At 44.6% G+C, this 288,358-nt stretch overlaps 1 protein-coding gene across 2 annotated transcripts; it reads right to left on the reverse strand.

The window, feature by feature from the left end:
• Positions 1 to 62,826: 62,826 nt before the first annotated feature.
• On the reverse strand, positions 62,827 to 235,103 carry TBC1D9B (TBC1 domain family member 9B). 2 transcript variants are annotated; one of them, XM_069199509.1, is made up of 22 exons: positions 234,521 to 235,103; positions 223,773 to 223,883; positions 206,305 to 206,423; positions 187,566 to 187,794; positions 185,634 to 185,892; positions 172,831 to 173,038; positions 172,036 to 172,266; positions 170,303 to 170,464; positions 169,064 to 169,214; positions 162,336 to 162,550; positions 149,638 to 149,755; positions 148,631 to 148,916; positions 124,615 to 124,744; positions 120,671 to 120,769; positions 118,841 to 118,909; positions 116,922 to 117,165; positions 115,401 to 115,466; positions 115,027 to 115,098; positions 113,013 to 113,063; positions 75,805 to 75,870; positions 75,213 to 75,319; positions 62,827 to 66,659 (listed from the first exon to the last, which is right to left on the reverse strand). In XM_069199509.1, exons 1-22 carry the CDS (start codon positions 234,636 to 234,638, stop codon positions 65,967 to 65,969), a joined length of 3,804 nt encoding a protein of 1,267 aa, XP_069055610.1. In that variant the 5' UTR covers positions 234,639 to 235,103; the 3' UTR covers positions 62,827 to 65,966. The 2 variants fall into 2 exon arrangements, with proteins under 2 accessions (XP_069055610.1, XP_069055611.1); XM_069199510.1 differs by lacking the exon at positions 113,013 to 113,063.
• Between the last annotated feature and the right edge of the window lie 53,255 nt (positions 235,104 to 288,358).

Here is a 288,358-nt window from a genome sequence, read left to right on the forward strand (position 1 = left end):
TGAATTAAAATGAGAACAATAAAGATGTGGAGAAAAGTGGTTCTGGATCGCAAAAGAACTGAATTAAATAGAAAAGTACTGAATTAAATAAATGGAAATGTATGTGTACATAGAGCACTTATTTAGCACAAACCTAGCTGTGAAGCAACAAAACACTGAACAGATGGGCAAGATATCTGAACTCTTTTTTATAACATTACAGATTCAGGGAGAGGGTGGGAGTGTTTTAGCATATTGATGCTATGCGCACTAGGACCTGTGTGGGTCTGGGCGAACTCTGAATAGGAACCACCCTGATATGCAGGGTGGAGTCAGGGTGTGGTTCTAAGAGATATGATGTAATGGTGTGTGAATGGATGTTGGAGAATAAAGACATGTTTAACTACAGCTCCTGTGTGTGATGTAATCTATTTGCATGCTCCAGGACTGGGGAAGACACTACAAGTGTGTACCTAGCTGGACAAGAGATAGTGTTCTGAGAAGAGATGTGACGGCTTCTTTCTGAATGTAAGGCAGAAGTAGCGGTTAAGAGGTTGGAGAAAACTGAAAAGGTTTGCCTTTGGTTGTTTTTTTCTTCCCTTCATCTTTTCCATTTGGGCAATGTCTTTACCCTCTGTGACATTGCGCATCCAAGATGCCTGTTTCTCGTCCGGGTATTCTGACATTTTGTTTATGAAAGTTTTGTAGGTGACACAACTTGTCTTTAAGATGGTATGGGGCTGAAGGGGGAGCCAATTCAATTACATCAGTGCCAGGGTGATGTAAAAAAAATTCAGGTCTATTATGTGATGAGACTCAGAATGTAGACCGCCTTTCTGGTTGCCAAAGTAGGGAGGCTTTTGAGCAGAGATTTGCATCTACATAGGAGGGAAGCAATCTTTGCACAATCAATCTAAAGCCAGTTTTGGGTAGGAAGGGTCTCACTGGTTTTAGGAAGGGAGAGCTGATCCGTACTTTATTGGTTTACTTGGTGATGTTTTCCTTAGAGTAGCTCAGTGTCGAGGGTGAACCCAAGAGATTTTGCATTTATGGTGAGATGGGGCAGTAAAGCTGTCAAGTTTCATGGCTGGTAGCCAGTCTGCAATGAGGGCTTGCTGAGCACCTTTGGAGAACGGGAGGAACTGTATTATGTGGGGATGAGTTTTAGGAAGGTGCTGGACAACCAGTGCTGAAAAAGCTTCAGGTGGAGTTGTGTGTCATCTGCTTATTGGTGGAATCTGATGTTAAGGATGGGATAACTAGTTTGTTACTTTATCAACAATAAAAAAAAATCTCAAAAGTGTACATTTAAAGGCAGCAGTATGCCAAGAATTGTGAATAGGACACATAAGCTGAAGCACAGAGTGGTTTAAACTCGGGTGAAGTCTGTTACCAGAGCATAGCAAGCTTCCTCTAAAAAGGTTTTGTAAGTGTTCAGTATTAAGACTGGCACTCCGGTTAGGGAGCATTAGATTTTAAGAAGTTGTTGGATGTGTACAGATCTGAGTGGCTCTAGTCCTCTTCAAAAGAGATGTAGACAAAAAAACAACAAGGTAGTAAATGGCAGAAAATCGCACATCCGAATAGTGTCCGCAGTGGTAAAATATAGTGTGAATAGGTGCATGCGGCCAAGTGCCCTACTACCTGAAGGCACAGTATAGTATATAAAAAATACACAGCATATAATGAACAAGAAATGACCACAGCACTCAACAACGTACAACTTTGAAAAGTATGAGTAAAAGCTTGTGTGTAGCAATTTTGTTAGCAAATCATTTAGTATTCCTCTTGGTGTTCCAGTAGGTCTTTTAGTCGGATTAATATTCGTAAATCCCAGAATACAGTCAAACAGGCGCGGCCAATATACGTAAATCCCAGAATACAGTCAAACAGGCACAGCCAACACGTGTTTCGTCACAACTGTGACTTCATCAAGGCTAAATTGGCAGCATATGGAAGGAGTACCTTAATAGGGCATGTAAGGGAGGCACCTGTGTTCAAACAGGTGTTGAAATGGGAGTCCGATTCCGTGTGTCGATCCGTAAATAGTGATACATTGTAATCGAAACGGTGTCATCCAAGAGTGCCAGGTAAGTAAATTCTAGGCACGCCGAAGGTTAAGAGGACCTTGGTAAGTCCGTTAGCAACTGTGATAGCCCCTTGTAGTGTGAAGAGAGTTGTTGGTGCTCTCCATAACTGGCAAAAGGCAAGTCTCCACAACTCTATCTGTAGCACACCAACCCACTGGAATTATGTGGCAGGTCAGCAAGCTTCTTAGGATCCTAGCAACATTGTCCTTCAGCATGCACGGAAGTCTTCCTTCCTCCAGTTTCATGCTGGTTCTCAAGGGCACACGTATTCAGTACAACATTTTATAATGCCACTAAAGAGTGACCTCAGCTCAGTTCATTACAAATTCCTGTAATCTATCATCCCAACTCCTTTCACTCGAATGTAATTTACATTACTTTAATAACTTTGAAAGAGCTTATCTCTCTCAAATTAAATCACTATTCCACGTATACCCTACACCAAATACATACCTGTCCCTTCTGGGATTCCTCACCAGAGAGTATCCCACATGGAAAGTGAGTCATAACACCAGAAAACCATACACATTCATAACTAGTAGAATAATGCACAGTTGTCATCTTTTTCTTTTTCCTGTTGCCACCCAGAGGGTAATAATCACATGGACTGTAAGGCCTCGCCTCTCGCAAAGGAAGTCCAATAAAAGGTTCATTAAAAGGTGAGAAACGTTTTGGGACTTTCTCTAGCAGAAGATATCAAAAGCACTTTAGGCACTCCAGCTGGGCTAAGCAAGCAGTATTCTAAGTTTGAAATTATGGGAAAATACTATTGATAGGTGTAATCTGACTGCAGATGTGGTACTTTGTGTTCCACTAACTACACTATTCCAGTTTCATCTCAACAGTCAAATTAGTAAGTTACATGCATTATATATTTTTTACCTATTGGGCCCAGCACATAGATGCTGAATGGCGGCAGCTGGAAGAAATCTATAGTTTCCTCTGCCTCAAAGTGGTAAAATTATAACAAACAGGCTTATCCATAAATTTACTATTTTCTTTCAAACTCCAGAATCAACATTTATAGCTCTAACAGTGTAAATATAGTCTCAAGATTCTTCTTCGTAATAGACCAATTACCAATGGCTACAGGGAGAGTCAAAGCACGTTTTAAAAGTAAATTGGTCAGACGTCTGTCAGTAGGCCTAATAAAGAACTGAGGTAAAAGAATTCCAGCTGCCCAAAACAGACAAAAACACTAAGGCATTATATAAAGCAGATGAATTCCCTGCACCTACCTCTACTGAAATAGTTTGGACTAAGAAGGAAGTGCAAGACTTGATAACAAGGAAGTGCAAGACTTGATGACCACATAACTCATGAGCCATTTGATCCAGACAGTAGAAAGGGTAAGCGTAGCAGAAAGAATAGAGACAACTGTGGGAAACTAGAAATACATTATAATTAAAGAGCACCAAAACAGGCAATACCAGGCATTCAGGGCTTCAGGTAGGATATCTGCTGGCAATGCTACATTTTGCCTCATTTTGAATTGTTTATTTGTGGAGCACTGTCTTTCTTTTCTGTTGGGGAGGCCTGCAGCCTTTTACTTTTTAAAATTAGGAGACTTAGGTCCACATTTATACTTTTTTAGCGCCGCATTTACGTAAAAAAGCAGCACAAATGCGGCGCAAAAAAAGTATAAATATGGGCCTTAGGGCCTGATTTAGATTTTGGCGGGCAGATTACTCCATCACAAATGTGACATATATCCTGTCTACATGAGCCCCCTCGCCAACATCGTACGCAAGCACGACATCATCATCACCTCCTACGCCGACGACACCCAACTTATACTCTCCCTCACTAAGGACCCCGCCAGCGCCAAGACCAACCTACAAGAGGGTATGAAGGACGTCGCAGATTGGATGAGGCTCAGCTGCCTAAAGCTGAACTCTGAAAAAACGGAAGTCCTCATCCTCGGCAACACCCCGTCCGCCTGGGACGACTTCTGGTGGCCCGCGGCCCTCGGCACCGCACCACCCCCCGCAGACCACGCCCGCAACCTCGGCTTCATCTTGGACCCTATTCTCACCATGACCAAGCAAGTCAACGCCGTGTCCTCCGCCTGCTTCCTCACCCTCTGCATGCTCCGCAAGATCTTCCGCTGGATCCCCGCCGACACTAGAAAAATCGTGACCCACGCCCTCGTCACGAGCCGCCTGGACTACGGCAACACCCTCTACGCTGGAACCACAGCCAAACTCCAAAATCGCCTGCAACGCAATCAAAACGCCTCGGCCCGCCTCATCCTCGACGTACCCCGCAACAGCCACATCTCCGCACACCTGCATTGGCTCCCAGTCAGCAAAAGGATCACCTTTCGACTTCTCACCCACGCACACAAAGCCCTCCACGACAAGGGACCGGAATACCTCAACCGACGCCTCAGCTTCTACGTCCCCAACCGCCTCCTCCGTTCCTCTGGCCTTGCACTCGCTTCCGTCCCTCGCATCCGTCGCTCCACGGCGGGTGGGAGATCTTTCTCCTTCCTGGCGGCCAGGACCTGGAACTCCCTCCCCACCAGCCTCAGGACCACCCAGGACCAATCCGCTTTCCGGAGACTCCTAAAGACCTGGCTTTTCGAGCAGCAGTAACCCCCTCTTTCCCCTAGCGCCTTGAGACCCGCACGGGTGAGTAGCGCGCTTTATAAATGTTAATGATTTGATTTGATTTGATTTAGGATCGTAATACGGCAGACGGGATATCCGTCACGTTTGTAACAGAGTAACCTCATCTGCCAAACTATAAATCAGGCCCTAAGTCAGTTTGACGAGCGTGATGCACGTGTTCAAGTGCCCCACTCATCTTACCTTTAAGCAAGGAGCCATTTTTGAGACTGTTACCGCTCGGTTAGCAGTCTAGTTTTCCATCATACACCTCTACTTAGAGCGGCCCTGGCGCGGACAAGCAGCTTCAGGTAGGGTGTGTGCTGGCACTACTACATTTTGTCTCATTTTGGATTGCTTATTTGTGGAGCACTGTGTTTATTTTCTGTTGGGGGAACTGGGGCCTTTTACCTTTTAAAATGAAGAGACTAAAGGCCTGATTTAGATTTCGGCAGACAAGCTACCCCCATCACAACAGTGAGGAATATCCCATCAGCCGAAGTATAAATTACTTAAAAAATACTGTGATTTATATTTCGGCAAACAGGATATCCGTCACCGTTGTAATGGAGTAAACCATCCCCAAAATCTAAATCAGGCCCTAGTCAGTTTCGCAAATGTGGTGCACATGTTCAAGTGCCTGGCACATAGTACCTTTAAGCAAGCGGCCATTTTTGATACACTGTTACTGCTCGGTTAGCAGTCTAGTCTTCTGCCACACATCCCTAGTTAGAGCAGCCCTGGCACAGATGTGCTTCTGGCATGCCTAAGGCAAGCTGGTCTGACCCCATCCATGCCCGAACGGGACCAGGATCCAGGAACCCTGCTTTTTTTGGGCCATATACAAATATATTTTCCACTGACCAACTAAAGGCACTTCACCCCATCTGTTTAGAGGCCTTTTGTGTATCCCTGGACCACTAACGAGGTCACAAAACTCCACTATCTGCAATTTTCTCACTTAGCCCACATGGTAAGTCTCTGCATTTGGCCACTGGAAATGTTACTTCCGCCAGAATTATCGAGCAGCAAGGCTACCACCGTACGCAGCACGTTAGGAAGCAAGTTCTGCTTCTTTACCATCAACTGTTGATCCCTCCCAAACCACACAAAGCATCTATATTGCTGGATCATGACCCTGATGTCGTGTTTCTAATGGAAACATGGCTCCATGATGCATCCTTACCTGATGCGATTGCGACATTACCTCAAAACTATTCCACTGTTAGAAGAGAAAGGCAGGATAAATCAGGAGGCAGGATAGCTGTAGGAGACTGGCCCTCTATGTAGTGTACAAATGAGGCACACTGTGTAGGGGGGTCCAGACAACCACACATTGGTTTCCAGAGAAACAAAACTAGATCACCTAATGCTCTGATTTTGAGGTTGCTTGGTTGAGCAGTTAGGCTAATCTTGGAGAGGTGCAAAGCATTTTTTGTACTCACAATCTCAATCATGCATCTCACACATTCGAAGGAAAAACACAAGATCAATTTATAAAAATACTTCAGATTTTTTTATACATTTTTTAGACCAAGATTATCAAAATTGGTTAACTATACTTTGAGTTTTGAAGTTTTAATAAATGCAGTCTTTGTATGCGTAATTACGCACCATAGGAATCAATAGGCAGTTACTTTAAAAATGCATATAAAATCGCACAGTTATGTTACCAGGTTCCGCTTTTGCAGGTTCGTCGAGGTCATCAGTGGGCACACTGTGCCAGCTGGAGAAGCTCGGGTGGCTCCTGGTTGCGGAGGAAGCAGCTTTGGAAAGTCTCTTGGAGCAAGTCCAGGACCACTCAGGGGGACTAATTGACAAAGGGGGGTTCTTGCAGATTTAAAGGTGGTGCCTTGGGGTCCCCTTGTGGTGTCAAGGTCGCAAGGGGTGTGGGACCCTGGGGGCACAGCTGGTTCCTCATTGCAGGGCGGTCAGGTGCAGGGCGAGTTGTTGATCCTTGGAGCTGGAGGTAGGGCTCTTTGAGGGTTTATTACAGGACAACGGGGCACTCTTGTGGGAGGTCTGGGGTGTTCCTGAAGCCCTTCGACTGGGGATTTCTCTTGATCTTTTTTCAGCTTTGGGGGAGCATGTTTTCTGGGTGTCTGATGTCCACTGACCAGTACCCACGGTACTGGTACAGTACAGCCACCAGGGAGCGCAAACTTGGCACATTTGCAGGGCTTGTCCTGGCGATCATCGGTGTGTCGCCAGGTCCGGCTGAGACTTCCGGTTCCAAAGATATTGGCCGGCCAGAGAAGTGACCCTCACTGGGATGCTGGTCCTTTATTGGTTGCAGAGTGGTACCTCCTCTCAGAAAGGAGATCTTGGGCGATTTGTGAAGCCTGGAGGTCCTCTGGTTCTCTTGAGGTTAGTCCAGTGTCCAGCTCCTCCGCAGTGGCAATTGTCAGTTTGGCACCTTTTCTTGATGCAGCAGGTCCACAGTTCTCTTGCTTTGGATCTTCTTTGGTGCTGGTCTTCTTTGTCCTTTCAAATCTGATTATCGGATCTTGGGTTGCCCACTAAATACTGAATTTAGTGGGCGTTTTAGAGGGAACCTGGTAGTGTCCAATGGGAGACTTACTTTTGGATGGCTACACCCACTACAGTGACCACTTCCTGTAGGAAGAATGTGAGACGCTGGCCTCGTTTGTGATCCACCTTAGTGAAATGTAGGCAGTGTCTAGCAGCTTAGGCTGTCTAGGGGTAGCTATAGAAGAGCAGCCAAGGCTGAACTAGGAGACATGCAAAGCTCTTGCAATCCCACTATAGTCACACAGTATTTATACACAATAAAAGACAATACTCAGTGTTACCAAAAATAAAGGGTACTTTATTTTAGTGACACAGGGCCAAAAATATCTTAGAGGCAATACTCCTTCCGGAGGTAAGTATTATACACAATATATACACTAGTAACCAAAATCAGGTAAGTAAACAGTCATAGAATAGTGCAAACAGTGAAAAACACAATAGATTGCAATGGGCCTAGGGGCAACACAAAACATAAACTAAAATAGTTGAATGCGAAAGTCGGATTCCCCCCCTAGGCAAGTGTAGTGTGTAGAGGGGCGCTAGGAGTGAAAGAAACCACCAAAGGTAAGTAAAGTACCCCACCCCAGAGCCCAGGAAAACAGGAGTGAAGTACAGCAAGTTTCCTCACAACACACTAGAAGTTGTGGTAAAGGATTATGCAAGAACCAAGCAAGACTGCAAGAAACCAACAATTGATTCCTGGACCTGAAGACCTGTGGACAGAGGAGACCAAGTCCAGAAGTCGATGAAGAGTCCATGAAGAACAGGGCCCCTTGACAATCTGGATGAAGGTGCTAAAGTGGATTCTCTGGTTGGAAGGAAAGTACAGAAATGCACCAAAGAAGTTAGTTGTGGGTTCTTGCTTGGTGCAAGAGATGTCCCACGTCGAGTCGTTGGAATGCAGGCTGTTTGCATCGCTGGATTCCGTCAACAAGCCTTGGTTCATGCAAGAATGTGTTTTGCATCAAAGAGGAGCTGCCTGGACCCAGGAGGGACCTGGGGGTCTCAACTCAGACTGAGGAGACAGAGAGGGCTCTCAACTTCAGAGAGCCCTCAGAAGACCAGGCAGCACCCACAAGAGTCCCAGGACACAGGGACAAAGGAGTTGCAAAGTGTGGTCATCGCAGCACTACAGAAAGGGATCCCATGCCTCTGGAGAACAACTCAGGGAGCTGAGCGTCGCAGGATAGAGTGCTGGGGATCTGGGCTACGCTGAGCACGAAGAACATTTGGAAGTAGTGCACAGAAGCCGAAGGAGCTGCAGTGGACTTGGGCACAGGGAGGCAAGCCCTTACCTCCACCAAATTTGGACAGCTACACCTTTGGACAGTCGGGATCACTTTGGTCCACCACCTGTGTTACAGGGATCACGCTCGTCAACAGGAGAGGAGTCCCAGTGTACCGGTCGTCGTTGCAGAGAGGTGCCTGCTGAAGCAGGGAAGTGACTGTCACCCCACGGGAGATTCCTTTGGTTCTTCTGGTGCAGGGTGAAGACAGGCAGTCCTCAGAGTGTGCACAACCTGGAAACTGTTACAGTTACTGGCTGGAGCTGAAGTTGCAGGTCACAATAGCCTTCCTGGATACTTTGTTACAGTTACAGCAGTTCCTGGAGCAGTCTGTGGTTGATCCGATGGTCAGAAGCTGAAGCAGAGGATGCAGAGGAGTCCTGGTGGAGTCTTGCAAACCGAATCTGAAGAAACACCCATAGGACAGACCCTAAATAGCCCTGAGAGGGTGATTGGCTACCTACCCAGGTATGCACCTATCAGGAGGGGTCTCGGACGTCAACTGCTGGCACTGGCCACCCAGATGCTCCCAGAGGGTCCCCACACCTTGGAATCCAAGATGGCTAACGCCAGGGACACTCTGGAGGAGCTCTGGGCACCACCTGTGGGGTGGTGATGGACAGGTGAGTGGTCACTCCCCTTTCCTTTGTCCAGTTTCACACCAGAGCAGGGACTGGGGGTCCCTGAACAGGTGTAGACTGGATTATGCAAGAAGGGCACCGTTGTGCCCTTCAAAGCATTTCCAGAGGCTCTGGGAGGATACCCTCCCGTGCCTGTAACACCTATTTCCTATGGGAAAGGGTGGTGTAATACCCCTCTCCTAAAGGAAATGCATTGTTCTGCCTTCCTGGAAAGCCTGTCTGGGAGGTGGCAGCATCTGGGGCTGCAGTGGAAACCTCAGAGAGCTGGTTTGGCAGTACTGGGGGCCTATGGTGGAGCCCCCAGGGTGCATGGAATTGGCCCCCCAATACCAGATTTGGATTGGGGGTTCAATTTCACTATCTTAGACACCTCACATGGCCAAATTCGGAGTTACCATTGTGAAGCTACATATATGTATAGACATATATGTAGTGCACGCGTATAACGGTGTCCCCGCACTCACGAAGTCTGGGAAATTTGTCCTGGACAATGTGGGGGCACCTTTGCTAGTGCAAGGGTGCCCTTACACATTAACTTTGCACCTAGCCTTCAATAATTAAAGGTTAGACATATAGGTGACTTATAAGTTACCTGGTGCAGTGAAAATGGCAGTGAAATAGTGTGTGCACTATTTCACTCAGGCATCAGTGGCAGTCCTGAAGGAGTGTTTGTATGAGCTTCTTATGGATGGCAAAAGAAATGCTGCAGCCCATAAGGATCTCCTGGAACCCCAATGCCCTGGGTACCTAGGTACCATATACTAGGGACTTATAAAGAGGTTCCAGTATGCCAATCTGAATTGGAATTTGGAGTCACTAAACTATAGTGATAAATTTGGTAAACAAAGAGAGCATAAGCACTGGAGTTCTGGTTAGCAGAACTCCAGTGACACAGTCAAGCATACTGCCAACACATATAGGCCACAAACTATGAGCACTGCGGTCCTGACTAGCAGGATCCCAGTGAGACAGTAAAAACACACTGACAAACAGGTCAAAAATGGAGGTTACCATGCTAGAAGAAAGCCACCTTCATACAAAGGGTCACTGCCCTAGACCTAATTGGATATTGTCCTCCCATCCAAGATGGAGGGAAATGAGATAGAGGGTCCACCTTGCAGGCAACACCTTAGGGGTGGTGCAAGCCAGGTGAGGCCACTCCCCCTACCCTTTGTGTGGTTTTCCGCCTTTGTTCCTACCAAAAGTGGGGGTTTGCAAAGGGGGAGGCCATCTGCTGCTAGCAGCAGGCCTGGGGGTCGAGTTCCATGGGAGGTAGCCCTTTGAAGATTACTGCCAGGACAGTGCACATTCCTGAGGCAGGGGGTGTTCCTGAGGAAGGGCATTGTTTTATAAACCAGAGAGAGGGCTCCTCCCCAGGGTTTGTATATTAGCTGTCTGGAGGTGGCAGTCTGGCTGGAACCAGTCAGCAACCATGCCAGGTTAGTTAGCTTTTGCAGGGGTCACCTCCAAGGTGACCCCTGGGTACATTTTATAATAAATCCAGTACTGGTACCAGGCTGGATTTATCATTCTAAGTTGTTTGATACCAAACAACCCAGGGTTCAGAGTAGCCATCAAGAAGCTGGGAAACTTGTGTTTACCAGTGTCCAACACATATATAAAAATGGCTGCTCTGTTGACTCTCTATGTCCCAGGTTTGGCAAGGACACAGTGGGGGCATATTGCTCATGCAGCTGTGGCCTCACATATAATATGGAACACTATGCCTCAGGGCTTTAAGGCCTGCTAAAGGATTGTCTTACCCATAATAAATGCAGTGAATGGTGTACAGGGCACACAAGTAGTGTCCCATGTTGAGTTTGTGTTTTAGTTTTGCACCAGGACACCCAGCCTGCAATGGCAGTGCTCAGTGCATCTGGATGCATGGCCCTAGAAGGTGGCACTATCAGTGCTGCTGCCCTCAGAGACCTATCCTTAGTACCCCATGCCCTGGGTACCGAAGTACCTTTTATTAGGGACTTATTGTGGTAGCTAAAGGTGTATCCACGTACCTTTACAATGTTTTTAGGGAAAGAACACTGGAACTGGGAACCTGGTTAGCAGGATCCCAGTGCACTCAAGTCCAAGTTGCATTCAGAAACCAGGAAAAAGGGGGGGGTACTGCAACAAGGTGCCAGTTTCTCACAATTCCCATTGTTTTAAGGACAATTACAAATGCAAGATTCAGGAGCTATTGTTCTCAGCCTGCAAAGCCCTGTTCTTTTCACTTGGGCTCACGCACAATTTTACAGTATCCAGTGCCCTATTCTGTCACCCTAGGTAAATGGTGTGCGGTGGTTCCCAACTTACTCGCCCCAAACATCATTAGATGCATTAACTTCATACTGCTAGGGGATCTGAGTATTCTCTAGAGTAGGCCTTGTGCAGTACTGGCCAGGTCCTGATAGAGGATCTCAAGTCCCTGAATCTGGACTTAATTAACTCCTTACCCACACATAAGGAGGGTCATCTATCTCTTAAATCCCATTTTCTCTTACATGAAAAATCTAGACACTGACCCCCCACCACCAATGCTTCTCCGGTCGGACCATTTCACAGTACCGTTGTCTAACCAGACTCATCTCACGTCCTCCACTGCAAGGTGTGGACCTCAGGTCTTGACTAGAAACTGGTCCAGGCTGGATGTCCCATCTCTCACTACCCAACTGAGAAATACAAAACCTAGCCTAGTGCAGGTGGCTGACTTAGATCAGCCTATGGTAGACGACTGGATTCGGGACTCTTTGGACATTATCCTGCCAGCTAAACTCAGTTCTTCAGCCAGACTTCTTCCCTGTCCCGTGGTTCACTGAGGCTTTACGTATGGAAAAAAAAGCGGTGAAAGGGCCTGGAGAGGTCTTGGAGGCTATCCTACGATAAGGAAAAAAAAATAAAAAATCACTTATAAAATGGCATTAAAAAATTATCATGAGCTTTTCAGAGCTGCTCGGACCACCTTCTATTCAGACTCAAAACTGCTCTACAACCCTTTTTAGTGTAGTTAAGGAACTCTCTGATCCAAGCAACGTATCTTCATCGCTTGTGTTGTGCCAGTTACAATGTGAGAAGCTGCCACACGTTTTTGTTGATTCCAACATTCTGTGATGGCTATTCAGATGGAAAAATCCCAGTTGATCAATAGCACTCCCAATTCCAGCTTATGGATGCCTCCTCCTACCGAGTAATTAAACATCTCGGATTATGTGCAAGTTTATTAAAAAATTAACTCATGGGCCACGTTTTTCTGTCTCTTCCTCAATTTATAACGTCTGTTTCCCCACAAGAGCCTCTTCCTCCAGCGAAGCTTAGCTCGTTGGACCCAGACCTTATACTTCTTTTGGTAGGACTTCTTAACACCTCCCTACAAGAGGGTCACATTCTACTGGCATGGAAGCACGCCATGGTCCTGCTGCTCTTAAAGAAGCCAAACCTGGACTTCTCCATTTGGTCATATTATAGACCAATTCTGATGCTTCCCATCTGTAAGAGGCTGGCCTGGTTTGTAGTGGGTACCAAAGGTACTTATACCTTATACCAGGTCCAGTTATCCCTTATTAGTGAAATGTAGTCAGTGACTAGAGCCAGGCTGTCTAGAGGTAGCTGTAGGCAGAGTAGCCAAGGCTGAACTAGGAGTCATACAAAGCTCTTGCAATACCACTGTAGTCACACAGTACTCACACACATGAAAGACAATACTCAGTGTTACAAAAATAAAGGTACTTTATTTTAGTGACATAATGCCAAAAATACTTTGGAGACTATACTTCCTTAGGAGGTAAGTAAATTACACAATATATACACTAGTAACCAGAAACAGGTAAGTACACAGTCAGAAAACAGTGCAAATAGTGAAAATCACAATATGTTGCAATGGGCCTAGGGGGAACACAAACCATATACTAAAATAATGGAATGCGAAAGTCGGTCTCCCACCTAGGCAAATGTAGCATGTAGAGGGGGCACTGGGAGTGTAAGAAAACACCAAATGTAAGTAATAGACCCCACCCCAGAGCCCAGGAAAACAGGAGCAATTCACAGTAAGTTTCCTGAAACACACAAGAAGTCGTGATGGAAGATAATGACAGAACCAGAAGAGACTGCAAGACACCAATGGTGGATTCCTGGACCTGAAGACCTGTGGAAGAAGACGACCAAGTCCAAGAAGCACTGAAGAGTCCAGGGAGAACAGGAGCCCCTGCTAACCTGGATGAAGAGAAGACAAAGTCGGTGTTGCACCAAAGAAGAAAGATGCCGGTTCCTGGTTGGTGCAGAAGATATCCCACGCCAGATGGATGAATGAAGTCTGGTTTGCGTCGCTGGATTCCGCCAACAAGCCTTGGCACACGCAAAGCTTGCGGTTGGCGGAAAATGGCGCTGCCCGGGACCAGGAGGGACCTGTTGGCCTCTACCCAAGAGGTGGATGTAGAGGGGGCTCTCAGCGACTCAGTGAGCCCTCAGAAGACCAGGCAGTGCACACAGGAGTCCCACAGCACAGGGGACAAAGAAGGTACAAATACAGGCCCACGCAGCACGACACAAAGGATTCCCACGCTGGCAGAGAACCACTCAGGAAGCTGTGCGTCACAGGATGGAGTGCTGGGGGCCTAAGCTGTGCTGTGCACAAAGAACTTCTTGGAAGGTCGCACACAAGCCTTGGCAACTGCAAGCTACGCGGTGCACCGGTGTACTCTCTTGCTTGGGGAGGCAAGCTCTTACCTCCACCACAGTTGGACAGCTGGACGTTGGGACTGTCGGAGTCACTTAAATCCACCACCTGTGTTGCTAGATCCACGCCTGTCATCTGGAGAGGGGACCCAAGCCACCAGTCGTCACTGCAGAGAGGTGCCTGCTGAAGCAGGGAAGTGACTTTGTCACTCCACTAGAGATTCCTTCGGTTCTTCTGGTGCAGGCTGAAGACAGGCAGTCCTCGGAGGATGCACGACCTGGAAACTGTTGCAGTTGCTGGCAGGAGCTGAAGATACAAAGTTGCAGAAGTTGTCTTTGCTTCTTTGTTGCAGTTTTGTAGAGCTCCTGAAGCAGTCAGCGGTTGTTCCGTCGGTAGAAGATGAAGTAAAGGATGCAGAGGATTCCTGCTGGAGTCTTGCAATCCGAATCTGAAGAAACACCCAGAGGAGAGACCTTAAATAGCCCTGAGAGAGGGATTGGTCACCTAACCAGGTAAGCACCTTTCAGGAGGGGTCTCTGACGTCACCTGCTGGCACTGGCCACTCAGATGCTCCCAGAGTGCCCCACCACCTTGGAATCCAAGATGGCAAAACAACCCAGGGACACTCTAGAGGCGCTCTGGGCACCACCCCTGCGGTGGTGATGGACAGGGGAGTGGTAACTCCCCTTTCCTTTGTCCAGTTTCGCTCCAGAGCCAGAACTGGGGGTCCCTGAACCGGAGTGGACTGGATTATGCAAGGAGGGCACCATCTGTGCCCTTCAAAGCATTTCCACATGCTTTGGGAGGATACCCCTCCCATGCCTGTAACACCTATTTCCAAAGGGAGATGGTGTAACACCCTTCCCCCAAAGGAAATGCTTTTGTCTGCCTTCCTGAGATTGAGCTGCTCAAGCCCCAGGAGGGCAGAAGCCTGTCTGTGAGGTGGCAGCAGCTTGGGCTGCCTGGAAAACCTCAGAAGGCTGATATGGCAGTACGGGGGTCCACTGTGGAGTCCCTAGAGTACATGGGAATATGCAACCAATACTGGAATCAGTATTGGGGTACAACTCCCAGTTGTTAGACACCTTACATGGCCATATTTGGGGTTACCATTGTGATGCTGGACATAGGTATTGACCTATGTCTAGTGCACGCGTAAAATGGCGTCCCCGCACTCACGAAGTCCGGGAAAATGGGCCTGGCTGATGTGGGGGCACCTCTGCTAGTGAAGGGGTGCCCTCACACACAGGTACTTTGCACCCAGCCTTCAGGATTGGAAGACCTGAAATATAGGTGACTTATAAGTGACCTGGCGCAGTGAAAGTGGTTGTGAAATAGTGCATGCACTATTTCACACAGACTGCAATGGCAGTCCTGTAGAAGCCTTTGCATGGGATCCCTACGGGTGGCAAAAGAAATGCTGCAGCCCATAGGGATCACCTGGAACTCCAATGTCCTGGGTACCTAGGTACCATATACTAGGGACTTATAAGGGGGGACCAGTATGCCAATTTGGAGTGAAATACTGAGTTATCAGTGTGTAGTGACAAATTTAGAAACCGAGAGAGCATGAGCACTGGGGTCCTGGTTAGCAGGACTCCAGTGACAATTTAGAAAAAAGTGAAACACATTGACAAGCAGGCCATAAGCCATAATCACTAGGGACCTGACCAGCAGGATCCCAGTGACACAGTCAAAAACTCACTGACATAAGGCAGAAATTGGGGGTAGCATGCAAAAAAAAGGGTACTTTCCCACACCATCCTATCCAAAAGTTTGGAGAAACACACACCTTTCCACCTTTATGGATTCCTAACATTTCTTACATCTTTCTCAGTCAGGTTTCAGGGCAGGACACAGTACCAAATCCACCCTTTTGGGAGTCATGGAACATCTGGATAATGGTGGGACGGCAGTGCTGATTTTACTCAATCTTAGTGCGGCCTTCTATACTGTGTCATACACCACTTTATTAAAGAGAGACTGGAGAACTTGGGTCTTCAAGGGACAGCTTTATCCTGGATGACCTCTTTTCTAAAAGACTGCACTTTCCAGGTCTTCCAAGCCAGTGCTTCATCCAACCTCCATGTCCTTACCTCTGGAGTTCCCCGAGGACGAGCCCTAAGTCTGATGTTATTCAATATCTACGTCTGTCCACTTACGGACTTAGTAGAAAGTTGTGACCTCACTCTGTTCTCTTATGCAGATAACACTCAAATCATCTTTCCTTGTCATCTGCTTAGAACCACAATTCTGAAGACTTGAACTCCTGTCTGGGTTTGATTCCAACTTGGATGAATAGCTATTTGCTCAAACTCAAAGGCGACAAGACTGAGGTACTGGTGCTGGGTAACAATGCCCTACTTTGGTGCCCACCACACTGGCCTGAAACCTTGGGTGCTTTTTTTAACCAGCCCTCAAAGTAAAGAACCTCCGCTTCTGGCTGGATGAGAAGCTGTCAACGAAGCATCAGGTGGCCAAGGTTGCCGCAACTTGTTTTGCTGTCCTGAAATGGCTGAGAAAAAAACATTTGGATGCTTCCGTTCACAGCCCAAAGGACGGTCATTCGGGGATTCATTTTACCAAGACTGGACTATGGAAAACTCCTCTATTTAGGAGCCAATAAGGCCTCCATTAGACATAGACAAGTAGTCTAGAACTTGGCTGCCAGTACTATACCTTATCCCAAAACACTCCTCAGTGTTGGGCCTTTTCTGCGAGCTTCAATGGCTTGCGGTAAAAAAACAGATACAGTTTAAAGCATTATGGTTAGTACACAAGGCTAGATCACGTGCTGGTCCACTGCAGCTTCAATAACTGGTGATACCCTACCAGCCCTCCTGCTCATTACGCTCAAGTAACCTGTCCCTCTGCACAGTCCCTAAAGTTAAACTGGCATGTATGGGAGGCCGCTCCTTCTCATACTTGGGCCTCAAGTTGTGGAATGCTTACCCAAGTCCTTCAGAAGTTGCACCTCATTGACTATCTTTCGTAAAAATCTGAAGACCTGGATGTTCTGATTCGGCTGTACTTTGCCAGATCCGATCTGTTGCCAAAGTGCCAGGAAACCCTGTGTGGGGAGCTGAGTACTATACAAGACTTTTCTAACAATATTACAAGAAACTCACTTATGGAACAATCATAAATGTACTTTGACTCATAGAACCCACAAGCACACTTAATCGCGAGAAGGAATAACAGGGCAGTAGGTGTATTAGCATTTTGAGAGCGCTGAAAAATTATTTTGAATGCTAAGCATTCCAAATGTAGGATCTGGAGAACAGTTTGGAGTCACTAAAAGCCTAACTGCACCATGCTTGCTGAATCCGCCATAAAAGATTACTAAGGTGTAAACATTAGTCAGGACAACTGGGTCAGGAGATTAGGCAGGAGAATGAAAATAGTTATAGGAGGCAAGAAGAAGAATCAGTACTGAGCAATCTTCGTAGCAATCTAAGGAGGGATAGTGGCTAAGAGTACTTAAACCTGGTAATTAGTATTGGCCGTTTCTTTACTCCTATTGTACGGAGCACCACCATCACAAAATGGTTTGACCTTGAACGTAGTGCTGTCAACAGGCTGCTGCCTAACAGCCTGAAAAGCCCTCCCAGAGATCCAGAGGTAGTATCTACTGCCGAATAAATTATATAAATGTAATACATCTAGGAGAAAGGAATTACAGGAGAGGGAATATGGGAACAACACACTGCGGCCTCCTTGCCCAATGATACTCCTGCCTTTTGGAGGATTGGCAGCAGTTCTCTACCATTGAGAAGGCACCTGACGTGATCAACCAAGCTTCTACTTGTGCGGCCCATTTTTCCCTCTTAATTAGGTTCTGTGCATCCCAGGAGGTTTGCAGTCCTTCTCCCATGAATATTCGATATTCTTTAAGGGAGAAGTTGTTGAGCGATTACATCCATCCCGTGTAACTAAGCCCCAAGACCCGACAACGTCCCAGTGGGCCTTTTTAAGTATAATTTCAATATTTGTGGTTCTTTGGTAACTGTAGTTTAAACCTTTTAATCTGATATTCTATTCCAAATACTTGGTAACAATCAATTATAATTCTTGGATTTCAACAAGGCAACAGAATTTATCCTAAGGATTGTCACCTTGGCAGCTGTAAGGTTGTTGTGGAGGTTATTTTTTAAACAGTGTCAATAGCCGAATTCATGTATGTCTGGGTTTTAGGACCCGCTTCAGGTCTGTGGGGGAAGGTAAACTGCTCTCACAGAGTGGGAGCATGTTCTCAGGTTCAGGGAGCAGAGCAGGGATGTTACATTATGATAATGGATTATTTATATGTGTTGAATACATTGGTTTGATTTTAGTTAGTATATAGTTAATGTAATTATTCATTAATTGTTTTACAATTGATTAGGTTGTATGCATATTTTAATGATTGGGGCTAATGGCTGTACTTTTCCTGATAATATATTGTATTGATGAAATACTCTGAGAAAGGTGCGGGTGTGCATGATCAAAAATTGAGGTAAGCACTACAGTTTTATTGTAATTATTAAAGTTTTGCAACAGATCACAACAAATCCACAATCTAGAAAAACACACATAGCCAACAGTGGGCTAAACGGTGAGAGAGGCCAGTTAAAATCAGAGAACATGTCATATTATAAGAGAGGTACAGTGGGCACAAATAACCACAACTACATCTCCAGCCGAAAGGAGACACCCCTTGAACAGAAGAGGCGGGGATCCCACACTAGAGAGTGTATAGACAGCCATAGCAATCGAGCCAGGCCAACCCCACTTCACATGCACCAGTCATGCACCTCGTCAATCCCCTTTGCCCCTGGCAACAGGTGTGAGGAAGTAGAGGAGAGGGACCAAGGAAAGATAAGCCCCACTACCTGTAGCCAGTTGAAGTTGACGCACCATCACCCGAGCCTAACACGGAGCCACCAGAAGTAGCTTCAGTCAGAATTACCTGCCCCCCTTGTTCCACATGCGGACAAATGGAATGGCATCCCAGGCTGACAGTATCTGCTCCCTTCTAACCCCCCTAGCCTCCTCTTGGCAGATCGCTTTCCTTTTGCACACTGCCCACTTCTTCCCTTTTCGGACACCAACTATAAACATCAGGACCCCATGAAGACATCCAGCTCATAGTCAATTACGTGTGGGCAAGAATCAAGGCCAAATGCAGAAACCTATCACTAACCTTCCTAGCTGCTGAACGCTCATGAAGGCCCAGAAAAGCACAGTGCAGGACTGAGAGGAAAGTCCCTGTCCATGGCCCCTGGCACCACTTGTAGAACTGTTGTCCAATAAGGAATTAAAAGCGGGCATGACCAAACCATGTGGAAAAAGTCCACATCTTCAACAGTGCAGCAGGGACACGTCGTGGTCGGGAACATGGCATGGATACGATGGGGGTCAAGAAGGCACAATGGAGATAGAAGAATTGGATATGTTTGAAGCCGGCATTCCTAGACACCGAGAAACTAGTTTCCAGTATCCTCCTCCAAGAGGAATCAGAGAAAGGCATTCCAAAGTCAATTTCCCAGAGGGACGAAAGTCTCCACCACTCTCCCAAAAACAGAGCCCTATAAAGCAATGTGACTGCCTTTGTCCGGCCTCATATAAGGAAGAGATGGCACAGACAGTCATGCCCTGGAGGTTCAGCAATGTCATTACTCCACCACTCATGTATCTTGCAAATGAGGGCAGCGTGGAGTAGGAAATGGTCCGCCGGGATATCGTAAGTCTCTCAGAGGTCCGAGAATGGGCAGAATTCTCCCCTCGACAAAAGATCACCTAGGACATCAAGTCCAACGGACAGTCACTCACGGAGGCCGGACAAACCCTTTTTGGCGACTCCAACGCCTAATCACTAAAAGAGGAAGCTCACGGGAGAACGGGGTCGGGGTATGAGTCCACTGTAAAGCACGGACCCAATCACAGTGCGCAGCCCTAATCAGGATATTCAAAGTCCGCCCCTTGGAGGCAGACGTTGGCTGCAACAGAAAACCCTTCAGGCAATCCCTGGAGGGGGAGCCACACTTTGCTGTCCCCACACCCTTCCAGAGAAAGGCTCGCGTGCATGCCACCCACTGTAACTGTGCTGCCAGGTAATATAGCTTGAAGTCAGGGGCCGCTAGGCCCCCCTTGGAACACAGGTAAATGCATTTTCCAGAGAGCAATCCAGCGACGGGAAGTGCCACAGTAAAGCAAAAGCAACAGACCATCAAGCTCCCCAAATAATTTTGGGGGTAATGCTAAGTGCTGCAAAGAGATAAAATAAATGCTGCAACATAATCATTTTGGATAACGACACACAGTTGTTAGTCAGGAGAGGTAACGCGGTCCAGAAGTTAACAGAGCAATGCAGTCCGGTCAGCGCATGCCCAAAGTTTCCCTCGTATAGCAAGTCTGGGGAGTGGTACACCACCACTCCAAGGTACCACATTATGGCCCTCATTCTGACCCTGGCGGTCGGTGATAATGCGGCGGCCAATCCGCCAACAGGCCGGCGGTCCAAAATATGCAATTCTGACCCTGGCGGGAACCGCCAACACAGCCCGCCGCATTAACACTCCGCCCGCCACGGCGGAACAAACAAACAGCGCGGCGGTCCCCGCCAACAGCCAGGCGGCAGACAATGTACCGCCCACCCTATCACGACCCACCAATCCGCCACCTTTTCCGGGGCGGGAGCACCGCCGATAAAAACACGGCGGAAACAGACTACGGACGGGAAAACGCTCACCTCCACATACAGCATGCGAGATTCCGGCAGTATGGAACCCGAGTTGCAGGTCATCCCCGCACTCCTATACCTGCTCCTGTACCAGGAGCACGCCCGGCGGCGCGGAAGACATCGGTGAGTACTGCACCTACGACACAGGGGAGGGAAAAGAGTACCGGCACACACCCACCCACCCACACCCACTACAACACACACATCAATGCATTCCCACAGATCACTGTCACAACCCACAAACCCCCCCTCCGAAATAATGCAAAGACCAAAAGAAGAGATCATAAACGGGCAGATATATTGAAATATGGACACCAGTAATCCCAATAAATAAATAAACTATGTACAAAATATATACAGCTACTAAATGTAGTCCAACCACTGTCCGTGGACCACAGGGGTCCTGTGCAAAGGGGCAAGGCCCAGTCCCACGACAAGAACTCCACGGAGAGAACACTGCAGGGGCATCAGAAAGAAAATAGGACAGGCACCTCAGGGGGAAGGGAAGGGGGGGCACCTCAGCCACTTGAGTACACGACGCCAGATCCACGAGGGGACTCCATGACCACTGGCCCATCCTGGGGAGAGCAAAGCCACAGTCCATACAGTCCATACAGTGGGTGGCCTGCCCACTGGGCCATCCTGGGGAGAGCAAAGCCACAGTCCATACAGTGGGTGGCCTGCCCACTGGGCCATCCTGGGGAGAGCAAAGCCACAGTCCATACAGTGGGTGGCCTGCCCACTGGGCCATCCTGGGGAGAGCAAAGCCACAGTCCATACATTCCATACAGTGGGTGGCCTGCCCACTGGGCCATCCTGGGGAGAGCAAAGCCACAGTCCATACAGTCCATACAGTGGGTGGCCTGCCCACTGGGCCATCCTGGGGAGAGCAAAGCCACAGTCCATACATTCCATACAGTGGGTGGCCTGCCCACTGGGCCATCCTGGGGAGAGCAAAGCCACAGTCCATACAGTCCATACAGTGGGTGGCCTGCCCACTGGGCCATCCTGGGGAGAGCAAAGCCACAGTCCATACAGTCCATACAGTGGGTGGCCTGCCCACTGGGCCATCCTGGGGAGAGCAAAGCCACAGTCCATACAGTGGGTGGCCTGCCCACTGGGCCATCCTGGGGAGAGCAAAGCCACAGTCCAAACAGTCCATAACAGACTCCACTGCCACTGGAGGAGGCATGTTGGCCAGAGGACATCCTGCAGCCCTGCCCGAGACAGATCCTGCCCTGCCACGTCTGCCAAAGGGCCAGCGGTTCTTGCCTTGAAGGGCCCAGTTCAGCGGTTCTTGAGACGGCGGTCCCCAGCGGAGCTGTGCTGGAGACGGCGGGGCCCAGTTCAGCGGTTCTTGAGACGGCGGTCCCCAGCGGAGCGGTGCTGGAGACGGCGGGGCCCAGTTCAGCGGTTCTTGAGACGGCGGTCCCCAGCGGAGCTGTGCTGGAGACGGCGGGGCCCAGTTCAGCGGTTCTTGAGACGGCGGTCCCCAGCGGAGCGGTGCTGGAGACGGCGGGGCCCAGTTCAGCGGTTCTTGAGACGGTGGTCCCCAGCGGAGCTGTGCTGGAGACGGCGGGGCCCAGTTCAGCGGTTCTTGAGACGGCGGTCCCCAGCGGAGCGGTGCTGGAGACGGCGGGGCCCAGTTCAGCGGTTCTTGAGACGGCGGTCCCCAGCGGAGCTGTGCTTGAGACGGCGGGCCCAGTTCAGCGGTTCTTGAGACGGCGGGGCCCAGTTCAGCGGTGCTTGAGACGGCGGGCCCAGTTCAGCGGTTCTTGAGACGGCGGTCCCCAGCGGAGCTGTGCTTGAGACGGCGGGCCCAGTTCAGCGGTTCTTGAGACGGCGGGGCCCAGTTCAGCGGTGCTTGAGACGGCGGGGCCCAGTTCAGCGGTGCTTGAGACGGCGGGCCCAGTTCAGCGGTTCTTGAGACGGCGGTCCCCAGGGGAGCTGTGCTTGAGACGGCGGGCCCAGTTCAGCGGTGCTTGAGACGGCGGGCCCAGTTCAGCGGTGCTTGAGACGGCGGGGCCCAGTTCAGCGGTGCTTGAGACGGCGGGGCCCAGTTCAGCGGTGCTTGAGACGGCGGGCCCAGTTCAGCGGTTCTTGAGACGGCGGTCCCCAGCGGAGCTGTGCTTGAGACGGCGGGCCCAGTTCAGCGGTTCTTGAGACGGCGGGGCCCAGTTCAGCGGTTCTTGAGACGGCGGGGCCCAGTTCAGCGGTTCTTGAGACGGCGGGGCCCAGTTCAGCGGTTCTTGAGACGGCGGGGCCCAGTTCAGCGGTTCTTGAGACGGCGGCCGGTCTATGGCCAACTGCTCATTGCCTGGTGGTGCCCTCCTGGGCAGCGGGGATGGTGCTCCTTCAATGCCCACCTGGGCTGTGGGTGGTGGGGCCCTCCTGGCCAGCTGGGCTGGGTCCTCCCTGGCCAGCGGCTATGGGGGTGGTGTGCTCCTCCTGGGCAGCAGGCCTGCAGCCTGACCTCTCCGACTTGCTGCCCTTGCCCTCCTTAGTCGGGAGTCTGTGGCCCTTTCCTCCCTTTGGAGCTGTGGCTGGTGACTGTGTCTGGGTGGTGTCCGGGGGGGATGTAGAAGCCGGGCTCCTGCGGCGCCCCTTCCGCCTTCTGCTCCTCTTCCCAGGGGGTGGGCTGGCTGTCCCCTTGCTGCTGGGCGAAGATCCAGACATGCGGGCTGGTGGGCTCCAATACCCCTGCACCCTTGTCAAGGGGGCTGCAGGGCTGGTGGTGGCTGAGGTGCTCTTCTTACCCCGACGAGAAGGAGGGGGGGGCTCAGGGTCAGGAAAGAAGTTAGCAGTGGCGAGGAAGAGTTTCTTGGGACAATGGAGAGTGGTAGGTACAGTGGGAATGGGAGTGGAGGGAGAGGATGTGGTTGTAGGTGAGTCACGTTTGCTGTCTTTGGGTGCAGGTGCAGGAGGGATAGGCTGTCGTGAGGTGGATGGCTGTTGGGTGGGTGGGTGGCTGCGTTTGTGTGGTGTGGAAGAGGGGGTGACAGACAGTGGGAGAGGACACAGGGGACGTGTAAATGGCAGTGGGGGTGGTGACTGCACGTGTGCGGACTGGACTGGAGGGTGTGCTGGTGATGGAAACACTGGCTGATGGTGAGGTGAATGGAGGTGTGAGTGTAGACGTCACAGGGAGGGAGGAGGGATACGAGGAGGTGGGGGTCACAGAGGTGGTAGTGACTGTTGGCATGTCTGCATCGGAATGTTGCGTGTGTGAATGTCTGCGTGATCTGTGGTGCTTATGTTTGGATGAGCTTCTCTTGGGTGTTGAGGTGTGTGCAGGCTGGTCTGATGGTGTGGGTGGGACAGGCAGAGGAACAGGAGACTGGGAGGAGGGAGTTAGTAGAGGGAGGCAGGAGACAGGGACAATGGCTGCCGTCAGTGCGGAGGCCAGAGCCTGGAACGATCGCTGATGGGCAGCCTGACCCGAATGAATGCCCTCCAGGTACGCATTGCTGCGATGAACCTCCCTCTCCACCCCCTGGATGGCATTCAAAAGGGTAGTCTGCCCAACAATGAGCGTCCTCACGAGGTCAATGAGCTCCGCACTGAGGGCAGCGGGGGTAACAGGGGCAGGGCCTGAGGTGCCTGGGGCGAAGGAGATGCCCGGCTTCCTGGCAGAGCGGGCACGGGCGAACGCTGAGGGGCTGCTGGGAGGGCGGAGATGGTGCGCTGGGTGGCGGCTGTACCTGTAATGGCGGGGGGCACGGATGGTGCCACCCCCGCAAGGGAGCTCCCTTCCGAGGACGTGTCCGTGTCGCTGCAGGGTCCAGTCGTCCCCGTTGTGGAGCTCCCCTCGCCCTCCGTCTCACTGGTCCAGTCAGACTCTGTGGCATGGCCCTCCTGGGCCATGTGAGATGCAGCTCCCTCCTGCCCCGATGCCACTTCTCCTCCGCCTGATGATGCTGATGCACACAAGCACAGAAAGAGAAACAAAAAGGGGGGGGGGGAGAGAGAAATAAAGGGATATTGAGTACATGGATCTCCGGTACAGTTAGCGGACATGACAGACACAGATGCCCCCTGCACTAAGTTGCGCACTTGGGGTCCGCTACGCATTCCGTGGAACATGCCCTACACGCCTAGAGTTGACAACTGCACCCATGGATGACACGGCCCAGGGATGGCTGTACTGACACACTACTGAGGGTGGTGGCTGGGGACACAGGGGCTTACGGGGGTGCCCAGCCTACAGATATCGCCCTGGCCTAGGGGGACCCACAGCCCTCCTCCCCCACCCAGACACCTCCACTGCGCGACAACAGAGTAGATAATGCTTGGACTCACCCCCTTGTGTCTGCTGTGCTGCCCTCACGCGCCCATCCAAATCAGGGTAGGCCACCGCCAGGATCCGGAACATCAGGGGGGTCAGTTGACGGCAGGCCATCCCCAGCAGAGACTCAGCGGTCTTCTTGGTCCCGCGGCGGATGTCCTCCCACCTCTTGCGGCAGTGGGTGCCCCGTCGATGGTGGACCCCCAGGGTCCGGACTTCCTTGGCGATGGCACGCCAAATCCCGATCTTCTCATGGGCGCGGACCTATGTGACACGTACAGGGAGGGAGAAATACCACGTTCAAGTTTGTCTGCATTTTCGTTGCCAGTGGCCCAACGCCCCCCATCCCCGCCAGGCCCCCCGGCATGCCCCCCGCCATGCCCCCCGCCAGCCCCAACATGCCCCCCATCCCTGCCAGGCCCCCCGCCATGCCCCCCGCCAGGCCCAACATGCCCCCCCATCCCCGCCAGGCCCCCCGCCATGCCCCCCGCCAGGCCCAACATGCCCCCCCATCCCCGCCAGGCCCCCCGCCAGCCCCAACATGCCCCCCATCCCCGCCAGGCCCCCCGCCATGCCCCCCGCCAGCCCCAACATGCCCCCCCATCCCCGCCAGGCCCCCCGCCAGGCCCCCCCGCCAGGCCCAACATGCCCCCCATCCCCGCCAGGCCCCCCGCCATGCCCCCGCCAGCCCCAACATGCCCCCCATCCCCGCCAGGCCCCCCGCCATGCCCCCCGCCAGGCCCAACATGCCCCCCCATCCCCGCCAGGCCCCCCGCCATGCCCCCCGCCAGCCCCAACATGCCCCCCATCCCCGCCAGGCCCCCCGCCATGCCCCCCGCCAGGCCCAACATGCCCCCCCATCCCCGCCAGGCCCCCCGCCATGCCCCCCGCCAGCCCCAACATGCCCCCCATCCCCGCCAGGCCCCCCGCCATGCCCCCCGCCAGGCCCAACATGCCCCCCCATCCCCGCCAGGCCCCCAAGCCAGCCAGTGGCCCCAAATCCATATTGAATTAAACTCACTTGTTGGTCTGGAGGACCGTAGAGTAGCGCATACTGGGCGAGGACCCCATCCACATGTTTCTCCAACTCCTCTCCAGTGAAGGCAGGGGCCCTTTCCCCAGTCGCAGCAGCCATTGTCCCTTCCAGACCGAGGTCACAGCAACACTTGCAGTATAGGTCCTCTCCTGTGAAAGTTCAAGTCGCAAGTGGATAAGTAGATAGAAAATGGCGGTCACGTCCGCGGCGGTGCGTACCGCGGCGGTGCTTACCGCCACCCGCCGGCGCACTTCGCCATTGGCTCATGAAACCCATAGGCTTCAATGTTAACCAATGCGGCTTCGCGCCGCGGTCTTCGACCGCTGACCGCCGCGGTGTGCCACGCCAGCGCATTGACCTCACATCCCATTGTCACACTTCACAGGTCAGGCAGCCGCCATTTCGAGGGTCCACATGGCTCAATTTCAACTGCGTCACACAGGCCTAGGCCTTGCATAGCCACTCAGTCACGCCATTCACTGCATAGAGAATCGTTTACTGTGCTAGCTGTGAGTACGTACCTGTGGGTTGCTTGACTGTGTGCTCCATGTTGTCCTTCCTAGGCACCGTCCGCTGGGTTTGGCGAGGAGACGGATGAATCCTCCCGTGTACCGACCGCTGGTGGACCTGTCGACAATGGAAGAACGCCACATTATCCTGACCTACCGTCTTGACCGTGCCACTATCCATGAACTGTGTGCCCAGCTGGAGCCCGACCTGATGTCCCCCATCCGCCAACCCACAGGGATTCCCCCTCTGGTGCAGGTCCTGTCAGTACTCCATTTCTTGGCAAGTGGGTCATTTCAGACAACAGTGGGAATTGCTTCTGGGATGTCTCAGCCCATGTTTTCGAAGGTGTTATCCAGAGTGTTGTCTGCCCTGATGAAATACGTGAGGAGCTACATCATTTTCCCTGAGGTGGGCGAATTGGCTACAGTGAAGGGTGATTTCTACACCCTTGGACATATTCCCAACGTCATTGGTGCCATTGATGGGACCCATGTGGCTTTGGCTCCCCCAAGAGACAGGGAGCAGGTGTACAGGAACAGAAAAAATTACCATTCCATGAACATCCAGGTGGTGTGTTTGGCTGACCAGTACATCTCGCATGTAAATGCCAAATTCCCAGGGTCAGTGCATGACGCCTACATCCTGAGGAATAGCAGCATCCCTTACGTGATGGAACAGCTAGAGAGACACCGTGTATGGCTATTGGGGGACTCTGGGTACCCCAACCTGTCGTGGCTACTGACCCCAGTAAGGAATCCCCGGACCAGGGCAGAGGAACGGTACAATGAGGCCCATGGGCGTACTAGGAGGGTGATCGAACGCACCTTTGGCCTCCTAAAGGCCAGGTTTAGGTGCCTGCATATGACCGGTGGATCCCTAATGTACTCACCTAAGAAGGTGTGTCACATCATCGTGGCCTGCTGCATGCTTCACAACCTGGCTTTGCGCCGCCAGGTGCCTTTCCTGCAGGAGGATGGTCGAGACGGTGGTGTTGTGGCAGCGGTGGAACCTGTGGAGAGTGACGAGGAGGAAGACGACGGGGCTGAAACAGACAACAGGGACAGAATCATTGAACAGTACTTCCAATAGGACACAGGTAACAATTCAAACATAATTTAGTAAATGTGAACTACTCTCCTGCATCTCTGCTGCCTGTCTATTTGCCCCAGTGTATGATGACTGAGTTGTGGCTTTTCCCTCCCTATTTCAGATCTGGGGTCCCCACTACGAGTCCTGTGCTTCGTTTCCCCATGGACTACAGCTTTGTGGCAGCTGTTTGTTGACTTCACTATGTACAAGGACATATTTGCACTGTCATGTCAATTACAAAATTTTGAAATCACAGCCAGACTCCAGATAGTTTTGTGCAAAATAGGTGTTTATTTCAGTGCTCAAAATGGGATGGGTGGTTTCAAGTGGGTGGGGGCTATGGTGAAGGAATGTCCATGGCAGAGTCCAGAGTAACAGTCACACAGGTGCATTGTCCAGAGGCCTGTGGAGAGATGGAGCATGGGCAGTTCAAGGATGGACAGGGTGACAATGTGGGCCAGTGGGATGACATCAGGTGGTATCCTTTGCTGGCGGGGGTCTTGACATCCTACTCTGTCTTCTTGCGAGATCTCAGGGCCCTCTTGCGGGGTGGTTCTTCTCCTGCAGGAGGTGGGGGTCTGGTGGGCTGCTGTTGTGCGGGGGCCTCCTGTCCACTAGCGCCGGCGGAGGTGGTTGGCTGTTCTTGGTCCAGGCTAGTGGCAGGGGCCCTTTGTTGTTGAGTGTCCGTCCTGGTGTTGATGAGGTCCTGCAGCAGCCCTACCATGGTAACCAGGGTGGAGGTGAGGGCTCTGATGTCCTCCCTGTACCCCCGATAGTGTTCCTCCTGCAGTACCTGGATCTCCTGGAACCGGGCCAGTACCGTCGCCATCGTCTCCTGGGAGCGGTTGTATGCTCCCATGATGGTGGTGAGGGCCTCGTGGAGAGTGGGTTCCCTGGGCCCGTCCCCCCCCTGTCGCACAGCTGCCCTCCGAGTTGCCCTGTTTCCCTGGGCCTCTGCCCCCTGGCCGGTGTGCCCACTACCACTGCCCCCAGGTCCCTGTTGTTGTTGGGGTGGTGGGTTATCCTGGGTGCCCTGTAGTGGTAGACACACCGCAGATTGACGCGCCCTGGAGACAGAGGCATGGGCCCGCTGGGTGGGAGCTGTGCTGGTGTTCCCAGAGGGGTTTGGGTCTGTAGTGGCCTGTGCCTGTGTGAGGGGAACCGACTGTCCAGAGGTCCCCGATGGTCCGGGCTGGTCATCGGTGTCCAGGTCGACAGAGCTGCTGTCATCGCTGACGGCCTCTTGGGTGGGGGGTGTGGAGAATTCTGGGCCCTCCGTGGCGGTGTGTTGACGGTCGGGTCCTGCAGGGGTATAGAGGTATGGTTATAGTTTCAATGTGTGGCATATGGGTGTATCTGTGGGTTCCCGTGTCCCCAAGTGCTGGCATTCGTGTGTGGGGGCTTTGGTGAGGGTGGCTTGTGGGGGGGATGTGTATATGCATTGGGCATGCTTTGGTGATGGGTGTCCATGCTTAGTGGACGCATGCAGGCCTAGGTTTTGGGATGTGTGGGTTGTGATGGTGAGACATTGGCAGGGAATAGGTGTGCTGGGGGTGGGGGTGAGGATGGTGGGGGGGGGAGGATGATGGTGGGGGTGAGGATGGTGGTGGGGGTGAGGGTGGTGGTGAGGATGGGGTTCGAGGATGGGGGTGAGGGTTGGGGTATGATGGTGGTGTCTCGCTCTGGCCTTCTTTCTGAATTTTTGGTCGTAGGGGTTTGTGGGTGAGTGTTTTATATTGTATTGTGTGTGTGGGAGTGGTGTGTGTATGTGTATCAGGTGTGTGGAATTCAAATCGGCCAATGTGGCTGAGTTTTGTTCGTTTGTGTGTATTCTGACCGCGGCGGTGTGTCCCACCAATGGAAAACCGCGTTTGAAAGACCGCCGCGTGGATTCGTGGGTCGTAATGGCATGGGCGTATTTCTGTTGGCGTGACGGTGGAGGTTTTGTCACCTCCACTTTTCCGCCGACCGCTGGTCTGGCGGTCTGTTGTGGCTGTCGGATTTTCGGAGGTTTGGCTGCTGCGGGTCAGAATGACCGTGGCGGGTTTCCGCGACCGCGGCGGGATTATGGAGGATTTCTGACCGGCGGTAGGCGCCTTTTACCGCCGAGGTCAGAATGACCACCTATATCTTGTTCCCACCGCAACGTCGGTGCCGAGGGGATAGGGCCATGCTTAGGGTGTTCTCCTCAAGGGGACAGTTACACGATTTGTCCAACTGACCTCAAGTCCAGAGTAAGCTCCAAAGTCTGGCAATGCTGTTATTGCTCCCAAGAGGTCAGTATCCCTCCCCCTAAAGCAACATGTCATCTGCATATTGAGATAGGTATGTGCAGTAAGAGGTAATGGTCAGACCATGATAGTGGAGTCCCCAGCGAACCATGCAGGCAAAGGGCTCCATGGCCAACGCAAAAATAATAAAGGGTAAATGGGGCAACCCTGCTGAGTTTCCCGCTTGACAGCGAAGGTGTCTGATGTCAGCACAGCAGTGCAAATCCTGTCAAAGGGCCAGTGTAAAGCAGCTCCGTTACCTGATGAAGGGCAGGCCCAGGCCTATATGAAGCATAGTAACATACAGGAAATCCCAGCAGAGTGAGTCAAACACCTTCCTAATGTCCACTGAGATAACCAAAGCTTCAGGGAGATGCTTCAGATGATCTGGCGAGGAGTAAGTGAGGGAGGGAGGCTGGGCATAGTGCTACGCATTGGAATGAAGACTTTTTGATCCAGATGAATTAAGGTACACATGTGGGGAAGTAACCGAGTCGCCAGTATTTTACCCCAAAAGTTGGCATTTACCATAGGGAGGGGGTGATAAGAATCTAGCAGAAGAGGGTCTTTGTCTGTCTTTCTTATGGAGTGACAGAACCGCTGCGTGGCCAACTCCCGCCAGTGAGGGCGGGAGTTGGCCACGCTGACAGGAGTAATTGAAGAGTGCCGTTAGTCTAGGCACGAGATCCGATGCGAACGGCACATACATTTTATTGGCAACCTATCTAATCCAGGGATCTTATCCCTTGCCATCTCTTTGATTGCTTCCCAAACCTCCTGCTCGGTGATCTCCTGCCCAACTGTTCCACAGCCGTCGACTTAATGGCCACCTGAGAAGCATCCATAACATAATTCAGCATGTCCACCTCAGCACACGCTGATCCTGAAGAATACAACTCAAAATAGTGCTGTAGGAACACTACATTAATCTACTCCTGCGTGGATACAACATGCACTGAAGGATCACATACCTCAAGGGTAGAATGACCTCCTCCACCATCCCGCTCAAGCTAAGCCAACATTCTGCTCGACCTATCTAGATCTGCATGTGCCCTAGCTGAACGTGCCCTGTAATTAAAGAGACTAAGGAATCCCAGAGGCTCAAACTGTTTCTTCTGCACCTCTAGCGGATGACACCTACCGTCTGGAGTCTCCTCCAGTTCACTCAGGACCCCATGTAAAACTGCCCTATGTCATTTAATACCAAAAATTAGCTGAGTGCGAAATCCCACTCTACTAGAAATATAGTACCCCCTAAACACTACTTTCATCAGCTCTCACTCTATTCCAAAACAGGAGGCCGAATCAGCGTTATCTTTCCAGTATTGAGAGATGTGTCCCCATTAACACTTGAAAGGCCTGATTGTCTAAGCGTGCTGGGTCAAAATGCTAGGTAGGGACCTTTGGCGTAGTCAGGGACCATTGAAGTATGGTCAGAATATGTTTGTGTTAAGTATTCCAGCCCCACCGCCCAATTATACAGGGACCTACATGTATAAAGCCAATCAAGGCAAACCTCTGGATCGTGTAGTCAAAAGTGATAGAAATACACAGAGTCTCCAGATGGCGGACTCACCAACCATCTATTAAGTCCCACAGATCTGACAACAAATGGGCCACTGCTGCCAGTCTGCTCACGGGTGCACCACATAGAGGTGGAAGTGACTGGTCCAGACTGAAATCCTCCACACAATTAAAAGTGCCCCACCACCCTCCAGTAGGAGATCATCAGCAAGATCAGAGGCACCAAACTAGTGAGAAATGCTGATTGCTCCATGTTCGGTGTATAGACATTTAAGAGGGCAACATCCCTACCATCTAAATTCTCCAGCACTAAGACATAGTGACCCTCTGGGTCTGTAACCACCCTGTGCAAGCAAAAAGGAACCCCTGGATGAATCCAAATAAAGACGCCATGTGAAAAGGCAGAATAAGAAGTAGCGTAGAGCTGGCCTCGCCAGCAACCCCAAAGGGTGCTGCCTTCAGTCTCAGTAAGGTGGCCCTCCTAAAGGAACGCAACATGGACACCCCGTAGTATGACAACACATTAAAATGCTTGGATGGGGAAGAGAGGCCTCACACATTCCATGTAAGCAATTTAATGTGTGTAGCCATAAGGCACAGACCAGAGGAAAGGGAACCCACTAGGGGACCCACTGGCATAGCAGCCATTGTACCAAGCACACAACGCCACATCCCCATGCACATAGCAGCCGGCAGACTAATAGACACACAACAAACCACAAAACTCCAGCCAGTGTTACCCGCACCATTGCCCAAGGACTGAGACACACACCCATCCTGTTAAAACAACACTCCACACAGGCCCCAACGAGGAACCAATTAAAGAGTCAGAGGGCCAACCAGATCCATAATGGAAGAGTGTGGGTGAGGAACCATCAGCAGTAGGTGGAAAACCAACACTCCAAAAGGACAATATGATAGTAAAGCACATCCTGTAAGTCCACCGCTCATCTGGGCTCCCCAGCCCCCTAAAATAGAAGCAAAGAAATTAAGTATTGAAAAATAGCCAGTTAATCAATCTGACTAGACAGACATCTATAAAAACATAACAAATGACTCATAATAAACTTCTCAGAAACATTTCAAATCAAGTCATCCACAGACCCAGGAGTAACCCTACTCAGGGTGTTTTCAAGTCCAGAAGTAACAGATTCGTTGTAGTCCGACACTGTGTAGCGGCTTGCTGAAGATGGGGGTCGGACAGAATCTCCACTAGATCCCAAAGTCACAGCAGCCTCAACTGCCTGAGAATGTTCTAGCACCATCTTAGATCTGAAAGGGCGCGTCGGTCCCCGCCGCCCGGAGCGCCGGTGCCAAGGTAATGAATTGTGGCTAAACCCAGAATCTTCAGGACGCACCGTGCCCTTGTCGTAGAGTTCAATCCAGTCCCATGCCGCAGACGGATCTGTGAAGAATTGCACACTGTCCTCAGATTCGACCCACAAGCGGGCCAGGAAGAGCAATGACTACATCACACCCAGTTCGCGCAGCTTCTTCTTTACTGCCTGGAAGGACGCCCTCTACGTTTCAACTTGGGTCTTAAAGTTACAGTACAAGACACCTTGGCATTGTCCACCACAAACGGGCCATGCACATGGGCCTGCTGCGGAAGATGGTCTTGGTCCCGCAAATGCAGAAGACGGGCCCCCACTGGTGCTCCTGGGTGGAGCTCCTGAGCCAGGACCCTATGTGCACGTTCCAGCGCATAGAAGATGGAGTGACCATCAGGTGCTACAACCTCCTGGAGCCAGGACTCGAGGCAGGCCAGTAGAGAATTCCCCCTCCACCCGCTCAGGCAGCCCCACAATGTGGACAATACTGCACCTGGTTTGGCCCTCCTGGTTATCTAAGCCAATGGCCAAGCCGTATGTCTGCACATCCAGAGCAGTAATGTGATGATCTTCTGATTGAACTGCTGGCTTTGATGTTTGTACTGTGGTCTCTAAGGTGGAAACTTATTCTGAAACCTTCTATGAGTCTTCCCTAATAAGACTCAGCTCCAGTGAAACTGCGTATATTTTGCCCGCAATTTGCTCCCTCGATGCATCAATGGTGGCCAGAGGTTTATTAGACTTGTCATTCATGTAAGCAGTGTCTCCATCGCCAGTGCCCTGCTCGATCCCCTGCAGGGGGGAGCCAGCTATTGCATCATGGAGTGTTGAGTGTGCCCTGAGGTGGGGCTGAAAATCCGTGCTCTGGCTGCTACCCTCTTCCACAATACCGTGAAGGGGGCTCCTGGGTCCACGGGCCCCTGCAATAGACCTTGACGAGGGGGGTGTCTCCCCACAGGAATGCACCGCCGCAGCCATAGGAACATGTAGGACAGCCTGCAAAATCAGTGTGGACTGCCAGCAGTGCACTGCCGCTAGCACGGAAGTCAGGGAGGGAAAGGAGGCTGGCTGGGCAGCTCCTGGGCACCCCCCCAGCAGCATCACCAGAGAAGGGCTCCAGCGCCCCCAAGACCAACCAACATGGCCGCAGACCAGGCCAGGACAGTTCCATGAAACATGGCACACCTGGATGTCTGCGCTCCAAGTCGCTTCCGAGTCTGTGGGCCCCCAAAAGCTGCTCCCTGCGTGGCGGGGAGACACCCTCTTGATGATTCACCGCAGAGGCCATGGGTGAAGAACAGGGCGGCTCCCACAATTAGAGCAGGGCCACCATCTTGGCTGTAGTTTCTGGGCAGAAGAGCGCAGAGGCTCCGGGGCTTGGAACTGCCCTACCAGCACTTTCCGATAACACCACAGGGGTCCTAGTGTGTTCGGCAAGCCTCACTCGTGTGAGCAAGGAGGCAATGGCAGCTGGATAAGGCCAAGAAAGCCGCGGGCGGTAAGGAGCCCCGTCTCATGTGCCCTTAAAGCATGGCAGCTCAGGTAAGCAAAGCAGTTGAAAGAAAAAAGAATGTAAAATCCAAACCAAGTTCATAAAATCATTTTTTTTTCCTCTAGTTAACACAAACATGAAGAACAACAAAAGGAAATGGGCTTCTCCGATCCAGTGAAAGTCAGTTATGAAGGTCTCCTTTGCGAAACTATACAAGTAGTATATAAGTTAAAAAAAAAGTTACATAAAAATATGACCAGAGCTAAAAAGTAAATGGCTTTGTGATGGCTGGCGGTCAGAAACCTTTAACGGATTACGAGGTTTGATCAATGTTATCCTCAGATTTAGTCAGTCCTGAGCACAAATGTGCCGAGAGAGATGGTTCCCAAGGGACTATCTGTTGAGAGCTCCATAAGACCAAAAGTGCTGGCTTGGTCCTCTCAGTCAAGTTGAAGAAAAAAGGTTTTAAATGTTTCAAAGGTTGAAAATTACCCATCAATGGCTGATGCCAATTGCAAGGATGTTGGATGCAGTGTGTTGTGTTCTCAATTGATTTTTCTTTTGGCGGAGTAGTGGAGCTTTTCTTTCTTCGGTGGTCTTAGTGAGTCTGAGAATTTTCATAGTTGTCAGCAGAGTGGGACAGGGATCTTCAGGCTAAAATCTCTCAGTCACCCATAAATAGGCAGGCACAGAGCTGAGGTCATATATGCGGTCAGCCTCCAAGAATGTAATCTACAGACTATTTTTCTGTTTCCTTTGTGCTTTCAAAGTTAGTAGGCCAGAAAGGCCTCCAAATCTTGGAAATGCAATAGATAGGCAAGACAGCTACTCAGCATACAGTCACTACTTAAACATCACTGGGAAATCAGCATACACTCACTACGTAAATACTGCAGGGAAGTATATCTATTACTTGATAATCATAGATGGGACTTCTTGTTTCTTAGTGAAACCCACCTCCATCTGGCTGCCGGTCCTAACAGTCATTACTTTTCTTGATGGTTACAGAATCAGAATTCTAGCATGCAGCAGGTGGTGGGAAAAGAGGAGGAGGAGTGGCAATGATGTACAAGGAATGTTTCACTTGCTCTAGAATTGCTTCTGGAAGGAAGAGTGTGCTGACACTTGTGGTATTTCAGTGTAGAACGTTTGGTATAGAAGGCTTACAAAAAGTTCTATGCTCTGTTGTATGATGTAAAGGAGGTTCTGAGGAGCTGTTAGTAGGTGACAGTTGGTGCCTGGCACCGAAGAGTTCAATGGTGGTTTCTTGACGTAGGAAATTTGAAAACAAATTCGGAGTCACACGTCAAGACTTGGAATCTGCGTTTTGTCAGGCAGCCGTGTGAAGTGACATTCTCCGGAATCTTTGGATTTTGTGAGTGGCAGCATTTTGCTTTCCAGTGCTGGAGCTCAGCTGGTGTGCTGCAAGACGGTTCCTATGTAGGTGTTCGGCTTTTGTGCTGCAGAACATTTGTTCTGCTTGTAGAGACACCAGCTTCAAGGAGTTTCTTCCTAGTCTCATTGATATGGAGAGTGGGCAGAGACTCATCACTTTACAAGCTCCACAATCTCTTGAAAGAAATAGATGACGTTGATGGTCATCTTGTAAGGTTGGGCAAGGTTTGGTGTGCTTAAATTTCTAGGAATTCAACGGCAGCCATTTTGCATGTATTCTGTTGTTTCGAACAAGCCAACCAACTTCAGAAAGCATGTTCAACCAGACAATGTGGTGCCCATTTTATAGGTTGGGCTCAGATTTGACCACAATATAATGCTTGTGATCTTCATATCCGGTATGCCATCCAGATTGCTGCATTTCGGTAGTTGAACTGCTGAGGATATAGAGATTTTGAGTGCGGCCTACAACTGTTTCTGACAGAACCAAATTCGGTGATAGGCACACCTAGGTATTTTTTATGTAATAATTTTTACAGCATTGACACACACCTTGTTTATCTAGTTCACGTATATCTGCTTGTTAGGCAAATAGAACAGCAACAGTGTTACACACCTTTATTTGTTAAGCATACGGATTTGGTGAAATTTGTATTTTTTAATGTTCTCAGACTTGTGGCTTTTTTAAATCTTATTTTTACTAAATTTACTTTTTAGTTTTGACCCAGGTATGAAGTGCATTCAGTGAATCGTCCACCTCCATGCTTAGAACTGCCTTGATTACCACCAGTTGACTGGAAGCAATGGTTTGATACATTTCAAATCTATTTAGAAGCTATTAGTGCCATGCGATTCAGAGCTGCAAGGAAAAAATATTGCTTCATTCATTAGGTTTTATAGATAGAGACATATATAAACATTTACCCACTCTAGTTGTTAATAAAGGTGAGGAACTTGATGAATTCTGGGAGGTAAGAAGAAATTGAAGAGGCATCCAAGCTTATTAGTGTTAAGACACAATTGTTTTGAAATAGCACAAGCCCAAGAAGAAAGTGTCAACACTTTTATTTGCTGTCTCAGAGACTTGATTTCACAATGTCAGTTGAAAAAACATTGCAGACCAGTTGACCAAGTGACAAGAGACCAGTTTATTGGGAACTGCTATGGCAAACATACACAACAGAAATTTCTCACCATGGGTAATCCATCTCTCGAGGAAGTCATAAGGACAGCTATGAGTATTGAAATGTCTAATGTTTCTGTTAAAGAGCTAAGTGACTCAGGGAAGCAATTGTGAGTGTACAGTCTGAGCAAGTATAGTGATAAGCAGTTTTATAAAACATGTTTGTTTTAGGTGTGAGGATGTTCCCCTATATTAAAAGTGGAATATCACAACCAGCCTAAAATGTTCCTTGTGGAAAATTTTTAAAAAAATAGACAAAGTGTGTGAGTATCAAAATGTTCCTATGCAGGTTGCCAAAGTTAAAGATAGCTCTGATGATATCTTTTCTGAGGAGCAACTTGTTCAAGAGTTTCAAGAGATTGTTATGGTAGTCTCAGATGATAGTATTGTAAGAGGAGAAACTGTAGAGTGTATCAACACACATGTGGATATAGTAGGTGTTGTTAAGACATTACATCTGTCGGTAGATTTAGCTGCCAGAATTACTATAACTATCTCTGATCTCTACCATGAAAAATTCAGTGACAGGGAACTGTTTACTCCATACAGATCTCCAGTGTCTTATGAAGGTAGAAAAATAGAGTTGGAACGTTTCATTGAGGATGTCCTAGAGCTCAAGGGATGTAAAATTAATTGTAAACTTTACATGGTAATTAAAGGTCTCAATAGTCTAGGAAGGTATTTCCAAGGGTTGATTTGTATGGTATTAAGACCTGGTGCTAAATAACAGGGCATGGTTGTTAAGGAGGAAACTGCATTGGATATATAGGCACACAAAAATGAGTGGGCACAATTCAAGTATTCAAACATTCCATTAAGGTCAAAGATAGAGCAATACCAATCAAACACAAAGTATGAGCAGTTCGATTCAGTCTCAGGCAGTAACGACCTACAGAAGATATTGAAACTGTTGTTGAAAATTGTATTACTCAACAGGTGGAGTTGTCATTTCAGCTTTCCCCACTGGTCAAAGTTCATACATGTAATGGTAATTTAAGAGAATGTGTTGATCTACGTAGTCTTAATAAAGATATATAGGTAAATTCCCATCATTTGTGAATTGTTAGATAAACTGGGTGGGGAGTGGTTTTCAAAAATTGACTTGGCCTCAGCAAACTATCAGGTGGAACTGCAGGAGTCATCAATGCACTATACTACATTTAACTCACCTATAGGATAATTCCAGTACTGTTGCATGCTGGTGGGCCTTGTGTTAGTGTCATCAGTTTTTCAGAGGATCATGTCCCATCTTCTATGAGAAATCAAAGGGGTGGTTATCTTTAATTACGATGCACTCATATATGCTAAACATTTGGATGACTATGACATAGTGCTGCATAACGGGTTGCAAATCTTTGCAGGAAGAGGTATTATTGTTAAAAAGAAAAAGTGCACATTTTGGAAAAACAATTTGAGTTCTTAGGGCATGAGATATTGCAAGAGGGAATTGTGCCGAGACCTGGTTTAGTCCAAGCTGTTGTTGATTATCCTGTCCAAAAACACAAGGTCAATTAAGATCTTTCTTGGGCTTATGTAAGTTCTCTTCTAAATTAATTCCTGACTACACTTTTAAGATGAAAAGTCTTTCTCAAATATTGAAGAAGTCTGTCCTTTTTGAATGAGATGTCATGATACATTTGAGCGTGGAACATTGGAAAGGACTAATGCAAAACCTCTTGTGCTTTTTGATCCAGTCATGCCTTGATCCAGTCATGCCTTGTGTTATTACTTTGGATGCAAGTAAATATGTTCTGGCGTTTTTCAGATTTTGTCACCTTCACATCAATATGTAATTGTACTGATGGATTATTATACTAAGTGACCCTATAATAAGTACGCTTTATTGCAGAACCCAGCGCACTGAGAGCTGTTAAAGTTTTAGGAGATGTGCTCCCAAGGGAGTGTTTTCTAAATTTTATGTTTTTTGATGATGTTTAGTTTGTAAGAGCTGACATAGAAAATTATTTTTCTGAATCAAGGATCAAACATTTTAAGAGCTCACTTTACCACCCTCAAACCGACGGCCTTGTGGAACACATTAACAAGGTGCTTAATGATTGTATTTGCTTGGCAAAAATGAATAATTATGGTATTGTTGAATCAGTCAGATCAATGTTGTGGTTCTATCGCCCTTGTGGTTCTGTCTCACCACTCCACATTTCGTTATGAGTGTATCTCGGTTTGAACTGCTACAGGGGCATAAACCCACTTAGATGATGATTCCAGTGTGGATGACCAAGTGGTTTAAAAAATAATTGTGTGGGGCATGTCCAAGATGGTACCCGTGTGAGAGCCTTCTCTTGGAGGTCCGCTGCATGAGTGATGTAGCAGGGCAGAGGCCGTGCTCCCCTGGGCCCCTCAATGTCTGATATCACTACCGGAGCAGAACTGAGACAGAAGGGGTAGAGATCACTACAGCTGGAACCATAGCAACCTCTCTAGAAGATATGATACAGGAGCTGTTCGGTCAGCCACGTGGCCAAAATGGTGACTACCACAGGCATTCAGCCCTGCACTATGTGACTGGCTGCACCGAGCCACCTAAGACCATCATCCACCCTCCTGGCCCATGACAGTGCCTCCCTCGGCGGGCCCCTGCAACCTACCATCACAGGAGCTGATCGGGAAGCCGTTCGGTCGAGATGACAATTATCGCAGGCCTTCAGCCCTGAAATCTGCGGCCAATTGCTACCAGCCTTCCAAGACTTTAATTCCTACCCTACCCCAGCAGATAACAGCTCCTCCCTCGACTGGAATGGTGTGCCACCTGCAGTTTCCACAGAGGCGACAGAGGACCAGCACCATGGGCAACACTGGACAGCCCTTCCTTGCCATATTCCTGGTGCGGGTGAATGGCGGCTCCCTGCTGGTCCTCTGCTGCTTTCGTGTGGGCTGGCCCAGGCCATTGGCTACTCTCCTACTGCCTCCCCCAGCGCACTGGGACACGAACAAAGATTGGGCCAGTGGTGATGGTGAGGACCTACATCAAAAGAAGTCATTGCAGTGGGCCTTTAGGCTGAGAGGTATGTGGCGCTGCCTTGAGTGGGCCCCTGACAGTTTGCGTGGTTACCAGAACATTTTACCCAATACAGAAGCTACTCTTTTATGGACTGCATCTCCCCTGGCATCTAAACGCCTCCTCTGCCTGGAACCTTGAGAATACCAGGAATATCTTTGAGGGTGGAGCTCCCTCTGTTCAACCTTAGACGAGACCAGAGAGATAACAGCCCTGGTTGAAGACTGTGCCCTCTCGCCTGCTGCACCATACACTTTGCAAGGGCCCTCATCTTCCAGCGCGACTGCAACTGATGCTGCTTGTGCCGCGAAGCCAGGAAATGGCTCAGTGCTTGGACCTACACTTAGCCCATATGTGGACAATTTCAGCACTAGTGATCTGCTCTGCTTTCTCCTGTGGGCGTCCAGGCGTCTTCTGCAATGAGCTTTCACACCTTCAACCAGACTCCTTGCACTACTGCATCAAGGCTCTACATGCCTCTGAAGTGAATGGCCCTGAATGTCTGATAACCTGGTCCCTGTGCGGCACTAACAGGCAACCCACGATCTTTATCTTACTGCTTCACTGCACTGTGGTGCCTACCCACAGCACGGCCATGTCTTCACAATTGAAATGCTAAAAAGGACACTACACTGAAAGACACATTTATCAAACTGCAGTTGAAGAAACTGGATCAGGACGGAGGCGTGCCCTCTACTGTATCCTGCACAATAGAAACTACTGTGGAGGGTTCCCAAGGAGACAGCGCACCGGTTATGAGGGCAGTCCTGGAAACCTCTTTAGGTCTTTCCAGGAGGACATTGTGATAGTCAAACAGGACCTAGCAGCAGACATAAAGGTCATACGGAGGGACATTGGCGATCCGGGTCAGAGAGTGGACACTTTGAAGCAAACCAATGACTCCTGTGAGGAGTTGGACGGGCATCGCCAGGAGCTTCTTGAGGTGAGAGATACCAACTTGGAACTCCAATACCAGCCTGAAGATTTCGAAAATAGATCCAGACACTCCAATATTCACATAAAAGGAGTCCCATTGCAGGCAGTGTCTGGGAAATGGGAGGACTGTGTCATTCGCCTATTTCGTCATATGCTCCCGGAACATGCAGACCAAAATATCGTTCTCGTCTGCACCCAGATGGCAGGCCATCCGGTCCTCTCCCTAGGGCAACCAGAGGATATCCTCACATGTCTTCATTAAGAAGGAAGTCATCATGTCCACTGCATGCAACAAAACCTCCACTGACCCCACTGGTCCCCACTTCACTGTAGCTGTGTTTTCTGGCGGTGGAGCTCCCTGACTACATCATGCTGGAGGAATGCTTTGAACTGTTATCGACGACTTAAATCCCCAGGTTTTGGTTTCATATATTTCCAGGTGGGGAACCTTCCTGTTGACTTGTTTCTTGTTCTTGTTCTTTTCCCTTCCCCTTCCTCGACAACTTGTGCCTTCTCTACACACACTTCAGGCATTAAATTGCAGCCCAATATGGGTGGGGTACATAGACAACACCTGACCCTCCTTGCTTTCTTTGGCTCCCTCATACCTGCTTACCTGATAGCTTACAAACCCCTGAAAGTGCGTCCAATCCTGAAGAAAGGCATCTGTCACCAGAGTCAGAGGGTCCAGACGCCAGCTGAAAAATGTTGTTATCTGAGAGTTGAGACGTGAAGCAAAAAGACCCATGTCGCAAGGACCCCACTCTCTGATTATCTGGAGAAAAATCATTGGACCTAGTTTCCAATCGCTGTAATCCTTCAGAAATCTGGAGTTCCAGTTCGCTACAGTATTCTGGGAACCAGGAAGATAATCCGCTAGGACTATCAGACGATGGCTGAGGGACTAATGCCAGAATTGTTTGGCAATTTCTGCCAAAATCCTGGACTTCGCCCCCAAATTTGTTGACATAGCGGACTGCTGATATATTGTCCATCTTCAATAATATGCAACAGTCCGTCTTCTGAGAGGAGAGGCTCTTTATGCCAAATGAGCCCCCCAGAAGCTCCAAGCAGTTGATGTGGAGACTTTGTTCCGATCTCGACCATCGGCCCTATGTCACCAAAGATCCGCAATGAGCCCCCCCAGCCCAAACAACTGCCATCCGATTTGATCATCACTTCTGGGTAAGAACCGAAAATGGCTCTGCCGTTCCAAGCCTTCATATGCTCTAGCAACCAATGAATTTCCGACCTCACTTCGTCGGATAACAGAATCTGCTCTGAATAATTCAGACCCTTCCGCAGATGTTTGTTTTTGAGTCTCTGCAGAGCACAATAGTGAAGGGGAGCCGGATATATGGCCTGAATAAACGAGGCCAGAAGACCCATTAACCTGGCAATCGTCTTCAACGACAGTCGGGCTGACTAAAGCAGACCTCAATTCTCTCTTGATGTTGCGACTTTTCTGAGAGGGAAGAATAAGCTGTGATCAGACTAAATCTATCCTGAATCCCAGGAAATCTATCACCTGAGAAGGACTCAGTAGTGACTTCTGCACATTGATAAGGAAGTCCAGCTCCTGCAAGAGATGAATAGTCCATTCTAAATAAGTCAGGAAAGTCTGTGCGTCTTGAGCCATCAATAATATATTCTCCAAATATATGATCAGTTACACCCCTTTGGCTCAAAGTGATTCAACCACTGGTCTCATCAGTTTGAAGAAGCACCAGCCGTCTGACGCCAGACCGAAGGGGAGAGCATTGAACTCCAGGCAATGACCCCTCCACAGAAACTGTAAATATCTCCTGTGTGGAGGGGAAATGGGAATCAAGAGATAGGCGTCCTTGAGATCCAGGCGGACCATCCAGTCGCCTTCTAATAGAATATCTCTCAACATGTGTACATTTTGAAGTGCCTGTACAAGTTCCAAAAACTGAAATCTTTTAGGTTTAACACAGGCGATGGCCCCCACCTTTTTTGTCTACTAAGAAAATGGAGCTGATAAAACCGTAAGGATGGAGGGGGGAGGAAAAACGTACTGCCCCTTTGTCGATCAGGGCTTGAACCTTTAACTCTATAAAGGACTGATCTGCATGGGAAAAGTACATCTGAGGAGGGGGCTGCAATTGTTTCGGAGTACTGAGAAACTCCAACCTGAAGCCTAATACTGTCTGAAGAACCCAAGGAACCCCAGAAATCTGTTTCCAATTGTCCAGGAATAATCCCCCCAGTAGTACCTGAGTGTGTGGAATAATGCTTATCGGAATATCCAGCGTCTTGAATTGCTCCCTGTTGTCCTCGGCGGGACCCTCTACGGAATCTGGAACGTCCTCCTCTGATGCGGGTGGGGTAGAAGGTGGCATCTGAAGACTGCTCTCCATACCAACCTCCTCTTCCTCTTAGGTAGTAGTTCTGAGGACTTGAGAAAGATCCTCGTCCGGACATTCGCCCTCCGTAATGACCGGCCCTGAGAAAAAGGCCTCATTTGAAAACCTTCATGAGGGACATCTGTGCCTTGTCGAGGGAGGAATAAGACGACCAGAACTTAGCCAGTTTTTGGATGAATGAGGCTCCAAAGAGCAATTTGTTGGGTGAAGGGCCCAGTTCTGAGGTGGCCAAATCATTTTGTTTAGGGTCGATACGCATAAGGATGACTTTCTGCATTTGGATGAGATCGCGCAGTTAGTATTGCCAAGTTGACAAATGGCTCCCTGTGCCCAACCTATTAAAACGTCGGTGTCCACTGGTGTCCCTGATTCTTTGGCGTGAAAGGCCAATTCTAGAATTTTCATCAAAGGACCAGACATGTCTAACAATTTGTCCTGGCAGTTGCGCCACGACCTGTCCAGGCCCTTTTTAGGGTCCCTGGCAAATTTTTTCATAAAGGTCACCATAGTGGGGTCGAATTCCGGAGTTTCTGCAACCTTGCCATTTAGATCTGGTCTAGGGCATTCAGCTCGAAGGCGTGACTGTACCTCCTTATCAAAAGTCTTGCAAATGTGGGACTGTACATACTTAGCCACTTCCGGAGGCAGAATCCAATTGGACGCCCTGGGGCGGATAATCTCAGTTGGATCAAAATCTAGTACCTTAGGAGGGGAAACTTGTTTTTTAGGCTTCTTACTTGGCCCCTGGACATCAGATTCATCAGAATCCTCAGATGAACCCCTTATTTTTACGCTAGTTATGTTCACTGGCTCATTTGTAGCGAAGTTTTTCAAAAGCGTCAGCATGGGCGTCCACAGGCGCAGAATCCATTCCCTTTCCTATGTTCATAGATTTTGATGTAGATTTTGACCCTTTGCTCTGAGTCGGGGGTTCTTGCATCCAACCCTGGGTGCAAGCGTAGTCAAGTAATTGACCAGAAAAAGGTCCCAGATGAATTTTTGAACCCTGCAATCAAGGGCTTCAACCAGGTTCATCTTCAATTACCAGTATCTTTAGGGAAATACCCTGATTCATGCTCATCCCATTGAGCCGTTATCCTGATATATATATTTTTTTAGATATAAAAATGATGGCAAGGAGATAACAATATAGGGGGAGTGTAAAAACCCCTTACAGGCTTAATAGGCCAATAAAATATGGAGGGAACAGCCTGTGAAAATAAACACTCTAGGCAAAGCCTTTTAATTTATTACAGCCCATGAGCTCCAAGCAGTAGGGCATTTTGAGAGCACACTGATTAAAAGAGAGGGCCTCCACGTATTCGCGGTACAGAGAAACGAGACGATATCTCAGAGGAAACACTCTGATAAAGATTGGCTCGTAAAACGCAACGCAACAAGAGGAAACGAGTAAATATAGAAATAGGACTACGTGAGAGCCGCGTAGTCCGCTCCCGTTCCACTAATGGCCCAACTCGGCAAGAAAGCCGACCGTGAAAGCACAAAGCGCGAATAGCGCTGTAGATAAAACTATGAAAGCAAGCTTCACCAAAGGTAAAGGAAAACACAATAATGCATAGAAATACAACAATACAAGTGTGCATAAGCAGAATAGAAGCAATTGAGTACATATCTGCTGCGTAACAGCACAGAAAGAGGAAGTGACTTAAGGGGTCATGGTTTATATGGATAGGGGTCTTGAGATGTGATTGGTACATGTGATCTACTGTAAAGCATAATGGGTATGGATCTTTTTTGTTTTTCTGTTATTTGATTGGCTGCTGTGTTGAGACAGTAAAAGAAAGAGAAAGCATAATTGGAGTCTCCGGTCCGGACATAAAATTAGTGTTTGGTAAGTCTTCTGTCTATTGTGAATCCACGAAGGGACAGTCTTCATTTCGTAATGGTAATTATACAGATCGCCCTGAACTATATGTTTACCAAAAAAGTTTAGATATTTGATCCTTATATTTATTGTAATCAATTTGTAAGGTTAACCTTTCCTTTTGTAGAATGTTTCCAAGTTTATTAGGTTAATGTTTCATACCATGCAAGGTTATTTAAGGAAATTCATATGCATTATTTTCCTGTTTAGTAGTTAAAATGTAACTTATATTTGTATTATTATTTTATTTCTTTTGGACATGATTATTATGCTTTTTTGTGTTGCAATTTATGTAAATTATTTTATAACAAGGAAGATAATGTGGGATTTCAATGTGGAACTTTAGGTATACAATGCGTACAACAGGTTCTGTGTTCTGTTGTATGATGCAGGGGGGTTCTGAAGAGCTGTTAGTGGGTGGCACTGGATAGCTGGCACTGAAGAGGTCAGTGGTGGCCCCTTATCATAGCAGAATAAATTATACATTTTTATTTTTGCCTGTTTTCTGCGGCCTGATTATTACAATACTCAGCTCTGTTCTTGTCCATTGTCTCCCGGCACTACTACTAATCCTACTGGTATGTCGCTCCATAAAGATTGACAAAATGCAAAGTAAATCATACAGGTTATATAACTCTTCAAAATCCAAAACTGATTATTGTGAGGGGGTTTCAATTGCATAGTGAACATGTTTATAGCTAATGTTTTAGCAATATGGTCTCTTGCTCGGTCTCTGGAAGTTAATGTAATTACACATTCAACAAGGCATTTGCTGGATTTACTTATTACATCTGAAGTGCTGATTAAATTAGGAAATATTTCTTCTTTGGCATGGACTGATCACTATTTAGTCCCTGTATAGATCAACTGTATTTCTTTAAGGAATCCACTTTTAAAATTCCCAAAATTACAAGCTAAATGGTGGTTCAAAATCAACATTGATTCAACTCTAGCAGAATTACAGTCCATTTTCAGGCATATTCAAATTGAATCAAAGTTGGATGGTGCTCTCATTGACGTGAAGAATTGTATTAAGCAGGCCCTTAATGTGGGTGCCTCCACCAGACTAACTGGGTATAAAACAGGCCAATCCAATAAAGGTTGGTTTACAGAAAAGATCACAACAAACAACAAGGTACTGGAAGGAATGCTTGAATTACCCTAAGTCCCTAGCAATCGCTCTGGTTGCAATCTGGACCATCTTTTTTCGCCAACTATGTCACTCTCTGCAGGGATCTGTCATGTGGAAATGACTCTTGGTACCTCAGCCCGAACTGCCAGTACACTGCTAGGCAGGAACATAAGCGACTGCAAACGGGTTACAACCTACTTCAGTGAGCTGCAGTTTGATTCCTTTGATACAGTGAGCACAGGCCCAAAGTCTCATCCTACACATTACACATATAGAGTCTACTGCAACAAACAAGGTGATGGAAGGGAAGCTTGATTTAACCTAAGCCACTGGTGTATTCCAGACAACCATTTTTCCCACCATGCCACTCTAGACCAGGTCCTGTCATATGCAAATCAATCTTGGTCTATTAGGAACAGTTTAGCGTGAGCTGTGAAGCCGGGTCTCCTCCAGATAAGAACACAAGCAACTCTAAACTGGTTTGGAGTTGCTTAGGTCTCGTCACTGAGGTAAAGCTTGAGTTCTGATGCACAGTGATCTTGGGATGTATGTCTGGACATACCTGTTGCACTTAAGACTTCTACTGCAGCAAACAGAAAGGGATGGAAGGAATGCTTAAGTTAATTTCAGCCCATTTTGCCAACATTTCAGACCATTGCTTTTCACCCAGTACGACACACTAGACAACAACCTGTAAAATGCAAAATTAGTCTTCGTTCTGCTCCAATAGGAACAGTTCAGCCTAAATTTGTACAAGAAATACCAGGCAGGAGAATCTGAGCACACAACAAGCCGAACATAAAGGGAAGGTGACCTTTAATGAAGTAGGTCAGCCATTTAAGTCACAATTTAAAATCCATAAAAAGGCCATTATGACAACATAATCTTACTTTCTGACCACCCGAATTATTGAAGTCAGGAATGCCTCTCGACAATTATGTACCATTATTTGAAACATTCACTCTTTTTTTAAACTTTTTTTTTTTCCATACTAAAGAAAGTAGTGCAAAATTTACCATTGTCTACAGTGCAGATGAAGGGTCCAGCTCTCTGTAAAAATCATAATGCTGCAAGATAAGGTGTTGAGGAGCAGTGGTTATTTGCACATCTCTGAATTCCGGGGTGACCATACTAGCATGTGAATTACAGGGCATTTCTCAAATAGATGTATTTTTTACACACTCTCTTATATTTGGAAGGAAAAAATGTAGAGAAAGACAAGGGGCAATAACACTTGTTTTGCTAATCTATGTTCCCCCAAGTCTCCCGATAAAAATGATACCTCACTTGTGTGGGTAGGCCTAGCACCCGCGACAGGAAATGGCCCAAAACACAACGTGGACACATCACATTTTTTCATAGAAAACAGTGCCTACCTGTGGATTTTGGCCTCTAGCTCAGCCGGCACCTGGGGAAACCTAGCAAACCAGCGCATTTTTGAAAACTAGAAACCCAGGGGAATCCAAGATGGGGTGACTTGTGGGGCTCTGACCAGGTTCTGTTACCCAGAATCCTTTGCAAACCTCAAAATTTGGCAAAGAAAAACACATTTTCCTCACATTTCGGTGACAGAAAGTTCTGGAATCTGAGAGGAGCCACAAATTTCCTTCCACCCAGCATTCCCCCAAGTCTCCCGATAAAAATGATACCTCACTTGTGTGGGTAGGCCTAGCGCCCGCGACAGGAAATGGCCCAAAACACAACGTGGACACATCACATTTTTTCATAGAAAACAGTGCCTACCTGTGGATTTTGGCCTCTAGCTCAGCCGGCCCCAAGGGGGGCAGAAATGGCCTAAAGTACAATTTGCCCCCCAGGGGAGTGACCCTTGCCTAATGGGTCGCTCCCCATCTCTAAAAAAAAAAAAAAAACAAAAAAAAAAAACACAAAAAAACAATTTGCCCTGGCGCCTAGAGGTTTCTGCTCCCCCTGGGGGCAGATCGGCCTAATACCAATAGGCCAATCTTCCCCCAGGGGGGCAGAAATGGCCTAAAATAAATTTGCCCCCCCCATCCCCCCCAGGGAGCGACCCTTGCCTATAAGGTCGCTTCCCTTGCGCGACGGCGCAAAAAAAAGATCCCTGGTGCCTAGTGGTTTCTGCCCCCTTTGGGGGCAGATTGACCTACAATCGGCCAATCTGCCCCCAAAGCGGGCAGAAATGGCCTAAATACAATTTGCGCCTCCAGGGGAGCGACCCTTGCCTAAGGGGACGCTCCCCATCTGTAAAACACAACAACAACAAAAATCCCTGGTGCCTAGAGGTTTCTGCCCCCCCGGGGGCAGATCGGCCTAATAATAAGCGATCTATTATTAGCAGAAAAGGCCCTAAAAAAAAATGCCCCCCCCAGGAGCGACCCTTGCCCAAGGGGTCGCTCCCTTTATGCCAGTTTCATTTTGTAAAAGACATCCCTGGTGTCTAGTGGGCGTTTTGACAGTCGGATTGCTTTACAATCCGGCTGCCACAACGCAGAGAGAGACTTCAAAGGGAAAGAAATACATTTCCTTCCCTTTGAAGCCTCTCTGCCTCTTCCCCGTGATCGGAAGAGAAATGCAAGGCATTTCCTTCCGATCATCGCGCTCCAGCGCGACGGGAGGAGGCTCTGTGACAATCAGAGAGCTGATGTCACGGGGGGGGGGGTGGGGGTGGAAGGGGAAGGGCTTCCCTAACCATTACGTCCTCGGCACAGAAGAGGTTAAAACTCAACTTTTGATTTTCGTATGTTTTGTTTGTGAAATAAGTAAAATATTTAATAATTTGTGTATTTGATGAATCATTGTTTCTGTATTTTTGGGTATTGTTTTGAAGTTCGTAGAAGTTGCTTAGACCTGGATCCCCAGGTCCCAGCAGTGATTCAGGGGGGGGGCGGCACAGACGTCAAAAGGTTAAACACCACTGACACAGAAAGTTCACAAGATAATCTGTGTGTTAATGAGTAATTGGGCCAGCAGGACAGCTGCCAAGCAGAGTTCAGCTGCTTCAGAATTCTGGAGACCTCCAGATCCTCTGGCAAGTCTGCGTCTACCTCCCGGTAACGCATTGTTCCGAACCATCCATGCTATGTTACGATTCCCATGGGCCCCAGATCTTGTTAAACGTCTTGGAACATTTCTGCCTTGTAAACACATTTTTCAGTAGCTGTGCACCAGTCTACATCCTTTTCCATACTTCCACTTCAGGGAGGTCTGCAGCTTCCCAGCTTTGGGCTATGTTGCACCTTGCAACTGTACACCCCTTTAACATGGCTGGGAAGGCGTTTGTCAGCCTAAACACTCAATATCACCAATTTTGTATCTTTTCCCATGGGGGTTTCTGTTGGCTTGTCAACTAGGACCTGACGGCTTTCAAGAAAATCTGAATGTAGGGGCATGGCAGCAAAGTACGAGGCAGAGCTCAGATTCGGCCATGCCCTTGTGTAATAAACTCTACAGAATCTTCAACTGGATCAGCCTAAAACCTGTTTTGTTGACTTTCCTGGGCCTTAATGTGTCTCCTCCCAATACGAATTTTCCAGTTCTCTCAAATATATGCCATATTGCATATTTGTAAAGGGGCTCTGACAAAATGCTATTTTTCTATAAAGGAGCTATCATCAAATTAGGCACCCCTTGAGACCAGAACAGCCGGGCTATGCCTCACCTGTAAATATCAGAACATGGCAATGTCCATTAATTTATATTCTTGTTAACAGTGTTTGAAAGATACCATCTTGGGTTAGTCCCAGTTGTCCCTCAGAGTATTGATTCCTATAAGCTCTCACTTGTGAGCCAATTTCTATTGCCCAGTCCCCTAAGTAGGCCACTATCCCACAGGGTGGGGGCCTTTGTCATGGTTTTCTTAATTTGAAACATTCTTAAACCCGTGTGTCTCTTTTGCTCCATGCATGTTAATCAGGTGTTCTGTAATCAAAGGGCAACTCACTTTTCATAAGCATTCAAACAATGCAAACTGAAATAAAAAGTAATTTGGTTCCACAGCTCATGATCTATGTCCAACCTTGCAGGAAGTCCTTGGGCTTGAAACTTTTAGAATACTGGTCATTGATAAGGTAAATCCTCCTATTGTATGCCTTGTCTGGATCACTGGATAATCCCTGCCTGCCTCGAGAGCTAAGCGCATTAGCCCTTTTATTAGCATGAAAAATTGCAGAACTCTCCCATTTCTTTTTTTGTTTATGGACAGTCCTTTGGAAGGAAGGTATGATCTGCCTACTATTTAGTTACTATTAAAAAAATCCACTTAGACCCCGTTCATGTTACAAACTGCTGCCCATAACCCTCCTTCCAGTGCTTGGCAGAATCTTAGAAATGACCCCACCAACTGATTAGGGCTACAGAAGATGGTAAGCTGTTGAAAACCACAGAACAGGAGTGATCCTGTGACTCTCTCCACTACTTTTGATGTGGTTGATCCACAGGTGGTGTTGAATAGGCGAGGATAGGTGGGATTCAACGAGACAGCGTGGAACTAGGTCAGGTGATTTTTGTATGGTCATTAGCGTTGGCCACTTTTAGATAACTAAGCACTTTAACCACCTGTGGCGGACCACAGGACTCTCCACTGTTTCCTTTATGTCAGACATCTGATGAGCATCATCCATTTGTTTTGGTGTTTCACTTACTGTTATGCAGATGACTCTCAGATCGTGGCTTGGCTAAAGCATCAAGCACTGCATCCAACGTCACAAATGCCGAGAGGCAGTGCAGCAATGTATTGGGTATAATCTTCTTAAGCTGAATGTCGACAAGACAGAGCCTTTAATAGTAAGGAGTGAAAAATCCAGGTTGAATAATTGCTTATGACCTGTTTCATTGGGGAATCCTTCCGCACCAGCCGCTGCAGTTAAAGTTAAATCAGTGGGAGTGGCCTTTGATGAGGAGGGGGTCTCTGACATCTACATTTCAAGGTGACAATTTCCTGTTTCAGCATATTAAAGGCATTAAGGAATATTCATCCCTTCTGTCTCAATGAATCAACTGCAGCTGCAGCTACGAACGTTATCATGTCTCAGGTGGAATATTGTAATTCTCTGTGTTTAGGGATGCCACTAGTACAAACTGCATGACTCTAGTGTATTCAGATCTACACAGTGAGACTGCTCTGCAAGCTAAAGAGGATCAGAGGCCAGAAAGAATCCTTGATGGCTGTTGGTTGATCTAAATTTCAAGGTTAAGATTTTATGCCTGACCCACAAACATTTTTACAATGGCTTTCCAATAGAGGCAACTGAACAGCTGAAGGTCTACTGTCTGCAGGGAAAGTCAAGATCTTCTGGGCAGTCACCTTTTTGATAGCCAGAACTAAGAACACATAATGTGGAGGCAGGCCCTTCCGATATATGGGCCCCAAGATGTGGAATGAAAACAAACTTGATTTAAGACTAGGTTACACTCTGTGCCCTTGCAAGTTCTGCTGTCAGAGTATTTTAGGTTCAGTGCCAAGAAGACACTGGATAGTATTTGTACTCTCTGTAAATTAGCCGGTCAGTGTGTACTACTGGTCCAAGGTGTGTATTGTGAACGATGAATTTATTACTAATAATGTTTATGTTTTATGAGTTATGAATTTGCATTGAATTTAATATAGAAAATAATGTGACACTTGGAAAATGTGCCCACTTGAGTGGCTGCCATGAAATACCTAAAGCTTATGGATATTAATGTTCTTTTTGAGTATATGTATATAAATATGTATAGTAGAGTGTCATATTAGTGATTTGATGTAATGTATTTGCTTATTAATTGTAGGCCTTAAGTTAGCAAGGTCTGGGCCTAGTTTTGCACAGCCTCATATTAAACTGCAATGTCTGAATAAAATCGTGAGGATGCATGTTCGTGAAATAAAGATGCATTGTTTACACTGTGTTGACCAAACGTTAGCAGATTTCTTTAACCTTCTCATGAGAACTGCTTGCTAGAATGTTCTGTATTAGTGTTTGTTACAATATTAACTTGATTTGTGAGACAGCGATGTTCCCAGGAAGCAACAATGGCTGCACGGACTAGAGTACAAATGTATACAAGAAAGTTACCTGATGAACTGGATGATGTGGACGGGTGAAGAAGAGCCAATCATTGACATGTGAAAGACAATTTAGTTATATCATAGATTTGGGGTTTAATTCTTATTGGATCGACTGTAAAATTACGCTTTTCTGACCAATGGAGATGTGGTTCTTTAGGTGATTCTAACTTAGCCCAACTGCACAAAGAAGAGGGGCCGCTTTTCCTACTTGATTTTCTTCCGTAGAGGTTCCAACTGAGGAGCTGAGCAGTTGCTGATGACTTTACACGTAACTTTAACATTGAAGTTTGATGGCTAAATAAGTTGACGCAACCCTTTTGAAATTGCTTCTTAAATGGTTCAGATTGCTTAGAGACCCCTGTGTCGGAGCCATTCCCTTTCATTGTCCTTTTATTAAAGAAGACCAGACGAATGTCCAACTGACGAAAATCGCAGCTTGCTGATCCATATTGAGAAGAGGTATAACAATGCTATTGTCTTGATTGTAGAATTTGTTAGTTGTTTCTATGTACCAACCGCTATTTTTGTTAGAGCCATAGTTAGATGTATTCCAAATTAATTTTGACTAAAACTGCTTTTGCATGAAGTCCAAACATGCTATTCTAATCTGAAAGTTAGATGAGGGGAGACACTTGGGGATACTAAAAAAAAGGTTTTATCTTGTGCATTTGCTGAATCTAAATGTATGCTATTTCTAATGAACAGTTGTACTTGTTGATTTGCACCATGATTCTATCACGCTTGACAATCAATGCATTAGCTAACTTGAGATTCTTTAGATTTGGTCAACCAGTGTTGTTCGTCTATGTTTACCAATTGTTTTTTAGATTCACTTATGTGATATTAGCATGGTTAATCTAGGGAAATAAACATCCTAACACTTACTAAACGGTGTGGTTATTCATGACCCAATGGGTCGTGGTGTGTGACAATTAATGAGTCTAAAGAGTTTTGTCGATGTTTATTGATTATGATGATTTATTTGTATTGAGTAAGGACTTGTGGTGGAGTCACTCTAAGCATAGTCAAAAGGTCCATCGACCTTATAATACATCCCCTTATAAATTAACATTAAAAGACCAAATAAGGACTGACACACTAACAGTATCAAAGAGCTGGCTTGTAAACACGTTCTATCCAAGAGGGACTATGGAGCAACACAGAACAATTCTTGGACAGGAACCAAGAAAGTTTTCAAAATTCATAAGTTCTACTCAGTGATTTGGACTTAGATAGGTTATATAATGGGGAAAGTAGTATTCAGATTTTTCCAGTTTCTAGCCGTACAGTTTCTAGAGTGTGGCCCTAGCCCACTCCAGGAGGGACTGGCTTCAGGCATGTAAAACAATCAAACTTCTTAAAGCCTCAGAATTCAAAGATAGCACATTAATTTGCTTGGAAGCTAGTGCTCGGTCGCTCTTCTCTCTTGACTGTACTTCAAACTGAAAGCTGAGTCAGAGTAGAAGGCACTTCCCAAATGTTGCACTGCAACTGAGTGGAGTAAGGATTCACCACCAGGCTAATGCAAATGGATTGGTCTAGGAATGGACAAGCAAGAATTTTGACAGAACCCTTAGAAAAGGCCATACATACATTCATTGAAGTCCAGAAATGGTGATGAATATTAGAGTGGCTGTACTAAGGTCATGTGTTATCCTCTAACATTTAGAAAAAAAGTCTTGCAATTCTAATTTCTGAATTAAAACATCTTACACATTTACACTTATTGTAAAACAATATTTATCCACTGATTTATCAGAGGAAAAGTCTTATTGTTGCAAGAATTACAGATTGACAAACCTCAGTTTACAGACTAAGCACTAGATTGAGAAATGACATTTTACCCATATTCTTATGGAATCAGCTAAAGGCATCAGCTTTAGTCAGAAAAGACTATTCAATATAAATTTAAAATGAAATTAAAATGAAATCTGCATCCACAATCTATAGACCAATATGACGGAGTGCTGCACTAGAAATATTGGGGACATTCTGAAATCTGACTAGGAATGCATTCTGCTCATTCTTACCATTGGTTTTTTGTTTTCTCAATTACCTTTGCTTGCTTTCTATTCGCTGGCTTTATTGGTTTTAGCCTGTCCAGCATGCCTTTGTCTTTTCACAGAGCCCATCCTGTTTACTACCTCTCTGACTGGCTCGTTCTATTTTTCCACAAGTGCTCTCTTCAAGAACTCTTTTTTTCTTTTCCGTCAGGCACTTCTTTGGAGTGCTTGTGTTTTCCAACTCTGCCTCACTATTACTCTCAGGCTCTTCACTTTTCCAGAGTAAACTCCAGATAGAAATCATGGTTTTGTGTCAAATAGTTTGGATTCCTTGTGTGGCAGTGCACTCTTGTGGCAGAGGCTCACCCACACAGAGGACTGCATGCTAATCTTACTTTTTCTTGGCTACATTATAGGGTGTTTTGTTGCACAATGTTGCTAAAAAGGCTAAATTGCCTTCTTAGCACATGGGTTTTTCAACTCCGAATTGTCTTGCATGGCATTTGCAGAGCCTGCTAGCTAGGCAACAGACCCAGGGCTACAGAGAGCTGGGCCTGTCAGGTTCAAACAGCTGTGCGAATTGATGCTTGTGTCTTAGAAGTCATGAGTCAAGAACATAGCAGCCATATTTTAGCAAAAACACGCATGAGCACTCACTTCTCGACTGCACTTTGCAGTTGGCCCTCCTGTTTTATCCGTGACTCTTGTGTGCCTCCTCTAAAAATAATTTCTAGAGACAACTAAAAGTATGCAACAGCCCTATTAACCAATAATTAGCCACAGACACAAGAAATTGCAAGGAAACATACAAACTATACGAAATAGAACCCAAATTAAGAAACCAATCTTTGAATGGTTGAAAGACTTCATTAGCCCTTCAATGATTTAAATTTAGCTTACCTGTCTTGCACTGGCACAAAACCCAATGAGCCATAATAGTATTATTCAAAACTATTGCCGATTTCTCCGACTAGTTCTTACTGATCAAAGACATATGGTTAACCAGTTCCAACAGGCGAGTACGGCATCACTACGTCACAGTCATTGTATTAGTCAGAAGTGACACAATATTACATATATAAGCCTCTAATTTCTGTCTACATAATACACAAATTGAAGTCATAACTGACTATACGGTGTGTTGCTTGATCCTCTTCTTGCTAATTGCATCGTACCACAACATGAGATGTTAACTCACTGCAACAATATCAGCTTGAAAAAGACTATTAGTTTAGCACATTGGTACTTTCAAAATACGAAGGACAGAGCTAATTTCCCAACTCTTCTTGAAACACCTGCATACCATCCGTGTTTGATGTTGTATCACAGATTAACACAAGTTAAGGTACAGTATCTGCGTACAGCTAGTATGGAGTACTTAAAGATTTTAGCTGTCTGCTGTCCAAGACTATTGTGTGCTATAGCAATTCAAAAAGTGGTCTTTGTGCCACTAAACTGGCCATCAATAGTTGTCTTTCTTGGCAATCTCATTTGCTTGTTTCATAACTGATCTATTTCCTTCCTCTGTTTGTCACTCCCCTGAAGCATAGCTTCTTTTACCATTCTCTTGATGGGATAAGTTTTATCCCTCCAGTGCTTATATTCAGGAAAGAATGTTTTTCTTTTGAGTTCAGCATTCAGAGAGCATGCATTTCATTACGCTATTATATGCTGCTTTCCCCTCAAATTCCTGCCTCCCCTGCTATGTTATTCCTGCTCCACTCTAAAATTGTCATATTGCGCATCACTCCCTATTCGGCTCTTTCAAAGTATTAATTTTCACCCAATTTAATTCCAGCTTGTCCACTGCTTCCCTCACCCATGTTTGTGGTTGCTGTTCAAAATCAGCAATCAACACTGATAAAACCAAAAGGTCAGATAATGGTACTGAAAGCTAGATCTATTGGCTTTGCCAAGGCCTGTTTTACCAGTGAGTACTGTTCAGGGGAAAGGGCCTTGTACATTCACAGAAGCACACTGAGAGAAAATTAAAGGCCTTCAGTTGCAGAGCTTGAGGGTTAACATTAGGGTATACGGGATTTGTATAAGTGCCTTTGAACTGAGCTTTATGACCTAACAAGAGGTCGGAATGGTGAATTAGCACTGCCACGTCGAGAGCGCTTATTTTGAGTATGTGTATGACAGATTCCCTTCAATAAGTACACTTTGAGAGAAATTCGTCCCAACACAAAAGAGTTCAAATGAATGCCGTTTGAGGAAAAAGAAACATAAGCGCACTGAAAGCAGGGGGTCCTCTAATAATGTACCTTCTGTTTAAAAATAGCGAACTACAAACTGCCATGGAAAGGAAACGAGTCAGGCATTTTGCATCGTTTAAACTACCCCCTTTTAGTTTAACATTCCTAAAGAGAACCAAAGAAAAACTGGGAAACATGGAATATGGATTAGCCTACTTTCCATGTGCATATATATTATGTATTTAGTAAAACTATTTAAAATAGTGGGCCTGGTCACAAAGGACAGATAGGGGATTTAAAAATATGAATGAGAAAATGGTTTGACAGGGTCTTGAGAAAAATAACAGTAGTGATTCAAATGACATAAAAAAACTGACTAGAAAAGTTCAGAGGTAGGCGCCACATGAGACTTGTGAGGTAGTGGAATGCGTGGATGCTTTCAACTGACATCAGAAGGACATTGCGGTGGGAGAGTACTTAACGCCAGGCTCTAAGGACTTTGTAATCCCAGAAGCAATCCAAGAGTAGATATAGCTCGGGTCATGTTTGTTTCAATCTTAGGGCTATGCTACAAGAAATGGACTTTCTCTGAGAATGATTTGGCAGTTACAGGTTGATTTTTTACGAAGAGTGAGTAAATGAAGCCTTATTAGTGACACCGAATACCTAGTTCCTGTATATTATCCATGATGCGTAGATGTATATATAACTATCTCATCAAAAACATTTAAAGAAACACAAATCACATCTCAACATTTCAATCCTTTTTACACAAAGTCCTAAAACGTTCCAAAAACGTATACTTGCATAATATAGAACAATAGCTCTAGCTTCATTTAAAAGGTTACTTGCTTGTATTTTAGGCAAATGCTACCAGTTAAAACCAATCCACTACTAAAAAAGCAGGACAAATTAATAAAACGTGTAAAACAGATTTGAATTCATAACCTCGCACAGATATACGTTGTTCAAGCATTTCGTCAGGTATAGATGATTCCCAAAATTGATACCAGAGAAAGCCTCGCTTGCATGACAACAGTGTGGATGTCAAGTGCGACAGAAAAAAGGGAGTTCACATCTGCGAGGGTTGAAAGTTGCCTCAGAAACTACCACTGGGAAATCCTTAATCGCACAACAGCTGTTCACAGTGCCAGCACTGGACTGCAGTCAAACATCTGGAGGCTGAGCTACCTAGACTGCAGAAAGCTGGCTAAGAGGATTTAAAGATTGTACTGTGAACATGATCATATGTAACACCAGCCCAGAGAGGAAGACTGTCTATGATCAAAGGGGCCTCCAATTTGCTCTCCAGACAAAAAAGGATCGAGCAACGGAGAAAGGAGAGGATTTATTTCTGAGTGTAGAAATGCATAACTAAAGAAACATTTATTAAAATGGAAATTATATTTGATTGAAGGATCCCAGTTACAAAATAATGCACCGATGCAACCACATGCACACTGTATGAAAAGCTGTAGCTATTTTGCATATCACAGTTTCTACCTGATAGCCTACTAAATGTGAGCCGATACCTCTACCTAGCTGGAGGTGGCACAGGTGTATTTGTAGCAAGTCAGATGGTAAATGTCAGAAGAACTCTAGTTGTGTGATTGTCTAGTTAACATGCCATTGTTATATTTGCCAACTTTTCATTCCTGGAGTGAGGTGATGCTCAAAGGATGTTCCTGCAGGTTGATGCTGAGGCCTAAACCTCTAAAGATCGTTTCGTTTACACTGATCTACACTATGGTGAATGGTTAACAACTTGTAAGAGGACCTTTGGGCAGTGATTCCAGTGCGGTGCATGACACAGCGTTCATCTGTAACATCTTTGTTGTGTGATAAACTCGGAATTCAGGTGAGAAATACAAACTTTGCAAATAAATTTTGCCCACTTTTGAGGCAATATCTCTATCCGGTTTGGTCTACAGAAACTCCCTCATTTGGACAGACTTGCTCCACTCAACAACAGAGCACACAGCAGCTACTTGTATTATAGGAGGCAAACATCAATATGGGCTACATAAGATTAGTCAACTTTCTGCACTCGTGTCTGGTTGAGGACCCCTTTGTTTCCTAGATGTCCTGTATAACATTGTCCTGCATCACAACGCTCAAAGCTATTTAGGTAAAAAGGTTCAGTATGTCAAACAGTCGCACTCTTACAAGTACATGTAATGGATCTAATTAACTATGCATGAAATAAACTTACTTACTGCAGCCACACACTTTCCTACACAAAAACGTTTTATTCCTAAAAATTGCTAGGTTCATAAAGTGAACATTTCTGATTTTATCATATTTAGGGCAAGCTCCCAGTATGTATCCAAGATAATGAAAACTATTTTTATGATTTAGAGAAAAATATGCCTCAGTTTATGCTCATCAATGCATAAAGAAATGTCAACTTCAGGAATCATATCAAGTGGCTTAAAATGTTTTTTCCATGATCTATGAATTTACAAATGTATCTTAGTAAGTTGCTGCCATTCAGCCTAAATACTTTTTATAGTAAGGTAAATTGTTGCAAAATAAAAGGTTTAATACTTGTGCAGGATCTAGCATCAGAAAACAAGCAAGTTAAAAAAGCAAGTTCTTTTGGGTATCTGCACCGTACTCCGAGAAGAGCTGCGTAGCAAAGTGGACACAATATTTCTAAAATGAAATGATTTGTTAGATTTAGTATATAATTCAGAACTAGATCAAAAAGAGTGACGGGGTTCAGCAAATCTCTTGACGATGTTTCACAATGGCAGATTAGTGAGCTAATGAGATTTTGTTTAATGCAGCACCAGTTCCTTTAAAGAACATGGGCTGGATAAACATGCATTGACAAAGCCAATTGGCAGTAATTTTTTTTTATAGCTATGTTGCACAGCAGAGCACCCGCTGTGCAACATGGCTGAAAGTAAACAATGAATAGAGCTGTGCATTTAAAAACAAACAAAAAAAACTGTCAGGCATGTTATACCGCAGAAGTTATGCTGTGCAACACGGCTAAAAAAACATTATGCCCAACTTGAAGGGAGGAGTGGGTGGGGGGAAAAAGGAGGCGGTGTTACGGCCAGATATTCTGACATTGGAACTGGGGAATCAGGTTTGAGTCTTGTCATCACCTCAACATAATTCTGGACAAATTGCTTAACTTCACATGCCCCCAAAAAAATGAACGGGAACTTGTGTAATGCAACTGGTGGTGCTCATGTAAAGTGCCCCAGTACCTTTCTGCCGGGTCGAGTTTGCGCTATTTCAAAATGCAAAACAAAAAAGAAGAAATAGTACTTTAATCAAGCAGGAGCAGCGGACGGAGACTAATTTAGTTAAACCAATCTGTACGTGCTCCATGCAAAGACAAGGAAGTGATGCCTAACACATTCAGCAGAATTAGAAGGCAGCCAAGAAAAGTGATAATATGCCAAGAAAAGGATTTTTCTATACAACATGGATTTTTCTTAATATAACGGATCACCGACAAAGGACAGTGCATGCGTGCCGTCTGCATTCAAGACCTAAAAAATAAGGTTCCTGTTTTAGGAACGGAAACAAAGGGATGGTGGTCTGCTGTTCTTTGCAGGCCAATAGCCTTGTGCAGCCAGTCAAGGGGGGTTGATAGTCAATTTGTCTTGTTCCCCCGTGACTTGGGAGTTTGTGAGGTGACTGTACACAGAACACACTGCAGAATTAAAAACGGATTGCAAAATGTCAGTGTGAGATTTTCATACAACGGTAACTTAGATGTAATGAACTGACAGACTACAGTATTTTGCCGCTAAGTACCAGTGAAAAATGGAGGAAAAGCACTGGACACCCTCAGAAAGTAGAGGGTTTATTTAATGACCTCAAAAGATACGAAAATATGCGAAGACTGTGAAATGCAGTGCCAAAATATATGAATAGCGGTTTTATACAGGAAGAGATTCGATAAAAGTCACTACAGTTTTGGTTCACTTCTTGAGGCCATGTATTCATACATCTAGCTGAGAGCAGGATAACATGGCTATCGAGAGTACGTTTCACTATGACTTGAGCTTTACAGGATGTGGCTAGCTGTAGAAATCTATCACAAAACTGTGAAATGGCCAGACCAAAACAAAACCGTGCAATATCTTGCATCCTTTTATACCATTGCTCTTCCAAGTGGCATGAATATGTAAAAAAAAAAAAGAGCTCAGGTTCATGTATTTTGAGTGTTGGAACTGTGTAGAAATTGTTTTACCCTAGAGAAAAATAATGCACACATTTGAAGGTGTGCCCACCAGAGTGGCCACCAATGTTCACCAACTGTACTTATTAATGGCTCATTAATATGAATTGTTAAGCTTATGTTTAATGTAGTAATATGTCATATTAAGGGTTATGCATTAGATAGTAGCTTTATTAATTAGAGGCCTTAACTTAGCGAGGTCTTGGCCTAGTTGCACGGCCTCATGTCAAGCTGTATTTCTTAGGCAACTAATAAAATGGATGCTTAGAGAATTAGATTGTGATTTTCCACTGTACTGTCCAAGTGTTTGTAGCTGAAGTTAGTTCTCATGGGAAACTGCCTGCTAGAAGATGCTGTACTTGCTAGTGTAACAATGTTTAATGTAATGTGTGTAAGACTGACCTTCCCAGGAGGAGACAATGGACCCACTGACTGGAGTATAAGCTGCAACAATATTGATACCTGACGAGCCGAATGAGGAGAACGGGAGAAGAGGAGCCAACCGTCGACATGTGAACCATGTACTAGCAGAATTATAGATTTGAAGTTTTAGTTTCATTGGACAAAGTGTGAACATGCGATCCCCTGACCAATTAGGATGTGGGAAGTAGTTTTAGGAAATCTAACTTAGCCAGACTGCACCGGGAGGAGAAAAGCTTTCCAACACTGTTACTTTTCTTGACTAGCCATGCTTAACTTTACAGCTTAGAAAGACTTTGCTTTTTCTGAACTTTGATGCTGAATCTTGATGTATTGCTGACCGAACTGAAGTCCTGATGCTGAAGACGGTCACAGCTTGCTGAACTTTATTGAGGATAGGTATTCACTGACATTACTTACTGCTATGGCTATTTGCTTTTGTTTCTAGGCACCAACCGCTATTTTGATAGAGCCATAGATGTTTTCCAATTTTTTGTTTACTAAATTGTTATGCATGAAGCCCAAACAAGCTATTCTAATCTGATGTTAGCTAGGATTCTCACTGATGATGTTCGCTACATGAAATAACAGCTGATGTCTTTTCTTTGTTGAACCTAAATGTATGTAATATCGTTTGCACAGTTATTCTTGCTATTAATTTGTACTGTAACATCAGAATGTGTGGTAGCCCAAGCTTTGATTAGATTGCGATTCATTCGCCGTTTTGGACAGCCAGTATTGTTTCTGTATGTTTATCATTTAATTTTGAGGTTGAGCTATGTGATATTGGCATTGTTAATATAGGGAAATAAACATTTGAACTTTTATACAAAGGTGTGGTTATTCATGGCCGAGAGGTCATAGTGAATGACATTTACTGACTCCTATTGATTACAAATGTTATTGATTATTGATCTGCATGTACGGGATATATGGTGGGAAAACCTTGAAGCGAGTCATAAGGCTCATTGGCCTATTCGCGTCTCCCTTTTAAGTTTTCTTAATAAGGTCTGACGCGCTAATAAAATCTTGCATCGTTTTATGCCATCACTCTTTCAAGTGGCATGAATATGTAAAAAAGATCTTAGGTCATTAAGGACATTACTGACCTGTGGTTCAGCAGTCCTACTCTCTTCTCATGGTTGTAATTATTATCAGATCCTTCATTTTTTAGATGATGTTTCATCAAATGCCATTTAAGGCCATATACCAGTTCCCACTCACCCCCCAGACACTGAATGGGGATAGAAGAGAAGCCAAATTCAACTTACCTCCAACTTACCTCCTTCTCTTCCCACAGTAGTGCAAAGAATGAAGTCGTTAAAACGGGAAGTTACTTGTCACATATAAAAGGCAATGGAGTGCAACGAGTGGCTCTTGAAAAGAGTAATGAGGTACCCACATCCCTCCTGGCAGCGTAGAGTTGGATGAACATTCAAGTTAGGTGGAAAACCTGCCTAAAATATCTAGAACTATTCCTATCAACGTTACCATGAGTAAAAAGCCTCTCTTATAAAGACCTCGCTATTGCTCAGTCTCTGAAAACGTACTTTAAAAATTAAACTAATGTGTGTGTTTATATGCTCTAATTGCTGGCAAATGGCTGCAGAAAGGAGACGTGTTACTGCATAGGAACATTTTAATGGCACATCAAATTCCTTTGATCGGTGCAGGTGTTTGTTTAGGACTTGTGCCTCCTTCCCTATTTCTTATAATATTCTCGTCATCCTTCACTGAAGATTTCCCAAATGTTTCTATAAACGAGCTGAAGTAAACCATACTGACGAATAATTGTAGCGTGTCTGCAGCACAGCGAAGTCTACAAAAAACCATACAGCACTTTAGCAGCCTATTAAAGCTATTTTAGTGAGGAAAAGCATTTGTGGCTTAAGTGTGTTTATACCTGTACCATATTGACAGCCCTGAAAATAGAAGAGCAGAGGGAACCTCAAACCAGCACAAAATATTGACTAGAAACAACTCATTTAGATTGCAAGTTCATTTATTGATTATGAAGGGGTTTGGAAACAGACATTTAAAAATCATACGGGTTACAATCCTTCACTTAAAAAAAACACAATTGCAATAAATTACGGTAGGATTCGCGGAAAAGAGGGTGGGGCTGCCTCACAAACACTTTGCAAAGGATTGGCAGGGTGGCAAACGTGAGTGTTCACAAGGTAACTAAAACCGCTCTGAAAAATACACAAAAGATGACAGAGCCCTCTCCACCACAGTCACCCAAAAAGAAGGTTTCTGTCCGCAGGCCCCCGTGAATGATGAGGCTCACATGTATTGTGAAGTAGCTACATCACAATTCCCTGCTAAAATCCTTCAGAAAGCAGCGCCCTATTGTTATTAAAATACTTATAAAAGTAAAACAAATTAGAGTTTTTCTTTTTCTGGGTATGTACTTAGACTGGTCTTTACTCTCACCATTTCACCCAACTGTTCGATCTTTCACTGTTTGTGGGTGCTCCTCGGTGTGGTCATCTGTCCAACCACGTGTGGACAAACTGGGAATGCCCAGCTGGATAAAAGTTGTGGTATCCACTGCTAGTAGGTACTCTGAGACCCTGAAAAATGGAGACTAGCTAAGTAGTTCTATGGTCTTCCAAAACTTACACAACGCACTGCTTTGTCTATCCCAAAATGAACATCTTTACAACCCTTACTTCGAATTTCTTAACGTCACAGCAATTGAATTTCTTTATTAAACATTATGTGATCTGCCTGGGGCACGACTAGACATTTCATTACATGGTGGCAGCATCTCTTCTGGCAGAATAAAATAAAAGTTTGAGGAATGTTCAAATTTTTATCCAATGCATGCAGATACTAGGAAATGACGAGACATAGAATAATTGAAATAGGTATTTTCTGTCATGTAAGGATTACGGTTGAATTGGTGAGTCCCTATACAACAGTTATCTTACTAGAATCAGAAAATATATGAGTTAAAAAAGAAATCAGTGTGTTACTGGAGGTAGCACACACACATCCTTAGAATGAGTGCAAGAAATACGGCAGCCATGGAATAAAATCTAGCAGAATACTTCAAATGTTTAAAGCACAGTATTGTCCTATTTCACGGAGGTCTGTGGTAGGGCGCTCACCAACATTAGAACTGCACACAACTCTTTAAAAAAAAGTATTGCACACAGTTTATACTGGGCTAATTAGGTGAATCAACCAAAGAACTTTTCCAAAACCACACAGAAAAGTATCTAGTCACCATACAGTTCAGTTTAATGTCCTTTTACGAGAGGTCTGCAGTCTCGCTCACATTCACTGAGTGACTGAAGCGAAACCTCCATTGGTGGAGCGCATAGCACCTCATACAAAGGAGCATGGCTCCTACTCCCAGAGATTCTGCTACATCCCTGCCATCTTTCCCTCCTGAGGACAGAGGGCCTGCAGTAAACAGCAAGGCCCGGTTGTCAAGGGCTGGCCACTGGAGCCAGAGGCTTTCTGCTGTGGTCTGCATCCTCTGATAACACTTTGGATACCCACAGGGAATGCTTGGAAGAAGCCTTAGGGTGTGAACAACTTCCACAAACGTGCTCACAGCCTCCCCTAGTCACACACAGCTAATACATAGCGGTGCAGGCACTGGTATATAGCACTCATCCCAGTAAATACAAAGATGCTCATCACGAACCCTTCCATTCACAACTGCTGATGCATACATCCTTATGTGCATAGACGGGCTGAGCTACACAGGTTCTTAATACGTGAAACCTATGCTGCTCACCTGACTTTCACAGGCAGTGGTAGACCCAAGCAAGCAAACATGCTCTTATGCAATGCCCCTAACCCAAGACGTATGCAGAGTCCTCACAGCCACTAAAGTGCAACAGTATCTTACACTCACAATTCACAGACTAATTATCAGAAACCCATACATACGATAAACATCCTCAGACAATCATTCATCTGCATTTCGCACTGTCATGCAAACGGTGCCTTATACCTTAGGACAGCTTATAGCGATGCGTACACATGCACTCACCAAATCAACCACAACAAGAGCAAGCTGAGGTCAAAGACACACATACAGTTAAATATAGTTTAGAAAACTAAAATCAGTCACACATTATGGTTAAGGATAAAAAATGACTGCGCTTATAGATGGAGGTAAATGAAGCTTGCCAGAAAGGTACGAGAATCAGCTGCACTAGCATCATTAGAAATGTTCCTAGCAACAGTTGATCATACATAACTCTTATCAACTTCTCTAGCTTAGAAAGAGCTAGGACAACACATAAAAGGCTACCTAGGAAAAAATGAGTTGGAATAGAGATGCACACAGCATCGTGGTCCAAACAGCTATTCTGAAATGAATGAATTACTAAGAAACAATGTTTGCTCCACAAACAATATGCCATTGCTCTCCACAAGCATATTATTATGACCAGGTACGATTTGGCCAGGGAACCTACAAACCTGCACTTTTCAGACCACCTTACAAAGCATAATTTGAGGAAAAAGTATAACGTGGAGGCACACAACTGCACCAGATTTAGAGAAACCAGCAACATCCCTTTAAGTGCAAGGATAGGACTGTCTGAAACAATAACATAATGCAAGGGACATTAGCTTGCTGAGCTACTTCGTGACAAATGGGGGACACTAGTACCAAAACTTCATTCTTTCAGAGCAAGTGGATAATCCCAACCATGGTGGTGCAGAGCTTAAAAATAGTCAAGGGAGGTAGGCACTGGAGGCATGTCGAGACCAGGTTTGGAGTGCACATATTCACCTCTAGTAGCAGGGTCCATACCATACTATAAAGCATCTCACTGAAAAGATACGGCAAAGGGCTACATGCAGGATGCATGGGGAAGACAAAGCCTCGGGGCTTGGCTATTTATGCTCTTCACAAGTACAAAGGATGTTCTCCTTGAGCGAAGTTTCTTCCTACAAGATATTGGCATTAGCCAGCCAGTGAAAAAAAGACCCATGTATCACTCAGTTGAATATATCTGATGCGTAGAGATACAGTACATTTTCCTGCAGAATTTTTCAGTACTTGATATCCCACTATGAGACTACAGGGGGATCATCATCAGTCCCTCTTTCCCCCACTCAATGGTCCATTGAGTAAACACTGAATTTGTTAAGTCAGCCGGACACTGAGGAAAGCTCATAGTCACTAGAAGAACTGATCTGCCTCTCCATCTTCTTCTGTTGCTTTATCTTCTGACGGATGTCAAACTTCTTCTCAAAGTAGTCCACCAGTGGAGCTTCAGTAAGGATGGATGCCAAGATCTGCTCAAAGGAAATGGACCAGTCTGCATCAATTGTGCTACCGTACCTCGGTGTAGGGCAGGTGGACTCACAGCCAACCAGGACTGTGTCATCAGCAATATCTTCACAGGGCAGGGAGCCAGCACTGACCATGGAATAGGAGGACATGGATAGGTCATCTTTGTTTTCATCATCTGAAAGTAGCTGTGCTGGAGACCCCGTTCCTTCCTCACTCCCTGCTCCCTCATCAGACTTTTGGGTGTCCTCCTGTGTCTTTTCAGGGAGGTCACCATGAAGAACCTCTGTCTTAGCCTGCCCCCTTTGCTCAGCATCTGCATCTTGGGTGTTCTCCGAAGTGGGTGTTCGCTCTTCCTCATCGCTTGGTGATTCTTCAGCAGTAGGTGTTTTATCACCTGCCTTCGAGGGTGGGTTTGAGAACTTTTTGCCGACCTCGCCAATGCGCAAGAGAAGGCTTGCTACTGTGGCAATGGCATGATACAACTCCTGCTCCTGAGGGTCCTCGCTGAACATGTTATAGAGGGTCTTGCACAATTCAATAAATTGTTCCTTGAAGAGAAGAAAAAACATTTAATGACTGTCACAGAAACACTTTTACAAGATAAACACCTACAGAAATATCAAAGACATTAATAGATTTCCCCCAAAGCTTCCAAGTAATTCAGTAAATTGCACCACAGCTCTTTGTTTTTTACCAGTGGCATCTTGACAAGCTCACCTACAGTTGTTACCTCCCACTAAAGAAAACCATCACAACCAGCCCTAGCTTCCTTGTCTCACCTCTGACTTATGGCTGTTTCCTGAACCCCTTCTGTCTGAACCACTTTTCTCTAATACATCTTCTACCGGCCAGTGGTGCCCAACCTGTGGCCCGGGGGCCCCTAGGGGTCCACAAATGCATAGAAAATTAAATATTAATAGATTAGGTTCCCAGCTTTCACTAATGACTCAGTAAGGGTCCCCGGTTTCCAATTATGATTTAATGGGGGTTCCCGAGTTCAAGTAATGATAAAGTGGGAGTCCACAGAAGTCAAAATGTTGGGAACCACTGTTCTACGCCATACTTCTACATCTTGCCGTCTACTGTCCTTTGCACCAAAGGGATTTGTTTTTACCGAGCACAGGCCTTGCCTCTAAGAAAACAAGGAAGCCGTGGTGCACTCATTGCCCTGCCTGTACCGAAGTCCGAAACATCAAAATGCTTGTCAGCTTTCCAAGCTCCAGTCTGATCTCTGCCCTCAGGTAAATCAAACCTCTTTGCACAGCACCAAGAAGATGTTTAGACACATCCATAATTATGGTACTTGGTGACACTTTTTCAACAGGAAGGGAATCTCTCCCAACCTGTACTCAGCATCTTTATCTGTTATGGCACAGATTAAAGTTGCCGTCAGCCCCTTTTCAGAGACTGAGCCAGAGAAGTACTTCTCCGAGAACGTTTGACAGTTATCCTATGCTATCTTGTCACATGAGTGCTTGCTTTGCAAAAGTTGAGAACCATCTTCTGACATATGCCAGCTTCTTCAGGAGTTCTTGTTTTTTGCTATAAAAAAGGTAGATCTTTTTATATGCAGGTCTCCCAGAGATCTGTTCTTTTCCGCCAGAACTTCGGGAATACAAAAAGGCTCAAAGTCAAAAGTGATTCCTTCCAGAGAGTGCTCAATAAGGAAAGACCTAGAAACTCACACTAACATCACACCAGGTTCTAACCTGTGGTGCTAAAGAGAACTCACACCAAGCTTGGTCCTAATGTACTGACATGGCAATAAAGGAGGGGCTTGCCTAAGGAATGGACATGGTCCACCTGTTGAGTTTGCCCAAAAGAGTCTTAACATTCAAACACTGGCTCTTACCTTTAAGTGCTCCATGGACCTGAGCTATCACACCTCTTGAGACATGAACTCAATCATCAGTAAACAGAGATATGCAAGATAAGGTCTAAAGAGTGACCAAACCCAGACAGAATATCCTGTAGCATATAAAAAAGAATAAACTGGACTGTTACGGGGGCTTATGGGTGCCACAGTGCCAGAAAAACGCAAACATGGGTAGTCAGGCTTCATCCATGTCGTCTCAACTTATTTGTTGTCTGCAAAAGGACCACTCTAAAACATATGATACCACATTGAAGAGGATGTTAAATTCCTTGGTGCCACAAGTACGGCAGCATGCAGGTGTCATATAAGGCACCACCCCCTCACTTACATGCAGAGAGGCATTTCCCAAAATTCTTGCCAGCAACAAACCTTCCATCCACAGACAGAAAAGCCAATGGAGGAAACAGAACCACCAATGACTTTAAACTACTTGAGTTACTCCGCACAACATGCAGACAACTCATCACATTAGCCAAAGCTAAGTTCTACAATAATATCATAAATGAAGCTGCCAACAAATGCACAACAAAGCACTGGATTAACTGTTGGCCTAACTCGCCTATCCCACACTGCATATAAAGAGATATGGCACTAATCTCTTTTTCAATTAAAAAAACTACAGGGATCTGACAGTGCATCAATAACAACAAACCTGCTTTTCCACCTAGACCTCCCACTTTTCGTAGCATCCTGCAATGGACATCCTTCAAATGAGTACAATGTTTTACTCTTGCCCTTCATTAAAGCTCTCGCAATACAAGTTCTCTCACCCCTACTCACCATAATCATTGCCTCCCTCACTCACTTCACAGAACGCCTACAGACAACCCAGATCCACTTTCTTTTGAAGAAATAGACCCTGATAAACTCACCAACTACCAGACCATCGTTAGCAAGATAATCTAAAAAACAGCCTATGGTCAATGCCATGATCACTTCAATGCAACCATCTTCTGCATGTCTACCAATGTAGCTTCACATCACGCTGTAGCACAGGGAGAGTGACATTACAAATCGTATCCAGTGCCCTTCTAAGCACAGGTAAAGATGGCTTTTGCTTCCTGATATGGCTGGACCTCTCAGATGCATTCAACACCATCAAATATTCCACAGTCATCACCACTCTGAAGTCTTGAATGGTATTCACTGGCAACATCCTTCACTGTTTCACTTCTACAAAACCCAGTTTGTTCAAATGGGTACCTTCAGATCCCAGAAGAGCTCCCAGGGTTCCATTTTGTCATGTGTCATCTTCAATCTTTACACGAGGTCCCCATTTGAGCCATCTGGATGTGAACTGAGCTTTAAGAGGCTCAAGTCCCCAATGTCAGTATGAAAATTCAACAACATGCCCATGATACACAACTCTATTTGAAAATCTCCAGACATCCTACACCTCAAACAATGCCTGCACCTCACCCTGTCCTATCCAGCATCTACATCAAGCTCAGTCCCACCATGGCAGGATTCATTTTATTTCCAAGAACAATAGGCATATTTGAGTCCAAACCTAGCTCAATACCATGAACCTGAACCATTCAAACACAAAAACTGACCCAATCGCTAAATCACTTTGATTCCCCTTAGACACTAATCATATCCTCAAGGAACAAATTACCAAGAAAACAAAGGAGGCCCAGGACCAGCTCTCTCCATTAAATATAGTGAAACTGTTAGAAATCGGGTATTTGGTTGGCAGTCAGGTTAGCCCCTGTCCAAGCAAGGACTCTTACTCTAGTCAAGTTAAGTCCCACACAATCCAAACTATCCTGTGCCCACCCTCTAGTAGCTTGGCACTGAGCAGTCAGGCTTAACTTAGAAGGTAATGTGTAAAGTATTTGTACAATAAATCATGCAATAACACAGTAGAATACCACAAAAATACACCACACAGTGTTTAGAAAAATATAGAATATTTATCTGGTAAGATGCAGGCCAAAACGATTAAGATGTAATAAGTATATTTTGAAATATCACTGTACAAATTATATTTGTTGCTTTTAAGAGACTAAAGACACTTTATGTCTCTTGCAAGCACAAAGTACCTGGTTTGCGTTCAAAATCTCTGCAAGGAATCGCAGGGGAGGAGATGCGTGGAAAACAGGGAGGTGTGCGTTGATTTCTCGGAACTCACACGGCGATGCGTCATTTATTTTTCACGCAGGGAAGGCTTAGCGTTGATTTCCGGCGCTCGGTCTTTGATCCTCTTAGGTTGCGGGGCTTTCGGACGGCCTGGGGAAGATGCATTGAAATCCGGCGCAGACCGGATGAAGTCACAGGTGCTGCGTCAATCCGATGGGCATTGCGTGGAAATTTCTACCGCACGGCAGGTGCTGCGTCGATTCCTCTCAGGAAGTCGGGCTGCGTCGTTTCGGCTCGGCTTTGCGTCAATACAGTGGGCAGTGCGTCGAATTTCCGTGCTGTACGCTGGCGTTGCATCAATCTTCTCCTTACGAAGTGGGCCTGCGTTGTTCTGGTTTGGTGTGCAGTGATTTTTACACTGCGATGCACGCTGTGCATTGTTTTCTGCCGGCTGTGCATCGATCGCCGCCGCACAGGGAGTTCTTCTTGCAGGAATGACACATTTTTGGTCCTGAGACTTCAGGGAACAGGAGGCAAGCTCCATCTAAACCCTTGGAGATCACTTCTCAGCACAGCCGGAGAGCAGCAGGGCAACAGCTAGGCAGCAGTCCTTCTCAGAGGGTCCTTTGGGAAGCTAGGCAGTTCTTCTTGGCAGGTTACAGGTTCTAGTTCAGGGTTTCTTCTCCAGGAAGTGTCTGTGGCAAGAAGTGTTTAAGTTGGTAGGGTCAGAGACCCTGCTTGAATACACAAATGTGCCTTTAAAGTGGGGGAGACTTCAATGAGTGGCTTAGAAGTGCACAAGGTCCCCTTTCAGTTCCATCCTGTCTGCCAGGGTCCCAGTAGGGGGTGTGGCAGTCCTTTGTGAAAGGGCAGGCTACTGTTCTTTGACATGTGTCAGGCCCTCCACCCTCACAGCCCAGGAAGACCCATTCAATATGCAGATGTATGCAAGTGTGACTGAGCATCCTGTGTTTGGGGTTTGTCTGAGTGACTGCACAAGAAAGCTGTCAACTAAACCTAGCCAGACATGGATTGGAATGCACAGAAGGATTTAAGTGTAGAGAAATGCTCACTTTCTAAAAGTAGCATTTCTAAAATAGTAATATAAAATCTAACTTCACCATTAAGCAGGATTTTGTATCACCATTCTGGCCATACTAAATATGGCCTGGCTACTCCTTTCAGGTCAGGATCTACCACTCAAACAGCACCCCACTTCTACAGCACAGGAATGATGGATAAGGAACCTGAAAGCATAACTACATAAAAGATGTATTTATTAAAGGGTTTTTCATTCCAGCTCAGAAGTCAATGGGATTTTATCTTCTAAACGTTTATACACGTAGGAGCTTCTGGACGTGCTTAAGGAAGACCTTGTTGCACTGTGCAGAAGAGCTACGCTTGTAGGCTGAAAGGTAGAGTAATGTTGATTAGGCTGTCCTCATCCTTAACAAATCTGAGTAGCTGAGCATGGTTTCAAATATTTCCTCCACATGTACCCCCCAGTATTCAAAACACAATAGTTTGGGAGCCATAATTTTGTTTTCTCTACTCTAGTTCATTTGAGCTGTGCCCTCTAATGATTTGAAAATGATGTAATTGAATACTGCTATGTTTATCACAGTTGTATCTACTGCTATCATGAGGGAGTGTTGAGTACAGTCTCTTCTAAAGAGCCTTATGCATCCTAATAGAGACAAGAGTATTCTTCTGGAGCCATCTGCACTTTACACTCAATGTGCCTCCCTGGTTTCAAATGAACAGTGTACTTTGTTCTCCTTCCTTTTTTCAAAACCCTTTTTCTGAAGTTGAGATATTTTATGCTTTTTAGGCATATTGTGACCTTACTAGTTTAATCTCTGTAGTACAAAGGTTAAAAGATCCTCAGAAAGGCTTTCCATGCTTTCCTTGAATGGAACTCAAATGTATCCCCGTGTGTACCAACATTTGCAACATTAAGTCTTGTGCAAACTGTTTATGTGGCCATTTGTAATTTTTGCTTTGTGCTAACTCCACTGTAATGTCTTTTTTCCCTACCTGATATGCTTATTTTTTTCTCCTCTTATATTTTCTCATCTCACTTAACTGCTGTTATCCCAAAGCACCAGCTTGTATTATTTTTGGTGTTCTTTAGATACATGTTGCACTTTATTATATATTTGGAATCTATGTTGCTAGTTGAAAATCAGTTCACTGGTGTTTTGCATTGCACAATGCTGAAAAAGGAAAATGTTACTTAACCTGTACGTATCTGTTAATAGCATGTAGTGCTGGGGATCTACATGCTCTGCATACTCCTGCCATATAGTGTTGAGCTTGGACGCTTGCAAGTTGGCTGGCTTCAAAGAAAGTCTTTTGAATCACGGGATGCACTGTGACTCTACCCTCAGTCAGCAATGTGCATGGGCACCGACTCCATGTTAGATTGATTTTCGTACAGAGGTTGCGAGTATTATGGAGTAGCTAGTGAAAGCAGTATGGCGCATTTGTGCATTGTGAAAAGGGAACTACTTCGTAAAGACACGATCTGCAAACAGTCACATGCGTCCAGGAAAGAGGGAGGGCGCATGTGAATGTACTGCACTACATGTTACCAACAGATGCTTACAGCTTTAAGTAACATTTTCCATTCGTAGCATGTGCTGATATAGATACACATGGTCTGCATAGACTATAAAGCAGTCCGGTAAGCGCACAGCCCCCCCCCCGCACACGTTCCCACCCAAAAACAAGATGTGGCTAGTATATGGATGCCTGGAAGTCTTTAAGACAGTCTGGCCATTGCCTGCTGTCTGGCTTATATATCCACACAACAGTGCTTAGTAAAAGTGTGTAGGGTTAACCAAGAAGCTGCTATACATATATCAGCGAGGGCATATTGTCAGGAAAGGCCACAACTGTTTCTGTTTTTTCGCACAGAATGTACCCTGGGGGTAACAGGGAATACTCTTTTGTTTTTGTGATACCAAGTGTGGTTGTATTTGACTATCCACCTTGCAATGCCAGCCGTAGAAACAGATTGGCCCTTAGGTGATGGAGCAACGGCTAGGAACAGCTGCTCTGCTTTGCAAAAAGGTTTAGTTTTGTCAGTACATGAGAGCCCATTTGACATCTAATGTATGGAGGGCTCTTTTTGCTACTGAGTCTGGTTGAGAAAGAAGACTAGGAGCTCTATGGTTTGATTGAAGTCAAAAAGGGGAATCCAATTTAGGGAGGAACTTCGGGTTGGTTCTGAGCTCGACTCTGTCCCTGTAACTCACAGATATGTTTGAGGGATGTCATGGCTACAAAGAAACCTATTTTTCAAGAAAGGAATTGAAGAGGGCAAGAGTATGAGGGCTCAAAGGGTGAACCTATGAGCCTGGTAAGCACCTTGTTGATATTCCAAACCGAGGTAGACTAGGAAATCATCTTCCTTGTGGAGGACATGCATATCCACCTTAAAGGTGGTCGCTCATTGGATCACCTGGTGGTAAGCTGTGATATTGTTCTAGGAGATGCCTTCATGGAGAAAAGCTTTAAATATGAGTTTCTTAGTGGTCGGGGGACGTCATTGATGTCCTAGTCATATCATCGGTCGCCACTTGTGGGCTCTGGGTAAAATAGAGCCTCATAAGGATCAGCAGGGCTGACGGGGCTACAAGGCTCAGGCCAGGTTTGTGAAGATCCCTTTGGCAAGTGTGAAATGTGAAGGTGGGGGAGGGGTGGTGATCAAGATGGTGGCGGTGTGGTAGTGCAGGGGGGAGGTAGAGGTGGTGGAGGAGGAGGAGTGTAGCGGAGAGGGCTGGCGCCAATGTCCCTATGTCTTTTGAGCTTTAGAGTTGGAGGGGCTCCAAAGCAAGCTCTTCCTTGAATGTTAGCATCCTCTTCTGCAGACTAAGGCTTTTGGCGGAGGTAATTTCATTGACATTTTCCTCATTTGTGGATGGGTGAATTGTTTTTCTGCCTTGCATCCAGTTCCTCTTGAACCCCTTGTAAGATGGGTTGCTCCAATCTTCAGAGCTAGTCGTTGACAGTCTCTTTGGCACTGATGGTGGATTCAGAGTCGACTGGGGCTTCAAAGTTAACGGTGGCTTAGATGCCACCTCTGAAGGGGCCCTCAGCATCAAAGGGACTGTACCCTTGTGGTTCTGCAGGCTCAGCGACCATGGAGGGGTGATGTTTGCGGACTTAGGAATTGTTGGCGGTGAGGCTTTTGGTTGGGAACTTCCAGAGCCCGTAGACAGCAGTGGCCCTGAATGCTGCAAAGTTTTGGATGCAGGGGTTCACGTAGCCCCATGGGGTGGTACTCCGCATCTACACAAGGCCTCCCCGGGGACTTAGTGCGAGTCTCAGTGTGAACCATACCCAGTCCTGGTGGAGGATGTCTATTGTGGACCTGCGTGCGAAGGCAAACGGACCTTCTCCTCTTCCTCTTGGTCAAATTCAGAGGAGAAAATGCCTCTGGGGTAGGCGATTGTTGGTGGGGTGAAATCCCAGAAGGGCCGACATAAAATAAGACTGTCATTTAAGAAGGCTCTTCTGCACATAACTTGGGTGGTCTCCTGCAAACTGACAATTAATAATTCAAGAGTCTTTTCTCTGAAAAAAAAAGCATAAATATATAGGCAGTTCAGTCCAAGTTGGTCTCGGGGGCTCTTCGGTGCACAGCATTCACTGGTACTACATCACACATTTTCTGTAAGCTTTATTCATTGGAACTTAAGGGTTTGTTAGGACTTATAACAGAGAAAGTAATTACTGTTAATCTTCACACCTGTATTAAAGGACTGGGATGTAGGAGAAGCACAAATGACTGACTGCAGTGAACACTATAGTCATCATCCGCGGTCCACTCTCCTCAAGACAACAGTCCTGCCATCCCCACCCTCCGTCATTTAGGCCTTTGGGATTGGCAGAAAATAAGGAATGGATTTTAGGAAGCCGGTTTGTGTTTTCGGGTGGATCTTCACACACTTCCTGGCATCAGTAGTTGTTAAAGTTACAAGACATTTGCTTGAAATGTGTTGTAAAGAGCAGATAACTCATTTGTAAGGAGGACAAGAGATCAGGGACTCAGAACATGTAACTGGTTTGCTTTGTATTTAGCTAGGTAATCTGATGGGTGCTCTTGCTTTAACCAAGGAACGTTCGGGTGTCTAACCTGGTTCATCTTAGGTAGGTCTTTTATTGTCTCCTTCTTTGGCTCCCGCTGCTTAGCCCACATGCGCAGATAGTACTTGTAGTCAGGGGGCTTGGGCTCCTTCTCCTCTGAAACAGAAAGAAATGACCAAGTGAGGTTATGTGACAATGTGCACACAGTATTCAAATGCACACTCCGGGCTACCTTGTTGGGAAGGAAAATCTGGATCTATCCTGACAAACTTTTGTCTATGCAACACAGGAGGTTGAGCCTCTGCCCGCCAGCCACAAAGTTGGTGACTAGCCTAACATATGACTCAGTCTGCCTAAACTTTATCAGAATTTGAAAGGCTCCACACTTACCTGCCAACGTTGTATGCACACCACAAAGTGTAAAACCACTCAATGTCTAGCAGAGCTGCTGTCTAGTACAGCCGTGACAATTTGTCCCACTAGTTAAACTGTAAGCAGTGGAAGAAAAAGCCTTGTATCCAATTATAAAGTTTAAATGTCGGCTAAACATTATCTCTCTTTGCACTATTCCTCCTGCTGTCAAAACTAAGAGTCTACAAATGACTAAATTGGTGTATGGAAAAATAAAAATTTAAATGTACCTTTCTTCTCAGCAAAGTCCTCATTCCCAACAGCAATTCCAGCTGTGTTCTCTTGAGCAGCAGTTTCTAAACAAAATGGAGGGAGAAAATTAGAAGGGCATTTTCATGTTTTAATGTAAGGGTGAAACTGTGTGTGGGTGGGGCTGGGGTGTCTATAAGGGACCTTGGCTACAAATAATAATGCAATTTTAACAAGTATACCTAATGAACATAACCTTCTCTTTCTATTATCACTCATTATCTTTTCATCATCTTCATAAGGTTGGAAGACCAATTCGGCCCTGCTGGGATTAAAACCTGTAAACTGCAAGTGACTGCCTTTCAAACAAACACAAACTCATTGAGCTACCCAACCTATTGTCGAACATACACCCTATATTCTCTGTGGAAGCTTAACTGAGCCTGGAAGACATGAGAAAGTTGCTGAAAATGAAACTGAGACAGACACACCAAGCTATCTTAACAACTGCCAAGTTCGCTACATCCTCACCTGGAGAGTCACTGTGATCAGAAATGTAGGATATCTGTTGACCGCAGTGCATTATGTTACTGTTCTGTCCCCTACAAGTAGGGGTGGTATTTTGCTCAGGTGCACCTCCAGTACCCTAGTCCCATGTCAGCTTGGCAGCTATCTGACTCTGGAAGAATGGGACAATCCTCCAGGTATCTTTAAAATATAAAAGGCACTGCAGCAATTTCAAGCGTACATCTGAGTGTAAAGGCCAAGATTAGACACGTACCGATCGTAAAGTAAAGGGAGGACATCCCTCACAATCTACTTCTTCACCCCCACCTTTCAATTCACTGATGAAGCAAACAGAAGTTTCTCCAAAGTGAGCATACTCCTAACATGTAGATGCTCACATGAACCCCACAATGCTTTTGATTCAGCACCATCCTAAGAATTGCTTATCAAGCCATCACTTGAGATCAGCTCAGCGTTCTTCCATCTCAAAAGGAGCCTGAGGGCAAGGGAGTAGGCAATGGTTAAAAGGCTGACAATAATGACAACAGTTGCTAACACATACTGTCGCATTTCAGCATCTAGTATGAACCCCAAATTCAAGCAGTAGTGCTTTCAAACCTGTGAAGTGGCTGCCCTGTGAAGGTTGTAGGTATACTAACTCAAAAATGCCACTACTGCTACTTTCACAGGTGACTGGTGCCACTGGTTGGCAGTCAGATGGCTGCTTAGTAACTGACAGCAAATACAAACCTGGGTACAAATCATTCAACTATACTTACATCAGTAGTTCCCAGAGAATAGCCTTGTGTTTCAAATGCCACTGCTCTGACGATGTAATATTTTAACACTCTTGTGGCAACTCTTTTTGGATTTGGTCGGAAGAAAGGTGAAGAATACTGGGATTCGACTTTTTAGCTAAAGTCCAAATTGCTTTATACATGAATGACAGACATGGCCTCATTATTGGCCAAAGCTCAAAATAGTGAGCAGAAAACAAGAAATAAATCATAGTATAGCTGCTACTAAAAATAGCTACCATTATCTTCTTTTTTACTTTACGAGGTAGCATTCTCTCACATACCAAACTCACAATTCTTCTTTTTGGCCTTCCCATGTTCTGTCTCATTCTGTGATTTCCTAATTTGCAAGAAGTTCAATCTTGGGAGTGCAGATGATCCTAAAATAGTCTGATTCAGCAATAGTAATAAGGTTGTGTGAAAAGTCATAAGGAACTGAGATAATTGTCACAATGAACAGCAATTTTCATGAGGTGCCCTATATGCCTTTATTTCAGTGAAGAGAAGTTTATTTTCAGTCCTTCTTGGAAACTGTGAATCACCAGAGAATTTAATAGTTATACGATTCCCAATCTCCTCCTACATGTTTCAGGGTGAATAAATGTAGGTCTACACCTCATTTTAATACCTAACTGTATGAAGTATGATATGTAGGAAGTTGGCTCTGTATATACTATCTCAAAGTGAGAGATAGTGTGCACAGAGTCCAAGTGTTCCCCTTAGAGGTTGATAGTGGCAAAAGTAGATAATACTAATTCTCTATTTTGTGGTAGTGTGGCCGAGCAGTAGGCTTATCAGAGGGTAGTGTTAAGCATTTGTTGTACACACACAGGCAATAAATGAGGAACACACAATCAAACACTTAACTCCAGGCCAATAGTTTTATATAGAAAAATATATTTTCTTATTTATTTCAGAACCACAAGATTCAAGATAAGTACATAAAATGTGAGGTACTTCACACAGGTAAGTATAGAACTTTGATTCAAAGCAGTAGTACACACAGTTTTAGTTAAAATGGCAACAAGCTATTTTAAAAGTGGGTACAGTGCAAAAATTCAACAGTTCCTGGGGGAGGTAAGTTTGGTTAGGTTTTGCAGGTAAGTAAAGCACTTACACAGTCAGTCTCCTCGGCATAGGCAGGCCCCCATTGGGGGTTCAAGGCAACCCCAAAGTCACTGCACCAGCAACACAGGGCCGGTCAGGTGCAGAGGTCAAAGGAGGGCCCAAAACATATAGGCGCCTATGGAGAACACAGGTGCTCCGGTTCTGGTCTGCTGGCAGGTAAGTACCTGCGTCCTTGGGGAGCAGACCAGGGGGATTTGTAGAGCACTGGGGGAGGGGGGCACAAACAGGCACACAAAACACACCCTCAGCGGCACCTGGGTGCAGTGTGCAAAGTAGGCGTCGGGTTTGCTATAGGAAGCAATGGAGGGACCCGGGGGTCACTTAGGCGATGCAGGCAGGGCACAGGGGGGCTTCTCGGGCCAGTCACCATTGGCTAGGATGATGGCCGCCTGCTGATTAGTCCTGCACTGGTGGGTGGTTCTTCTCGGTCCTGGGGGCTGCGGGTGCAGTGCTTGGTCCAGGCGTCGGGTTCCTTGATACCAGGCAGTCACGGTCAGGGGGAGCCTCTGGATCTTCTCTGCAGGAGTCGCTGTGGAGGTGCAGGGGGGTCGACTCAGGTTAGTCACGTCGTCGCAGTCGCCTGGGAGTCCTCTCTGCACTGGTAGTTCTCTGGAGCTCGAGCCAAGGGCTGTGGGTGCAGAGCGAGAAGTCTCACGCTTCCAGCAGGAAGGGAGAGTTCTTTCAAAGTTGCAAAAAAGTTGCAAAGTTGTTGCTGTTTTTGAATTGTGCTGCTGTTCTTGGGAGTTTCTTGGTCCTTCGGGTTCAGGGCAGTCCTCAGAGGTCGCTGGTCCCTGTCGAATGTGTCACTGTGCAGGTTCTTTGAGTATGGAGACAGGCCGGTAAGGCTGGGGCCAAGTCAGTTGTCGTCTCCGTCGTCTCTGCGGGGCTTTCAGGTCAGCAGTCCTTCTTGTTGTTGTAGGTTGCAGGAATCTGATTTCCTGGGTTCAGGGTCGCCCCTAAATACTAAATTTAGTGGTGTGTTCAGGTATGGGGGGCAGTAGCCAATGGCGACTGTCCTGGAGGGTCGCTACACCCTCTTTGTGCCTCCTCCCTGAGGGGAGGGGAGCACATCCCTATTCCTATTAGGGGAATCCTCCAATCTCAAGATGGAGGATTTCTAAAGGCAGGAGTCACCTCAGCTCAGGGCACCTTAGTGGCTGTCCTGACTGGTGGGTGGCTCCTCCTTGTTTTCCTCATTATCTCCTCCAGCCATCCCACCAAAAGTGGGGGCAATGGCCGGAGGGGCGGGCATCTCCACTAGCTGGGATGCTGTAACAAAAGGCATGAGCCTTTGAGGCTCACCGCCAGGTGTTACAGTTCCTGCAGGGGGAGGTGAGAAGCACCTCCACCCAGTACAGGCTTTGTTTGTGGCCACAGAGTGACAAAGGCACTCACCCCATGTGGCCAGATACTCGTCTGGTTGTGGCAGGCTGGCAGAAACTGGTCAGCCTAGCACTAGGAGTCGTACTGGTATTCAGGGGCATCTCTAAGATGCCCTCTGGGTGTATTTTACAATAAATACCACACTGGCATCGGTGAGCATTTATTGTGCTGAGAATTTGGATACCAAACTTCCCAGATTTAGTGTAGCCACTATGGAACTGTGGAGTTTGTGTTTGACAAACTCCCAGACCATATACTCTTTATGGCTACCCTGCACTTACAATGTCTAAGGTTTTGCTTAGACACTGTAGGGCAGTGGTCTTCAAACTTTTTAATGCCACGCCCCCCCAGTTGAAAAAAAAAAAAGCATTGGGCCCCCCTCAGAATTTTTCACAATTATTTTAGAAAGATGGCAATGTTTAAATAGGTCTATACCTATTTAAACATTGCAGTTAAGTACTGTTACCTTTTAAAAACTGCAATAACATGCTTCTGCTTAAAACAAAGGCATGTTATCTGTTTAATATTTCTTTTGGCCAGAGTTTGGCGCCCCCCCTGGGATCACTTGAGGCTCCCCAAGGGGGGCCCGCCCCCCAGTTTGAAGACCTCTGCTGTAGGGGCATAGTGCTCATGCACATATGCCCTCACCTGTGGTATAGTGCACCCTGCCTAAGGGCTGTAAGGCCTGCTAGAGGGGTGACTTACCTATGCCACAGGCAGTGAGAGGTGCGCATGGCACTCTGAGGGGACTTAGTCATTTTCTCCCCACCAGCACACACACGCTGTGAGGCAGTGTGCATGTGCTGAGTGAGGGGTCCCCAGGGTGGAAGAAGACATGCTGCAGCCCTTAGATACCTTCCCTGGCAACAGGGCCCTTGGTACCAGGGGTACCATTTACAAGGGACTTATCTGTGTGCCAGGGCTGTGCCAATTGTGGGAACAAAGGTACAGTTTAGAGAAATAACCCTGTTGCTGGGGCCCGGTTAGCTGGGTCCCAGCACACTTTCAATCATAACTGGCATCAACAAAAGGCAAAAAGTCAGGGGGTAACCATGCCAAGGAAGGCATTTTTTCATACATGATACAGATGCAATGTTATTCTGTGCACGAGGTAACCATGCTACCTGCATCACCACACATTTCTTCCATTCAAGAGAGCCTTCTTACTTCACCAAAGAGCTTTGTATATGCAGGTGGACAAATTAAGTATAAAAAATCCACAACTCCAACAGCTATGCTTCCAAACCCAAGATCTTTGGGCTGGGGTGCCTTACTCTCAGATTCACTCTGCTCAGTAGTGGTTCTGGTGGTGGTAGAGGAATGTCACGATCATGATTGTGATCCTGTTGGAACCCAGGTATAAAATGGCATCCTGGGCCAAGAAGTGGCAGCTTCATTTAGATCCCGGTTTAATGCTATAACTGGTAGCAAAGGTTCGGGTGCACTCTTCAGAGATCTTCAGAAGCATCAATATGTAAGACTGACCAATTAGGTTTAAATATAGCTGTGCAAACATCTGAATGGCAGACAGCAAAGTCTGAACACAATTCTCCGATTGTCTTGGAACCAGTGAAGGACTTCTTTTGCCTTAAAATGGCCAATTTTCAAGAGCAAAGAATGTCTGGACTACCATGTTCTGGGCAGGTTGTAACCATGTCAGATGAACTGACGGACTTGTGTCAAAAGAGGTACCAAAGTCTAGACCAGAGGTGATAGCAGCTCCCAGGAATACGGCACTCTTTTATATCAGATAGAAAGAGGCAAATTTGATGACGTTTTTTTGTTGTTTAGTTTTCCAGAGTTATATTAAATTCCATAAATACACCAAGGCTTTAATCATTTAGCAGACACGTTTAGCTGAACATGCAATGAATCCTGTTAGATATTTTTCAGACAACGTATGCTTTTAAGGATGAGAAATGTGGCCTTATTATTCTCACTCAGATACAGGCTTTAGAAGGTCATACAATCTTCAACTAAAAGTAAACAGCAATGGAGTTCAATGTGGGTGTTGAAGTCCTAATTATTTCATATGTAGCACCATTTACCGTAGGCCTGGAAGCCTAAGGAGAACCAATCTGCAAGCTGAGACACTGGCAAGGAAATACATTATAAAATAATAGGGACAGAGGCAATCCCTATGACACCCCCCACGAGAGAGAAAATGTTTGTGAAAGAAAAAGGGACGAGCTGAAGAGAACTACTTGTTAAGAAGAACAAAACTAAGTGCGATAAGAAAGTTAGCAGTGTGCAACAGGATCCAGTGATTCACAGAATCAATGGTAGCATATACTCCCTCAGTCACAAATGTGCTAAGACCACCATCAACTGATTTAATGGCCTTACCCCAAAACAGTGTGGTATGTTTCTAGAAAATAGGACTGGAACGAGAAACTGCAGTGTAATTTGCCTAGAAAGAACTATAAATGAGCTACAAAAACATTTTCCTCACTTTGGACAGAACAGGAAGAAAGTGATGGTCTACAAATAGCTCGAGACTGACCGATCCATGCTGGATTTACTAATTAAAAGGTTATATACCTGCCTCTAAGACAGGCAGGCATGATTCCCTCCTTGAATGTTTGAAAACACCAAAAGATCAGCATGGTCTTTAAGTGCCCCAGAATGCACACTATCCACTGAGGTGTCACTTGACTTCAAGCACCTTCACAGCACTTTCACAGATTCCACATTCCATAGGTGAAAGGAAGAGATGACTACATAAGGAGTTGTAGAGAAATGGTTAAGATGTCTGCATTTTTGGGTAGGTAAGATGTACAATGAAAAATCACAGAGCACCACGTTTGTCAAAGACTCTTTATTGAATGTACAACACTGTAGCTCTTGTAGTGACAACTCAGACCAGACGTTTTGCTGCACATGCACTCCATAAATGACTTGGAAGCTAGTGTAAATGTCCTTAGTTAACCATGACACAATGGAACTATTTTTATGCTAGAATCCTTTATATGGGCACCAATTTCTGGCATATGCACGCTGAGGAGCACGGACCATCATGCTAAGTCACTGAGCAAAGCTGGTTGGTCTCCATCAGGCATTTTGACCACCTCCTCTCAGCTGCTGCCCATGGTGAAGTCAGGCCAGTGCGGTCTGACTGCTCTCTCCAAGGCAAGGACATTAGAATCTACTTTAGGGGTGAGATAAATACCATGAGAGCAAGGAAGTGCATGAAATAAGACCCGCTCTGCAGAAAACCAAGGAGGATCCTACCACCTTGGGTGGATGCGAGGCACTCCGACCTGCCTCTTTAACATTACCAGCAACACCTAGTGAGTAAGACCAGGATGCGAGGAACAGTGAAGCATCGGTATACTCACTTTTGCCCATTATAATATTTGACAATAAGAAGATCAATGGCGTATGAATATCAGAAGTACAAGATAGGAGAAATGAGGAAACAGTCCGGGTATTGATGCAAGGTACCTTGTAACTTTGATGCCATCAAAGGAGTTAAGTGCTAAAAAGCTGATGTAAATGTCAACATCAAAGTCTTTGCGAAACAAGACAAAACTGACGAGAGATGATGCCTTAAATAAATCTATAACAGACCAAGAGCACTCCCTCGCCTTGGACGTATTTGATCTTCAACATGGCCCTCTGTTAGACAAATTAAGTCAAAATCTTAAGGAATTGCCATCCTCTCCTTCTAATTCACCTTCCTCTTTTGCAAATCAAGATGGGCTTTACCAGCAAACTGAATACCACAAAAAATGGCGACCCCAAGTGGAGAGAACACTGATAACAATATGACAGGCATCAATAATGCATGCTGATAAAATTGTTGCCCAAATTCCAGTGCTGCAAGCGTTGACTACTTACACAAGAGCAACAGACTTGATACTAGAAAGATTTTAAAAAATCTATCATCACAGCCCAATCGACTACTGAGGCATCTGAATCATCAAGCTATTGTATGGACTAAATGGACAAACTAGCCCCTCTTCCAGAAATTATGTCAAGTTTAACCCAAGATTTAAAGAGCAATTCTGCACTGAAAAACAAGAGGAACGTCCTGTAAGCATGAGCCTAGAATCAAAGACTTCAGTGGGGAGAAATGATCCACACCAAAATCAAAACATCAAGGAAAAAGTTGCAATACAGGCAGTCCTAAGTCAATCAAATACCAATCTTCAGCAGAAAGAAGATAAGCCAACATAGAATCCTAGAGCCCTCCCGGTGCTTTACAGAAAAAATAAAAAAAGATTGATCACCGTCCCCCCGTCTCCCTGTCCCTCCCCCAATATAGTATGTGAGTGGTTTCTTTCCCCTGTTTAAACAGTCTGACCCTCTGAGGTCGCCATCTGATACTTTGGAACAGGAAGAGGATGTCAACACTGATAATATAGGGACAACAACAACAACGGATGGAACACCACCTAAGCGCCCCATGGATACATCAAGTAAGCCTTGTGCGGAGAATACTCTGACACTGCCTGAGCGCCCCACTGAATTGTTTAAGTTTCATACAGAGAAAAATCTGATACAGACAGAGCCCTCAATACAAAGCATGAAGTAACTAGAAGATATACAACACAGTAATTCATTACTAACTCGGACTGAAAATCTGACTTCAATTAACAAAGGAAACATATGTAATAATAATGAACAGAACGTTGCTCAGCCATTTGTAAATACGTTCCATCCATTAGCGGCGCCTACAACATGCGTAACTATGATGAGTAGAGCACGACTATTCACTGGGAGGGCGATTAATAAGGAGGCAATGGCTTGGTACAACAGAGAAGAAACTGAGGGAAACAGTAAGTACTGTAAAAAAAACTGGTACCTAATAAGACTACTTCAAAGCACGGTGTCAATCCAAGGAGGGTTGGTCGCACCACAGTCACATGAACACTACCAAACAGACTGTCAACCTCTGAAAGAGGAACCCAATCTATTAGTCATGTAGCCAGAATATCAAACACAAGGAAAACATGACATATTAAATAGGAGGAATTTGCTAAAACTATTCTCTACACTATCAGGCCTGGAGAAAATCTCCTCTTCTGATTTCCTCTCTGTTGCCTTTAGCAGGGGGGAAACTGGAGACAAACGAATGCACAAATCTAGCACTGTCTAGAAGTGAGATTAAAGCTAAAATATTAGCCTACAAAGCAGTCTTTGAAGCATGGGGTATATAGATAAGGGCCCCTCTAGTTATCCACTAGACAGAAGTCTTCTCCCCACTGGCCCTAAAAGGGTTGTCATTTATGCAAATGGGTCATAGGAATGGGCTAGATCAGTGGGCTCAAACCTTTTGTCTTCTGTGGACTCCTACTTAATGATTACAGAATTTTGGGGACCCCAACTGAATCGTTACTGGAATCCTGGGTCCCCCCACTGAGTTATTATTGGAACCCAGAGACTCTGGCCTAAACATTGATGATTTGAAATGCAAAATCCACAAAAAATACAGAAACAAGCATTCCTCAAACACATACACAAATGATAACACATTTTATCTAATTTGAAAACAAATGTAAATAAAAACAAATAAGTTGGAGTGTTTTTAAATTCAATGCAAGCCACACATCGTCCATACTATATTCTGTTTGATGCACCTGCACTGCTCCCATGAATCCATCTGAGGACATTAATTTAAGTTTCATCCTACAATTTCAAATACCTTGACATTTACAGTAAGTTTTTTAAATTTCAGTTGTACATTACGCCACTTTATTTATATACACTTTGTTAATCTGTTAATATGATTTCATTTTCTAAGCAGACACAAACCCACTGAGGAGCCTTTGCACCCCCTTGCACCCCCCCCAACGGTCCCTGGTCCACAGGTTTGAAACCACTGGGCTAGATCACATTACTGAGACTAAATCCTTCCTTCAGAATGCCAGACGCCCTAGTGCTGCAGATTCACATGCTATGCATATCTCTTCCGACATCTAGTGTTGGGCTCATAGTGTTACAAGTTGTTTTTTCGGAGTCACGGGATCGAGTGACTCCTCTCGGTTCCATTGTGCATGGGCATCGACTCCATTGTTGGATTGTTTTCCCGCAGAGGGTGAAGGAAGGAGTGATAGAGTATAGAAATACAAAGAGATGTCCATGTAAATGTATATACAGAAGCACAAATGTTAAAAACTTAAATGATTACAGGCTTCCGGGGAGGAGGGAGGGTGCATGTGAATCTGCAGCACTACATGCCATGAACAGATGTAAGCTGGGTAAGTGACATTTTCCGTTCGATGGCATGTGTAGCTGCAGATACACATGCTATCCATAGACTACAAAGCAGTTTCAACACAGTAGTGTTTTGTAAATGTATGGGGAGTTGACCATGTAGCTGCTTTACATATATCAACCATTGATATGTTTCCTAAAAATGCCACTGACGCACCTTTCTTTCTTGTAGAATGTGCTTTAGGAGTGATCAAAATCTGTCTTTTTGCTTTGATATAGCATGTCTGTGTACATCTAACAATCCATCTTGCTAAACCTTGTTTTGATATAAGATTTCCTGTACGTGGTTGTTGGAAAGCTACGAAAAGTTGCTTTGTTTTTCTAAAATCTTTAATTCTGTCTATATAGTACACAAGAGCTCTCTTAAGATCTAGGGCAATGGTCTCCAAACCTTTTAATGCTGCGCCCCCAACCCCATTTGAAAAATAAAAATCATTGGGCCCCCTTCAGAAATTTTCACAACTATTTTATAAAGATGGCAATGTTTAAATATGTCTAGATATATTTCAACATTACAGTTAAGTACTGTTGCTGTTTTAAAAACGCAATAACATGTTTCTGCCTAAAACAAAACACTTATCTGTGAAATGCTTCTTTTGGCCAGAGCCTGGCACTCCCCCCTTGGGATCACTTGAGGCCCCCCTAGGGGGGCTCGTTCCCCAGTTTGAAGACCCCTGGATCTAGGGTATGAAGAGCTCTTTCTGCCACACAGTCTGGATGTGGAAAGAAGACTGGCAATTCCACTGTTCTGTTGATGTGAAACAGAGATACAACTTTTGGTAGAAATTTTGGATTTGTTGTAAGTACAACTTTATGTTTGTGTACTTGGAAAAAAGGTTCTTCAAGACTGAATGCTTGTATTTCACTAACTCTTCTTAAAGATGTAATAGCTACAAGGAAGGCGACCTTCCATGTTACGTATTGAATTTGACAAGAGTGCATGGGTTCAAAAGGTGGTCCCATGAGTCTGGTAAGTACAATATTTAAATTCCACGATGAAGCAGGTGGTGTTCTAGGTGGAATAATGCATTTTAATCCTTCCATGAAGGATTTAATAACAGGAACTCTGAATAGAGAAGTATGTTGAATAGTCTGTAAGTATGCAGATACTGCAGTAAGGTGTATCTTGATGGATGAGAAAGCCAAATTTGATTTCTGCAAATGAAGTAAATAGCATACAATATCTAGTATAGATGCTGTAAGTGGATCAGTGTTTTTAGCTTGATAGTAGTAGACAAATCTTTTCCACTTGTTTGCGTAGCATTGTCTAGTACTAGGTTTACATGCTTGTTTAATTACTTCCATACATTCTGGTGGAAGTTTTAGGTAACCAAATGTTATGACTTCAGGAGCCAAATCGCTAGATTGAGAACATTGGGGTTTGGATGCCTGATTTGACCTTTGTTTTGTGTTAACAAATCTGGTCTGTTTGGGAGTTTGGAATGAGGTACTACAGAAGATCTGGGAGTGTTGTGTACAAATGCTGGCGTGCCCATGATGGTGCTATGAGTATCATGGTGAGTGACGCTTGACGTAGTTTGTTGACTAGAAAGGGAAGGAGTGGGAGAGGGGGAAAAGCATAAGCAAATATCCTTGACCAATTGATCCATAGAGCATTGCCCTTGAATAGGGGATGTGGGTGTCTGGATGCGAAGTTTTGGCATTTTGCGTTTTCGCTTGTGGCGAATAGATCTACGTCGGGTGTTCCCCACTTTTGAAGGTACTTTTGAAGTACCTGGGAGTAAATGTCCCATTTGTGTGTTTGTTGGTGATTTTTGCTGAGGAGATCTGCCAGCTGATTGTCTATCCCTGGAATATATTGTGCTAGTAAATGATTTTGATTGGGACTTGCCCATTTCCAAATTGTTTGGGCTAGAAGGGATAGCTGAGATGAATGTGTCCTGCCCTGTTTGTTAAGGTAATACATAGTTGTTATGTTGTCTGTTTTTATGAGAACATTCTTCTGTTTGAGAAGAGGTTGAAATGCTTTTAGGGCAAGAAACACGGCTAATAATTCTAAGTGGTTTATGTGTAGCTGTTTCTGTTTGACATCCCATTGCCCTTGAATGGTCTGATTGTTTAGGTGAGCTCCCCAGACGATCATTGATGCATCTGTTGTAATTATGGTCTGAGGCACAGGGTCTTGAAATGACCGCCCCTTCAATAGATTGCTGCGATTCCACCATTGAAGGGACATATGTGTTTGGCGGTCCATCAGCACTAGATTTTGAAGTTTACTGTGTGCTTGTGACCACTGTTGTGAAAGGCACTGCTGTAAGGGCCTCATGTTTAGTCTTGCATGAGGGACTATCGCTATGCAAGATGCCATCATTCTTAGAATTTTCATGATAAATCTTACAGTGTATTGTTGATTTGGCAGTATGAGTGGTATTAGATTTTGGAAAGCTTGTATCCTTTGTATATTTAGATAAGCTAGGGGTAGTTGAGTATTTAGGATAGAACCTAGGTATGGTTGTACCTTTGCTGGTTGAAGGTGTGACTTTTGGTCCTTCAGAGTGAACCCTAGGGTGTGCAAGGTTTCTATCACATAACAAGTGTGTTTTTGGCATTGTGTAAAATTGCTTGATTTTATTAGCCAATCGTCTAGATATGGAAAGACATGGATGTGTTGTCTTCTTAGGTAGGCTACTACTACTGCTAGACACTTTGTGAACACCCTTGGAGCTGTTGTTATGCCAAATGGCAACACCTTGAACTGGTAGTGTTTTCCTGCTATGACAAACCTGAGGTATTTTCTGTGAGCTGGATGGATGGGTATGTGGAAAAACGCATCTTTGAGATCTAGAGCAGTCATGTAATCTTGTTTTTGTAGTAGTGGAATAACATCTTGCAGAGTTACCATGTGAAAATGCTCTGACAGGATGTATTGATTGAGGTGCCTGAGGTCCAAGATGGGCCTGAGGGTGCCGTCTTTTTTGGGAATTAGGATGTATAGTGAGTATACTCCTGTTCTTTGTTGAGAATGTGGAAATAATTCCATTGCTTGTTTTAATAGTAGAGATTGTACCTCTTGTTGTAACAGAACGCTATGTACCGAGGGCAATTTGTGATATCATGGTGGGATGTTTGGAGGGGTGGAGATTAATTCTAGGCAATAGCCATTGCGGATAATTGATAATACCCAATTGTCTGCGGTGATATTTTCCCAATGAGAGTGGAATTGCAGTAGTTTTCCCCCCACAGGAGATGTGTGGAGTGGAAGGGGGTAAAGGAAGTCACTGTTTAGGTTGTTTTGTAGTCTGTTTAGAGGTTTGGAATTTACCTCTATTTCTGAAATATTGACCTCTATAGGATCCTCTAAACCCACCTCGTTGATATTGGGTTTGTTGTCCTTGCTTTGTATGGGAGGTAGAAGCCTCTGAGGATTGTGGCTTAAAGCCTCCTCTAAACTGTGGTCTGCGAAAGGAGCCTCTATATGGGGTGGTGTATAAAACGTCCATTGCTTTTGCAGTATCTGAGTCCTTCCTCAGTTTCTCAATAGTGGTGTCTACTTCTGGGCCAAAGAGGTGCTTTTTGTCGAAAGGCATACTAAGTACTGCTTGTTGAATTTCTGGTTTAAAACCAAAGGAGCGCAGCTATGCATGTCTTCTAATTGTGATGGCAGTGTTTACACTTGCAGCTGTATCCGCAGCATCGAGGGCAGACCTTATCTGATTATTGCTGATAGCTTGTCCCTCTTCCACCACTTGGTGTGCTCTTTTTTGGTGCTCCTTTGGGAGATGCTGTATAATATCTTGCATTTCGTCCCAATGGGCCCTATCATACCTGGCTAGAAGTGCCTGAGAATTTGCAATTCTCCACTGATTTACTGCTTGTGTAGCAACTCTTTTCCCGCTGCGTCAAATTTTCTACTCTCCTTGTCAGGAGGTGGTGTGTCTCATGATGACTGGCTGTTTGCCCTCTTTCTTGTTGCACTGACCACTCATCAGGTCCCTCCAGACTCAGTAGTAATGTAATCTGGGTCAGAAGGTGCCGGCTTATACTTCTTATCAATTCTAGGGGTGATAATCCTAGCTTTTAGAGGTTTGTTAAAAAATTGTTCTGCGTGTTTAACCATTCCTGGTAACATTGGGAAACACTTGTACCTGGAATGTGTAGAAGACAGTGTATTAAATAAAAAATCTTCTATTGGCTCAGAATGCATGGGTACTCCATGATAAGCTGCTGCCCTAGGTATTACTTGGGTGTATGCAGTGGTGTCTTCTGGAGGAGAAGGTTTTGATGGATAAATGCCTGGATCATTGTCCGAGATGGGATCAGGGTCATGGAGATCCCATGGGTCTGCCGTACCTCCATGTCAGTATAAAGAATGTGTTGGAGAAGGCAGTGGTGGTGGGCTATTCTGAGGTGCGAAAGAGTTGTGGAGATTGAGGAGGAGAAGTATGGAGAGGTAGTGGCTTCTTTTGTTTTTGCACCTTCGCTGGTGGTTGCACAGAGTCTAGTTCCTCTTGGAAAGTCAGCTTTCTTTTGTTTTTTAAAGAATGTGCAGTGATGAGTCTTCCTGTCTCCTTATGAATATGCATTCTGGACTGTCTCTCATCCATAACCTGTAATATTGGTTCAATCTCAGGCTCTCCCTCAGAAGTCTTATGAGATTCCATGATTGTTCTTGTAATCTGTCTTAATTTTTGGGAAAGTCCTTGTTCCTCTGTATATGAGGATTTTTTCGGCTCCGAAGTGTGTAGTTTTTTCGGTCCCGAAAAAGTAGTCGAAGGTCTCGGCTCCGAAGCCGATTGCCGAATTTTCGACTCCGAGGAATGTGGTCTTTTACTGGAGTCAGAAATGGTGCCTTTAACAGATTTGCTCGACTCCGAAGTGGACGGAGGAGTGGTCTTTTTGGCGCAGACCCCGACGGACAGTCTTTTTTCAGGTCGAACCATGGCCTTCCGGCAGTGGTGTACCCAAGGCCTTTAAATGTTTTCTGTGCAGGGGTGTAGGGGCAGACGTACTCACATGCTGGCCAGCTGTGATGGGTCTGTCGTCTTCCGAATCCTGTTCGGAGTTTGTGTTTCGGATGGAGAATGCTGTCTGCGCCTGCTCTTCTTCCATGACGTCGAGATGTTTGCTGCTTTTCGACACCATTTGGAGACTTCAGGCTCTGCGATCTCGGAGGGTCTCCTTAGATGGAAAAGATAAGACAGGCCTCACAATCTTCCTCCTGATGTTCTGGAGAAAGGTACAAATTACAAACCAAGTGTTGGTCTGTATAGGGGTACTTCGCATGGCACCGAGGGCAGAAGCGGAATGGAGTCTGATCCATCAGGCTTTTCATGCTGTAGGCATGAACAGGCCAGAGTTGGGCGCACGTGCCCCGAAGGGCAAAAAATGAAGGTTCCGACGGTACTACCGGTTTGATTCTAGATGGGGAAACGCGATCGAAATAATACCGACGAATAAGAATGTTTTCTGTATCGAATTCTCGGCGCGAGAGGAAACACGTCCGAACCCGACCGCAGAAAGAAAACAATATAACAATGAAGTCAATGCCCATGTGCAATGGAACCAAGAGGAGGAGTCACTCGATCCTGTGACTCCAAAAAGACTTCCTCGAAGAAAAACAACTTGTAACACTCCCAGCCCAACATTAGATGTCAGAAGAGATATGCAAAGCATGTGTATCTGCAGCTACACATGCCATTGAACACACACACATATATTTATATATAAAAACTGAAAAAAGGATGGCCATGCAGTGTGTATACATAAGCACAATATTTGTATAATAATTCTACTACAATGACAACAGGCTTCCGGGGAGGAGGGAGGGCGCATGCCAGAAACAGATGTCTACTGGGTAATTAACATTTTACGTTCAATGGCATGTGCAGCTGTAGATGCACATGCTTTGCAATGATAGAATCCCATCAACCTTACAGATTTTCAACTGATCAGCCCACTTCAAATACTTGCATCTGAAGAACCAAAGAATAAATATTGGACTACATTTGGATTAGAGCAGCTCACGTCCAGAGAATAACACATTTCCACGTAAATTATATCAGGGACTGCGATCATGCAATGCTTTGATACCAGTTACTGGTGAACCTGTGTCCATTCCTCTGCTGGGCAATACATAGGATATCATGACCATTAAGAAAAACAGATGGCGATTAGAGCACCCGAAAGAAGACAATTCCTTAGCCAGCCTGAGCAAGGAGAACAGAGCCTCGACGGCAACCTGACCGATTATTATAAACTGTATACGAGAAAGGTTAGAAAGCTCAGGTACACCAATTGATAAAATTATCCTAGGGGCTGAACTCTCCCGCAACGGCATCAGGGAGATCACTCAATTAAAAAGAAGAGTGAATTGTTGTGCCAGATGTTTGCCGAGAAATAGACAGAAAGAGTCCGTACAGACTGCATTAAATTATGCACAAAGGTAATATAGAATGAAGAGATGGGAATCTCAGCAATCATGAGAAAAAAAACCAGTGGATAACGCTACGTAAAGCTGCAAAATCTATCAAACCTTGCACTTTCTGGGTGCTAGTCCAGGGGATATTGAACGCCAAGACCCAAAAAAGCACAGTAACATCACGGCATCATTCTGGTCGGCCTACGTAGACAAATTGCATGGGACCAACCAACAAGTGGAACAACTAAGTCTGTTTGATATAGGGGAAGTATGGAATGGGCAGGGATGATGCACTCATTATTAGTTCAATTTCAGATGTATAACACCATTCCAGAGAGCTGGAGAGGCTCGTTCCTGGTCCCTATATATCAAATGAAATTTTGTGATAACCCTGCCAACTACAGATGAATTGCTTTACTGGACGTAGACGGTAATGCATATGCCATGATCATACTGCAAGAGTTAGAACAATGGGCAACGGAAAAAAGAATAATATCGCCAACCCAGACAGGCTTCCTTAGTGGATGTGGAACAGAAGATTTCTTAATGGTACTAGTCTGACCATCTGACATGGCCATGAAGAATTAGTCTTCTCTCACTCGACTACCCCTGCCCACCCCCTGCCATCTGCCATATTTTTTTACTTCACTTCAGCTTTTGATTACGTGAACAGAGGAAGGCTGTGGCTCAAACTTCATAAGTGGGGGTACGAGCACCCCTACTAAACACCATCATCAGTCTCTATTCCAACACGTGAGTAAGTGTCAGGATTACAAAATTGTGACCTATGGGGGTGTGTGAGTGAAACAATGGTGCATCCTGGCCCGCTTCTTTTTAAATTGTACTTCTCCGACATGAACTAGGTACCATGAGATCCTTCCCACCAAAACTAGCACAGGCTAAGATACATCTTCTTCAATATGCTGAAGATATCATTATTATTTTTTTATCAAACCCAAATAGGTTTACAGTGTCCTTTGAATGAGTATTGGCAAACAAATAATAATGAAATCATCAGTGAAAAAAACTAAAATTTCGGTGAGTCGTAGAAACACCATTAGAAAAGGATTATGGCACCTGGGCACCAACAAACTGGAGACAATTCCAACAATTAAATACTTGGGAGTATATTTCAACGGTCAAGGCAGCCATAAAGACCACCAAGACTCTCTGAAGCAAACTGGCTTAGCAATAATGGTCTTTTTCTGAAAATGAATATGCAAGCTGAACCAGCCACAGGTAACTGTGCTGTGTTCAGTGATAAACTACTTTTGGCAATAATTTAATGTATGGACCTTTTACCCTTAAAGATCACTTAGAGGTTTGGCTAGATCGTGTCTAGAACCATAGCAGACTGAGCGTAATGTTAAAATCTCTCTTCATTGCGTACTGTGCAAAAGCAAGGAGTGCAGAGATTGGCACACTGAGACATCTGATTGGGCAGTCGACTCCAAGTAAGGATTTGAAGTGGCATCATTATCTTGTATCAGCAGTAAATGCCTTAGCAGCATGAGAAACCTGGGGCAGTATCATTTCACCAAAACTCATGCACAGAGTCTTGTCTAAGCAAGTCAGATTAGTTTCTAGATCAATGGCCACCGAAGCTGTCTCTGCTATGGAGCAACCAGGAATCCTACTCTCCCAATACAATTAATCTGGAATCTCAAGGTTTTGGTTTGCCCTGGGAAATGTCCACGAAGAAGAGTATATTACACCGAATGTGAGGGGTGATTCAGTTGAAAAAAATATTGCTTAGGGGAAATTAAAGGAACATGGGAACGGTCATGTTGACTTTGTGGAGTGCAGGCATGTCTCTAAGGCACGTATTTTGTATCTGTGCCCCTTTAATGCCACTTAGAAGGTACTGGCTGCAATCAGTTTTCATGCAATTAAATTAGAGAACTGTTAAAGATGCAGTTGCAGCCTGCCAATCTGGGAAATTCCTGCAATTGTCTGCAATTGTTATGCGACTCGCAGTCAAGCACCTGAACGACAAAACCCTATAAGCAGAAGTGCACAGGTCAAGACTCCAGAGGTGTGTGGATCTTGAAAGTTCAAACAAAACTATTAATCAATGATGAAATTTACTAATTTAACGATTGTACACCATTGAATGGCAAGTATTTTTTAGAATTAAATTATATTGATCTTAAGGCATTTAGTATGTGGATCTCGAAAGTACAAATGAAACGATCAATCAAAGGTGAAATTACTAAGTAGCTAACAACTGTACACCATTCATTTGATTGATTAGTATTTTTAGAATTTAATTGTATTTATTGGATTGTGGTACAAATATTAGATATTTTAGTTACAAACAAATGTTTACATTGGATTGCTATGACTTCAGAGGCATGGCGTTTTACTATTAGGCAGAGCACACGGAAATCCTTTTTTAAGCTATTGGAACTGCATGTTGCGTTCATGTACTTAGTCATGCTGGAGATACTCGTGCTCTAAACATCTAACCAAGCCTTATGCTATCAGCTGTGCCTCAGTTAAGTGATCTGCTTCTAAAAGTTCTGCGTACTAGATCCGACATGTGAAAAGTGAGATAACTTGTTTTCCTTGTCCTCTGTTTTTATTATCCTTTTTATTATTTCGTTTTTATCTTTTCTAAAGGTTTTAATTAACTGAAACAAATAAAGACCCAATCATTCATTGTCATTCTGGTATATGCATACTAATACTAAGAATGAGGCATCTGTTCCTATGATCATCTTTACAGACAGAACTTAAATGTACTTCCCTTTGACAGGCTCGATCACTCCCAATATTATTTCAAACACTGTGCTAACTTGTATTGTGTCACAAACAATAGATTTCCCTTTCTCCCTCCAACTAGATCCATTTGTTGCTTAGGCATTCCTGTAATAAACAGCTCATTTTCAACTGCTAATGAAAGTTAAGCTTTCTTTCTATCAATTGTGACCCAGCTGAACCCGATATTCTAGATCAGTCTTGAGTGCAAACTGGCTACAGTGGCAAATAAAAACCTAGTTTGTGCAACAGGTGCATTAAGTTGTGCATTGTACTTGCTTGGCAAGTGTATTCTTATCTGTGAGCTGTCTATGCATGGGTAGGCAGGAAGACCCTGCCTGCAGTCTCAGATTTACTGTCATTCGGGAACTGTCTTTTATGCATATTAGGTGTGGAAGTTATTCAGACAGTTAATGAGTGGTACTTTTGATAAACAGTAAAGAAAAGCTATTTATCTGACTGGAATACGAAAATGTTCACTATTCCTGTATATTGCCAGTGCGTCATCCACTTTTTCCTTTAAGATGAATAACGTCTTTTAATGTCAGCATTCAGAACTTCTGACTTTAATAACCATGTTTAGTAAAGAGAAATAACGAATACACTTGTGCATACAATCTTTCTTCATAAAAAACAAGTGTAAATAATTAAATCCCTCCCTTATGAAAAATGGATTGTGTGTGGTGGGTGACTGCCCAACGTAAGGAACAATCACAACTCCTGTCAGGGTAAACCCTTAAAGACACTTAATTACCCTAGCTCTACCCCCTTCTACCTGGGCCACAGTACAGACAGGCTTAACTTGAGACAATGTGTAATGTCCCTGTGCAGTACCAAATCAGTAATACATTCAAAATGCAAAACAAGATAAATCCCAAATCGAATTAGAAAAATAGAGCAAAACAGAATAAATCAAATGACACCAAAATGACAAAAATAAGGGGAAACAGTGATATGAATTTTAAAAATTGTAAGTACAAATAGCTTTAAAAAAAGCACAACGTACCAATGATAATCATTGGCTGCGGAAGACTGGGACCAAGCTGAGATCTGAGGCAGACTGCATGGGAGCAGGGGTCGCATACCAACCATGTTTGTCCTAGTCAAAGATTTAACCTTCTGACGTACTCTTTTAAGTTCCAATCAATCACAGGAGTACACCTCTTAGGCTTCTAGGACCTCATGGGAGGCACTTAGACACACAGAGGGTGTCACAGAGACGTCAACAGCAAAGTACTATTCACGTTGTTGGCAGTGGTCCACTGGGTATTCCAGGGAAAGGCATCTTGCAGCTTGTTGTCTCCCTGTGGCCACACAGGAGGACAGCCAACTGACCCTTGGAATCTCCTTTGTTGTCCTGGGTACAAGAGGTGGCAGGTTCACTCTTTTAGTGCTCCTTCCAGATCACAGACCACGATCGCAGTCCTCTTCTGATTTTCCGGAGGTCCAGTAAGTGTTCTGAAGTGGGTGCGTTCATCTGGCTTGCTTAGACATTTATGCCTGGCACAAGCTAGTTGATGGAGTGACTCCTGACATCTCCTTAGCCAACAGTAAAAGTTTATGGAGCCAATCCTACCCACTTTTTCAGACGTTCACGTTTGCCTTAAAGCAAATAGGCCCAACATGCAATTTGTCAGGACACTTTCAAGATAGTGAAAGTCTTTGACCACACTAAACTTGGGCTAAGAGGGATGGCATTGTGTGTGGGGTGTGTACTATGGTAATCATAGTGTCTTCCCACACCTAACACTAAAATGCAGCTTGAGGCAGGCATTGTACTCACAAGAAACCTAGAGTCAGAAGTCTGGTAGGACAAAAGTAGGGTCCTCCAGCAACCTGACAGTGAATACACAAGATTTTTTTGGCATCATGTTCTCTCCCTTTCAAGTCTACCCCAAGTGTTTCATGTAGCTCAGCACACTTGTCAAGCAGGATTTGACACTTTCCTATCAAAAGGAAGCCCTCACCCTGCATATTGTGTGGAGTTCAGAGGAGTCATCGCTGCCCATTTAGGTCGGTTGATTTTTGCTCCTGGGAGGCTACTTCTGATCAGGGTGTCATGATCAAAAATATCCTGAAACAGGTCTTACCATGGAAGATGCTATACCTCCAGCACAACTTTATCCAACGCCTAACTCTTACTTGACTCGCACTGATGGCTCTTCCTTGCGTCTGCCTTTGTGAGTGGCGCAACAGAAAGGTTTGGCCAGAACCTTTATAATATCCACTTCTGGGTATCCCAGAATCTTTTTACAAAGAACATTCTCTACAGCAGGGCCTCTTTTCTGATTCTTTCTAGGACCTCATCTACTTGAGATCTACACAGTTTGTTGGCAACTTCGATAGCGATAAATAAAAATGGTAATAACAGGCCTTGTTTGAGATGGAAGAATGACACCCTCATCCACTATTTGTTGGACACACACCACAAAATTAATAGCCTCTAACCACCATTGAATCTAAGAAAACTACGTCATTCCAACTAACTGCACCATGCATTATCAAATTTCACCACACATGAATGTGAACAAAGAAGTTAAACAGATATCCTTTTACAATGAATTTTATACTTATGTAACATTTTTCTATACTGCAGCTGTACCATAAAGGCATTGGTATGCTGTACAAAGAATGATTGAAAGTGAGTAATAATAAAAGAGCATCAAGCAGTCTTTAGCATATGAAAAATGACATTAAAGACAGTTCAGTGGAGCTGGAAAATTTGAGTTTTCAAGAATTTCCTGAAAGGAAAATAGAATGGGAAAGAAGTGCAAGTTATCTGGAAATAAGCTACATGACGTTGCTACACTGGTAAATGAACAGCTTTGAACCTGTGCTTTTATGAATCTAGCTTTTACAAGAAGGTCTTGCTTTTGAGGCAAAGTTGCCTCCACCACAAAAAAAGGTTAAATTATGAAGGACTTTTAGGTGACTGCTTTGAAGGTACTGCTGCTTATTTTGAATTTGATAGTGATGTTAATGAAGAGTAAAGGTGACTGGCTAATATTTGGGAAGCATATTCAAATTTTTCTGTGGAAGAGGGGATTCTTTCCACTGAATGGAAACGGTCTTAGTGTGGCGAGCTATAACTGAGGAATGCCCACTAGTATTTCCAAAGTTCAGACCTTAGAAATTTAAAGCATGGACTAATGATTTCAGCCGGGCAGAAATGAACACAATTTACTTTCTTTATAGGATCAAGGTGGAAATAGGTGGATTTGGCAATTCTGTTTATGTTAGGGATAAGGAGGAAGGTAGTGTCAAAAATGAAGCCGAGGGATTAAGTGGCGAGGTTCAAGAAAGGAAATCTGTGGTATCCCTTATAGGGAAGCTTAGTTCAGGATGTATTAAAGAAAATTTTAAAACAACACCTACATAGGCATGCTGAAAGGTGAGATTTGGTCCTGCAGTAAAGGATGACTCTTCAGTTAAGGCATCTGAAAACCAAACAAACCAGTTTTAAAGTAATGTGTTTGAAACTGGCAGTGACTTAGGGCTGTATAAGCCTTAAACAATTATATCAGATTTTCTCTGCTTCAGGTCCAGCCTTGCTATAATATTTTGCACTAATAGAAACTACTCAATCTCATGATTGGATAATCATCTCAGTTTGGCATTATGCATAGCTTGATGCCAACATCACTCATCACACCAACCCACATATTCCATTCAGATCAGCCTATGTTTGATCCTGGGAGGCATTTCGCACCGTTTTCATCTGTTCAAGGCTGAGCACAGACTGAGAGTTGGCATAGTTATGCTACCTGGGACAGGTAAAAGTAAAACTTTCAAAATGTTACTTTTACTTAATGTTTATTTAACATTTGACTTCACCACTGGATTGGATTTTTAATTACTTTTAAAAATAGTTGTTTAATTATTTAGCAAGTCCCATTCCGAGAATCAGTATTAGAATCTTAATCAGTGCTCTGGTTTTCAACATAGGACAGCTAGGCCTGCCACAGTGAAAATAGCATTTTGGCCTTGTCACTGTAGGCACATTGTATCATAATGTTTCTACATGTCCCACCTTTAAATTCCATGCACCCTGCCTTGTGGGCTACAAGGCTTATATAAGTGTGACTTTACTAACATTTAAAAGGGAGATTAACAGCTGCTAAAAGGATATTTTAACAGGTTGCACTGCTGCAGTGTGCTGTACACGGTAGGCCTGAAGTCACGTTTTCTTTTATCATATTAGCGGATGGCACAATAAGTGCTGCAATCCACAGGTGATAGATAACTTTTCATACTAAGGATGCAATTCTGTATTCTGGTACTAGGCAATTTAACCATGTTTAAAGTAAAAGCACAGGGACTTTACCACTTGTTAGCAGGGATAAAGTTCACGGAATTCTAACGCCAGCAAAAAATATAGGGTTCAACACAAGGCAGAAATTGGAGATGACTGCACAGTGTTGATGTGTTCTTAAGGGGTTATCCTATACTTGCCTATGGAATACGGGGAATTCACAAGCTTGAATCATTCCCCGTCATCGAGATGGGAGTCACCGGTGTAATTTAAAAACTAAGCTCAATTGCATATAAAGCTCCAAAAGTAGTAGGCCTCTAACTTAGAAACATATCACAGTCGTTTTGTAAAAAAGGACCAAACTTAAAAGAAAACCAATCAGCTCACACCACCCTCTAGAACCTTCCTATGAGGAGCTGTCTTCCCTCAGATTTTCCAAGCACAAGTGCTGCAATACAGATAGTCCTGAGGAAATGAAGATGGGCTCCTCAGGGGAGGTGGGTGGGTCGCATGTGAATCTATGAAAGTGCCCAATACTGGAGAACTACAGTTACAGGTAAGTAACTTATTCCTTACTCCAGTATTGGAACTTTCATAGATTCACATGCTTGAATCAGAATAGTAAGCAGTGAATAACACATTTTCGACATACATACATATAGTTACACAGCACTCTGAAATGCGAACCGGCATGACAATATGCACATAAACTTTCTTTACGATCTACAGCCTGGGGAGTAGGAATTACTTTTAAAGAAAATGTGAGATAATACAGAATAAACGGATGGAGGGAAGGAAATATTTAGCTTCATCATTGGAACAGGTTTCTAAGGACTGCTTGCCTGACAGCTGCATCCCAAAGTGACTCTGGGTCCAAGGAGCAGTGCTACATGAAGGTGTGAGTTGTCCTCCATGTCGCAGCCTGACAGATGTCCTGAATCAACACACCTGCGAACAGCGCACAGGACGCAGATATAGCTCTGGTAGAATGCGCTCTCACACTTGTTTGCAACAGTCTACTTGCCTTCTGATGGCAGAAAATGATTGCGTCCTTAATCCATCCATCTGTTTAGTCAGAGTGTCCTTGCCTAGCGGCACTGAAAGCTACAAATAACTGATTGGACTTCCGAAATGACTTTGTTCTGTCCAGATAGAATTTTAGGCACCTTTTAAGATCGAGTGAATGCAGGGTCCTTTCTGCAGTAGTTTGAGGGTTCGGGAAGAAACATTTTAACACCTCTGGTTCGTTGATGTGGAATTCTGAAGGCACCTCAGGAATGAATTTGGGATTGGTGCGTAGAATTGCAAAAAAGGTTCTTGTATAGTGAAAGCTTGAATTTCACTAACCCTTCATGTCGAAGTAAGGGCGAGAAGGAGAGCTACCTTCCAAGTGAGGGACTTAGGGCCATATGTACGAACACTTTTTCCCATGGACACAGAACGGGTAAAAACCTTTGCTACATCTGGCCGTTGATGTCTGCCCTGTGGAGGGGCTCAAAGGGCTCCTTCATGAGCTGGCCAAGAACGATGTTAAGTTGCCATGCTGGAGGTGGAGGTTTCACTGGAGGAAAGAATCTGAAGAGACCTTTCAAGAATTGCTTGACTAATCCCAGGGAACAGAAGGATGGTTTACCTGGTATCCTTCTGTATCGGGAAATAGCTGCCAAACGGACTATAACTGATGAATGGCCAAGTCCAGAACACGCCAGCTGCAAGAAGTACTTCAACACTGCCTCTGGAGAGAGGGTGTACTTTCTAGGTTTCACACCACAAACAAAATCGCTTCCACTTTAGGCGGTATGATTTAATGGTGCTAGCTGCCCGTGTCTTAGTTAGCACTTCCCTGCCCTCAGCTGGTAGGTCTAAATGTCCGAGTTCGTTGAATTCAGGAGCCATGCGCACAAACTCAGAGACTTGGGATCCAGATGCCTTACTTGTCCCCGGTTGATGATAAGCAGCTCTGGAATTGGTCTGATCCTGATGGGTGGACAAGCAGACTGGAGAAGTAACTCTGTGTACCACGCTTGGGCTATCGGGATCATCTGGCAGGGTTCCGACTTCATCTTCCTGATCACTCTTGCGAGGAGAGGGATCGGAGGAAAGGCGTATGCATAGATCCCAGACCATGCGATCGAAAATGCATCCCCCCATGATCCCGGTTGGTGATGCCAACTTGTGTAATGTTGGCATTTGGCGTTCTGGGAGGATGCGAACAGATCCCAATTTGGTTTTCCCCACTGGGCAAATATTCCATCTAATGTCTGCTGGTCTAATTACCACTCGTGAAGTGATGTTGCCAACCTGCTCAACAAATCCGCAATGGTATTCTGTAGGCCTGGGACATGCTCCGCTGTTATGTGGACTGAGCGGTGAATGCACCATTTCCAGATGGTCTGCGCCTCTCGAGAGAGCAGGTGGGAATGTGTTCCTCCTTGCTTGTTGAGGTAGTGCATTGTGGTGGTATTGTCTGTTCTGACAAGCACTGTTGACCCTTGAATCCTCAGAAGGAAGGCTTGCAAGGCATAATAGACCGCTCTCAGCTCGAGAAGGTTTATGTGGAAAAGATGGTGAGAAAGGGGCCATTTGCCGCTCACCCGAAGGTCTTGCAGGCATGCACCCCATCCGGTGAGTGATGCATTCATCGTTACAATCATTTGAGGAATCTGCAGTAAGAAGTTGAGACCTTTTGAAATGTTTTCGGGAGTTGTCCACTAATCGAGAGAGTGGACCATGTGCAGTGTTATGAGGACCGTGTCCTTGTAGGATCCTTGCGCCTGCGTCCATTGTTTGTCCAGCTCCTCTTGAACTGGACACATGCGCAGCCGACAGTAGGGAATGAGGCTTATGCATGACGACATCATGCCTAGTAAGGACTTGTACTGACAAACTGAAAGACACCTTTTTCTTTGGAATCGTTTCGCTAGGGAGATTAACTTGGTCTGCCTGTCCAGCGTTGGATAGGCTTTGGCCTGTTGCGTGTCTAATATAGCCCCTAGGAAGGCTAACCGAGTCGAAGGTTGAAGGAATGATTTTTTCTTGTTTAGAGTAAGGCCTAAGTCCTTGCAAAGGAGCACAGCCGCCCCCGACTGACTTTCATGCGGATTGGACATCTGGAGCTTTCACTAGCCAGTCTAGATAAGGAAAAACCTGGTGCTTCTTTCTCCTTAGGTAGGCTGCCACTGGGGCCAAACATTTGGTGAAGATTCGTGGTGCTGAACATGGCCCAAAGGGGAGGACTTTGAACTGGAAGTGTTTGCCGCTGGAATGGAAATATGGAAGTACGCGTCTTGAAGGTCTAGAGATGCCATGAAGTCTGCTCTGTTTAGAAGCTGGAGGACGTCTTGCAGGGTGACCATCTGAAATGTTGGTTTCTTGAGGTACTTGTTCAGCTCCCGCAAGTCAAGGATTCGCCTCCATAAGCGAGATTTTTTCTGAATGAGAAAGAAGCGGGAGTAGAAACCCTTCCCACTCTGGGAATATGGAACAGCCTCTATGGCCCCTTTCTTTAGCATGGTCGCTACTTCTAAGCGGAGCAGACGAAGATGTGCTTGTCGGGTCTGGGATGGAGACATTAATGGAGGAATCTAATTAAATTCCAACAGGTGCCCAAATCGAATTACATCCAGCACCCACTTGTCCTTCGGTATTTGCCACCAGCATTGGATATGATTCTTTAAGATCCCATGGAAGATTGTAGGAGAGGAAAGAGGAGGAACTGGTAGTAGGCAGTCATTGTATACGTGCAGACTCTTTAGATTGTTGCCCCGTCTTGTTCTTGTGGTAGGGCCTGGTGTAAGCCGCGGGAGGCGGTTGCCTCGGTTGATAATGTGGCCTAGAAGGTTGGAATGTGGTAGAGTAGGATGGATACTTATAGTGCTGGTATCCTCCGCGACAGGAAGGCTGACCTCTGCCCCTGGCTCCTCCAAAGGGCACTTTCCTGTACTGTAGAGTGCCCAATGATCTTTCCGTCTCCGTATCGGTCTTTATAGTCTGACGAGCGTTGTCGACGTGCATCCCAAAAAGCGCCTCTCCGTCATAGGGAAGATCCAAAATCTTTGTCTGCAACTCGGGGCGAAAGTTAGTGGCTTTGAGCCAACCCCGACGCCTCAAGACAGCTGACCCAGCCCAGCGAGCAGTCTAAAGCCCATGGTTGCGATATCAAGCGGGCAATCAACGATCTCCGCTGAAGATCGTTGGCCCTCCATGAGCATCTTTTTTGCTTCTGTTTTGGCACTCTCCGAAAGCTCTTCTAAGGATTGGGACATGTCTGACCAGAGCTGCCCATCATATCTACCAAGCAGAGCAAGGGAATTGGCCGCCCCTACCACAATAGCAGACATTGAGGAAAAACGCTTGCCAATGTTATCTCAGCGTCTCCCCTCTTCATCTGGCGGTGTTGTCAACGGTGTGGAAGGGTTTCTGGAGCGACGTTGGGCAGCTTGCTAAATCACAGAGTCGGTTTCGGGTGGCCTGAGAGGCAAGCGGGAGCATCATCAGTAGGCTGATATTTTTTGCCCAGCCTCGGCAGCACTGCAGGGATCGTTGCAGGATTTTGCATTATCTTAAAGCCCTGGCTCCAAACATGATCAATTATTGGTATAGCCCTGACCGCCTTTCTGTGAGGCTTCTTAAAATCGTAGAGAAAGCAATCCTGCTGAGTTGCAGTCATCAGAAGATCAAACAGTGTGGCTACTCGCTCAAGCATGTTATGAAAACCACTGATGTCTTCAGGTGGAGACTCTACAACAGGTGTCGCAGGAGATGCAGGCGCTGGTATGATATAACCATCCCACTCGTCATTCCCAGTCTGTATTTCTCCTTCCTCCGCATCCTCATCAGAAGAGACTTGCTGCATTGGTGTAGAAAGTGTAGAATGTTGTAGCCTTGGTGGAGTTGTATAATGTGGTTGATGGATCTGGGGAGCTGGAGGCTTAGCCCGAAGTATTGGTTGTTGCACCGATGAAGGCTCTGACGGAAAACGTTCCTTACAGTCCGCCAACATTGCTTGCAAGTCTGAAACCAACCCGGGGGAAGACCTACCAGCCCCAGCTGTTGCTGCTCATAATAGCATTGGTCATAGTATGAACCATCGTCATCCGAATACTTCTGGCATTCAACCCGTAACTGGGAAAGGATGCTGGCCACTCCAAAAATACCATCTCCTCTGAGTCATCCTCATCTAACAGGTGTGAAGGCAAAAGGCTCGAAACCTTACTAGGAGATGTTACTGAGGGCGTCAAATGGTATTTCTTTACCCTTCTTTGCGCAGCTTGGTCCGTCGACGAGAACAGAGGTAAGGAACATGGTCTCTGTACTGTTTTTGTAACCTTCACTGTTGACGAGAGATGAGATGCCGCCGACGGTGGTGGTGTCGACAAAATGATTGTTGGCGGTGGCATTGTCGACGATAACGCCGACGGATCGACCGTCAGACGATGGATGCGTCGACGGTTGTAGTCGACGATGCCGTTGACGGTTGTTGCTCCGTCGACGAAGCCATTGTCGGTAGAAGCATCGTCGACAAGGCCATAGTCAGCAGGGTCATCGCCGACAGGTGTTCCGTCGGTGGAAGCGTCAGAGGTATTGGCACCAGGGAGGTAAGTCTCATTGAAGAAGAGTGCTGCGATGGCGAAGAGATAGGGCGTGGCATCGACAAGTGTGACCAGACTGTCGATGAGGAGTCGGTCGTTGCCACTGACAGACGGTGTGACGACTGGATGTCGTCGTTAAGGCATGAGCCGTCGATGGTGCTACCTTCGATGATAATCCCGTCGACAGTGCAGAGACTGGCTTTTTGGAGGTATATTTTAGCTTGAATGGTGGTGTTGAAGGCTCAGAGACAGGCTTCTTTTTTATTTTAAATCTGAAGCTTTAGATGTCATCTTCTTTGATGGGGTACATATTTTTGAGGGCACTTCAGCTGATTTTGTTTTAAAGCCTTTCTGGGTGGCTTAAGCTTGTCTCTTCACAGGTGTTTTTACCATAGACACAGAAGAAGAGCCACTGTCCTCATCAGAAACTGGATTGTCTCTGGATTTCAGTTTTTATAGCTAAAGTAGAAGGCAGCCTTCTCTGTCCTTTAGTGTTTTAGCAGAAAAGGTCCTACATACCTTACAGTCTCTAGTTTTATGGCTAGGATAGAGACAATATGTGCAGTCCTTACACTGGTCTTCCACATGCAGTCTTTTCTTCATGCAGGTAGCACAGGCTCTAAAAAGCCCTTTCTTAGGTGTCTCTGACATGGTAGTTAGGTTGATGCACCTTGAATAACTCCTAAAGAGAAAAATAACCCAAATATCCTCAGAAAGGATTTCTGAGAGAAAAACTGAGCAGAGCTCAAGTGAGGCTCCTTAGGACGACGTGCGGTGGAAAATCTGAGGGAAGACAGTTTCTCACAGGAGGGTTCTAGAGGGTGGTGTGAGATGATTGGTTGTCTTTTTTGTTTGGTCCTTTTTACAAAATGACTGTTACATGTTTCTAAGTTATAGGCCTACTACTTTTGGAGCTTAATATGCCATTTGACAAAGTTTTTGATTTACACCGGGGACTTCCATCTTGATGACGGGGAATGATTCAAGCATGTGAATCTATGAAAGTTCCAATACTGGAGTAAGTCTGCATTTTATACTCAGACATTTTGTCCCAGTTGCAGCCGTTAGACCATATTATTGTCAGAAATAGGCACTTTCAGTGAAAGGTAAGGTGCTCCATCATGGAGTTTCCTACACCAACATTTTTACTCTATTGCTCTCTTTCTTTTGTGTCACTACTAGTGCACAGCCTGCTGATGTTTGCAAACCTCTTATGGCATGTCATCATAATCGCTGCATCTTTTGCTATTCTACAATTTTCAAGCCACAAATCTGTAAACTGTTTCAGGCTTGGAAGCTGGGATTTAGTTGTATCTGGCAAGGGATATATGCTGTTAAAGGGCTCTGTGAAGAAGTACAATATGGGCAAAAGTGGTGCTGCTCCAACATGTTGTGGCCTTGGCATCTGAAACAGGAAGCTTCAGTGGGGATGTCACTCTAGCATAAATAACTGTGACTCTTTGTTAAAAAAAAAAAAAAAAAGGAAAACGCTTGTAGTATATGCCACTGTTTCATCCAGTAGACATTTTTGTGGTAACTTCCCATCCTCTTCCCATGACAGTTTCACCACTAGATTAAAAAAAACACTTAAATCGAAATGTAGGCATTTTAACACGATTCATATCCTTTCAGATGCATTTTGGTTTACAAGCACAAACAATAGATTATACATGGTGATGCACTCCCATTGAAAAACCTGCATCAACCAGCGAGGGGACACATTCCCCATGGGTGTCTTTTCAGCACCAATACCTCCTTTAATGCCGAAGGCTATTTTGGCATCAAAAGGCATTTTAATATCGAGGACTCCTTCAACCCAGATGGTGAGGTAATCAATTAAGGTGATGGTTAATACAGTTCTCTACAACTGATGTTCTGTTCCCAATACCTGTCAGTTTTCATCTTTTAGTTGCATTGCTCTTCATATTGTGTTCATTCCAGCCTTTATTTTATCTATGAGGAACCTTCTGTCTTACCAAAATGCAGTAATCACCAAAGATGGAATAGTTGGTGTAGCATCAAGATTCATACATCAGGGAATATAAATCCAATCATAGTCTATTTAAATCACCAATACTGCCAAGTAAAAATGGTATAATGGTACAGTCCTTCAAGTAATTAAAGAAAGTCCCGGTTTCTTGACCATAACTCATTGACAAGTCATCATTTGAGACTCTTGGTACGAGCACCAGGCTGATCAAAAACATATTGTTCTCCTTAAATTAGATGCTGAAAAGGCTTTTGATCAAGCCAAGCAGTGTTTTTCAAGAACCTGTAGAGCAAAACAGTGCAAGGACAAAATATGAAACAATATTTTAGCTAATTGTGTTAGCCCACTACAAAAAGAAAGCATATGGTGAATTCACCAGAAATATAATACTGACTGGAGGCACAAGACAGGGGTGTTCTCTTTCTCCCATGCTCTGCACAATCTCGTCAGAATCCTTAGTCCACAAGATCATGTCCATCCGAAAACCAATGAGCTCGAAACACAAAGTGGAATCCATAAACGTACATCATTTTCCAATGACATCCCCTGCTTTCAGACAAATCCTGAATATTCTCCGCAAACGCTTTTGGGATAGATGCAATCTTTCTTGGCAGCTTATAGTTTTAAAATGAATTGATCCAAATTAATTTGCAAACTAGTCCTATAAAATATTTTGCAGTTTTCTACCCCAACTGAGTATCTTGACTAGGGGCGAGGCTTGGAGCCCAAGGCGTGAGGAGCGAAAGCGCAGAGCTCTGGCCGGGAACCCCTGTCTGAGCCCATCCTGCAACGATGGCCTAGGAGCCGCGGCAGCCTTGACTCCTCAAACCAGGATCCCTAACCGAGAACAGGTGGGGGGGACACACATCAGAAGCTATTTTGAGGAAAATGCGGCCACTGCCCCATCTCCCCAGATAATGTGGGACGCATTTAAAGTAGTAGTCAGAGGGAGATGCATAGCCTCATCGATGGGAATTCGGAAGGCACTACTAGGGGAGACCAAGACAGCTGAGTTACGCATGCTAGATAAACAAAGACCAGAGCGCCCTGAGCTGCAAAGGGAGGTGGGCGAGGCCAGAGAGAAGGTAGCGGAGTACACTGAGAGGGTCCGCTGCTTCGACTACAAAAATTATATGATAAGAGCCCATGCCGAGAGGGACAAAACGGACACGCTGCTAGCGTGGCTGGCCAACCCTTCAAAGAGAGGGACTTCCATCGTAGAGATCAGTACCCCCTGAGGACACAGATTATACCATCAGAAAAGGGAGTACTTCACCACCCTTTACACAAGCGTCACGGAGGGGGAAAGGGAAGACACACAAGCATTCCTAGAACCACTCCCACGCCGACGCCTCACTGAGGAAGAGAAATAAGCTACAGGAGGCAATACAGAGAAGACAGAAATCAGGGAAGCCATTTAGGGCCTAGCACAAGGGTAAATCCCAGGCACAGACGGACCACCCATAGAATTTTACGTCACGTACATTAATGAACTGGCCCCTAAACTAGCGCAGTTATATGGTGCGGTAAGAGAGCATAACTGCCTCCCAGATTCCACTAGAGAGGCGCTGATAATTCCATTGCTGAAAACGGTCAACCGGCTAATGACAGCTGAGCCCACAGGCCCCTATCCATGCTCAGCTCGGACTACAAGATTCTTAGTCCCATACTAGCAACAAGGTTACTGCCATTTATGACATGCTTGGTCCACACAGACCAGTCCGGGTTCATTCCCTACCGGAACACAGCTCAGAATAACCACCGTGCTTTCCGCATACTAGATGCGGACATACCAAACAAAAGAACTGCGACGATCCTTGCAGTGGACATAGAGAAGGCATGCAATAGCCTGGAATGGGAATACTTGTATGCAGTCCTAGAGCAAATGGAGCTTGGTGAGGGATTAATTAGCTGGACGCAGTTGCTATACACAGACCCTAACCGGGACTACCATATCTGAGCAATACAGAGTAGAAAGGGGCACAAGGCAGGGGTGCCCCCTCCCACCTTTGCTATTTGCATTGGCAATTAAGCCATTGGCTACCCAGGCGATGACTGCTACTTGGTACCTGGGACTACGGTACAAGGACTATCATCACAGAATAGCGCTCTATGGGGATGATCTACTTATGTTTCTATGGGACATGGGACCGGAACTAGAGGGAGCCCAGGCACTCTTAGCACAATTCGGCAGACTAGCAGGGCTACGAGTAAACTGGCAGAAATCCCATCCCTACCCACTTTCTACAAATAGTGACCCCACCCGAGATGCTGGGATATGTCTCTTGGGAACCTCGTTGCATGACCTACCCAGGAGTCAAGGTTTACCGCGCCAGGGCTGATATTCTAGAGGGCAACATTGGTAGCGCCATAAGGGCACTGAAAACGTCCATTGTCAGTAGATGAGAGGATAGCACTCATTAAGATGGTGGCGCTACCAAGACTCATACTATTTTGCGGTCTTGCCACTCTGGTTTCCTGCCACGCTCTTCAGTTAGCTGGGCTCCTTGAAAACAGCGTTCATATGGGGGGCTGGGAAATGCAGGGTGGCTCTCACCACACTGAAAAGACCGCGAGCGGAGGGGGGCCTGGCGGTCCTGGACTATGAATCAAACTATCTGGCAGCCCAATTGCAATGGCGGACCCAATGGACAGCAACGTGCCGACTACGAACAGACGGGGAGGCCTCAGTGATTCCTCCCCTCCCCAGGTTAGCTGACTTGCTCTTCTGGGCTACCCCGGAGGTTTGTGTCCTTCATAAATGTTGGAAGAGATGTCTCCAGAAGACTGACACTAGCACGCCTTACACACCTGATATCCTAATGACATGGCTAAGATGAATGTCCCATGAACGCAATTGGGGAGGACTGGCAACTTGGAAGGAGGCTGGGGCCACACGGATTGGAGATTTATACAGGGATGGAAGCCTGATGCCCTTTGAACACTTCAGACAGGAATATGATCTTTCACAAGCGGTCACCCACGCCATCCACACACATTGGCATATGGGAGGCCTAGAACCCCAGCCGCACATGGTCAGCAGTTATATAGTAACCACAGAAGGGACATACAAGGCCATAACCGGTATATATGGGGCAATTCGTAGAGGAGCAATGCGCCCACTATAATGCCTACGAGGGAAGTGGGAGGCGGACCTGGGGATCCCGGTACCGGAGAAATCCTGGGAGCAGATACTAGAGAGGGCACCAAAGGTGTCTCGAAATGCTAGGTTTCAACTCATATACTTCTATGTTATACACAGAGCATATCTTACTCGGAGACGGTTTCGCGACCATCTCGGAGTGGCAGACGCAAGATGTCCACGCTGTGGGGGAAGCAGCGGTAGACTTTATACACATGATGTGGGCTTGTGCGAACTTAACCGAGTACTGGAGAGAAGTGACAACATATCTTCCACGCTGGACCACTGTCTCCTCCATTGGTTCCACCATACCCCCATAAACAAAGCCACTATTAAGTTGCAAGACCTTGCATACACCCTGGCCAAAAGAGAGAGAGAACAAAGAAATGGAAAAGACCGCTGGGCCCCAGCCTCCTTTTGCTGGAAGAGGGAATCAGAGTTCTGGACAGAATACGAAAGCTTAGTACTGCAACGAGAACTCAAGCAGGGCAGGAGCTCCCCATAGCTAACGCTTGCTTGGGAACAGCTGGTTGCAGCCCTGCAAGATGAGACTAGGATATCCCTTACTGAATCTAAAGAACCTGCACCATCAACCACAACCTAAGAATGCACAGCTCATAAAACAGGGAGAGAATTAGCACAAAGGGCAAATGGCCCACAAGCTTATTACCACTGGAACGCCAAGCAGCACAGCGGAACAATGCAGGAGCTTGCACGCATGGCACATAACAGGCTATGGGTCGGGCGGGGGAGCGGCATGGCTGGGTGGAGGGAGGGGGTGCATCAGAACATTGATACTCTACACAATATGGTTATTGAATAAGACGCCAAAGCTATAACCTAGCTTTAGCAACATATGAGCAAACATTAGAATCTAGGCCACACCGAGGGCAGGGAAATTGAAACACTGACAGAAGCCTCACCTAGACTACACAGCCAAGTATGACGGGGCCTACGGAATACAACTAATCATTTTGAGACAATGTTTGTAATCAATAAAGTCGCCACATTTAATAATGATTGATGGAAATTCATAAATGCTGTGGACATAAATGTATAAGGGTTGAGAGATTATACAGTTATGAAGAGGAATGTAGTTGTACTAAAATTTCAATACAATCTGTTAAAAAAAAAAAAAAACTAAGTACCTTGACTATATGAACCACTCCCCACAAGTGAGGCACACTATATACAGATGTGGCCAGCTGGAATTTCTTTCGCGCGGCATGGTAGCCACCATCAAAATTACCGTCATTCCACGTTTGCCTTCCAGTGTTCAAACACTGCCTACTTTTAGTCACTAGTCCACCATCCAAACAATACAACACAAATTCATAGACTTCTCTTGGAATAACACATTTCACAGAATGCCAGATGGATGTTATTCAAACAGGTCATAGCTGCATGAACAACAAAAACTATGAGAAAGCAGCTCAAATATGTTCAGTATTAGAGTGTCAAATCTATCTCATACTAAGCCTTGGGTCAGAGTTGAACAAAACAGAACATCAATATCCTTTCAATATAAACGTAGGTATCTCCCACTAGTTGTACTACCATTAGATGTGATGCTACTGATATGTTGGTTAGGTGAGACCAAGTCACCACATGTCCCTTCTCAATGACACGGACTGCCTGACCAGAATTTCACAGCAAGAACATGTGACACTGCTTTACAAAAGCTAAGACATAAGTATACCCCCTAAGGTGATCATAATTAGAAAACAAAACTAAACATGACCAAACGTGTTGAAGAATTTGATCTGTCTTCTAGAACTAATTTCCTTCTAATTCAACTTTTGCAGTTTACCAAGACCAAAAGCTGTAAATTAAGTGGGAGTAGTGATAAGACGCTCATCAAATCCTTTCTTTCTCAACATCAAGTAGAAAAAGGTCCTTTCAGTCTCTTTTTTTAACCTCTGGAAGGTAACCAAGCAAACCATTACCAAAAATAGTGGGAGAGCGAGTTTATCGTAGATGTTGGTGAAGCCACCTGTTGATTATACGGTTGAAGTATGTGAAGTAGTCAATATGCAAACAGGATATGGGAAACTCTTATAAAATCTTCATGAGATGGTACTCAGTACAGCGAGGTTTGGCTTTTCAAGACATTGTTGGAACTAGTTGTAAAGTGTCATGTGCCATTGCACATATGTAGTGGCACCATAAAGGACATCATATATAGGCACACTATCGCTAATTTCATTAGTTTTATTGTTGGGCTTTACAGCGAATACTCACTTTCGACACTCAAGTGGCAATTGTTCACACCCATGTAGTTAGCTGGAGGGCATGCTGTTGCTCAATTCTGAAGGCTCCCAACCCTCCGGCTTTAGGTACGAGGTGGGCAAAATTGTAGAAGATTTTTGCTTTGGAAAAATTGATGGTGACTACCGATTACAGGATGAAGATATTAAATCAGGGTTGGGCACTTTGAATGTCATAAGTAAAAGCAGTGTTTGTTTAAAAAAAAAAAAAAGTGCCTTGTTTCTCTTCAAGAAGCCCCATTGCCCATGTCAGTGATGCCAATGACAGTACCAACACAAATACTAACTATCACACTCTTATATGTGAGACAGTGCAGATTATTCCCAGCCCTCAAAGATATACGAGTGGCTTGGGCAAGTATTTATACATTTGTAATGTATATTCAAGTAATAAACAACTTTTGTTGTGCTTATCTCTAAATTAGACAGAGTCACCATATGATAGATTGTCATTAAGTGCCAGTGTTAACTATTAAGTGCTGGTGCCGAGCTCAGCAAACCACCGGCTCAAATTAAGCACTGAGTAAAATGGAGGAGATTAGACTATCTGTATGGCTAGAATGTGCTTGCATGTATCTAATACCTGCTATCGTAAGCAAGGGTACAGCAACTGCTCATGTCTCTAATATCCTGCAGTTTAAGTCTTACTCTGTAAAATAAAGTATAATACATGGCAGTAGTTCACAATAACGAGAGGTGGAGATTATTTCTAGAAAAGTTGTTTACAGGTCACTCAGTATCAAGGAGTGGCTTAAAACATCTTGCCTACACCGGGTGGTGGTGACAAAGAAAGAAGCGTTCACTATGGAGCAGGTGAGAATTCAAGACACTAACCTTGGGACTCACAGTTCAGGAACAGCTCCAGCTCGGAGTCAAAAGGAGATGCTGCAGCCGACAAGAGAGTAACATATATACAGAGAGAAGACGAGAAGGGAGAGGGAAAGAGGGACGAGGAAGCAAAAAGACAAGAAAACAGTCAGAAAGAAGAAAACCTGAAAGGTACGGCAGGCATAGTGAGAACAACTAGGAGAGCCATGGTGGATGTAGAAGGTACAGGCATGGAAATTAAAGGAAGGGTGAGTTTGAGCAGGGTGAATGGAGGCAATGCAAAAGTGTAAAGGAAAGGCAGACAGTGTGAATACAAGCCAGGCAGGTAAGGAGAGAGTAAACAGGGTCCATGGTGTGACTGCAGGTGAGAGGAAAAGGGTGACTGCAGCACAAGGAGACTGAGTGAAAGCATACAAGCATGGTGAGAGATGGCACAGTAGTCAGGTGAAGATAAACCAATGAAATACAAACAGGGCAGACAGGCCGAATGACAGCGGATGAGAATAGCAGGCGTTTTCACAGAGCAACTACTCTCAAAAAAAGGAAATGTGGGCCCTTTACAGAATGCCTGACAGGAAATAATGTGATGGAGAATAACTTTAAAGTAGCACTTATCAGTGAACTGCATACCTCGAAAAGCATCCAAGCATCATAGGTCACAAAGCATTACGATTAACCAATAGACATATCTTTCATTCTAAAACCAGAAAAGGATTAAACTGTGCTGATCTTGTCGAAAGGGAAATAAATACCATATGTTGCAGTTTTTTTTACCACTTATTTAGAAGCATTGACATAAAAATACTATCTATGGCAGTAAAAACTGGCTAGGTGGCATACCCTAAATTGCTATTTTGTTTAGAGAATAAAGTGCCTCTAGTGCAATTCACTAGTGGTCTGTGGCTAAAGAGCAGAAACGAAACCTTGCAGATATAATCTTTTTAGCTGCTTACCACTAAACGCAGGAGAACTTTGTATGTCTTAATAAAAATCTTGCCTAGTAATCGAGGCCCAGATCTCCTCCTCTCAAAGCCTGCAGAGGTCAGAGAAACCAACTTCCCGCTTCATCACTCCTTAAACAACTTCCTGGGACAGACAGGCAGAAAGACAAACACACACAAAATCCTTCCCCCCCCCTTTCCCTTCCCCTTCCCCTTCACTCCACCCACTCCCGCAAAACCAAGCCACATTAAACACACTGCAAAGTCTACAAATAGAATCCAGCATTTCAGCTGCAAAGTGTTTGGAACATTCACCCAGTATTCAACAACCCTACAAATGCACTCGACCAACTCACTGGTAATTCACTAACATTAATAATTGTAACAAACAAAGGGCAGATCCCTCAACCTCTTCCCGATAGCACTGGCAAACTCTCCTTCCGGCATAAAGAAGTTGAAAAATACCATGCCAAACTGAGCGTGATGTGTAGTGCTACTAAAGCATAATGGGTGTAACTGTTACTGCAGTCTGATGAAAAGTTAACCCACTCTGTTTCACTATCTACTGGGAGCAGAGTGAAAAGGTCAGCAGCTATGAATTTCCATTAATACCCAACAAGTTGCCATGTCCCTCAATTGCTTATTACTCTGTGCACTGAACAAGTGCTTGGAAGTGGCTGTAAGGTGACTATACAGTAGAAAACGAAATCAGTATATAAATGCACACCATTCTACAAGCAAGAAATTAGGTTATTGTGCTCTGCCAGCTACGTGATGCGGTCCTGCAGGAGAACGCTGTGTGGTTGTCTTGTGCGAGTGGTGTGATGTCCACCTGAGAGAATGGGGTGAAAGCAAAAGAGCAAGCTGGCTTGGCATAGCTTCTTGTATGTACTGACACTGCCTTGTTACAGGGGCTGATACAGACTACCTTTTCAATTCACATGGTGTAAACAGACGTACAACATTACAGTCTGAACAGGTGCAGCATTGCACCTGCTCCCTGAAGGAGTGAGAGTGACAATGACAATGTCTTTCCTTATAACCCACATACCCCGGCGCGCCAGAGCCGGCATGATTACCTATGATGCTGATATCCTCGGTAAAGTAGCTGGCGGCTTCCAGGGCAGACTCTGCTTCCTCAGGGTTGAGAGCTGCAACAAAAAATTGCGGTGGGAGAGGGTAAGGAACGATGAGCATGGAGGCCCAACACCAAATGGCATGAATGAAGGAAGGAAGGCAAAAGGCAGTATAGAAAAAACAAGGATTGTGAAAATAGCAGAGAGCAGAAAAAGGAAGGTAAGAATTACCACATATGAGCAAAAGGAAAATTGTTAACTCTTGCACAAGCTGAAGTGCCTACAGCGAGAAGTAAAGGTGTATAGGACAGTGCTTTCCACAGAAACTAAAGGTGTAACTGTGTCAGTAAAACATCAATAAGTAGTGCACTATTCACCAGGTGGCAGATGTAGCTTGTACAGGAACTTGAGCTTCTCTGTGAGATCCCCGTGGTACATTCCACCTGCAGAGGAAAGAGGAGAAAGGACCAGATACTTCATGTTAAATGCTAATATTCTAAACAGAAGAAAGCTTTGTTGCAGTGATCTCTGGTACTCTTTCCTTGAAAGCTAAATAAATTCAGAAGCAATATGCCCTCAATTACCAAGCATACCTGAGCTACAAACCATTGACTCACATACACATCTAAACAATGACAAAGTAATACTTTAGTTCAGTTTTATTTTATGAATCAAGGCTCTCTTAACAAATGTGTAATGCCTAGGTGTTGCATTTTTCCAAATACTCCTTTGAGCTGCAGTTTTGATTATTAAATTGTCTGTCCGATTCAACTCTCTGTTTGTGCAGAGTTCAGGGATAAATGGACTGAGGTTTCAAAGATTTCGCTTTTCAAACCGTGGATTCTTTCATGTTCAAATAGCCTATGCCTTGCATGGTGCAAAGAGACCTTCTTGGGGTGTTCGAACTCTCTACAAAATGTGGAGCCTGTTACCAATAAATTGCGGAAAGACCCTATAAAGATGAAATACAATTTACTGCTCTCAGTTTCTCACAAAAAAATCTTTCAATTAATGCATTCAAGATGCCAAGCTTCTTAAAACACCTCACCCTTAGATGGCAGACTCATGCTGTACCTTCGTGACACTTAGGGGGTTATTATAACTTTGGAGGAGGTGTTAATCCGTCCCAAAAGTGACGGTAAAGTGACGGAAATACCACCAGCCGTATTACGAGTCCATTATATCCTATGGAACTCGTAATACGGCTGGTGGTATACCTGTCACTTTACCGTCACTTTTGGGACGGATTAACACCTCCTCCAAAGTTGTAATAACCCCCTTAGTGTTATTAACTGGGGATAGATATTCATGAATGATTAGCCTCTAGAAAATCATTCAAGCCCGTACATAAAATGATTTGGGCATGACTCTTAGTACCATTACCCTGGTCTGATCTAGAGTAAAAAATGGATAACGCTATGGAATACTGTGTTCCATTTCAAGAAGCTTAAGATAATCATTGCGTGACAACAGCTATAATGTCCAGGCCCTTGATCTGCATTTCTCACCAATTATTCTCAACATGCATATGTGTGAAAACAGGAAATTCAAGCAAGTTAATACAGCAAAGGCTCCAGACTGAAGAATGTATGTACAGTTACAGGATATGGAAGTGGGCTCTGTGACCTACTCCAGAAACACAGAAAAATAAGTTCAAAAGCAGGCAAAACTAGGTTACAGGATACACTGCGTGTGTGTGTCTCTGACATATTCTGCACACATCCCACCCCAGAGTTCAAACTACGAAACAAGAGGGCAGGTGATATTTACACTCTATTCTTGCAGGACGCATACCAACGTACAACAGGGCAACAAACGCATAACCACAATAGCAGGCACAAAACATGGCTAAGAACCAGAAGATTCAGGAAGTGTACCAAAGCCACTGTCCCACCTACCTAGCCCCGTCACAAACTCCTTGAAATTGATGAGTGAATCCTTGTTCTGGTCCAGTAGGCGAAAGATCCGGCCTGCCAGAATTGAGGTGTGCTGGCCACATGACCAGGGGGTGAGGTGTCCCAGCAGATCTTGGAACTGTTCCTGGTCAATGCGGTACTGCTCCAGGTAGGGAAGGCTTGGGTCATGCCTAATGGCTGCTGCTGTTCCATTACCTCCCCAGTAACAGTTCATAAGGTGCTGTGTCTAAGACAAGGAAAACAATGGGACTATTTTTGGTTCTGTGAAACAGCAAACACTTTGACAGACAGAGCTGTATCAGTTTGGTGCTTATTTTCTTATACAAACATTAACTCCGACCTACATCACTTTTTTCCCTCATTATTCTGCACGTATTTCTATTTCAAGAGTGACACTAATGCACTCATGTGCTTAATGCTTTTCTGCACTTATGGTTTGAGAATTGTCAGCATTAGTGAAAGTCTCTGTTAAACAGAGGACCTAATTTTTTACACAGATTAAGTGCTGCAACTGTAGGAACCTCAATCGCATGCAGATGAGACACTGCATAAGCAGCAGCAACAGGAGTGCAAGTCTTAGGGGCCTGACGTGCCCCGACAGGGGTTACTATTTGTTTTTAGAGAAGCCTCACCTCTCCAGGAACAATCTGCAATATAGGAGCCATTTGATTTATGACGCAATGACTGACGTATTCTGATCCCAGAGTCTTAGCAAGATATAAAAAAAGGGAATTATGCTATACCAAACTAATACGTTTGTTTCAATTCGGCTTTGGGTTGGCAGATTTGATAGAGGTGTATATTCCTCCTTGGGCACCGCTAGGCCTGTGTTTAAAGGAACACTTTTGTGCAAACACTGCTTGCCATTTTTAGCGCTGTAAAAACAACCTATCATGTTATAATGGAACCACAAGACTCACTCCCTCGAGGAAACCAAAGAGTCACCAAAAGTAATGAGCAAGTAAGTATCCTGTCTCAAAACATAACTTAATTCTCACGGTGAGATTTTCATAAATTATAATTTTTGAAAATAAAGATACTAAGGCACCAGGCGATTTGGAACTGTTAGAAAGTCAGAATCAGAATTCAGAGCTCCCGATTTCACAGCCAGCATTTTAGCGCTAGATCACACCTGCTCCACTTTCCAAGTAAAGAATGTAGTCTACGGCAATACAGGATCGCAAACTGTCACCTGCGCTGTCATACACTAGGCCAAGTTCAATGTTTTGAAATGGCATCTCTTGCAACCAGGTGGTAGATCAGATTAGATGTTGATGCACTTGAGAGTACAATGATGGTGAGGTGGAAACTGGTGATTACTGGTGGGATTAGGAGAGAATGCGGAGTGAAAGGTACAGTGATGATTGGTAAATTGCATCAATTATAGTATTGGGAACTGGCGGCAGTGGGCGGGGTTGGACGTGTCTTAGTGTAATTCAACAGTTAGGTGGGTGTTGACATTGGGCATGCCGAAGAGGGCAGTCGGAGCAAGGAGAGAGGTCAAGGAAAGATGACAACTCAGACATGAGGGGAGGGAGTAGATGAAAACTAACAGTGGGACAGATGCTATGTACTGGGAAAAGTCTTAGTTAATGACCAAAGGCAAGAGCTGGGGAGGAATTATGACAATAGCATTGGTACCAGATCACACTAGACACAACAGTGGGAGGGGGCTTTCAGGTAAAGGCATGGATATATATACAATTCTTGGAGTGCAGAGATATTAGTGGGCAAAGGTTAGAGTCAGGCAAGGGTAGATGACCGTGATAAGAAGGGACAGTGGTCAGAGTAGCAGGCTTACCAAAAGAGAATGGAATAATAGGAAGTGAGGGTGATGGTGAGGGCATAAGATATGTTTGATTCAAGGTGACCTGAGATTCCTGTGTTCGATCGCAGCTTACCTTAAAAACCACATACAGTTCTTCTAACTCTTCCATGGAGAAGCCCAAGTCGGTTGCTACTGCCCGGACCTTCAAAGGAGGTAGAGGGGGAGAAACAGAATTATGATTCATGGTGCACTAAAGGGAAAGGCTTATATATAAAGGGCTACTAAAGTGCTTCCTTGCAGAGGGTTAATGTGTAATCCACTGTAATAACAAACTTAGACTGGGGGAAACTGAATAACTGAGGGGGTCATAGGATCAGTTTGTGGCCACAAATAATCAATGTCAAAACTGGGTTCAAAAGCCACACCCAGGTCCTACCACCTGTTTCCAACCCCAGAGTACACAGTTCTACTCTTTCAGGTGTCAGGTTGCACTCACCTCTTCAACTGCGCTGAAGCAGGAGCACCAGCTTTAAAGATTATTGTTGAATGGTTTCTCTAGTACAGGTACCATCAAGCACACCCTTCCCAGACCATCCCGAACAACAGTTCAACATGCTCTCTGAGAAGACTGGCTCCAAGGAGACACATTTGGATAAATTCTAATCTAAATCCCACTCTGCCACCAACACAGTCAAATTGATCCGAACAATATCTAACCCATAGTGTACAATGCCAATGAAAATACAATTTAAAATACAGAGTCTGTGGTGTGTTGTTTTTTACTGAAAGTATCAGCACAGGAAGAACCTACAAAGAGGGGCATATTGAAGAGAGGAGTCATTAGCAGTATCACAACCGCATTCCCTTCAAAGTAATAAGTGTACCAGTTTCTCCTTCCCCCAGATGACGGCTGCAATGTCAATGGAAGGAATTTCAAAAATCCTTCTTGGGGCAGGCCCATCCATTTAAAAAATATATGGATTCTTCCAGATTACATCACATCACCCTAAAAATAGGACATGTCACATCCCTTTGATGAGAGGAGCCTCATTATTGCTTCCACACCCCAGAAAGAACAGATTATTGACAAGCAAAAGATAACAGATATTAGCCATCAGAAGATAACAGATATTAGCCATCAGAGATATTAATAAAATGTCCAACTAAGGGTCAAATTTCCCCTTCCAAGATAAAATACAATGCTTTCCATCTTGGGAGAGGTTCATTATTCAAGAAAGGACTAACCTACCCATCCAATAAAGGACCAATCATCATGCAGTGAATTACCTAACTGGAAACGGAGAGAAGTACGTCTTAAGTGACAAGTTACACACAACCCTTGCATCACAGATAGCAAAGAAAGACAAAAGCCAAATGAATCACACTCCATTAACAGTCTTCTTAAGAAGTCCCTACGCATAACCTTCAAAATTCCAGGACACAAGCAGAACACAGGAGAATCACAATAACATGTCACAAAGCAATACAAAGGCACACAAAAATGCAGAACACCACAAATCGCCATCATCATGCAGAATAATCAACATCAAAGGGGACCCCAATTTTCCCTACCCAAAGAAGGAAACACATTTCTCTTTCTGGTGAGGGCAATACTTTCCTTCCAAGAGAGGACAAACATTCTCTATACAAAGGAGTAACAATATTTCCAACCAGAGCACCAATCTGTAAGATCCAAGAGAGAAGCAACCTTTCCCATACAAGAAAGGAACAATGTTTCCCTTCAAAAGCTTGATCTCCATGCAAGATGGGTCTTATCTTCTTGATGCAAAACAAAAAAAAAGAAAAACTGTTTATACATCCGGAAAAGAACAGCTTGTGTCAGAACTGATACACCTTATTCAGGGCCAGTTACACAGCACTTTTAGCACAGAGGCTCATTGTCCGTGTTCCAGAATTAAGGTGTCTCCCAGCACACAAGATTTTGAAAATTAGAACTTCTTACCACACTCCTCTTGGCGGTGTCCTCCAAAGACTGGATGACCTTCAGCCTCTGCTTAAAACGCATCTGTTCCATGTCATCGGCCCGCAAACTGCTGAACTTCTAAAACCAGAAGCAGAAACAGAGAAAAAGGTCACAAAAGAATTATAAGAGAAACAATAATTCAAAGCCCAACTAAACATGGAACTTATTTGCACCAAAAAACCTTTCATGAGACATCTCAAACATCACTATACCTATAAAAAAAACTGCACCTTTCTGTAGGAAACTTTTGCTGATATGTGTATGACAAAGGTCAAATTTAATTCAAGAGTAAGTATACTTGGATCTATGCCAAGACCCTATGCAAAACTGTGGAGTTAAGAGGTTCTGTACTTCATGATTCACAATGGAGTGGCTGGTAATAACATCCTGGTGATTTCACACTACTCAATTGATGCGTAGTTGGCTTCCATGACTACAATATATAGTCAAGCCAATATGATCAAATAATTTGGGATGTGGCACACATAAGAGAGTGATCTCAAATCAAATCAAGCTTTATTCGGTCAATTAACCATCAAAGCATCACATACATTAAAGGAAAAATTTCAACTCATTTTATAATCTGTACAATAATTAAATAATTTTATTAAAAAAAAAAACATAAATAAATACATACATATGATATCAAGGTATTCATCTAAAATCCTGCCTGGGCACGCTTCATGGGTCCTTGATTAAAATGGTGATCACGTATATGCCATGCTGCCACTAAAAACTTGCTGACTGCTAAAATTAATTAATTTGATCTATGGCTTTTTTTTAAAACCCTTATTGCTATACTGCAATTTTTCAGCCCCATTTCCCTACAGGTTTTTCGAATCCATTTTGACTGTGGAAAAAAATATGTTGGGCAAAAAAACATAAAATGTTCAACTGTTTCCGGGGCACCGCCACAAGCCGGACATATATCTGAAGTAGAGATTGGCCCCCAGTTGCAAGTTAAAGACAACATTGGTAAGGACCCAAAACGGAATCTAGCACATAAACCTTTGCCCTGTAAATCTAGTATAATATCTAAATAGGATTCATACTGCGGAAACCACTTAAAATCAATAAAAAGATTAGTTAATCGACCATGGGATTTACAACAAATATAATTGTTCCATACATTGGACCAGTAAGCTGATTTCAAAGCAGTTTTATGGGATTTCACTAATTTTTGGGGATTCTCCCAATAATCTCCGAACCCCAAGATACAAAACCAATTGGACACATATTTAATCCAAGGAATAATAGCTGCATTTGGTCTCTTTAGCAGGTCAAGCAATGATGCTTTGTATAAATCCAATTCAGGGTGGTCCAAATCCTTATCCAATATAATAGAGGTCATAGGGAAATTAAATCAGCTACTTGGTTTAGCCCCAAATCAAGAAACATTGGGATCAGTGGTATACTTCGGGGGCACACTATCAAAGCCCTCGCAAAATTGTTTTCTCCCACAGTTATATTTGTACATACATAGCTTTATTGGTTACTTTCAACCCTAAAAGCAAAACAACCACCGGTAGAAAGATAAAAGATAAGTAAAAATTAAGTTAAAAAGGAAATAAGAGGAATAAAAAAAGAACATCCTTTACGGCCTTAAAACACATAAAAACCAAACACCTAATCTCCTACTGACTGTCATTTAAATCAATCATGGGGTATTGTTCCAGTCTAGGTGTGTGGTTAAAATTTGATGACTAAAACATTCCATTGTCAGTTTTTCATGTTGTCCTTATTTGGAAGTAAGTTCCGCATCAGCAACTTTCCCCAAGTGATTAATACGTACATGCCAGGCAGCTGTAATGTACTTACTAACCGCACAGGGCAAGGGGGGGGAACTTTCCCTCATCAGAATTCTTAAGGCAACAATACAATGTCTTACCCCCATATTTCTACACACTGGCCGTAACCACTTTCGACGCGCAATCAAATAGGCAGGACATAAAAACATAAAATGTACAATGGATTCTGGATTATGGGTACAGCTCGGACATAAATCAGATCTTGTAGTTGCACTCCACTTACTGCCATATGATTTGAGAGGCAGACAACCATATCTGAACTGGATATATAAACTCTTACTTAATGGGTCAAGAATTATATCCATAAAAGATTCAAAAGATGGATACCATTTAAAATCAAAAAATTGTGAGGTCAATCTGCCGTGAGTAGGGCACAGCAGATAGTTTTCCCTGACGTAAGTCCAGTATACAGTTTTCAGATGATTCTTCTGCTCCTTCCTTATACTTTCTGGATGACTCCATAGCTCACTAAGACCCAATTTGTGAAACCATTTAGAGATGTGATTAAACCAGGGAATGGTGAATACATTTGGTCTATCCAAGATGTCTTGGATAGACTCCTTGTATGTAGATAACTCAGGGGTGGACCAAACACGGACCCAAAAAACCAGAGGTCGTAGGGCAACTACATCTGTGATGCGTGAAAGGCCAAGGTCCCAGAACAATGGCAGCAGTGGGGTACTGCGAGGGCAGGCCAAAGTAGACCTCACGAAATTGTTTACCCCCACTGCAAGCCTGCCAGTGTTTGAGGACCCCCAAATTTCTGCCCCATAGACCGCAGCACTTTGTGCCTTTGCTCTATAAATTTTAATAATTGGAGTAATCACTCTCTCAGAAGTAGACTTATGAAAACGAAGAATGGCTCCAGATGACTGTACCAGGCGAGCCAAACTTTTGTCGATTTGGGCCCCCCAATGCAGATTGTTGCTAATTCTCACCCCCAAGTAATCTATAGAGTTTACCAAACCTAGGGGCGTTCCATTGTGAAATATTGAATATCTCTTAGTGGGGCCACAACCCAAAGTCATGAGTTTAGTTTTGCTATGGTTAAGTTCCAGACCGTAGTCACCGCAAAACGAACTGAACTTGTCCATGAGTACCTGGAGGCCCATAGGGGTTCTGGAGATCAAGAGAGAATCATCGGCAAATAACAAAATTGGAATTTTATGGTGATTCAAAGATGGGGCATCATTTTGACAATTGGACACGACTTGCACCACCTCATTGATGAACAGTGTAAATAGCGTTGGGGCAAGAACGCAACCCTGGCGCACTCCTCTCTTGATGTCTATTTTGTCTGTGAGTTCCCCCTGATTGCCCCATCTTACTTGTGCAAATGTTTTTTCATGTAATCTTTGGATTAAATGCACTAAGTTCCCTGGGATACCAATTTTGTACAATACTTCCCACAGTTTCTCTCTTGGGACAAGATCAAATGCAGATCTTAAGTCTACGAAAGCCACATAGAGTTTTTGCTTAGATAAGGTGACATACTTCCAGAACAGTAATGACAGCCTGAAAACTTGGTCCATAGTATTAGTTTTGGGCCGAAACCCAGCCTGTAAAGGAGATAAAATTTGCTGGTCTTGAATCCAGTCAGTAAGCCTCACTAAGACTTGTTTGGCAAACGTCTTCTGAAGGATATCAATAAGGCTAATTGGTCGATAATTTACAGGCAACCCTGTATCACCCTTTTTATAGATCGGTATTATTTCAGCACCATGCCAAGACTCTTTTTAGGCGGTGTTCAATGTAGAATCTCAATAAACTGCCTCTATCTGCAATGGAGACCATTTAATGGAGCATGCAAAACATTTTAAATATAGATTGAAAAAAATGTAAAATATAAAAGACTACTAACGAAAAGCCAATCCCACAGAATAAGGCAGATGTTGGCCTGGTTTTTCTATCAGTAACAAACTAGTAGACAACGACAGACAGCAGTGAAAGGACACTCTCCCGGGGAGCAGATGCACTTTAGATTTGGAAAAATAAATACATAACTATCACAGTGCTCTTCATGAACCTTCTATAAACTAAGGCATAGAAAAACTCTAACTTCTGTCACTAGCTCACACGGTGTCCCTTTAGCTCCTCTCACCCTCTTGGTCTTACCTCATAGGAGGCCTTTATGAGTTCAAAGATGTCAATCTCTGGTGGTGGTTCATCACCGCTGGTGAGCAAAGCATGCAGGTGTGGAATAGGAGGGGAAACACTTTGCCGGTTAACAACATTATCAAGGTACCTGTTTGAGAGAAAGGAAAAACAAGGTTAGCATTGTAATGTAAGTCAACTGTGATAATTAATTATAATCTGAGCAGCTACATAATTTATTTTTTACAGATCACTAGATACATCAAAAGTTGCCTGTAACAAGGACATTAGAGACAAGCTTTCATACCAGGAGAGCAGGTTCCCATTTATTGTTATTTACATATAACCAGGTAGAAGCATTTGTACAGGCAGCTCCTGTATTGACCCACATTTCCAATGCTGCCCGGGGCTTCTCTCAGGCTTATCCTGAGGGGTCCAAGGTTCCGAAGGCTACAAATGAGTGAATCAACATTCCTGACTCTGTGAAATGGTACAGGATGAGAAGTGGACCTTGATGTAAACAACACCTTCCACCGTTGTGCGCCTGAAGTATTAGTGATAAATTGGGTGAGACTGAAAGATAAAGACAGAAGGGAAGGATGAGCAGGAAGCAAACACACACATACACACAAACACACATATATATTTTACTGTGTGGCAGTCGCCACTGAGTGGTTATAGTTAGGACTAGTTTCCATAGGAAAAGCATTTTTTAGTTTGCTCACAACTTTGGTGCCGTTTGATTAATCTTCACAAAACGTTCCCAAAAGAAAAAAGAAAAAAGTCATGTCCACCTACACAGCTTTCTTGAAAGGTTTCAGGGTGATCGGTCAAGTGGGAGCCAAGAAAACAGGATGGGTCCCATAACACATTCTCCATAAGCAATTTTCCACAGGGAAAATTAGACACAATTACAGTCAAACAGCTTTACGGAATTACAACAAATTTTGCAGAAAGCTAAATCTTATCCAGAAACATGCTTTTTGTGATTTGGAGTAAACCCATTTAGTAGTTTGAGAATTTCGGTTGCAATACTAATTGTATATTTTACGCGATGGACGATCCATTATTTAGTAGACCAATAAGTAAGATCTGGTTGGCTGCCACCACATTAACAAAGATGTGGCTGCAACCATTTTAGGACAGGGACACAGTCACCTGTTCTGAATAAAAAAAAGATCAAAAAGATGTATAGGTGGCAGGGTAGGGATAATCTAACCATCTCGGCCTCGTCTTATCCTGCTAAATACTACAGAGATGACGCCTCTTACATGTTCTATGGCATCATTGATAACGTCAGTGCAACATCTTACATAACATAATTGAAAACAACATTGTGCATGGTGGGGCACAGGTTATAGTTATTTGAGATAACTATAACTGGGGAAATTCAGTGGTTGTGCTCATTTAAAACACACACACACACACACACTATAGTAGGGAAATAATATATTTTTTTTTAAACCATAGAAAGTCACTTAAATAAAACAAAGATTACAGGAACATTATAGATAGGCTCACATTTTAAACATACAAAACCAAAGAAATTCACCTGTTACAGTTAACTCAAGTAACTGACTCGCACCCCCACAATGCCGTTTTTTGTGTGGAAAGTTTTAACTGCAAATATTACATTGATATTATCAATGATGTTATCAAAGATGTCAAAAGTGCTGTAATTTGTGAGGTAATTAGCAGTGCATGGCGAGGGTGCGAGTTATAGTTACCTTAGGGCGCGAGTTATAGTTACTTGAGATAACTAACAGGTGAATTTGTATGGTTTTGTATGTTTAAAATATGAGCCTAACTTTACCGTCCCTGTAACTGTTGGTTTTTAAGTGATTTTTTATGGCTTTTTAATTCTATTTCCTAACAATAACGTCCCTGTAACCTTTGTTTTTTCAGTGAATTTCTAGGTTTTGGTTTTTTAACGTGAAGTCATTTTAATTACTATACGTTAATTTAACCACCGCCAGGCATGCCCTTTGGCCGTGCACAGCAGGAGTTAGTTGCAGGGCCTGCGGCCAACACCCTATAACCACCCAATCCTGTGCCATGCATGGCCTTCAGTGGCAGGGGTTGGCTGAAGGGCCAGGCCCTGCAGCCAACCTCATATAAACACCCAACCATGTGCCACGCACGGCCTCCGGCTCTCTCTTCCATTGGGGGATGGAAGATTGAGAGGGAAAGTGAGAGAGAGGGAAAGTGTAAGAGAGAGAGAAAGAAAGTGAAAGAGAGAGCGAGAGAGAGACATTTAGAGGAAGATTTTGACAGAGTGACAGAGAGTTTTTCTAAACTTAGATGGATGATATTCTTAGAATGAGATATTTTAGGACATATTGAAAAGAAAAATGTATTCTGTCAAGTAAAAAGAGTGTGGTCACATTTTAGTATATACCTTAAATATTTGAATTTGTTAAGTAATTAAAGCAGGAATGTGACTACTGACACACCTGGACTGGAACCCTCAAACTTCACAGTGAGGGCCTGAGTCTTTAAAATCTAGGGCACAGGTGACTCTTTACTATGCAGTTTCCCGACATAGATATGACATCCAACCCAAAGATTTTGATGGCCAAAAGACGTAAATAATCCATCACTAAGAATATTTAACAGTCAAAACAGACACACTGCCATGAGATACCAGGATTTTAACCTGGAACCGACTGACAGTCCAAGAGCAGTAGGCCAGACATTACTCTGTTATGCTGTGCTTCAAAATGTAAGTATAACATTCGAGCCAAACATATTGCTTGTGTGTCGCTTTGAAGTCATTCTACGTTATTTCAATGGTCTCTTCACAGAATGACTTCAAAGTGTCATACAAGCAAGATGCTTGGTGACAGCACCAAGAGGGAAGCCTCAAGGCTCTTACGGTCCTAGCTGGCTCCCCCTGTCCTGCCGGAGCCAGAGCCGGCATTGCTCCCGCAAGGTGCTTTAGATAGCAGCTCCCTGCTTGCGGGAACAATGTTTTCCTCCGTTTCCCTGCACACGTTTGTGTGCAGGGAAACAGATAAAATTCCGCTGTCTAAACGCATGAGCTGTTTAACAGCTTCCGCTTGCAGAAAGTGAAGTTATGTTTGCTTTGTGGGAGCTGTCAGCACCAAGCAAAAGCAAACAGCTACCTCCTGAAGGGTGGGCCCCTCAGGTAGTAGGGCCATGTTTGGCTCCTCAAGGGGGCTGCGTGGCCCCCCTCCAGCTCTTATTTGAGCCCCAGGTGATATATTTTTTTTTTTCTTCTTTCCTGGGAGGAAATACATTTAGTTTGGACAGCTGACACATTTATACATGACAGTGCTTTTCCAAAGAGTACTGCCAGACTTATTCCATACTACTCAGAGAATGACACCCCATTTTCTGCTATGTTACGTACAGAGTTTAATGTTTGTAAGCTGGAAAGGCTTGTTATTCACCGGCATTACATAAGCAGGACTGTAATACAGATAGGCAGCTAGGATTCCAAAAAGTAAAAGGGAGTTGATTTAACACAGCTGAGATCACAGTTTTATTTGTGCAATAGAATGAAAATGTCACTTACCCAGTGTACATCTGTTCGTGGCATCAGTCGCTGAGATTCACATGGTATGCATGAGCTCGCCATCTGGTGTTGGGTCGGAGTGTTACAAGTTGTTTTTCTTCGAAGAAGTGTTTTCGAGTCACGGGACCGAGTGACTCCTCCTTCTGTGCTCATTGCGCATGGTCGTCGACTCCATCTTCGATTGTTTTCCCCGCAGAGGGTGAGGTAGGAGTTGTACTATAGTAATAGTGCCCGCGCAATGAAAAATGTAAGTAGGTACCTATTAAAGGATTAAATAATATATATACAAATGTACAAAATTGAAGGTAACTTCTGAACTGCTACAGGCTTCCGGGGAGGTGGGTGGGTCCATGTGAATCTCAGCGACTGATGCCACGAACAGATGTACACTGGGTAAGTGACATTTTCAGTTCGATGGCATCTGTCGCTGTAGATACACATGGTATGCATAGACTAGTAAGCAGTTAGTTCCCCATAAGCGGTGGTTTAGCCTGTAGGAGTAGAAGTTGTCTGAAATAGAGTTCTTAATACAGCTTGACCTACTGTAGCTTGTTGTGCGGATAGCACATCTATACAGTAGTGTTTGGTGAATGTGTGAGGCGTAGACCAAGTGGCTGCCTTACATATTTCCTGCATTGGGATGTTTCCTAAAAAGGCCATTGAAGCACCTTTTTTCCTTGTTGAATGTGCCCTGGGAGTAATGGGCAGTTGTCTTTTTGCTTTAAGGTAGCAGATTTGGATGCATTTAACTATCCATCTGGCTATACCTTGTTTTGATATTGGGTTACCTGCATGAGGTTTTTGGAATGCAATAAATAGCTGTTTAGTTTTTCTGATGTTTTTTGTTCTGTCAATGTAGTACATTAATGCTCTCTTGACATCTAATGTATGTAGTGCTCTTTCAGCCACAGAATCTGGCTGTGGGAAAAAAACTGGTAGTTCTACCGTTTGATTTAGATGGAATGGTGAAATAACTTTTGGTAAAAATTTTGGATTAGGTCGTAGGACGACCTTATTTTTATGTATTTGTATAAAAGGCTCTTGTGTTGTGAACGCTTGAATTTCAATTACTCTTCTTAGAGATGTAATGGCGATGAGAAAGGCAACTTTCCAGGTTAGGAATTGTATTCCGCAAGAGTGCATGGGTTCGAAAGGTGGGCCCATGAGTCTTGTTAGAACCACGTTTAGGTTCCATGAAGGAACAGGTGGTGTTCTTGGTGGTATAATTCTTTTAAGCCCTTCTATGAATGCTTTGATAACTGGTATCCTATACAAGGAAGTTGAATAGGTAGTTTGCAGGTATGCAGATATTGCTGCAAGGTGTATTTTAATAGAAGAGAAGGCTAGCTTTGCTTTTTGTAAATGGAGCAAGTAATTTACTATATGTTTTGGAGTTGCGTCTAGTGGTTGTATCTGATTATGATGGCAGTACCAAACAAATCTTTTCCACTTACTTGCGTAGCAGTGTCTAGTGGATGGCCTTCTGGCCTGCTTTATGACTTCCATACACTCTTGGCTAAGTTGTAAGTGTCCGAATTCTAGGATTTCAGGAGCCAGATTGCTAGATTCAGCGATGCTGGGTCCGGGTGTCTGATCTGTTGGTTGTGTTGCGTTAACAGATCTGGTTTGTTGGGCAGTTTGATGTGTGGTACTACAGACAGATCTAGCAGTGTTGTGTACCAGGGTTGTCTTGCCCAAGTTGGTGCTATTAAAATGAGTTTGAGTTTGTTTTGACTCAATTTGTTTACTAGGTAAGGAAGGAGAGGGAGAGGAGGAAAAGCGTAAGCAAATATTCCTGACCAGTTCATCCATAGGGCATTGCCTTGGGATTGCTTGTGTGGGTATCTGGACGCGAAGTTTTGGCATTTTGCGTTCTCTTTTGTTGCAAATAAGTCTATTTGTGGTGTTCCCCAGAGTGTGAAGTAGGTGTTCAGAATCTGTGGGTGGATTTCCCATTCGTGGACTTGCTGGTGATCTCGAGAGAGATTGTCTGCCAGCTGATTCTGGATCCCCGGAATAAACTGTGCTATTAGACCAATTTGATGGTGGATTGCCCACTTCCATATTTTTTGAGCTAACAAGCTTAACTGCGTTGAATGTGTTCCTCCTTGTTTGTTTAGATAATACATCGTTGTCATGTTGTCTGTTTTGACAAGGATGTATTTGTGGGTTATGATTGGTTGGAAAGCTTTTAGTGCTTGAAAAACTGCTAATAATTCTAGATGATTTATATGCAGTTTTGTTTGATGTATGTTCCATTGTCCTCTTATGTTGTGTTGATTGAGATGTGCTCCCCACCCTGTCATGGAAGCATCTGTTGTTATTACGTACTGTGGCACTGGGTCTTGGAAAGGCCGCCCTATGTTTAAATTTATACTGTTCCACCATAGAAGCGAGAGGTAAGTTTGGCGGTCTAGCAACACCAGATCTAGAAGGTGACCCTGTGCTTGAGACCACTGTGAGGCTAGGCACTGTTGTAAGGGCCTCATGTGCAGTCTTGCGTTTGGGACAATGGCTATGCATGAGGACATCATGCCTAGGAGCTGTAGTATTGTTCTTGCTTGTATTGTTTGGTTTGGAGACATGTGTTGAATGACCCTGTTGAAATTGTGGATCCTTTGTGGAGTTGGCGTTGCTACTCCTTTTGTCGTGTCTATTATGGCTCCTAGATATTGCTGTACTTTGCTTGGCAGAATGTTTGATTTTGCAAAGTTGACGGTGAACCCTAGTTTGTAGAGTGTTTGTATGACTTGATTTGTGTGGTTTGAGCATTGTGTGAGCGAACTGGTTTTGATTAGCCAGTCGTCTAGATACGGGAACACATGTATTTGCTGCCTTCTGATGTGTGCAGCGACTACTGCTAGGCATTTTGTGAATACTCTTGGAGCGGTTGTTAAACCAAAAGGCAATACTTTGAATTGGTAATGTATTCCTTTGAATACAAACCTTAGATATTTCCTGTGTGATTGATGTATTGGTATATGGAAATATGCGTCCTTGAGGTCTAGGGTTGTCATGTAGTTGTGTTTTTTGAGCAATGGTAACACTTCTTGTAGTGTGACCATGTGAAAGTGGTCTGATTTGATGAATGTGTTTACTACTCTGAGGTCTAGAATTGGTCTCAGTGTTTCGTCCTTTTTTGGTATCAAGAAGTACAGTGAATAAACTCCTGTGTTTATTTGTGTGCTTGGTACTAATTCTATTGCATTTTTTTGCAGTAGTGCTTGAACTTCTATCTCTAGAAGCTGTGAATGGTATTTTGATAAATTTTGTGATTTTGGTGGTATGTCTGGAGGGAATTGCAGGAATTCTATGCAATAACCATGTTGGATAATTGCTAGGACCCATGTGTCTGTAGTTATTTTGTCCCATGCTTCGTAATATTGACGTATCCTCCCCCCCACTGGTGTTGTGTGGGAGGGGTGAGTGACGTGTGAGTCACTGCTTGTTGGAAGTGGTTTTGGGGCTTTGAAATCTTCCCCTATTCCTAGGGAATTGCCCCCCTCTATACTGGCCCCGAAAACCTCCCCTGTACTGTCCCTGGTAGGTGGGCGGTGCGGACTGTGAGGTGCTAGCTTGTGTGGCCTGACCCCGAAACCCTCCTCTAAAAGGTGTTTTGCGGAAGGTGTTATAAGATCCTCTGCTCTGCGGGGAGTAGAGTGCGCCCATGGCCTTGGCAGTGTCAGTGTCCTTCTTGAGCTTTTCTATGGCTGTGTCGACCTCCGGACCGAACAGAAGTTTTTCATTTACTGGCATGTTAAGCACTGCCTGCTGAATTTCTGGCTTGAATCCAGACGTTCTGAGCCATGCGTGCCTACGGATGGTAACCGACGTATTAATGGTCCTTGCGGCCGTGTCTGCTGCATCCATGGAGGAGCGTATTTGATTGTTGGAAATGTTTTGACCCTCCTCAACAACCTGTTTTGCTCTTTTTTGCAGATCTTTTGGGAGATGTTCAATGAGATGCTGCATCTCATCCCAGTGGGCTCTGTCGTATCGCGCTAGCAGCGCTTGTGAATTTGCGATGCGCCACTGGTTTGCTGCTTGGACCGCAACCCTCTTCCCGGCTGCATCGAACTTCCTGCTTTCTTTATCTGGGGGAGGTGCATCCCCAGAAGTGTGTGAATTTGCCCGTTTTCTGGCAGCCCCTACCACCACAGAATCTGGTGGCAGCTGAGCGGTGATGAATACAGGGTCCGTAGGAGGCGCCTTATACTTTTTGTCCACCCTAGGCGTCACTGCCCTACTATTAACTGGCTCCTTGAAAATGTCCTTTGCATGGCGTAGCATGCCTGGGAGCATCGGCAGGCTTTGGTAGGAGCTGTGGGTTGAGGAGAGGGTGTTAAATAAAAAATCATCCTCTACTTGTTCAGAGTGTAGTTCCACATTATGGAATAGTGCTGCTCTAGCCACCACTTGTGAGTAGGCTGTGCTGTCTTCCGGTGGTGATGGCCTAGTTGGGTATGTGTCTGGGCTGTTATCAGACACTGGTGCGTCGTACAAGTCCCACACATCCTGATCTTGGTCATCGTGGCTCATGGCGGTGTGAGCTGGCGAATGTGACGGGGTGTAAGTTGGTGAAGCCGGAGTTACAGGTGGAGGCGAGGGAGGAGGTGTTACCTTTTGTGCTGTTTGTTGCTGAGGAGTAAACTGAAGCGTTCTCTTTCGTTTGACAGGTGGAAGGGTACTGATCTTCCCAGTCCCCTGCTGAATAAAGATACGCTTTTGCATGTGATCCACGTCAGTGGATTGCAGTTCTTGTTCAAATCTATGTTTCTTCATTTGTGAAGACATAGAATGCTCTTCAGTATAGGAGCCTGAAACAGGGTCTGATGTCGCTTTTTTCGGCTCCGAAAACCCTGTTGATTGTTTTTTTCGGCTCCGAGGTAACCTTCCTCTTTTTCTGTGCCGAAAATTCTTGGCCTCTATGGTCTTCGGCGCCACTGTCTCGGCGTCGATCCGTGTCGACACCGAACTCTCGGTGTCGATGCTTCTGTTTAGCACTCTCTCGCTCCCGAGGAGGCTGCGTGCCGGTGTCTCGACCGAAGTCGGACGATCTCGACACTGAATGGGCCTTTTTCGGTGCCGATTGTTGGTCACCGAGAATTTGGGTGGAGCCATGGCCGGTTGGCAGTGGCGTCCCCTGGGCCTTCTTTCCTTTTTTAAGTTCTGATCTCGACGTCTTACTCACAGTTTTTGTAGAGTCTAGCTCGTCGGAGTCTGAATCCTGGATGGAAAAGGATTCCTCCTGTTCCTCTTCTGTCTCGAACTGTCGACGCTCCTTTGGCGTGGACGCCATCTGCAGTCTTCTCGCTCGACGGTCGCGCAGAGTTTTTCGGGACCGGAACGCCCGACAGGCCTCACAGGATTCTTCGCTGTGCTCGGGTGACAGGCACAGGTTACAGACCGAGTGTAGGTCTGTATAAGGATATTTGTTGTGGCATTCGGGGCAGAATCGAAACGGGGTCCGTTCCATCGGCGTTGTTCTCCACGCGGTCGGGCCGACTAGGCCCCGACGGGGTGCCGAAATCTACCCCGAAGGGCACCGAAGCGCTTCGATGTTCAACGCGTCGTCGTATGTGTCTATCTCGAACCGGATCGCAACGATACCGTCGAAAATCTTCCGTTTTCAGCTATCTTTCCGTTCCGAAACCCGGAGCGACAGGAACACGTCCGAACCCGATGGCGGAAAGAAAACAATCGAAGATGGAGTCGACGCCCATGCGCAATGAGCACAGAAGGAGGAGTCACTCGGTCCCGTGACTCGAAAACACTTCTTCGAAGAAAAACAACTTGTAACACTCCGACCCAACACCAGATGGCGAGCTCATGCATACCATGTGTATCTACAGCGACAGATGCCATTGAACCAAACAATTTGATTGTATCATGGAAACTAATGTGTGATAAACTGGTTGTGAGAAAGACATAGAAGAGTTGCACAAAAAATAATTTGACTGCCAATACCAGTTTTTGGTTAAAGGATTACATTATGGTAAATGTGATATAAAATCCAGTCAGGCAGAGTACTGACTTGTTAAATTCTTGTCAGATAAAATGGGTAGAAATAGAGCTCCAAAGTTTCTTGTTTGAGTCTAACAAGTCACTTGACTGAAATATCAGCTGTGTCACACTTTTATAAACCCCAAATGTCTGCACTTAGTTTTTTTTTATTTATTTATTTATACAAATTTGCATAAACCAACAACAACAGCCCCAAGACCTCCAGATATAACACAAGGAGTCCATAAGTGTGCGCACAATAAGAGCCGGGATAACGAAAAGCAGAGTCTGAGGAAACAAGGAACCCAGCGAGGTCGAAGCCCTAAGTTCAAGTACCATCCCATATACATGCCAATAGGAACAACATGAAGCACACCCCCAGGGGAAATCTAAATACAGAAGTACTTGGGGGATAAACTAACAGCAATGACAACAGCAGAAGGATGAAGGTGGCCGAGCAGACACACACAGCAGGATCGTCCACCAAACAGTATTCCCCATACGTGTGGGAGCAGTACCCAATCTAAACAGTCATGCACGTGACCTCGCACACACCGTAAAGACTCTCTCAATTTTACCAGTGGATTCCAAGAAGGAGCGGAAAGGCACCCAAATCTCTCTAGGGCGAGAACACGCTGGGGCCATCTCCCAAAAGATGGACAGCTGCTCCTGACAGAATGCGGCATCACGCAGCCAATCTACCTTCCGCGGAGCCCTGCCCCGCCCCCAGCAGACCACCACTCTACTCTTCGCCAGCAAAAACAACATACCCACGAGACATCTCCACTCCACGGCACCCCGTCCAGCAAGCCCAGCAACGCCACCACAGGAGAGAAAGGCCGATTCAAGCCAGTCATGCCGGCTTTCGCACGCATCACTTCTCCCCAAAAGACGCGCACCTCACCACAAGTCCACGGCAAGTGCAGAAAATCAGCATCTGGAGCAAGGCAGCGCGCATCGTCGCGCAACCCCATAGCCCATAGACTGTGGGAGGTATAATATAAGCGATGTAAGAATGTAAAGTGTCTGAGCCGCAGTCTATAGCTTGGCAACAGCGCTCTCATGTGCGGACAGCAGCTTCTCCACATAGCATCAGTAATCTCCTCCCCCGCATTCCTCTCCCATTTAACCATCGCAGCCTCCACCACCGCCCGCCGCTGCTCCTGCATTCACCTATACAATTTAGTAATAAGCTGACGCGGGGACTGGGCGCGCCACAGTAGCTCAAGCGTCTGACAAGTTTGAGGCATAGTCGGAAGACCAGTAAATCGCGCCCGCAGCATCGCGTATACCCGCAACAAATACAACCTATGCAACACATTATCAGCTCCATCACTTAGCGCCTCCTCTGGCGACCACAAACGCTCATTCACAAACCAATCCCCCAGCAGAGACAACCCGGAAGCAGTAAAAAAATCCCGCAGTCGCTGGACATTCTTTCATCTGCAACATCCAACACCGGCATCATGGGCGCAAAGGGCTCACATCCATCCGACTGACGCAGCAGAGCGGCCCAAGCCCCAGAAGTGCACGCAACGGTGGCCACTCCCCTGGGGCGAATCCGGGTCATACATCCAAGCACCCTCGGCACCCAGTCTGGCCACACCGCATCACTCTCAGCCGCAAGATGAGGTAGATATCGCACCGGGCGAATCCAAAAGTATGCAAAATGGGCTTGAGCGCAGTAATAATACAGCTCCAGATCAGGGGCGGCAAGCCCCCCCAGCTCAAACGGCAGCGTCAGCTTCTCCCACGTGATCCTAGGCTGCCCGCCTGCCCACACCAGCCGCACCAAAGCCGATCGAAGCCTCCGCAGGAAACTCATGGGCAGCAACAGCGGAAGGTTAACAAAGAGATACAGAAATTTGGGTAAGACAACCATCTTGGCAGTGCCAATGCGCCCAATCAGCGAAAGCGGCAGGGAGCGCCACACCTCCAGCCTGTCCTCCAACCAGGCCACCAACCTACCATAATTAGCAAGCCAAAAGGTCTCAACTGAGCCATACACCCAGATAGCGAACTGGGCCCTCTCAACAGGATAACGCGACGGGAAGCGCGCCGTACTACTAGCACGAGGCAGCACCACTGACTTGGACCAGTTCATCACTATGCCAGAAAAGGTACCGAAACTGACAACCTCAGAGAGCAAAATATCCAGATTCCCACTCGGCTCCCACATATACAGTGCAATATCATCCGCAAACATTGAGCCCAAAATCAGGCGCTGCCTAAACTGCAGCCCCCTGTGGTTATGATGTTGCCGCAAAAAGGCGGCCAGCGGCTCCATCGCGATAGCGAAAAGGAGCGGGGCTAGAGGGCACCCCTGACAAGTTCCCCGGGCCACAGGGAAGGGGTCCGATATGCATCCGTTCAACCGGAGCCTCGCAACCGGATCCGTATATAGCAAGTGGATCAACCCTATAAAGCGTGCACTCATACCAACCCTGCCCAGCAGCGTTAACAAATAGGGCCAGGACAGGGAATCAAACGCCTTTGTCGCATCCAAAAACACTGCAGCAGCCTCATCTTCCGCCGTGAGGCCACCCAGCACCGCGAAGAACGTGCGTAAATTGTGCGCCGTCGATCGCCCCGGCACAAAGCCAGACTGATCCGGGAGCACCAACCGCGACATCAACGGCTGCAACCGGAGCGCAATGAACTTGGCCAAGATTTTATTGTCAACATTAATCGTGGCGAGCGGGCGGTACGAATCGCAGCTACAAGGATCCTTGCCTGGCTTAAGTATTGTAACGATCAGCGCCTCCCGCAAGGAAGCGGGAAGAGAGCCCGCTTCCAACACCTCAGCATAGACCTCCAACAGGTAGGGAGATGTCTGCACTTACAGTTAGGGTGCATGTGGCATTCAGATAATGGGGATATATTCTAGGAGTTGACAGATACTCTACCAAAATGGTCTCCCATTCTGCATGTGTGCCATATAGTTAGAAATGTATTTTCTTTGGAAACTCTGGCTTATCATGAAGAATAATGTGCATTGAACAGAGGGCTGAAGATTAACTATGTGGCAATAAAAGATGTTACTGTGTAAAAGAACTAGAAAACGAGTGAAGTTAGCCACAGTAGTAAAAATCTAGAGTACAGTTGGTGGTAATGTTTTTACCAGTATGTACATTAAAAAGGGATCCTTTTTTCTACAGGTAAGAGTGTGCTGATCAGGGTACAGGAAAAAATCAGAAAGGACACTGGGTGACTAGGAGAAGAATGATTACTAACCTGTATGTTCTGAATTTTCTCTCAGTACCTGGAAAACATTGTTAGCTGAAAGACCAGGTGCTTGATAAATGGTACCCTGTATGAGAAATGTGTGCCAGATTATGGACCGCAGTTGTTCTACTACTTAAATGATGCAGGTACTATGGGCTAGAAATGTGTATCTCTAATAGGCCCCAAGCTTTAGACTATTACCAGACTCATGAAACAGTATTGAACCTCCTGTAGATGCCAAAGCACTAAAAGCAGAAAAACATCTCCACCAGACTAATTTCCACTCTTTGTATTGGTGGGACAGAATGGAGGTCCTTAGGCAAGCAAGAGGGGTGGAGGATTTCATTAACTCCTTACACCCTTGGGCAAGGTAGAAGAAACATGTATCTAGCCCCAGTGATCCTGGCCAGGCAAAGTTTCTTTTTTAAATCTCTCCAGTGCCTGTCAAAAAGGCAGGGAAGAGATATTCATAGGTAAGCCGGCTTAGCCGTCCACTGCTGCTTTTTGTTTTTCTGCCATTTTTCCTTTTGTTTTGCATTGTTTTCCTCCCTATGTTTGCAAATACTGGGAGGAAAACACTTGTGTATGTGCAGTGCACATATACAAAGTCTAGTACGCACACGTTAGACTCCAATAGGTTCAATAAGCACATTTGAGTGTTTGTGGTCTTTTTCCAATTTAGCAATAGCTTGACATACACACTGGACACTCAGATTTATCATCTTTATCCAAAATAGCAGAACAGGTTTTCACCAAATGAAGAAAAGGCACAAAATGACTGAAGGGCCATATACTTTTGATGACTATCCATTCAGCGGTCTAAGAGTTAGGGGCAGATTTCATATTTGAAATCCCATTCTAAAGAAAAACGGAAACCCTCCTTTCTAATTTTTTAACCATTTGACCAATCTGTTTCAAATTTGGCACACACTCAGATTAACACCGCCCACCCCCCAAATCGCCTGTACATTTTGGTTCTCTAGGTTTGCTTTGGCTAGGTCAGGGGGGAGGAGAAAGTTATTAAGGATAGAAGATACAAAATCAGCTTTCCTGTGGAGTGAGATGTAAATCTTCACTACAAAGACATGACTTCATCTCTGTAAGATGTATGTGTTTACGAACATTCACCATACAAATGTGTACACAAATATGAAAGTGTGCATTCTTCTGGCTTTTTGTTTCATTGTTCCTTAAAACAGCTAGGGGGTAATGAAGAAGAAGGAAAATTAAAAAAAGTAAATAAAATGAAAACGGAAAACCCATGAATTTGAAAGGGACAATGATGTGGTGTAGGAAGTTGGCTCTGTATGTGCTATTTCAAAGTAAGGAATAGCATGCACAGAGTCCAAGGGTTCCCCTTAGAGGTAAAATAGTGGTAAAAATAGATAATACTAATGCTCTATTTTGTGGTAGTGTGGTCGAGCAGTAGGCTTATCCAAGGAGTAGTGTTAAGCATTTGTTGTACATACACATAGACAATAAATGAGGTACACACACTCAGAGACAAATCCAGCCAATAGGTTTTTATATAGAAAAATATCTTTTCTTAGTTTATTTTAAGGACCACAGGTTCAAATTCTACATGTAATATCTCATTCGAAAGGTATTGCAGGTAAGTACTTTAGGAACTTCAAATCATCAAAATTGCATGTATACTTTTCAAGTTATTCACAAATAGCTGTTTTAAAAGTGGACACAGTGCAATTTTCACAGTTCCTAGGGGAGGTAAGTATTTGTTAGGTTAACCAGGTAAGTAAGACACTTACAGGGCTTAGTTCTTGGTCCAACGTAGCCCACCGTTGGGGGTTCAGAGCAACCCCAAAGTCACCACACCAGCAGCTCAGGGCCGGTCAGGTGCAGAGTTCAAAGTGGTGCCCAAAACACATAGGCTAGAATGGAGAGAAGGGGGTGCCCCGGTTCCGGTCTGCTTGCAGGTAAGTACCCGCGTCTTCGGAGGGCAGACCAGGGGGGTTTTGTAGGGCACCGGGGGGGACACAAGCCCACACAGAAATTTCACCCTCAGCAGCGCGGGGGCGGCCGGGTGTAGTGTAGAAACAAGCGTCGGGTTTGTAATGGAAGTCAATGGGAGATCTAGGGATCTCTTCAGCGCTGCAGGCAGGCAAGGGGGGGGTTCCTCGGGGAAACCTCCACTTGGTCGAGGGAGAGGGACTCCTGGGGGTCACTCCTCCAGTGAAAGTTCGGTCCTGCTGGTCCTGGGGGCTGCGGGTGCAGGGTCTCTCCCAGGTGTCGGGACTTAGGATTCAAAGAGTCGCGGTCAGGGGGAAGCCTCGGGATTCCCTCTGCAGGCGGCGCTGTGGGGGCTCAGGGGGGGCAGGTTTTTGTACTCACAGTCTTAGAGTAGTCCTGGGGTCCCTCCTGAGGTGTTGGATCGCCACCAGCCGAGTCGGGGTCGCCGGGTGCAGTGTTGCAAGTCTCACGCTTCTTGCGGGGAGCTTGCAGGGTTCTTTAAAGCTGCTGGAAACAAAGTTGCAGCTTTTCTTGGAGCAGGTCCGCTGTCCTCGGGAGTTTCTTGTCTTTTCGAAGCAGGGGCAGTCCTCCGAGGATGTCGAGGTCGCTGGTCCCTTTGGAAGGCGTCGCTGGAGCAGGATCTTTGGAAGGCAGGAGACAGGCCGGTGAGTTTCTGGAGCCAAGGCAGTTGTCGTATTCTGGTCTTCCTCTGCAGGGGTTTTCAGCTAGGCAGTCCTTCTTCTTGTAGTTGCAGGAATCTAATTTTCTAGGGTTCAGGGTAGCCCTTAAATACTAAATTTAAGGGCGTGTTTAGGTCTGGGGGGTTAGTAGCCAATGGCTACTAGCCCTGAGGGTGGGTACACCCTTTTTGTGCCTCCTCCCAAGGGGAGGGGGTCACAATCCTAACCCTATTGGGGGAATCCTCCATCTGCAAGATGGAGGATTTCTAAAAGTTAGAGTCACCTCAGCTCAGGACACCTTAGGGGCTGTCCTGACTGGCCAGTGACTCCTCCTTGTTTTTCTCATTATTTTCTCCGGCCTTGCCGCCAAAAGTGGGGCCTGGCCGGAGGGGGCGGGCAACTCCACTAGCTGGAGTGTCCTGCTGGGTTGGCACAAAGGAGGTGAGCCTTTGAGGCTCACCGCCAGGTGTGACAATTCCTGCCTGGGGGAGGTGTTAGCATCTCCACCCAGTGCAGGCTTTGTTACTGGCCTCAGAGTGACAAAGGCACTCTCCCCATGGGGCCAGCAACATGTCTCGGTTTGTGGCAGGCTGCTAAAACTAGTCAGCCTACACAGATAGTCGGTTAAGTTTCAGGGGGCACCTCTAAGGTGCCCTCTGGGGTGTATTTTACAATAAAATGTACACTGGCATCAGTGTGCATTTATTGTGCTGAGAAGTTTGATACCAAACTTCCCAGTTTTCAGTGTAGCCATTATGGTGCTGTGGAGTTCGTGTTTGACAAACTCCCAGACCATATACTCTTATGGCTACCCTGCACTTACAATGTCTAAGGTTTTGTTTAGACACTGTAGGGGCACAGTGCTCATGCACTGGTACCCTCACCTATGGTATAGTGCACCCTGCCTTAGGGCTGTAAGGCCTGCTAGAGGGGTGTCTTACCTATACTGCATAGGCAGTGAGAGGCTGGCATGGCACCCTGAGGGGAGTGCCATGTCGACTTACTCATTTTGTTCTCACTAGCACACACAGGCTTGTAAGCAGTGTGTCTGTGCTGAGTGAGGGGTCTCTAGGGTGGCATAAGACATGCTGCAGCCCTTAGAGACCTTCCTTGGCATCAGGGCCCTTGGTACTAGAAGTACCAGTTACAAGGGACTTATCTGAATGCCAGGGTGTGCCAATTGTGGATACAATGGTACATTTTAGGTGAAGGAACACTGGTGCTGGGGCCTGGTTAGCAGGGTCCCAGCACACTTCTCAGTCAAGTCAGCATCAGTATCAGGCAAAAAGTGGGGGGTAACTGCAACAGGGAGCCATTTCTTTACACAAGCCCCCCCCAGCCCACAGGCCAGGAGACTCAGCCCAAGCTGGGAGAGTCTTCCTAGTCTGTCAGGCGAGGAAGAGTAGGAGAAATAGGCTGGTTAGTTGCAGGGCCTACTCTGCCTTACATCCTTCTGTTCAGGTCATTCCCTTTGGGGAACTGACCCACTTCCACAGTGATAGGACCTAGTCTGAATTGCCTCTTGTCTGCTTCTTCAATGTCTCCACCCATTCTTTTTATTTTGGGTTTAGAGGTATCCACCTCTGCTAATCTTATCTTAGCCAGGGTCATCCCTAGCTTACCCAAAGAGGTTACCCAGAGCTGGAGTAACCCCACCATGACCAACAGGGTCAGGGGGCCTAACTTGCTATTTGGCATGGGGTCTGACCACCATGCCAAGGATAGTGCAGCCACAAAGGCTAACACCCAGCAGAGGCCACTGACAGCTGTCAGTGCCCAGAACCACACCTTTAGCTCTTCACCTAAAAGGGAAGGGGCTAAGTTACAGGCTTCTTTGGGTTCAGGTTGCCTGTCTGCTGTATTGGAGTGGGGGGTTACCACATCTTGTAGTAAACACCCTTCTTCCACTCTTTCTTCTGTTAGCTGAGGAGCCACCCACTCAGGTTTAACAGTTGCCTGACTAGCCAGGACTTCTTGTGGGTCAGGTTGGACTTTATCAGGGCCATTTTTGGAGTTCTCCCCTACTGGAGCAGAATCTCCTTGGCTTGCTGTAACCTTGGCTAAAGGTTGTCCACCCTTCCTACTCTGTTTTCTTTTCTTCTTCTTCTGGGGCCTGCTTGCATTTACTGCAGAGGCAGGACTTCCAGAATCCTTGGGAGAGGACTGGCACTGGACCAGTTCCTCTCTTGAGCTCTGACTAACCTCTGGGTAGTCATTTCCAAGGAGACAATCAAGGGGGAGGTCTGTACTGACTACTACCCTTCTCCAGCTAAGAGTGCCACCCACTTCTATGGGCACTAAAGCCACAGGCCTCTTAGTGACCCTGTCTAGGCTAACTCTTACCCTGGCAGTCTCACCTGGGATGTACTGGTTTGAGAGCACCAGCCTGTCATGCACAATAGTGTGACTGGCACAAGTGTCTCTCAGGGCAGTGGTTGGGATTCCATTCACCAGTAGGTGGTGGAAGTGTCTGCTTCCCTCTGGAATCTCCAACTCACCTGTTGGGCCCTGTTTCCAGTTGAAGGCTAGGAAGACCTCCTCATCTGAGGAGTCATCTCCCATGGCTACACTGGTTACCCCAGGAATTTTGTTCTGGGGTTTGTTTTTGGGACAAGAAGTGTCCTTGGTGTGGTGCCCAGACTGTTTACAGTTGTGGCACCATGCCTTAGTGGCATCCCAGTTCTTACCCTGGTACCCACCTTTGTTTTGGGTTGTGTCCTGGGGCCCACCCACCTGTTCTGGTTTTTGGGGGCCTACAGAGGACTCTTTTTCTTGGTTTCTAGTGTTACCCACTTTCTCCTGGGGAGTTTTTGTAACCCCTTTCTTTTGGTCACCCCCAGTGGAAGTTTTGGTTACCCTAGTCTTGACCCAGTGGTCTGCCTTCTTTCACAATTCTTGGGGAGAAATTGGACCTAGGTCTACCAGATACTGATGCAACTTTTCATTGAAGCAGTTACTTAAAATGTGTTCTTTCATAAACAAATTATAAAGCCCAACATAGTCACACACTTCATTTCCAGTTAACCAACCATCTAGTGTTTTTACTGAGTAGTCTACAAAATCAACCCAGGTCTGGCTCGAGGATTTTTGAGCCCCCCTGAACCTAATTCTATACTCCTCAGTGGAGAATCCAAAGCCCTCAATCAGGGTACCCTTCATGAGGTCATAAGATTCTGCATCTTTTCCAGAGAGTGTGAGGAGTCTATCCCTACACTTTCCAGTGAACATTTCCCAAAGGAGAGCACCCCAGTGAGATCTGTTCACTTTTCTGGTTACACAAGCCCTCTCAAAAGCTGTGAACCATTTGATGATGTCATCACCATCTTCATATTTTGTTACAATCCCTTTGGGGATTTTTAGGATGTCAGGAGAATCTCTGACCCTATTTAAGTTGCTGCCACCATTGATGGGACCTAGGCCCATCTCTTTTCTTTCCCTTTCTATGGCTAGGAGCTGCTTTTCCAAAGCCAATCTTTTGACCATCCTGGCTAACAGGGGGTCATCCTCACTGAGAGCATCCTCAGTGATTTCAGAAATGCTGGACCCTCCTGTGAGGGAAGCAACATTTCTGACTATCATTTTTGGAGACAGGGCTTGAGAGGCCCTGGTCTCCCTATTTAGGACTGGAAGGGGGGAATTGCCCTCCAAGTCACTAATTTCTTCCTCTGTGAAGTCATCCTCAGAGGGGTTGGCTTTTTCAAACTCTGCCAACAGCTCCTGGAGCTGAATTTTGGTAGGTCTGGAGCCAATGGTTATTTTCTTTATATTACAGAGAGACCTTAGCTCCCTCATCTTAAGATGGAGGTAAGGTGTGGTGTCGAGTTCCACCACATTCATCTCTGTATCAGACATTATTTTGCTAAAAGTTGGAAGACTTTTTAAAGAATCTAAAACTGTTTCTAGAATCTAATTTCAAACCTTTAACAAACTTTTAAACTCTAAAAGACAATGCTAAACAGGGACTTAACACACAAGGCCCTAGCAGGACTTTTAAGAATTTAGAAAAATTTCAAATTGCAAAAATGAATTTCTAATGACAATTTTGGAATTTGTCGTGTGATCAGGTATTGGCTGAGTAGTCCAGCAAATGCAAAGTCTTGTACCCCACCGCTGATCCACCAATGTAGGAAGTTGGCTCTGTATGTGCTATTTCAAAGTAAGGAATAGCATGCACAGAGTCCAAGGGTTCCCCTTAGAGGTAAAATAGTGGTAAAAATAGATAATACTAATGCTCTATTTTGTGGTAGTGTGGTCGAGCAGTAGGCTTATCCAAGGAGTAGTGTTAAGCATTTGTTGTACATACACATAGACAATAAATGAGGTACACACACTCAGAGACAAATCCAGCCAATAGGTTTTTATATAGAAAAATATCTTTTCTTAGTTTATTTTAAGGACCACAGGTTCAAATTCTACATGTAATATCTCATTCGAAAGGTATTGCAGGTAAGTACTTTAGGAACTTCAAATCATCAAAATTGCATGTATACTTTTCAAGTTATTCACAAATAGCTGTTTTAAAAGTGGACACTTAGTGCAATTTTCACAGTTCCTAGGGGAGGTAAGTATTTGTTAGGTTAACCAGGTAAGTAAGACACTTACAGGGCTTAGTTCTTGGTCCAAGGTAGCCCACCGTTGGGGGTTCAGAGCAACCCCAAAGTCACCACACCAGCAGCTCAGGGCCGGTCAGGTGCAGAGTTCAAAGTGGTGCCCAAAACACATAGGCTAGAATGGAGAGAAGGGGGTGCCCCGGTTCCGGTCTGCTTGCAGGTAAGTACCCGCGTCTTCGGAGGGCAGACCAGGGGGGTTTTGTAGGGCACCGGGGGGGACACAAGCCCACACAGAAATTTCACCCTCAGCGGCGCGGGGGCGGCCGGGTGTAGTGTAGAAACAAGCGTCGGGTTTGTAATGGAAGTCAATGGGAGATCTAGGGATCTCTTCAGCGCTGCAGGCAGGCAAGGGGGGGGTTCCTCGGGGAAACCTCCACTTGGTCGAGGGAGAGGGACTCCTGGGGGTCACTCCTCCAGTGAAAGTTCGGTCCTGCTGGTCCTGGGGGCTGCGGGTGCAGGGTCTCTCCCAGGTGTCGGGACTTAGGATTCAAAGAGTCGCGGTCAGGGGGAAGCCTCGGGATTCCCTCTGCAGGCGGCGCTGTGGGGGCTCAGGGGGGACAGGTTTTTGTACTCACAGTCTTAGAGTAGTCCTGGGGTCCCTCCTGAGGTGTTGGATCGCCACCAGCCGAGTCGGGGTCGCCGGGTGCAGTGTTGCAAGTCTCACGCTTCTTGCGGGGAGCTTGCAGGGTTCTTTAAAGCTGCTGGAAACAAAGTTGCAGCTTTTCTTGGAGCAGGTCCGCTGTCCTCGGGAGTTTCTTGTCTTTTCGAAGCAGGGGCAGTCCTCCGAGGATGTCGAGGTCGCTGGTCCCTTTGGAAGGCGTCGCTGGAGCAGGATCTTTGGAAGGCAGGAGACAGGCCGGTGAGTTTCTGGAGCCAAGGCAGTTGTCGTCTTCTGGTCTTCCTCTGCAGGGGTTTTCAGCTAGGCAGTCCTTCTTCTTGTAGTTGCAGGAATCTAATTTTCTAGGGTTCAGGGTAGCCCTTAAATACTAAATTTAAGGGCGTGTTTAGGTCTGGGGGGTTAGTAGCCAATGGCTACTAGCCCTGAGGGTGGGTACACCCTTTTTGTGCCTCCTCCCAAGGGGAGGGGGTCACAATCCTAACCCTATTGGGGGAATCCTCCATCTGCAAGATGGAGGATTTCTAAAAGTTAGAGTCACCTCAGCTCAGGACACCTTAGGGGCTGTCCTGACTGGCCAGTGACTCCTCCTTGTTTTTCTCATTATTTTCTCCGGCCTTGCCGCCAAAAGTGGGGCCTGGCCGGAGGGGGCGGGCAACTCCACTAGCTGGAGTGTCCTGCTGGGTTGGCACAAAGGAGGTGAGCCTTTGAGGCTCACCGCCAGGTGTGACAATTCCTGCCTGGGGGAGGTGTTAGCATCTCCACCCAGTGCAGGCTTTGTTACTGGCCTCAGAGTGACAAAGGCACTCTCCCCATGGGGCCAGCAACATGTCTCGGTTTGTGGCAGGCTGCTAAAACTAGTCAGCCTACACAGATAGTCGGTTAAGTTTCAGGGGGCACCTCTAAGGTGCCCTCTGGGGTGTATTTTACAATAAAATGTACACTGGCATCAGTGTGCATTTATTGTGCTGAGAAGTTTGATACCAAACTTCCCAGTTTTCAGTGTAGCCATTATGGTGCTGTGGAGTTCGTGTTTGACAAACTCCCAGACCATATACTCTTATGGCTACCCTGCACTTACAATGTCTAAGGTTTTGTTTAGACACTGTAGGGGCACAGTGCTCATGCACTGGTACCCTCACCTATGGTATAGTGCACCCTGCCTTAGGGCTGTAAGGCCTGCTAGAGGGGTGTCTTACCTATACTGCATAGGCAGTGAGAGGCTGGCATGGCACCCTGAGGGGAGTGCCATGTCGACTTACTCATTTTGTTCTCACTAGCACACACAGGCTTGTAAGCAGTGTGTCTGTGCTGAGTGAGGGGTCTCTAGGGTGGCATAAGACATGCTGCAGCCCTTAGAGACCTTCCTTGGCATCAGGGCCCTTGGTACTAGAAGTACCAGTTACAAGGGACTTATCTGAATGCCAGGGTGTGCCAATTGTGGATACAATGGTACATTTTAGGTGAAGGAACACTGGTGCTGGGGCCTGGTTAGCAGGGTCCCAGCACACTTCTCAGTCAAGTCAGCATCAGTATCAGGCAAAAAGTGGGGGGTAACTGCAACAGGGAGCCATTTCTTTACATGTGGTCATTGCCCAGTTCATTGTTACCATATATAAATTAGGACTAACTTGTAGTTATGCTGTATTTTTGCTCAAACACAGTTGTCCAATGGGTAGGGCTAGTAGTAGAGTCCTCTGGTGACATTTTTAAAAGGCTACTACGCATATTGACTGTGACAGCAGAATTAATTTTGAGGCATCCAAGAAACTCAAGAATTCCACCATTTACAGAAATAAAGTAACAGCTACAATGATTAACAGAACGAGTAACAGAACCTGTAACAAAAGCAGTTTGGCGACTGACTTCACTAACTTAATGCCAGACTTTAACAAAAGCGAATACATGGTTTTGTGAGCAAGGAAAAACAAAAAAGTAATAGTCTGACAAGAGATCAGAACGCTTGTATGCCAACAACAATAACAATACAGTTGGTTGCCAGATGGATAGTTCTAGAAATAAAACCAAGGATAGTTTCAAAGAGTGTTAAAGGGTAACTGCCTGTCAGGCACTGAACATACGTCAAAAAGGTACGGGGTGATATCACATCACAATTTGCTAGGCATTCACTCTATATATATATATATATATATATATATATATATATATATATATATATATATATATATATATAACATTCCTGAAGCAAAGGATGGTGGTGTGCTCATGGACTCAGTCACCTAGTGAACCGGCTGCAAATATGAGGCACAGTAACATATAGAGAAACTACATGGTTAGCAGGCTTGGCACAAATGTTAAACTTTGAAACAATATAAATGAGGGTCAGAAGGCATTCAAACATGGTGAGGCATTTTCTTTTTTCAAAGTTGGATACGAAATTCCTAGGCCCCTTCAAAAGTAAGACATGTTGGGTGGGTATAGGTCTCTCTTACAGGTTTTAGAAGAGTAGAAATCCTAGTAAATATGACAGGCGGACTTCCACTTGATTCTAAGTTATACCTTAGTAAGACTACTGTGCTATATATGTATGTTCATCAGTAACAATGAAGGTAATTCGGCTGGGAATGACCTGATGAGCGGAATGAGCATGAAAAGAGATGTTTATTTCCACAGCACTTAAATGTGATGCTTCAATGAATATATGTGATGTTCTGAGTAAGTTGAGGGCTAAACCCATTTCTCCTGCACCCCTGAGTGGGAGGCCATTTTACAGGCCACCCCAGTGTAAAAGACAAACAGTACAAAACATCTGCTACAACGTCAAAGCAATGTGCCCTGAACCTAAATCCAACAGTTTCCATTTGGTGTTTTATGCTGGGTGTAGCCTAACAATCCAGGGAACAAAGGGGGTGTGCAAGATCATAAAAATTCTCATATTGGGTGCAAGTCAAAGCCACTTTCTGTGGATCAAATATATTTTGTCTCAATCTTTCACTTTTAGGAGAGAACAGATTTGCTGCATGAGTAGCTGGAGTGATTAGTACTATTTTTAATATTTTGACAACTGTTATGACATTCTATCTAACATTATCATTTCAAGTAGAAAGCTTTGAAAACTACCCCGAGCCAATGGCAACTACTGTAAATCTATGTGAACACCAGGTCTTTTACTCTGATCATGTACAAGTAAGTGTTATTACCTTAAAATACACCAGTAGAACTGTAATACTTCAATGATTTTTCAATTTTGCATGTAAACAACCCATTCCGGACACAACTCTTTCAGACAATCATGCTCTCCCCTTAACACAGAAATGTACCTTTAAAAGGTAAAAGTGTAAATTACCTGCCCAGACCAATATTGGATTGTTCATTGATCTTCAGAGCATGGAACTAAATTATTATGGAATCTCACTAAGCAACGAATGGAGCCTACCTTCCCAGAGCAGTCATGGCTTCCCCTTCATCATTGCAGGTAAGAAGTGTCTTCATATTTGCATCAAGAATGGCCAGTGACACCTGCAGAATGAGTTTGATGCCTTCATAAAAGAAGCAATCCACCACCACTACTGCACTCTCAAAAGGCATGACACTGAGGAAAAGGGTAAGGAACCAAGAGAGCGAGATAGTGGAGATGACACCCAATTCCTGCATCTTCTCCGCCAGCTCAGGCAGGCACTCACGTGTCAGTTCCTCAAAGACGCCCTGATCTACCAACGCTCCTGCAGGAAGAGGTGGAAAGAGAACTGTCAGACTGCATGAAAAAGAAGTCTTAGAAGGAACAAAAGTTACCCCAATGCAACAATACCAACTTACGAGCCAGAGCCCAGGGGAGGAATAGGGAGATGTCAGAACCACTTAACATGCAGTGACCAGTGAACATTTGTCACAGTCAACCTTCCAAGTTGGGAAGCACAGATATGATGGCTCCTTGACACATGAGATCACTGTACAGACTGCGTCATGGAAGTTCTGACACTGCACCACTAGTTATAGCATGAAATTCTACCTCTGTTACTGACTCAATGCCTTCATCAGGAGGGAGCAATGGTGTAAGTAGACCGGATTAAGCACAACTGTCAGTCTTACGATTATCAGCATCGTCAACTTATAAGAGACCTCTATAACACTGAGCAGAACATTCTGATTTGTGGACTCAAACAAAATATATACTCAAGAAGAGCACCTCAAGCTTTATAATTCTGCTCTGTCTATGGGGTTATGAGAGCATCTCCAAAGAAAGGGTCCAATGTGAGAAAAACTGTCTTTTGCCCTCCTGCTTTTAAGACTGTGACAGAAGATAGAATTCCATTGTTTGTATTAAATAGACTAAATTGTAATCAAGGGTATGCACTGTCTAAACACCTGTGCATAAAGGACATTCAATTATCAGTTCCCTAAGTATGCTTAAAGGGCTAAAAAATGAGTAGCAGTAGAACTCACCAACCACACGGGTGTTGTAGTAATCAGGCAGCATACGCTCACATAGTGCAACTAGCAACCAAAAGGCTTCCTCTTCGCTGCAGTACAGCAACAGAACTGATGTCACGATGTTCATGGCCTGGTTAAAGGGACAAACACAGGGAAAGAGCTATTTCACACCACTGCATGGTGTATTGCTCAACTACATGTACTGAAAGGGAGAAGCAGGCAGAGAAAGGCTACATATGCTACACTGAAGCCAGCCATGGAGCTGGCAATGCAGAAGGAAAATTTTACTTACCAGTAGACATCTATTCGTGGCATGTACTGCTGTAGATTCACATGCTGTGCATGAGCTCGCCATCTAGTGTTGGGTTCGGAGTGATAGAACTTGCTTTTCTTCAAAGAATGATTTTGAGTAACGGGATCGAGTGACTCCTCCTTTCGGTGATAGTGCGCATGGGCATTGAGTCCTTTGTTAGATTGTTTTCTCCTCAGTCTGGAGAGTGAAAGAGTAAAAGAGAAAGATGTCCATGCAATGTATCTATGTATATACAATATTTACATATTAACATAAATTGGAACAGCCACAGGCATCCGGGGAGGAGGGCAGGCACATGTGAATATGCAGCACTACATGCCACAAACAGATGTCTACTGGTAAGTAACATTTTCCGTTTGATGGGATGTGTGGTTGTAGATACACATGCTGTGCATAGACAGAAAAACAGTCCATCCATAAAGCGGTGGCTAGCGTGTGGGAGTTGCTATTGTTTGGAAAAGTGCCCTAAGTACTGCTTGGCCAATATTAGCTTGCTGCCTTGCTAGTACATCTCCAAATAGTGTTTTGTAAAGGTGTGTGGTGTAGACCATGTCGCTGCTTTACAGATATCTGCTATAAGTAGGTTTCCTGTGAAAGCCATTGAAGCACTTTTCTTCCCAGTAGAGTGTGTAGAGTGTGCTCTAGGTGTGAGTGGTAAATGTTTTTTTGCTTTAGCATAACAAGTTTGGATACACATGACTATCCACCTAGCTATACCAGCTTTGTGATATAGGGTTTCCTTTGTGAGGCTCTGAAAATTCCACAAAAGGTTTTTTAGTTTTCCTGAACTGTTTAGTTCTGTCTATCTAATACCTCAGAACCCTTTTTACATTAAAAGTGTGTAGAGCCCTTTCCGCCTCAGAGTCTGGTTGGGGAAAGAAAACGGGCACTTCTATTGATTGACTGATATGAAACTGGGAAACTACCTTTGGTAGGAATTTAGGATTAGTTCAAAGAACTACTTTTTCTTTGTGAATCTGAAAGAATATCTCTTCCAGGGTTAAAGCCTAGAGTTCACTGACATGTCTATTCCATTATAGGAATTGTAAAGGGCAGGAATGTAGTGGCTCAAAGGAGGACCCATGTGCCTCGTAAGAACAATATTTAGATTCCAGGATAGTGCCGGAAGCACCCTTGGTGGAATGACTTTCAAATCCTTCCATAAACACCTCAATGACTGTATCTCTAAATAACTAAGAATGCAGTCTATTTTGCTTATATGAAGCTATAGCTGCTAAATGAAGTAGAATAGAAGTGTAAGCTAAATTCTCTTTTTGTAAACGATGTAAGTAACAAACTATCTGTTGCACCATTGCTTTCAGAGGGTCAATGTTTTTTGGTTTGCAGTAGAAGACAAAGCGTATCCACTCTGCTGCATAACTTTGTCCAGTTGTGGGTCTAAGCACTTCTTTAAGAATGTCCATACATTCTTGTGGTAGTTATACATATCCAAATTCTATGACCTCAGGAGCCATAGTGCTAGGTTGAGTGCCTTGGGGTCTGGATGTCTTATATGTCCTTGATTCTGTGTTAGAAGAGCTGGCCTGTTGGGAGCTTCTGGTGTGGAACTAGTGAGAGATCCAGAAGTGTTGTGAACCATGGCTGACATGCCCTTATGTGAGCTACAAGTATCATGGTGAGGGAAGAGTGTTTGGATTTCTGAACTAGAAAAGGAATGAGGGGGAAAGGCAGAAGAATGTAAGCAAATATCCCTGATCAAATCATCCATAAAGCAATGCCCTTGGATTGAGGGTGAGGGTACCTGTATACAAAGTTTTGCCATTTTGAGTTTTGCGCAGTGGCGAATAGGTCTATTTAAGGTGGTCCCCACTTTAGAAATTACTGTTGTAGGACTTGTGGGTGGAGCTGCTGCATCCTGCTGAGTGGGTCTGCCAACTGAGTGTCCATTACTGGGAGATACTGTGCCACTATGTGAATGTGATGATAAAGTGCCCATTTCTATATTGTCTGTGCAAGATGGGATAGCGGAGATCAATGTGTCCCCTCCCGTTTTTGAAGATAGTGCATGGCAGCCATGCTCTCTGTACGTGCTAGTACAACTGAGAGTTGCCAATGTGGAAGGAATGCCTTCACTGCTAGGAAGACTGTGTGCAATTTCAGGTGATGAATGTGTAAGGACTGTTGAGTGATATTCCATAGGCTTTGCACTGTGAGGTTGCGGAGATGAGCTCTCCAACAGGTCTGTGATGCATCTGTAGTAACAAAGACCTGAGGCACAGGGTCGCAAAAGGGCCGCCCTTTGATCAGGTTTGGGGTATTCCACCATTGCAGAGAGCAATGAGCTTGGTGGTCTAACAACACTAGTTCTTCTAGTTGACTCTGTGCCTGACACCATTGACGAGTGAGAGAGTTGAAGGGGGTGCATTTCAAGTCTGGCATGAGGTACGGTGGCAATACAGGATGCTATCATCCCCAGTAGGCGCAAGAAAGTCCTCACTGTGTATGACTGGTTTACTGTTAAGTGAGAAATCAATGACTGAAAAGTTTAAACACAGGCTGGGCTGTGGAGCACTGGTCCTAATTGTGTATTGAGAACCGGCCTAAATAAGGTTGCATCTGAAGCGGTAGGAGATGGGATTTGAGATAATTGAGTGTGAATCCCAGAGTGTGTAGAAGATCGATTGTGATTTAGGTATGATGTTGAAATTGTTGTAAGGTGCTAGCTTTGATAAGCCAGTCGTCCAAGTAAGGGAAGACATGAATGTGTGGTCTTCTGAGGTGTATAGCAACTACCGCAAGGAACTTGGTGAATACTCTGGGAGTGGTTGTGACCCCAAAGTGTAAGACCTTGAACTGGTACTATTTTCCTGCCACCCCAAATCTGAGGTGTGCTGGACGGATGGGAATGTGAAAGTAAGCATCTTTTAGATCCAACGCTGTCATAAAATCGCCTTGTTGGAGAAGGGGAATGACATCTTGAAGAGTGACCATATGGAACTGCTATGACAATGTACTGGTTTAATGGTCTGAGATCTAGAATTGGCCTGAGTGAACAGTCTTTTATGGGTATAAAAGTATAGGGAGTATACTCCAGAACCTTGATGTTTTAAACGGACAGGCTCTATGGCTTTTTTGAGGAGAAGAGATTGTACATACTCTTTGAGAAGAGTGAGATGTTCTTGTGAAAGTCTGAGTGCGAGTGGATATGTTTGGTGGAGTGGAAATGAGCTCCAAACAGTAACCATTTAGGATAATGGAAAGAACCCACTGATCGATGGTGGTATCTGCCCATTGTGGGTAAAAATGTTGAAGTCTTCCCCCTACAGGAGTAGTGTGTTGCGGTGGATGGTGGAGGCAGTCATTGTTTGGCAGTGGAGGTGGAGTCTCTAGAAGTGGATGTAAGGAAATGCCTCCTTGGCATGGATACCTCCTGACTTTTTGCTGATGCTAAGTTTTGATTGAAAGTGTGCTGGGACTTATAAGTTCACCACACCATACCATCCACAAACCAATGCTCTTGTTGAGAGATTTAACAAGACATTGAAGGGTATTATCATGGGGCTCCCTGAAAAACTCAAAAGGAGATGGGGTGTCCTCCTGCCATGCCTGCTTTTCGCCTATGGAGAGGTGCCTCAGAAGGGAGTAGGGTTTTCCCCCTCTGAACTTCTGTTTGGCCATCCTGTTAGGGGACCACTAGTTCTTGTAAAAGAAGGCTGGGAAGGACCTCTTCATGAGCCTAAACAAGATGTGGTGGACTATATACTAGGCCTACGTTCAAGGATGACAGAGTACATGGAAAAGGCAAGCAAAAACCTTGAGGCCAGCCAACAACTCCAGAAGATGTGGTATGACCAAAAGGCTGCTATGGTTGAGTTTCAGCCAGGGCAGAATGTCTGGGTTCTGGAGCCTGTGGCTCCCAGAGCACTTCAGGAGAAATGGAGTGGCCCTTACCCAGTACTAGAAAAGAAGAGTCAGGTCACCTACCTGGTGGACTTAGGCACCAGCAGCACCCCCAAGAGGGTGATCCATGTTAACCGCCTCAAACTCTTTCATGATAGGGCAGATGTAAACATGTTAATGGTTACAGATGAGGCCCAGGAAGCAGAGAGTGAACCTCTCCCTGATCTCCTCTCCACTGGCCCCAAGGGTGGCACAGTAGATGGAGTGATCTATTCAGACACCCTCTCTGACCAACAGCAGGCTGACTGCAGGCAAGTCCTCCAGCAGTTTGCTGAGCTCTTTTCTTTAACCCCTGGTCTGAGACACCTGTGTACCCATGATGTGGACACAGGAGACAGCATGCCTGTCAAAAACAAAATATTTAGACAGTCTGATCAAGTTAAAGAAAGCATCAAAGTGGAAGTCCACAAGATGCTAGAGTTGGGAGTGATTGAGCACTCTGACAGTACCTGGGCTAGCCCAGTGGTCTTGGTCCCCAAACCTCACACAGAAGATGGCAAGAGAGAGATGAGGTTGTGTGGACTACAGAGGGCTTAATTCTGTCACCAAGACAAATGCTCACCCCATTCCAAGGGCAGATCAGCTAATAGACAAATTGGGTGCTGTCAAATACTTATGTACCTTTGACTTAACAGCTGGGTACTGGCAAATAAGAATGGCACCAGGAGCAAAAAGAGAAAACAGCATTCACTACACCTGATGGGCACTACCAGTTTATTGTGATGCCCTTTGGCTTAAAGAATGCCCCTGCCACCATCCAAAGGTTGGTGAATCAAGTCCTTGCTGGGTTGGAGTCCTTTAGTGCAGCGTATCTTGATGATATTGCTGTCTTTAGCTCCAACTGGCAGGATCACCTGGTCCACCTGAGGAAGGTTTTGCAGGCCCTGCAAGCAGCAGGCCTCTCTATCAAGGCATCTAAATGTCAGATAGGGAAGGATACTGTGGTTTACATGGGTCACCTTGTAGGTGGAGGCCAAGTTCAGCCACTCCAACCCACGATCCAGACTATTCTGGACTGGGTAGCTCCAAAAACCCAGACTCAAATCAGGGGATTCCTTGGCTTGACTGGGTACTATAGGAGGTTTGTGAAGGGATATGGATCAATAGTGACAACCCTCACAGAACTTACCTCCAAGAAAATGCCCAAGAAAGTGAACTGGACCGTGGACTGTCAAAAGGCCTTTGACACCCTGAAGCAAGCAATGTGTACAGCACCAGTTTTGAAAGCTCCAGATTACTCTAAGCAGTTCATTGTGCAGACAGATGCCTCTGAACATGGGATAGGAGCAGTCCTGTCCCAAACAAATGATGATGGCCTTGACCAGCCTGTTGCTTTTATTAGCAGGAGGTTACTCCCCAGGGAGCAGCGTTGGAGTACCACTGAGAGGGAGGCCTTTGCTGTGGTCTGGTCCCTGAAGAAGTTGAGACCATACCTTTTTGGTACTCACTTCATAGTTCAAACTGACCACAGACCTCTCAGATGGCTAATGCAAATGAAAGGACAAAACCCTAAACTGTTGAGGTGGTCCATATCCCTACAAGGAATGGACTTTGTAGTGGAACACAGACCTGGGACTGCCCATGCCAATTGCTGATGGCCTTTCCAGGTTCTTCCACTTAGAAAATGAAGTCTCCTGGGAAAGCTTAGTCTCACCATCGTTGTTGGGGGGGGGGGGGGGGGGGGGAAAGGAAATGCTTCCTTGGCATGGTTGCCCCGTGACATTTTGCCTTTGCTGATGCTAAGTTTTGACTGAAAGTGTGTGGGGACCCTGCTAACCAGGCCCCAGCATTCTTTCCCTACACTGTACCTTTGTTTCCACAATTGGCACAGCCCTGGCACTCAGATAAGTCCCTTGTAACTGGTACCCCTGGTACCAAGGGCCCTGATGCCAGGGAAGGTCTCTAAGGGCTGCAGCATGTTTTATGCCACCCTAGGGACCCCTCACTCAGCACATGCACACTGCCTCATAGCGTGTGTGTGCTGGTGGGGAGAAAATGACTAAGTCCCCTCAGAGTGCCATGCCAACCTCACACTGCCTGTGACATAGGTAAGTCACCCCTCTAGCAGGCCTTACAGCCCTAAGGCAGGGTGCACTATACCACAGGTGAGGGAATATGTGCATGAGCACTATGCCCCTTCAGTGTCTAAGCAAAACCTTAGACATTGTAAGTGCAGGGTAACCATAGGAGTATATGGTCTGGGAATTTATCAAACACGAACTCCACAGATCCTTAATGGCTACACTGAAATCTGGGAAGTTTGGTATCAAACTTCTCAGCACAATAAATGCACAGTGATGCTGTGTGCAATTTATTGTAACATGAATACCAACCCAACTTCTAGTGTGGGGCTGACCAGTTTCTGCCAGCCTGCCACAACCAGACGAGTTGCTGGCCACACGGGGAGAGTGCCTTTGTCACTCAGTGGCCAGGAACAAAGCCTGCACTGGGTGGAGGTGCTTTACACCTCCCCCTGCAGGCACTGTAACACCTGGCAGTGAGCCTCAAAGGCTCACCCCCTTTGTTACAGCACCCCAGGGCATCCCAGCTAGTGGAGATGCCCGCCCCTCTGGCCACTGCACCCACGGTTGGTGGCAAGGCTGGTGGAGATAATTAGGAAAGCAAGGAGGAGTCACCCACCAGTCAGGACAGCCACTAAGGTGCCCTGAGCTGAGGTGACCCCTGCCTTTAGAAATCCTCCATCTTAGTTTTGTAGGATTCCCCCAATAGGATCAGGGATGTACCCCCTCCCCACAGAGAGGAGGCACAAAGAGGGTGTAGCCACCCTCCAGGACAGTAACCATTGGCTACTGCCCTTCCAGACCTAAACACACCCCTAAAGTTAGTATTTAGGGGCACCCCAGAACCCAGGATATCAGATTCCTGCAACCCTAACTACAAAGAAGGACTGTTGACCTACAAGCCAGCAGAGATGACGGACGACGACTGCTTTGGCCCCAGCCCTACTGGCCTGTCTCCAGAGTCGAAAACCGGCAACCAGCGACGCATCCAACAGGGACCCGCAACCTCTGAAGCCTCAGAGGACTGCCCTGACCCCCCGGACCAAGAAACTCCAGTGAGCAGCGGCTCTGCTCAACAACAGCTACATCTTTGCAACAAAGAAGCAACTTTTAAAGAACTCACTCTTCCTGCCGGAAGCGTGAGACTTCACACTCTGCACCCGACGCCCGCGGCTCAAGACCTTGAGAACCAACATCACAGTGAGTAGCCCGAGACAACCCCCCTGGACCCCCACAGTAACGCCTGCAGAGAGAATCCAGGGGCTTCCCCTGACCGCGACTGCCTGTAACAAGGGACCCGACGCCTGGACCATGCACTGTACCCGCAGCCCCCAGGACCAGAAGGAACCGAACTTCAGTGCAGGAGTGACCCCCAGGCAACCCTCTGCATAGCCCAGTTGGTGGCTGGCATGAGAAGCCCCCCCCTGTGCCCTGCCCGCACCGCTAGAGTGACCCCCCGGGTCCCTCCATTGAATCCAATACAAAACCCGACGCCTGCTTTGCACACTGCACCCGGCTGCCCCTGTGCCGCTGAGGGTGTGTTTTGTGTGCCTACTTGTGTCCCCCCCAAGTGCTCTACAAAAAAACCCTAGTCTGCCCTCCGAAGACGCAGGTACTTACCTGTAGGCAGACTGGAACCGGAGCACCCCTGTTCTCCATAGGCGCCTATGTGTTTTGGGCACCTCTTTGACCTCTGCACCTGACCGGCCCTGAGCTGCTGATGTGGTAACTTTGGGGTTGCCTTGAACCCCCAAAGGTGGGCTGGCTGCCTATGCCTAGGAACTAAGACTTGTAAGTGTCTTACTTACCTCACAATCTAACCAATATTTACCTCCCCCAGGAACTGTTGATTTGTGCAGTGTCTACTTTTAAAATAGCTTATTGCCATTTTAACAAAAACTGTATATGTTATTGCTCTAATTCAAAGTTCCTAACTTACCTGTGTGGAGTACCTTGCATTTTATGTATTTACATCAAATCTTGAACTTGTGGTCCTAAAAATAAATTAAGAAAAGGTATTTTTCTATATGAAAACTATTGGCCTGGAGTCAAGTCTGAGTGTGTGTTCCTCATTTATTGCCTGTGTGTGTACAACAAATGCTTAACACTACCCTCCGATAAGTCTACTGCTCGACCACACTACCACAAAATAGAGCATTAGAATGATCAAATGTTGCCACTATCTTACCTCTAAGGGGAACCCTTGGACTTTGTGCACACTATCGCTAACTTTGAGATAGTATGTACAGAGCCAACTTCCTACACTGTGTGTTCGCAATGCATCAGTGATTGGCTGCTTGAGCTGTGACTCTTTTGCCTGCCGCATCTAACTTTTTGCTTTCTTTATCAGGGGAGAGCCCCCTGTAGACTGGCTATTGGCTCTTTTGCGTGCAGTTGACATAACAACGGAATCTGGAGGTATTTGCGTTTTTATAAACAAAGGAGCAGTGGGTGCAGCCTTATATATTTTTTTTATCAACGCCGGGAGTGATAATGCATGCTCCTACTGGTAGGAATTGACTTCCTTTATGTGTTGTGGCAAGGGTGTCAAAAAGAAAGTCGTCCTCAATATGATCTGTGTGCATTGTTACATTATGAAATGGAGCATTTCCCTCGCTATGACTTGCTGCCATGAGGTAGGATCTTCTGGTGGTGATGGTCTGGCTCAGTGGAGATTTGGATCATTAAGTGTAATAGGCTCCGGATCATAAGTGTCCCATGGATCCTGGTCATCTAGTGTGTCTCCTAAATCCTGTGTCCCATGTGGGGGGGTGAATTTGGTGGTGTAAATCCGGTGTCTGGTGGTGGAAAAGGAGGTGGAGTAGACTGATGAGAAGGCTGTGGAAAAGGTGGTGTTTTATGTCCGCTAGCATTCTTTAGTGGCAGAGAGGTGTCAAGCACCTCCTGAAACATAAGTCTCCTTTCTATAGGGACATGCTAGAATACGACCTGATTCCTCTTGAATATGGAGCCGGCGTTGAAGAGTGTCCGTGACTTCTAAAATTGGTTTCACCGGTGAAGGGGTGGTGGAAGACTGTCCAGAATCCACAGGAGTAGAAATAGTCTTTTTGAAAAAAAAATTGGCCCCGAAGTTATTGGTCAGGGTGATTGTGTCTGTACTGAAACAGTGGAGGGCAATTTTTGGGGCAGTCCCGAAGCTGGGTGCTCAGCTGGTCGACTCGGAGCCCAGGTGGTGCTTGTAGACCCCGAGGTCAATGCCGAAGATTTAACTTTGGGTTTTTTTCTGTGCCATGCAGAAAGGTGAGTCATCCGAAACAGTTTCTCGGCTCCAACCATGGCCGGAAGGCAGTGGCGGACTGGTGACCTCCTTAGATGTAGGTTTCACAGCCTTGATTGTGGGTGCAGGGACCTCTGTACTCATGGACTGCATTGACTACAACGCCTGGCTCTCGATGTTGGACTGGACGTCGGAGTCTGAGTCTTGGATTGAAAAGGCCTTCTCTTCCTGTGGTTCCTCCTGTGCATGCTCCTCCCTGAAAATATCTGGTTGACTTCTGGAGTCCGAGACGCCATCTCGAGTCCATGAGCTCTTCTGTCCTGTAGCGTTTTTTTCACCAAAAAGATCAACGGGCCTCACAGGTTTGCTTATTGTGGTTGCAGGAGAGACAGAAATTATACACATGGTGTTGATCTGTGTGTGGGAACTTGGAATGACATTGAGGGCAAAAACAAAATTGAGTCTGATTTATCAGATCTGTGGCATATCCAGAAGCGCTGTGTAAGAGGTAGACCGAAGGGCTGTTTTTGAGAGTACAAAAAAAAAAAATTCGAACAGAGGTTAGTATGAGAAAGAAATGCATTCGCAAACAATACCATTGTAGAAAGGAACACGTCGAACCAGACAGTGGAGAAAAACAATCTAACAAAAAGACTCGATGCCCATGTGCACTATCACCGAAAGGAGGAGTCACTCGATCCTGTGACTTAAAAACATTCTTTGAAGAAAAGCAAGTTGTACCACTCCAAGCCCAACAGTAGATGGCGAGCTTATGCATAGCATGTGTATCTACAGCCACACATGCCATCGGACATATACTTTTGAAAAAACACAACTAGCTTTTGCATTTTTAACTTCTTCACAAATAATTTGAAAAATGAAAAAAGTTACAATTGTTTAATAAATGTTAAAGTTATTTAGGCATAGCATACAGATGAACTGTTGAAGCAGCACTCTACATTTATTTATTTCTTGAAAACCAAATCGCATTCCTTAACAATTTCAGTGATATGTGCCTTTGTTAACATCCTCCCCTGACTCAACAATATTATTTTCTGCACTGGCACTAGACATAATTCCCAGGCTGCTAGGATTGTTGTAACAAGCTAATCCACATCCTAATCACTAAATGGGGATAGCAATGTATTCAATTAAGTTCCCCTCCCAACCAGGCGTCTTCAACGGTCTGCCATGGGTGTCCAAAGACTCTTGTATTTCCAAGTTTACGTCGTCTGTTCCTGCCTGCCACTCATCCGCATACAAATCTGCTATTTAAACCTGCTTCATTGATCTTCCTGTGTGTATTAATCATCAGATAAGTATCCTCATGAATATTTTCTAGACTACTTGTATCTACGTAAAATCAACACAACTGTCCACTTTGTACTTTAGCCTTATATCTTGCAGCCAAGAGCTAGTCGTTAAAGATTTGAACCTGAGCCCAAGCTACAGGTGAAGGCCTATAATACGAGAGAGGGTCTTTAAAAACTGTCAAAGCCCAAGGAAGAGGGCTGTTAAGCTATTAGAGCATTCCATCCACTGAGGGTAGAAGGTTTTAAATTAAAAAGGGAGAAACAGAAAGTCAAACTTTGGAATGTAGGAGCAGAAGTCAGCTTGTTTTTAGCTCTGAGCCACTCCACTGCTTCAATCAAGCTCCCAACGTTCCAGAGTGCTAATTAGTTTTAGTCATGCAAACATGTCTTTGGGAAGCAAAAAATGCAGCAGAAAGAATGTATTTTTTTTTCCATTGCCCACTACTTTGCATTAGAATTAATAATATGTACACAAAGGAGAAGCATAATCTGGAAGAAATATCAACGTTTTATAAAATAGCCACCATACCGAATATGGAGGGTTGCCATGTATGATTATTAAAAAAATATATATATATCCCTTAATTCTACAGGGTAGTCAGTCTCAGAATAATTTCCATAGACTGCCTATTCTGAAAGACCCGTAGCCATGCGCAAAGCATTTGATGTCCCTCATTTGGCTGATCACCTTATTTTTAGACGCACCTGAATAATAATAATTAAAAAAAAAAAAAATCCTAATTGGGGCTCTTAAATATTTGGTTCCCATATGAAACAACTAATATCTGGGGCCCTGAATTCGTACCCATTACATCCGCAGGACCACGCTAAACTCTGTCATATCTGAGGAAAGCCATCCAAGGTCCTTCAGACCTCAGTGGCCTTTTCATTGATTCTTTGAACATTCCGAGGGTATTAAGCAGTACCCTCTACGTGTATTATTTACCACTGGAGTTCTTGGGCCACAAAACGGTACACTCCAGACTGGCTAACCAAGTTATCTCTTTTAGACACTAGGCTCTCGCTGGACAGCAAGGGCGACAGTCAAATTAAATTCTAGTTGGGGGGGGGGGGGGTTGGAAACTCAGATTCAGTGCCAATTACACATACACTATTCAGTATCATAAATATCGAGTTAGAACTTCAATTTGTAACAGGAAAATGACTTTCAGTATCAGATATGTAAAGGGAACAGATAATATTAAGATAACAATTGGAAGGTGCTCTCACCTTCTGCAGTTGAGAGGTAACCCTAAAAATGTCTACATTCATGCCCGAGTCTATATGTCTACTGGCCACCATCAACATTTTCTAGTTTAAGCTCTCCTATAATGAGCTTTGATCTAAACTCCCCAATGTCTAAGTGACCCAGAGTAAAACAGGAGGTTACCAAAACACACAGATCACTGGCAATGTTAAGGTTTGTACATTGCATGTTTTAATTAAAGAAAAATAATTAGCAACGTTTTTCTTAAAACGTTATGAAATGTTACGATCACTTCCTGATGATAATATAAGCATCACCTTTCCACAGGAAACTACCCACCTACTACAAGCAAATTTGGTGAAAATTACCAAAATGAACATCTCGTTTTTAGGTAATTTTGCCTTTGCTCAAAAGTAGTGCTTTCTAAGGCTAACAGGTCACCAACCAGTGGTGTTACGTTAGAATTAGCATACTTGAATTAGATGTTTAGGTAACAGGACTAGAGGGGTCTGGGATTTAATGCTTTGCAGAGTCAGACTGATGTAGAATGTACTTGGCTGCTTGATATATGCTCCTCAATTTCTGACGCAATAGGCTTTGGGCATCAACCCACAACGGAATGGCTACATAGTGAACAGCCTGCAGAGGGGCATATTTCTAGGTCTTGAGGGTACTATTCTGGTGCCATCGATCTCACCTGACAGTAGCCAATGTTGGGATTTCGAAAGGCGTAGGCAGTGAGCACTCTGCGGAGGGCTGCGATCCCCAGCTCGTTCTGGAAAGCGGGGTGCTCCGGCATGGAGCGGTGCAAGTCTCTTTCAATCTCGTCTGTGGCCAAGTTGCACTTCCCCATGGACTCTTCCACTAGGCCTGCATAATAGCCAGGGTGAGTCACCATCTCATTCCAGGCTCCTGAGAGGTAGAAACACACAGTGGGGAATAACTAAGTAGATCATATATTGTTAAAGAGCCAAAATAGCCCATCAGACAGTTTATATTTCCCATCCAAGGTATGCGATTCCTATGCCTCACATTGCTGCCTATTGCCTTTGACAGGTTTCATTGGCTACTGGAGGCGACGTAGAAACATGTCTCACACGACCACATGTTCTGAGCAATATATTTTACGCATGAGAAGAGGCCAATCATTCACACTCAGTCTGTAAACAAATATGTACATGTGCTTTGAATGAGAACAGATACAGCAGACATCAGACCTGGGAACCAGAACAGCGCACAATTATAACTAACCTCACAATATGTGCAGTACGCAGACCACATTATGATCTGTCCTGAGTACCGCTACAGGGCACATTTATGAATAACAAAAGAATGAATGTAAATGGAAATGTTCGAACACATTTTCACCAGATCGGACTTCAGTACAGAGCACATATAAGAAAAGAAATGAGTGCAGAGTGCGTTCTGCTATACACAGATACAGCGCATTCTCGTTCCCAGGGAACATGTAGAGAGAGCAAAGGCCACCTTACCTGCAGTAGAAGGGCTTATACACTTTCACTAAACCAGAATGGTCAACATGAGCAGACCCTTGAAGTACTCTAGAGGCCGCCCCCCACCTCTGTAGGCTTTATGATCGTTTCTGGTTAGGGAAAACCCACGAAAGGGGCGCCTTGGTCAGAATGAATTGTAGGAGTGCAAAAGTCAAGACATGGTACCTATTCCCGAGAACACTTTGCGGTATAACCCACATGCGAGAAGTGGTACATGCTCTCTCGACAACAGATGCACTGGGGATTACCCTCACTCAGCAGCAGGTCTCAAGAGCAAAGTATATGAGAGAATAGAACAAGTGCGAACTATGCAAAAATCACGAACATAATCGGCTCAATAATCCAGAGCAGTCTTCCCTCTCCTTAGAGACAGATGACAGTCTTCACAGCGGAATAGTATTCCCCACCCAAAACATCCGCCCCATCCAAAGGCAGCACAGATCAATCGCACATCACTTAAGAACATGTTCAGAACCACACCTGATAGCGGGCCAACATTACCTTCACTGCAATAAATAGTTCATGCTGCTCTGTTCCATTGCTAGTTAGCGTCAGGATGGCCTTACTGTGCACTTTAAAAATTCGTAACATTATATATTTCAAAAGCAATACAAAGTGCAGTCATCACAATGAGACAGGCATTTTGCACCCCTCAGAGAACATAATACGCAGCTGTCTACTTACATATTAAAAAGGTCACTAATGTCAGAAGTTTGCACATTAAATGTTCTACATTTTGGCCAGTGTTGGACTTGAGAGACAGTCTTTTAGAAGGATTATAAAATATATCTCAGTTGTCAACCCAGGATGAACCCTCAATTAGCATTACGGCAGACAACTAACTAAATGCACATGAAGGGAGGAGCGGGAAGGTGAGGGGGCTGCTAGCAAGGAGGGGGGTGAAACGAGAAAGAAACAGCGGTGTGGAAGATGAGGGTCTGTGGGCCTACGAAGAAAGTAGTTCGAGGATAAAAATCACACGAGAGGCGGCTACCATCTCGGTGGAGAACTTAGCTGAAGTAAGATAGTGAATGCCTTTAGAAGAGAGAGGTTTAAACTCTTTTTTTGAACGTCACCAATGTCGATACAGTGCATAGATTTAGTAGAAGAGAACACGAGACGTTTGCCCCATTCTTAGAAAAGGATTGTGCCACTGTACATTCGTTTCTGAAGCCTGGAGTTTTTAAAAGACATGCTTCTACACTCCAAATAGATTTAAAACCACCTTTCAGTTTTGAAGCTATGTATCGAAAAGTGGTGGTCTGAATGACTTCGTGGGTAATAAATGTGGTCTTGAAGAGTGCTCTAGTTTCTATGAGGTGTCACTGTAATGTCAATAATCCTAGACATGTGGTGGAGTTTTCTGAATCTGGAGACAAAGCATGCTGCTGCATGAAATACATGCTTCAAGTGGGTCAGATGTACTTTTAGAAATCCAGTCAAGATTGAGTTACCATAGTCAATCACTGACAGTAAGAGGGATTGGGGCAGTCTCTTAAGGTCTTGTTTTGGGATAAACTGATGGAGCCTGAAAAAACTCAGTGAAAAATGCGCAACCTTGGCTATTGCATTAACTGGCACTTGAAGACTGAGCCTCTTATCAATAATGAAGTCTATAGATTTATCAGTCACTGATACCAGGTTTGCAACCAACACCACCACAGCAGTCAATCTAGGATTGTATCAATAACATTAAATGTGCAGATGACATAATGATAAACTTGGTTTTAGGGGAATGAGATTCAGTTAGTGCAAAGTAATTCACTCTTAAATCATTCCATCATTATCAAGATAATTTATTCGGTATTTTCCAACCATAAAAGTACACAGACAATACCATAAATAAAATGCCACCTCAAATACAAATAGAGACAACAGATCTCATTAACCATAGCATAACAAGTCTACATCGTCAAATGGGACTTAGGTCAGCAAATAAACATAGCTCATCATAGTGAAATCATACATTAGAAGGTTTTAACATAAAGTACAGTATTACAAAAAACATACAGAAGCAATAAAAAAAAATAGAGAAGACTAAAACTAATGTTCCAGTGATAATCAAGAAACTAAGGGCCAGATGTATCAAAGGGTTTTACCCATTCTGTGTCTATGGGAAAATGTGTTGGTACATATGGCCCTAAGAGACAAGGGTCACCACATTAGATCTAAAGACCAACTCCACAGTGGATACTTAGAAACTACGCAGATGTCTGCATGGACTCAGTGAGAAAAAGTCATGAGGTATCCTGGTGCTGTCTGCAGCCAAGTTGTTTGCATAAAGGAATGATTCATGGCTTCCTAGGCCAAGCATATTAGGGGCAGATGAAAATAAAATGAGCCAAGCATTCCTTCACATACTTACAGGTCAGACATAAGGTGCTCATAGAACTTGGTGCAAAGACAATAATGGTAGCGTGCCATATCAAAATTTAAGATATTGCAACCTTGCAGCTGAGGACGAAATATAATCTAAAAATGATTCAAAGATCGCCCCAGACATGAACTCTAAAAAGTTATCAACTAAGGACCCTTATCCCTTATATGGCACTCCTAGATTCAACATCATGAATGTGCGCCAAATATGCATTTTTGAGGAGGGCCCTCCAGATATATTTTGTTTGGGCATTGGGGGCCGGTTGAGCGGGTCAGTACAATTGATCAGGTTTCTATTAATTTATTGGAAGACAGTTCTTCTACAAAAGGGGCATTTTTACCTGGTCTCTGTAGACCTAAAATCTGAGTTTGATTTTAGTCCACGTGAAAAGCTGTGGAAGGTCCTCAAGAAGAGTGGGGCCTCTTTGATCTTCTGGACACGTTGGTTCGCCTTCTCGACGAAACATATGCCCAAGTTAGGTGGGGTCAGTGTGGAGGGCTCACTAAACGAATCCCTATACTTAAAGAAGTTTGCCAATGATGCATGGCCTCCTACTTATAGGACACTTAAAATGATGCCCCATAATTGGCTGGATGCAAGATGTCTCTCCTATTGTTTGCTGACGATACTTTACTGATGTCAAAGCCCCCTAGTGGCCTCAAACTTTTAGTGAACAAGCTTGCAGCCTTTTGTTCTGAGCAGGTTCTGGTGATCAACCAGGGGCTCAATATTGTTGGAGGGCAGCCGGTTGGATAAGGTCTCCGAATTTGCTTAGTTGGATATTATGTTAACTAGTTCTATGTCCTGGTCACCCCAGTTTGAGAGGAGTAGCTGAACCTGTCCCAGCGTTCTGCTGCCATTCTTAGATTTTATAGGTCATCATGAGCCAGGTACATATCCCCTGCTCTACAGGTCTATAGAGCCAAGGCTGAGGGTAGAGTCCTTTATGGGGCTGTGATGTGGGGCAATGTTGATCTGACACCATTGGGGGTGGCAGAGAATACATTCCTAAGAGCACTAGCATCCCAAAAATACCCCAATAAATACTGCTCGAGCATGACCTGGACATGGAAGCCATGATCCACAAGGCCTAACTAAAGCTATTATTGTTTTGGCAAAGGTTGAAGTAGTCCCCGGACCTTGTGGACTATTATAATTCCTTTTAAGGATGCGGTTTCTCATGATAACTATGGAAAAATTAAGTGGATATTCAAGATCAAAAATCTTTTACTACAATCACTAGTAGAAACCTGATACATTTTACTGATCATTTTCGAAACCTCGCCTGCAGTGGGGGTAGTGGGGGGGGGGGGGGGTGACTGGTCAGTGAAAAGCGCCTGGTGGTCTTCGATCCATCACTCAAATTTCCCTAAAATGTGCCTTGTAATGACCTTTTGGCTAACATCAGTAAGGCTGACTGGTCTGCAAATTAGGGGCGTGTCCTGCATACCCTTTTTAAAAATCTGGATAATTTCTGCAGCCTTCCAGCTGGACGGATTACAAGCCCATATAAGAATAAGATTTGTTGACATATTAAAATACATTACCAAGCCCTCTATGTCTTCAAGAAATAGATCGCCTAGGACACCCTCCAGTCCTGCTACTTTAGCTTTAATTGTTCTAATGGAATCGCTCAGATCGAACTTAAGATCCACTGATGAGGAGGGGAATCCCTCCTGCAAAAAGAGAGACCGTTCAGCATCAACCCTGGGTGCCTGCTGACAAAGATCAGATAAATAATTATGCCATGCTTCTCGGGAAAGAGAATCCACCAGCAGTGTGGTAGGGCGTTGATCACGATTGGCCGCCAGTCTCAATAATTTCCTAGTGTCTTTCTGGATGGCAGCATCATATATGTTTTACCATATAAGGGACTCCCATTCATGTTGGCTCTTAATTGAGCCTGTTTATATTCCTTCCTTTTTTCACACATCAGGGGAATTTCCCCAGAAATGAGAGCTCGTTGTAGCCTATTTTTCTTATTGTTACAAGCTTTATTAAACCATGTACGGCACAACAAAGGAGGGGGATGAGTTGAGCGACCTGAGCACGCAGAACAAGCGTTTTAAACAGGGTCTCATCACATCTAGTAATATCCAGGTCCCATGACTTGTCCTCCTGAGCATAATTCAGGTATTCAAGTTCTGAGGCAGCAAGCCCTAAATCTGGTCCATCTGAACTCTAATGCCCAGAATTGATACCACCTTATCCCATTTAATCCTTCTTTTGTCATTCGAAGGGACTACATTGGTAGTAAAGGAAACAGGAACATCTACCCGGAAATTAAACAAATCTTTTAGGGAGCAGTAAAGTGTGTTATGATCACAGTCACGCCTAACAATAATATTCAGATCGACCGAATTGTCCCAAAATTGCAAGGATATCAATTCTACTAGTGTGTCCAGGGTGATTAAAAGTATGGGCTGCACGAGGGTCTGATACTGTCCGGCTATTGCAAGCCCTCAAGCCACAGGATAAAGTAAACATCAAGAGCTGGAAGGGAGAGCTTGTCCAGCACTTCACTTGAGTACAATTCAACAGTGGGATTCCCCATTCCTCATCTTCTTCACTTACTTAATCTTTTCAAGGTTACAGCGACATATCATTGGGAGAGGAAGTTTCGAAATAAATATGTGTGTTCACTGCATACTGATACAGGATCCCTCAACTCTTAAGAAGGACACAAAAAGGCTTGAAATACAAATGAGAAGAATTGGTGTAGTATGGAGAATTATGAACCCAGCACCCCCCCGCCCCCCATCGTCCCCCCACACCGTACACATACACACACTTTTGAGCTTCTGTGAATGGTTTGTTTGGTGGGAGTTGAATCATCTAAGGCTTACTTCATTAATGCCCATAAGAGTTTGTAAAATCCTAATAAGCACAGAGTGGTTAACTGTATCAAAAGCAGCTGACAAGTGAAGCAAACAAGAACACAATGATTGCCTGCATCAAGTACACAAAGTGCATTATCAACTACCTGTAACAAGGCTGTTTCAGTACTGCAGCCTTGCCTGAAACTCGACTGGCCCTCATCCAAGAGTGCATTCACCCAAAAGTGAGGTAAACACAATGTGTGCTTGATAATCCAAGAACAAATAAACAGGGCATTCCTCTCATATCAAGCGCAACTATAAACCACACACACCTTAGAAAAGGGAAACATACACTTTTTCACCGGAAAATCAGTTTATGTTACATTTGCTTCATGGGGAAAGTGTTTACTGGACATTCTCATCATGTGGCAAAATGTAGCAACACACTGGCATTGCCTCTGGAAATTGACAAGCCATACAACAACTTGAACATGGTACCTTGAAGTCACCTGTGATTAGTATAATTGAAATTCACCTCAACTAAGAATTAGTCTTCTGCTCACTCGCCTCACATGAAGGCAACAGCACAGCTTTATCAATTCAGAGAAAAACTGTGCAGAAGAACATTGACAGTACATGCATCTCACTTTAGATCAGATAGCCAGTCCACCCACCTCCTGGAAGGCATGTTCGCTAATTGTGAGTGCGCTCTTACCTGAGAACAGAAGCCAAAGCTCTCCCCGTAGATTTTCTGGAATGCCCTTAAGAACCAGCTCGCGGGTCTTGGCTGTCCGATACATGCACATACCCCGCCCATACTCAAAAAAATGGATATTCCATGACTCTTCTTTCATCTTTTCCTTGGCCTACAGACAAAAAAGCCACAAACAGATAAGCATATTAGCATATAGCGCAAACACCTGAAGTATGACACAGGAATTGGGCAGATATAACAATGGCAGTATGCAAAGAACTGTAAGCTCATACCAGGAAGGGTAAGATGTATTTGTGCAGAAGGATTGTAATAAAATATAAGAAGCCATCACTTGTCCAGTGTGTCACTCTGTCACAAAACTGACTTCAAAACCGTAGTTCGATCCGGTGTATCCAAGAAGTAAGCCGAACTTCCTTTGTTAACAGCAAACCTAACATACTGGGAGGAGACCCTGGGCTTCCCAGTTTTTTCTCTATAAGCACTAACATTGAAGCCACTGCTATCTATCTGAGAAGTAGTTTAGATGCACTCAAGGCCCTAGTTCCTGGTCCTACATGCTTCCTTTTCCAGCATCACCTCTCTGCAACACACTGCAACTCCACTGGCCACAGCTTGAACTGCCCTGTAAACGCTCAGGCCACAGCTTTATGTACTGCATCACAACCTCTCTGGTGCCACTTATTTGTACTGCATCATATGTCCTTCAGGACAGATGGCCTAAATTGTGCACTACCTTTTTAAGAACCATCATTCTAGATTCTTGTAACATGCAGTATCTTTTTTTAGTTCCTCGTACAGTCTCATGATCTATGACTCACATTCTCCATGCCTCTAGTTTCCTGTACCAAGTCAAAGCCCCTTGAACTTTACATTTCTGTATTGAATTTTACCTCTTGTGCCACAATTGTCTGTACTGTGTGAAAATATTTACCCATTGATGCTGAACTGCAGCATATGCCCCTGGACTGCACCTTTGTCCCCACATCATGCTTCCCTGGCCACCACTCTTTAAACTGTATTGCATCTCCTCAGAACTCTGCCCCCTTTACGGCCTTATCCCTGTTGTGCATGATACTTCTTATGGCCCCATCTCAATGCTCCATGTAGTAGCTCCTCTAGCCACCAGCTCCCGGTACTCTGCTGTACATAAAATCATTCTACAACAGTGTACTTCCTGTGCCAATAACCCCGTACAACAACCTGCCTCCTTAGTCGTCAGCTTCCAGTATTCAGTCATACCTCCTTTGGCCCTAGTTCCCCTACAGTGTTCCCTTGATAAAGTTTCAGGAGCCCCTGTGATGCAGTCGGCGCCTCCCCAGCACCAAAGTGGCTTAGTTGATTGCAGGCAGTGAAAGTAGCGCCTGGAGCTGGTGGGCTACTTGAAGGCATCTTGGGAATTTCCTGCAAATGGAGAGAAGGCAAAGCAGTGAATGGCAGGAGGAACTCACAACAGTGGTACTTAATCCATGCACTTTCACACTTACAAAGCACATAAGAGCAATATATGATGGATTACTACACACTGAAATAGTGTCATTAGCTCAATCAAGCAGAAGCCTTAAAAAGTGGGTAAAAACTACTGTTGTTATAAAAACTGCATTCTATGTTTAGTGAGAGTTTAGAGTGAGAGCGCAGAGCAGTTTCATGCAGCACATCGGGATAGTGAGCATGAATGTCCAGATGTGGGAGAACAACATGGGAGAATGGGACAGGTGAGAACAGCCTTATTGCTCATATTTGCTGGGCCTTAATGGCTTCTAAATGCCTATTCATCCTATTAGTACGTGCACTGGCACTAGCCTACAATCATCAATATGGGCTGGACAATTAACAGTTTTTAGCACACACACCTTAAGGCAAGTCATAGTAACTTCTAATGATGTAGGTGTGCATTGGGGGCTATGCACAACAGGTGGACAAGTACTCAATAATATCTGGCAACATGTTGCTTACAATCATCAATATGGATTGGGGAATTAACAGCTTTTGGCACACACACCTTGAGTCAAGTAATTCTAACTTCTAAGGGTGTAGGCGCATATTGGAGGTTATGTGTACGAGTGGACGAGTACTCAACAATATTTGAAAACCAGTTGCTATTGTGCCGTATCAGATACATTGGTAAACGTCTAAGACAGCCTTCACACAAGCAGGTCCAAGTTTTGTGTCTGTATTGTGCGTGCCCAACTTTAAGAGCTAGTGCTGAGCACAACCACCCCAGAAACAATGAATCGTGTGGTTTTGCTTATTGATGTATGAAGTAACATACAGCTGACAGTCAAGAAACAGTGTGCATTTGTCAGCTTTAAGCCTTTTGAACTTATCATATACATATGGACAGCCACAGGCAATCATATTAGTAGCTATTTTACATTTGTATGTGTAGCTACAGATCAGCATAATGGATCGCTGTGCAAACATTTTAATCATGCAAAAAGATGTGTCCTTCGTATTCCGGATCACTGAACGCTAAAAGCAGATCAATGTGCGCATTCCTCCCATTCTCCTCCATAGACAGGAATGTGCAAACATTTTAGGGAACTATAGCTTTGTGTAGCCACATTTCAGCGTTAAAGATAGCAATATGAAGATATTTTACATAACTAGTTCTCTGTTTATTTTCCTCGTGTCAAAACCAAGATAAAGATATTTTAATTAGCTACATATATATTTGCTCATCTCCCTACACCATGGATAGACAAGGATGTGCTACATTTTGATCTCATCACCACATATTATCCTTCACCAATCTGTCCCCCTACTCGAAATAACCCACCCACCCTCCTTCAGCTCTTTACCATCAAATCTAACATGGCAAAAGCCATAGATGTGTGCTCCATTTTTATTTCTGTAAAGTAGTCATAAATTATTCTCCAAAATGAAATTACATTTGCTGTTTTAAAAGAGTTTCTGCCCTGATCTCCAATTTACATAATTTCTATTCCTGTTCCTACAAAAATGATTTCAGAAACCTCGTAGCCAGTGTTGTCTTTGCTCCCTTTCCTCTCAAACAGCCCTCTCTCTGCAGGGCTGTCCCCGCCTTGCTTGCCCAACGAGGTTCGCTGCAGAAAGTCTGAGATACGTTGCACCAGGAAGTTGCGGTCACGAATATTGGCAAACAGGAAGGTCATCTTGCTCTTGGTGCTGATAGACAGTGGGCTAGGCAGGACACTGGAGCTGTCTGCCTTCTCCACGATTGTCACCTGACCAGAAAAGGAAGAGAAGGACCAAAGGTCAATTCAACTGTCCATTTTAAAGCAACTTAGGCAAAGGAAAACAAATTTATTTTCGCATTCCCAGAACGTTTGTTCAGATAAAGTGCATAGAAGGTTGTTTGTGTCTCATGATTCGACAGACGTCATATCCACTAGAGACAACATCTCTGCTGCACTATCCCAGTTGTTCCTCAGAACAGGAGACATGGAAAGGTAAGTGAAGTAAAAAAAAATGGAAACAGAATGGTGTGTCCTTGGTGCATGGTTTCAATGAACAAGACAACAAAACTGCTCTTAGTGGACTTCAAAAAGCTGTTCTTCTGAACGTGTGAACTGCTGTTGTGTCAGTATCTAAGTAAGAAGTATTTTTAAATACTTCAGATCGGAGGCCAAGGTGTTCTCTCGGAAACACAAGATCATAAGCAGGAATATCAATCATTTACAGACTATGAAAATGGGACATACTGATGGCCTATGTACAGAACTCACTAGGCAGCACTTCCTCCTCATTCAACCTCCCCTTATGTGCTTGTCACCTAAAGCATCCCTCACCTCGCGCAGTGGGATGATCAGCTGACAGACCTCCTCTTCTTTGCTGGAAAAACAAATGTAGTTATTGGAGACAAACATCTGGCCTGGTACGTGCATCTTGCTGAAAGGCGTCCAAAGTGTGCAGTCTGTGTGTCCATCCAGCCGCTCGTCTTTGGGCAATCGGAAGGTTGCTCGGTATCGCTCGTTCTTGGCACGTGCATCCAAGTCTCTATGAAGGGAGAGGGAAGTGTTAAAAAGTTAGAGTGAGGAGGAGTAATGGTGATTAGACTTTTATTAAATGAACGGAACACACTGGTGGGAAATAGGGAAGGTACGAAAGATGACAGCGAAGAAGTTAGGTAAAATAAAAAGCTTGAAGAGCCACAAGAAGAATAGGGGGAATCTAAGAGGGTATAAGGGGGAAAGGTTAAAAAAGGGGCATAGAAGAAAATAAGGAATAAAAACAAAGGAGTAAAAAGTAATATGTATAAAGTGAATGACATAAAGGAAAAGGGTATACAGCAACAGAAGGTGATATGGGACAAACCAAGGGATAAAGAGAGATAAGAAAAATAAAAGAGAAGGATACATGATCTTTGAGGAAAAACACAAACACAATCAGGACAGTATAACAGGGGAGAGCTAGGGAAAGGGAAACACAGCAGCAGAGAGTGGACAAAATGTTTAAAAGAAGCATACACAGGTTCTCACAGTCAAAGAATTACTGAGCTACTCATAACAACCTCTAATGTTTTTGATTGTGTACTGCCTCCGTCCTTCATACTGCGAAGAATCTATATCCAACCACTGCTTAAACTTGTCTCAAATTTAAAAATCAAAACAACATTACATCGTCATTGCTTATAAACCCACAGAATATGAACATTAGTCTCCAGACTCACCAGGTCTCAGGTACCACTGCAATCTTATATGTTAATTTTCTGGTATTGCATACAGTACAGAACTCAATTGTTTCTAGGCTCTCAAGCACGGGAGCATTTTACATAACACAAAATTTGATTAATAACGGTCTGTTCAGTTTTGGTTAGATACAATTTACAGAATTGACGAGAAAAGGCATATGCACAGATGGGTAAAGTTGTGGTTCCAGTGGTCAGAAATTTGTCTGGCTGAAGCCTTGACTGAGCAGTTGCAGTTACAATGACTGAGTTTACTAGGTATTTGGGAGGCATCTTAATCAGTTAAAACAGACAGCATAAATGGTGTATGCATGTAGGGGTCAGAAGAGGTCTGTCTTGAGTTGTATGCTCAACTACATCATTGAATGGGCTGATTTCCATATGCAAATTGTATAAAAGGTGTGACCCTGCCACTGAGGAGCATGAGTCAACCCTGGTTTTTGATTCTGGGGTGACGTTCATCTACTGAGCAAGCTGCATGTACGATTGTATTGTACAATTTTTTAAAGGAATATGGACGGTGTTCCTACAAAGCTTTTGAGCATGAGGCACAAAATTCTGAATATGATTTTTACTGGAAGCCAGTGTAAGCTTCTGAGGTAATGTTTTTTAAGATCACAAATCTTCTTTAAAAAGGCGTTACCATCATTTAGGCTTGAGTTACCCAGAGCCCTACTGCCATCAGGTGATGTTTCAGAGGTATAAAAAGTACAGTTCTGAGCACAGTACCAACATTGCATACTTTTAAAGATGACACAAGCACCGAAAAAGCAGCTGTTAGCCACAGGGTGGTAATGATTTTCAGGTGGTGTGCTGGGAAATATTTCTGGGATTTATGTTTCTAAGCAATTTTAAGGTATTATCCTATGAGAGAGAGACAGACCTTGCAACAGTGAAAACGAAATTGGCAGTATTTCACTGTCAGGACATATAAACCACATTACTATATGTCCTACCTTATCCATACACTGCACCCTGCCCTTGGGGCTACCTAGGGCCTACCTTAGGGGTGCCTTACATGTAAGGAAAGGGAAGGTTTAGGCCTGGCAAGTGGGTACACTTGCCAAGTCGAATTTGCAGTGTAAAAATACACATACAGACACTGCAGGGGCAGGTCTGAGACATGATTACAGAGCTACTTATGTGGGTGGCACAACCAGTGCTGCAGGCCCACTAGTAGCATTTGATTTACAGGCCCTGGCACCTCTAGTGCACATTACTAGGGACTTACTAGTAATTCAAATATGCCAATCATGGATGAACCACTTACATACAATTTAAACAGGAGCACTTGATCTTTAACAAAGCCGACGACATCATCGCCCCGCACCTCCAGACCGTCATCAACTCTTCTTTTTCTTCTGCTACCTTCCCCGAATGCTGGAAGCACGCTGAAGTCAACGCCCTACTAAAGAAACCTACGGCTGACCCAAGCGACCTGAAAAACTTCCGCCCCATCTCTCTTCTACCTTTCCCAGCCAAGGTAATAGAAAAGACCGTCAACAAACAGCTGACCACCTTCCTGGAAGACAACAACCTGCTCGACCCTTCACAAACCGGATTCCGAACCAACCACAGCACGGAAACCGCCCTCATCTCAGTCACAGACGACATCAGAACCCTGATGGACAACGGTGAAACAGTCGCCCTCATTCTCCTCGACCTCTCGGCTGCCTTTGACACCGTCTGTCACCGCACCCTAATCACCCGCCTACGCTCCACCGGGATCCAAGGCCAGGCCCTGGACTGGATCGCCTCCTTCCTCGCTAACCGCTCCCAAAGAGTTTACCTCCCTCCGTTTCGCTCAGAACCCACCAAGATCATCTGCGGCGTACCTCAAGGCTCATCGCTCAGCCCGACACTCTTCAATGTCTACATGAGCCCCCTCGCCGACATCGTACGCAAGCACGACATCATCATCACCTCCTACGCCGACGACATCCAACTTGTACTCTCCCTCACCAAGGACCCCGCCAGCGCCAAGACCAACCTACAAGAGGGTATGAAGGACGTCGCAGATTGGATGAGGCTCAGCCGCCTAAAGCTGAACTCTGAAAAAACTGAAGTCCTCATCCTCGGCAACACCCCGTCCGCCTGGGACGACTCCTGGTGGCCCACGGCCCTCGGCACCGCACCGACCCCCGCAGACCACGCCCGCAACCTCGGCTTCATCTTGGACCCTCTTCTCACCATGACCAAGCAAGTCAACGCCGTGTCCTCCGCCTGCTTCCTCACTCTCCGCATGCTCCGTAAGATCTTCCGCTGGATCCCCGCCGACACCAGAAAAACCGTGACCCACGCCCTCGTCACGAGCCGCCTGGACTACGGCAACACCCTCTACGCCGGGACCACAGCCAAACTCCAAAACCGCCTGCAACGCATCCAAAACGCCTCGGCCCGCCTCATCCTCGACGTACCCCGCAACAGCCACATCTCCGCACACCTGAGACACCTGCATTGGCTCCCAGTCAGCAAAAGGATCACCTTCCGTCTTCTCACCCACGCACACAAAGCCCTCCACAACAAGGGACCGGAATACCTCAACAGACGCCTCAGCTTCTACGTCCCCACCCGCCCCCTCCGCTCCGCTGGCCTCGCACTTGCTGCCGTCCCTCGCACCCGCCGCTCCACGGCGGGTGGGAGATCTTTCTCCTTCCTGGCGGCCAAGACCTGGAACTCCCTCCCCACCAGCCTCAGGACCACCCAGGACCACTCCGCTTTCCGGAGACTCCTAAAGACTTGGCTGTTCGAGCAGCGATAACCTCCCCTTTCCCCCCTAGCGCCTTGAGACCCGCACGGGTGAGTAGCGCGCTTTATAAATGTTAATGATTTGATTTGATCCTGTGTGGCTGTAGGATCGGCATGTGAAATTATGCATCCAGCAAGTCGAGGGACACCATCTAGTCTCCCCGCTCCAGAGCCAGCAGTGTCTACAAAAGAGATAGCATCTTGAAACTTTCCTTGAGGAGGAAGGGATTCAAGACCCAAATGGTAGAATATGGGTTCTTAGACGTCAGTCTTTCTTGGGAACAAGAACTTAAGGGGAGTTTCATCACTTCCTTATCTAATGCTCCGGAACTAGTTCCCATAGGATTTACTCAGCAACGGTGAGACTCTTTCTGCAGGATATAAGCCTGCTCTCCTGAAGTACTTCAGGGTGGGGCGATTGTAGGTGAGAACATCTGAAAAAGGAGAGTGGTAGTCATGTTCTATTTTCTGCAGGACCCAGTGGTCTAACACAATGATTTCCCAACATGGTAGGTTGTGAAGCAGCTTCAAGTGACCTTAGTTGGTGGCAGTGGGGAAGGAGATGGCAGCTGCTGTTTGGCACAGGTCAATCTGTGAACCCACTGTGCCCAATAGCACAGAAACTTGTTTTGCCTGCAGTGCAGGCTGTGAACACTACCCTTGAAAGCCCACAAAACCTGCCATATTCACAGTCAAATTGACAGGAAGAGGAAGTCAACCTCTGGGATCAAGCGGGGGCCATAAAGTGGCAGGTCAAACTGTTTAGTTTTGAAGTCCCTCACAATCCAGTGGAATGTAACCAGGAATATATGCGGATGGCAAAAGAGGAGCCCATCAAGCTTGCCACCCTGTCTACGGTGTTTAGACCCTGAACTCTGTATTTGCTTGGCCGGTTTCTGCCTCCTGCAAATGACCTCTGTGAAATGGTAATGCAAGTGATCTGGCAAATTTGTCACAACCATTTGTGCCATTTCCTATAACACATGGGTGTAATACACTACAAGACAGGTCACATTTGAGGAGCAAAGGAAGAGACTTGCTGATGAGTTATCTTTTTATCCCTGGGGCTTCTAGATTCTTCAATTCACAACCTAGGTGAGCCATATGGAAAGATCCAGGGTTCCGTTTGGAGCAGCATGATGCCTTCACCACCAGATTCTATAGTGACGGATGAGTTGTAAGAACTTTCGGGTCCTAGGCACGGAGCAATGGCAACGGGTGAACGCATGGTTCACCACCGGTGCAGAAAGTGGCTTGCCACACACTAGAATGAGCTGCACCAAAACTTCATTAAATGGTAGCAAAGGCTCAGAGGTTGAGGATACTGGCTGTGAAATCTCAGTGAGAATGTTTGATTCCTTTCCTCTGTGGGCAAGATGAGTTCCAGAAAGTCAGCCAGTTTTGTAAGGGTGTCTGTAAATCATGCCACTTCCTCAAAGGAACTACCCAAGGAGCACTCAATGTCAATTTCTGGGCGAGGTATCTAGGCAACTTTCACTCTGCAGATCTAAATAGTCAGCAACATCAGTGTTGGAGAAAGAATACCTGACACACTTCTGTCATCCCTGTTTTGTCCAACAATTGGAGGCATTTGGATCTGAACTGGGTCCTAGCCAAAAAGGTTGTGCAACCCTTCAAGTATTCCCCCCCTTGGTAGAGGTCTATACTGGGATTCCTCAACCAGCTGTTGAGCCTGTGATTTTGAATGCACCAGAATGGTCTAAAGAAAATTTGCAGATGCAGCATTCCAAAGATAGTCCAGCACTTGTGGAGAGGCTGTCAGAGCAGGCATTGCATCTGCCAGCAGTAAAATGGCATTATAAAAAGAATAAGCAGTACCACCTGATGCCCAGGGAATACCTGTTGGCAGAAGCCATTTCGGAAAATGAGGTGGCTCCATGAGGCCAGAGGATGGACCAGTGCACTAAGGCCAGTAACTCCTGTGTGAAAGCTTTATTTTATTCAAGGTCAGCTCCGGGAGCTGGGAAATCCACGAAGGCCAGAGTTGTCCCAAGGCCCATGAAGGGCACTGCAGTTTGTTTCAGGGAGACAAACTAGTTGCTGCTCACAGAAACCCATAGTGGGGATTCTTACCATCAGTCAAGACACCTACTGCTCCTCTGGTTCTTCTTTTGTATCGGTTTGTCAACCTTTTGGAAGATTTACTAGTCGACAAAGGAGCGGGAGGATCTGTACAGACATCCAGCCCAGTGTTCATCCTGAGCCTTCGCTATCAACATCTTGGTCTCATGCTGTTTGATGGCTTTGGCAAGCATGGGGATTAATTTTGCACATGATCTGGATTAATACTTCAGCCCCAGACATCATGAGCATACCTTGTGATGGTCTGAAGGTAAAATTTGCATGTGGCTTGAACACTGATTTTCTGGGGCAATATCCTCTCCAGCACTGCAGATAATAAATGTTGAAGTTAAGAGTTTTTAGGAGAGATTGGGCAGGTACCACATTTACACCTATATGGCTCCAGGAATATCTTGTCTGGTGTAGTACCCAGTGCTGAGACAGAGTCAAGAACCACGTACTGGCGCAGGAGAGCGTTTTCAACTTTTGAGGATCCAATCTGGCACCTGGGAGATTTAAGTGCGAGAAACATTCCAAGAGAGATATTCGTCACAATTATAATTATAGCCAAGGGGCATATAACCAAGACTTGGAAACCTGAAGGTAAGGAAAATGTCACTTACCCAGTGTACATCTGTTCGTGGCATTAGTCGCTGCAGATTCACATGCTGTGCATAGTCCACCGTCTGGTGTTGGGTCGGAGTGTTACAAGTTGTTTTTCTTCGAAGAAGTCTTTTCGAGTCACGAGACCGAGGGACTCCTCCTCCTTTGTTTCCATTGCGCATGGGCGTCGACTCCATCTTAGATTGTTTTCCCCGCAGAGGGTGAGGTAGGAGTTGTGTATGTTAGTAATAGTGCCCATGCAATGGAATGAATAAGTATGTACAAGATAAAGGTTAAGGTAATATATTTACAAATGTACAAATGTTGGAGATTACTTCCAAACGGCTACAGGCTCCCGGGGAGGCGGGTGGGCGCATGTGAATCTGCAGCGACTAATGCCACAAACAGATGTACACTGGGTAAGTGACATTTTCCGTTCGGTGGCATGTGTAGCTGCAGATACACATGCTGTGCATAGACTAGTAAGCAGTTATCTCCCCAAAAGCGGTGGTTCAGCCTGTAGGAGTGGAAGTAGTTTGAAATAAAGTTCTTAGTACAGCTTGACCTACTGTGGCTTGTTGTGCAGATAGCACGTCTACACAGTAGTGCTTAGTAAATGTGTGAGGCGTAGACCATGTTGCTGCCTTACATATTTAGTTCATTGGAATATTTCCTAGGAAGGCCATGGTAGCGCCTTTCTTTCTGGTTGAGTGTGCCTTTGGTGTAATAGGCAGCTCTCTCTTTGCTTTAAGGTAGCAGGTTTGGATGCACTTAACTATCCATCTGGCTATACCTTGTTTTGATATTGGGTTTCCTGTATGAGGTTTTTGAAATGCAATAAATAGTTGTTTTGTTTTCCTGATTAGTTTTGTTCTGTCAATGTAGTACATTAGTGCTCTTTTGATGTCTAATGTATGTAGTGCCCTTTCAGCTATTGAGTCTGGCTGTGGAAAGAACACTGGTAGTTCTACTGTTTGATTTAAGTGAAACGGTGAAATAACTTTTGGTAAGAATTTTGGATTGGTTCTTAGAACTACCTTATTTTTGTGTATTTGAATAAATGGTTCCTGTATAGTAAAAGCCTGAATTTCACTTACTCTTCTTAGAGATGTAATGGCAATGAGAAATGCAACTTTCCACGTTAGGTATTGTATTTCGCAAGAATGCATGGGTTCGAAAGGTGGACCCATGAGTCTTGTTAAGACAATGTTGAGGTTCCATGAAGGAACAGGTGGTGTTCTTGGTGGTATAATTCTTTTTAGGCCTTCCATAAATGCTTTAATGACAGGTATTCTAAACAATGAAGTTGAATGAGTAATCTGCAGGTATGCAGATATTGCTGCAAGATGTATCTTTATGGAAGAAAAGGCCAGATTTGATTTCTGCAAATGTAGTAAGTATCCTACTATATCTGTTGGAGATGCATGTAATGTTTGAACTTGATTATTATGGCAGTAGCAAACACATCTTTTCCATTTACTTGCATAGCAGTGTCTAGTGGATGGCCTTCTAGCTTGTTTTATGACCTCCATACATTCTTGTGTGAGGTTTAAGTGTCCAAATTCTAGGATTTCAGGAGCCAAATTGCTAGATTCAGCGATGCTGGGTTTGGATGCCTGATCTGTTGTTTGTGCTGTGTTAACAGATCTGGTCTGTTGGGTAGTTTGACATGAGGCACTACCGACAGGTCTAGTAGTGTTGTATACCAAGGTTGTCTTGCCCATGTAGGTGCTATTAGTACGAGTTTGAGTTTGTTTTGACTCAATCTGTTTACTAGATATGGAAGAAGAGGGAGAGGGGGAGGGGGAAAAGCGTACGCAAATATCCCTGACCAATTCATCCATAGAGCATTGCCTTGAGACTGCTGGTGTGGGTACCTGGATGCGAAGTTTTGGCATTTTGCGTTCTCTTTTGTTGCAAATAGGTCTATTTGAGGTGTTCCCCAAGTTTGGAAGTAAGATTTTAGAATTTGGGGGTGAATCTCCCATTCGTGTACTTGTTGGTGATCCCGAGAGAGATTGTCTGCTAGCTGGTTCTGGATCCCTGGAATAAACTGTGCTATTAGGCGAATGTGGTTGTGAATTGCCCACTGCCATATCCTTTGTGCTAGGAGACACAGCTGTGTCGAGTGTGTTCCCCCCTGTTTGTTTAGATAATACATTGTTGTCATGTTGTCTGTTTTGACAAGAATGTATTTGTGGATTATGATGGGTTGAAATGCTTTCAATGCTAGGAATACTGCTAACAATTCGAGGTGATTTATATGAAACCTTCTTTGATGTACGTCCCATTGTCCTTGGATGCTGTGTTGATTGAGGTGTGCTCCCCACCCTGTCATGGAAGCATCTGTAGTTATCACGTATTGTGGCACTGGGTCTTGGAAAGGCCGCCCTTTGTTTAAATTTATACTATTCCACCATAGAAGCGAGATGTATGTTTGGCGGTCTATCAACACCAGATCTAGAAGGTGACCCTGTGCATGTGACCATTGTGATGCTAGGCACTGTTGTAAGGGCCTCATGTGCAATCTTGCGTTTGGGACAATGGCTATGCATGAGGACATCATGCCTAGGAGTTTTAACACCATCTTTGCATGTATTTTTTGTGTTGGATACATGGCTTGTATGACTGTGTAAAAATTTTGAACCCTTTGTGGACTTGGAGTGGCTATCCCTTTTGTTGTGTTGATTGTCGCTCCCAAGTATTGCTGTGTTTGGCACAGCAGAATGTGTGACTTTGTATAGTTGATGGAGAACCCTAGTTTGTAGAGGGTTTGTATGACATAATCTGTGTGGTGTGAACACTTTGTTAGGGAGTTGGTCTTGATTAGCCAATCGTCTAGGTAGGGGAACACGTGTATTTGCTGCCTTCTGATATGTGCAGCTACTACTGCCAGACATTTTGTAAAGACTCTCGGTGCAGTTGTTATACCGAACGGCAACACTTTGAATTGGTAATGTATTCCTTTGAATACGAACCTTAGGTATTTCCTGTGCAAGGGATGTATCGGTATGTGGAAATACGCGTCTTTTAGATCTAAGGTTGTCATGTAGTCTTGTGGTCTCAACAGTGGTAATACATCCTGTAGCGTGACCATGTGAAAGTGTTCCGATTTGATGTAGGTGTTTATTGTTCTGAGATCTAAGATTGGTCTCAGTGTTTTGTCTTTTTTTGGTATTAGAAAGTACAGTGAGTAAACTCCTGTGTTCTTTTGTGGACCTGGTACTAATTCTATTGCGTCTTTTTGCAGTAATGCTTGAACTTCTAGTTGTAGAAGGTCTAAATGCTGTTTTGACATATTCTGTGTTTTGGGTGGGACGTTTGGAGGGAGTTGGAGAAATTCTATGCAATAACCATGCCGGATAATTGCTAAGACCCAAGTGTCTGTTGTTATCTCCTCCCAAAATTTGTAGAACTGGCTTAGTCTTCCCCCCACTGGTGTTGTGTGAAGGGGTTGAGTGACTTGTGAGTCACTGTTTGGTTGGTGGGGTCTTGGGACCCTGAAATTTTCCCCGGTTTCTAGGGAATTGTCCCCCTCTGTATTGGCCCCGAAAGCCTCCCCTTTGGTACTGTCTCTGGTAGGTAGACGGTGTTGTTTGTGAGGTACTAGCTTGTGTGGTTTGACCTCGAAACCCCCCTCTGAAGGTTGTTTTGCGAAACGTGCCAAAAGTGCCTCTGCCCTGCGGGGAATAGAGTGCGCCCATGGCCTTAGCTGTGTCAGTATCTTTTTTCAATTTTTCAATTGCCGTGTCCACTTCGGGTCCAAACAATTGTTGTTCATTGAACGGCATATTGAGCACTGCCTGTTGTATCTCGGGTTTGAAGCCGGATGTGCGCAACCATGCGTGCCTCCTTATGGTTACCGCTATATTTATTGTTCTTGCAGCTGTATCCGCTGCATCCAAAGAGGAACGTATTTGGTTGTTGGAGATATTTTGTCCCTCCTCAACCACTTGTTTTGCCCGTTTCTGGAATTCTTTGGGTAGATGCTTGATGAGATGCTGCATCTCGTCCCAATGGGCTCTGTCATATCGCGCTAGGAGCGCCTGCGAGTTAGCGATGCGCCACTGGTTTGCAGCTTGTACTGCAACCTTTTTCCCAGCTGCGTCGAACTTGCGGCTCTCCTTGTCTGGAGGTGGTGCGTCGCCTGATGTGTGCGAGTTGGCTCTTTTACGAGCTGCTCCTACGACAACTGAATCTGGTGGCAGTTGTGATGTGATAAAAGCAGGGTCCGTGGGCGGTGCTTTATATTTCTTCTCCACCCTTGGAGTTATTGCTCTGCTTTTGACAGGTTCTTTAAAGATCTGTTTAGCGTGCCTTAGCATTCCCGGGAGCATAGGGAGGCTTTGATAATTGCTATGGGTGGAGGAGAGGGTGTTGAAAAGGAAGTCATCTTCGACAGGCTCTTGTATGGAACTCTGCTGCCCTAGCTACCACCTGTGCATACGCTGTACTGTCTTCAGGTGGTGAGGGCTTAGTAGGGTACGACTCAGGGCTATTGTCTGATACTGGGGCTTCAGAGATCCCACGCATCCTGGTCATCTTGGCTCATAGTGGTATGAGCTGGTGAATGTGACGGAGTCTGTGCCGGTGATGTATGAGTTACCGGTGGTGGAGTTACCTTCTTTACCACTTTTGCTTGTGGTGTCTTTTCTTGTGGTTGGAAATCGAGTTTCCTTTTTCTCCTGATTGGGGGAAGAGTGCTGATCTTCCCTGTACCACTTTGTATGAAGATCCGGTTTTGTGTGTGGTCTACATCTGTGGTTTGTAAATCTTCCTCAAACCTGTGTTTGCGCATTTGGGAGGACAGTGATTGTTCCTCTGAGTACGAACTGGCTGTCGGTTCAGTTGCTGGTCGTTTAGGCACCGAAACCGTGTCTTTTGTTGTTGTCGGCTCCGACGAGATTTTTCTCTTTTTCGGTGTCGAACTTTCTCGGCGTCGGCCATCTTCGGTGCCGCTGTCTCTGTGCCGAGCAGCCTCGGTGGTGCTGTCTGGGTGTCGACCCTTTTCTGCAGCACTTTCTCGGTCCCGAGATTGCTGCGTGCCTGTGTCTCGACCCGAGTCGGACGACCTCGGCACCAGTTCGCCTTTTTTCGGTGCCGATGGACGGTCACCTACTTTATGGGTTGAGCCATGGCCTGTTGGCAGTGGCGTCCCCTGGGTTTTATCTGTTTTCCCATGTGGTGCTTGCTTCGACGTCTTACTCACGGTTTCTTCGACGTCGAATTCTTCCGAGTCCGATTCATGGATGGAGAAGGCTTCCTCTTCTTCTCCCTGTTCCTCGAACCCTCGTTGTCCTGTCGGCGTGGACGCCATCTGCAACCGCCTGGCTCTTCGGTCACGGAGCGTTTTTCTCGACCGAAACGCTCGACAGGCCTCACACGTTTCTTCCTTGTGCTCGGGTGACAGGCACAAGTTACAGACCAAATGCTGGTCTGTATAGGGATATTTACTGTGGCATTTAGGACAGAATCGGAACGGGGTCCGTTCCATCAGTCTCGATGTTGCACGCGGTCGGGCCGACCAGGCCCCGACGGGGGATCGAAATTACCCTGAAGGGCTACCGGAGCTCTTCATGATACGGTGTCGATTCTAATCTAACCCGATACCGAACGAAACAATACAGATGTAGTTTTCTAAAGTTATGACTATCTTTCCGTCCCGAAACACGGAGCGAAAAGGAACACGTCCGAACCCGATGGCGGAAAAAAACCAAATCTAAGATGGAGTCGACGCCCATGCGCAATGAAAACAAAGGAGGAGGAGTCCCTCAGTCTCGTGACTCGAAAAGACTTCTTCGAAGAAAAACAACTTTAACACTCCGACCCAACACCAGACGGCGGACTATGCACAGCATGTGTATCTGCAGCTACACATGCCACCGAACATAATGTTCTGGTGTCCGATTATAGTTGTGAAGTCTAGAACATTATAGTAAAAGCATCAAAACAACAATACTACTTCCCAATTGAGTGAATTTACAACAGACACAATCATTAAATCTCTGTATAATGAAGGAACAAAGCCAAACAGTCTCCCAGGGCAGATGAGGCTAGTGTGCTTTATGCATGGCTCTCACTAAGCTACATAGAACATCACATGCAGGTTATCAGCCCTGACCTAATCACCTACTAATGTTTTTAAAAGCACATCATTTACAACCAATAATGTTGCACCGAAAAACTGGGATTCATTTGTAAAATAGCTCACATCATTAAAAGATGGGTGATTTGTCACAGATCTTCTATTAAAGGGAACTTTCTGGAGGAGGAGGGATCTGGAGGGAAGGGTCGGTGTGGGAAGAAAGAGCACTGCATGCAAGAGCTGAGCTTGAAGAGATGCACACTTCAAGGACTACATTTATATAAGGATGGCACTGTATTTGATGCTCCCAGTTGTTTTTCCTAGTCCCAGCCTCCAGTACCCCTTACGCAACCACTCTCTAGCATCCAAGGGATGTAATCTCCTACCTCTTAAGTGCTGAGATGTTCTTGAGTTGCCGAGTGGGCTTGGGCAGACACTTGTCTTCCAGGAAGCCCTCATTGTCCAGCAGTTGCCGCATGGCGATTGTGGCCAGTTGCTCCATGAGCTTGAATGTTTCGTTGATGTTTAAGAACATGGAGAAATAGAGTTCACTGTCGCGGGTGAGTACCTTAATGCATTCTGGGAAAAGCATTGTGGCATTCTTATCCAGCTGGGTGACATCCAGCCATTGAACAACCAGAGTCACTGCATAGGCAAGAGTGTACAGAGTGAAAGAAAAACACAAAAACCATGGTTACAGCCAGTTGGCAGGGGTGAAAGGTGTGAGGCAATGATCTTCAACTAAACCGTTTGATTAAGAAAGGATAGGCTGGAAACCTCTCTCCCCACCAAAGCTGCAGCAGATGGGCAACAAATCCTGCGTGCTCTAACAATGCTGACCCCCCCAGAGTTAACATGTTATTTTTTTTATAATGTCTTTACAAGAGCATATCAATAAAATCAACATTCATCTAAAAAGTACACTCCACAACTTTTTAACTTCCTAAGTAGATTGTAATTAATTTACATTTTTTAATCTCATTTTCATTTATATTGTTTAACCTGTTAAACCACAAAATAAAAAAAACGCCTAGAAAGAGCGATTAGGAAGGCATGAAGGGCCCATACAACACAACCAAGGAGATAAGTAGAGTGGTGTGACACAGCACAGGTCACTAGGGGGAGGGAGGGGGGAAAATCACCTTATATATGGTAGAGGATTTTTTGTATTCAAAGGAACACAAAAAAAGAGGACACCTTAGTCATGTATTTCGACTGAAGTAGAAAATAAGGATTTCATTCATATTTCTGAACAATCATTCTGTAAATTACTTCTTTGGGCCAGGAACCACTAAAGGGATCAGCATTTAACCGGGAGGGGTGGGGGATGGGGGAATTAAACGTTTAAATCCAGACAATATGTTCATTGGCCCAGGGTGAATAAAATGAGAACCCCTGAGTTGGGCAGGAACAAAGGTATATGAATTAAACACAAATAATTATTTAGTTAGTGGTTGGAACCACAAACATTTCCAAAATTGTGTGTAGTGTTGTCAATTACACTTTCAGTTGCCATGTGTTTCTTTTTGGTCTAGGTTACACTTTTTAGTGAGTCTAGAGCAAATGTGGCTCATATTTTGGTTCTTATTCTGGAAGTCTGTCAAATACCTGACCAAAAATGTAAACAAGCTGTTCCAGCCACCCATAAATCATTTGGCTGGAGCCTCCTATAGACAACAGTTCAATCAGTGTTTCTAAAGAAAGTGGGAGGCATTCAATGATCTTCAAAGCAAAAACACCAAACTGTATACATAGGCCCATAAAAGAATAACCAATGCTTGTATGATACTGTACATGGTGGCTATCTTGGAATATGACTGCTTTAAAATCCCTTTCAAAAAGACAGACAAAACGGAACTAGTGGTTAGGTACATATGATAACCAATACTGCAGTGCTATGAGTACTCTCAATATTAGAATAGTTTAATGGGTTGCATGCATTCTGCAGCAATGGGTGATTAACCTCCAGATGTTAAACTAGGGTTCAGCAGTGCTAATTTACTCATTCATGGATGAAAGGAATATTGCCTGGTTATAATAACCCTTATTTAAACAGCATGAGAAATGTGTTACGTAGTCAATAGTGATCCTGAAAAGGGTGTCACTTCAAAATGAAGACTCTCTTGGGATGCATGTTAATGTTGTTACTATTCAATGTGCTTTATTCTGTTGAAAGAATCCATTTCTGATATCACTGAATGTAGTAAGCAGTTGTCAACTCACTTTTGCACTATAAAATATGAAGGTTGTACCAGTCACCACCACTGAGAATTTGGAGTGTGTTGCACAAGGGTGTTTAAAGATGGAGGTTTCCTCACCTTCTTTTCCAAGAAGGAAGGAGTAGAAGCAGAGATGGTTGACTGTCAGGTAAAGCCAGCCCTGCCGGGGAACCCGCCCCTTCCAGTAGCTGCAGGAGTAATAGTTGACCAGCTTCTCCTCTTCTGGCATACCAAAGAGTTTGCGCATCTTCACTTCAGCCTCACGGAATTTTCCTGGGTCCTCCTCGTCCTTGGGTTGGATGTTCTTGTTCTCCTCTGCGATGATACCCTGTGAAGAGGAGCAGGTGAGTCAAAGGCTAACCAATTTGTGCTTTTCTCTGTAACTCCGTTTGAAACCAAGTTCTCACAAAATGCTTAGAACCTGGTTATGTGAAATCTTTTGTAATACTGGGCAGAAGCTTTCTATTCTGTATACTTCTGATAGTGACGCTGTTAGCACTAAGATACCCCATATAAATACTGCAACCTTAATGTAGTTGTTTATTGTGGGTGTTACAATTCTGTAATTGCATTACACAGTTGACAGTGAATTAATTTCTCCTACTCTTAGCCTTAAATCTATTAAAGTATCCGCCAACTCTGTTATGAGTTCTCTGAGGCCTCAGTTTAACAACTCAGAGAATTTCTACCAGAGATACCAGTTACCATGCTGTCTTAGGGCCTTTTTTCTAATTATTACTCACATATAATGATCACATCCTGATCCAGTGGAATATTCAGTCAAATGCATTTAAAACTTTCTAACGGGCCACCACTGCCGACAAAATTATCCTAGGAAACGTTTAGGCAGACACTCAGCCTCTCCTAATCTCTGACGTCCCACAGGACTCTTTCTGCTATATGTCTACACTATATTACAACCCACACAGGGTAACTCATAAAGAACCCAAAGGATCTGGGTAAATCATTTTACAAAACAACATTGATCCATCAGGAAACAATGGGAAAACTTTAACCCTTATAACTATCATACAGCATAGATATAAACAGCCATTTGAAGGCCATCCTTTATTTTATATACAAAATATATTCTCTAATCATATTCAAAATTCATTAAAAAACCCTACCATATCAACACAAAAAAAAGGACAGAAAAAGTGCAAAGAAATCAAGTGCTCGTGATCAGAAAGACAAACAGAGACAATGAATCTCGCACTAATAGAAATAGACTTAAAAAACAGCCTGTTTGTTAACCCTTTTTCCACATTGGATCAACATTTATTTATATCAGAATTCAGTTCCCCATTTAGGTCCTTCACTTCATTCCACACAAAAAACAACAAATCCAGGCTAAAGCATAATCGTTGACGTTTCGACCCCCTCTACCTCTTGGGCCAATTCTGGGCTCCACATCTAAAAGATGATGGCAAGTAGTGGCTTCTGAATATAGGCGAGCGATGTACCGGCTTTGAAAAGGGATTGAATTGGAGGAAATAAGAAAATATGACCAAAGGAGGAAGTTGGGAATAATAAATCTCATATCTGTGGAAAGTTGAAGTTATATTGGAGAAGACTGTTGGTCTACATGGTTGAGTGAAGTTTGGATGTCCCCTATCTACTAGTCCCGAGGAAGACCCGTTGTGGAGCCTGGAATTTCTCCAGGACAAGTAGAAATGAGATCGCATATTTCTGTGACAAATTGAGTAGCTGGATAAAGTGGAGAATGAAAATATAGCTGCCTTTATGCAACCAGTGCTGGGCCACGTGGAGATTCAGAAATGGCCCAATGTTCGTATTTTGTGCCGCCAGGCTTAAGCAGTAGCAAAACATTTGCTTCCATACTATCAACAGCACACTGTTCAAATCTAACAGGCAATACATCCAATTCAGTCAGCAGCTCCCTAGAATTTGGAGCTCTCTGCTCCCCACCACATCCATCGTGCACTGCAACTCACCAAACCTGGAGGGGAGGAGGTTTGAATTTTGAATAAAGATACACTACTTTTGACTGGGGCATCCCTCATAAAGTGCACTGAATTTGGCCAATTCCTTGAATTCCCTTTGGATGGCAGCTTAGACCTGTGCACAGGCTTGTGCAACATTCCCAGGGCTGGACCACAAGGGTGTCATCCTCTTGTTTAAGTCATAAATAGAACCTGCTTAAGACTGCAGTCACTGTGGATCGCCCAATAAGCAGTGACACCTTGTGAAAGTGCTGCGGGAAATGCTGTGATCAGTATCTGGACCAATTCACCTCACCAAGAAGCTTAATGTCCCCACAGCTATTTGCAAAGCTCTCACTGCTGGGAACTGCCTGCTTGGGCGCTGCCCATATGAAAGTGATACATCTGATCTGCCTTTCTGCCTTTGGGTGAGATTCAGTCAGGGCCAAGATGGCACCAAGATTGTCTCAGTCATCCAAGTTTGAGTTTGCTCTTCTGAGTGCCTCCTGCTCCAAGCCCCTTCAAGCCACTGTAAATGGGCAAGGGCTAGTAATGCTCTGGGGAAACACCTTGAACACTGCTGTGCAACTTCCTTTGGCTACTTGCTACATTCTGTGAGTGATATCTCCTTAAATGAAAATAAAAGCTTTTACAGAAAAACCCCATTTCCTCCTTTGTTGATTCAGACCACTTCAGAAGTATACCTAAGCACCTTGAACAGAATTGTGAAGTTCTGGCTTTTAATGACCTTTGGCACATGCATATATTAGTAGCGTAATATGGCTGAGAAAAGGCACAGTACTGGACCACTCCTTAATCCAGAGCACAATGCATGCGTTTCTAAAGAGGTCTGTGCACCTGGATACCTGCACATGAGGGAAGGTATCAAGGAACAATCAGTGCTTAGTGAAAGATTTTAAACTACAACATGGATCCATGAGAAATAGAACTGCAGTCTAATTTTAGTGTTGTTCCTAATTTATAGTGTAGTTGGAAGTTTGATGAGAATTCATGAAGATTCTATTCATGACAGACAATGGTGGATGCTCTCCATGGTAACAAGTCTGGCCCCAAAGTGAGGGATGCAACAGCTGACTGGAATGCAAGAAATCATGGATGTCAATATTGGGAACAAAAAAGTGACTGACTGTTTATTTCTCAATTGAGCTTGTGCAGGAGTTTCATTTGGAGGCAAGCTGATATCTCTGGATTACAACTTGTATATGAACATTAAAGACACAATGTATATACGGTATCCTAGTTGAGCCTTTCAAGGAGCAAGGAATCAGACAGACACTTGTCGAGTACCAGCACCTTCTTGCTTCGATAGTAACATCTTAAGCGGAGAAAGTACCATCTTCTTTTTGTTGTAGTTCTTACATATAAGGGAGAATTAGGTGAGTGTTGCTGATAGACTATGTATTTTAGGTCGAGATCAAGGGAATAAATGACTTACCTATTGCTAACTGGAATTAAATTTCAAGGTGTATATATAGGATGAATTCCTAAAAACCTAAGATATACTTGGTGTCAAAGAGATGGCCCACCGACTTGCAGCCAGAGTTCATTCCATTCCTCAAGTGCTACCGCAGACAGAACCTTGAGTTCCCCAATATAAGAGTGAGAGGGGAGGGGAGGGGAAGGGAAGGACCTCCAACCATCTAAGCAACCACAGAGTCCCACACTGCCAGGGTGGCCTGGGTGACCAACGTGGAGTAAATGTACCAGGCTCTGTGTCTGCGCAGAAGCCAGGGAACCATCAACAGGCGACTGTCTGCCATCGCATGGTTCATGAAGCACCAGTGCTTCTCGGATTCCGGATGGTTTCACTCTACTAAGAAGCGTAGTTGCATCACCTGGTAATAATGAGTAAGAATGGGAACACCCAGTGTCATTATCCCACCTACCTGAACACCCCCTCCCCCATCAGCCATACAGTACATTCGGTTACGGTGCATATGTGGCCATTCCTCCTTCCCCCAGACAAAACTGTGGAACACAGCTTGAAGTGATTTAAGGACCTCGGCCGCCAGAGATAAAGATAGGGCTTGGAACAGGAAGAGGGCTCGGGGAAGTGCAGTCGTTTTCAGAGCCGCTCTTCTCCCGAGCGAGGAGAGGCGATACTGGCACCACCTGGCCAAGCCCACCCTGATCCGGGCTAGCAAGGAGCAGTAATTTATGCAAACAGTGTCCGTGATTGTCATCCGAGATTCCCAGATAGGATTTGTGGGATTCGGTCAATGGTAGCGAGTACCGTGGCCTCAGGAGATTTTGGGTGTGCGGCGTAGCAGTCAGGTTAAGGCCCTGCGACTTCGAGATGTTGACACGGAAGCCCAAGGCTTTACCGAATAACTAAAGTTCCATCAGATAGGGCGACAGAGAGAGGATCGGGTCGTCAAAGTGCCACGAACATACAGCCTGATAACATGGTCTTCTCCCCCGAATAACACCCCTGTGATCTTTGGATCGTCACAGACTCCCTGGGCTATAAGCTCCATGTAGAGTGTGAACAACAGGGGAGCTAGAACACCCCCCTGCCTTGTGCATCTGCAAATTGGGAAGGTGAACAGGAGAGTTCCATTGACTCGTACCGCAGCTTTGAGTTTGCTATATCTGCTAAAAACCCAGGAGTAGAACTTATTCCCGAAGCAAAAGTGACTCATGGTGGGGTCTTGGTATGGCCAGTGCACTCTAATGAATGCCTTTTTACCATTAGCAGCCAGGAGGATGAACTCCCGACGTGACCATTTGGCTTTGTCAATGAGATGTAGGATCCGTTTAGTATTATCCCCACACTGCCTGTGAAGGATAAAACCTGACTTGTCATGGTCTAAAACTTGCATGAGGGGGTGAAGCTGCACCACCTGGATGCCAGTACATAGCTTAGCATCCACAATAGTAAGTGAAAAAAAGGTGGTAGGAGCAAGTCCTTACCAGGCTTTGGGATCACAGATACTGAGACCTCTAGCATAGAAGTGGAGCGTAAGTCACAGAATAAATTAAAGAGCCTAGTAAGTAGTGGAGCAAAATCTTGGCAAATAGTCTTGTAAAACAGGGCAGAGAAGCCATCAGGACCGAGGATTGTAGCAACTTCAAAACGTGCTATTGCAGACACAACCTCTTCTATTCTTATAGGTTTACCTAGGGAATCTGCTTGCTGTGAGGTGGGCCACAGTGTTTGGGCCCCCCTGAAGATACGCCAGCGTGTCCGCAGCATGCAAGTCTGGCACCTGTTACCGAATTTTATATTAGTCCCTAAAGGCATTCGCAAGTCGTGTGTCTCCTGTGACCGTCTCCACTGCCATTATCAAGACTTCACTAACCTGTTCATCCAGTCGCTGGCATCTACATAAAACGTGTGCAGAAAAGGGCACATTCTGCCCTAACCACATCTAGGCCACACAGCAGAGCCAAGGCAGAGTGAAACTGCCGCCAAACTCTCGCTGCACCATTTCTCTTATAAATGGCCTCTAATTCACACGCTTGTGTCTTCAATGTCCCACTCCTGTTCCTTCGCAACTTATTTTCAGCAGCAGAGATAGCAATGAACTCCCCCTGCACTACAGCTTTCAGTGTCTCCCAGGGGGTGGAGAGAGTCATCTTGTTTGTGTCACTGATCTTCAAGAAGTCCAAATTAATGTGCTGCAGCTTGTCAACAATGTCTGTGTGATGCAGTGAAGAATCACCAAGCCTCCACACCCTGAAGATCAAACGTGGATGAGCAAACTGTAGGATAAGAGTCAGGGGCATGGTCCGATAGGGCCTTAGGTTCATTGTCTATGGTTTTGACCTTACTGCACAGAGCAGGCGTATGTAAACAAAAATAAAAAGTTAACCTGTATGCATGTTTTATGGACAGGAGTAGTAGTATGTAAAGAGTCTAGGCTTCTGGCTAGACAATCGCCTTACGATGGAGCAGCAATCTAAAAAGTTTTCCTCATCCTGCTTTCGCCTTTTAAGAACTTTAAGGAACATTCTTAACCTCCTACCTCCTCTGGCCAGAAGAATTCTCATTCAGGCCTTGATATTTTCACGACTGGACTATGATAATTACCTTTTTCTCAGCTCTCCTGGTTATGTAATAAGGAGACTCCAGGTTGTACAAAATACAGCTGCAAGATTACTTATGAATATACCCAGACATCAATCAGCTAAACCTGCCTTAGCCTCCCTTCACTGACTACCTATAAAACATCGGATTTGCTTTAAGGCCCTATGCATGACACACAAAGCCCTTCATAATAAAGGCCCTAAATTTCTCCTTTTCAGTTAAGGATGCTCACCTTTGGAACTCCCTACCCCTAGAGCTCTGACAAGAAGCTTTGAAACAACCGTTCCGCAAAAAATTAAAGACCTTTTTATTTCCATCATAGTTCTTCCTTTGGGTTTTCTGTTTTGGATTGTTACTTACCTTTTAGCGCTGGGAGGCCTTCGGGTAGCCATGCGCTTTACAAATTACTTAAACTAAACTAAACTATGTGTAATCCCTCGTGTGGGGATGGGCAACCCTCCACAAGTCTGTGAGGCCCACCTCCTGCAGCCACTCCACTCCCTGCTCACAGTCTCTGCCTGACCATGGCTTTGAGCAATCAGGAGCACTGTCCACCACTAAGCTGAGTCCCCCCAATAAGGATGGCCTGATCCAGTGACAATAGGGTGCCAGCAGCACACTTTTTAAAAACTGCTCCTGATTTTTGTTAGACCTGTCAGCTCTTGCTGTGGTTTCCCCTGTCTTTTTTATTTCTGACCCCCTGTTTTTGATCCTGTGCTGATTTTCGGTTTTGCTGGCTTTAGGACTCTGGCCCTGGTCAGCAGTGGTAAAGTGCCCAAAGTGCAAGTTCTCTCCATCTACATTGTATTGGTGATTGGTTTATTCATGATTGGCATTTTTGATTTACTAGTAAGTCCCAGGTGTAACTCACCATGGCTGCCCAGGGCCTGTGAATCAAATGCTACTGGTGGGTCTGCAGCACCAATTGTGACCCCCACATGGGTAGCTCTGTAAACAAATCTCAGACCTGCCACTACAGTGTGTGTCCAGTTTGAAACTGCCATTTTGACTTGGAAATTGCACTCACTTGCCAGGTCTCTACCTTCTCTTTTACTACATGTAAATCACCCAATAGGTAGGCCCAAGGCAGCCCCATGGGCAGGGTGCAGAGTATTTAAAAGGTAGGAAGTGTACTGGTGTGGTTTACATGTCCTGATAGTGAAATACTGCTAAATTTGTTTTTCACTATTTCAAGGACTATTTCTCCCATAGGGCAACATAAGGATTGCCTTGAAATATCTTTTACGTGTAATTTCCCATTGGAAGCAGATGGTGATATGGAGTTTGGGGTCTCTGAACTCACATTTTAAAAATAAAACTTTTGGTGAACTGTGTTTTTGAATTGTAAGTTTGAAAATACCACTCTTACAAAGTGGGCCTTTTCTTGCTAAACGAGGTCAGTGGAATATAGGTCTGGATCAGGATGAAAGTTGGGCTGTTTGTGCATTCACTCTAGGCAGTCACACAAAGGGAGCTGAGGTGTGCCCTGCATTTCCTGATGGGTCTTCCTGAGCTAGAGTGGTGGGAGGATATGACACTTGCACCTGAATAGGGCTTTGCCATTTCCTTACACAAAACAGTCTCCAACCCCCTGGAGTGTATCTGGGGCCATGGCAGGGAAAGGCAGGGTCTTGTGCACTACAAGGGCTTCTCTTTGAAGTCTGCCTACTTCAAAGACAGAAATGGGTATAAGTACCGGACCTCTGACCCCACATCATCACACAGCATCATTCTGAACCGACACATCGTTGTAAGTATTCAATGCATCGCTGTTGCCCGCATTGGAGCGTGGTCCGCACCCGACTCACCGACCACGGTTTTTAACACAGGCCCAAGCTTTCCATCGCAGCACGTCAGAACAACCACCACTGCGTGCGTTTCTAGCACCGCATCACCGAAGTCTGTGACGCACTACCTGGACTCCGACGCCTGCTTTATCACTGTGAGTTCGACACATTGACGCTTGACTTTTGACACATCATCGACACATTATCTCTGGGTGCCATTTTCTTCACCAACATTGCACGCAGTAAGGAACCGATGCTTTGGGCCACAAACGACGCATCATCTACCATATGGCAGTAAGGAACTGGCGCATCACTTCACCTGTCTAGCAGTAAGGAACCGACACATAACCACCCCTGCAATAGCGAGGAACCGATGCATCTCCGGCTCTTTCAACGCATCACCTTTGTTGCGGCCCGCATTGTCTTTGGTTTTGATGCATCTCAGGTACTTTGCCTCAGTCAAGCGCTTCACTGATTTCAAGGAACTACAATTACATTTAGCCTTTTAAAAGTGATATCTTTGCTTATGTATGTTGGATTTTTGTTGTTTTGGTCTTGTTTTATTCAGATCAATATTGGCTATGTTTCTAAACTGGTGTGGGTACTTTGTGTTTTTTTCACTGTTACTGTGTGTGTACAAATACTTTACATATTGCCACTGAGATAAGCCTGAGTGCTCGTGCCAGGCTACCAAGAGGGTGAGCAGGGGTTATCTTAGCAGTGTGGCTCCTTTAGCCTGAATAGAGTGAGGGTCGCTACTTAGGGTACAAACCACTGCAAACCCCATTTCTAACAATTTTCATTAGGGTAATAAACTGAAGCAACAGTGAAGGAGAACCCATTCGCATGCACCCGGACCACTAACAGTCTTCCTCTTAAATTGGCTATTTTGTCCCCGACTGTCCCCATGGATAAGTGAGCAGCAAGAATTGTTACCCTGCCTCTTTGGCCGTGTTAGCGGAGAAGAAATGGTGGGGAAGGCACAAGACCTCAATTGATGCCAATCAAAGGAGAGGAGGTGAGTCTCCTAGAGGAGGCAGGTATTTTCCAAGTGGTGTTGCCCTCTGCTTCATATGGTTAAATAGATCTTGAACATTGAGAGTGATGACTTTCGACTCAGCAATAGCAGGGCAGAGGGTCAGTGCTCATGTTGTGGCCTCTCAGAGACGGTGTGCAGGGACTGAGATTAAATTTGGGGTGAAGGGCAGGGCCCAGGGCAAGAGGGCACAAATGGACACAAACCTGGGGAAAGCAGTCATACAGAGGGCGAGTACCAATACCCTTGAAACCCCTAAAACATAAACAAGCAGACAGATGAGTAGTCCAATAGAACTTAGTAGCCACAACATCACCCCAGTTAACTCCAGAGTCGGGGTAGTACATTCCACTTACAGTAGCCTGCCCCAAGGTTTCCGGCTCCCCTGGTAACCCACTATCACATCAGCATTAAGGATTCTCTACTAATCTGGGATTCCAACGGCAATTGAGTCCGTGCAGGGCAGTGTCCTGTTTCTCTGGATCCCCCGCCAGCTTGTCAATGACTCCTTGCCTCTCCAAGGCCATTGATGCAGGGTCTGGTTGCACTCCCTAGGGCGAGCGTCTCACCTTTTGCCACTGAGTGTCACATGCTGTCCCGGGTGGCAAGTGGAGCAAGAAGCCCTGCCTTTCACTGGGGAGATTCAGAATGCAATGGGCCTCAGACACTATTTTCGGCTGGTATAGTGAGTCCTCTAATCAGAAAAGTAGGTGGAAAGGATTGCCCAAGCTATATGAGACCCCCTTCTTCCTAAGGGAATTTGTAATGGGGCAGAAAACGCAGTGCTTCTGGAGGGTGAAGACATCGGGATCATGGTACAAGGCTAGCTGATGCTTATGTAACCGGGTTGGTCTCCATGGCTCGGTGGAGAATAGGAGAACAGTTCCTTTTAACTGGAAGTTGTGAAAACAAACCAGTATATACGGGAGGGGGGTGGGGATTGGGTGTGGAGGCTGCAGGTGACCACCTCTGGAACCAGGACATCCAGCACTATGGACCATATTCACTTGCACATCAGCATCCCCTCTCAGCTCCAGGATATCCCAGAACAGGGCCAGGATGTAATCTGAGAGGTCAGAGCTCTTCGTTCCCCTCAGTGCCCCCTGAACGGGGATATTGCTTCTATGGGAGACATTCTCAGGGGCCTCTGCCTGGTTTGCAGGTAGTCTTGTTGCTGTTGCAAGTGGAGGACTTCCTGGTGCAGATGTTAAAGTTCCGTGTCACTTGCAGTTTCTTTATCCTCAAGGTTGAAAACTCTAGTGCCCATGTTTCATCATTTGATCTTCATCACATCTGCAGCATGTTCAAAACCCACAGCAGTCCTCACTGAGTTAATTAGTGGGGGCGCGCTAAAAACATTTTGATTTTGACAGTGCCTATTGTGGAAATAAAACACAAAGAAAATGCTAAGTGGGCTTCCTTCATATCAAATCAATTTATGGACTCACTTGAGCATAAAACACTATATCATATTAATGAGCCACAGAAGATGTAAATAAATGAAGGAAACTGTTAATTGATCATGTTTCTAGAGTGACAGGGCAAAGAAGAAACCCAAAAACTTCCCTGAGCAGCTCAATGGGAAAATTCGCCATCTAATGTTCACAATGTTCTGCAATAAACCACAAATCAGTTTCTGGGACATGTATCAATAAAATATGGAGAATGAAAACCTTTACACCACACTTCACTGGATGCCAACAGATAAAAATTCCCCGCTAGGATACAAAAGCACCCACCTTCGGAGCCTCATTGCTTATGTGTAATTTCAAAAATTGCTAAAAGAAGTTAGACTACTTTGCACAGCAAGACTTTACCAATAAAAAAACAAGCATTTGCAGTGCAATCGGACTAGTGTTTGTTTGTTAGAGTTATTAGCATTGTAAATTCCTAACTGGACTTTTCTTGCCACATAAATTGAAAATGACAAGTAAAACAGTTGACAGAAGCAAGTCAATTCAAAGTGCCACGGCCGCCATGATAGTGAGCGCCAGAGTTATTGGCTTCCTGCGTGAATGTCTAGAAAGGATTGCGGCTGGGATGAAAGGCAAACCGAAACCGGAGGAGGGGCCATCACAGGCTGTAACAGGAGGAAGCGTGATATAGTGTGATGGCCAACAAAAATGTTCACTTAGTGAAATCGCCTGGGAGGAAACTCAGCACACAAAGGAGGAACATTTCACAAAATTTGCCAATAAAAATGAAACAATTAATGCAAGCACAACAAAGAATGAATAGCAAAAGTGGGCGTGGTTAAAAGCCCACAGAGAGAGGAGAACAGGCCAGAGAGCTTGCATGCTCCATCCTAAAAAGATACTGAGTGGCTATCCTAGCACTCTGGTGAAAACAGCCAGGAAAAAAAACAAGTGTAGTTATACAACAGAAATTCACGGCTTAATACGGAACAACACAGGCAAAATATGTGAAACATGGAAAATGAGAGACTTTTTTGCGTGACAAACTTTGACAACTGAGCAACAAACTAAACATGCATTTGCAATGTAATGGGTCTCGTGTTTGCTCGAGTTAGAGCTACTAGTGTTGTAAATTCCTAACTGGACTTTTCTTGCCACACAAACTGAAAATGAAAAGTAAAGTAGTTGACATAAGCAAGCCGATTCAAAGCGCCACGGCCGTCAGGAGCATGAGTGTGAAGGAGAGACATATAAGGGAAAAAAAGTTTGTTCCGTCAAACGTATCGGCAAACATGCAATTATCCATGTAACAGGGTCGATGGCCAAGGCATTAACAAAACTGCCCCAAGGAGGGACAGACGTAAAGCATTTAACAAGGATAACAAAGGATTTTGGAAAGACAAGCTCATGAACAAGTGATTAAAAGCCCACATAGATATCAACATGTTGAAAAAGCGTTCGACCTAAAAACGGGAGTGTCCTGGCAAATCCGGGACTCTTGTTCACCCAATTCTCTGAGGTACTGCTAATTCGGCCCCAGACCGGGATGAGGCTGGGTGCCAGTGCAGCTGACCTGGCCAGGAAACATCCTCAGTTGTGCACCCAGAGGGGCTGTTATGAGGTGCAAGGAGGATCCAACCAGTCACACTGACAATAAACCCAGAAAGATAACTAAATGGGTTGCGCACAAGTTGCGAAGATCTGCCACAAGTTAAAATCCTGGCAGGGCAGAGCCAGCTCTCTGTTTGATCCAACCAAGGTCTATCACACTGGTACCTGTACCATCGACGCTGGAAATGAAGCAGGCTAATCAAAAAATTCAGTTCACATTTTGTTAGGGTGACCAGAATTTTAAGGCCAAATACCTGGACATTTCACAAAAAAATAGAAGGACTACAATTTTACTTCAACTGAGCGCACAGAATGACAGCACTCATAAGCACAGAATTACAGAAGAAGCACTAAGAACATAAATAAAATGCAATTTTTAAAGCTAGTATAATAGCTTTTAATTAAACTGGTTTCCGATAACACCTGCAAACTATCTCTTCTTTGGAAGACAAAAGATATCACCTCCCACAGTTATCAGGCGTTTGTCTCTAAAAACCAGACATGAGCTAAATTTCCCCAAATCTGCCAGGACAGCTGGTGAAAAGCTGGGCCAAATCTGGGATGCCTGGTCACCTTACAATTTGTGCAGTATCAGTCAGTGGTGATTAGCATGTGTGAGTTATATACACCAGCTGGTGTGAAGTGACTTGCCCCCTATGGACCCCTTGGCTGCCGATCACTACAAGCCTGTTGTATGCATTTTATTTGCACTTTCACATCTTTATATAGCGTTTCATGCCCCTGACGAGGGGCCATAGCGCTTGGAGTGGACGGATAGCACGCTAATACATGCGTTTTGGACAATGACTGGAAAGTGGAATGTCATTTATTGCAGTGTAAACTTTTCCCAATATTTATCTGAAAGAACATGGATATTTGAATGGTAAAGCTGGATTTCCAGTGCCCGCCGAGTTCAACAGCGCGGCCTGCAGATTAGGTTAGTGACACGCAGTGTTCCTAAGGCTGCCTTCCTGAGAGGGTCATATAGAGGGAGGGAGGTCTGCCTCACAGAGTGCACGGCTGCGCTGCAGGAGTGGAAGGCAGCGTCAGTGTGGCAGCGAGGGAAGCAGTGCACTAGCATGGGAGATAGTAGCACCAGTGCCAAGGATGTAGCTGGGACGAGTTGTTTGGGTGTCACACTGTGTCATAACTGTATTTTCTGATAAATAGTTTTTTTTTTTTTTTTTTACAAAATCTTCTGTTTTTTCTAATTTAGTAACCGTGCCAGTCTGCATTCCTCTCCCTTTCCACTGCACCTTAAGCCCATCTCGTTCGCCCTCCTTACTGTGTTATGTATTTATCATTAAATGCAAGTCTGATTGTTGAAAATCTGAACCTCGCACCCCCAACCTCCAATCTCACTGAACAAGGTACGCCCAAGGTGCGGGAGGTAGCACCACTGCGTCATGTAAGAGGCAGCACCAGCATGTGATAAGAGGCGTCACCAGTGTGGGTAGCAGCGCCAGCATGTGATGGGAGGCAGCAACACCAGCGAGTGATGGGAGGCCGCGCCAGAGTGTGATGGGAGGCAGCGCCTGTGTGGGTACCAGAGCCAGCGTGTGGTGGGAGGCAGCGCCAGCGTGTGGTGGGAGGCAGCGCCAGCGTGTGGTGGGAGGCAGTGCACACGCACGTCCGATGATGGCGAGGTGACGGACACACTTCTACCTCTTGCTGCATCAGGAGAGCCCTGGGAGGAGGTCACAGCCGCTGTGTGAAGTCCTTGCATAGGTCGACTGTTCACAACGGAAACCTCTCGATGTTTTTCCAGCATGTTTGTTTGTGTAAGTGTGACCTCTGTCTCTGAGCCTAGGGGTTTTATAGCGCAGACACACATGCCAAAAGTTCTGACTCAGCCCCCCAGCCCCAATAGAAGTCAGTGTGTGAAATACATTCTCCCAATTAGTGTTTTTAAAATTTCCCACTTTCTTCTTCTAAAATGTTGGCATGTATAGGCGCAAGGGCGACAAAGTGCTCTGCGCCATCATTGGTGTGAGCTCAGAGGAGATTGTAAAACCGGATGCAGGGCCTGCATTCGGTTTTATGGTCACAGGTATGAAGAAACTCACGCAAAGTTCGGATTTGTGCGCTCACAATGTCCACCCTGTAGCCCCATACCCCCTCCCAACCCCTGAGTTCGGTGCAAAGTGAATTGCCTGGGCACACGTGTGATCAGGTAAACCAATCTCAGGGAATGCTTCCACACTTTACCCCCCTTGTAAGTTGCAGAACTACAAATCAAGTGCCAACCCAATGCTATGCACCAGTGTTATTACCCAGGTTTTTTTGTCTCGTTTTTCTGCGGCGCTATGAATGAGGTAATTGGAGCCAATGCCACTGGCAGTAATCTTTCACACAGACCACACAGCTTTAGCATTTATTTAATTTTTAAACAGTTCTGCTAGTCTCCTTTCGGGTCATTCATAGCGCACAGTGTTGCCCATAGACATTACTTTGCACCATTGGAGTGTCTCAACCAGTCTTAATTTTTTCTGTGAATTCTGTGGCCTGCAGGCCTGTATTTACAATGGGGAAAATCAAAACTACAAGGGTTAGAATAAAACAGTAACATAACACCGGCAGTGGAAAAGGTGCCGACGCCTGACACAGAACTAGGGCCACTAACATTCCAATATCACTCTGCAGGACACTGTGCCCATGAGGCCTCAAAACATGCTTACTGGGGAGCAAGTGAACTAGAAGTCAATGGGCCCAGTTTTGCAGTTTCATTCCATAATCTCATACTATGAATTAAGCCCCATACAAAATATAACTTCAGCGGAATTGAGGGGGGATTGCTATTCATATGTGGTTTTTTTTTTTAGCTCTGATCCTTTTGCCTCTTCCTGCAGTCAGCTTTGGCTGCTCGCTGGTGCCATTTTTGAGAGACAAGTTTACAACAAGCATGTTTGTCTTGTATTTCAACAACGCTATAATTAAGTTAGCAGAGCAGCCTGAGAAGATTTATGGCATCAATAAAGGAGATAAGCAATGCTCTGTTTGCGATGTCATGGGTGCTAGGAGGGAGAGAGAGAGATGGAGAGAGAGAGAGAGAGATGGAGAGAGAGAGAGAGAGATGGAGAGAGAGAGAGAGAGAGAGAGATGGAGAGAGAGAGAGAGATGGAGAGAGAGAGAGGGAGAGGGAGAGGGAGAGGGAGAGGGAGAGGGAGAGGGGGAGGGAGAGGGGGAGGGGGAGGGGGAGGGGGAGAGGGAGACTCTCTGCAATGTGATGCGAGGGCATATGGTGTTTGTTTAGTAAAATAAGCTTATTTTAGGAGCCGGGTACGAAGACAGCACTGTAATAAAGCCAAAACAAATGTCATTGACATGGGAGGAGTTGGGAGGAACAGAATGCTGCAGTAAAAACGGAGGCAGCTACCAGCCTAAAACACGCACAAACGCACAGTGAAAGGGAACCACCAAAGAAATGTAAAAAAAAAAAAAATAGTCAGTCACAGCAATCAATAAAGAAACCAAAGTGGAACAATACAGAAGCTTGTTACTGTCCTGAAACAGAAAAAGGAGGGAGAAAAAGGCAGAACTGACCACTAGCGAGCAAGAATTTTTGAAGGACACTGCAACCAACAAATAAAACGGTTACACTCAACCTCAAAACTGTTTTTTTAACAAATGGCAAGTCCTAACTGGGAGAAATATAATATAGTGAAAATGCTATATGCCAAAAAGAAAAAAAAAAAAAAAAAAAAAAGCCTTACCTCATATCACCATTTAGCGCAAGCGTTCAAGCCAAGTGAGACCACCATACCAAATTGTATGAAGCATGCATCAAACTGTAGGCTCATTGCTCATAGTGTAGGTTCACTACGGGTTCACAAAATTTCCAACAAATTCCAACAGAACTATGCCATAATACACTTGAAAAGTAAGGTACGTCGTACATCCAAGAAAGTGATCTATGGGTTTACCTGCTCTTGTGGGAAACTTTATTTGGGCAACACTAGTCAAGAGATCTGTATACCCGTGATACGGCACGTTTCAAATCACATGATGACTCAAAATGTACCTCTAGGAAATCACCTAATGAACCATTCACATACATAGGATCAACTAAAAAAAGGCAAGCTGAAGTACGGAAACCACTCTGGCCAATAGTCTGAGTTAAAGCATTAAACGCTCACACTTGTCAGTCTTGTAAACTATCCCATCAGATGTTTGAAGTAGTTTTTCCTTATTTTATATCCATATTAATTGATTTCAATATTCACAAACAGAAAAGTCAGCTTTTGCCCTGCTATTTTACCCATGCACAGGGATACTATTTTTAAATACAAAAATAACATTAATTCTAAATTTCCTCAAGACACTGTAGTATCACTGTGAAACTGTACCACAATTGGGCCATTCAAATTTATCCTTCAATTCATTAAACAATAATGAGCACTAGAGAGTCTTTTCCTGAAGCATCATGGACATCACTTTCACAGAAATAACACTCTGAATACCACCAAAATACACAAATTATGTGGTAGTCTTTATGATATGATAAAAAATGTTTATTTACACCAATTAAACAGGCTACGATATCATACATGGCCCCTCAAATCACCTTTGTTCAAAATTGATAGCTTGAGTTGAGCTCAAGATGTTACACAGGATTCCCATTGTGGCACACAATGGAGGGGCCGCAAACAGTGTTGACAGAGGGAAGAGAATCCTTATAGTGATTTCAAACTACAAGTGCACCCAAGCCTATCTGAGCTGTGAACATAACTTATGCAAGAATCTGGCCAATATGTGTACTTACATCTATTCCTCTGATTGTGTCAGGTGTGCGGATTTAAAAACTGATGATGTATTTCACATCATTGGCATTGGATATAAACATCACATACAAAAGCAGGTATGTCCTGGACACGTCATTCTGGCCCATTTGTAAGATGTGATACTTTGAAATGGTCAATAATTGCAAGGAGCTTACTCCCCATTTTTTAAATTCACAGATTAAGGAGGATAAAGTAATGGTAATGAAGCCATCACATGTATTTTTGCCAAAAACAATTGTAGATGCTTTCCCTTGACGCAGTACACTGCATGCTCATTGAGCTGCGCATTACTCCTTTAACGTGTACTCTGTCACATTTAGAGGTATACAGATGAGTGTATATCGGAGTTGAAGGGAGTGAGACGTTCAATTTTGATTGAGGTCTATAAGAGACCAAACGTCTCTCAGCAGCATTCAACACCGTATTGCGCCATAAGCTGGTCGCAGGGTTACACAACATCGGCCAATCAAGAAGACGCTCTAAGATGGATCACCTCATTCCTCCCCAGAAGAAGACAAAGTCTGTCTTCCTCCCTTCAACTCTGATCCCGAGGAAATCGTCTGCGGTGTCCCTTAGAGCTCATCCCTCAGCCCCACCCTGTTCAACACCTGCATGACTCCGTTGGCCAACATCGCCGGATCCCAAAGACTCATCATATCATACGCAGACGATACTCAGCTTATCCTCTCTCTCTTTCGCTCTCCATGGACCCCACCACCACCAGAACCAGCTTCCACAGGTGCACTGCGAGCATCACCAACTGGATGAGAGAACTCCCTGAAGCTCAACACTGACAACAGAGAAGTACTGATCTTCAGCAACAACACCACTCCCTGGAATGCTTCCTGGTGGCCCGGGGAACTAGGACCAGCATCCTGCCCATCAGATTGCACCAGAAATCTCAGCATCACCCTTGACAGCAAGCTACCATGAAGTCCCAGATCAATGCAGTCTCCTCTGCCTGCTTCTTCACCATGCACATGCTACGAAATATTTTCAAGTGGATCCCCTGAACAATAGACGCACTGTCACACAAGCCCTCATCACTAGCAGGCTGGACTACAGCGACGCTCTCTTCTCTTGGATAGCTGCACACCTTCTCCAGAGACTTCAGACCATTCAGAATGCCACAGTCAGACTCGTCCTCGACATCCCCTGATTGACCCACATCATCCCTCACCTTAAGGAACTCCACTGGCTCCCAGTATAGAAGAAATACAAGTTCAAACTGCTGGCCCACGCATACAAGGCCCTACACAACCTAGGACCAAACTACATCAACCAGCCAAACAACTACGCTTCCCCTCTCTCTTGCTTGTCCACACTCCCTGCATCAACAGAAGCACGATCGGCGGGCACGCCTTCTCCTTTCTTCACAGCGCAAACATGGAATGGCCTCCCCCTGCAGTTTCGAATCTCACCTTTTCTACCGTAATTCCAAAAAGCACTCAACACCTGGCTTTTCAACTGAGTCCCAGAGACCTTGTAAGTGGTGATTATCTGCACTATATAAATTGAATGATTGATTAGTTGACTGATTAAAGGCCTTTCATTACAGACATTCAAGGTAATAGTAGGGTAGCCATTTAACTTCTAAGTAATTCTGAAGTGGGTGTAGTTACTGGTAAATTATGGTTTGATTGAGCACCATAGCTAGAGAATAATTTGTGCAATAAATGTAAACCGGATTATAGGTGCAACAATTGATTGATGCTGTATGACGAGGTCTGCCTGTGGCACCTCTGAAATCACAAATGAATACAAAGTAAAAACGGCTTAGCATTACATGTATCTCTACAACACCAGGTGACTTTCAAAAGTGCTCTTAAGTTTACTGTCTATATAACAATGATGGAAATGCATACTGTTTCATTTTTTCTTGAACAAATGCTACAGTGAATGAATGTGAAACAGTGCATGTGGCTTTACATTTGTAAAAAAAAATATATATATCACACAATAACAACTAAAAATACAACTTGATGAAACTAATGGAAATGAAAAAAATACCATATGTGTTTAGTAAGCTCAGGCATGTATTGCCACATGGTTTGAGATTTTTAATGTGTTTGTAGCTTAAAGTCTTCAAGCTTCTTAATAGGCTCACAGGTCAACCCTCCCACCATTCCAGACAATAGGCAACATACTCCTGATTGGTCATCTGCCCATCACTTTCACCAAGCCCTCTACAACCTCTGCAAAGTTGTTACTCACTTGGATCTTTCCTTTCACAAAGGTAGTAATGTCCTCTTCATTGTCAAAGATGGAAAGTGTTTGAAGCAGATTGTTCTCTAGCCACTCCCAGTGGGCTGTGATCTCCTTCCGTGATGAGCCTAGGGGGCAGAGTGAGTGAAACCGAACAACACACGGTGAGAGCAAAGAAGGGAATTGGAAAAGGCACTTGGTAAGCTCTGACATCAAGTTAAGCACAACATACATAACAAGCAAGTCACACTTTGGGGGTGGGGCTGGTGGGACACAATGAAAAACAAGAAAGGTCTATTGTGATTCATTCAGAAGGACAGTCCAAGTATGTATTCTTTGAGTGGAAAACAGATTTTATAAGCAGCACACATTTTCTTTGTTACCTACATATACCCTCCATCTACTGATTTCCAATCTCTGCTTACACTTCTGGATTAGGGAAAGACAACAACATTAGAAAGGAAAGAGGAATTACTTGAGACTAGTAGATGTATCTGTGAGCCAGGTGGCTGGCATCAATATAGGCAGCCAATGCTGGAAAGCAGCCCACCCTGTCAACAAGTAGAGGCTCTGTACTCTCTACAACTCAAGGACAAAAGGTCAGTATTAGCAGTCATTTATTATGCATGTTGCATATGTACTCTGCAGGTTTCAAATTGAGCAGCGAAAGGAAATATCTGTAATGTGCAAAGGCAGAGGAACAGGACACAGGGTGGACTTAGAAAGTGCATATGTGAGTAAGTACCCCATCGTTAGGATGCACAACAGGAAAGAACAGCAACCCTGGCAAGCTAAGGGAGACAGGTTTGAGAGCACGAGGCAACTGACATTAAGGTAGACTAAAGGGTCATGAAGGACAATATGTATCAGAAACAATCAAATTCAATATTTAAAAACAGCAACATTAATTCTGGGTTATTAGGCAAAAAATGGTCAACATTTTTAAAAGGGCAACATACTGTTTTTTTAATAAGCATTATAGATGAATTGTTACAGTGACTCTAATAAAACCAATTAATATATTAAGACATATGCATGTATAAATTGATTCCTGCACCTTATATTCCACTGGCAATTTAGTACAGGTTTCTCTAAAGCATAGCTAGATTTAGTTGCAAAACGTTTCTTAAAAACTGAATCCATGCACTATTTATCTATATATAGTTCAGAATATGGTTTAATGACCTACCTTGCTAAATCAATGAACAAATAATCAGGAAAATAGGCCTGCACTGGAAAACAAATTCCATGGGGTTACCAGAAATTGTTATTGAACCTAGATTCAGCAACTCTTTATTCAGGCATATGTTAATATGGTACTATCTGCTCTCTGAGAGTAGTTTGCTACAATTGGTCTCATCTTTAGGGTAAAGTGGACCACTTATTGAAGTTCTAGTGTTGTTAGTAGTTTTCTAAAGCTGTTTTCCAAATGACTTGTTCAAATTTTTTACCATCTAAGTTGTTTTATGTGTTAAAAGTAATGGATGAGCCTAGTTCTTGCACTTCATCCACACACTTTAAAAGATGACTTTAGAGGTCTTTGGAAGGAAACAGTTTTAAGGTCTGATTACAAGTGCTCCAAGGGGCTATATGGTATTTATCACATCCAATAAAATCAGACACCCCAGAGTTGGTAATTTGTTGGATGAGGTAAATAGTACCTAGTACCAATTACGATTTTTACCACATCAAAATCTGCATATCTTTGTAACCATTAAGTGTTGATGGTTTGATATGCAGAATTTACGTGGGTGCAAACTTTATCACACCCAGGAATGATCTAGTGTATCAGCATTTTTTCCATATCTTTCACCTTTCTTCTGTCAACTTTTTTCTTCTTTTCAGGCTTTCTACATCCTACTCCCAATCATGTAAGAATGAAGAGGCTGGGGATGTTCATCAAATCAATTTTCACCTATCAAGTGGACATGAGTGGGAACAGACATACTTAGAATATCCGAAATAACACTGAACGTAACATTGACAATAAATTGGAACTGCAGGTAAGCTTAATAGATTGTCATTGACTAAGCTGTGTCTAAATCATTCTGTGACATGTAAGAAGTCTTGAAATCCTGTAGAAGGCTAAAAGGTGACTTAAGTTTTTGTAAGCAAGCAATGATAAGGTAAAAAGATCTTCCAACTGAAAAAAGACCGGTTAGCTGATATTTAGTTCTCTGAAGCCATAGATAAGAAGGGTGATTTTCTTCATCATTAAAAAAACAACACGGAAAATTATGGAGTGGCAGGGTGTTGAGGGAAGACAGGTATGGATCAACAACCTATTACGCACAACTAATAGCAAACGGTGTCCTGGTGCTAAAGGTATGTGCTCACTCCAATTGCAGGCTAGAAGATGTAATGGTGCGCAATATTCATGACTCTTTAACAGATTTTGAGGTGTTCTGGAAAGGCTTCGTGAAAACACTCCCAGCAAACCCTATGACATCAAAGCTACTAGCTGGAAGTGACTTCAACTTGATGTTAAATTAAAAATGAGACAGACAGAGTAAATGCAGATCCCCACTCTCGAAAATGGAAAATGGAAAGTTTTGCTATCTTAATACACGCATTCGCAAAGCCAGTAGGTCTCATCTACACAAGATCTATTGACATTATCAGTGTTTGAAGACGTTGCACAGCAGCACAGGCTGCTGTGCAACATGGTTTAAAGACCAGAAACAAAGTGCTCCGATGCAGCCAGTGGTGACCATGTAGTATCTCTTTCTTTTTATAAAGCCATGTGGCAGATCAGTCTGCTCTGCAATATGTGAAAAATAAACGCGGTGCGGGAAGCAACACAAGAGACAGGGAGAAGATACGGACAGTGAGCGAAGTGGGAGTATAGGGAAAACAAAACTAGGGACAAGGGCAGGAGTCCCAGACAGTGGCAAGGGGAGAAGAAATAGTACCTCCATCACATCAGGAGCAGCGGACGGGCACTGATTAAGTTGAATCAATTTATGATTGGTCCGTGCTCCAAAGTAATTGACTCTTGGTCTGTGCTAGTCAATTAGGAGGCTGCAAAAAAGACTGACACTGAAACCAACAAATGGTAAGCAATATGCAGGTTTCCACGGCCTTTATTATAAACAATAGTGTCTCACATACGCTGCTGCAGGCACGACCTAAAAAACATGAAAAGCTGCCTTACTTTCCTATTCCCTTTCAATCTTATTTGACAACAGATTACTTTTAGAAAACTATGAACTGCTGCTGACCTTACCAAAAACTCAAAGGAAGCAGTACGTCAGGAGGAGGAGGAGGAGGAGGAGGAGGAGGAGAAGAAGCAGTTAGATGACAAATTAGAAAATCATGGGTGAGTACCCTATACACTAGAGAGGAGTTCAGAGTGCCTTGATGAAGTAGTCCAAGATAAGGCAACCTTAAAGTGAGCACCTGCAACTGGACCTGATTAGAAGAATCTTCAGGCCAGTCTTGAATGAAGACAGTGAGGCAGAGGTTTGTAGGACCAGGGGTAAAAAGTTCCAAATAGTTTTAGCTCTGCCTGAAAACGATTGTGCCATTGTGTGTTCCTTTTTAAATGCATGGGGTTCTAGAAGCAGTGCATCAGCTCCAAGTGAGTTTTCTAAACTGCAAAATAATTTTATCTTTGATGCCACGTATCATGGTGTTGCAGTGTGTAGGGCATAACGAGTTAAATACACAGTTTTACAAAAAAATTCTGGTTTGAATGGGAAACTGCTAGAGAGTTATATTATTGGTATAATATGGGCATATGTTTTCGTACCAGACATGAAGCAAGTTGCAACAAATAGCACTACTTTCAAGGGGGAAACATACATTTTAGGAAGACCCGTCAAGAGTTCTAAGATCTGACTCATGGATATATCAGTGAATCCCCCAGCAATTAGCTGTAAATGTTGGGGACTCTCCCAGTCACTAATAGATTTTAAGATATGAGCATGCTGAGAGAAATCTTTGAGAGAGGAACGCACACTCATGACAGAGAGGATCCCAGATGTTTTTAGCATGACTCAGAGTAGTCCAATATACAAGTTGAGAAGTGCATGGGCCACAAAAGAGCTATGTGAGACCCCATGAGTTAAAGCAACCAAGTTCAAGAAATAGGAATCTGTTGTGATCTGCTGCAATGTACTTTTCAGTTAAGAGGTGAAGCAAATAAGAAAGACATGGGGAAAAATTCATTTGAATTGAGGCTGTGCAGCGTGTCATCAATTACCTTAAGCAGGGCTGTTTCCATGCTGTACCTTTGTCAGAAACCTGACTGGCATTCATCAAAGAGATCATTCTCAAGAATATTTTGTTAAAGTTATGCTGCAGTTTGAAGGACGGGAGAAACAGACTCTGGTGGACTCCTCAGGTGAAGAAGGCTATACACCTGTAGGTCAGTAACGGATACCTTAATGGTTGCAGGAGGGAAGTGGGAGCGGACACAATACCGGTGATTAGCAATGGCCCAAGAACTGCGATATGGAACACACACACACACACACACACACACACACATATATAAAAAACTGGCAGTGATCTTTGTTGTATTAGTTGATTCAATGTTTCTTATATACTGGAAACTATATAAAGATTCTTTAAAAACGTTGTGTTGCAATATAGCTCTGCCTAATGTTCGAGGAAAATGAAAGACCTGAAACAGAATGAAAGTTATTGAGACGGGCCATACATGCATAGAAGTGGGTGCACCCTCGCCATGCACAACGATGTCATCAATTATGTCATTTCAGATGTCATTTGTGATGTTGTCAATAATGTCAAAGGACATGGCATGAATTATGTAATATGTGAAGTCATGAGCAGTGCAGTATTCCTTCCGTTAACTATAACTGGTCAATTTTACTGTTTTTGTTTTTAGATTACAATTATATATTTTAAATGAAATTTTCACCTAACTACAACTTCACTTTAACCTTTGTTTTTTCAGTCAATGTTTGCATTTTTTAAATTCATCTATTCACCTATCACTTTAACCTTTAGTTTTGTTAGGTGAATTTCTGAGCATTTGTAAAGTAATAATATAAGCAAATGTCATTTTAAGTAAGGCAGACATACTGGCTTTCTTAAGGAGTCATAACACCAAAATATAAAAGGCAAGCCTATTGGCTTTACCAGGGGATACATCAACACATATAATGCATTGGCTTTGTCAAAATGTCACCACAACAAAGTATCAGTCTTCACAGTTCAATGCTTTCCTTATTAAAACACACGTGGCAATGCTCAAAAATCTATTTCCATCTAGTCAAGTCAAAATGTTCTTTATTCGGCAAACTGCCATAAAAGTACAGAGACATTTTGAACAAGTTAAACAGATTACTATTTTAGCATAAAAGCATATACTTAATTAAAATCATAAAATTTCATGAACTTGACCATATCCGAGTTATGCAGCCTTATCAGGCTATTCATATAGTTACCAAATAATGGTTACAATATATGTAAGATTTTAGAGCATGTCACTACGGTTCGGAATCATATTATATCCTAAAAGGCCTAAGCACAGAACAAACAGATTAAAAACAGTACTAATATACAAAATATAAAAAATAAAAAAGTGGCATATACTTAGTTAAGTTAAAATCATAGGTTAATTTTGTGAACTTATCCATATCTGGATTATGCAAAAATACAGCCTAGTCGGACTGTTCATATCGCTTCCTAATGGTAATAGCAGACCTCATAAAATGTAATAAAAAATTGCAAATTTGAATAGTTGACAATTTTTTAACATAGATCAGAGCAGCCTTATGTGATGCAAATTTTAATTTATGTAAACTGGGCAGAATAAAAACTTGTCTAGGTGCAGTATATAGTGTACAAAATAGTAGAAATGACATGTGCTCTACCTAGATCTAGCATCACAAGGACAATTTGGAATCTCTTTTTGCCAAACACATTGTTTTGGAAATGCCACTCTAAAATGTATTAAATTCAATCTAACTGAGGAAAACAAAGAACATACTTGGGGGTTCGAGAACCAGGTTAAATAAGGTTCCAGAGTATCTGTGGTTGAAATTTGAACATAGGGATCAAACTTTTTCAAATTTAAAGCTCCATGTAGTCTAAGATTCAAGGTATACTTGGTGTGCCGATTTTTCACTAACTCCTTTGCGTTTGCTGGTGAAGACCTTGGCTCAAGGAACATGGACTCGAGCCCCAAATTTCAGAAGGATGCATGCAGGTGTAAAAACCACGGAATTCTATTTATTTTAGCCAAAGAGATACAATCAGACAAACAGTCCTGTACCAGAATAGCCTCGGGGTTACTCCAGCATCTGACCAATAATAAGAGAGGGAAAACCGCAGTCAGATCCTCCATGTATCGTAAGCCCAATTCCTGATGACAGATAATATTTGCTACGTTCTTAGGTACCTGCAGTAGTCTATGGGCGTATTTATTCTCGACCCGTTGGAGCTGGTCTGATTTAGTATAGCCCCATATGCCCGCCCCTTAAGTGGCTGCAGCGACATTTAGAATTATAGAGCATAGAAATCTGATATGCCGTGTCCCAGTTTATGAGCGAAACGAAAAAACTGCTTCGACATTTATCGCGATTTGCTGAGTCTTTATTCTAAGATGGGTGTTCCATACCAAAGAGGAGCTTAAGTGAATACCTAAATAACAGAAGTCTTTAACTTTGTTAATGATGTTTCCTCCCATAGTAAATTGCTTTGACTGTGTATTTCGGGGACCGCAGGTCATAACATATGTCTTTGAGTAATTAACTTTCAGGTCAAGATCCTGCATGAAAGTTAAAAAAAGATCCAACATATTTTGGAAACCGTTAGCTGTGCGCGCGCGATTATAACCGCGTCATCAGCATGCAATAGGAGTGGAAGCTGTCTCAATCCCATCCTGAGGAAATCCTTCACATTATTCACACGAAAAACATAGCGCCCGTTTATATATAGCAAAAATAGAAATGGCGCTAGGATGCAACCCTGTCAAATTCTTCTTATGTTTGGAAAAGGGTCAGTTCTCTCACCATGAATGCCATATTGCACGGAGACCAGTAAATCAGTATGTAAGCGCTTTATTAGTTCCAGCAGGTGCGGATCGATCCTCATGGTTTCCATGATCTGCCAGAGTTTGCCTCTGTTAACCAAATCAAAGGCACTCGACAGATCGACGAATGCCATGTGAATAGATTCCTTCCTACCAGTGACATATTTACTGAGAATAAGATGTAAATTAAGTGCTTGTTCTACAGTGCCTAGGCCAGGTCTGAATCCATATTGGATCGTGGAGAGGATCTTTGCCTCAGTCGCCCACTCCTCTACCCGTGACAGGATCACGCTCCCCAAAATCTTAGCAGTTGAGTCTACAAGGGAAATTGGTCTATAATATGATGGATCTTGTCTATTGCCCTTTTTAAAAATAGGGATTATTATGGCCAACTTTCATGAGGAAGGAATGTTACTCTTTACTATGCTTCCTAGAACATTTGCAATTAAAGGCCTCCAAAAATTTAGAATAGAATAGATTTAAAGAGGTCTGCAGGACCGGGAGCCTTACCTGACCTTAGACGGTTAATTGCTGTAATAACTTCATGATGCTCAAAGGATAAATCTATGGTATTCACGGAAGGTTCCGCAGGCTTCGGGTCGATACCATCAACCCCTACCGAATTCAAAGCATTACTGGGCTGGAATACCCTTGTAAAGTTATTCACCCAAACAGATTCTTTAATTAGGCATTCATCAGCCTGTGTTTCATGTCAGGAAAAAAAAGGGTGATTTACCACCCTCCAGAATTTGGATGTACCCCCTCCTAGGTCAGAACAGGGTGAGCCAAGTCAACCAGCAATGCTTTACTAAATGCGGATTAGCAAAGTTAATTACAATGCAATCGCCCTCGTATGCTTTCTAAGATGTAACAACACAGTTCACTCTGCGTGCCATAAGAATCTTGTTGAATAAATCTCCATCAAAACCTGATTTAGTCCTCAACCAGTGGGCAAACTTTCTTATTAGAGATTGTGTGTCTTCATTATGGCTAGCATCCAAGGAGGGAACATTTACTAAGACCAAAACATACGGAGCACAAGCAGGGGGTAATTTTAATGGCTCCTCGCAGATTTTTTTTTTTTTTAAGAAAGAGCGGGGCGAAGATCGGCGTCCAGAGAGTGCCCCATTGCGGGTTTCTGGGCTTGGCTTGAGTTCCATATGTACAAGGTAAGGGCCACCTGAAGGTAAACCAGAATCGTTTGATGGTAGACTTCCATTACTATGGGTCACATATTGGTTGTGCAGCAGCCCGAGATTGGGTGATCTGTTAACGGTCTGTAATAGCATACTTGACATACTGGTATGAAGAAGATCTTGTCTCTTAATGATCAGGCTGATACGCTTCTCTTCCAAAGCTAGGCAGAAAGGTTTGAGGATGGAATCAATTAAATAGGTAGCATCATTCGGAAGAACTTCCTTCACGTTGCACTCACTTGTCATATCGGGAGCTACCAAACGATTAGCAGGTTTCCCCGGTAAGGAAAGGCTTTTCCTTTTGTTTCCAGGAGCTCGCTTTGAGCTTTTGGCCTTTCCTCCTGCTTTCCTCTTTTTCAAAGGTGGGGAGACCGCTTGCGAGCAGTCTATGTTTTGGGCCTCAATAGGTGTTGGAGCTTGCGCAGGTGTGGCACAAGTTCCAGTAGGTGAAATATCAGAAAAGGTGGCCTTCACATGAAACTGGGCCCCTTGCATAGGTTTTATAAATACTTTAGGCTCCAGAGGCGGTCTCGGATTTGATTTTCAGAAAGCCCCAATCTTTTCCTCTACTTGAACAAGTCCAGATTCAATAGCTCCTATGACCGATGATAGGTAATTAGTAATAGATGGTTGAATTAAAGCGTCTGAACCATCCTCCCCCTTGTGCAGGCTAATTTTCCTTTTCCCCATTTTAACCAATGGATTACAGGCCTTATTCAAGGTTCAGCAAGTGACCAAGCGAGAAACGTAACCACTTCACTGAGTAGAGGCTGCCCGATCTTCCCCCTACATGTTAACCAGGCATGCTTTTGCTTACCCAGAGCTCAGAGGGGTGAACCGGCCCGGTCTCATCCAGTCACTGACTGGCAAAGGACGGGCCTGCCCTTGGCCCGGGCGCGTCCCGCGCTGCGGGAATCCTTCGGTGCTGAAATGCACCCTTGGTGGCTGGCTCCGCCCCCCCCCCCGGCGGTGTAGAAGTTGTGGGACCTGGAGTCCCCTGCGCAGCATTCTCGTCCCCCCACTGGTGGAATCCTTCGGTGCTGAAATGCGCCCTCGGTGGTTGGCTCCGCCCCTCTGGCGGTGTGGAAGTTGTGGGACCTGGAGTCTCCTGTGCAGCTATTTCTATCTATTTCTACTATATTATTTAAAATAATAAAGCATTCGTATTCCCAACAACTATAAAATTGTGTATGAACAATTTTTAACCACCTTCAGATTACAAAATGCAAACATAGAACCAGCCACAACATTCCCCATAATCCATCTGAAGAGCATACAGCTCCAGCTCGGAGTATTTTAAAAATTACAGTATGTTCTCCTGGGGTCAGGGTTATGCATTCAATGATCCGGGGGACTTACAGATTTTTCCTACTTTTCTGGGGGCTACTGTGCTCCCTGTGACCCTCCAACACTTTTTGAAATTGCTGGTGAAGACCCTGCCCTTCCTTGGGGCACCACACAAGTACATCCAAATAAACAAAGCCCACGCAGGGCATGAACTCATTTTCATTCTTAGTTTATACTGGGTGCCCGGTCCTACCCATTGCCATGTTTTTATTTATTTATTTTCGCAGCACGGAGAGCACACTGCAGTGCTGCCATTCATTTTGTTTTTTGCTTGTTTGGGTACCTCACCTGGGGCACCACAACCTTGATTTAAATAAAATAAATAATACAAATAAGTAAAGCTACTGGCAGTGTAGGGAGCCCATTCCAGCGCTCCAGAGCCGGCACACTCAATGCTGGCGTTGGAACTGGCATTTTATTTCTCCCTGGCTGCGCCATGCGGGGAGGGTGGGATGAGGGGGTAAAAGAAAAGGGTGAGCAGGACTGCTCTATTTACTTTTCTATTGTTAACAATTTTCGAGTGTTCTTCTCTCTTGTCACTCCTGATCAGTATTACTGCACTAAGTGGTTGTAATTGTATCACTTATTTTACGTAGCTTTCAATATACAATATGAGATATAGGGTTAGTTAGCAAATTCTTGGACCCATAAAATATTTTTATTGAAGCAATACGAACAGCATATATTTCTGATATATATTTTTGTTCAAATATTGCTGTGTTTAAATATAATTATATTTATAATAATTACATGATGGTAGATTTTTTCAAAAGTTTTGATATGTTTTCCGGCATCTATCATCTCTTTGTTTGACAGATGGGGTATTCTACAATACAATTAAATGAGCCCTGTGATGAAGGGACTCTTGAAACTCATTTGGGCATCCACTTTTACTTGCAAGTTGAAGCATATAAATATGGCATAAAATAAGTTTAACATGAATTCAATAACATTTTATTTGATTTATGACAAGTTAAGCTCAAGAATGGTGCTGAAAAACTGTTGAAAATTATCCAATCTTAGCCATTTCAAGGCTGAGCACTATGCCATTCCCTAGGAAGCTCCTTGGACGTTTTGAATGACACTCTGATAACTGTCTACAAGGTCTGACTTCAACAATAGGACAGGGTAATGCAAATAATGTAAAAGGATATCCGATTAGAGGGAATGAGGAGGATGGCGAATACTTAGCAGCTAAGAGATGTAGGATGCGATAGAGGAATGAAAACATCTCAGCACGCTTTATACATTTGGAGCAGGAAGTCAATCTTCTATTCTGAAAGATTTGGCATTATAAAATAGTGCCCGAAATTGGGTAACAGTGCATTTTATCTATATATGAAGGTGTAAGTAAAATAACCCCCTTTTCACACAAATGAAAATGTTGATGTACTTTTTGCTTAATAAAAAGAAGGTGATGTTCAACCAGAGTCAGGGAGGGAGGGTGGTTCAGGGTTCAAAGGAAGGCAGGGCTTACTGGGCTACAACAGTGGGGGTCTTTTGCCTTTGGCACGTGGGACTGGCCTGATTTTAGAATTATAAACTAGGTAAAGTACACCCTTAACGGGTAGCGAGCATCAAAGGCATCTCTGAGGTAATTTGGGGGGGAGGTTTTGGCGGGGGGTAAAGGCTTAACTGAAGCAGTCAAACAACACAGTAAGTGAATGTTCAACCCAGTGTTTTTCCTTTAAGAAAAGAAGAAGTAATTTTATCACAGCCCAAATCATTATACATGAAGTATGTGCAGTACTGCAGAGAAGAGATCATAAGGATACTGGAGGATACTTCAGAGACAAACAGAAGCTTTAATTTTAGGCACTGGTAAAGTCTTACTCTCATTAATTGAAGCAGCTTGCATGAGTTCAATTCCCCATAGATCAGTTGGTATGCTTTGACTAGGCAGTTCTCTTAAGAGCGCTAGAGTAACTTCACAAAGTTCGACCAAAATGTGTTAGTCAAGTTCTCAGTGAATGTTTAGTTCTGGTTTTATCATCAACTGATGTGAAGCACACTTAGTATCTCCAAGCATAGGTGTGCAGTCTTTAATGCAAGCAATGGCAGTCACAGGGGCTTATTTGGTCAGCCCTGCTACCTTCTCTTTATATCAGGCCCTTGGAAGCTGTAGTGGCAGGGCCCAAGGCCCTCTAATGGGGAAGGTCCAGCAATTGTGGCTTCCAACATCCAATCCGTGATGCAGGGCCTCAGTCTTCGTGATGCAGCAAGAGAAGAGTCAGCACAGGTCTCCTGTTATTCATCTCTGGCAGGGCACACTAGTGAGCCATAGGTTCACACTGAAATATCTTGGGCATGCAGGGATGCTGGGAGATCTTCAGGCACACATGGGGCAACCCCCGGCACACTCCCACAGCAGTCCATTTCTTCTGGGCTGCTACTCTCTCTGAACACAATAGCTGGCTTCACCTCCTTAAGCAGACAGCTCCTGCCGGGACAAGTTGCTCCTTCTCCCCTCTCAGAAGGAAGGCAGGCATAAGTGTCTCAGGAAGACCCATAGTTCTCCAGCACAATGCCCAGACTTGAAGTGATGTTCTCTCACTTCAGGAACTGGCTATCCTCGATCCCAGCCATGGGTAACAGCAGCTCTAGTCGTGGATCACAGAAGCTCTCCAAGTACTCAGAGGATTACCCATGCCCTTTGTCAGTGAAGAAATTTGGAACAGACTTTATTTGGATACACTGTCTAAAGTCCAGGTAGCAAGTTGGGGTGGTCCTTTTTTAAATATTTTGTGCCTGCAGCAGAGATACAATCTTTAAGTAAAGAGATGACTCTCCAGCACGGAGTGATGAGGCTATATGCAAGTATGAATGCGCATAACATGAGCATGGTAAGTGTGAAGCTCTGAACAGGGCTGTCATCTGCTTCCCTGGACAGGCCACTCAAGGGGAATCTATCAAAATAATCTGCTAACTCAACCAATACCTCCATTATCATCCTTCCAAATGGCAGTACTCAGAAGGAGTTATCAGCAACCCTCTGCTAAAAGGTTTACCATACACTGCATGTAAGTCCTCGCTGTTGCTATCCCTTCCCATTTCACTATTTAGCGCTACAACGTCCACCTCATGAATACAGGCAGTACACTTCTAATACACTTTCACTGTCTGGGTAGGCTGCATCACAAACATTGTGAGCCAAGTCAAACAAGGGCCATTCCAAAACAGATCTGCATTCATGCACTCACAACAACATGGTGTCCTGCTTTTATTCACCATACGTATACACACACCCGCTTGACATACATACAGGGATGTTAAAGCAGCGTGCAGGCATGACATGCAAGAGACTTTACACAAGAGGACCTGTAGGCATTGTGCTCCCATCATGAATCAGGTAAAAAGGCTTGTCCAATTCTAGAAATTTAAAAATGATAAGCTGCCACCACTGCTCAAAGTACATGCCCAAACTAACACATACAGTAGTCTTGTGTCTTCTAGACAGTATGGTTTTGAAGCCACTCCCAACAACAAAGCCATAACCTGGATTTAGTGATCCATTGTGGGCCAAGGCAGAAGCCTCAGCACTGTGTGTGCTGGGGCCAAAAGCAGTGGTGCAACTCAGTTTAATATGGGGGAGGGGTATTCCCATCCCAACAGACTGTGTAAAATAATGTCTCCCAAAATGTGTTTGTGTGTATTGGCACAACTAGACAGTCTGGCCCTGTTTCGGCAGCAAACATCTTAATGGCGAACCCAAGTGAAAAATGTCACATGGATGTTGGGCACCCTCTAAATTTCAGCTACACTGGCTGCTGGCAAGGAACTGTTTGATGCAAGCCCCATGAAACTAATAGACCTGAGCTACAGGAAGTCATACAAGGTAATGATATTTTCCCTGTGAGCCATTTTTAAAAAAAAATTACCTTCGGCTAAGCACCAAACCCCTTCTTCAGAAAATGTGTAACTAACATTACTTTATAATTTTATGTCAGGACCGGAGACAAGGATTATGCTGATATTTCTTTCCTTTAATCAAACAGCAGAAGTTAGAAGCAAAAAACAAACAACACTTCCCAGAACACCAAGGAATGGAACAGCAAATCCACATCGTCTACTGTCCATATCCTGTTGCACCTCCTCAGGCACTTCCTCTTTCTTTCCTGCTGTGGAAGAAGATAAGTCCCTTTTCTTTCACTTGTGCCAAACCAGTTCTATTTCATTGTTATAACCGCTCGTGCAATCCTTGAACGATGCGCTAACTGTTTTTTTTTCTTCACAGGGAGCAGCGGAGGGGATATTTTCGACCCCACTCACGGCTCAGTCGCCCAGCAGGCACTGCGGTGACCCCACGCACCTGCAGAAGGCAGAGCAGCACTCCGATGCGCACTGCGTGTCTCTGATCGCGGGAGCACAGCTCTGTCTTTGAAAGGACCATGAGCCCGGCAAAACACGTTTTGGAGCACTGCACGCCTCGGAAGCTCATACGCCCCACGCGGGACTGTATCCGGCGCAAGCACGTTGCTGTGCCTCTCTTATCCTTGCAGCGGCAGACGCCCCGCTGTTCCTGGTCAGTATGGAGCTGCAAGGCTCCCAGCGAGCACGCCCTTCACGCACAAGTGAGTGCTTTCACCACTGCCTAGGGGCCGGACCCAGGCGTTTTCCCCTAGACGTTCTCCAGACAGACAACCTTTCTGGGGTTTTCGGTAGACAAGACTGTAAGCCTGACAATTCGCAAGGTTTCTAACATTCGCAGGGAGTTAAGGAGGACAATTTCAAGACCCTCAACATCCCTGCGCCAGATTGCTCGTAGTGTGGGGCTCCTGGTTTCCTCCATATAGGCGATATTCCCAGGGCCCCTACACTACAGGCTTCTACAGTGCCTTAAAGCCTATCACTTGCGGAGAGGCCTCTCCTACGTGGATCAGGTGTCTCTTACTGAGGACGCAAGGAACGAGATGAGATGGTGGCTTTCTCATATGGAGGACTGGAAGGCCGAGTGATTTTTAGCTTGGATCCAGACATTATACTAGATTCTGATGTCAGCGGCTCTGGTTGGCGAGCTCGCTGCGGGAGTCCTTAATCAGGGGAAGGAGGTTGTCTGCCAAACAAACCCTCCACATCAATTGTCTGGAACTTCTGGCAGGCTCCTTCGTCATTCAATGCTGGACCAAGGACAAGGAAATTGTTCAGTTTTACTCAAGATGGACAATCGCTCAGCGGTCTGCTACATCAATCACCTAGGTGGCCCCAGGTCCAAAGTCCTAGCTGATCTGCCCAAGGATCTTTGGGCATATTGTCTGACATACAATATATCCGTTATGGCGGAATACCTTCCAGGGTCCTCGAATCAGATAGCGGACTGGTGTTCACGGGAGTGGCCAGACACACGTTTGTGGCGCTTAGATCCGGGGCTTTTTGTAAAGCTCAATGCACTGTGGGGTCCTTTCACGATCGACCTTTTTGTGTCGAGGCTGGACCACCAAGTTCCCGCTATGTCAGCTGGCCGTGGCGACGGACACATTTCTCCAAGATTGGTCCAAGGAGAAGGGTACGCCTTTCCCCCCTTCACCATGCTAACGCACCTGGCAGCGCAGGTGCGCAGACAGGAGACACAAGTGGTAGTGATCACTCTGGTTTGGATTTCTCAAGTGTGAGTTCCGGTTCTTTGGGAACTTTCTTGGGATTTTCCAAACCCTCTCCCCCAAGATCCTGATATTCTGAAGGATAGTCTGGGTCAGAGTCACCCGTTTGCTCTCCAAGGCCGTCTTCCTCTCATGGCCTGGAGGATTACAGGGAAAGATGGAGAGTCCCAGGCCTTTCATCGAAGGCTGAAAGAGTGCTGGCTGCAGCCTGGGCCAACAGCACTTCTAAAAGATACAAATCAGCATGGACAAAGTGGATACTTTGGTGTCTTCAATGCAAAGAAGATCCAATTGGGTGTGATGATGTCCCGGTCTTGAATTTCTTGGCTTCTTTGGCATCCAAGGGCATGGCTTATTGCACCGTTAATGCATATTGCTCGGCTATTTTGGCGGGTCATCTTCCTATTCAAGGTTTGCCAATAGGAGAACATCCTTTAGTGTGCAAAATGTTAAGGGGTATTCGCCTTGCTCTCCCTCCGCAACGCAAATACTCAAACTTATGGGATGTCAATTTGGTCCTTAATCCCTTCCAATCTTGACAATCAAACGAATACCTTTCAAGAAAGGAAATATCGTCCACGTTAGTGATGCTACCATTTCTTGTTTCCTCCAGAAGGGTCTCGGATGTTCGAGCCCTGGACCTTTCCAGTAGGGTTTTTAAGCCACAAGGGGTTGCTTTTCATGTATCCAGGCGGACAAAAACGGATACAAGACTGATTTCTTACCCTGCTTTCGATAACTCTCCTAAGTTGTGTGTGGTACGATGCCTCAAGGCATATGAGAATGCAACTGAGGACATTCACCCTCCAGGGGAGAGAAAGAGTTACTCATTTCCATTCGAAAGCCTTTTAAAGCTGACTCATCACCGACCGTAGCCCGATGGGTAAGATGGGTTATGCAGGAGGCAGGGATCAATGTAGCTCATTTTAAGGTGCATTCAGTCCGAGGTGCCATAGCATCTAATGCTTTTTCTCTGGGTGCTAAACTGGAGGAAATTATCAATGCCGCCATCTGGTCAACAGATTCCAAGTTCAAGAGGTTCTATTTTAAACCAGTGTTGGATATGGCATCATTGGTGGTGGATATGCTTTGAACAAGCATAATTTACACCTCCGGCCCTAATGTAGAATGAAAAAATGTCCTAGCTCTCGTAACAGAAAGTTTCAATTCTATTAAGGACACGGAGGCGAGGATTATTCCTGCCCGGATACGGCTTGTCTTATTCCCACGCAGTGGATGGTCTTCTCCTGTACAGGAGGTCTGGTTAAGAGTAAGTAGAGTATTCAGACTTTATAAGAGTACATAACGTGTCAATTGAATTCTATGTTTGGGGTATGTTACTGATGTTAACGGTTTTACTTTGCAGTGAATATTAGGGTGCCTATAGTTTTGATTTCTGCTCAGATGTTGTGGTTCCTTATCTTGTATGGTAATGAGGCAAGCAAAGGTGAATGACTCGTCCATTATCTTCATCTCGCGTCAAGAAAGCGGAAGTGCCCGAGGAGGTGCAATGGGATATGGACAGTAGACTATGGATTTGCTGTTGAAATTTGTAGTGCCATCCCAGGGTGTTCTAGGAAGTGTAGTTTTTTGCTTCTAACTTCTGCGGTTAGATTAAAGGAAAGAAAGATAAGCATAATCCTCGCCTCTGTGTCCTTAACAGAACTGAAACTTTCCTTTAGGATAGCTAGGAAATTTGTCATTGTTTCCGCAAGTTAAAGTGAGTTTAGACTGCTGAAGAAGCAGCTGCACATGGACAACCATAAAGAAACAGGTAACCGACACCCAAGAACAAGTCAGAGAACCAGATTTCTATTGGTTCCGGGAACAAAAGACGGGGGATATGACCTCAAACCAGTCACATCCTCAAATGACAATGAAACAGAGGAACAAGCCATCCTAGCTGCACTTGTAAATAAATTAGGGCTAACCAACTTAGAAGTTATATACTAGGGCAGAAATATGTATTTTACCAAGAAATAAAACTGGAGAAGGATTACGCGTCCTGAACTGTGCTTGAAATGACATGCACACATATAGTGCAGAAAACAACAACAACAGCTGCATGTTTTGAAATTAAAATTAAAATGATTTGGTCAGAAAAATTTAAAAAAAGATACATGTACAGGAGCTCACTTTGGTGCTCTGTTTTCAAAAATATCGATCCAAATCAGGTTGCTATGCAGCTGCATACCAATCAGGAATGACAAATTCCCACACACGACTCCATTACAAGATGAACTCTAAAAAGGTGCAATGAAAGGCACAAAAAGCCGCACAAATTGTGAAGGGACACTGATTAACCAAACTGTCTTCATAACTCATGGCACTTACCACATGCCACAGTCCAATAGATTTGCGACTCCTGTGTCTGGTGCAGGATCCGGTAAGGAGCAACACGGGAACTGGAATCCAACACCACATCCAAGGTTCCGACCAGCAGACCTAAGAAGCAAAAAGATTACATTGGCCATTAGAACTGCAGGCACTGAAGTTTCAGCAGGCATACAATGCAGGCTTCTAAGCACTTACTTTCAACTACAGCGCATCACATTGCCCCCACAAGCAGCAAAAGAGCATGAAGCCTGTACAATACCCAGACATCATTCTCCTACAACCAAAATATCTCACATAAATGCTAATGCTAATATCCAATATGACTGCTAATATCCACGCAATCATGGAATAATTCCAAAATCAAATTTACAATATAAATATTCACCAACCATCCATACACATGTAGCAGCTGTTGTCTTCACATTCTCCAACAATATGTGTAAGTTATTATTCCGAGTACATACCAGCATATCCACTGTCATTAGAATAAACTGCGCAGATATCAGAATGTTAAACAAGAAAGTGCTGTGAGGGTTTCAGTGACTGAATTCAATTAAATACAAAAAAATGGAGGCCTCTCTGTACTGACAATGTCAGAAAGGTATGTTGAATTGTTACGTATGGCAGTGCAAGTTTTGTAATAGAAAATTCTGTTGATTATGAATCTTTTGAAGCCAAACACTTAAGAAAACTGTTTAGTTTACATCCCTGTTGTAGCTGAAGCAATACGAATTGAAGCAGGATTGCAATCCTTGGAGACTGATGCTGAGATTTTGGGAATTAAATGTATGATCAGGCTTTGGAGTAACAACTCTCCTTCATTAGCAGATATGTGTCAGTGAGAAATTAGAGTGAATATTTTACTGATAAGAGAATAGGAGAAACTATTAAATTATTTAACAGCTATGACCGACACAAAAACAGAACGACTAAGGAATAGAGAACTTGTTTTTTCAGACAGAAGTTATTTAAAGGCACAGGTAGATGAGATTGCTTTTTCAAGTATTACTCAGTATATATCTATTAAATATTTGGTGCAAAGTGTGTATAAACAGAAGTTTTCTTTCACTGCTTAAAAATATTTAAAGGAAGTACCATGCCCAGAGGTAAGAAAGCTTCTTTTTTTAAAGGTGGACGTTGGGACTGGCCTCGGTGTCTCTTCGCCCACCGCTCACGGTCCCAGCCGCCAACATGCCCCCTGGGGGCAGTAGAAGCACGGACCCCAAGAGACGGAGAGGACCGGGAGCCAGGTGAGCCTGCTGGCCCGCGACTGCGCAGCTCCCAAAATGGCGGCGCCCACAGGAGCTCGGGCATAAGATGGCGGGGGAGGTTAGGCCGGGGCCAGGGAGCCCCGCAGAGACAGGGGTACAGCCCGACTGGGGGCGCTTGGCAAGCAGTGTGGAGGGGCCCAGCAACGTCCTGGAGGGACGCTGAGGATCCCCCCACACCCGTTGGCACACGGATGCATCGGCACGACGGATGGGGGCACGCCGATTGGGGCCCGGACCCTAACGCTGGTCCAGCGGGCACAAAGATCGTCACCAGGCCAAGAGACTGGGAGGTGAGTCTGCAGAAAAGGAAGGGCGCTGGATTGTGGTGGGCCCCTGACCTGTTGCCTTCATCCTTGAGGAGCTTTTGGGGGGCCCCGGGTCGTGGCGGTAGATCCCCCCCCCGGAGGGTAAGAGGGCCAGGCAGCGGAGAGGCGAAGGACGCCCCAATAGAGGCGAGAAAGAGACTCACCAACACTTCGCAGAGAGGGCCACCGGGGGCAGGAGAGGCGGCCCTCAGTTCCCAGGGCCAGGAGCGCCACATATAACACCCCTCACAGGAGACCAACAGAGACCTGGGTGTGGCCGGGTTGTCGACCAGACTCCACTGGAGCCTGAGAGAGACGGCGAAAGAGAGGGAGCCTAACACATCGTTGGACCAGAGATGAGCCGACATTGGGGGTCCCGCGTGAGTGCTTGGAGGCGACAATAGAGAGGGGGCCTTCCAACACCCGGCGGATGAAGAGAGGTCCAATGGCCGCGGCACGCCCCAAAAAAGATAGATCAGTCAAAGACATGTTTGCAAAGACTATGAAGGGCAACTCGAAGGGAGACACCCCCACCCCTGTTACGATCCGGAGAGAGGGCAACGAAGATGGTGAGGGCCCAATCACGTGGCCCTTCCTCGAGGGGCTATTTCAGTCCCTAAAAGAAGACCTTCAGGTGGTAAAGCACGATGTGTCCCGGGACCTGAGGGAAGTAAGACACAAGCTACAAGCAGTTGGAGCTAGAGCAGAACCGCAACGAGGAGATAGAACAACTCCAACAAGAAGTAATTTGCCTACAGGAGCACCAAATCATGCTCCAAGCACACACAGAGGACCTGGAGAACTGCTCGAGGCGGAATAACATTTGCATCAGGGGGGGCCCCAACAGGGCCAGAAGAGGACTACATTGCCCAGTACTTCGGCTCCCTATTGCATCAGATTTTAGGGGAGGACTTGGATAAGGGGGTACGAATGGACAGAGTACACAGAGTGGGCCCACTGAGACCGGCCCACATACCCCCAGTGGACATTTTGGTTTGTGTCCACGACCTCCTCCTTAAGGAGTGCATTCTTCGACTAGCGAGGGAGCAACACCCGCTGAGGTTTCGGGGCCACTCACTGCTCCTTTATCAGGACTTGGCAGCAATCACCCTACAGAAGAGGAGGGACTTTAGGCTGATCACCTCATACCTCAGGGACAAAGGGTTTTCCTATTCCTGGGGCCATCCCTTCTGCCTGATCGTTTGATAGGACGGCAAACTCCACCAACTGTGTTCACTGAAAGAAGCCTGTAGTTTGCTGCAACTGGAGTTGCCTTCAGAGGATCATTCCCACTCGACGAGACCCGACCGTGGGCGCCGGAAGCGTAACTGCTGGCAGACTGTCCCGTAGAGGAGCACCAAGCCAGACCCATAGACAATAGTGTCAGAGTGAAGGGCGGTTCTGGAGACCCTCGCCGGGGACTCCGTGACAACTGATCGGGAGGGGGGGAATGAGAGGCCTGCAGACATCTAGAGACAGAGCTGAGGGGCAGGGCCCGGGGGACACTTGACGGTAGTAAGGTAACCGGGTGCTTTTCTCCCAAACTACGGACCATCTTTCTGGATTACGCCGGATGTTAAGAATGTTGTTGGTGTTTAAGGTTTTTTTTTTCCAGGGGGAAGGTGCCACAAAGCTTAGACATAGGCATATAAACTGCATTGGGGATGGAGTGGCCCCCAAATGTAGCCACTACGGGGAAAGAGGGACATACAGAGGGTGTAGAAAACTATGGGCCCATGACTTAGCGCCGGCACAACCCCAAGCATCTTTAAAGTAGTAACACTCAATGTTAAAGGGCTGAACAACCCAACCAAGCGCCGGGCCGCCCTTTCCTACCTAGAAAGTACCAGGGCGGACCAGTTTCTTTTGCAGGAGACCCATCTACGTCCTGCAGATCACCACAGATTACGATCACAGGCCTTCCCAATACAACACTTTTCCTCACACGAGAACAAGTTAGTGGGAGTGGCATTCTTAGTGTCACGATCATTCTGAGGGAAGGTGGTAGACAAAATCGCAGATATACCGGGGCAGCTACTACCCTTCAGGGTACACCTCGGGGACTCCAAGGTCGTCATGGCCTCCATTCACACCCCTAACGAGAAGTAGGAGGGATTCATACGTTGAGCGCTGGGCGAGGCTCATGACCACCCAGGACAGACAGGTACTCATTGGGGGAGACTTCAATATTGTCCTCAACAATGACTGGGACAAGTCGGCCTCTAGATACTTGTGGGGGTGGGGGGGGGAGGGAGTCAAGTCACCAAGGGGACTACAGACACTGGAGGAGTTAGGCTTGAGTGACTTATGGAGGAATAAACACCCCACAATCGGGGACTACACCTTCTACTCCCATGCTCATAAAACCTATGCCCGCATTGACCTTTTCTTGGGTACTAGAGATGTCCAACAGAGTCTGAAGGAGATAGACATAGAGCCATGTGCCCTGTCGGACCACGCAGCTGTCTCCCTTACACTCACTATTCCAGCTCACCACAGGGCCCATCGTCCTTGGAGGCTCAGGACTACTCTCTTGTCGAGGCCTGAAGTGGTGGCTCAGATACAGAAGGCTATCTCCAGCTATTTAGACATTCATAAAGCAGCAGATACCCTAATCTCCCCATTCTACTGTGGGAAACGATGAAGGCGGTCGTGAGGGGCGAGTTCATTGCCATCTCAACCACAGACAATAAGGCTCGAAGAGAGAAGAGGGCCCAGTTACAGTTGGAGGTGCCGGAACTCCAGAAGATTCACAAACATACGGGTCCCCGAGGATCTGGACAAAGTTGAGTGCGGCCAGGGCACAGTTAGCAAGCCTAGACATTGATAGCACAGAATACGCAGCACTCCGGCTGCACCATTCCTCCTCTGTAGGGGGGAACAAGTGCAGACGCCTCTTGGCCAACAGATCCGCGCCCAGAGGAAATCCACGCTGGTGGAGACCGTGAGCTCAGGGGACGGAACAGAGGCGGTTGGTGAAACGCATATAGCTGCGTCATTCTGAGAATTCTACCGGGACCTATATACTCCCCATTGGCCCAATATAGATGCCACTCTGCAATACCTCAATACCACCCACACAACATGACTCTCGACGGATGACGCAGCCCCGCTTGAGGCTATCATATGAATAGAGGAGGTTATATCAGCAATAGCCAGGCTGGAAGCCCTGAAGTCCCCGGGAACAGACGGCTTCCCGGGCTTGTTTTATAAAACCTTTTGCGGTGAGCTTGCCCAGATACTGACGCACCTCTTTAACGCTATCTCTGGTCCGGATACAATACCACCAACCATGCTAGATGCATCCATCGTGGTCATCCCAAAACCTGGGAAAGACCCCACACATTGCGGGTCCTATAGACCCATTTCCCTACTTAACGTAGACAAACCGCTCATGGGCATCCTGGCTTCCTGCCTGAACCCACTGATGTCCGGCCTGGTGGACCTGGACCAGGCGGACTTTATTCCACTCAGACAGTGAGAGGACAATACTAAACGGATCATGCACATCATAGACAAAGCTCTGCGCTCGGGGAGAGAACAGATGCTGCTCAGCATTGATGCTGAAAAGGCATTTGACTGGGTCCAATGGCCACATCTACAGTCAACCGTGGAGCACTTTAGGCTGGGGCCCCGGTTCCGTGCATGGATTACTAGCATGTATAGTCACAAGATAGCCTCAGTTAAAGTCAATGGGATAGCATCTGCCTTCTTCAAGGTTGGCCGGGGACCCAGCAGGGGTGCCCACTTTCCCCCCTGCTGTTTTCTCTTTATATGAAGCCCTTCGCACAGTGCATAAGAGACAACCCAGAGATGACGGGGCTACTTTTGGAAGGGAAGAACACGTAATAGCACTTTAAGCGGATGATGTGGAGGTGGCCTTGGATGACCCATTGAGGGCTCTGCCGGCTTTCTTGAAGGAGGTAGAGACTTTTGGGGGTGGGGGGAGAGGGAGTGTCTGGTTTTAAGCTAAACCTCAAAATCACAGGCTCTCAGCCTCACACTCCCGAAGGATACAGTGGAGCTGTTGGCCCGGCAGTATCCGTTATAATGGCAACCGCAATCCATTCCATAGTTAGGCATTCAGATGGCTAGGACTGTTGCGGAATCCTCACATTTGAATTATCAGCTCCTCCTCCAGAGTGTCAAACGAGACCTGGCCCAGTGGAGAACCCATCCCAGCTCATGGCTGGGCAGAATAGCCACCATAACAATGCCGGTCCTGTCCAGGGCTCTATTCCTTTTTCAGGTGGTCCCGGCGGAACCCCCGCCCGGATCCCTCCAAATGCTACAGCGTGTTATTAGCCACTTCATTTGGGCCGGTGGAAGGCCTAGAATGGCCAGACACCTATCTTGTCAGCACCCGCGGAGGGGTAGACTGTGTATTCCTGACCTCCAGCAATATTACAGGGCGGCCAAACTTCAATACTTGTTACAGTGGTCCCGGCCAGAGTCCGCTAGGCGATGGCTCTTCATGGATAGAGCAGTCGTAGGGACCACTCTTTGGAAGATCCCTTTCCTTCTGCGTTGCCATAGACCATGGGGTCTGTACTCCTCCCCCGTCACTGGAGCAACAATGAAGGCATGGGACCAAGTGGCTCGCACTAAGGAGCTTACTACCTTCCCGTCCCTTCTGACTCCCATAGTGGGGAACCCAGAGTTCACGGTGGGCCAGTCAGGGTTCCTACCTGTTTTGGTCCACCCCACAATGTCACTCCATCAGACACCTGTTTGACGGAGAGGGCATAATGTCCTTTGATAGCTTAAGGAAGGCACGTTCACTACGTGACACCGAGAGAATGCGATATCTCCAGACACAGCACTGGGTGATGAACCCAAAGACGCGTGAGGAAGTATCTCGACCCCTCCTGAAGTTTGAGAGATAGTTATTGACTAAGACAACAGATAAACACATAATCTTGGACCTGTACCATTTGCTACAGAACGCAGTCCGCTATCTAGAATCCTGAGCCAGAAGAGATGGGAGACAGAACTTGGGAGACAATTCACACCCGCGCAGTGGGAGGCGATTTACTATAGGGCCAGACACAGCGCACAGTACAGCAGGCATAGAGACTGCAGTGAAAATAGCCACGTTTTGGAACCTCAACCCGGCCTGGCTCCATAGGAACGACAGCTCGCATTCACCTCTGTGTTGGAGAGGTTGCAGAGACCCAGGTACACTGACACACATCCTCTTGGAATGTCCAAAGTTGGCCACATACTGGGAGGGTATTCTGCAAGACATTGACCGTCACTTGAACACACAACTTCCGAGATTTCGAGATTTCCGGCCTACATCGTTCTGGGCCTGCCAAGCCCCTTGACATTTCTACTCAAATCACTAAAAGGATGCCAGATTAGCCGCGTACTTGGCGCTGTACTCCAGAACATCTTAACACACTGGGGCTCCCCACAATTCCCCACACGGCTGCGCTGGCTACGTTGGCTGTGGCAGATTCTGGGGATGGAACGGCTCACTCTTACTCTGCAGGCACGGGACCACTCATATAGAGAACTATGGCACCCCTTTCTGGCTTTACTCGGTGGGGAATACTGAGAGCTGACCTGCCCTAAATACTTAAGAATCCTGTGTCTCACAGAAGGCGACAGTCACCAGAGAAACAAGAGATAGTGGGACACAATAATAGTATCGCACGCACTCTTCCATGTTTGTGGGCCATAGGGGCACCTGGGGGGGTGGGCGAAAGAGGACGGGTGATACTGGCCGAGGTCTGTTTTCCTCCTTTGTTTCTTTACCTGTTGGATGGCATGATTCGATGTCAGGACCGGAGGCTTCGGATTATGCTTCTCTCTCTTTACTGCAGATTAAACAGCAGCCAATCAAAAACACCAGTAACAAAAAACTACTTCTCCTGTGAATCCCAGAAGCCCTTAATGTCCACCAATGGAAATGATGCATTCTTCTTCAGATGGACAACATTTCAGCTGTCCAATATATAAACTGTCTAGGAGGGACCAGATCTCGTGTTCTGGTGGAAATTGCGATGGAGTTCTGGCAGTTTTGCATGCAACATCAAATTTCGGTGACTGTGGAATATATTCCAGGTTGGGCCAACCTGACTGCAGATTGGAACGCCAGCTATTTCAAGGATGGCAGCGATTGCAAACTGAATCCTCAGGTCTTCCACAAATTGAATCTTCGATGGGGTCCTTGTTTGATAGATCTCTTTGCCTCGAGGCTCAATGCTCAAACTACCCATTTTATTCAGTTGGAGACCAGATCCCTTGGCGTCTGGAACAGACGCCTTTCTGCAGTCTTGGGAGAAGGGGATTCTTTATGCGTTTCCTCCCTTTGCCATGATTCAGAGAGTACTCTCTCAGGTGAGGAGACAGAAAGCGGAATTGATTTTGGTGACACCCATTTGGAAAGCGCAACCTTGGTTTCCAGTAGCGATGTCAATGTTGTGTACTCACCTGATTGCGATCCCGCAGGACCCTCAACTGTTGTTGGACCCAGTGGGGTCTCCACATCCCCCAATATGGATGAGGCAGTTATCGCTTATGGCGTGGAGAGTTTCTGGAAAAGATGGCAAGTGTCTGGAGTTTCGGACAAAGCAATGTTTTTCTTGTCCCAATCTTGGGCTCCTTCCACTCAAAAGAGATATCAGTCTTCTTGGAAAAGATGGGTGTGTTTGTGTGGTGGGCAACGTGTTGATCCCCTGGGGCCTCTATTAGTATGATTGTTAATTTCCTTTCTGAAGTTTTTGGACTAGTCTCACAGGGTTTGGCTTACAGAACCATCAACAATTTCAGATGGGCGATATCAGTGGGTCATCCCCATCTAGAAGGGAAACCTGTGGGGAAACACCCATTAGTATGTAAACTTCTTTGTGCGTAGCATCAGAATGGTTAAACCGCCTCAACCTAGATATTCATCTCTTAGGATGTGGATACAGTCTTAAGGTTTTTGAAAGCCTGGCCGTGTAATAAAGATCTTTCACGCAAGCAACTTTCAGCGAAACTATTTTGCTTTGTCTTCTGTCCTGTCGGATGTGCGTGCCTGGTTATACCAGGCAGAGTGTTATTCCTTCTGGAGTTTCTTTTACTATTTCAAACCTTACAAAGCCAGATTCCAGACATGTCTCTTATCCAGCTTTTCCTCACCATCAAAAATTATGCATTATGAAATGTTTAAAAGTTTATGAAAAATGTACTTGTGAGATCCGTAGAGATTTACAGGGACAATTGTTAATTTATCTACAGAAACCCTTTGGTCCAGTCTCTGTGGCTACTCCGGCACACTGGGTTTGATGGATTTTGGAGTAAGCTGGGATAGATGTTTCTATGTTTGGGGCACATTCAGTTAGGGGAGCTATGGACTCTATAGCGTTGTCTGCCGGTTCTCATTTAGAGGATATTATGAGAGCGGCTGATTGGTCATCAGACTCCACATTTAAGATCTTGTATCATAAACCTATTGTTGATGTTGTTTCAACGGCTGTGGATCAGCTTTGAACTAGCATAATCAGAAGCCTCCGGTCTTGACAAAGAATAAAATATTTTCTAGCTTAAGCGTCAAGAATTTTCAATTCTATTAAGGACACGAAGGCGGGTATTATCCCACCCGGAAGATACTTATTGTATTACTTAGCTTGTTGAATTTCTGCTATGCATTACGTTTGAATGATTGTATGCCCACCCTTTATATCATTTCTGGAGAAGGCTATTATTTGCCTAGCTCTTTATTTCTAGGTACTGAGAACAAAGGTGCCTGAGCGGTATTATGGGGACAAAGGTTGAGATGAAGATTGGTTACTTCAGGAGCACGGTCAATGACATCTTCAGAGTTCTGGTTTCTTTCGAGGAGATTCCAGTTCTAGGAATCAAGTACTTATTTGGTTTTGATTGCAAAGAAAGAGAAAGGACTGTGTTCACAGAGACAGATATACAGGGGTCAGACCTGTGATTGGTAGACATTATGGACTTCTGGGGTTCATGGGAGAAGTAGTTTTTTTGTTATTGGTGTTTTTGATTGGCTGCTGGTTAACTTGCGGTAAAGAGAGAGAAGCATAATCCTCGCCTCTGTGTCCTTCATAGAACTGAAAATTCTTGATGCATAAACTAGGAAAGAATGTATTCTGCCCTTGTGTATTTTGCCTGTTGAAACTCATTAAGAAATTTGAACCATAAAGTTGCACGTTTAATTAAAATACAGAATTTCAAACAGCAAACTGCATGTTATACTAGTTTTTAGTATATAATCCATGTATTCTAAATAATTTTATGGACGCGGTGATGTTATAATTTGTAAAAGTTTATATAACTGTATCTTGTTACCAATGCATGTTGATATTGTAAATGTACGAGACAGAACAATACACGCACTTCCATTTTCAGCTGCACAATATTAATGTATACATCTCCTTTTCACATTCACCAAAGCCAAGTGTCATAATATTGAGCATGCACATTCTACTACGCTATTGCTAAGACATGTGCCACAATCATATACAGCTTAAAGTGGAAAAGATGGATCGCTATGCAATAACCAATGAATGACTGGAATCACATTTTACGCTCACAGTAATCTCACCCGGATGGGCAACATAAAAGTAAGCAATTGTATCTGGGTCTGACACCTTGACACCCAAGACTAACAGAAGCAGTACCACAAACAGTCAATCAAGCAACACCAAGCAAGTTGTTACCTCAAGCCCCTGTTTTATTGGGTCACGCCTGTAAGTTACCATCTGTGCCATCTGATACATAGGTTTGATTGTGAAGTGTAATCGTAAAAGCTTCTGAATCTGGTAAATTGTGGAACAGTTCTGCTAAATGAATGAGTTAACTCTGACCAAGGAGAGAAAACGTCAATGCACCTAGGTGTCGGTAGGCACGCTGAAATGGGCCCTGTCCCACTCAAAGTTCTGTTTCACTCAGATACTATTACTTTTGTAATAGGAGCCCCCTTTAATAATTCAGTTTTTACACCTGCCCTATATTCTACTACCCCTGAGCCTCGGTAACTCCCCCTGATATTGTCAATCACTCCATTCCCGAGGGCTGCTGCTCCCCCTTATCCGATAGCATGCCAGTCTATTGCCATCGCACTAATACCCCATCTCACATCCCCACCACCCCAAAAATCGTCTGCCACCCCATCTACATGCCATTGCCTCCTCGCATGCCCCTCCCCCGCCATTACCTGTCAAACCTTGGCCCCTCCCGTGCCCCCTCCTCCGCTGCAGGATGAAGAAGGGGTTCGCTCTCTCCGTTACCCACAATGCGTTCGCCAACAGCACCTCCTGCGGGGGCAGGAACATCCTGGGTGCTGCACGGGAGCCCGCAGGGCGGCGACAGCTCGAGTTCCACTAGGGTGGAAAGCTAAAGGTCCTGGATAATCAAGCAGGCAATCTTTGGGGGGCAGGGAGGCTCGGTTGACCCCCGCAAGCAGGGCACCCCCGGGTGAACACGTAGGGCCGGGGCCCAGCTGCAGCAAGAAGCTACGTAGCACCTCAGCCGCCTCAGCGTGCGGCGCCTCGGCTGCCTGTCTCACTCCAGGGCGGGGACTGAGCGCGGCCTCCGGGCCGAGACAAAAACAGTGGAGACTGGAGAGAAGTGGACGGTACACAGCGCCCTCTGCGGGGCCCCGGGATGTGGCAGGGGGGCGGGCCCGACACCCCGCCAGTGACAGAGAAAACACAGGCAAGTGCGCCTGGGCTGCAATCCCCAAACACAAACACAGAGAGATGATGCGCACGTGTGCAACGCATATGCAGTTTATCTATATAGGAAGCGAAGAGGACGTGGCGTAAAGCGTCCGATTTTGGAGTTAGGGAACCAGTTTCTAGTGTAGGCGTAGTGTATTCTGGGCAAATCACGTAATCTCCCAGTGCCTACCAAAAATGAATGTGCTCTACACTATTCCAACACGTATTTTCCATTAAACAATTTTCTATGAAAAAATAATGTGTGTCTAAAGGAAAGTTACACTGGGAGTCCAATACCGCATGCAACACAAACGTGCAATAGATAGTTAATGTAACAAGTAAAATAATAGCTTAACTTTAACGTTCTCCCTCTCCATGCTATCTTTGGAGCCTCACAATTTATGTGACACATACAATACCACACTACATCTGATAAAATATCAGTAAAATAAAATGCCTAATCATGCAGATGGATAGACGGACACCCATAAATGGATGAAATGTGGAACGCCAGCATAAAGTGCACAAACTACTATTGCCTGGTGTTATATAAGGAGTAACATAGACTGCAGCATCATTGGCATCGTTACTGATCTAATCAACATTTAGAGCAAATAAAAATATGTACCTGCCAGAAAGAATCGTGCTAGCACAGTTCATTTACCCAAGCATGCAGAATTTAGAGACTTTTATTTCAGGAGAGGCAAGGTTTGTGAGTATGGAGGACAGGAACATGAAAGCTAGGCTACTTCTTGCATCTGGGTTTAGGGCAGGACTTCTGGGGCCCTATGGGTCAGTAACTATAAAAAGCCAGAATAGGCACTGGGTTGTGTCTGGCAACATCACCCAGTTTTTTCGTCTTACTTCACTTCCGTCAGTTCGTCACTTAGCTGTTATGATCCCTCACTATTTATTTTTACCCTTCTTGGTTTCCTGACCTTGCTTATCCTCTGAGCCCCTTGGTCACTATCCTTTCTTTTCCCTTCAGTCTTTTGTGCCTTCAAATTATTTTTGCTTTCGTAACCTTTAATGGCATATCCAGAAATGTGCTGCTACTCTGCATCTCGGCAGCGCCTCCATGGCATTTGTATAAAACTCTGCAACTGCCCTGCTGAACCACCATTATGACTTGCTACTTTACAACCGTCCCAGGTCCTCTCCAGGCCTGATTGCTGGTGGGACTAAGGCTAGTCACAATCTGTCTCCACCAATGCAGAAATAAGCTATAAACGCTTCTGGTGTGATATATTCAGTGTTTGTTGCTTTACACTTACCATTGATTTGTTTATCTTGGTGCACAACTCCTAAAAAAAGAAGTGGGGGGACTAACCAAGTTAGGCAGTATGCAAGTGGCATCACGGCGTGTGACATTACACGTGGCACCAGTGGAAGTGACATCACAATCAAGGACTTTATAGGAAGTGACATCAAAAAAGGGACATCAGACATTAAAATGTCACATACGTTTAGCAGGTCTATCATGAGTACATCTGAGTGCAATTCAAGTACACATGCAAATACTCCTGATTTAGTTGGAAGACTCACTCTTTTGTAAGCTACACATAAAACAGTGTTGCCTTTTTCAGTGTAAAGCTTCCTTTACCCAAGGATTGAACAAACTAACTCTGCAGCCAGCCTACTCCACCAGACATATTCCATATGCAGCATATTTCCATGTATTTGTGATTGCTTTGGCTGCCTATGCTTTCCAAAGGTGAGACCAGTTTCCTATGCAAAGTATGCTTACTCAGTCCTAACCACCGCTTCATGTGTCTGTGGTGGGCACCTGCACTCATGTTAGGAGATTGAGGCTCATTTTTCACCACCAGACCACTACCCAAAGGAAGATAGAAAGACAGAAAGGGAAGAAAGGAGAAAGAGAGATAGGGAAACAATGATGGAGGCAGAAAAGGGTGTGAAAAAAGAACTTGTAAGAATAAGCAAGTGTTGAGTACTGAAAGAAAAAGGTTATGTCAACCTTGGCATTCAGCAATGGGACCCTAAGAAAAAGTTTGGGGCTCTGTATTTGTTTTTACAAATTACAAGCTGCCACCCAAAACATAGCTTCCACATTAAGCAGCAGACATCTCTGACGTTCTTATAGATGGCATAACTATAAGCCAGTTCCACATTCACCAGTGCATCCTGAAAGCTCAACCTGAAATCAGTACAACCAGAACACTCATACAAAGAATGGACCATACATTTCAAAGTAAGAGCTATCAGCTCCACATTAAATTAAGTGTAAGCCACCTAGTATCCAAAAATGAGAAGGAGATGGTGACAAAGATAACTCACGAGAAAAAGGCACATGCAATTTCAGACCCATCTAGCATGTTCAAGAAGATATTGGCCTTCAGAAAACAATATTGCTAGTTTGCATAGAAAAACTACCCAAGTGGGGAGACATAGAAACAGCAAGAGACACCAAAAACTATGGCCAGTAATCAGAATCTACACTAGACTATGCTCACTAATAAGAAATGTGCATATCCTAGACATGTTACACTGCCAAAATTGAGCACCGGAGACAGTCTACTTGACCTTTTTGTTTATATTAACGCTGACCTGTGGGCTCGCCTATTCACTTTAACTGAAGAAGCCAGCCCTATGTAAGCACTGATGATTTTTTATTTCGTACATAGCATATCTGTGAATTACATAATTCACTCAGACCTAGGCTCATCATAACAACAAAGCTACCCTCTGTTATTGTGTTATAATGCAATACGTAGCAAGCTTTGCAGCATCACTGTAGTAGGCAGGTGTGAGAAAGGCACAAAACAAGACCACCCATATCCCAGCAGGGTAACAACTTGGCAAAATTAAATGAAAATCTCAAAAGCTGATAATGGATATGGAATATGTACCTACACTCCAACACGTTCCACCACACAGGTGCTCCACTACCTGGGTTAATGGTCAGAAAAACCCAAATAAGGGAGAGACACTCTTATATGATAGCACAACTCTTAAGTTATTCAAGAAGAACCTAAATGTTACATATGTAAAGTCCAAAACAATTAATAAATGCTTCAAATAGACATGTAGTCATTCAGTAATCAGTAGTCATTTATAGTCAAAGTGATATTCATTTCTTTATTGTAATATAGACGGCAATCATGGCCACAATGTGAGTGACAAACACAGCCAACACGTTTTGACCCAAAGATAATGGGGCTTCTTGAGGGCAGAAGAAAAACATAAAACACAATAAACAAAAATTAAAATCCTGTTCACTGCAATCGTATAGAAAACACTAAACAGAAACTTAAAAAAAAAAATGCATCGCTAAAAACATGGTACCTATGCAGTATACCAGTTCACAAATAATCAAAATACCTTAGGGCACATCACCAACCACACATGGGTTTGGCCCTAATTAGAAGTAAGATGTGCCATAAGTACATCTGTAATAAATAAAACAAAAATGAGAAAGCAGAAAACCTGGGATCAGTCCCGGTTGCTCAGCTTCACCAAATTATATGATTCTAGGCAAATCTCTCTCTTGTGTTTGATTTAATAGACTGTAGTGTTGCACCATGTGTAGTAAAAATCTAGGATGCACTTGACACTTGGCTTTCATGTGGCTTCTGCCTGCCAGCCTCACTCTACCCTCATGTACCAAGAATTAAAGACAAATCATTAACTTTTGATGTGAAAGAGGAGAACTAAAGAGATGTCCATTTAGTGGCTGAATTGCTCAAGGTGAATGCAAAAACCCTGTGTGATGCCCACGATCTCCGTATGCCATGTAAGGGCCATGATAATCGAGGGCTGATGCTCTGGTGCATTGCTCTAACGGGAAGAGGGCCGTTGCCCTGTGCAATGCTGTGACCTGAAGGGGGCTGTATCTCTGTGTGTGCTGTTACAAACCCCATTTGCCTGGTGGTGGTGGTTGGGGGCAGTGTTGAAGGGAAAGTGTTGTCGTCTTGGATCAGTGTGCAGCTGTGAAGGAGAAGCAAGCCATTACCAGCAGAAGAGCCACGCTTTAACTACCCAGCAATTCACGAGGATCCAAAACCTGCCACCAAATTCAGGGAGGCTTACAGCATAGGCGGCACAGTGCTGCTACTGTAGCAGCCAGGGCACTCCGAACCTCCCTTCCAGCAGCAGTGGGTAAGACTTTGGGGCAACTTGCTCTGACTGACATGCTATGGTGAGGAGGAACTTTGACTTTCCCAAAACCATTATTAAACTTCTAAGCCTTGAAGTCACCAATGGGACCTACATGGAATGTTGCTTCACATAAACAGGAAATAACCATGATCCTCTGAGAGGGTAGTGGGACAGGAGAGCTAGCCCAGGGAAAGCTAGTGTTCCTGCCTTAGGAAGGTTGTTTATATTATTTATACACAAAATACATGGATGGATGGATGGGAAAGCCCATACACCACCCATGTAATGTCTCCCTGATGCTCGGTAAGGTAAGGCAGAGCAATGTTCTGTCTTGCCGTAGGTTTTTTTTTTTTTCAACAAAGCCACAGAAAAACTATCATATGAGGCTATTTACTTATTGTATGGGTGCTGTTGAATGCAGCATACATGCAGAAAGGAAATAACAAAAGAAATAAATATATTTCTCTTTGTTTCGTCAAGCTAAGGCAGACTCGCCAGTTTGGTGCAAACATATGCTTACACCCAGGCACCGCTCATGTAATGCCTACCTGACACAAGTAATGCACAGCAGGGCAATATGCTCCCTGTGTTAGTTTACTTCTCTTTACAAAGCCAAGCAAACAGGATTTGTGTGTGGTACTGTAAATCCCAATATGGATTTTTTGGCAGAGTTGTACCAGAAAAGTGACACAACCCAGATGCAAAATCTGGGCCTCAACTTATATATATATCTATTTTGTAAATCTCTGCCACAAAATAAAAATAGGCAACAAGGAGAAACATGACAGTAAATCTTTCCTGCTTAGTTGGTTGCAAAGTCTGAATTTTAAAATATTTTACAGGGTTAAGGTACCTGCTGCAGAGATCTTACTTTTCCTAGTAAATCTGAGGGAATAATAATAATGGTAAGATAACTCTAGTGGTTCATGCGTTTGTGGGAAAGATCTGTGTTTTGTCTGGTCCCAGTTTTGACTCGAAGTAGCATAAAGGGTTAATGCATTTCCTGCAAAGCACATTATGTAAAATGCAAATGATTTGTTTTTATTTTATGTACTTAGGTAAGTGGGTTACTGCTTTTAACACAGAGATAATTTTGTTACTTGCAGTTGCATTGTAATCCTTCTAATATAGAACAGTGAGCTATGAATCATTACATGACTCCTACACCTTATAACCTTCACTGCCTTATGTAACAAATCCTGTATATTGATTTACAAACTTGTATGATTTGTTGTCAATGTAATGTGTACGTAAGGCGCTCTGGTACCCTGCATTGGGATGAATAGCACTATAAAAGAAATAAAAAATAGTCCTATTTAACCCCTTCGCTGCCAGGCCTTTTCCCCCTCCTGTGCCAGGCCTTTTTTTGCCTATTTGGGGCAGTTCGCGCTTAGGCCCGCATAACTTTTTGTCCACATAAGCTAACCAAGCAAAATTTGTGTCCTTTTTTTCCAACATCCTAGGGATTCTGGAGGTACCCAGACTTTGTGGGTTCCCCTGAAAGAGGCCAAGAAATTTGCCAAAATACCGGGAAAATTTTGTTTTTTTCAAAAAAATTGGAAAAAGTTGCTGCAGAAGAAGGCTTGTGGTTTTTCCCCTGAAAATGGCATCAACAAAGGGTTTGCGGTGCTAAACTCAGCAGCTTCCCAGCTTTCAGGAACAGGCAGACTTGAATCAGAAAACCCAATTTTTCAACACAATTTTGGCATTTTTCTGGGACATACCCCATTTTTGCAATTTTTTGTGCTTTCAGCCTCCTTCCAGTCAGTGACAGAAATGGGCATGAAACCAATGCTGGATCCCAGAAACCTAAACATTTCTGAAATGTAGACAAAATTCTGAATTCAGCAAGGGGTCATTTGTGTAGATCCTACAAGGGTTTCCTACAGAAAATAACAACTGAAAAAGAAAAATATTGAAATTTAGGTGAAAAAAACATAAATGTTTCTCTACGTTTTACTCTGTAACTTTTCCCTGCAATGTCAGATTATCGAAAGCAATATACCGTTACGTCTGCTGGACTCCTCTGGTTGCGGGGATATATAGGGCTTGTAGGTTCATCAAGAACCCGAGGAACCCAGAGCCAATAAATGAGCTGCACCCTGACGTGCGTTTTCATTCTATACCGGGTATACAGCAATTCATTTGCTGAAATATAAAGAGTAAAAAATTGCTATCAAGAAAACCTTTGTATTTCCAAAAAGGGCACAAGATAAGGTGTTGAGGAGCAGTGGTTATTTGCACATCTCTGAATTCCGGGGTGACCATACTAGCATGTGAATTACAGGGCTTTTCTCAAATAGATGTCTTTTTTACACACTCTCCTATATTTGGAAGGAAAAAATGTAGAGAAAGACAAGGGGCAATAACACTTGTTTTGCTAATCTATGTACCCCCAAGTCTCCCGATAAAAATGATACCTCACTTGTGTGGGTAGGCCTAGCGCCCGCGACAGGAAACGCCCCAAAGCGCAACGTTGACACATCCAAATTTTTGGAAGACAACAGAGGTGTTTTTTGCGAAGTGCCTACCTGTAGGTTTTGGCCTCTAGCTCAGCCGGCACCTAGGAAAACCTACCAAACCTGTGCATTTCTGAAAACTAGAGACCTAGGGGAATCCAAGGAGGGGTGACTTGCGGGGCTCGGACCAGGTTCTGTTACCCAGAATCCTTTGCAAACCTCAAAATTTGGCTAAAAAAACACATGTTCCTCACATTTCTGTGGCAGAAAGATCTGGAATCTGAGAGGAGCCACAAATTTCCTTTCACCCAGCGTTCCCCCTAGTCTCCCGATACAAATGATACCTCACTTGTGTGGGTAGGCCTAGCGCCCGCGACAGGAAACGCCCCAAAGCGCAACGTGGACACATCCAAATTTTTGGAAGACAACAGAGGTGATTTTTGCGAAGTGCCTACCTGTAGATTTTGGCCTCTAGCTCAGCCGGCACCTAGGGAAACCTACCAAACCTGTGCATTTCTGAAAACTAGAGACCTAGGGGAATCCAAAGAGGGGTGACTTGCGGGGCTCGGACCAGGTTCTGTTACCCAGAATCCTTTGCAAACCTCAAAATTTGGCTAAAAAAACACATGTTCCTCACATTTCTGTGGCAGAAAGATCTGGAATCTGAGAGGAGCCAAAAATTTCCTTATACCCAGCGTTCCCCCAAGTCTCCCGATAAAAATGATACCTCACTTGTGTGGGTAGGCCTAGCGCCCGCGACAGGAAACGCCCCAAAGTGCAACGTGGACACATCCAAATTTTTGGAAGACAACAGAGGTGATTTTTGCGAAGTGCCTACCTGTAGATTTTGGCCTCTAGCTCAGCCGGCACCTAGGGAAACCTACCAAACCTGTGCATTTCTGAAACCTAGAGACCTAGGGGAATCCAAGGAGGGGTGACTTGCGGGGCTCGGACCAGGTTCTGTTACCCAGAATCCTTTGCAAACCTCAAAATTTGGCTAAAAAAACACATGTTCCTCACATTTCTGTGTCCGAAAGTTCTGGAATCTGAGAGGAGCCACAAATTTCCTTCCACCCAGCGTTGCCCCAAGTCTCCCGATAAAAATGATACCTCCCTTGTGTGGGTAGGCCTAGTGCCGGCGACAGGAAACACCCCAAAGCGCAACGTGGACACATCCTAAATTTTGGAAAAAAACAGAGGTGTTCTTTGCGAAGTGCCTACCTGTAGATTTTGGCCTCTAGCTCAGCCGGCACCTAGGGAAACCTACCAAACCTGTGCATTTCTGAAAACTAGAGACCTAGGGGAATCCAAGGAGGGGTGACTTGCGGGGCTCGGACCAGGTTCTGTTACCCAGAATCCTTTGCAAACCTCAAAATTTGGCTAAAAAAACACATGTTCCTCACATTTCTGTGGCAGAAAGTTCTGGAATCTGAGAGGAGCTACAAATTTCCTTCCACCCAGCGTTCCTCCAAGTCTTCCGATAAAAATGATACCTCACTTGCGTGGGTAGGCCTAGCGCCGGCGACAGGAAACACCCCAAAGCGCAACGTGGACACATCCTAAATTTTGGAAAAAAACAGAGGTGTTTTTTGCGAAGTGCCTAACTGTAGATTTTGGCCTCTAGCTCAGCCGGCACCTAGAGAAACCTACCAAACCTGTGCATTTCTGAAAACTAGAGACCTAGGGGAATCCAAGGAGGGGTGACTTGCGGGCTCGGACCAGGTTCTGTTACCCAGAATCCTTTGCAAACCTCAAAATTTGGCTAAAAAAACACATGTTCCTCACATTTCTGTGGCAGAAAGTTCTGGAATCTGAGAGGAGCTACAAATTCCCTTCCACCCAGCGTTCCCCCAAGTCTCCCGATAAAAATGATACCTCACTTGCGTGGGTAGGCCTAGCGCCCGCGACAGGAAACGCCCCAAAGCGCAACGTGAACACATCCAAATTTTTGGAAGACAACAGAGGTGATTTTTGCGAAGTGCCTACCTGTAGATTTTGGCCTCTAGCTCAGCCGGCACCTAGGGAAACCTACCAAACCTGTGCATTTCTGAAAACTAGAGACCTAGGGGAATCCAAGGAGGGGTGACTTGCGTGGCTCGGACCAGGTTCTGTTACCCAGAATCCTTTGCAAACCTCAAAATTTGGCTAAAAAACACATGTTCCTCACATTTCTGTGCCCGAAAGTTCTGGAATCTGAGAGGAGCCACAAATTTCCTTCCATCCAGCGTTCCCCCAAGTCTCCCGATAAAAATGATACCTCACTTGTGTGGGTAGGCCTAGTGCCGGCGACAGGAAACACCCCAAAGCGCAACGTGGACACATCCTAAATTTTGGAAAAAAACAGAGGTGTTTTTTGCGAAGTGCCTACCTGTAGATTTTGGCCTCTAGCTCAGCCGGCACCTAGGGAAACCTACCAAACCTGTGCATTTCTGAAAACTAGAGACCTAGGGGAATCCAAGGAGGGGTGACTTGCGGAGCTCGGACCAGGTTCTGTTACCCAGAATCCTTTGCAAACCTCCAAATTTGGCTAAAAAAACACATGTTCCTCACATTTCTGTGGCAGAAAGTTCTGGAATCTGAGAGGAGCTACAAATTTCCTTCCACCCACCGTTCCCCCAAGTCTCCCGATAAAAATGGTACCTCACTTGCGTGGGTAGGCCTAGCGCCCGCGACAGGAAACGCCCCAAAGCGCAACGTGAACACATCCAAATTTTTGGAAGACAACAGAGGTGATTTTTGCGAAGTGCCTACCTGTAGATTTTGGCCTCTAGCTCAGCCGGCACCTAGGGAAACCTACCAAACCTGTGCATTTCTGAAAACTAGAGACCTAGGGGAATCCAAGGAGGGGTGACTTGCGGGGCTCGGACCAGGTTCTGTTACCCAGAATCCTTTGCAAACCTCAAAATTTGGCTAATAAAACACATGTTCCTCACATTTTGGTGACAGAAAGTTCTGGAATCTAAGAGGAGCCACAAATTTCCTTCCACCCAGCGTTCACCCAAGTCTCCCGATAAAAATGATACCTCACTTGTGTGGGTAGGCCTAGCGCCCGCGACAGGAAATGGCCCAAAACACAACCTGGACACATCACATTTTTTCATAGAAAACAGGGCCTACCTGTGGATTTTGGCCTCTAGCTCAGCCGGCACCTGGGGAAACCTAGCAAACCAGCGCATTTTTAAAAACTAGAAACCCAGGGGAATCCAAGATGGGGTGAATTGTGGGGCTCTGACCAGGTTCTGTTACCCAGAATCCTTTGCAAACCTCAAATTTTGGCTAAAAAAACATGTTTTCCTCACATTTCAGTGACAGAAAGTTCTGGAATCTGAGAGGAGCCACAAATTTCCTTCCACCTTGCGTTCCCCCAAGTCTCCCGATAAAAATGATACCTCACTGGTGTGGGTAGGCCTAGCGCCCGCGACAGGAAATGGCCCAAAACACAACGTGGACACATCAAATTTTTTCATAGAAAACAGTGCCTACCTGTGGATTTTGGCCTCTAGCTCAGCCGGGCCCGGGGGGGCAGAAATGGCCTAAAATAAATTTGCCCAAGGGGTCGCTCCCTTCTGTCAATTACATATAAAAAAAAATAAATCCCTGGTGTCTAGTGGGGTTTCAAAAGCCGGATTGCAAGCAATCCGGCTTTTGAAACCCTCGGAGAGACTTCAAAGGGAAGGAAATACATTTCCTTCCCTTTGAAGCCCCTCGGGCCTCCCCCACGTGATCAAAAGAGAAATGCTGATTATTTCTCTTTCGATCGCGCTGGAAGCTCTATGGGGGAGGTTGTGTGATTGTCAGCGCGCGCTTGCGCGCTGACGTCACAGGGGTGGTGGGGGGGGTCGGGGGTTGAAGGGGAAGGGATTCCCCTGTCAGCCCTGACCTAGGGGGGTGGGGGGGCGGCCCTCGGGAGGAGCGCTAGCGCTTCTCCCGAGGGCAGCATTCAGGACGTAATGGTTACGTCCATGGCGCCACACGGGCGCTGCCATGGACGTAACCATTACGTCCCTGGCGGGGAAGGGGTTAAATTGTATTGTTATTTTGTATAAACACTGGGACAGAGCAACATATCTGACATTCTTACAGTGCATGCATATACAGGGACTGAACAAAGTCAAAATCGTGCCTATCTTAAGTAAGTGTGAAGTGCTAGCAAGCTGTGTGCTTTCCACTGTATTTACATCTAGGTGTTAGGCTCCAAGTAGCTCCAGGGCAGGGTACTCAAACTAAAGGAGGCCCAATGGCTGCTTAAATTCAGTCTTTGTTATTGGCCCAGCTGGAGTTTCATACAAGAAGGGCCCCTCCTCGCTTGCACATGGTTACTCAGATCAGATTGATAGCAGACAACCTGCAGCCGCTGCTGAATGTGTCCCGGTGTGTGAAAATTACATTGAGATGACTTTAGCATATTTTGAAGTGGGGCTCAACTTCTTGGCAGGGTGGACGGCGTCCACCCTCTAAAAATAGTGGGTGGACGCCGTTCACCTGTGTGTATCCCTTACTTGTGCCCTGGTTTCTCTCTTGAAGACATCTAAGATTGGTCTAAGATGGTCATAGGCTATTTTGGCACCATTTCGAATTAGCATCTCTGGGGGTCTTCTGTCTTCTCTCATTTTCCCCCGAATTCCTAACCAAGGGATTATTATTCAGCCTGTACGTTGGAATAAGGGGACATTCTGGATTGTAGGCTATAATCACTTGGGAATTTTCACTATTATCCTTGAATACAGACAGTATCAAGCATAATATTAAATTGCCAAACTATCATTTACACTTATTTACTTGTCTTCCAAATTAATTACTGACCTCGTGAAGTGTCATACACTGTGGTACATACTCACTGAGGGTCATATTGCTACATGCTTGCACCCATTCGGACATGCTGGTGGAGGTGGAATTTAGGTTACTACCTTAACTGCTTTTAAACAGAGAAAAACATTGTTGCATTTGCAGTAATTTCAGGGTTTATTTTGTAGGCACTATCAGTTGCGGTGCGCGGAAGGGGCGAGGCAGTGCACGAGGAGGAGGGAATAAACATTAAATTAATAATTTTTTAAAACCACTTACCTCGATCGCCGCTGCTGACATCACCACGCTGCTCCTCTACTGCAGGCACAGGCTCCCAGCCTGCCCTGCGGCCAATCCTGACGCTGCTCTGGGAAGCATCAGGATTGTCTGGAAGTGCCTAGCCAGGGCACTCCCAGGCAAACTGGGAGGCTGTGCATGCTCTCTCCAGCTCGGTAACAGTGTCGGGCTGGAGAGACCCTATTGCACATGTGTGTTTGGCCGGCCTGAGCTGTGCACTCCCCCTCACTGCTCGTCACCCCCATGGCCCGCACCTTCACAAGAAAATGATAATAAACACAGTCTTGTAAAGGTTTTGCAGCTGCTGCTGCTTGTGGGGGGGCGACACTCCTCTGACCGAGGAGCCGCCGCTGGGCACTATTAACCTCCTGTTAACCTTAAATACATTTCTTTGCAGTAAATATTGTATTTTCAATGGTTACAAAAATAGTCCCCTAGCAATAATGAAAACCAGGCTTAACAAATAACACTAGGAATTAACTTTAATAACCACACGGATTAATATATCTTTAAATTTTGATGCCAAGGGCTTAACTGGTTGTTAAACGTCCTCTCCCTCACTTATTTGACTCTGGCCCATAATAAGAGTAAACTCTGTTAACATGTATGGCCTTCAACAGAAAGGCTATAATGAGAACATTCCATGCACTGGGAGTAGACTATTAGAAATTAATTCTATACAACCATAAAGAAAAACATTGGAATTTTGGAACAGAATGCTTATCCCAGCCATAATTGGCCCCTGCCAAGTCATTGTCTTTCAAACATTTCAACATCCTATGATCGCCTGAGATAGTGGGCAGTTCTGGCCATTGAAGGCCAGTTGCAGCCTTTCTGACCTAATCTGATGACAAGGGCATATATTGCCAGGACTTTAATGGCTAGGATAGCATACTCTGACAGGCTATAAGGATATTACTTTTTTATCACACTACCGGAGAGTTTAAGGGAGATAAGAAACATGTATTTTGGTGGGAAACAACCCATACCAGCTCCCTCTTCATAAAACTAGTTACCACAAGAAGATATGGCGTTCACCAATGATATGGAGCTATATTCAGGAGAGATTATCCGTGGGCTCCTAGACCTCGCTGGGTGTAGAAAATGCGCAGTGTGGATGTTGTGTAAGGTGAGTGAGGAAAAGGGGGGAATTTCCTTTTACGGACTAGGTGGTCTCACACACTATATAGTGTCATGCTTCATCATTTGACCACCTCGCCCCACCCAGGTAGGACAGTACCACCTGGGCGGACTCAACCGCCCGTTAAAAGAACGGGAGAGAGTGCGTAAATATATTTTATCTGGAGATAATGGGATCCAGCTAAACTAAGGGAATATAAAAACACCTAGGCAGCTACCTGTGAGTAGTCTACACTTTTAATAGTGGTATCTGCTGGTGTAACTAAAGACAAGGGCGGGACACCTCGGTGAGAATGAGGACTCACTGGGTCGCCTATCTAGGAATTGGCCGACATGTTTCTGCCCTCTACTAAGAGCCATGGAAGGTCTGGGGGCATTCTCCAGGGCCTAGGATCTCTAACCATCATGCAAAGTGCAGATAGATGAGCCTCCTCTCATAAAGGGGGGAAAAAAGAAAAATTGATTGAATAGGCCTACCTGTGGCAAGGGACTACCTCGCGGAGGCCTGAGGGAGTAGAAAACGAGAGTGACTTTAACTCAACAACACACCACAGCAAACCACACTAAAGGGGTGCCACAGCAAGCCAAAGTCATGCAGAGCACACAGTGAAAACACAGTTCTGTTGAATTAAATCAAGAAAAGTAACCTTACCCTAATATCTAAGGCAACTGGCCTCAGATTCCAGGAGGGGGAGTGTCCCCTTATATTCACACTGTAGGGGGGGGGGGGGGAATAGAGACATAGACAGCGTGTATCAGGAGATAAAAATTCACAGTCCGTGGGAGGGGGGTTGTTCCCCTAACACAGGGGTTAATGCAGAGCACACAGCCTGTGGGACATAAGATGTGCCCTTAATGCTAACGGATATTGTAGGAGGGAACCAGCCCTAGTGGGAAGCTGTTTGTTGTATTTAACGGTTTCTGGCTATTACGACTGCAAACTAGTTGTTTTGTTTCAGATGCTTTACCAGAGGTATCTCCTCAGACCCCAGCTTCCCACTAGGGTTGGTTCCCTCCTACACTATCCGTTAGCATTAAGGGCACATCTTGTGTCCCACAGGCTGTGTGCTCTGTATTAACCCCTGTGTTAGGGGAGCAACCCCCCTCCCACGGACTGTGAATTTTTATCTCCTGATACACACTGTCTATGTCTCTATTTCCCTCCCCCCCCAGAGTGAGACTATCAGGGGACACTCCCCCTCCTGGAATCTGAGGCCAGTTGCCTTAGATATTAGGGTAAGGTTACTTTTCTTTCTTTCATTCAACAGAACTGTGTTTTCACTGTGTGCTATGCATGACTTTGGCTTGCTGTGGCACCCCTTTTTATATTATATTATATAGTGTGGTTTGCTGTGGTGTGTTGTTGAGTTAACATCACTCTCGTTTTCTACTCCCTCAGGCCTCCGTGAGGTAGTCCCTTGCCACAGGTAGGCCTATTCAATCAATATTTCTTTTTTCTCCCCTTTATGAGGGGAGGCTCATCTATCTGCACTTTGCATGATGGTTAGGGATCCTAGGCCCTGAAGAATGCCCCCAGACCTTCCATGGCTCTTAGTAGAGGGCAGAAACATGTCGGCCAATTCCTAGATAGGCGACCCAGTGAGTCCTCATTCTCACCGAGGTGTCCCGCCCTTGTTTTTAGTTACACCAGCAGATACCACTATTAAAAGTGTAGACCACACACAGGTAGCTGCTTAGGTGTTTTTATATTCCCTTAGTTTAGCTGGATCCCATTACCTCCAGATAAAATATATTTACGCACTCCCTCCTGTTCTTTTAACAGGGCGGTTGAGTCCGCCCAGGTGGTACTGTCCTACCTGGGTGGGGCTAGGTGGGCAAATGATGAAGCATGACACTATATAGTGTGTGAGCCCACCTAGTCCGTAAAAGGAAATTCCCCCCTTTCCCTCACTCACCTTACACAGCACCCACACTGCGCATTTTCTACACCCAGCAAGGTCTAGGAGCCCACGGATAATCTCTTGTGCATATAGCTCCATATCATTGGTGAACCCCATACTTCTTGTGGTAACTATAAGGATATTAGAACATTATGTCCCATTAGGGCAACATTTCTTAATTAAAAAAAGCCTCTTGAGAGACAAAGGGTGCATGAAATCTCTGTAGCTTTCTGTAGCTATTGCCTACACTCATGCTATATATTTTTGGTAGTCACTGGCACACACACAGCTGCACAAATTGTTGTTCAGATCAGTAAAGGGGCCCACACAGTCCAAGCACAGGGAACAGCTGCACCCTTTGACATGCAACTAAATGCTTACATACACACCACCCGCACAGATCATATCAAAGTCTTGAGCCTTAACATGCGGGCTCTCTCTGCACCTCTCAAAAGGGGTACTCTCCTGTTTTTTTTCTCAGAGACTTAGGATGCCAAATATGCCTACTGCAGGAAACTAATTTGCTTAAAAAAGAGTGACACAAGCTGCGAGCCAAATGGTTTCTTCAACAATACTGTTTTTTTCAGAACCCAAGAGAAAAGTTGGGTTAGTAATTCAGCTAGATAGCACATTCCGGGTAGGTCCCAAGGAAATTGTGGCAGACATCAAGGGTAGAGCACTGCGCTGAGGATTACCAGCAGAAACTACACGTTTACATTTGCATCCCTTTAAGCGCAAAATCACGAGTCATGAAAAAAAACCTTGACACAACCATAGAACAAATATTCCAGATCCAGACAACAAAGTGATTATGAGCGGGATCTGAATTTGGTGATGGATAATGAGAATGACAGGACCAGCCACCGAATGGGACAAGTGGGGGCAATTTTGATAGAGGACGAGGACCAGTTGAGCAAAATAGGCTTACTAGATCTATGGCGCGTGACACACCCCAGAGTGAGAGATTAGACACACTGTTTAGCAACACACAAGTCTTCCGCCAGATTGGATCACTTTCTGGGGTCTCCAAGAGTATTGGGTCTGATGACGGAGGCTGCAATAAATACAATGGTGCTGCCCGATCACACCCCAGTGTAGATTAGGTTCAATGTCCCAAACACTTACACAGCATTTAATAATTTGCACCAACGAGACAGCCTCCTTCTGAGTGAAATTATTAGGAAAGCAATACTAGCAGCCATCACACAGTACCTGTACCACAACGACAAAGAGGGGATAAGCTCTCATAGCTGATGGGGCACTCTTAACGCAATTGTTAGGGGCACCTTAATAGCAGTAGTCACAGCAGATACCAAGTGTAGGGCAGACAAACGCTGTTTGGTGTAAGACCAGTTGAGAAAAAACTGGAGCTATACACACAAAAAAACTGGGGGTACGAGCTCAGCTCCGGGCCCTGGGTACTGAGAAAGTGGAATATGCTCTGCTCAGAACAAAGCAGAGATGTCTTAAGGGTGGAAACTGAGCCGGAAAAATATTGGCATGCAGGTTACAGGCTCAAGTGGCTAGGAGCCATACACACTCCATCAGAACAGCGATGGGTACTTTAGTCAACATAGACGCTGAGATACAACAAGCATTTAACATCTTCTAGACTACTTTGTACAAGACAGAGATAATACTGAGGGAGGCCATTGTGGGGTTCTTAGACAAGGTTCCCACTCCTTAGATTAACTGAGTCCCAGGCAGGAGTATTGGGTGGACCAACGAGAATAGAAGAGGTTTTCCATAGAATCTTGAGGCTAAAAGTGCAGAAGGCTCTAGGTCCTAACTGATGCAGTGCCCTGTTTTCCAAAACGTCCTGGTAAGTGTTGCACCCACTTTAACACAGGTGTTCAATGAGGTCGGAGAACTGGAGCCGTACCATGGTCGATGCAAGAGGCCTCCACCGCAATACTAGTTAAAGCCGGCAAAGATGTGCAATTGTGTTCATCCTAGTGCGCGTTTTCACTGCTTAATTTAGACTCTAAGGGCCAGATGTAGGAAAAAAGCAATTTGCGACTTGCAAATTGCGAGTCCCTGCGACTCGCAATTTGCAAGTCGCAAATTGCTATGCAGTACGGTGTCTCAGACACCGACTGCAACTCGCAATGGGGTCGCAATGACCCACCTCATGAATATTCATGAGGTGGGTCGCAAATTGCGGCCCCATTGCGAGTATAGGCACTCGCTAACATGGAGGCCTGCTGACGTCAACAGACCTCCATGTTAGCGACCTGCTTTTAAATAAAGCATTTCTTTTTTTTTTAAGTGTAGCCCGTTTTCCCTAAGGGAAAACGAGCTGCACTTAAAAAAAAAACGAAACCTTTAGTTTCGTTTTTTTTTCAGGGCAGGGAGTGGTCCCTTGGACCACTCCCTGAAAAAATATTTTGGGCTCCAGTCACAAACTGGAAGGGGTCCCATGGGGACCCCTTCCAATTTGCGATTGGGTTACCATCCACTTGAAGTGGATGGTAACTGCGATACCATTTGCGACCGCATATGCGGTCGCAAATGGTATTGCATCCCAATGCGACTCGCAAATAGGAAGGGAACACCCCTTCCTATTTGCGAGTCTGAAATGCATTTTGCGAGTCGGTAACGACTCGCAAAATGCATTTCTGCATTGGGATACGCGTTTTGCGACTCGCAAACCGCAAATTTTGCCGTTTGCGAGTCGCAAAACGTTTGCTACATCTGGCCCTAAATTCCTGACAGGGATACTAGCAAATTGGTTAGGATTATAAGTGCTCACCTTGGTGGATCCAAATCAAGCCGGGTTCATTCCTGGGGCAACTGCACACATAACACTCAGCAGATATTGCACTTAATAGGCAAGGTGGGGTGGGCTGGCAGTGCAGCAAAACTTCTCACTGTTGACGGGGTTAAAGCTTTTGACCGCATTCATTGGCCATTTCTCAGCGCTACAGCAAATAGGGGTGTATCACAGATCCATGACATGATTTTTCAGCCAATACTGAGATAAGATGACAGATAAGGCAAGGCTGTCTCCTGTCCCCTCTTGTTTGCCTATTACATGGAATCCCTGACTCTAGCAGTAAGGCAAACTAACAATATTAAGGGGGTGAAAATGGGGCACACAGAATATAAACTATGCATGTACGCTGACAATGTGCTCTCGGCCATATCTGACCCCAAGAAATCCCTTTGAGAGGCAGTCCCCAAGCTACTAAGCTTTAGCAAGGCCTCGGGCTTCAAAAGAAACGTCCATACATTTTGAATACTCAACATGTGGATCCCATCGGAGATGCAGTCAGTGTTACAATCTTGACTGCCTTTGCAATGGATGAAAGGCTCCATTATGTGCTCACAATTACTCCATCTGTGGCCAAATAATCCAAAGAGAACTACACAGACCTACTGCGACGATTGAAAATAGATCTTCTGGATTTGTATGGGTCCGGTCTCCCATGGCTAGGGCAAATAGCAGCTGCCAAGATGACAGTATTAATGCAATTTCTCTACTACTATTCAGCAACTTCATTGGGGCAGGCAAGAGGCCAAAAACTGCAGGCAAGCAAATGCACCGGCCATTGGAAGATGGGGGCTGATAGTCCCTAATATTACACTATGCTTTCATGCACTGCCATTGCATTACAAAGTGGAGTGGTGATAGAGCGGTCCGTAGTAATAATTTACCTGTGTTCGGACGCTCTTTAGGCCGATGAATCTTTTGACTAAGTGGGAACTCTTTGCACTCTTAATCAATCAATTTCATTGAAACCAATAATCAATAACGAACATAAGCAACACCTTGTTCGACATAACACTTAACAATTAATCCAGAATACATTTCGGCGAACCCTGACCTTTCAGTCAGGAATAACCACACCAGTTTATTGCAAAGTTAGTGAATTTTATTTCCCTATATTAACAAAGCTAGCACAATATAGATGTGTCTCAACACCAAATGATAAACATATATGAACATTAATAGCTGTCCATAACGTCGAAACAAGTGAAATCTATGTAGCATTTGAATCACAAGGCATTCGATAATAGCAATGCAAATCACTAATATGATAATCTGTAATGCACTAATGGCATACATTTAGTCAGCATAACAAGATCTCAAATTGCATCGTGCGACATATGGAATCCTCGTCTAACCTCAAATTAGCATCTGCATGTGGGACTTCATGCAAAAACAATTTAGCAACATTAATTTAGAAAAAACTCCTAACTAGGGAGCTTATCAAAATCAGCAGTTGGTTACCTAAAAGAAACACAATGCAATTTTACAATTTTCTTTCATATTTACCAATTACGATCAGTATACAAGGAAGTCTTCGTCTCACAGGTACCGTTCTTCGGTCATCATGGGTACCGTTTCTCGATCAGCATGGGACGGGGCAAAGGGCAGGGGTGGACGGGGCAATTGCCTCACGGCGGCAAGGTAAAACTACTACTTCATGCAAAGGGACAAATCAAAGTTAAAGTCTCTAGGGCAAGAATCATTAAAATCTCTTTCTCTCGATTAGAGAAAGCATCAAAGTCTCTCAAAATGGCGTCGCAGCAAAGTGGGCCATAATAGCTACGAAGTCTACAAAATGACGGGACGTCCAATAATGGCCTCATTTCTCCTCGTGCACCTGGTTTTTATAGACAACAGTTCAAGTCCAGTAGGGTCTTCCATTGGAGGGTTCATAGGTTAGCTTCAAATTGACCAATCAAAAACGACAGTCCTCAAGCTTTTACTTAAGCATACATTATCCTTGGAGATGGGTACGCAAGTTGCAACATTGTCTACCAATTAGCTCACTTTCAGAGCCTCCATTGTCCGCACCTGCAAGTCGACCTTGAAGTAAAGAGAAAATATGCCAGGCTGGCACTAACTTTAAGATAAGCATGTGAACAGTTTCTGTGGAAAAGTACAGCTTCAAGCAAAAATACACGTTTATTAGCACAGTGGAAAAATACGAGCATCTAAACCGTGAGACCGGGCAAGTAGGCCAAAGCCTCCGCTAAAGTAATGCTAAGCTAAAGCATTTCAAACAAGCAAATCGTAGCACACGTTTATGATTATGTCGGATTAGTGCAATTCTAATACACCACGTTATATAAAGCACGCGTATAAATGTTGGCAAACTACTCTGAGGGCACATTTTGTCCCCGTACAATCTTTATTAGTTCTGTTAGAGTCACACATGATTATTTCACACTACGTTTAAGCGTTAATAAATCAAAACCTTCATTTTCTGCTTCATCAATCCCTCCTCTGATGACTACTTGTCATCACACCAAACCAGGCCCACAAATTTTATCCCATTAAAATTCTGTCAGTTCCCTTTTCCTTTTAGTTCCCCTAGTTTGTGCTTTGTATTCTTCTGCCATTCTTTTCATAATTTTCTCTTCTTTTCTTCTTTTAATTCTTTCCATAATCATTATTATTCCCCTTTTTATTCCCCAAATTCCAAACACACAAATTATTACTATTAATATTCCTTCTATTATTTTCAATAATATTCCATTCCAAATTCCCCCAATCCAATGTCCCACTGAAGCAAGTCCTTTTCCAACCTTCTCCCACACTCCTGGTTCTTTCAATTCCTTCAAATCTGCACTTTCTTTTGTTAGATTAGCAAGCATAGTTTTAATTTTCACACTATTGTCAGGTATATAGGTACAACAGTGTCGGGCACCAATCATTTTGCAAACGCCTCCATCCTTTGCTAAAAGAATGTCTAAAGCAAGCCTATTTTGAAGAGTCATAGCTCTTTCCGCTGCAAGTTCAGCATCTATCAGGATTATAGCACCTGAAAACTTTGTCAGCATGTTATCCACTATAGTAGACAACTTTCTTATTTTGATGGAATTCAACACAACTCCCAATGAAGGAATCATGGCTCCAAATATATCTCCTACCACAGCAGCTGCGGTCTCTCTTTTCTGGATACGATGGGATCCAGATGTCTTTTGAATCATCGATACGTCATCCAGTTGATAAACCTTTGGGAACACTATACCCAAATAACATCTCCCCACCATCCCTTTGGAAGACGATAATAGGCATTATGCCCACAAATGTAATATACACCTGGAATGACAGGGTCAAGTCCGTTCATCATGAATGTCCATTTGGCCTTAAAAATAAACGTATGTTTACACTCACTCGCTCCTACAAAAATATTGTCATAATAAGATTCACCTCGATATATACAAAATTTTCCTACATGCCAAGCATCTAAAGCTATTTTCCCTTGTGTCTTTATAGCAGCAAAATCATAGTTATCTACTGAAGTCCTCTTATGTAGCTCTTTTTCTAATTTCGCCTTCATTTGTGCCCTTCTATCATCTGTGCGATCTAAAAAGCTTATTTCTACAGCAGAGACTGAGCAAGTAAGGTTCTCCCTATGAGCATGAGCCGTTTCAAAAGGTTGCATTGGCTCGAAAAATTCCCTCATTATTTTAGCATCCCAATCTTTAGCAGTCTGGCTTAGCTGTGCTATTATAGGAACATAAGCAAAGGTAACATCATAATTCGAGTAAAAATACTGTATGTTAGTTTGCCCATAAAACCTAGACATTACTATACTACATGTAATCCCATATGTAAGAGGCATGTGGTGATAAGTTACCCCTTCCTTTACTGATGTCGGTATCTGTGTACACACATAACAATCTTTCGCATCCATAGTTTCAACATACTCTGTTAGCAAGCGATAGAAAACGTTATACGAAAGCTCTTTCTTATCGTGCAAGAGCCTCTCATCCAATGCTAGTCTTTTCAATGGTGTTAGTTCAGTGACAGTAACAGGAGCAATAGTAGAAGCCTCGATATTCTCACTTTCACCCTTTCCATGCATTCCAAACACAATTGCCATTATTATTATTACACATGTAATTACCAAGCCTATACACACATATTTACAATATTTCTTTCTATTATTTTGCGTAGCGTACCTAGTCATGATCTGTATAGAATCAGAGAGCTAGAAGCACCTATAAATGGAACTACTTAGCAATTCAGTTACAAAGCTGAACGAGTGCAATGTTCACACCGTCTTCTTCAAAAGGCCAGTCACTTATCGGTTAGCAGCATTTGTCTCAATTCGGCAATAACTCAGTCTTTATCAGTTTAGCAAGTCTCATCCGGTTTAACAATGTCTCAGCTGGTTGTTTCTTTCACGTTAGATTGTAGCAAGCAATATCATTTATTACTCTTTCAATCGACAGAGTCTATGAAACTTTTCTTTTCTATTGGTATCTCTTCTTCTTCTTCGTTCTCGATGCTCAGAGATACAAACTCGTCAGTCCAATCGTCATTGACTGCATATGCCCATTCAGGACCGGAATATCTCCTGTTTGGTATCCTTTTCCTTTTCAATTTTGCTTCTCTTTTCGACTCTGCTTCGCTGATACTTTCCTCTTTTGTCAAGTCTTTTTCTTCACTTGACGATTGTTCCACGACAGTCACTTCCTTTCTTTTCTCTTTCACTTTTGGCCTTCCTCCTTCGTTCAAACTTTCTTTACCCTTTTCTTTTATTGGTGAGATACTTAGTCTTCTCTTTGCACCATGTCCATTTGATGGACCTGCTGTCTTTTCTGTGGAAGCTTGAACCTTATCGTTCTGTTCTGCCTCGTTCCCTCTTTCTGGGGAATCAATCACGTTCTCTTTTTCCTTTTCTGTATCGTCTGCTTCTGGGAAAGCCCTCCTCTGATCAGGCTCTCCTGCCTTTTCACCTTTTTCGAGCCCTTCGTCACCGTTATTTTCTTCAGGCTCTTTATCACTTTCAGCTGCTTCAGGCTCCTTGTCACCTTCAGCTGCTTCAGGCTTTTTGCTACCCTCAGCTGCTTCAGGTTGTTTGTCACCTTCAGCTTCTGCGTCGCTGTCTGAACTTTCTCCTTGGTCTCCCCCAAGCGAGTTGGTGTCTTCGTCTTCAGAGAATATCTCCTTTTCTCCAATTTCTGCCTGCTCGCTTTCAGTTCTGTTCTGTCCTGTCTCAGCACTCAGCACTGCTTTATCAGGCACTGGCAGTTTCAGCGCTTCAACTTCCTCATCTGTGGGGCACAACACCTTCTTTGTGTGACTGGCGTGAATCCAGTTGGGAACCCCCGCACACTTCACAGCGGTAGTTGTCGTCAGGATCACTTGAAAAGGGCCTTTAAAACAGGGTTCCAGACACGACTTTCTCTTGTGCTTCTTTACCACGACCCAGTCACCTGCTTTCAGTGCGTGTCCTGGACCTTGGATCGGTGGCAAGGTGGTCGCTTCCACCTGGTGAGAGAAAGAGCGAACCACGTCAGCCAGTCCTTTGCAGTAGTCTAACACCATATCATCTGTAATATTCAAAAGCATGTTTGCGGGAACTGCAGGAAGTCTCATAGCCCTGCCCATGAGTATTTCATGCGGGGACAATCCAGTCTTTCTATCAGGAGTGTTTCTCATTGACATTAGCACTAAGGGCAATGCGTCAGGCCATTTCAAATTTGTCGATGCACATATTTTTGCCATTCTCGATTTCAGCGTACCATTCATCTGCTCCACCAGTCCTGAGGCTTCAGGGCGATAGCTACAGTGCAGCTTTTGCTCAATGTTCAGCGCTTCGCAAAGTAACTTTATCACCTCGTTATTGAAGTGACTTCCCCTATCTGATTCTAAAGAGATCGGGAATCCGAAACGTGGTATCAACTCCCTCAACAATAGCTTGGCAACTGTAAGGCTGTCATTTCTACGTGTGGGGTATGCCTCAATCCTTTGACTAAAAATGCACACAATCACCAACACATACTTCAGACCCCCATGCACAGGCATCTCAATGAAGTCCATCTGCATACGACTAAAAGGCCCGCTTGCCCTACCAATGTGGCTCGCGTTCACAACTGTTCCCTTTCCTGGGTTCATCTGCTGGCAAGTGACACATCGATGGCAAACTGCTTCTGCAGCTTGACGAAATCTGGGGTTAAACCAATCAGTTTTGAACAATCTTATCATGGCATCTCTCCCTAGGTGAGCCTGCCCATGATAGAACCGTGCAAGCTGTGATAAGAGACTGTTTGGCAAAACAAATTTTCCCTCATGTGAAACCCATAACTCGTCTTGTCTCTTTATACATTGTGATTTAATCCAGGAATCTCTTTCATCCTCCCTGACATTATTTTGTAATGCTTTTAGTTCATCTATTGTATCTACAACCTTCAAGGCAAATGCTTCAGCTGGTTCGAGTTCTGGCTCATTTATCGTATTCCAATCATCCCTGAGTAATATACAGTTCAAGGCGCAAAATCTTGCGACCTGATCCGCATATGCATTTCCCAGAGACACATAGGGCCTGATTCTAACTTTGGAGGACGGTGTTAAACCGTCCCAAAAGTGGCGGATATACCACCTACCGTATTACGAGTTCCATAGGATATAATGGACTCGTAATACGGTAGGTGGTATATCCGCCACTTTTGGGACGGTTTAACACCGTCCAACAAAGTTAGAATCAGGCCCATAGTCCTGTCCTTTCGTGTGAGCACTACACTTTACCACTGCAACTTCAGCTGGTACTTGAATGGCGTGTAACAATTCCCTTATCCTCTCCCCGTTCTTCACTGGGGATCCTGAAGAAGTTAGGAACCCTCTCTGTGACCATAGTTGTCCAAAGTCGTGCACAATCCCAAACCCGTATTGACTATCAGTGTAAATGGTGACTTTCATCAATGCAGAGAGTTGACATGCTCTGGTAAGGGCTACAAGTTCTGCTACTTGTGCAGAATAGACTCCTTGAAGCCATCCCGCTTCCAAGACCCCTGTTACAGTACATACAGCATATCCTGCTTTCAAAATCCCCATCCCGTCTCTTAGACATGAACCATCAACAAAAAGAATTTGGTCATTTTCATCAAGCTTAGTATCCTTGATGTCCGGTCGGGGTTTTGTGCAAAATTCAGTCACCTGAAGGCAGTCATGCTCGACGTCTTCAGCGTTCTCAATTTCAGCATTTTCTCCAGGAAGCAAGGTTGCTGGATTCAACGTAGTGCACCTTTTCAGCTGCACATTCGGTGAGCCCAGAATTATCGTTTCATACCTTGTGAGTCTTGCTCCAGTCATGTGCTGCGTTCGGGAGCGGGTCAAAAGTATCTCAACTGAGTGAGGGACCATGACTGTTACTGGGTGTCCCATCACTATTCCTTCACTCTGAGTGAGGCTGATACCAACTGCTGCTACGGCGCGCAAACACCCTGGGAGTGCTGCTGCAACCGGATCCAAAGTAGCTGAAAAATATGCTACTGGTCTGTTTACGCCACCATGGGCTTGGGTCAAGACAGACAAAGAACATGCATCACGTTCATGACAAAACAATGTGAAAGGCTTCGTGTAATCAGGCATACCTAAAGCTGGAGCCCTGCACATGCACTCTTTCAATTCAACAAAAGCATCCATCTCATCTCCCTTCAGCTCAATTTCATCCAAGGCATCCTTCTGGGTCAATTTCAGTAGAGGCTTTGCTAGAGTCGAGAAGTTGGGAATCCACTGGCGACAATAACCCACCATTCCCAAAAACTTCCTCACCTCCTTCCTTGTCTTTGGTGGACTCATTTGAAGTACGCTTGTAATTCTTTCCTTCATTATTCTCCTTGACCCTTTCTCTATTTGGTGACCCAAGTACTTCACTTTCTTCTGGCAGTACTGCAATTTGGAAGGAGACACCTTATGTCCATTCCTTCCCAAATGATTCAACAGAGCAATGGTATCGGCTGTGCAGCCATTTTCTGTCTTTGATGCAACCAGTAGGTCATCAATGTACTGTACTAGGGTTGACTCGAATGGCAATTCTAATGCTTCCAGGTCTTTCTTTAGGATCTGATTGAAGATTGACGGTGACTCAGAAAACCCTTGGGGAATTCGACACCAACTGTATACTCTGTCTAGGAATTTGAAACAAAAGAGGAATTGGCTGTCCTCATGAAGAGGCACCGAGAAGAACGCTTGTGACAAATCGATAACTGAGAACCATTCGGCATCGCAGGGAATTTGAAACATTATCACAGCTGGATTCGGTACTACTGGGCAGCACTTGACTATGATGTCATTTATTTTCCTCAAATCCTGCACGAGTCGGACCTTTCCACTTGGCTTTATTAGTCCCATTATTGGTGAATTACATGGACTGCTTAACACTTCTTTCAGTACCCCCTGTTTTACAAATTCGTCAATAAGTTGAGCAACTTTCATGAGGGTATCTTGTGGCATGTGGTATTGTGGGGTCTGGGGAAAGATTGCATTGGGCTTTACAGTCACTTTCACTGGTTCCACTCCTTTCATCAATCCCACCTCTTTCCCTGTCATATCCCACACTTCCTTTCCGACTGTTTCCCGTAATTCAACTGGGATGTCTTCTTCAGTTATCATCGGGAAAAGACAAATCAGAGGATACTCTTCATCGACAGTTTCCACCTCATCCCCCTCTACACTGTCCTCTTCTTCCCCATCACTGCTCGTCTGAATTGTTATTCCTTCGTTCAAACACATGATCGAACACCCCAATTTGCACAATAGGTCTCTCCCCAATAGTGCTATCGGGCTTGAGTCACATACCACAAATTGATGTACCCCTTGATAGTTACCGATGCTGACTGGTACCGGATCTGTAATTGGGTTCGTCAGATGTCTGTTTGCTACTCCCACCACTTGAACTGTCCTCCCTGAGAGTGGCAAATTTGGCACTTCACTGCTCTTAACTGTTGAACGTGTGGCTCCCGTGTCAACCAAGAATGAGACACGATGACTCATTACTCTTCCCTCTACGTACGGACCCCTTTGATCAACTTCCAAGGATGCCGCAAGCACACAATCTCCTTCTTCTCCTGAACTTTCACTCTCCCATACGTTGTTTATTCCACTCTCACTGTGTAATGGGAACTGTTGTACGGTGCCATTTGTGCTCATTACCTGACCCGATACCTGTGGAGGAACCATCACTTGCTGCTGACTCATTGGTGCCAAGGGTATTTGCATTTGCTGATTAGGTACCATAGGTAACTGCTGTTGCATTGGCTGCATTTGCGTCATCTGCATACGAGGCATCTGCATCTGCTGCGGCTGCATAGGTTGCAATCCCTGCAATTGATTTACAGTCTGAAAATTTGGGCTTGGACCTCTCATTTTCGGTCCCCTCATTGTCTGAAATGCATTGACATCATTGTTTTGCTGACCAACACCTGCACCTTCCTGCACCACCATCGGGCACTCGCGTTTCCAATGACCTACTATTCCGCACACGTGACACGGCATAACCTTCTTCATTGCCTGCACACCCGTCACAACAGTGTTCAAATCCGGACCATTATTCACAAAACCTCCTCTGCCTCTGCCTCTGGCCTGTGGCTGAAACGCCAGGTTTCCCTGTAACTGCGGCAGCGGTTGCGGCACCTGCTGTTGGAACCCTTGCATCCCTTGCAAACCTTGCAGACCTTGCAAACCTGTCTGAGCTGCCTTAAGCTGCATCATCATCACCTTCTCTTTCAGCTTTTTCTGTTTCACTTCAATTTCGTCGCTACAGTATTTCGCATAAGTCAAGACCTCGTCAATCGGTTTAGACTGCCAACAAATCAAATGTGACTTTATCATTTGACTTATTTCTGGTCTCAGCCCTTCCACAAATCTGAACACAAAATGGAGCATGTCCTTCGCCTCAATTGTTTCCGTGCCACTGTAATTCTTGAACGCCTTCAACAACCTCTCATAGTAACTATGAATCGACTCTTTAGCCTCTTGGGCAGTTCGATCAATCTTCGGCCAATCCACGTTTTTCTCAGGTACCTTCGTTTTCAAATGCTCAATCACCTTATAGTACAAGCTCATCACCATAGGTGATGGTGCACCCGTCTCCCTGTCTCTCTCTGGTTCACTTGTCGGCCAACCTACAGCTCTTTTGCAATCCTCCCACAAATCTGCCGGAACCACAATCTCAAAGAGAGTGTTCAGGTCTTCCCAGAGACATTTTGCAAGCTTCACAAACCTATCAGTCTGTTGGTACCATTCAATTGGTTTCTCTCTCAGTTTGGGAAAATCGTCCGTAAAAGACTGAATGTCGCTTCTGTGCCATGGTACATGTACTAATTTTCCCCCTGCTGTCTCCCTCATTGGTAACATTGTTACTGTATCACTATTCTGCGGTCTTTTCTCATTGTGCTCTGTAGCACTGTCCCTCCTCTTTTCCTTCCTCTTTACCCACCTGCTTTCCCATTTGTCTAAGCACCTCCACAATTGTGCACTCTGCAGCAATTCTCTAAGGTGTGTTTTCATGCCTGCTGACCTCATGTGTTCAAAATCTGTGGTCCCAAAATCCAACCTGTAGCTCCTGCTCAAGTGTTTCATCTTGTCTATGTCAACCCCGTTTCTGTCAGCTGCTTCTTGCAGACTCTTATGTACCTTGTTGACTTCCTTCGTAATCCTGGGACATAGATACCTCAGCTCTTCTTCCGTGTAGGACTCTAACCTGTTCACACCCATGGTCCCTTCCACCAATTCTTGTGCTTCCATCTTCAACCTGACCCTATTCATATAGTCTTCTCCTTTCCCACTGGCTGAATTTTGTGTGGAGTTTAGACTGTTGAACCATTGTGTCAACTGTTGCGCATTCACCCCCATCAGCGTGGCGTTCACATCGACTGCCATCGATGGTTGAGGCAACTTTTCAGTGTTCGATGTTAGGGGTATTATCAGTGGGGGGCTCGACCTCACCAGTGTTGACTGAGCACACATAGGACTAAACTCCATCAAGGACCCAGACCCAGTTGGCTGAGCCGCTATCGGAGTTATCCCTGGGGTGTTTTCTATGCACCTCCTTTCTGTCCCATTCTGCAGCATTGATCCCTGACTGCTCAGACCCAAGTTAGGCTGACTATACAGAGGTACCGGTGGACCTACAGTAATGGGTAGTGATATCGCATCTGGATTTTTTCCATTTCCCATGTTCTGTGGCATGTTCATTCCCACACCATGGGTCATCATTGCCGGCATGCCCATCTGGCTCCCCGTCATCTGAACATGTGCGTTTCCTCCCTGCATCTGCTTCTGGGGCAGCATAAACTGAGTTGATTCAGCTTGTGCCATTGTTGGGTTGTAACCATTCTGTACTCCCCTTACGGTTGGATCTAGAATCATTCCTGCACTGTTATCACTGTTGTAGTACCCTGGCATCTGCGGCTGATAATTTTCTGCTGGTTTCAACACGGGCACATCTGGATATATTCTCCTAACCTGCGGTATCTGCGGGGTAAACAGTAGACTCGGGTCCTTAGATCCCGATGACGCTCCTGAACTCTGGGTTTCACTGTTCTGTACCGATGCCGGAGGGGCAGAACTGGTACTTGGACCTTGTCCATTCTCTGCATAAGGTGGTGGACGGTCGTTCAGCAATTGCATTATTAACTCCTCATCCTCTAACTCCTCTTCTCTTCTCAACTTTTCCTCGTCCTCTCTATCCTTGGAACACTTCCTGTCTGTCTTACAGGTGGCTTTCTTACCTGTCTCCTCTCCTTCCTTAGTAATTGCGGGGAACAATTTTATCCCCTGCAATACATCTGACCTCCACACCTTCTGTGCATTATCCCACCTAGCATCCGCTAGTGTCTTTTCTACCTTTCTCATCCTGGTCTCAAACTTCTTCTGCTGTTGCTGTCTGGCCATTAGTTCCCAGATCGCTAGAGCCTCAAACTGTGCTGGCCTTGGAGGCACCTTCATGTCGTACATCGTGAATCTCAAATTCTCTAGAATCCTTATATTGAATGTCCCATGTATCGGGAACGCTACGCTCCCATGTTTCTCTGTCAACTTGTGCCATTGCTTTAGCCAAAGGCACGGAGCTACCCCCTTCTCTTCCATTACAATGTAAGCTGGTGTACCTTCGGGCGGCGTCTCCTCTCCTACGCTCGCTTTGATGTAAGACTCCCCCTTCATCGCACTCCTGAATGCTTTAAAGAATTTCATTTTCTCGTCTTTTATTTCACAAAGTTTATAATCAATAGTTTACTTTAATTCCACAAAATTTGTAATCAATAGGTGACTCTAATTCCACAAAATTTGTAATCAATAGGTGACTTTAATTCCACAAAACTTGTAATCAATAGGTGACTTTAATTCCCGGAATACTCTTCACCTGCCTTTCCCCTTCCAATCGAGCCCCACGGACTGCGTCCAATCCGTGCGCGACCCTTCTCTGCAACCAACCTATCCCAGCGCGGCTCTTAGTGACGTCACACTCACACACACTGCGGCTGACAAAGCCTCGCGGCTAGTCTTCCTTCACTCAGCTCCTCTCGTGACAACTTTTTGCATGTATCGCGAGCTACCAAAAATAAAACAGATCTGTCGGTTTACTACAGGAAGGGTAACACAATCGCTTCAGGACCTTAGGGACCTTTCACTAGTCTCGGCCGCTATTCCGTCTTTCTCAGTCCCCACGTACGCAAGCAAATCTGACCCGCAGACCTACTCTCAACTTGTCAATGATCTGTTCTAGTGCACTTAGAACCTTGTCAAAGCCCGAAGTCGAAGTTTCTTTCGCTCCCTAACACACGTACCGACTCGTTGACCACGCCCGATCAACCTACTAAACCGCCCAGACCACAACACGGATCAACATACTCCGGAGTCTCTTGACCTCGCAGGGCCCGTCTCAACAACAACAACCACGTGGACCTTTTTATGCACAAAGCGCCACACGCACATGAAGTTCGACGACTTCCCTACTCTCACACTCGGAGCCGCACCTCCGTTATTTCTATGAAGTTCGACGACTTCACTACTTCTACACTCGGAGTCGCACCTCCGCTGTCCTCTAAAAGAAAAATCCTCGCAATCTTTTCACACACCCTGCGGCAATAAGCTGTACAAGCGCAAAACCCTAACTTCACTCATACCATCACTAGTACCGCCAACGCTGTTTCCACACCTCCGTTCTCTCCATTCGCAAGCTCCGAGATCCCGGGAAAGTCGCGGTGGACCTAGCCCATCATCATTCTGTCAATCCGTTTTATCAAAAAAAAAATCTAATTCAACTTCTCGAACGGGGTCTCAAGATGCGTAACCGTTAATTCAACACCATGTACTTTAAGAGTACAGGGTCCCAAAAGACGTAACCGTCCTCTGCTACCATCTACTGATAGAGCGGTCCGTAGTAATAATTTACCTGTGTTCGGACGCTCTTTAGGCCGATTAATCTTTTGACTAAGTGGGAACTCTTTGCACTCTTAATCAATCAATTTTGTTGAAACCGATAATCAATAACGAACATAAGCAACCCCTTGTTCGACATAACACTTAACAATTAATCCAGAATACATTTCGGCGAACCCTGACCTTTCAGTCAGGAATAACCTCACCAGTTTATTGCAAAGTTAGTGAATTTTATTTCCCTATATTAACAAAGCTAGCACAATATAGATGTGTCTCAACACCAAATGATAAACATATATGAACATTAATAGCTGTCCATAACGTCGAAACAAGTGTAATCTATGTAGCATTTGAATCACAAGGCATTCGATAATAGCAATGCAAATCACTAATATGATAATCTGTAATGAACTAATGGCATACATTTAGTCAGCATAACAAGATCTCAAATTGCATCGTGCGACATATGGAATCCTCGTCTAACCTCAAATTAGCATCTGCATGTGGGACTTCATGCAAAAACAATTTAGCAACATTAATTTAGAAAAAACTCCTAACTAGGGAGCTTATCAAAATCAGCAGTTGGTTACCTAAAAGAAACACAATGCAATTTTACAATTTTCTTTCATATTTACCAATTACGATCAGCATACAAGGAAGTCTTCGTCTCACAGGTACCGTTCTTCGGTCATCATGGGTACCGTTTCTCGATCAGCATGGGACGGGGCAAAGGGCAGGGGTGGACGGGGCAATTGCCTCACGGCGGCAAGGTAAAACTACTACTTCATGCAAAGGGACAAATCAAAGTTAAAGTCTCTAGGGCAAGAATCATTAAAATCTCTTTCTCTCGATTAGAGAAAGCATCAAAGTCTCTCAAAATGGCGTCGCAGCAAAGTGGGCCATATTAGCTACGAAGTCTACAAAATGACGGGACGTCCAATAATGGCCTCATTTCTCCTCGTGCACCTGGTTTTTATAGACAACAGTTCAAGTCCAGTAGGGTCTTCCATTGGAGGGTTCATAGGTTAGCTTCAAATTGACCAATCAAAAACGACAGTCCTCAAGCTTTTACTTAAGCATACATTATCCTTGGAGATGGGTACGCAAGTTGCAACATTGTCTACCAATTAGCTCACTTTCAGAGCCTCCATTGTCCGCACCTGCAAGTCGACCTTGAAGTAAAGAGAAAATATGCCAGGCTGGCACTAACTTTAAGATAAGCATGTGAACAGTTTCTGTGGAAAAGTACAGCTTCAAGCAAAAATACACATTTATTAGCACAGTGGAAAAATACGAGCATCTAAACCGTGAGACCGGGCAACTAGGCCAAAGCCTCCGCTAAAGTAATGCTAAGCTAAAGCATTTCAAACAAGCAAATCGTAGCACACGTTTATGATTATGTCGGATTAGTGCAATTCTAATACACCACGTTATATAAAGCACGCGTATAAATGTTGGCAAACTACTCTGAGGGCACATTTTGGCCCCGTACAATCTTTATTAGTTCTGTTAGAGTCACACATGATTATTTCACACTACGTTTAAGCGTTAATAAATCAAAACCTTCATTTTCTGCTTCATCAGTGGCACCCAGAGGAGAGCGAAAAGTACTGGTGTTTTATAGACCAGTACTTCACAGACTCTCATATCTGGAAAGTAATCTGGTTTCCTAAGAAACACAGAGCATGGGACCTTGAGTGCTCACCGGTTATTAAGGCAGCGTTGGGGGCTTGAGATGTGGGAGTTGTCGGAGCCTGACTGGTCACTGTTCCCTCTCCCATAACACCAACAATAGACAACATTGATTTCACCCCAGCCCAGAAGGAAGAAAATTATGGGGAATGGCAGGAAGCAGGGTGTAAACAATTCGGGGATTTATACGACTGAGAGGGGCTGAAATCGTTTGAGCAAGTCAAAAATGATTATGACTTACCTGAGGTGGGAAGGTTCAGGTACAGTCAGATTTGACAATGGGTGAGAGACACATCCCACAATTAGACTCACAGCCAGGAGACATCTAAAAGTGGCTCATCACAAAATCAAGGGACAAACACACACTCAGAGATTTATAAAATCCTTACACATGGGCTGGGACTGATGAAAACAGCTTGGAAAGAGAGATGGGAGAAAACTGGGAAGGACCCTAGATTCCAAAGAGTTGAAGGCAGTTTCCCAGAGAGAAAAAAATACGGTATTGAGTGCAGCATTCAGTAAAACAGTAATAGAAATCAACTACATTCTGGTAGTGTAGCCCTGATAGGAAACACATATGGAACAACACTTAAACCAAAAATGTGGGTACAGGTGTGTGGGCATGGGAGCACTGCCCCAAGCTTAATAGGTACTGGGACAGGGTCCTGTATCGATAGGGATGAGATGTTTGGCTGCTTGATCCTGTGATTCCTGGCCTATATAATAGTTGGGGAGGAGAACAGACTTAGATATCTACTGAAATCTCCAGGAGGAAATTGATCGGTCCTATTGAATGCTGGCAAGCAAGTGATTTAGGGGTCCTGTGGCACAAAAAGAACCCCTGACCAAACTCAGTGGCTCCATAAGATCAGGGCGAAAATAGGCATGGAGAAGATCTCTATGCCAAAGGGGGAAGAGGAAAAAGGATTTTGAGAATTGATGAGGTTCCTGCCTTCTTAGCTAACTGTGGGAAAGCAATCTTTTTCGGCATGGTTAGCCCCTACATATGGCCTAGTTTCTAATGTGCATATGACTGTTAGTCTTCTGGGTACCTGCTAACCAGGTCGCCAGTGCCAGATCTCTTCCCCCAAAACTGCACAGTTGTTTTGCACAATTAGCAAGCTCTTTAGCTACCACTGTAAATCCCTAGAACCTAGGTCCTGGGGTAGCATGGAAGACCTCTGAGGCCTGCAGCACTAATTGGGCCACTCTCAGGGACCCCTCACCAAAGCCCACTCAGTGCTGCCATTGCAGGCCTTGCAGGCTGCATATGTTGATGCAGGATAAATTGAAAACACAACCTGTCACACACCCTTGTGAGCCAGGTCCCCTACCACTACATGTGGCAGGTGTAAGTCACCCCTAAAGCAGGGTGCATCCAGGCATGTGTGAGGGTTTATATGCATGAGTGAACATGCCCCTGCTATGTCTCTATCGATTCTGAGACATGGTAAGTGCACAGGGAAGCCATGTGCTGGACACTGGTCATTACGAGTCCCCCAGCTATGTGATGGCTTCTCTGAATCCTGGCATGTTTGGTATCTTCAATAGGATAACATTGAGAGGAACTCTGAAAATTGCAAAAGTTTTGATTTCTGAAACTGGAAAGCATTTATGCTTAAAAGTCTACTTACCTGATTACACAGTTATTGGGTTTGAAACAATATATAAAAAGTATTGCTATTTTTCTAAATTGGTCTTAGATTTATTCTTTGTGTGTGTGTCTCATTCATTCCTCCTGTGAGTACAACAAATGTTTAGCACTATCCTCTGATAAGCCTACCTTCTCGCCCACACTACCACAAAATAGAGCATTAGTCCCATCTACTTTTGCTGCTGCAATGCCAATTGGGGATCCACTGGACTCTCTGCACAGTGTACTTCATTTTAGTGCACTATGTAAAGAGACAGCTTCCTACTCTAACCAATTCAAAGAACTTACCTGCTCTATGTATCTCAAGGTACTGCAGATGGTCACTCTCCAGGCAGAAGCAGTATAATTGGTAGGTGTTCTGGGCCCTGGGGAAACTCTGGACCAATCGAGGTACCGCGCTTTGGCTCACTCAGAGAGGAAGCAGTATAGGAGGTGTTCTGGCCCCAGGGGAAGCTATGGACCAATCAACGGGGTATATGACTCATATGAACATGTGTATCTGAAAGTGTATCTGACCATAGAATATGTTAACAGAATCTAGGAGGGAAGGGTCCCAGGGATGGGACGAGGGGTGAGGTAAGGTTCCAGTGTTACCATTTTGTGGTTTTCCTGCAGGCCAGATGGTTGTAGGCAGGCTATAACGCGTTTAAAACAAAACAAAATCGATTCTAAAAACTGAAATTCGTCAGTTATAGTGTAGTGAAGTAACTATAACTTGTGCCCCTTTCATGTACTGCTTATGACCTCACAAATTACATCATTCAAGATTTTTTAAGTAACATTATTGATGACATCATTGATGGCATCTCAAAGGACATCTGAGAGGATATCATACAATCATTGTGGCAGTTTCTTTTAGGGTTTGTGGACTTTAAACTGTAGTGTAGCAATTTTTAATGTAGCTTTATGCGCGTTAGCTTAACGTATTAGGCCTCTGTGCACTTTGGCCTAGATGCATTTTTTTCAACCTCGCACTGTTATTTTACAATAACCAGTTTCACAGTCTTGTTTTTATTTCATTCTATCACACTGTTTAGCTTACTTCAGCACTGTGTACTCAAACAATACATTCTTGCTCGCTCTGTGCTTCAGTCAAGGATACAGTCTGGTACATTGCCGGTAGACGTGGTAGAAGTTTAGTCTTTAGGGTTGGTAGAAAGTACACATCCCTACATAGGGACATTTCTTAGAATATCTGCGTGTTAGTTAGAAAAACACTTTCTAGTCCGAGTACACGTTAGAGGGAGATTCCGACCAGGAACCCACAACTAGATGCTGACTGCCCCGTTGCAGATGCTGATGCAGATTACAGGCCTTTGCTCAGGTATGAGGGTTGATGTCCTCCCGAGGGAACCTGGAAGGCAGGCTTAGAGCTTCACAGCCTGTGCTCAAAATATAACTTAGAGAGAACATAATTTAGTTGCACTATGATAGCCTTATTCTTGTGCTTCACTCTCCTCGTTACTATTTCAATCCTACTGTGTTGTATAGTTCTGGTTATTGCAGCTCACGCTTTGTTATCTAAAATGCAGTCGTTTTATTAAACCAATCTTTAAAACTCAAATTGCCTTTGTCATTTTATATATGAGACTGCACTGTGTACGAGAGAACCGGTTGTGACCTGAGAGACCATGACTTACCTGGGAAATACTAAGATGTCATGCGCTCGGCTGCCCAATTGTCTCTTCCCTTCGGGAGAGATGAGGCACTGCTAGTTAGCCGGAGCAAAAACCGGATTTGGGGTGACAAGGGTCCTTCACTGTGGGTCAGACTTAGTCCTCCACACTGCGAACGATCTTGCCGCCTGAAAATCCAGTAGTCTCATTAGGATAATGAGAGCCTACGTGACAAAACAATTCAACAAGCTGTACCTGTGCCCAGTATGATACCACAAATAAAGTGTTACTGAACATGCGCTTTGGCCACATACTGGACACATAGCGAATCTGTCAAATCACCCACATTTAGTGGGTTACCTGCTTTTTAGTGGTATTTACCCACCTATTTCTGGATCGTTTGCCGTCTGTAGTTTATGGTGACCTGTGCTTGTCTGATTTGCACCTGTTTTGAGGTAGTCACTTACAGTGCCTCATCCCCGCCTGGGTAGAGTAGACCAGTCTAGGCTGCTGTCACCTGCTGTCTGAGTCTTAGGGAGTGGGGGTTGGTAGCAGCTTGGATGGGTCTGACTCTCGATGGTCATTGTGAGCGAGGGTTGGACTCAGTCACCCTACCATTGTTGGCTGATCTGTTTAGTACTGATAGCCAAAAGGCCATTTTGGCTTCTTGCCCTGCCGCTGAATCTCAGGATGGACTAGTGACTGCAGTATGGGGTAACGGTTCCTAAGCAGTGTAATATTTTGAGCATTTATTGACAATGGATATGTTTGTTCTGTGATACTAGACAGAGGTGTTACGTTAATGAGTTATTTTGTGGATTATGATATTCAGTGATTTTCTATGTATTATTTTATTCTATGGCTTTAGAAGAGTCATTTGGTAGACTTTCCTCCAGCAATAATTCCGACTTTCAAGTCTTTAGTTGAGTTACATTTCAGGGTGTTGCCATGCTGTTTTTTACTACCAGTTTTGGTACTTCCTCTTTAACAATGTTGGAGTTTGTTTGTCGCTGAGTACAAACCAGCCAAACACCACCATTTTTTTTTACTAACGAAGCAACATGCCTGGCAGCCATTTTTGTTAGTGGTCTGGTAGTTCCAGTCCTCAATGTGTAGAGGGGTGGGTAGCTATTTGGACGGCCTTCTGCGCTGCCATGGTACTAGACAGAGGTAGTACGCTAATGAGCCATTGCAGGTATCATTTTATTCAACAATTTCCTGTGTATTATTTTAGTCTACAATTTTAGAGGAGTTATTTTGGTAGACCTTCATTCAAGTGTGTCTCTAGTCAAGCAAATTATTCTGAATTCTTTCAAGTTTTTACTGGGGATAGATTTCAGGTTCCTGCATTGTTATTATTTACAACCAGTGTTGGCACTTGCACTTCAAGTAGGCTAGAGTTTGGCTGTTCTGGAGTACATACCACCCTTACACCAGCATTATTCCTGTTAGAGCACAAGGCAACTGGCGTCCATTTATTGTTGGCGGTTTCATTGTTCAAGGCATCAATGTGCAAAGGAGCGAGCAGCTAATTAGGATGGGTGGATCACTGTGTGACTGTACAGTGGGTGCTCCAAGGACATCTGTGCAGTGTTTACATACAGCACCAGCCACGCTGCTGAATCCACCTCCCATTTAGACATCAGGGCACACATTTGTTCACCAAATAGGCTGTGGGCCATGAGTAAGAGTGAAATGGCTCTGGGGCTGCTGACCTATTTCAGGTGATTGACCGTACTGCCGCTGGCCTAATTTAGAAAACTCTGCCTTAAAGTGGATAGTTGTAGTTATGTTCGCAGAGTCTTAATCCCTGAAACATGTGTTTTACCTTTTGCCATGGGTAAGAAGCTGCCCAAATCAACACTAGGTCCATGGTAAAGCATGTAATCAAGATACAAGAATTTCTAATGTCCTCAAATCTAGCCCTACTTATTACAAAAAACCTGGACAAATGACTCTTCGCTAGCGGATATTGGTTTGACCCTCCCATTAAAGGTAATTTATTTGTTCGCTAAGAAAATTAAGAACAGCTATTATTCTATTATCTTTAAAGAACAGCTTTTAATCAAAGCGCTCGGTTTACAAAAGTTGAATTACTGAGGTTTAGTACTGTGCTAACAGCTATTGTGAGAGTGTGAATTTTCTAACATGTTTATTAATGATTTTAACATACTAAATACATAATGAATTTACGTGTAAAATTGGTGACCGTTGAAAATGGTCACCACCGTTTATTTTCTGTTCTTAACTGAGTGAAATTCTGACTAAATGTTGTAGTTATTTTCCATAATTCAATGCTCGCATAAAAGTGTATTCGAGGCTCTAATAGATGTGTCCACAGCTACCCCTAGTGGGTTGCTGCATTATGTCTTACAAGGCCATGTTTAACTAAATCTTTGAATAAGTTGAATGTTCGATTGTTTGAGAATGTTACTAATATGTGGTTTCATCCTCGAGGATGGAAGTGAATTTTGCTAACGAGAAAGTTTCTTCCTGAGAAGAGAAGTTTTAGATGAGATGAGACAATGAAGCTACAGACGAGACGGAAGAGGAAAAGTTACTGCTTAGAACATGTCCTAGGTGACGTAATAATGTTGTATTTTAGGCTATCGATTCAAACTGCTATTGGCTGAAGCGTAGCCACCCCATGAACTGACCAATCATAAGCTTTTTGAAGATTAGTATAACAACCTGGGTAGGATTTTCGGGTTCAGTTTTGGAGGTGAGAATTTTAGTTAGAGAGATTGAGGAAGTTAGATGACGGAGTTTCCGCTGATAGTTTGAGTCATACAAGCAGTGTGTTAGGTCCGATTCTTCTGAAGACAAAACCCGATGGTGTCCCTTTGCTGAAGTAGACTGCGTCATGTTATCTATCTGGGTAACATATGAGATTGTAATGTTATAGGTGTCTCTTTTGCTGCAACATATCTTCTGATTTGCTGCATATTAATGTTGTATTTACTAATATCCCAAGTTAAAGAGATTTTTCTAAATTTATGTTTCTAAATTCTTTTTACATGAAGCCCAACATATTAATGCTAATTTGTGGTTATTAAGGATACTAATGCTGAAAGCTCATGATTTACAATGACATCTTTTGAGTGTTTTACTAATGGATACTTTGCCATTATTACCAGTTCTTGTATTTCTAATAAGTGTACTTCTTCTGGAAGTTATCTGTTTCATTGTTTTGATTAAGCTTAGATATATAAGATGTTCTAATCAAACGCTATTGATTTTATATGCTTATCATTTGTGTTTGAAAGTTATTTTCGTGACATTAGCATTGTTAATCTACGGAAATAAATGTTATAATCCTTCTTAATAAACTGGTGTGGTTATTGTTTGAGGTTCAATATTCTTAATTATGTTGATTGTTGTTGATGTTTACATTAGACGTTGATGACATCCCCTCAAACCTATGTCGCTTCGATCCATTGACCTTTTGCACATAATCCACTAATCAGTTTTTGTATTAGCTAGGATTCCGTGGCGCTGCAGCAGTTTTTGGTAGCAGATTACGGTTATGTCATTGTTTGATGATGTCATAACTTGCATAATATAATCTTTTCTTGTTTTATGAAAATAAAATTTGTTGGGTTTTCTTTTCTGAAATGTTGAACGGATTGAAGAAGATGAGTTGCTAGTTGCCTTAGTGACTTTCCCCAGTTCTTGGAGACCCTCTAGGTTGAAGGGTATGTTCCTAGCGGTGTTTGGTTGAATTGAGTGAAGTGATTTGCGCTTGCACAGCTTGAGCTAATTTGCAGGTGGTTGAGGTGAGTATGAGTTTAGGGGAGTGAAAATACTCAACTAATTTTAAATGGAGTGGGCGTACTCCTATAGGTATGAGTGTAAGTAAGCGGCATTCTTCATTTGAGTGTGGCGCTTAATGGAAGGAAAATGTATCCATGTGGTTGTTGATGACATAACTAAGGAGAGAGGTCTGGGACTCTGGAGTATATTGACAAGTGTAGTGAGACACTTGGTATATGTTGTAATTCGTTCATTTAATAGACCGATCCGGCGTGATTGGTAAGTCGAGTTTGTAAGATAATTAGTATGATTCAAACTATATTGAATACTTGGTAAGTACTAAGTGCACTAGACGACAGTCCAAGGATCAGTTGAGAAGTGAAATATGCAGGTTGATTTCCACTCGTGATTGTGGGAACTGTGAAGAAGAGTAGGTGAAAGCTGAGGGTTACTTTGGAAGGTTCTGAAGCGATTGTGTTACCCTACCTGTAGTAAATGAGCAAATTTGTTTTCTTATTTTTTTTATTTAAGTTAGCACGCGAAATAATATTGCTGTTGATTCTGTGTGAGTTGTGAAAGAAATCGGTACGATAGACTTTGTCAGTGTCTCAGTGAATGTGCTGAGGAGGGGTGTATGTGTTAGTGTGACGTAAAGTGGTGCCGCGCTGGGATTGGTTGGTTAGTGAGAAGTGTTGCACATGGATTTGTTAATCAGTCCGACAATAGAGTAACTTGATTGGAAGGTGAGAGGGTCGAAGGGAATTGTGGGATCGTAGTCACATTTCATGATTGGTTGTTCTTTCTTTACATTTGATTTATTATTTGTGTTGTTAAATGTGATTAGTTCATATAACGTTTGTGGTGGACATCAGGTTTAAAATAAAATTCAGTTGAAAATTAAGTTTTTCGAAGCTTTGAGAAGTGCACTGAGAGGTGATGAGTATATTCCGGCACTTAAAGGCGAGGTTTGTCCACCATATTATTCTTCGGCATATATTGTATTTGAGGAGAAGGGTGGAGGAACATGTCTTTGGTTGAAACATTGGGTCGAGATTACAAGAAAGGAAGGGTGTTTGGCTTTTCCAGAACATGGAACATTTAATTTGAGAATTTTGGATAATTTGAGGTAAAAAATGTACAGTTTAAAACCTCCATCGAGGCCAGCACAATACGAAGCTTTAGCGATTTGAGAGCTGATAGCTAGACAGCAACAAAAATTAAAATTTGAAAAGAAAATGAGGAGAGTAGAAAAGATGCTAGCGGAGGCTAGATGGGATGAAGAGCAGAAAAGGTGGAGAGTAGAAACATTACAGGGAATAAAATTATTTCCTGCAAGAACAAAGGAGAATGAGGATGAAACAAAAGATGGGATGAAAAAAGAAAAAGGGTTCAACAGAGACTAAAGAACAAAAATTGAAAGACTTGAATCGAGTCATGTTTAATGATGACTATGAGGTGGGTGAAGATGAGATAGTTTCTGAGATTTTAGAAACTTATCCTCCACCAAATGTTAACCGGAGGAGTGGCAATGGATCAAATGGTAGTGGAATTAGTAATATGATTACAACTGCACCATCCATATCGGAAACATCAAGGGGTATCCTGGACAATGAAAGAGTTCAGATGCAGAGTAGTTTCAATGATTCATTGAACAACAGACAGCAATAGAAATAAACACTCCTGAGATACAGCCTGAGGCTCAGTTTGTAAGGACGACTACACATTTAGTGTTGTCTCATGGTCAGCATGGATTGAACATGAGAGAGCCTGTTCAAATACAGATTCCACAAATGCAGAGCATGGGTGCAGGACAGATGCAAAGGGTTGGAACTTTAGCTAATCCAGATGCAATTACTGTACCTATTACGATGGGTCCAGTAACTCCATTGTACTCACGAGTAGACAATAGTGGAGTGAATTCACTGATTAGAGTTCAAAACGGGGTTGTGGAAAATTCAATGCCTGGACAAGGACAAGGTTGGAATAAGAAGCATTCTTTAATAGATTTGTCTCCTGTTGGAAATTCAGGGACTGGATTGTACAATAGTCAGGGACAAAGAGTAATGATTCCACAACAATATGTAAGTTCAGGGCAAGGGCGAGTTTTAGGTGCACAATCAAATAGAGTTTCTTTGAAAGGTTTGTCACCACAAGAAATAACACAATGGTTGGAAGATTTAAGCAATTCAAAAACGCAAGCGAGAAAGAACAGAGAGAAAGAGATAATAAACAGAGTGAGATTGAACATGGAAGCAAATGAACTCTTGGAAGGGACAATGGGTGTGAATAGACTTGAGTCTTATACTGAAGCTCAGTTGAGATATTTGTGTAAAATAATTACCAGAGGAGCAGAGAGAGTATACCAGCAACTACAAGAAGTAGCAGACAATTATGACATTGATTTGTCAAAAATGAAAACTTTGAAGAGAAGTTACAGGTTAAACATGGAAGAGGAAGATTTTATAACCATAAGATCTGCTGGGGTAGGAACACATCTTAGAGAGTTACTTGAAAAGGTACAGACTTGGAGAACATTAGATAAATGGGAAGGCAGATGGGTCAAGAAAAGAGAAAGACCGAAGAAAGATGATGTGACACAGGCAGGAGAGTCAGTAAAAATGCTGCCAAAGAGAGAAACACCAGGAGGAAATTTTATACATGTACCTTGGAATAGGAGTGATATTTTAAGTTTTACAAATGATTACCCGAGGTTGCGAGAGAAGCAAACAGATAGATTTGTGAAACTTGCAAAGTGTCTTTGGGAAGATCTGAATACACTTTTTGATATTATTGTTCCAGCAGATTTGTGGATTGAATGCAAAAGGAGTGTTAATTGGACGATGAGCGAACAGCAAAGAGATTTGAAAATGGGTGCACCATCTTCTGAAGTAATAAAATATTACTATTAGGTCATTGACTTTCTGAAAATGAGGGTTTCGCCGAAAAATGTTGATTGGCAACGTATAGATAGAACATCACAGGAAGGAAAAGAATAGGTTTATGCATATTATGAAAGGTTGTTGAAGGCGTTCAAACAATTCAGTGGTGTGGAAACGACTGAGAAAGAGAGCATGAATCATTTGGTGTTCAGGTTTGTTGAAGGGTTGAAACCAGAAATAAATCAGATGATTAAGAATCATTTAATTTGCTGGCAAGCAAAGCCGATTGATGAGGTGTTGCAATATGCTAAACACTGTAGTGATGAAATTGAGATGAAGCAGAAAAAGATGACAGAAAAGGTGATGGTAATGCAGATCAAGGCTGCACAAACAGGATTATAGGGAAAGTTTCAACAGCTGCCACAGGTAAATGGTTTATTTCCGAGTCAAAGTCGAGGAAGAGGTGGGGGTGGAATGATGCTTCCGGTAGTCAATAAAAATGTGGATTTGAGTTCAGTGGTGATGCAGGAGGACAGCAAAGGCGAAAGGTATTACCTTGTCATATTTGCAGAGTAATTGGACATTGGAAAAGGCAGTGCCCGATGTTAAATCAAGGAGGAAATGTGCAACAGTCAAATGGTGTTAATCCATATCAGAGCATGAGAGGACCTAGGATGGGGGGTCAAAATCAAGATTTCCTGAACAATGTAAATAACAATAGCCAATACAGCAAGTACAGAATGCACAACATCAGGTACATCAGGTACAAATGCCACAATTACAACAAATGCAGCCACAGGTGCAGATGGTGCCTGTACAGCAAATGCACATACTGGGACAGGTTCAAATGATACAGAACCCAATGGATCAACAACAGGTGATGCTTTCGCAAGTGGTCACATATCAGAGAAAGAACAAAAGTGTAAAAACAGCGGAACAATTTCCTTTACACGGTGAGGATGAAATAAAAGCTGAATGGCCTTTGGATAGTTCAGATGAGGAAGAGTGTATGATGGCTGCATTATTAGAAGTGGATCAAAGGGGTCCTTATGTGAAGGGCAAAGTACACGGTCATGAGGTTAATTTTCTGGTCAATACAGGAGCAACACGCTCAACAATGAGAACTGTGGAAGTTCCAGACATACCAGTTTCAGAGAAGTCAGTTCAAATACTTGAAGTTTCAAATTAACATTTCGTTAACACTCTTACGCAACCAGTTCTTATGAAGATTGGAAATTTTAGAGATTACCATAGCTTTATTGTTTGTGATTCTAGTCTAGTGTCATTTCGGGAAGAGACTTGCTATGCAAAATAAATTGTTCAATAATGTGCTCGACGAAAGGGATTGAGATTGAGACAAACAGTGATGGAGAGAATTCATCAGAGGTGGGTGAAAGAGAGATGGTGTCTCGAGAATTTCCATTGATAGATTGTAGTAAACATGACTACAAGTATAGGTAAGGTTAAGCTCTTTTATTGAAAATGTAGACCGCTGCGATGTCGCAGCTACCGCCTCAACCGTCCTCTTGACTCCGAGTGTCTCGAGCTCGCTCTGTCATGAGCTCAAGACGTAAAACGGGAGTCGCGAGGACGCGGCAACACCACATTATCCTCTTCCCTTACAAACGAGCAAATAACAATTTAACCATTACTCATTAAGATAACAATCTACAGAAAAAAAACAATAACAACAAAATAAATAAAAATACATTTAAAGATACAAATTATGAAGAAAGATGAAACACAAAATCATAACTCAAATACATGTCACAGAATTAACGGTATCTGAAAGGTTTCACTCTTTGTCTGCCACTCCTGCGTACATAACGTTCAAAAACGACTTTATCAACATCCGTCGGATTCGTTTCATCAGTAACTGGTTCACTGTGAGATGGTTTGTTCAGAGAATCCATAGAATGATCAGACTTACACATTTTGTTAGGCATTTCCTTGACTTTAACTACCCTGTCAACATTCCACCAATTCCGCAAATTAACCCTAACAGCATTACCACATACTTTGTCAATTATCATGGGTTCTGAAAATCTCTTTTCTCCTTTCTTCCTGTGAACAGGAAGTTTGATTCTAATCTTGTCCCCTACTTCAAATTCATGGGGGTAGACCCTCTTTGATAAATCAACGTATTCCTTCTGCTTCATTTGTGCCCTCCGAACATTATTTCTGACAGTATCATCAATTACACTCAAATCACATTGTTTCACCCACTTAGACATCCAACCAGGAAAGATCCTTGAAGATGGTTTCCTTCCACGCAACAGTTCAAATGGAGAAACACCTGTAGAAGAATGGGGGGTTGTGCGATAAAACCAAAGCATAGTACGTACAGAAATTTGAACATTTGACTTGTTAGCAATAGCCCATTGTACACAATTCCCCAACACTCGATTCATGCGCTCTACAAGGCCATTAGTTTGAGGATGATATAGTGAACTCCTTATGTGTTTGACATTACCTTCCAGTAAAAATTCTTTAAATTCCTGACTAACAAATTGCACACCATTGTCAGAAACAATGGCCGAAGGGAACCCCTCCCGTAGAAATACATCTCTCAGGAATTCAATTAAATTTTTTGATGAAGGCTCACTTATAAACTTGATTTCAGGTCACTTAGAATAGTAATCAATTAAGACTACAGCAAATCTACATGGACTTGGCAAAGCATAGAAATGACCAATAAGATCAATTCCCCAGCTTTTCCCACGGCCTAGCGGGTAGTTCAATAGGTTGTAACGGTGGAGTCCTCACCTTGAAGCCCTTTTCACAACTGTTGCAAATCACACATTCATCCACACAGACATCAACACATTGGTCCATTCCAGGCCACCAAAACGTTTCACGTAATCTGCGCTTAGTAAGTGTCCTGCCCAAGTGTCCCTCATGCGCAGCATCAGCTATTCTTTTCCTCAGGCTCTCCGGGGGAACAAATCTCTCACCCCTCATCAGAATGCCATCCTCAACTGACATTTCACCTGACACCTTGACAAAAGTTTGAAATTGAATAGGTACATTTCTTTCTCTGGGCCACCCTTCTTTTATAAATTTTACAATTTGAGCCAATACCAAGTCTTTCGCCAATTCCCTTTTCCACTCACATTCACTTATTGCGCACATATCTTCCAGATCAACAGCCGCTATAAAACAGTTATCAACATCATCTTCATCTTCATCCTCACCAACACCTGCGTCCTCAACCAGTGGAAATCTAGATAGAAAATCTGCTCTAACATTCTTATTACCTGGAACATAACGGACTTCAAAATCATATTGCAATAATTTTGAGACCAATCTAGAAATGCGAGGTGTTGATTCTCTGATTTTGTCTCCAGTCAAAATAGGAATAAGAGGACTATGATCTGTGCACAACACAAACTTGTTTCCCCAGACATCTTAATGAACAAACAGATGAAAACAAACAGACAAATGAGGATAACAATTCAATAGATTTGATTAATTTCTTTCCAGTTTTTGAAATAAGAGATCTGCTGATTGATTTACAAGAAAGGGCCAAGTCAAAAGTTTGGGATTTATTAGGAAAGACATTGGTCTGATTAAAGGGCTTAAAGGAGGCAAAGTAACAGTGAAGAAGAATGTGGTGTTTCCACAGACTGCACACTATCCAATGACAAATGAAGCGATTGAAGGGATAAGACCTTTGATAGAACGATTTTTGGAACAGGGAGTCTTGAAAGAAGTGATGAGCAGTCCATGTAACTCACTAATAATGGGTTTGAAACAGCTGAATGGAAAAATTCGTCTGGTACAGGATTTGAGGAAAATAAATTATATTGTGGTAAATGTTGTCAAGTAGTGCCAAATCCAGCAGTGATAATGTTTCAGATTCCAAGTGATGCAAATGGTTCACAGTAAATGATTTGTGCCAAGCTTTCTTTTCCGTGCCTCTACATGAGGACAGTAAATATCTCTTTTGTTTTAAGTTCCTGACCAGAGTCTATTGCTGGTGTAGAATTCCTCAAGGGTTTTCGGAATCACCATCAATTTTCAACCCAGATTTTGAAAAACAACCTGGAGTCTTTGGTGATGCCTTACCAGCCGACATTAGTGCAGTACATTGATGATTTGTTGATCACATCAAAGACAAAGGAAGGTTGTAGAGAGGATATGATTGCATTATTGAACTTTTTGGGAGACAATGGCCATAAGGTATCTCCTACTAAGTTGCAGTATTGTCAGCAACAAGTGAAATATTTGGGTCATTTGATCGAGAAGGGATTAAGGAGAATTTGGAGAGAAAAAGTAGCAACAATAATGAAAATGAAAATACCAAATTCACAGAGAGAGTTGAGGATGTTTCTGGGAATGGTGGGATATTGTCGCAACTGGATTCCAAAATTTTCAGCTATTTCTAAGCCACTGCACAGACTGACACGTAAAGATGTTTCAGATCCCATAATGTTGGATGACGAATGTATGAGAGCATTTACTGAACTGAGAGAGAGTTTGTGTCAAGCTCCAGCTTTAGGTATGCCTGACTACACAAAACCTTTTTTGTTGTTTTGTCATAAATGTGATGGATGTTCTTTCTCTGTCTTGACACAAACACATGGTGGTGTCAATCGTCCAGTAGCATATTTTTCAGCTACTTTGGATAATGTTGCAGCAGCCTTCCCAGGATGCTTGTGAGCAGTTGAGGCAGTTGAAACTCAAAGAGAAAACATTGTGATGGGTTATCCTCTGACAGTGATGGTACCTCATTGAAAAGAAATTCTATTGACAAGATCAAAGACACAATACTTGACAAATGCAAGATTGACACGATATGAGACAGTGATTCTTGGAGCACCAAATGTAACGATCAAAAGGTGCACAGTGCTTAACCCAGCAACATTATTACCAAACAAAGGAGATGAACAAAATAAAATAGATGACATTCAACATGATTGTCTGGAGGTGACAGGATTATGTACCAAACCAAGAGATTACATTAAAGGCACTTGTTTGGAAGACCATGATCAAATTCTCTTTGTTGATGGTTCCTGCCTAAGAGATAACAAAGGTGCACTAAAAGCAGGATATGCAGTATGTAAAGTCACTGGCATACTAGAAGCTTCATGGCTTAAAGGAGTAATTTCTGCACAAGTCACAGAATTGGTGGTTCTTACTAGAGCATTCCTATTGTCAGACCAGATCAAAATGTAACAATCTACACTGATAGTCAGTATGGATTTGGAAATGTACAGGAGTTTGGGCAAATTCGGACCTCACCAGGTTCACCTGTGAGAAATGGAGAAAGAATTCATGATTTGTTACAAGCTGTACTGAAACCAGAGAAAATTGCCGTGGTTAAATTCAGTGCACACCAGAGAGGACAAGATTATGGGGGTCATTCTGACCCTGGCGGTCATGGACCGCCACGGCCAACGACCGCGGGAGCACCGCCAACAGGCTGGCGGTGCTCCCATGGGCATTCTGGTACCGCTGCGGTCAGAAATGGGAAACCGGCGGTGCCCCGCCGGTTTCCCGCTGCCCTGGGGAATCCTCCATGGCGGTGCTGCAGGCAGCGCCGCCATGGGGATTCCGACCCCCTTACCGCCAGCCTGGTTCTAGCGGTTTTGACCGCCAGAACCTGGCTGGCGGTAACGGGTGTCGTGGGCCCCCTAACAGGGCCCCACCAAGATTTTCAGTGTCTGCCAAGCAGACACTTCCACTCCGCCGGCTCCATTCGGAGCCGGCATCCTCATGGAAGGGGGTTTCCCGCTGGGCTGGCGGGCGGCCTTCTGGCGGTCGCCCGCCAGCCCAGCGGGAAACTCAGAATGGCCGCCGCGGTCATTTGACCGCGGTGCGGTCATTCGGCGGCTCCCGCCGGCCCTGCGGTTACCGCGGCCGGCGGGAGTCAGAATGACCACCTATGTAACAGTGGGAAATGCTTATGCAGACCAGGTTGCAAAATGTTGTGCTCTGAACGGAATTTCATTCAAAGGACATTGGGAATTGATGTCTGAAAATGATGAAGTGTACGCAAATTTTACAATGCAGATTGTTGAGACACTAAAATGTTAAAGGCTATACAGAACAATGTTCCAGAAGAGGAGCGTAGGGATTGGTTAAACCATTGTTGCATTCAAAGAGGAGACAACATTTGGATGACAGTAGAGGGAAAAGTGGTTTTACCAAACAGTTTGTTGCCACAGATGGCTAGATACTATCATGGTCAGGCATACATAGAGAGAGATGCAATGATCAGATGTTTTAAACAGTTTTGGTATAATCTGAAACTCAGACAAGTTGCTGAACTGGTTTGCCATAAGTGTATGGTTTGCCAGCAGAGGAATGTCGGCAAAGGAAAAATTGTCAACATGGGACATATAGGTATGGCAGGAGGTCCATTCAGCAGGGTGCAAATGGATTTTATTGAGATGCCTGCGTGTGCTGGTTTGAGATACGTGTTGGTGATTGTGTGCATTTTCAGTCACTGGATTGAGGCATATCCAACAAGGAGAAATGACAGCCTTACAGTAGCCAAGTTACTTTTGCGAGAACTAATTCCACGTTTTGGTTTCATGGTTTCTAAAGAATCAGATAGGGGGAGCCACTTCAATAATGAAGTGATAAAATTGCTTTTCTCAGCATTAAACATTTAGCAGAGACTACATTGTAGTCATCACCCAGAAGCTTCAGGACTTGTAGAGCAAATGAATGGAACATTAATATCACGTTTGGCAAAAGTATGTGCATCAACAAATTTAAAATGGCCAGATGCTTTGCCACTAGTGCTAATGTCAATGACAAGCACTCCTGATAAGAAGACTGGGTTGTCTCCACACGAGATTTTGATGGGAAGAGCAATGAGATTGCCAGCAATACCTGCAAATGCACTTGTAAATATTACAGATGATATGGTGCTAGATTATTGCAAAAGCCTGGCTAATGTGGTTCAGTCTTTTTTTCATCAGGTGGAAGCAACAACAGTACAACAAACGCAAGGTCAAGGCCACAGCCTGAGAGCTGGTGACTTGGTGCTTATACGGAAGCATGTGAGAAAGTTTTGCCTGGAACCACGGTAGAAGGGGCCTTATCAAGTCGTGCTCACTACAACGACAGCTGTGAAGTTTGCTGGTTTGCCGAACTAGGTGCATGCTAGCCACACGAGAAAAGTGAATGATCCAACAGAAAGAGAAGAGGAACTGTTGAGATTACCAACAGTTGATAACGTCGAGAAGAAAGAAAAGGAATGTGAGCAGAATATTGTAAAGGAAAGAGATGTGCCTACTCCTATAACTGATGAAAAAGAACAGAGTACAGAAGAAGCTGAACAATCTGCAGCAGGAGTAGAAAAATCAGTTTGTGCAGAAAGTGAAAAGACTGATTTTGATCTGAGGAGGGTGTCCTCAAGTAAAAATAACGAGAAAGAATTAACTGAGAGAACATCTGCTCAGTGGAGGGCGTCCTCAGAAGATACCAAACTGAACAAAGGACTGACCCCATTGGGAAAGGAATTGAGGGTAGTCCCGCCCAAGTGGATTATACTCTTCCTGAACAAGATGCTGGAACATCTGAAGAAAAAGGTCCCAAGGCAAGTGAAGACTCAATCTTGAGAAGATTGTTGACGAAAAAGATACTTAAAGGAGAAAATTGGCCAGAGAGAAGTTCAAAGAGTGAAAGAATTAATGTAGTTCCACTTATTTAAGAGGAAAAATAACTGAATGAAGGAGAAAACACTAGTGGAGAAGAAGGTGAAGGTAGCAGGAGACCGAAGAGAAAAATAATTGCGAACAAGCGATATGCAGGACCAGAATGGGCGTATTTAACTACAAATGATTGGCAAGAAGAATTTGTTAGCTATTGTTTTTACCAAGATATTGAAAATTTGTAATTTGGCACGTGAAGATTTTGAGAAAAGACTTTGGGAAAAGATTATGAAAGTCGTGCCTGAGAGAGACATTAATAACTGAAGTTGACAAATGAATAACTGGTTTTGACAAGCTGCTATACTGAAATTGACAAAGGGGCTGTCCAGAGTGAATGAGTTATTGAAAAAATTGTTTTTTATTTTTCTAGATCATGAAGAATATGAGAAACTTACAGAACAAAAACTGTAGAATTAGTTGTTGTAAAGTTCTAAATATTGGATTGGCAGTAGTGAGTGTGTTAATATGTCTATTGTTGTTTGTAGGAATGACTGTTTAGGAGATGGATGGAACCAACCAGACTACAAAGATTGATAATTCTTTGGCTGTTACTGATACATCACTAACAAGAGATAAGTTTAGGATAGATGTTTAATACTTACATGAAGAGAAAGAGCTTTCTTCTAATGTTTTCTATCGCTTCCTGCATTAGTATGTTGAGGTGATGGATGCAAAAGATTGTTATGTATGTAGTCAGTATCCGACTTCAGTGGAAGAAGGAACTACTTACCATAGCTTACCTGTCACTTACGCTATAAGTTGCAGTCTTTTACTAACGCGTTTCTATAATCAAGAGTATATTCAGTATTTGTATTCAAATTATGACATGGTATTTTCATTTGTACCTGTCATAGGTTATTTGAATAGAATAGCCAAAGATAATAACATAGTTATTATGAGAGATTTCTTTGAGCCTACTTTAACCTATCGCACTGCGTTCGCTCAGCGAAACAACCTAACATGTCTAACAACTCCTGTAGAAACAGAATTTTTAGATAACAAGGTAAAAGAGAAATAAAGGCAAAGATGGATAGGGGAATAATAAGTAAAACACCTGGGGTTGATTATGCTTATACTGATATTACTAAACAAGGAAAACTAACAATAGATGCTGAACACGTGGGAAGGCTTTGTATATATAGACCTTGGAGTAAGAATGATAGAGTGTTTGTGGGAAAGAGTGAGTGTAGGCATGTTTTTATGTTTAGGAGTAAGTGGGATTTTATGATGAATGGACAGGACCCACCAGTACCTGTAATTTATTATATTTATGGAAGAAATGCATATCACTGTCTTCCTAGAGGATGGTATGGGACATGTTATTTGGGAATAGTCTTTCCTAAAATCTATCAATTGGAAGACTTGAGTAAGATTCCTGAAACAATGACATTTCAAACAAGACACAGGAGAGAATACATTTCTAGCATTGTGGGAGACATTTTTGGGGCTATAATTCCTTCAGTGGGAGTAGTCTTGAATTCAATTAAGATACAAAAGTTGTCTACAATAGTGGATAATATGTTGACAAGGTATTCTGGAGCTATTATTCTTCTAGATACTGAGTTTGGTGCTGCAAGAGCCATGGCACTTCAGAACCACCTTGCTTAAGACATCCTTTTAGCAAAAGAGGGCAGAGTTTGCAAATTGCTTGGTTCGAATCATTGTTGTTCATTTATACCTGACAATTCAGGAAAAGTTAAAGAGTTGATTAAAAACGTAACGATTAACAAAGAAGATTTTAAAGAACTAACAGAAACTACTATTTGGGAAAAGGCTGACAAAGGAATTAAAGCTGTGGGAAACTGGTTTAGTAATGTGGGAAGAAGTATTATTTTGACAATAGCAAAATGGGTGTCAATAATTGTATTCTGTTTAATTGGGATTTGGGGAACATATAAAATGATGAAATGTTTCAAAAGAAGAAAATTGGAGAAAAATAGAAGGAATTTTGAGATTCAAATGACTAAATTCTATGGGAACAGAAGGAGAAAGAGAAATAATGCAAAAATGAATGAGACCAAATTTTGAAGAATTGATAATAATAAATAAAATTATTATGGATTGATGTGATGACATAAATAGTCAGCAGAGGATGGATTGTGAGAGTGTGAATTTAATTTTGTAACATGTTTATTAATGATCTTAACATACTAACTACATAATGAATTTACGTGTAAAACGGGTGACCTTTGAAAATGGAATCCACTGTTTATTTTCTGTTCTTATCTGAGTGAAATTCTGACTAAATGTTGTAGTTATTTTCCATAATTCAATGCTCGCATAAAAGTGTATTCGATGCGCTAATAGATGTGTCCACAGCTACCACTAGTGGGTTGCTGCATTATGTCTTACAAGGCCATGTTTAACTAAATCTTTGAATAAGTTAATGTTCTATTGTTTGAGAATGTTACTAATACGTGGTTTCTTCTTCGAGGATGGAATTGAATGTTGCTAACGAGAAAGTTTCTTCCTGAGAAGAGAAGTTTTAGACGAGATGAGACAATGAAGCTACCGACGAGACGGAAGAGGAAAAGTTACTGTTGAGAACATGTCCTAGGTGACGTAATATTGTTGTATTTTAGGCTATCGATTCAAACTGCTATTGGCTGAAGCGTAGCCACCCCATGAACTGACCAATCATAAGCTTTTTGAAGATTAGTATAACAGTCTGGGTAGGATCTTCGGGTTCAGTTTTGGAGGAGAGAATTATAGTTAGAGAGATCGAAGAAGTTAGATGATGGAGTTTCCGCTGATAGTTTGAGTCATACAAGCAGTGTGTTAGGTCTGATTCTTCTGAAGACAAAACCCGATGGTGTCCCCTTGCTGAAGTAGACTGCGTAATGTTATCTATCTGGGTAACATATGAGATTGTAATGTTATAGGTGTCTCTTTTGCTGCAACATATCTTCTGATTTGCTGCATATTAATGTTGTATTTACTAATATCCCAAGTTAAAGAGATTTTTCAAAATTTATGTTTCTAAATTCTTTTTACATGAAGCCCAACATGTTAATGCTAATTTGTGGTTATTAAGGATACTAATGCTGAAAGCTCATGATTTACATTGACATCTTTTGAGTGTTTTACTAACGGATACTTTGCCATTATTACCAGTTCTGGTATTTCTAATAAGTGTACTTCTTCTGGAAGTTATCTGTTTTATTGTTTTGATTAAGATTAGATATATAAGATGTTCTAATCAACCGCTATTGATTTTATATGCTTATCATTTGTGTTTGAAA

This window comes from Pleurodeles waltl, chromosome 7 (genome assembly GCF_031143425.1).
Source record: "Pleurodeles waltl isolate 20211129_DDA chromosome 7, aPleWal1.hap1.20221129, whole genome shotgun sequence".
Lineage (NCBI taxonomy): Eukaryota > Metazoa > Chordata > Amphibia > Caudata > Salamandridae > Pleurodeles > Pleurodeles waltl.

Bases quoted from the DNA above. Each gene is read 5' to 3' on its own strand.
- TBC1D9B (XM_069199509.1), bottom strand. From the start codon at position 234,638: ATGTTCCTGCCCCCGCAGGAGGTGCTGTTGGCGAACGCATTGTGGGTA. The intron at 206,424-223,772 runs GTAAGTGCCATG...TCTGCCCCCTAG, and splicing joins CTATTGGACTGTGGCATGTG to GCTCATCACGGAAGGAGATC. The intron at 149,756-162,335 runs GTGAGATCGATG...CCCTTTAACCAG, and splicing joins CCAACATTGGCTACTGTCAG to GCCATGAACATCGTGACATC.